General features: G+C 43.2%; 8 protein-coding genes across 17 annotated transcripts; 4 read left to right on the top strand and 4 right to left on the bottom strand.

Annotated features, from left to right (window-relative positions):
- Positions 1 to 97,507: 97,507 nt before the first annotated feature.
- Positions 97,508 to 129,997, bottom strand: LOC124302108 (uncharacterized). 7 transcript variants are annotated; one of them, XM_046757897.1, is made up of 13 exons: positions 129,742 to 129,997; positions 128,062 to 128,642; positions 127,774 to 127,969; positions 126,730 to 126,894; positions 111,366 to 111,493; positions 110,372 to 110,497; positions 108,356 to 108,710; positions 107,360 to 107,531; positions 107,164 to 107,263; positions 106,076 to 106,250; positions 105,461 to 105,610; positions 104,708 to 104,956; positions 97,508 to 103,415 (listed from the first exon to the last, which is right to left on the bottom strand). In XM_046757897.1, the coding sequence occupies exons 2-13, from the start codon at positions 128,443 to 128,445 to the stop codon at positions 98,773 to 98,775; spliced, it is 6,843 nt and encodes a 2,280-aa protein (XP_046613853.1). In that variant the 5' UTR covers positions 128,446 to 128,642; positions 129,742 to 129,997; the 3' UTR covers positions 97,508 to 98,772. The 7 variants fall into 7 exon arrangements, with proteins under 7 accessions (XP_046613853.1, XP_046613854.1, XP_046613859.1 ...); XM_046757898.1 differs by having other exon boundaries at positions 105,461 to 105,604; XM_046757903.1 differs by lacking the exons at positions 126,730 to 126,894; positions 127,774 to 127,969; positions 128,062 to 128,642; positions 129,742 to 129,997 and adding exons at positions 115,572 to 115,614; positions 117,016 to 120,205.
- LOC124302110 (leucine-rich repeat and immunoglobulin-like domain-containing nogo receptor-interacting protein 1) lies at positions 113,048 to 116,600 on the top strand. The gene has a single exon (XM_046757904.1). The coding sequence runs from the start codon at positions 113,544 to 113,546 to the stop codon at positions 114,537 to 114,539; it is 996 nt and encodes a 331-aa protein (XP_046613860.1). The 5' UTR covers positions 113,048 to 113,543; the 3' UTR covers positions 114,540 to 116,600.
- A 1,593-nt stretch (positions 129,998 to 131,590) lies between the features above and the next one.
- LOC124302279 (uncharacterized) lies at positions 131,591 to 135,650 on the bottom strand. 2 transcript variants are annotated; one of them, XM_046758259.1, is made up of 6 exons: positions 135,196 to 135,650; positions 134,799 to 134,948; positions 134,276 to 134,494; positions 133,872 to 133,956; positions 133,288 to 133,542; positions 131,591 to 133,089 (listed from the first exon to the last, which is right to left on the bottom strand). In XM_046758259.1, exons 1-6 carry the CDS (start codon positions 135,268 to 135,270, stop codon positions 132,998 to 133,000), a joined length of 876 nt encoding a protein of 291 aa, XP_046614215.1. In that variant the 5' UTR covers positions 135,271 to 135,650; the 3' UTR covers positions 131,591 to 132,997. The 2 variants fall into 2 exon arrangements, with proteins under 2 accessions (XP_046614215.1, XP_046614214.1); XM_046758258.1 differs by having other exon boundaries at positions 133,749 to 133,956; positions 135,196 to 135,648.
- Positions 135,651 to 135,799: 149 nt separating this feature from the next.
- On the top strand, positions 135,800 to 138,737 carry LOC124302280 (ferritin heavy polypeptide-like 17). Its single transcript, XM_046758260.1, is given in 4 exon segments — positions 135,800 to 135,881; positions 137,495 to 137,599; positions 137,805 to 138,094; positions 138,200 to 138,737. Coding segments are annotated over 4 exon segments (750 nt in total). The 5' UTR covers positions 135,800 to 135,814; the 3' UTR covers positions 138,488 to 138,737.
- Positions 138,738 to 151,616: 12,879 nt separating this feature from the next.
- Positions 151,617 to 153,632, top strand: LOC124303835 (leucine-rich repeat-containing protein 15-like). Its single transcript, XM_046761558.1, has one exon. The coding sequence runs from the start codon at positions 151,682 to 151,684 to the stop codon at positions 152,690 to 152,692; it is 1,011 nt and encodes a 336-aa protein (XP_046617514.1). The 5' UTR covers positions 151,617 to 151,681; the 3' UTR covers positions 152,693 to 153,632.
- LOC124303834 (leucine-rich repeats and immunoglobulin-like domains protein 3) lies at positions 152,928 to 154,874 on the bottom strand. The gene has a single exon (XM_046761557.1). The coding sequence runs from the start codon at positions 154,618 to 154,620 to the stop codon at positions 153,604 to 153,606; it is 1,017 nt and encodes a 338-aa protein (XP_046617513.1). The 5' UTR covers positions 154,621 to 154,874; the 3' UTR covers positions 152,928 to 153,603.
- A 1,918-nt stretch (positions 154,875 to 156,792) lies between these two features.
- On the bottom strand, positions 156,793 to 259,630 carry LOC124302884 (synapsin). Its single transcript, XM_046759453.1, has 11 exons — positions 259,625 to 259,630; positions 258,496 to 258,684; positions 258,250 to 258,392; positions 255,077 to 255,407; positions 244,053 to 244,306; positions 242,474 to 242,609; positions 242,101 to 242,205; positions 172,128 to 172,333; positions 169,896 to 170,160; positions 169,144 to 169,390; positions 156,793 to 166,937 (listed from the first exon to the last, which is right to left on the bottom strand). The coding sequence occupies exons 1-11, from the start codon at positions 259,628 to 259,630 to the stop codon at positions 166,759 to 166,761; spliced, it is 2,061 nt and encodes a 686-aa protein (XP_046615409.1). The 3' UTR covers positions 156,793 to 166,758.
- Positions 187,771 to 240,618, top strand: LOC124303836 (tissue inhibitor of metalloproteinase). 3 transcript variants are annotated; one of them, XM_046761562.1, is made up of 5 exons: positions 187,771 to 188,287; positions 230,481 to 230,607; positions 235,729 to 235,811; positions 236,961 to 237,191; positions 238,503 to 240,618. In XM_046761562.1, the coding sequence occupies exons 2-5, from the start codon at positions 230,481 to 230,483 to the stop codon at positions 238,722 to 238,724; spliced, it is 663 nt and encodes a 220-aa protein (XP_046617518.1). In that variant the 5' UTR covers positions 187,771 to 188,287; the 3' UTR covers positions 238,725 to 240,618. The 3 variants fall into 3 exon arrangements, with proteins under 3 accessions (XP_046617518.1, XP_046617515.1, XP_046617517.1); XM_046761559.1 differs by lacking the exon at positions 187,771 to 188,287 and adding an exon at positions 202,049 to 202,501; XM_046761561.1 differs by lacking the exon at positions 187,771 to 188,287 and adding an exon at positions 207,906 to 208,049.
- Positions 259,631 to 288,358: the final 28,728 nt, after the last annotated feature.

Here is a 288,358-nt window from a genome sequence, read left to right as displayed (position 1 = left end):
AGGCCTCAAAAAGGTTAGCTACTCACCCAATTTTCCGCGAGCTCGAGGCCCGAGCTATAAATCCACGCGACCCAACCTCAGATCAAAGTATATTTCCCTGCTTTTCTCCTAACCTCTCTTCGCCCACATAATCCCTCTGAAATCCCCGAAGTTCGCGCCAAAATCGATCTATACTTGCACCTTCGGTTTGAGAGAAAAGTATTATCAAGAACCCCAACTCGGCAGCTCGGCTGGGTAGTCTGTGTCTTGAGTGAAGAGCATTATGGCTATCAAACTTCACTCTCACGTGCCTTTTTAATGGCCCGAACTTCGGCCGGATGATGTATATAACGTAAAGCCTGTTGCCACAATGGCTTTCCCGAACCTTTGCGGCTAGGATATAATTTATAGATGCGCTTTGCCCCGTGAGCAAAACATCGGCTTACGAACCTCCCGCAAAAAACCCGCTGGACGCTTACGGGGAAAAGAAAACTTTTGCGATTTCAGCAGCACGCGATAATATTCAAAGTAAATGCAGCCTGCATTTAAATCCTATGCGTAGACTGGATACCGTGTTTATTTTTTGGAAAAAAAGAATACAGATGGGATGAAACGACGAAGTAATCCGACGCAAGAGGCAATGGCTTTGCTCACCCATTGGAAGACGAGAGAATAGTGAGAAAAGGCAAGAAGAAGCAGCGTGGAAGTGGTGGAAAAAATTACTACCAGATATTTTAAATCTTTCTCTTACACATGCAAGCACACGTGTCTCTTGTGCATAGGTATACGATGCATACACGCGTATGTTCGAGGTTACAAAAGATATTCCAGTAAGCGCAGCTACGCTATTCTTGGCGCTCGATTCATTTCCTACATTGCTCACCGAAGCGAACGGATCTCTTCCGCTGCACTAATTATCTATATTAACTCATGCGCCAGAAGAGACTTTGTCGCGCAGCTGGAACGATGCGATAAATTTGTGAGCTTCTACCGAGTACAATTACATTCGTTGACGTAACGTTGCTTATAGACTCGCGTAATACGCGTGCCAATCGGCTTAATATATTTCACGCGTGATAGTTTTTTTTAGATATATGTATATAATGTATTATATATATATATATATTTGTTTTTTGTTTATTTCTTGAAAACTACTCGAACTGCATAATTACGTATGAAATCTATTCGATGAACGTGTAATTGGCTTAAGGGAAGGAACTCTCGCAGGTGGAAGAAATCTACATTCAGGCAAATTGTTATTAATAACGACTCCGCGAGGGCTTAGACGTTCCATATTTACTTTGGAAAGCAAGAATGGATAACGCGAGATTTCTTTATCATCCCGTTGTGTCTTATCTGGGTATGGCTGGCCCAGCTTAAACGAAAGGGGACCGTTTCATAAACGCGCTTGCTGATGTTTGGGAGTGAAAACGTGAAAATGTGAAAGGAGCGGAGAGACCGAGGGTGTGCAGTGGCGGAGGATTGAGGGGAGGGGCGACGGGCAGGTGGAGGGGGTGGAAACCAGGCGTTATGCCGGTGATTTATTTCGCTTGGTAAATGTGGTAAATGGCTCGACACCGATTGCGGGCGAATATTAAAGATTAGGACACGTCATTTAACAGAGGCGTGAGCTCGAGCAAGCCTGGGAGCTTCTAGCTTTCGTTCTGCGCCGATTCACCGCGGACTGTCAGCTGTACAATTCCGAGTGTTAGAATTCAAACGCATATTGCGTTTACCCCGCACCCTCTTATCCCAACAAGATAATATTCCGGATTAATTCTCGAGGGGTACAAAAAATATTTGGGAACGAATTTGAGCCTCGGTTCTTTTTTTCTCACTTCTTCTTCAATTTTTTCTTCGCACAAACATATTTCCAAGCGTTTCAACAGCTGACGACGCAACAGCGGGACGGTGGATATTCCGAATCGTGGAATATTAATTTTTAGCGATGTTGAAAATCCACTTCTCGATCCTTTCATTGTTATCCCGTCAAAATAAGCGGGTAAAAAATCAGCTTTTATTTGATATTTCTGATTTGTTATGAAATTTTTTCCAACTAATGAAAGTTCGACGTGAAAAATGAGCCGACTGAAAGCAAGTTGTTTCGTTTATAATTCATCACTGCAAGGCACGTCGGTCGTAATTAATTACCATCCATCTTTATTCGATCGGAAGCTTGAGAGTCGATTTTCTCCACGTCTGCGAGGATTATCTAAATGAGATAAATTTTTTTCAACTCCTTATACTTCGTTTATTAGTGTCACTTTTTCAACTCACCCCATCACAGCCGTCTGCAGGCCGAGAGCCGTTTCGTTCGTTTCGACTTATTTAAAGAAAGACTTCACGCTACAAATCGCCATTTACATCTGTTGACAATTTATCGTTGTCGAGATGCAGAGATGAGCGAAAGAAAACAAGGAGGTAAAAAAGAAAGGCCTTATACAAGTCGTAATGCGTCAGTGTAATTTGTATATTTACTATTTTGTGGCGTTTCCTGTGAACAGGCGTGCGTAACCTGCCTGTCTTCCCGTAGCCCATTGGGCCTGTGCCAAATGTCTCTGGTGTCCATTGAGAACGGAAGCCGGCTCTCTATCCGGCAGATCTTCTCCCGGATGTAGACGCGTGGCTTTTTTCCACAGCGCGAGTTGAACTCTCGGTTTAAGTTCCACCCGTGACATGGTCGGCGATTACATCTCGAGGCTACGCCGAATTTTCGGCAATCTTAAAGGTGACACACGGTAAAAGGTAAGGCGCAGGGTACCAACCGTGCAATTAGCCTGTCACTTAACAATTTCAGTTCGTGCAAAGCTACGTTATTCTTGACCCAATAAAAATTGGGACTCCACTCTCGTCTGGAGCTTGCGAATTATAACTCTGTACCGTGTAGCGTTACAACGGGTGTATTATACATGTTGGGAGAAGCAAACGCGAGGAAACGGATAAACACGCCCCTCGGTCGCGACGGCTTGCTGAGGGTAGCGGAGAATATGCAAAATAGTTGAAAAATGTGAAAACTCTCCGTAGGGGTTTGCTTCCCTAGTTATTTCGGAAGTGTGCGCGAGGCTGCCGGCCGTGCAGCGTGTGTCTAGCGTATATACATAAGCAAAGCTCTCAAATCTGTGGAATTTCATTCACAAGTCTATATTTGTACTCCGCCTCGTTTGCCGCTATAAGCTTGTCACGCGAAGCTTTTCCGCGTATAAGGGAAAATCTCCACCCGAACGACGTAGTACAAGCTATATATATTTATACTCGTCGTTTCGCTTCCTCGATGAAAAGACCCTAGGGGGGCGCGTAGTCGTATCAAGTTTTTACCTAAATTATTCATTGATGCCTATCATTTGCGTCCATTAACCTAATATTCAATATTAAAGAGTGTACATATCCGAACTGATCCATTATTCATTGAATTCTCTCTCTATAAATCACAGCTCCCGCGACTCGGAGGAGGAACGACGATACTGATCTTGGCACTTTGTAATTTTCAATAATAAAACGGAAGCTGAAGAAAAAGGCTTTCATTCGCGTGATATTCACTCACCGTCAACCGGCTAATAAACGCCTGGATAAGTTCGCTTCGTTTCTCTTCTCTTTTCTTCTTCACATTGTACCGCTCATTTTGAAAATCCGAAAAATGTGCAAAGCTTTGTTTTCCCCTCGCGATCATTCCCACGAGTTTAGGTAAACGCGTAGTTAGGACCACGAGGACGCGATATTAACGAGATAATGAAATATTGCGCAGTAGCGGGAATGATCGATGTTGCATGTGCGTGTCGTGAAAAGCGATCACCCCACCATTTCCCGGCAAATAATATGCGTCCGGTGAATGTGGCGATGATAAAAGCGATGGAAATAATCGAATCGCACTCCAACTGTCGTTCATTGTTATCGCGTTACGACGTGACCATGTAATAATTCACGCCGACAAACGGTGTATTATTGTACCTAGTTAATATTAGTGTCGATGATCGCCTCACCTTTTGATTAACGAATTTCGAGTGGATATGGGCAGCTGTGACGATCAGGCTTCATCCGTGGTTTGCCACTTCGGAGAGAAGCTCGATGGCAGCTGTTAGCAAGCATTATTCCGCGTCTCTTTTGCGGGATGGTCAAGGTGAAATCCACAGGTGTCTGTGAGGTGGTCTTTTCACTCCGATAACAACGGCTCTGCAACGCCGCTAATTACTCACCGGAATGAACGTCTACGGGTGATCCGCAATCGCGAGGATCTCGAAGTTCCACGACTCCGAGTAAGTACTGGAACGCAATTCCAATCACCGTATCGTATTGAACCATCGAGGTTTTTGACCGATGAGTCTGACGATATTCAAAGACATCGCTCGAAGGAACAGGGACACATGCACACCTTTGCAAGTGCGGCAGCGAATTTGCGTAAAGGGAAAAAACTCCAACCATCCGACGAGGTATCACTGCAGACTGCGATTGACTTACCCAATATCTGTCGGACGTTCAATGCACGCGCGACGAAATGATTCCGATGCTTTCGAGTCGCGGGCATGAAGTAAATGAAATCCGAAGGGGCGTTCATTCAAACTTTTAACGTACAAGTGATTTCGTGGCTTCGGCTGATTTCACATATGATTCGTCTGATTTCAATTGATTTTATGAGCGATTGCATGATACGTGATTTCTGCTGTTTTTCAATGATTTGATGATAGTTTCGGATGATTTTTAGTGATTTTAAAGTGATTTCGTACGACTTAAAAACGATTTATCTGTATAATTTCGTTCTAATTTCAACTGATTTCAAACCAGAGTGCACAGCTGATTTCAGGAGCGAATAGCCCCTCGTTGAAATTGAATGAAATCGCTATCTGTAGCCGAAAATAATTATCCGCTTGACCAAACTCGTCACACGATTAGTTTAGCCAGTTGCGTCGATTTCCGCACAGAGTGTGTTCCGGCACTTTGGGTTGCTGAAAAAAATTGGTGACAACGCGGCTGGACGATCCTCTACTTTTTGTTGGAATAACTAATTTCACTGGTGTACCGATGAATGTTTCTTCATGGTTTCAGAGCGAAAATCCGAAGAGAAACTTCATCACTGCTGGCGTAACGATAAAACATTTAGATTCTGAGCAATCAGAATCATACTCATACATTTTACAGGAATTTGTTACCTTTTTGGGAGCAACCCGTGGGCCGAAAGGCTTCGCTTACTATGTGAGTATCAAGTTTTTAAGCGGGTCACACGGCAATATATTAGCAATATAACGTTACCGATTTGCTGGTGGTTGTGGGCGAGGGAGTCGTTCTGCATATCAAACATGTTCGTTGGAAGTTCTACGATGCAATTTACAACGCGTTCTACTCCCTGCAGCTGCGGTCGCGTTCCTCGAGCGGTGAACGTGTAGGTGATGCTTTTTTCTTACGGAAGTGAAATCGTTCGCTCTTGCCCTCATCCTTTTCTCTTTCAGCGAGTACGAGTTCTTACAGTGTATTTGCACCTATCTCGCGCAGCGCGCGAATTCCCCGAGGAGAGAGGGCGGAGCTTGCATGTGACATTGACAGACTCGCTGCTATCAGTGCATGCATAAAGACCTAGCGACTTTGTAAGATCGATCGGAAATCGCAGTTTCCGAAGCGACTCTACGCTCGATGAAAAAACCGGCTCTAGTTGTTGCGCCACTCCGCGTTTTCATACATATTTCATTTTAGTTGTTCCGTGTGCACACATAAGGATTTGCAGAGTAAAATAACGACGCAAAACGATGTATAGTCTTCACCTGTAACGCCGGAGAAAAGTCGAAGTAGTTCATTCACATACCGCGTCTGTAATTTTTCACCTGTATGATAATATTCCGGCACAAACCGATATCGCGGTTCGGATTGTCAGGCGAATCGCTGCGTAGATAGCAGAGGTACACATATCCATGATCACCGGTTTGCATATCTACAGCTCTGCTCAATCCCTGCGGTGATACGAAATTGTGGAAACAAATATTCAGCCCATCCGGAGGGCGGGCTTACAGACTGTAACCGATATTATAGCCGTGCTCCAGAGCCGCGTTCTCGGTCTGGTGAATCGCAGACGCCTCGGCGGATTCTTAGAGCTCTGAATATGTCTACTAGCTAGTTTCCATATACAACTCGGAAGAGGAGGTGGCATATGTGTGGCCAACAACCGCTTTCTGTTACATCCCTTTTCCCACTCCACCAAACTTCTTACCATCCATTTTGCACCGGCCTGGCGGCGCCGAGCGTTCCGCTCCAAACCTGCGACCGGTCCGAACCGATGCCATTAACATCTTCTCGAGAGAGGCGTCCCTCTCGCTTCTAATATATTATCGTACATCCGACTTTTGTCACTGTCGAGCTTCCAGCCGCTCGCCTTTAAGTTGGGCCAAATCGACGAGACCCAGCCGTCAATCAGCCAGTCGATCGAGCTGCCACCCAGGCAGTCGGAATCCATCGCGCGGCAGCCCCGTGCATGCTCATCTCAATCAGCTTCGTGCCTACCCAGTTCTTGGAAGACTTTATTTACGGTTAAGTAATCCCCGGATATGCAATTTGCTAAGATTGTACCACCCAATACCGGCTATCTTCGACCGTGAACGTCCCGGTTTACCCACGCATCCTCACAATCGCGAATTTTGTCAATTATTCTTGCACGGCAAAAGGAGGAATTCGGGAAGTAATAATTAATCAAACTATGACAAGACAAACTAACAACGAACAGCAGCCTGCTGAGGCGTAGAATCAGTGCAATTTCTTTATTTCTGCGTCAAATGAAAATGTGTATAGTTTTCTTCTTCAGAATTGTGTATAGAATAGGGCTTTTCAACTCTTTTTCACGTTTGAGATACGTGGACTTTGAGTTTTCGAGATAAATGTATACGTTAAGGTCGAAATTGATCAGGAAACCTCTTTAAATTGCGTGCACGTTAAAGGTGGAAGTTTCTTCAAAATAGCTCTATGCAAACATTATTGGTGAGATAGTATAATTTGTATTATAGTACGTGCTCATCCAGCGTTACCGTACCATGCAGCTTTGTTGATCCAAAGCGAAAGCTGGAGATGCCACGAGTGCCAATTACCTGCATCGGTATTGGCGACATCCACTCCAGAACAACAAGAATCGAAGGGTGATTCTCGAGGATGGAACATCGTCTGAAACTTTTGAGACTGAAGAGAATACCTGAGGTCTGATTTAACGTCAAATCCCGATCCCGCAGGTGGACATAAGTTCAACAATGTTCAATTTAGTTAGCGTATTCCACCGATCGTGATTGTTCCTGATTCGCGCTGTACGCGGTCGACCGCTTGCTGTTTGCTTCGCGGAACGCCGTCGCTGTTCCTCAGTGCACGTATTCCAACCACTCGGATCCCCACCGAGGTCCAGGTGCTTGCCCAGGCACCTGGAACTTTTGTAACCACAACCATCCGCAACTGTACAACGTGGAAACCGCTTGATCGGCGCCGCGCGTTGCGAAACGAAGGTGAACAATGAGGTCCAGCAATGCCGGTGCTTTACCCTGCAGCGTGAAAGCTTTTGAAAGCTGCTGAAACAAGTTCTCTTTTCGCGGTGTCGGCATCTGGTATTGATCACGCATTTCCTGGAAAACCCTATAGGGTAGAGAATTGAAAAGTTATTCGCTTAAGAGGGTGTTATAGGCTGTTTATTTCGCCTGCCTTAAATGTTTATACTTAGTTTGACTATCGTCAAAGCCTAAACACCACAGGCGTCGTGCTACCGAATACAAATATCCAAATAAAAAGTTTTCTTCCACCCAGCAATAATGTCAAGAAATGTATTCCTGCAATTGAATTACCACTTATTGCATGAAATACAAAATTTTTGATAGTTTTGCTGAGAATTGCTTGTGGAATTGCAACGACCGCGGCATTTATAAATCAGTACTGCGCAGGCTTTGATACTAATCGTAATGAGTGCTCTTCACTAGGTCGGTAAAGACCGACTACAGCATCCTCTTACCCTTGTTACAATTCAACTCGACTTGATTCAACGGCCTCAGATTCAACGCGAATTCATTTCGTGTTTAACGTCAGATGAAACTTTGTCAGCGACCCGAGAACAACCGCTCCATTAAATATCGAATAGAACGGTATGTGTTCCCGAGTATTTGACGAACAGGAAATTTCGCCGTTTCCTGTCAGGCGTGTCACGGCGGCTGCTTCAAGATTCTATCCTCGCCTTTGTAATAAAGCTCGCGGGAAATCTGGCGCTGGTTCACTCACGCATGCATCACGCACCCGACGAAGAGTTTGGAAACTACGCAGAGGACTTTGAGAGTGGAACTCCGTGTGTTTACCCTGCATCGCGTTGAATTTACCGGAGCGTTAACGACGCGCGGTTCCAACGCTCAACACACGTCACCAGAGATTGAAGCCTTCTTAAGGCCTCATCCTGCAGGAATAATGTATTCGTGTCGTCGCTTTTGTATTTCGGTTTGTCTCAAGTTTCTCCTTATTCCAATGTCTATAAACCATTTCGGTAAACGTAAGCCGTTTGCTTTCGCTCGCGTATTTCAGCGGTTCCATGTCTCGAGTCGATCGTTGGCTATAATTCGTCGGTCCCATTTCAATCGAAGCGGATACTCGCTGTTTCGTTTTCGGTATGTAAATTCGGCCATTTTTCTCCACATTATTCGCATGAAGTACACGGGACGATTATTATTCAGAAGTATTTTATACGCATCGTGCACGTTAAACGTTCAGCTTTGACAACGATCAGACACGAAAAAGAGCAACGTGTGTCTGCGCGGATATTTCGTAACTGGGATGTTAAAAAACAGACTAACAGGTACGGAATAAAAGCACAGGAGAAGAAAAAATAGAAAGAAAATGGTTAAATATTACCGGATATAAATTCAGGCTGGATGTCTGTGCATCTGGGTCAAAGACGTTAAGCGCTTCTAAATTTATCCAACTCTTATTCCGACTGACAAACTGAAAGACGAAATAAATTATGTATAAGCATGAAGAGCTTCTAAATATACAGTGGCCTTTACGCGCTGGCCGACAAGTCGAATATATGTAAAGTACATCGTGTAGCTGAATTACGTCTCCTGCAAAGCCAGCCTAAACCGGTCACTTGATTTTTTCCTTCACTTTTTCTACCACCCGACCGAAGTCAAGCGACAAAGTAAACTCTATCGGGGGCGTGGATCAGCTCATGATCGAACGAGCTGCGAAATCCCGGGCTACTCGAGCGACTTGACAATATTCTGAGAATACAGGTAACCCATTATTACCGAGCTACGGTGCGGAAACAGGTTAATTAACGTCTAACACTCTAATCAGAGAAGCGCATGTGGGCAACGTTCATGCATATGAAACACCCTACGCTAAGTGTAAATCCAGGTTGTCGGACAGACTGATGATACCAGAAACTGAACAATGATCATCTGCTCCAATGCGGCGCGCTGTGATTGATAATATTATTAGAAACCAGTGCATCATGCGGAAGGCGGAATATCGGCGTTATTTAGGGAGCAGAGAATTTGTGGTGGGTCAATGTACATTCCGTGTCACTGTCCCGGCTACATGACTGCAATATACCCGCCCACGTCATCCCCTATCCGCGCGGGTATCGAGCCGCAGTATCGGAATTATTCCGGGAAAATCATCCGGTCCGGATGCCGTACGTATGTAGCTTTTTGACCGCGGAGTAATGAAAGCCTAGGCTTATGAACGAGGGGATAGTTTCGTGCGAGATTGCTCGATGAAAAATGCTCGATGCGTCATTATGATTTCAAAAGGATCAGATTATTCCGATCAGCCGCGCTAGAAATTTTACTTTCATGAGCAGAGCCACTAAACGCTGTCGTTAATTGCAATTCAACGGTAATTAGACACGTATTTATTCACGACGGTGTGAATTGAGTTTCGTATTAATCATGCCAGACGTCTCTAGTTTCTTTATGGTGTTACGCGACGGTTCAAATTATCTCCCATCTCCTATCCGGTCGTTGTACAACAAACCATCCGCGTGGATACGTTAACAATGTTATGGAAACATACAATGGAAGGCTCGTGGCACGTTACACTGGAGGTTCAGCTGAGCTTTTTTCCCTTTTTTTTCTCTCTTCCGTAAAACACTCCGGATGCGTAAATAGCATGGGCTTCTTTACGACGCGACAGTTTTGTGCCCTCCGTTAAATCACAACCAATTTGTGGAGTAAGGCAATTCTCTCGTAAAATATTGTAACGACTGGACCCTGCACTTGATATTTCACCCTAGCCGCAATTCGTTCCAAAATTTTATGTTGCGACTAATAATAAATTTGTTTTTTTTTCTTGCTGCATTTTGTTCAAATTATTAAGTTAAATAGCCAGTGCGATAAAATTCTATAGTGCCACTCGTTTAACCTTCGTCATTATGTTTTCCGTGGATAACTTTCAACATTGGAACAGTCGTTGTATAACGGAATATTTCCGGTACTTTTATTTTATTACCGGCTTCAGAGTTACGTTCAATTTCCACAAAAATATACTTTTGCCCATTAACCCGGTGTGTAATAATTTTCACAAATTTACTGCATCGTTTAGGTATGCGCGACGGTGGCGGATCCGTTTTATTTGCAATTGGTACAACGCGTTATTGGGAATTTATAACCCCCGCGTATCGGAAAGACGGAATCGCGAACGAGCCCTGAGAATTCATTCCCGCAACGGTATAACGCATCCGTCATTTGAATAAGTTATCTGTTCATGATACATTCTTGGCACGATTGACTATTTGATTTTCGTATCCTAGCTGCGGATATAATTTCGATATTGCAAGCAATTTTTCATCCTGAAAAAAGTACACTTGCTTTGCTTTATAAAGCTTTAAACCCTGCATTCCCCGATGAAACCCATTTACCGATGGAAAATTTCGTTTCTGAAAAATGGTGATTCAATTTTCACCCACATTGTTTCCAACTCCAATCTAAAAATCTCCGATCGCGTTGTTTTTCAAGCATTACTCGTATTTTGTGGCAAAACAAACATTGCTTTTGTAAAAATCATTCATGCCGTCTGACTGCAGGGGTGAATTTCAATAGCGAGATAAACCAGCCATGTTTTTGATATTCCGCTACTCGGTTATTGAAACTTGGCTCTTGTATCCAATTCCACAAAACTCGGTTCGCCCTCGTTAGCCGTTGTCAGTAACCTTCCGACACGGGACGTGGCACAACTGATTAAGTATGTATACTTTAATAACTCTCACAATCTCGCGCGATTCTTTATTGTTACAGATATGGGGATTTCAATTAAAACATATTCTTATATAAATATTATACAATGTAGATTCACCACTCGCAATCAGTTTCAGTGAATTTATACCGAATCATTTGTATTATAGTTGATCCATTACGTAACTTCTATTATTCTAATATGGGTCTAAGGCTTTTCTCACTTCCATAATTATATTGTCAATATTTTTCGCATTTCACCTTTTAGTATTTTTAGTATTTCACCTTTGTACACGTTGCTATCAATTAGCCACGCAGGCTTCTAGTCACACTTTGATTCGGTGCGAAAGGTTATAGCTCACTAAAATCATATTTCGTTTAATAAGTGTTTCTTTTGATGTTTGTGACAGGTAAATTGCTTTCGTTCAACCCGTGATTAAGGGGGATTTGGGAGTACGTTTTAAAATCCTGTAGACTGTTCTCGGGTATTTGTTCATTTTTCTTACAAGTGTCGATTGATGTTTTAATACATTTTACAACAGAGGCACCGCTGCTCATTTGACGCGAACCTTGTCCGAAAAATAAACGGTATTAAATTATATCGGTAGATTTGAAAGACAAATACAAATAATCGGGAAATCGGGGAAAATTGAGAGCTGATCGCGAGAATATTTGATGGAAATGATCAATCAGCATTTATTTCTGAAATAATATTTACGATATACTGTACACATCCGGCTGGCGTAGATACACGCGAACTGGGATCCGAATATACAATAGTTTACTCGCCAATGAAGAGTTTCATAGACGGTATAACTGTCGAGTTACGTCCTCGTTAAGGGAAAGCTAATTACCTCGTAATCGAGCAAAGATACCGCGTGTAAGATATTATTCAATAAGCGTCTCGCTAAGAGACATATTAAACGACACGCCGTTGGAACGTTTTCGTTAGCGGATGCGACGTGGATTCGTTAGCATTCAGCTCCTCGTAAAGTACCCGGACAATTAAAGCTCAGGACTCTTCTTTGCCGCGGGTTTAACGCAATCCTAAATGCGAGACACGAGTCGGCGATACGCGCCGCGTCTTTCGTATGAAAGCTCACCAAAGCTGTTGCCGGTGGTTGTTAAGAAAATTTACCTTCAGAGTTACGCTGCACCTTTACGAACGTTATTTACGAGCATTTTATTTCACTACAGCATCTGCCGCTGTAAAAAGGGGGACGGTACATTTTTTAAATTCGTTATTTCGAACGTTCAAATACATTGAGAACGACGCTTTGCACGGTAATTGAATCGTTCGCCATTGCCACGTAGACCCTTGCACAGAAACTGCAACCCTTACACTCAATTCCGCTTAAAAAATACATCGTAGAAGTGAAACTTCTACTCTTGATTTACTATTTGATGAAGCGTAGACGGTATTTAATTTACGAACAATTGCAGCATGTCACAATTGACCCCGCACGTTACTTATTCAGCTGAAGTTGAAACAGAAAGGCTTTGGACAGGAAACTGCAGTTTTTCTCAATGCAATTTACTTAATTGATCCCTGAGGTTCTACGGTCCGCTTTTACTTACATACTATGTCTATGTACAATGCCGACACACACGTGTGCCACGTAGCTATCTCTGACGTCAGAGACACACTGACATTTATTTTTCATATTATACCTATTTCCGCTCGCGTTCAATTCGTCCCAGAATCGGGGTATTTCTCAGTTACGGGTAATGGACGATGTAATTATTTATTCTATTAATGTGGAACGTTCATCGCTACATCTTTATCCGGTCTAATGAAGAATGACGAACTTTGAGATACTGCAGCAACGGACGCTTTCAACTATCGTGGTGAAATTTTAAACTTTAAAATTATCCAACGAGTGAGCTTCATTTTCTAAAGCTTTGACCGTTTACAGGTTAACCGTACCATGGACGTAGTTTCCGGGCATAAAAAGCACAACTTCCCCGTTGTATGGTGTCGCAGAGTTGGGAGTCGAACTTCCGTGTAAAGGTACGTGAGTGGTTTATTGCGACATACATATTTTTGTTATGGACCCATAAGCAAATTACCCAAAATTCCGGCAGACGTTAATTGCGTTTAAACCCGTGAATAATGTGGGACCAGCCCGCTGCTAATTTGCAAAAGTTCGAATAAAAATATTCAACGAGTCTTACACCGTTATCCTCTTATCCTATAAACTATACATTTTTTTTATCCAACTCGATCTCTGCTGAATTACCCGCAGTAAGACATTGCGTAACTCTCGTAAACTGACGGCTCTTACACCAGCATCGGTTTCTCTTTAACCTATTCTCTCATTGGTCAAGAACACTTCACATCCTAATTGGAAAAATTTGGAATATGAGAATATCAAAGTGAGAAACGGATTTATCAAAATCGGCGGTAGCAGTTTACAAAAAACGTATCGCATGTGCATAGCGTTGAAATCTTTCAGAATTCACATCGTCCAGGCCCCCTTAAAGAACAAAGACACAAACGGTTGGATGAAACGTTTAAAGTACGTATAGTACAGTAATTTTCACAAAGTTCCAGTATAAGATAAACTACTTTAGGATATCGAAAAAATGTTTTATACCTAACCTACATTAGGTAGCGAGCGTCGGAGTCACCGAACGTACGTACCGGGGTGAAAGTTTTCAAGTTTAGCAAAAATGGTGAAAAGAATAATCCACACAACCATTTTCGCTGTGACGCGTTACAGGTGCATACAAAGTCGTTCGAGGATCGTGAAGGCTTTGGAACAGGAGTTGCAGCAAAGCCGCCGCGTCTTGATAATGGTGATGTTATTGTCCGGAGTGTTGCATGCCCGTGAGCCAGAGTGGGCTCGAGGTTTTCCGTCCACTCTTTCGAATTTCCGCAAGGCTCGAACCGCGGCGCTTCCCTCCTCGCACTTACCGCCATAACCACCCCATAACCGGCAGCCCTCACGGGGTCAGCGTGCGCAGCCGTATCCGAGGTTGCGAGAGGGTCTCTAAGCCCGGCGACGAATTCACCTGCGAGAGGGGGAGAAATTCCACCCGGGACTTTGTGCACCCCTAAAATACCGGCGCGCACGCTCTGACGGTTGGGACAAAAACACGCGGGATACGTGCGGCGGTCCTTGATTGCCGCCAAGCTCCTTGGCCGGGGGTCCCGGCTCCTCTCCTGCTTACTGACGAGCTGACGAGGACCTCGGCGACGCTGCCCTCCAGGAAGCCGACGGGTTTGCGATCGCGCGAAAGAATCTCCCGGAGAGAAATAACGAATTCCTGATTTATCGAGTAAGCCACTCGATTTTCATTTCATCCTCTTTTCGCTCGGTCGGCCTCCCAAGAGCAAAGGTCAAGGATGGACGCCCTCCGATCTCGTTGCAAATCTTCCGCCGATACGGACGTGAGTGCGAGATATTGTGGCTGACTCGAGACCGTCTCTCGGGATGATTTTAACGTAATATTTATCGATTGCCCACTTGTCTTATCGCGAGGATACGACTCTTCCAAAGCTGTAATATTGAAAACTCAAATCGTTTCTCAACCCTCTACAGTGCGATACTGCGATTTGCAGGGGTTGTTTTGTGAAGTAACTGGGAAATACACGTGAGATTTCGCACAACTTTGCATTTTTTCGATGATGTACATTTTTGTATAAATTCAAAATGCGTATACCGCTAGTGGTGTACAATTAAAGCAGTCATGTTGACCTCAGTCACCGCGGTAACTGCTTTGCAGTCACCTATCTCATCGATTTCCACGGTTTCTTGTCGTTGCCTCAGTAACACGAAGGCAAAAACGATTACGAGGTAGATGTTCCAGTTTCCGATCATTTCAAAGGTACTTCCGATAGTTCCATGAACGTGCGGTCATATGTCATGTGTATTATAAGATAGCGGTAGTGCAGGAATTTCTATACATTCGTGAATTAGGTTTCTTCTCTGGAATTGAAGTGTTCGATTACCAAGAATATGCGAAATAGAGTTATTGAAAACTCAAACGATACGCAGCGAAGGATGTTCCAATTCGTGATTAGGAAAAATTCGCATTCGGACTTTTTATCCCGTTACAAAACATTCTTTCAGTGTTTCGCTGAAGAGTATTTCGAAGCAATTGATGAATTATTATCACGCATTATATCTTAGCTCATAAATATGGAAACCGCGCTACCTAGATGTAATATAGAGTTTTTGACCCGAAGCTTATTAGTTCAAAGATGTGCGATCAATCGATTAACCCGAAAGACGTTCAATCGAAAAAACAATAAATTCACCGATTAATCACCCGGCCCTAAATTAGCTGATGTATCAACCTATATACATATAGGTATTAATACATGACTCATACAACGAACGAGCACGCGATGATTCAAAAGAGGGTCGAGTCAGGGATCGGAAAATTTATCGTCTTCTTGTCATATTCCATTATCTCGTCATTGGTTTTAACGACAGCTGATGTTTGGCCTGGGAGGAAACTAGAGAAGAGATCGAAAGACGGGGAGTTAAAGGAACGGCTGAGAAGAAGGGGCGAAAGAAAAAGGAGAAAAGGAAAACGGAAAAGCAGCAAGTCGGTGGATCGAAGCTATGCTATCGGAATGCGATATATAAATGTAAATGAGAACCACTTTCGCGGTATGCGCAATTAAGAAGTTATGAAATTCTTCCATGCCAGAACATCTTCCCTACGTACCGAGCCTGGAAAGAAAGGTATTCCAGTTGGTGATTAATGGTAGACGGAAGGGCGTGCGATAGGGTTACGCTCCGAAGCGTGGGGCGCACGACGCGATGAAAGTGACACTAAATAATGTAAGACGAGCCGCGAGATGCCGGGGGTGAATCTTGGCGGAAAAGGGGCGGCGCCGAATATCGTCTCTTATAAATTCATAAGCCCGCGTAATATGTTCGCAAAGTATCCATACGCGGGCGTGCGAGACCTTCGTTCACCCTCCTCTTCCTTTTTTAATCATGTTCGGTGAAAGAACCGATCGATGCTCCCCCACTTCCGTCCTTCACACCCAAATGGAAGATACTTCCATGGTTATTTCCAATCGAAAAAGACACTGCGCAGCATTCTCTCACCGAGCGCCTGCCTCTCTTCACAGTAGCTGTCGGCCAGTTGTTCCGGAATTCGTCTTGCTGTCGGAAAGAAGTTGGACGAAGACCAGAGTTTCACTCACTACGACTCTTCGATTCCCGGCTTCTTCACGCTTATTATTCATGTGGTTACAACCGTTTACCAGCTACTACTAGTGCAAACAGCGCACATGCTGTGTATCAAATATACCTATGTTGACGGACTGGGAAAAATAAATTTATCGGGTGCGATAGGGTTGCGAGGTAAGTGCGTATATACTGTTGGGAAATTCTGAACAACTGATGCTTTTTTTTCGGCGACTTGAGTTTCACCGAGGCGATAAGACATTTGTATATTTTTCGGAGGAAGAGCTTGTAACGATCATTTGCTTTTACGTCAATTTAGGATACGTACAGGAAATCTAAAAATATGAGAATTTTTTCGTACGAATATCGATGTGAAATTCGACAGGAATGAAACAAATCAATTTCAATTATTATTATTATTAATACAAATAAATCCGTGAAAACTTCGGATGAAATTCTGATGGTTGAATTGAGGTCGTATCGAACTTAAAATAATATTATACGTGCGGTGTAACGGCTGAATTCATTTCATTTAATTCTGACTGATTGTGAAAGCAACAATCAGATATAATTGCATATGAAACGTAGCTCTGCACTTTTTCTATTTGGAAGTAATTTATATACCGGCTTGCCTATCAAGTTGGCTAAATAAACCCAGTTATACAGCATATCAATCATATTTATAACCAATACAAACTATTATTCATTCCATCAGATCCGTACATTGAGACGGGAAAAATTTCTGTTTTTATTCGAAAAACAAGGTCAAACAAAAAATCCAAAGCTAAATATTCGATAAGATTACAAAAAATTGTGCCATATTCACGAACGGAAATGTAACAAATATCACAAACATAAAACGTACGTTTTGCGATATTATGTTTGGTTAAATCTTTCTAACAGTTATTCGCGACTCGGTTCGGAACAAAGAATCTTTTTGTTTGGCCGTATTTTGTGTAGTAGCCGACACCTGACTATTTCGCCGTGTGTTATTGCCAAGTGGGATACACTGGGTTGGCCAATTATCCACCCGGGCACCCGACAAGCCAAGCAGACCCCGTTCCTGGGATTGAGTCGTGCGTTCGGTATCGACCTTACCAACCCTCCGCCACGGTATCCTCTGGCCGCAAAACCTATCAACGACGAGGCTTCGTGCGATTGTTTTCGACAAAATTACGGACGCCCTGCAATTAAGTGAAGGGGGCTGTTTGCAAATTGCGCCTCGTCGGTTTCTTTAATTGCAGCGTTATTTCGGAGCTGACGAAGACAATCGGGTCAAGTTTGCACCGAGTGCCTTTAAAACCGCACATTCGCAATCTCCAATTTTTCGAGGCTGGTGAAGTCAGCGGCAAACTGTTGCTTACGCCGAGAACCGATAGAATTGGCGCGAAGCTCGAGTTTCGGTCCTTTTACAAGCTCTCGAAAACCGCAAAATTGCGGACGAAAGGAGTTGACAGATAAAAGGAGAAAGAGAAAGACGGATGGAACAAAGAAAACGGGAAAATAGATAAGACGAAGACACAAAAAGTGAAAAAGAAACGGACGGAAGAGAAAACCAACCAACGAAAGGGAAAAAAACGAGTGTGTGGGAGACAACGCCACAGAAGAGGAAACAAAGTATCGCATTGTACAGCCACGGCAAGATTCTCTCTCTTCTTTCCAAGAGCTGGAAAGCGTTCTTTCAGAACTAACGTGACAGCTTTCCATATTTCCGCTCTATACCTTCCAGTGTTTCTTTGTTATCAATTGCTTTTCGATAAAAAAGTTTTGCCGAACGTTTTATTCTGGTGGAAAAGTTTTCAATTAACAATATTCTAATTGTCAATTACGTTCAAAAGGTCTCTGATATTACCGATAATGGTTGAACTTCGTAATATTACTAATTTAGAAAAAATTTTCGGGACAACCCTTCCGATACCTCGATCACTACCCTAATTTTTCGCAATCCATTATAGAACCATTCCGAGATCTGATCCACCCAGAACAATTTCTACCATTACGAACGCCAAATTTTCACAATTTCGACCATTCAGAGTTTCGGTCATTTGAGCGAATGAAATATAACCCAACGGTCAATCTCAATCTTACGCTCGGTTTTCACATCGTCTTCGGTGCGACGGAAGATTGCTGCACGTGTGCATGCTAATTATACTAACGAACATTTATTCAATTGCCGTGTGAAACCTTGGCTGGCTGCGGGACAAAGGGAGGGTTTGCTACGACATCGTGCATGCTTCAGCTATAATAATACCTATACCGCACTGTCGACAAAGATAATTTGTACACACGACTCGGCCGTCACCTTCACATGCAGACGCCTCTGTGTTTTATTGCCGCCCACGCAGTTGTGCCGCGTACAATTTCGCAATTCTCAAATGCAGTTGGTCAAGGCATCCTCCGTGTGATGTTTATAGCACACATACACGCGCAACTCGATCCTCGATCTTCTCTGATAACGGTTTCCCAGTTATGTGCGCGACACAATTCGCCATTGTTTCCCCTTTCACCGCGGTTCTACTGTACCTTGATCAGTTTTATCTCTGATAACAGTTACATTGTGTGTACAATTCGCACGATATTACACACTGGGTAACTATAGGATCAACTGGAGATCAATAACCTGTTTCCAGCGCCTAGAATGCGGTAGTTACAGTCGTTACGTAATTATAGCTGTACCTCACGTTATTTCACTGCTAAAAAAAAACTAACCTCATTTACGTCTGAGATTTTCACCGCCAAATATATCGATCGATAACAGTTGTTTTTTTTTTTTTTTCATACATACCTACACTGCTCGTTTTATACCAATATCTATGAATTGTGATCTATTTTGAAAATGAATTTGATGGAACTCATATTTTTCGTGCCGCGATACACAACAAACTTACGTACTACATCACGGATAATGCTTTTGGCGAGCTGCTTTACATTCGCAGCAGGAAATTGTTTTCATTTTTTTCTTTTTTATCATATTGTACTTCACCGAGAGGTACACTAGACTCGAAAGCTTATCTAAAGTGACGGATAGTTTCACATTACGGTGAATTCATTCAACCGTAGCGAGTAGTCATCGGTATATGAAGAACATCGCTGGTTGGCGGGCTTGTGCACTCTATTGAGTGCAGGTAAAAAATGTACCGTGACTGTACGTAATATGTATCCGCATAAAACGATAAGGTATCTGGGTCACCCGTTATTTAAACTTGGCAATAACATGAGCGTCATTGAATCAGCACTAGAAAGGTACAAAAAAAAAATTCGAAAGATGAATAAAAAACGAGAGAGAACGTTGCATGGAAAGCTCAAGTGGATGTGAATGCACACGAAAAGATGCTGCGTGCGTGGATGAGTACCGGAACGACTGGTTAGTTTGTAAGCACCGGGGGCATAATTCATGTGGAATCTCAATAGGGCGTTGTCAGGCAACCCTATCCCTTCGAAGCAACAAGGGAAAATACGAGCCACAAAAAAGAGAAAAACAAAGTCGATGTGCAGGCTCCCAACGTACTCGGAAGCTTAAAACATCTCATTCGAGAGATTTCTCTACGGAGACAAAGTTGTATAGGACGTAGAATTTTTCCCTGAAACAAGCGAAATCTGAGCGATAAGTTTACAGAGCGTTTTCCCTACCGCATACCGTAGCGGATCTCTGAAATATCTCGTCTTCGTCGCAAAATTTATTACTTTTGTAATAGCTATTATACCGGCACTAAACGACCGTCAGAGGCTTCGAGAATATATTAGCGAGTGATGAGAAATAGAATTTTCGGTTTAAATGCAACTTCGTACACCTTGTTCCAAAAAAGGTACGAAATTGTTGCCTCGAGCCGCCGGACGAGAGGGAAAGTTTGGGGACCAAAAACATTTACGTAAAGCACAGGGCAGGGACGCCTCACCGAATTATTCTAATGTCTGCAATTTATTCCAAAGCGCACCGGTGGCACTTTTAATGCCCCTACCGTAAAGTATTATTATTTTGCGAAAACGTTTAGGGTGACAAATTAGATTTGTCCCTCGGAACTGAACTTGCACCCACCCACGTGATGTCCGTGCTGGTAACTTTCACATCCTTCGCTGTCGTCCAGCTATTTCACGGCATCCGAGGGTTCAAATTATCGATTAATGTCACGCTTAAAATATTTACCGAATTAATTCACCCTCGGAGTTACGGAATTTTCTGATTTTCACTGATATCGGATAAATCGCGACCGATGCGAACCTCTTACGACGAGTTATGCCAATAATTTCCCGCCGAACCCATCTCCGTGAAGGGCGTTGATTTTATTTTATACCTTAATTTTTTTCCTTCGTTATATCACACCGAATAATTATCGATTATATTAACAAGGAGAGTATCAAACTTCCGGATAACGGATTCTACTGAAATTAGAGACTTTTTTTTGCCTCAAAGTATGAAGCATCTGATGTGTAGTTTCATCCATTGGACCATTCTTCACTCCAATTAAAATTTATCGTAGTAGCAATTTAATGAGTGGAATGCCCTCATAAACGAAACTTATTATAGATTTTTTCCTGAATTATTAAATTCATTTCAATGTTCTTGTTTGAAATTTCATTCACAGGTTGACATAGATTCAACTGTAAACGCATGTTATTATTATTATTTCAGGGCCACAGTAAACTATGAATAACGAATTTTGGACAACGTGATGTAGTGTAAATCAAGAGAAAAAAGTCCCGATAGATAAAACTACAGCTCCATATTTTGAGTCACAGAAACATCCTTAAAAATGTCATCAAAATCTGTAATCCGAATGCCTGATACTCTCTTTGTAAGTACTTATTACGAATTTCTTGCTAAAGATTAGAAAAAAAAATAATGAATAAAAAAGAAAAAAACAGCACCTACGTAAACTAATTTCCCAAGTCGACGTTGATTCGGCTTCGTGTAACGCGTACCCAGCTGTACCTGGCAGTCAAGTAACCGTTGAATAAGGTACGATTTTCTGATATTTATGGACCATTTGGTAATGCGGACTCGCAACATATTATGATCTCGCTCGTATTATAAATTAGGGCGCTGTTAAGGCTCGGGCGGTCGGAGGTGCCGCAGGTAGCACGATAAGGCAAGAACGAAACGAACAAGCTCAATTGCACGGGTCTGGAAATTTTATCACCGCAACAAAGCTTAATTAAGGCAGCTTGACTAGCATCGTATCGTGCAGGTTGTAGGTTGAGTATTTACACGCGGACAGTTTCGTGAAAGAGCCGTTCGCTAATTGGACATTATTACTACTGATCGCGTGTAAACTGAAGAAAAAATAATTCGCGGCTTAAGTATCGTCAGCCATTGTTCCGATATAACTGAACTGACGGCCCGCTATAGGAAAGTAAATGTCGATAAAATCCAGAATAGAAAATAAAAAAGAAATTGTTTCACTACTTAGCGCCCTTTCATTGTGCTCCGAGCCTTATCACGTGTCACAAATGTGCGAAATGTTAATTGTTAGTCGAAGACGGCTACATTTTGTAACGAATCAGGGTGAAAGCGCGGCTTTTAGCTGTGGTAAAGATTAAAGGCCGCAGCGCGAGTCGCAAGCGCGGTTTTGCGCCGTTTCGATCATGCCCATGTACCAAATTTTATATATTTTATGGGTATTCGTATGCATGTATCGTTCACAGGTAGTACAAGTCGCACTCGCAGTTCTCGTATATATTATACTGCAACGTCTAACCCCTTCCATGCAACATCGTACACGCGTTCAATATTGAATATCCATACCGATCGATCGGCCTTTCCCTAATAGCATAATCCCTTGGGATAATATCGCGAGAAGCTGCAGCGGTGCCGGACACTTCAATAATGTTCTGCTAATAATTTTCGAGGGACGGTTAGGATACACGGAACTCGTTCTGCAACTGTTCTATTATAAACGTAAAACCCCGTGCGAAGAAATTAAGCATTGTGAAAATTATTCAGAGTATGGATTCAGAGCAGGGTCGTTAATCCGGTAACCCTTCGTAAAATTAGCGTAACCATCCCGAAAATCCCAAAATTTGCTAATTTCAGCGGTTGGTTCATATCACACCGCAAGCTTAAATTGGACCTGCGATTTCATTCCACTAATTATAATCTGCATTAACTGATTACATGCCCGGAGCGGGGCTAATTACTTCGGATATGCGGCTCTCATAATCTTGGAACAAAAATGAACACAGCGCAAAAAGCGACACGCGCGTTTTAATCCGACACGGTACACTTTGACGGGTCTTCGAACGACCCGTCACACAATCCGACATTCCGTATTCCGTCAATGAAGTTTCGTTTGACACGCGATTACGCAATGTATAATACGTCTGATGCAATTGAAGCGGTACGTGGTGCAGAATGACATATCCGTTGGCAAGATAGTTCTCACAAAGCGAAGCAGTGGCTGCCTTTACTCATTGTCAGTTACACGTATAAGTTCGTGCTTTTCACCTGAAAACGATGTAATACACTTGCGAAAAAGTTGGATATTTTCCTCAGTAAGGTATTGCAATTTGTTCGCTTACAGATGCACAATACCCGTCAATTATTATTTTCATTTCATAGATTATAAAAAAATGTGCCCGACTAATAAAGTGTACCGCAAATTAAAACGTGAGGTATGATTACTTTTGGCAGCTGTGTATGGGGACGTACATTTGTACATTATTTTCCGGTTATCAATCAGGTCAGCGTTTCCATGTAACCAGTTCGTATTTGCGCAAAGCGAAATTTAATTAAATTACACGCACCAATTTCACGTAATTAGATGCATGTACCGTAACTATTGCGCCATACCCCATTCTATACTCCCTCTATCTCTCAATGCTGGTTGGTTTCATAATTACGCAAGTGCTTAATTAATTTCCCCCCGGCACAGGGCGACGCCGCGTATTGCAGGATGCCATCGCGACACTCTCTGGGAGCACAAGCCGATTGAGTCATGAACTACGAAACAGTCGGATATGATTAGTGCAGTGAACAACAGGTATGTAGGTTGTAGGTGCGAGCGTGGAGTGGTTTGAATGTGGAATTAATTATGGTGACAACGTGCATCGGAGCGCGATACAATTCACGCTTAGGTTTAATAAGGCAGATTTGAACTAAACGATTGAAATTGACTAAATTTCGAACGGTTCTGTGAACTGACGACGGGTGCGTTCGATCGGTTTTTGACAAAATCCATTACAGTGAACGCGAAATGATTTCCAGGGAAAAGTGTATTGCGAACATTTCCGTGGATCCGTGGGCTAATCTCGTGCGAGGAATAATGCAGCAATCGCCGAAGTTAGAAGCACGGGCAATAGGGATCGGGATAAAACAGCCAACTGTCCATAAGAACTGACTAATAGAAATGGGACATAATGGAGAAGGCTCCGGAAAAGATACAGAAATAGATATTGGCCAGCCGTTCGCCAGGGTAAAGGAAATTGTGCCATCGTGAGGCTGGTGGAGAGGGAACCGGAAAAGAAAGCTCTCCTCCTGGTGTTGGCTGGCAGTGACGTAGGGAACGGCGGGTAATATTTCACCCCTAACTGGAAAAACTCGGCCCTCCTTCGCGTGACCTGACCGCCAACCCCCCGCATCACCGTCCTCCTCGTACCTTATTTTTCCGTTCCACTCGCTACTCTTCGCCGTCGCGTCACGGTTCGTCATACACCCACAACCACTCTGTGCTGCACGGCTAGTGAAACCTGGAGCCAGACGAAAATCTTCCTAATAGAGGCCCTCCTCGTCCGAAACGCTGCAGTTTCGCGTTTACGCCAGGCGCCGCTTCCATCCAATTGTAACGAACTAAATCGTGACGGGAATCGAAGCGTGCTCTTTTTCACAGTATATACTATCTGAAGTATACATATATATATATACATATATACAATATAAATGTATATGTATGCATGTATCCGTGCGTGATAGCTCATCCGCGATACGTGTCAACCCTCACAACGAAGCAAGTTCCCCGTACATCAAAGTCTTTCCTGGCAACCTACACAAGAGTGACTGCATCGCAGATCCCTTTTTCTGGTCAAAAATTTAGAACCATTAATATCGGATCGAATAAGTGGCTGCTTCGATTCGTGCGTTGATAGCACGGACTTGTATGCAAGACTCCAGAATCGTTGAAATTCTTATGAGCAATGTTATTTACACTAGAAGCCCTTATAACCTAACGAAAAAAAAAATCCTCAACTTGGATGTAAATTCGCACCCTCAAATTTTTTCTTATGGGAATTTAGCATCATCTATGAGTTGAGTTTGTTTTTCATGAGGGTAGTAGACGTTCACTTCATTGATCCTTCATCTCCGGCGAACGCGGTCCTTCCTTATCCATTTATCTTCGAGACTTTTTAATGCGGATTCGCTTGAGATAAGGATGTATCAAGGGCTGATGGCGTTGTTATTGCTGTTATTCTTGTTGTTACTGTATATGCCGAGTAGTAGATTCAGCGTTAACGTAATCACGTAGCAGGCCAGCCACAGCAGCCAGGCGAATTTCACACCAGCCTCGTGCCCGGTGTCTCTTTGCCAGAGCATTCATGAAGCAATATACATGCGTGCAGTGCGCGTCGGAATTTCCCTCAGCCTCCACACCCCGCTGCTCTGTGTACCACGAGAGCTGTTGGATATTATCCTGGTTTGTGCATCGCGCTTATATGACGGCATGAATATTCCAGTGTTGTGAATGGAATTAGGCACGTGCACTCGCTCTATTTTCCAACGCTTCAAAATTTACACGCCTTTATCGTAAATATAGACACGAAAAAATATTACGGAACTGTTACGCCTGCATCTTATGACGATGTCCACATGCTACGGCGAAAATGATTTTACAAAATATTTGTATATAATCTTAATTTTCTCCGTGTGTCCTTAGTGTATGCAAGTCGATAAGGACAGGGATCGACTACATGTATAATTAACAGGGTGCTCGTCGCGTTGACCAAAGTTATTAAGGTTGATGAAAATTCAGGGAGGATCGATTAATCCCGGACGTGCATTGAAATTCTGATCATAATAGGGTCCAAACAAATTATATGTCCAACGATATAAAAGCGTATACGTCTTCATAAATTACGAGAGACCCCACTCTGCGCGTTGTAGACGGAAGAAGAAGGAAAAATGATGACAATGATAATGATAATAATAATAATAAGAATAATAACTATAATAATAATACAGGAGTTGTGAACAAGTTGCGTTGATGTTGATGTTGGCGAGCATGTGTTTCCGCTGCGCAGCGACTAATGATTCTGGAGACAAATGGATCTTTCATCACACTGCAATACGCTCGTCGGCTCGTCGTCGTATCTCTTCGCTTCTCTTGAAATTACGCGGCTCTGTTATTAACGTGGTAATTTTCAAGGAGATGTGAGTTATGTACGTGATACGAGCTTGGCCGGCCCCCGGACGAGGGGATAAGCCGGGAGAGGGGGGGGGGGTAGAGATGCGAAACAGGTTTTGCGAGGTGATGCGTTTTTCGGCTGTCAATCGACGTGCATTGGCTTGCTTCGTGGATTTGACTTACCGATGCACTCTTGAGTACCTCACACCTTGTTGTCGGGCCTTCGAGATACAGCGGTTGATCAGAAATGAAAAATAAGGACGTATAAGAGACGCGTTATTACTATACCCACATAATTGCACGCCTTACACTCCGTAGAACGGAAGTATTTTTCCTAGTTGCCCTTGCGTGAGTTTTACTCGTAATGTAGACAATAAAGGTGAATGGTAATCCTTGATTCCGTTAGTGGTTGAAAAGTGCGGGCATTACAAGACTGCAGGTGTAATGTTAAAGTGCTCGTTGGATAAGCTGACAGCCGTCTACCAGAGTCGTTTTGTGATTCGACTGATACTGTCGAAGAATGTGAGAGGAACGGACCGATTGTGTAGCAAAGTAGGAACGAAAATCCAACCATCGTTCCGCGGTCGTAGAAAATGAAATGTCAAAACCCTTCATTCCCTTACGTAACGTGCGTTATAAAAATCGGGACGTACGTGCGGAAAACGATGAATTCGGGGGAAGTGAAAATGGCGAGGCAAAGCCGCCTCAAGCATGCTTGAGTTTAGATGGCTGGAAGCAGCGTGGATGGAGGGAGAATATGTCACCTGAATACCATGGTAATGTACACAAAATACCGGAAATATAAGCAAAGGCGCGCGTGCAAGACTCTTGGGAACTGTCGTTTACATAAACAGCCCGTGAACCAGAATTCTACTGAGCGACTTTCGCCGTTGGGCCCAAAGCGTCCACGCGTCTTTTTTTCCTTTTGATTTTCTCTCAATAGTTGAAGGAAGCTTTTGTCGATTTGCTTACCAAATGTAGCCTCGCGTATTTTCTTCGAAGAACAAACTACTCTGTTTCCGTATTCCAGAACTTCTTCTTTCGAGTGAACAAATCAGATCCTCAATACCGTTCCCATTTCCTTAATGACACAACGCCTCGGCATCCGATAAAGTCGTACATGCAGCAGACTAAAGGGGAAAATTTGGATAATCCGCTTTTCGGAGCAGGCAATTGTTGTATACTTTTTGTCGAGAAAACTCTGTGTGTGTGTGTGTGTGTGTGTGTACACGATAAGATTCGAGGTGCGGAAACTTCTTTCTTATATCGACGAAAACTTCGCGGCAGTACGTGAAGTGCAGATCATGTACCGAGACGCTGTGAGAGTATTTTGTAGTTCTTTAGGCTTTAACTGTGAAGGAAACGAACGGAGTATCAAAACGAAATCGAGGCAACTTCCAACCGTGATCGAAGTATCCCATACGGTCTGCGCGATGAGAAGCGTGCAAGATGAACCCGGGGGTCAACGCGGCATGCTGCAGTCGGTGCTGATGACCCTCGGCCATCTTTGTCCCTCTTCGTCCAGGCCGGCAACCTGTTGGGTCTTCCGTGTTGTGCGATCGTCATCTGTTATAATAAAACAGGCTCAACTACCCAGCATTCCTGCATGTAGCTTGCTGTATCCCATCTTAATTTATACGGAAGACAAATGAGGAGGTTGCGAGGGTCTCTTGTAATGCGGCTGTAACAAGCCTGTATTTATTGCCATTCGTAGCTGAACGACTGTCAGCGAATCCGCTCTCTAACTCTCTCTCTCTTTTCAGCATTTTTATCCCCCCTGAGATTAGTTGGTGAGAAATGGCGGAACGGTAATTAAATCGGTTTAATCTCAGGTCTGCGGCTATCAAGTGTCCAGAGATTGGCCGCACAAATGAACCAAGGGAAAACAGAACTAAACGACTTCTTCAGGAACGACGCGCATATCAAGGTCTCGATTTGAACGCGTAGGCGGGTTGGAAGTGTTTCCTTTCTTATGCTACTAGAGCCGCGTTTCGGAAGTTTGCAGAGAAGCGTAAGAAGTATCCTGCTCCGTCACCGAGGGGACCGAACGATTATCTCTCGGATAAATGTCAGTGGGTTGGACTCGGGGCGCAAAGTTTTGTCGAAAGCAGCGAGAACCGCGAGAACGGCGCGAGGGGTTTGGGGAAAAAAAGGGTGTGCGATAAATGATACCGTTATTAGGCGAGGACAAGAACAGAAGGGAATTAACTAAGCGGGGAGGGAGCTTTTTGTCTCTTCTCACATTGTGCACGGAAGTAGGTAGTATACACGAGGTGGACGCACCAAGGAGAAGTTCCGCGATGGAAGGAGAAGGGAGGAGAGGTGAAAGCTGAGGCCGTCGAGGAGTTTGTTGAGGGCACTCCGTCCCGTCACTCCGAGTCTTGTCCACTTCACCCCTAGTTGGTTGGACGGCTATACGTAGTTTGTGCTCCCGTCAACACCGCGTGTCTGTCCGTAATTTGCCATCGTTTTGTTACCCGGCGCTACCCCGAAGCGTGCCCTCGGAAATTACTTTTCAGAGAATACCGGGAAGAGGGTCAGTGGGCCAACGAGGTCGCGAAAAACGAGCTTTTCGCCAAGTCCTTTCCGCCGTTCTCCATCCATCCGTTTATCCCTCGACGCATATTGGGTACAAAACGCCGAATGCGTCAGCTCAGACGTTTACTCCGAAATCTCAAACCGGATTCACAGCTGAGCTCGAGTGAAATCGCACGATAAACATGGAACGCAAATTCACCATTCGAGGAGCGATGCAATCAACGATACACATCGGAACAACGCCGGCAAACATCCACTGCGCGCGTACAGGTATAGGTATATGCACATCTTCTCTGAAGGTAAATTACACACGCGTGTCTGTCTCTGCGCTATGTGCAGCGGTGCAAACAACCCTAAATCGAATCGTGATGCTTGCTTAGATGATTTCTCTCCCGGTTCCACGCCCTCCAGGCAACGAACCCTCTTGTCTTCACGGTATGTACACCAGTTTGTACGCAGTGCGCGTCAGCGATGCACTATAGCAAATACTAATCGCGGAAGAAAAGCAAACTTGCGTACTTTATTAATAATTCAATGGGTTCGAACACGGTACGTATGCGCATACGTGGGAGATAAGGGTGAGGACGAGGGAGAAGGGGAATAACGAAAATGCATTTGCATGAACGCTCCGCAAAGCCGTGCCGCAATGCTCGTGTGCCCAGGTATGCTCATCCGCCTCTGCATGCACATGCGTCAGCAGAGGATTCATTACAGCGGTGGTGATCTCATTTCCGAGTACTAATGGAAACATTGGTACATCCAGTAAGCGCCGGGGGTAAACATGATTTACGATTAGCCGATGCACTGCGGCCTACAATCAATTTGCTTAGCGACAATCCGTCGAGCAGTCGATTACGCGAAACTTCTGCCTTTCCACAACACTGCGCGCAGCCCCGACTATCTAATTATCAATTCCAGTCCACGCCCGCAGGGAACCGGCCCAGCTACCTGCGCGAACCGTGAAATTATGGGACGAATATGGGGCCGGTGATAAATCGTTTCGACCGTGTCCTTTCTATTTTTGGAGATGATGTTTCTTACCCCGACCGGATTTGTCACTCGCATGGGTGGCTTCGAAGTCACCTTATACACCCTGAGGAGGGACCCCAGATCCGTTTAACGAGTTTGGGCCAAAACCAGTTAATTTGATACGAGAGGCTGGCAAGTGTGTACAGCAAGACGTCACTCTTTCGGTGGAGGATCGATTCCTCATCGTCACTTTCCCCTGCGCGTTACCTCGTTATAACTTTTTCTCTCCTTCCACGTCTCTCCGTCGTCAGATGTGAGGATTACTTGTTAATATAATTACACAGCCGCGCGAAGAAACGAAACGCAAGACGATCGTTTGATAAGTGCGAAATAAAATTCCCAGATTTCGTGGAATGCTGTACGCCGCCGGGTTTTCAATCCACAGATATATGTATATATTTTTTTATCTTCTCATTCCCTTCTCCTTTCTCTTTACTACTTTTTTTTTATCTTGTTCTTTCACTCCCTTTCTCTCAAACAGCTCTATTTTCCTCTCGCTTATTGTTGTGCTTCCTTTTTGCGGAAGGTGCGAAACTGCCACGGTGATCCTTCAGCCTTAACGTACATTGAGTGCTGTTCGACCATGGAGCCCGACGTACTTTTCCTCCTTTATTTTTGAGTCGCTCCCCGGCCGAACTTCAACATTTCTTTCTTCGTTCACGGTTTTCTTCTCTTTTCTTTCCTAAGCCTGCAGCCTGCTCCTTCCTCCACCTTTTACCTCAAATGACCCCGTAGTTCCTCTACTCCGTAGTGGCGGCATTAAGTGCTTCGAACCCGGAATTAACTAGCAGTAATTCAACGCCAAGGAAAAACCGTGGGGAACGCGTACGACTACCGTTCGAGTATAATGACAAACAACCCGCGTTTCGCCTGATTCCCCCGTCAATGTTGTATCCCCCTTTCATCCTGCCTCCTCGCATCGGTATTTCGGTTCCAATCGCAGTGCCTTTCTTGGTCATTTCTTCGACCCTCTTCAGCAATTCTCTTGACGAGTCGTCGGACGAGTGCAGGCGTAAGGAGATTCAACGTCATCCCACGTGCGTCCTGCCCGCGTATAACAGACGCAAACGGTGATTGAGAAGGGAATGGAAGTTTTATATAAGAGGGGAACAAATACGGGCGCGACAGCCTCGTAACTTAGAAGAGAGAAAGAGGTGAGGTATGTGATAGCGTTGTAAACTCGCAAAGGATTATTTCGCAATGGGATGAGGGAAAAAAGAGTGAAGAACGAGGCGCGTGGTATGGGGGAAACTGGACCGGAGGCGTGACGAGCTTACGTATCGAGCCATGGCCCACGGTCTTTCGGGCAGGCGCTACGTGCCTCTAAAGTCAAGTGGTCCCAGGGCGAGTCTTCCGCGTGGAGAAACCCGAAATATGGATAGGCCGAAGAAACGCACCGTTACCGTTCGAATGCAAAGATTGAGAGAAGAAGAAGAAGAAGAAGAAGAAGAAAAAAAAAAAGAAATCGTTCTCGCTGGATAGAGTGAATCGGTGATCGGGAGAAACCCAGTCACCCCTATTTGAGCTTTGAATTTCTCACGCAAAGTTCTCTCCTTCTTTTCGCAGCAGTAACCCCTTTTAAGACTCCATCCACCAGTTTTGAATGAAAGAAAACGTTCCCTCTGATACTCAAGATTCTATCGGTTTATCGAAAAACGATCAATAGAGCCGAATTATTACAGGCGAAATGTATCTCAGGTGCGGAAATATGAAATAACAAACCTTCGCACGTAGTGGAGCGTCAGCTGATTAAGCGGCCCAATCAAGATCAAATTCATCTGCAACTTTTTCCCTTCGTCATCTATTCGTTGCAGGAGCGAAAGCATCCTGCAGCATTTCACTCTTCCCCACGAAATACCGGGATCTTAGGGTATGAAGCATAAGTTCTCGGCACCAAAGTAGTTATTTATTACCCAATGGATGGAGCGGATGAATCTAGAAAGACGAGTCGACGAACTTCAATGCGTATGTTCACTGCCGGATTCGAAATTTCTGAACCTTATCGGTCCGAGCTAGTTTCCCGCGATGTCCGTTATTGGATGTGCTCACATTCGGATAATGTACCTATACCGGGCTTGAACGCGAGAGACAGCTGCCTCATGGAAGACTGTGCGGGGAATGAGATGGAATTTTTCATTCGGAACGGCACTCCGATTGATTGGATGAGAAACCGAGCGATCGGGCTCGGGCCGTTTATTTTATCTTCGTCATGAACGAAGTGGGTATGTGTACAGAGGAGTGTTTGAGGGGTCGGTGACCGTTGCCCCCCCCCCCCCAGCTTTCGATAATTGTCCTAAAAAGTCTAGGACTGATCAGGCGTTAGCCCGAAACCGGAAAAGGACGTGAACAACCCTCGTTCTTCACCGTTCATTCCAATTTCTAAGCATTTCACGCTTTCCTGATTTTTCGAGGAGAAAACGCCGTCGCACTTTGCATGGGGTCATATTCTTTGTTAAATTATGCAGAAAGCCTTTTCACCAGCCATTGGAAACGACGCGCTCAGATGAAATGTTAACATTTTCCTACCTCGTAAGCAAAAAAATGTTTTCACAACGCTGTTTCCTTTTTTCAATTCTCTGCCCACCGTCCGTTATTCTACCAGTTTTACCTCCGTGATAGCTAGGTATACACATCCAGTGCTCGTATATACCATCGTATTATTTTTCATCCAGCTGCGATAAACTAAAAATAAGATCATAATTCATGGCTTCGTTCCGCGCAATTAACTCTGTACGTGTGAAATTGTATTACCCGCCAACGCGGCGCACTTGCAGAATCAGCTACATACGTAGTCCATTTTAAGCTGTTGCTGAAAACTATGCTGCTTCTATTTTTCATTCTTTTTCGTGCTCATATTTACCAACTCGCCCACTCGTCTGACCGCTGCGCATTTCAATTTCGCCAGTTTATTTTACTTTCAATGAACAGTGACGCTGAGTGCAACTGCATGATATTTCAGAGTTTACCAATTGCAGTTTTAAGCGCTGTTAATTGAACGGACAAGAATCTTTCCCAGATATTTGAGAAACGTTGATAATTAATCTTGTGAGCTTTGCGCGAGGTGAACACAACGGAAATTCTGTAGGACGTGTGAGAGATTCATTGGAAACAGGAAGGATGATACAACGCCAATGTTTCATGGCACCGATATCAACGTCAGCGTCGAGCTCTGTACACGAGTAACAAAAGTTCGATACGTCTCCCGATATTCCCGGTGAACTCGGGCATACCGATATACCCACCGCGACACACGTGACACACACGTGAGCTCACATGAATCCGTGAATTTGCATAACGTTTGCGGAATAAGACCATATTGGCAGATGTGTCACGAGCGGCCAAATAGCGAGGAATATTTATGGCGTGTTGGTGCTCAACCCTTCGTTCACCTCCTTCTCCCTTCGATCCATCCAACTATAAGGATAGCTAAGTAGACCACATTCGTCTACGATGGCTGGCGCGAGTCGTTGATTCTCTTAGACGAAAAAAGATAGATTATTGACATACTTAGTATCTGTATTATACCTGCAATATCGATATGCTTTGAAAGCTCGACTGTGAACAGAATTTTGGAAATTGCGTCTTATGCGCTTGGGGATAATGATATTCTGAATACCGTGAGCAGGAGTTTCAGACTGTATTTCTGGAGGTGGCTTCTGAACTGCCAACTCGCTTTCAGGCCAGACGAGTTGAGCTCCGGATGCAAATGGGCTTCACAGCTCTCAAGGGTGCCCGGAATCAAAAGCGATGTTGCACTACCGTCCAAGATGGGCCGGGATCAAATCAAGTAATGGAGGAAATGCATAAAACGGGGAGAACGTTGCAAGTGGCTGTGGAACGAGATGAGATAATGTATGGATGGCATTCAATAGTTCAGATCGCTCCGTTTCCCTTCGGGCTGATTATGTAGATTGGTGAAAGAGAATGTATTTCCAAATACCTATACTCGAGATACCCGGGCATACAGGAATGCTACGGAATCTTGAGATTCGTGAGTAGGTAGAAAATCGAGACGATACGAAAGAGCAACGCGTTCCAATCGAACTTCATTCCTCACCGAGTTCAGTCCGCAAGTACAGATCTTTGATATTTTATGCACCCCACAATCCGGACGATCATACAGACCTCTGAATACTTCCGAGACCTCTTTAGCGGCAACGGAAAGAAATTTCAATTTTCATCGAATATTCTTGGCAGGCAGCTCCTGCGCCGAGCTAACAATTCGCGAATTCGTCGCTGTGTAATAATATCAGCATTCCGTAAACGGTATTCGGCAGGATTTACAAAAAAGTGATGAAGCTTGGTTCGAATTCCTCGATTTCTTTCTTGTACGATTCTTTTCATGCAATTGATATCTTCTTGCCAGAATTTCGTCAACAGCTCACAGCGTGTCGCACGAAACGTGAGATTTGAGGAACTCATTTGAGAACGTAAGCTCATAAAACAAGATTGAAGGGTATCCGAGGCTGGCGATGCATCGCCCAGAGTCTGGCAGCACTCTCGAAAACGAATCACATACTTCCCGCGGATAATGATACGTGCATATATCCGCCACATTGATATTGCCCATCGTCTGCCACTCGAGCCGCATGTAGGTAGGTAGGCAGGCGGCTTCGGGCAATGTCGGGTAATTGCGATCGCCGCGACCAACTATTTTCTCGGAATAAATTATACCCGTACACTCGTTTGGTTCGCGCTTATACGCGATCGCTGGGTAAAAATCGAATAGCGTGCCAGTTCAACGCGTGCTTGTACTTGCAGTTTTCTTCCAAGTCTCGTTCATTCGCTGCTCGTGGTACGTACGGCACAGTGCCGTATTATACCCTCTCCGTCTCGCGATCCAATATCATCCTCATCTGTCGGTGGAAAATTGGAGTGGTCGGTATCAGCTGCACTTAGGCCTCGATAACGAGGATCTTTGTCCGCGGAAAGCAGTGATTAGTGCTTCAAGCTACGAAGAGATTAATTCGGCACTTATCACATAGAGATCTCGATTCAGCTTGCTCAGGGTACCGCGTTCCTTCGGCACTAATGGTCCTGTCGGTACATCGTCGTTGGCGGGTCGACGGGTCATTGGTTCTCCTCTATTACGAGTAAAAGCGTGCCTTCGAAATCCCGCACGAGCATTAGTTATACATATAGCTGTTGTACAAGTATTCCCGTCAACCCCAGGTTACGAGCGCAGGTTTCGAATCATGTTGAGACTCGCGTTCGTTGTTGAAACAGTTTACTTGTGGACAGATGAGAGTAAAAAATGCATTTCCCCTCGATCAAAAATCGATTCCAGAGGATTTGTGAAATCGGGACTGGTAGCTTACGAGAACTGCCAACACGGGGCATCCACACCGCTCGACGTGACTTGGATGCAAATGAGGAAACTGCTCCTGGGATATTCGAGATTCAGAAAAACGTTGGGATCGTATTCAAGATGATCTGTTGTCACACGAATCAAGAAACTGCAGAATACGAGATGAGCAACGAGTCGGAGACGAAGGTCATTGACGTAGGGAGTCGGTGAACCTTGGCGAACATCGCTCCTGACCTGAGCCACAGGACTAGAAGAGTCGAGCATGGAAGACAGGGCAGAAATTAATCGGCTATCTTCGATATTACATGAAGCTGGCTGGTGCTTGACCCACCCGCCAGGATACGAGGAGAAACGTTCGGACGGACGAATCGCCGAGGGGCAGCTTCATCGACCCAAGGTCACCTTCTATCAGCCGACCCCGGGTTTAACTCCTCCTCCGGCCACTTGACGTCCTCCCATCGTTCCGTCGTTCCACCGTAGCTCCTTCCGCGTTGAGCGACGTACCTATACCTACACACCGCGTCCATTGATTCTTTCTCATCAGGGTTTCACCGGTCGCTCAATTAACGCGGAGTCAGAAAGTTCCGCCTAACGATCTTCCGCCGTGAACGGGGAAGTAGTCTGGCTGGAATTCTGCGCTCTTTGATCTCGAGATCTCCAGTTGAGCCCATTTCGGTCTCCCGTTCGATCTCGCGTATGATCATTACGAGCTTGCGCGATCCTGCGGGAGCTTGCAAGGAGGTGAACGTGGTCATATAAAATGGATTGTGGTGGAAACGTTGGGCGGAGGTGCGGTAGGGGTATCGGGCATAAAAGATAAACTGGTGGAAATTAGCGTAAATGACGCGGTGCTAATGCAGCCCGGTGTGTGAAACCACTTCACCGTCACGTATCGCGGAGGCGAGGTAATGGGGTACCGCCAATCTCGGCAATCAACCTCGCTCGCCTCCTGCAGGGGTAGTCGAGCACCATGCCTCGCCGGGGAACTACGTCAAGATTCTCTCGAGGTTTTTCACGCGTCATAGAGATTAGTTTTCAGTAGTGTATATATGCCGGTTCTGGACCACCACCCCCCCTAGTTCCCCCCTAGCTCCCCCCTAGCTCCCCCCTAGCTCCCCCCTAGCCCCCCCCCCCCCCGCGACCCGCAGCGCACCCCCCCCCCCCCCCGCGACTCGCGGCACCCCCCCTCCCCCCGCGGCCCGCGGCGCACCCCCCCCCCCCCCTCGCGACTCGCGGCACCCCCCCTCCCCCCGCGGCCCGCGGCGCCCCCCCCCCCCCCGCGGCTCGCGGCGCACTCCCCCCCCCCCCCCCCCGGTCATTTTCGATGGCTATTTCCATAGGATTTGACACACACACACACACACACACACACACACACACACGCACACATGCACAATAATTCCTGTCGAGACTTGTTTGGCGCCGGAAAGCCGCACATAAATCAGATAAGGTAAGAACCCGCTAGATCTATTGAAGAAATTCTAGGAAATGACCCCTGAAGGAAGGTTTAAAATGGCGTTTTGAATGCTTTTAACAAATTTTTTATTTAACATCAATTACATTTAGTTTTCTTATTCTATTCTCAATTATCTTATTCTAAATTTTAACGAGTAAAATTATACATATTATTTTCAATATCCATATTAATTAAACATATTATTATTCCAAAATTGACTTATACCAATTTTTTAACAGTACCACTGATCGGATTATATTCAACAATGCGATCATGCAAGATCATGCAGTAGGCAGAAGTGTGTGGCGGGAACGTAGTGCTAGAGTCAAATTCCAATCGAATGTCCACAGGTCCAGTTTTCAATGTTTCGTTCTGCTTGGAGCAATCGATGACGATAAGGGGAGCTTGGTTTATAAATTCACGCCTCGATAGCAAAGGCTCAGCTTCTTTGTTGTAGTAGCTCATTTGAAACCGAACATACATATCATAGAGAATGGCGTATTGATTATTGTATATATCAATATTCATATTTCCGTAGGGATAGCATTGTGAGTTGAGGAAGAGTTTTACATCTCTGATCCGACAATGATCAAATACGCCAGCATTTTTCAGCGGCTCGTTTCTCCTTGCAGTTTGAAATCCTAGAATGACATATCTCGGCTTCTCAAGCTGCGTCGATGTCTTGACGGACCATATATGCCGCGTTGTTGACGGGAGCATCGGATACACGTACGTTTCCCAAGAACGAAAACTCATGGATATGGCCGGATCCTTGGCGATGTAGTTGAGTAGCTGGATTTTCGGTTTATCAGCCAGTTTGATGTAGGGCAACAACCACTCGATTTTATTCAGGGTGATTTTAAAGTTTTCCGTCGCCGAGCTCTGAATCACAGCATTCAAATCAGTGTTGGAACGTGTGAGAATTAACTCGTGTTTAGCGTTGACGATGACTCGACGATAATCTTCGGCGAAGCCTAGCACATAATTTAACGGCAAGACAACATCGAAATTTCCAGCGGCGTCGGTTAGTTCCTTATCCCCACTCAACCACCCGGTATTCTCCAGACTATATTGCTGGCCTGGAGTCAAGGATACGTAACCCTTCATGGTGCTGGTGATGCCGACATTTTTATTCCGATCAATCTCTACACCGTTCAACTCGTAGCGAATTTCCTCTAACAAATGACAAACGGCCATATTGATCAATTTCGTAACCGTCACCGCAGCCACACCATCATCCTTTGTGATTTTTCCGTGAATGTGTAGAGAGCTTTTACTGGGCAGTAGACACAAGTCTTGATGTTGAACAACAATATGGATTTCATCGTTGTTCTGGAAGGTGGATGATGCAAACGGTTGATGAGCATGAATCTCAGAGTGCGCGATCGATTCATCGAATACCACAGGTTCCTGTATTCTTATTATTTCTTCCATGGTAACACACACAGGATGCAGCGAACGCGAATTTTTATTTTCCAAAATTTCCATGTAATCGAAGACCTAGGCTCTGGAGAAACCGAGCGTTCAGAGGTGTCAGTCTCGTAAGCGGTGTAAACGTTGTCAGAGGTGTCGGGCGACTGACGATTTTTGGCCATGACGTTTGAGTTTTATAACTTTTGCCCAACTTTCTTGTCTCAAACACGATTCCCATTATTTGAGTGATTTCAAGTGTAAACGTACAGTAATCGTTTCGCCGCGAAAATTAATCAGCTCGTCGTCTTGATCGACTATTCTCAGCTGTAAATGATGTATCGACTGTACGGCGATTGGCAGGTAAATGACGTTGGTAGGCACTTCGACAATCTTATATCCGGATGGAACGGTTGGGAAAAATTCGTGAATCGTGTGAGCTCGACGCCCGTTTATGTACGCTCCTGTGGTTATGCTACACTCAACGCGTAAAGTATTAACCTTCAGTATGGCTACGGGTAATTCAGATTTATGAGTAACGTTTCGCGATAGCTCAACCGCCTTAAATCCCAATAATCGGCCGATCGAATCTTTGGGCTTAAAGTCTACCACATGATTGCATGTGACTTCACTGTTCAGCTCGTTGTTGTTAGCTGTCAGACTGAGGGTGATGTCGGAGGGTAGCTCCTTATGTAGAAAATTTTCAATATCCTCAATTTCATAGCATCCCGTGGGTATCGCGATGCTCTCTCTGCTGTTGTCCGCTCGTTTCAGGTAAAATTTATTACACCTCTCATGAATATTGGGTATTGAATTGAATGTCAGGAACTCGACGAGTCCGAGAACATAGTTCCTCTCTGGTGATAACTCGATTGGGGGGAAATATTGAGCCTCCAGCACGGAGGATGTGCCTGACAGTGTTAACGTCAACGATTCCGGCATGACTAATGCTTGCTCATGTAACACCTGTCTTTTTATAGTTGTTCGCTGAGAAATTTGAGACACAAGTGGCCGCAAATCACAGTATCATATTCTTGATACCTCTTATGATTGTATTCAACGCTGCCAACACCGAGATACCTCATCAAGTCCTTAGGCGGTTTCAAATCACCGAAACTATCGAAATACACAACATGGTCACCATTTTTCTTGTACGCAACCCAATGCGTCCCTGGACCGTTTTTATCATCAAGATTAATAATTGCGGATTCTCGCATTTTTGGTCCTGATTTCGGCAGATCATTCCGCATGAAAACACCTCGAAAATGCGAAATTTTCATATTTTTAGCATAGTTGCGTAAATCAATGTTGGTGAGAGCTCGGTGTGGCAGCTTTACTAGTTTTTTGCCGGACGTAAGTACAGGCCCATTCCGCTGCGGTAGGGTCGCAGGTATAATCCCTTACCCAAAGCAATCGCCTCCATTGTTGCATTGTGCCGTTTGGCCTCTTTCAACTGATGTTTGTTGACACTAGCTTCGTTGACAGCTTTAGCTATACCCGCAGCACCACCCGCAAGAGCCCCAGTAGCGCTTAGACCGGCCAGAATTGGAATGAGAAACGGTAGGATGCCGCCAATTTTATCAGGCACAGGTATAACGCGAGGCATACGAATATTCTTCCCAGTCCCACGCGCGGCCGCACGAGCACCCGCCAACGCCGACTCGACGGCTTTATAACCAGGTCGCATGGCGACCTTTGCTGCCGTGATGATGGATTTAAGATTCACAGTTCTCTTCCGCTGTTTACTCTTCCCGTCAGTTCCAGATTTCTTCTTCGCAGCCACTCCAAGTTTCGACCGCTTTCCAGCTAAGCCCATTCCGAGTTTAGATTTAGCTTTCATGGTGTTGGTGACTCCCCAGGCTACCGCCTTTTCACTCACACTAGCGTCCTTGGCCAAGACGCGATTCCACGCCTTCTCAGCGAGCGCTTTGTCGGCAAGATTTCTCGCTGCGGTATCGCGATTCTTTGCGTATGCAATGTCGTGGTCTTTACACGCAGCATCCAGCGGATTGATCCCCAAATCTCCACGAGCCAACCTCTTGGCCAATTTCGTTCCAGGTCCACAGTACTGATACCCTGGCACATGCAATTCAACTGGGAGATGATTGATGATTTTATTTAACAAACCACCACCGCGTTTTTTCCGTGTGCACATCCTCATAGTCAGGCAACAACTAACGTGACTTCTATAAAAGGCGGAATTTATATACCGTCATCTCAGTTTTCGTTGTCATGCTAACGAAGCATCATGAGATTTCAAGATCAGCCCGATAAACTACCTATCGCAAATTTCGATAAAATGGTTCGACGTGGTAAGAGGAAGATAGAAAAACGACATGGAAAATTGCTGCCAAATACCGTGAGAGCAATTTTTTGCGGACCATCCAATTGCGGTAAAACTAACGCTCTTCTCGCACTCATCACCCACAGCAATGGATTGCGATTCGAAAATGTCTATGTCTATTCGAAATCTCTCATCCAACCAAAGTATCAATTTTTGCAAAAGTTACTAGAACCTGTGCAGGGAGTGGGTTATTTCCCGTTTCACGAGAACGATGAGGTTGTAAAACCGGAAGATGCTCGCCCCAACTCTGTTATGATTTTCGACGATGTGGCTTGTGAAAAGCAGGATAATATCAGAGCATACTTCAGCATGGGCAGGCATTGCGATATCGATAGCTTTTATCTAAGTCAAACGTACGCGCGCATTCCAAAACACCTAGTGCGTGACAATGCAAACTTATTGGTGCTATTTCGGCAGGATGATATGAATCTGAAACATATCTACAACGATCATGTGAACACGGACATGACGTATCAGCAATTTAAAGACTTGTGCTCGGCATGCTGGAATGATGACAATTACAGTTTTACCGTAATTGACAAGGATAGCGAAATCAATGGGGGGCGATATAGGAAGGGGTTTGACTGCTTTATAAGCATAAACTAACATAAACTTGCACAGTTTCGTTGCAACAATCGAGCCTGCAACATGGAGAGTGCCAAGATTCGTAAGCATAGCGATACATTGAGTGAAATATCAAAAGCATCCGATGTCATACGGCTGAAGCATAAGATGCTCAAGTTGGACAAGGACACGACCGAACAGGTTATGGGAGAGGTATTCAAGCCTTTAGTAACACCGCTGCAAAAATTGGTGGATACTTCAAAGCTGCAGCAGCAGCATATTAAACGTGAAATTAAAACGGAACTACCGGATGTGACAATGAAAAAAGAAGAGGAAAAAGATGACGAGAGTGCCGGGGATGATGATGATGATGATGAGGGGGATGAGGATATGGATGTGGGGAATTTCATGGATGCAAATGATAAAACACTGAAGTTTGGTGAAATTTCTACTACAAGTACACCGGTGAAGAAAACAACGGATTCCACAGCACAATATTTGAAAATGTTCAGCTCAAGTAAAAAGAGGGATTTGGATACTACATACGGCGTTCGAAAGTTGACAAGCGGTATGATGATTGGCGATACACCGATCAATTTCACTGATAATCTAGTCAATGTGGGGAATAAAAGTTATGAGAGAACACCTGGATTACTCGAATTACTGTTTAAAAAATCACCCGATGCATCGGTTGTAAATGACGCGGACAAGAATAATTATATAAAAATTGTAATGACGACAAATGCGCATCGAAAACGTTACCAAGCCGATGGAAGCCTTCGAGATGATTTAAAAAGTGCAAAGTATAGAAATTTCATTGCACAACACGTTGGCTCGCCGAAAAAATCAGGTAAAGGCTTACCCGTCTATAAGATTGCGCGAAAGGAGGGGCAAGATGTCGATTACGTCTACTGGGATGATCCAAATGAAATTGTAGATCGTCTTCGGCTGCTTATGGCGTCACAGGCTGCAGGCAATACCAGCCATTCCAACGAAATAGTCTCCATTATTGAGGAGTTGCGTGAGGCTGGAATCGTTTATTAGCGGCGTGTAAACATAAAATCATCATTTGTTCAGCGACCGTCCAGTGATGAGCATAGACATATTCGGGCGACACTCGGAGCGTGGTGGGGGTAAAAAATTTATTCGAGGGCCTCCGGGTGTTGGATTCAAAATCACCAGCGACAATCAGTATGATTTGGACGGTAAACGATTGTGTAACATAGCTGATCCGCAGCACTCCACCGACGCCGTTTCCTTAAAAGTTCTCAATACTGCTTTACAGTCTATGGCTGTGGATATTGTGGATACTTTTCAATCAAATTTTGAGAGTTTCGCGCATAATCACAACGAGGAGTTGAAACAGCTACGCATAAATAACAAAATCATTGAAAATACGTTGAATCGCATCAAACATATTGGGGAGCAGGCAACACCAACGTTGGGACAGACCAGCGGGGAATTAGTATCGATTGAGGAACCAGAGTGGCTGGACAGCACTTCGAAAAATTGATAGGTGAAGAGTTGGGAACAATGAAGACTGTAATAGCTGCCGAACTTCACAGACAGGCTCGACGCAACTATCCGCGCCGATTCGTAGATGTACGCGGACTGGATGAGACCTGGCAAGCTGATCTCGTCGATATGACCGCATACAGCTCGTGCAACAAGGGATACAAATACCTACTAACAATCATCGATATATTTTCCAAGTACGCGTGGGCGGTGCCGATAAAGTCCAAGAGTGGGAAAGATGTTGCCGCTGCCATGAAATCTGTACTGATCCAGAGTCGTATACCCACACATCTGCACGTTGATCGAGGCAAAGAATTTTACAACAGCGAATTCAAAGCCCTCATGAAGCATCACAATATCAACATGTATTCGACATTTAGCAACTTAAAGGCGTCGATATGCGAACGTTTCAATCGAACATTGAAGAATAAAATGTGGAAGCGGTTTACTCTCCAAGGATCGTACGAGTGGATTAATATTTTGAATGATTTAATGAAGTCCTACAACAACACCAAACATCGCACGATTCGGATGAAACCGGTGGATGTTAGCACGGAGAATGAAAAACAGCTGTATCGTAGCGTGTACAAGCCTCGGCAAATCAAACGAAGTGATCGAGCGCGGAAATTCAGTGTAGGCGATCGAGTTCGAATCAGCAAGTACAAGAATGTATTTGAAAAAGGCTATACACCCAATTGGACGACTGAAATATTCACTGTGAGTGAGGTGAAAAATACCAATCCACCCACCTACAAACTTACCGATTATCAAGATCATCCCATCGAGGGGGGCTTCTACGAGGAAGAGCTCGCCAAAGTGAAATATCCCAACGGCTACCTTGTGGAGAAAGTATTACGCAAGCGGGGGAATCTGTTCTATGTGAAATGGTTGGGTTTTGATAATTCGCACAATAGTTGGATAAATAAAACAGACATGTAACATAATTTGTATGTATTTTCCGAATTACAATAAAAGATTTTGAATATACAAATATTTCCACATTTTATCTCCTTTGTGCGCACATGTGCCATACTCTGTACTACGAAAATAATAATAATAATAATAATGATAATAATAATGATAATAATAATGATAATAATAATAGTGATAATAATAATAATGATAATATGCAATTTTGCCATATGATTATTACACATTTTATTTTTTGGAAAACTTTTTTTCATTTTGTGAAAACTTTTTTTCGTTTTCTGAAAAGTTTTTTTCGTTTCCTGAAAACTTTTTTTCATTTTCTGAAAACTTTTTTTCATTTTCTGAAAACTTTTTTTACGTGTTAATCAAATGGGAATAAAGTTTTCTGAAAACTTTTTTTCATTTTCTGAAAACTTTTTTTCGTTTTCTGAAAAGTTTTTTTCATTTTCTGAAAAATTTTCTCGTGGTAAACGAATAAATATGAATAATTGCTTGATATATCAATAATAAATGAATAAACAATTGTTGAGTATATGAATTCGCATTTTGAAACTTCAAATCCATTAAATATCGTATTGATCATGAAACGTTTCCGCCCGATGGTGGATCGTTCGAGGCGTCAAACATCAAATATTTACATCAATTCTATGTTTAAAGTTTATCCTATAGCTATTGGAGGGCTGGGACAAACCCCCAAGGTACGGTGTCGGTCTGTCCAGGTATCAATTGTCGCTTGTCATCCTGCCAACTCAGAGCCAATTTTTTTTGTACGATCGTGCTTACTTCGTGTTTTTTGCTGCGTATTAAACACTGTGGAAGAGTCAACTCTCGGTAAGCCGTCAGACAGCGCTTATAATCATCAAACGTGATGCTATTTATCGTTGAATTTCTTACACCCTTGGCACGCTTACTCACTTTTACGCCACTGTCATATTTTTCCCCATCCTCACCCATCGTAGTAAATGTGTACAGCTTTGCTCGCAGTCCCACAAACTCTGTCATAATTTTACCATTATTTTCATCCTTCATTAGCCCTAGTTGTTTTTTGTTTTTAAGGGGAATACCATACACATTGTCGGGCGGATAGTCAGAGGTGTCAAACATTGTATCTACATCACGTTTGATGATATCGTAGATATTAGGCACATTGAATTGATAAATAAGGCTGTCTGTGTCGGTATACATCAATTTAGCCTGTTTATTCGAAAAGTTGGTTTTAATATAATTATAGTGGAAATCGTAGAGAAAGATTTTTGACAGATCTAGAATTGATGCGCCGACGTAAATAGGTTTGGCGAAGTGAACTTTGACACGATTCATTTCAATGATAACCATATCAGTGTCAAATACGGTGCAGCTGTGAAAGTTTGCTCGGGCAATAAGCGTTCTCGCACCACCTTTTCCCTCCCATTTTGTGACCAATTTAACATCTTTATGATTTCGCACATTCTCCATAGTCTTGCCGAACACAGCGTTATTCATGAGTTTGTAAAAGTTTTTCTCAAATTCATTCCTAGATTGCTTACGCATGTCTGTATTGAGCGTGATGTAAGGCTCGAGCCATGGAGATTGCGCAAACTTCAAAATTCTATGCACTTTCGTTAATTTCAATCCTAAACTCAAACACTGCTTCAAATTTCTATAGTGTAATATATACTTTGTTTTGGGGTGAAGGGTGGTCGCGAGTTTGGCATTTTTACTACCTGGAGGAGTAAAATGTTCGGGACAAAGAGGTAAGTCTTTGTGATCCTCGTGGAGTTCTACAGGGTAGTCCAAATCTACCTCCAGAAAGTAACCGATCGGCGAATCGTCCGGATGGTTCGTTACATCGATGTGCTGATACTCCCACTCGAACGAACCGATTGGTAAATGCACGCTCATAGCTGCACCGTACAGGTTATTCACATCAAAATACATGAGATACGATTCCGCTTTGTTTGGATTAAAATCTGTACCCATGAATCTATTATTGGCCCGGGCGTGTCGATTAGAACATTGCGCTACGCCGCCTCGAATGGCTCTTTCAATAAATAACACCATTTCAGGGTTGTCTAAAAGTTGCAAATTTACATTAGTATGCTTGAGCATCGCGTCAAAAGCAAGTCCCGGTGCAGTGTAGTAGTGCAACGGATCTAAATCGTATGTTTTGAAGCAACTAGCGCGGAAATTTTCGAAAATATCGGCAAGCAAAAGAACATCGGTCTTTAAATATAAATCTGAATAGCCCCCCAATGACTCTAAATGGAATTCCCTCCAAACAGTTTGCGCGTGCTCGTAATCGGTGTCCGAAATATTTGCATCGCAGAGGTGCGAGTAGAAATGCTTCTTTGCAGGTAATCGCGGTTCATCGAGTTTCCCCCAACAATCGATGTATTCATAGGGAAAAACGCCTTTGCGGGTCATCAAACTGAACTGAGTCGGGTTATTATAAAATTTACATGTTATGCGTTTATCGGTATCGGTCAAATATTTGGAAAGTTTATCGATGCTGCTAGCCATAAATCGGAACGAATCGATGAATCTCAAGTGCATCATTGTTCCATCGACGCGTTTCGTGAAGGATATATATTTTTCCTTATTTATGGGTAGCAGTGTAATTTTACCGGGAAAAGTTGACGCGAGGGATTTTATTAAAAAGTGAGAATCGTAACCGGACAAATTGTGGAAAACTATTGGAATTGTGTGCGACTCTCTGAAATTCAAATTACACCGATTATGAGCAGGACCACGATATTTACCCGTGAAGTGACAGTGATCGTAACACTTTTTCTCCTCAGGGGTAAACGGTTTTTCACAAATATAACAATTCTTTGCGCGCATGTGATGATCGCGTTGCACTTGGGTAAGAGACTTCATCGGAATTATGTTTTTGATACGTGACTCTACTTGAATTGATAAATCTTTAAGCTGTTTCATAAACCAATCTATGCAATCGACACCGCGTTTACCGTGGAACTCTGATAAAGTCTCATCGTACGCGCAATGTACATAGTACGCTACACTGTGCGGGATATGCTTTTGAATTTCACAAGTCTTACGAGTTTCAAATTCATCTATAGGTTCAGGGATTAATATACATTCGAGATCGGCGTATACGACAAATGGAACGGTGCCTTTGTTTTGAAAATTGGAAAATACTAAATCTTTACACTTGGGAAACTCCATGCGTACTTTATTTAGCGTAATACAATCTTGTCGATGATTGTCGTAGGCATGTTTCCCGCTAAAGTGGCACAAACATCTGTCACATAAAAACGTTTTGTGTTCATGAATGGACAATTGTTTGCTCACCAATCGGGAAAGATCTTTAATCCAAGCAAAGTGGAATCTCGGTGCAAACTCACCAGTCATATTGTCTTCCGGATTACTCTCAACCATTAGAAGATGAATCGTGTCAATGTTTACGCTATGCAAATTTTTACTCAAATAAATTGGCACGATGACGCTTTTATTTGATTTTGCATGATGCGAAAAAGTTTGAGATTCTATACCATATACATTGATGCGCAAATTATTCAATCTCTCAAGCTTTTTCACATCATGTAGAGTAGCAGGGAAATTGATACCTGTACAGTCCAACTCGGAAATATATCGATGATAACGACTAGTCCTATCGGTGTGGGTGTTGACCGGGTGGAGGGCTGCTGTGACGGACCAGAGAAGGCATCTTTCGTCCTCGTTCCTCACGTTAATCACAGCCTTTTTATGTCGAATGTCTTGGGGTAGGTCGACGAATGTTGAAGCCCCCGCGGCGAGAGGCTGATAGCGATTGATATTTACAGTGAGGTTAAGGATCTCAATCATACTCCAGCCGGAATCGCGTTGCTCGAAATCTTCCACCTTTGACTGCAGATCACCCCGTGCACGTGTAAACCAACCATTTATATCGCTCGATGGGAGGAGAATCGCCACGTTGGAGGTGTTGAAACTCTTAACTTCGGTGGAGATCTCTTCGTGCTTGGCATTTTCGAATTTGCACGATAATATGAGGTTAACCTTCACATTTCCCTCCTCGCGCAGTATCAGCTCCAACTTCTCGGTGACGACGCGCTGCACATCGTCCAGAAAGGCGTCCAAATTTTTATGACGGAGATTTGTGACAACCCCCGTTCTGATTCGGCTGGCAAAAGCGCTATCCACGTCGTCCCATTGTACACCCGCAGGAGTACCGATATTTCCACCCGTCACCACTGTGCGCTGCTGCAACTGCTTGATCTTCGTCACCCAAGATTGCAGGAGTGCGATCGTATGTTGGATCCGTATTTTCGCACCAACGGTTGTTCCTCGTTGCATGGAAATATCGCGCAGAACTTGGATATTCGCAATTCCAATATCAGTCCAATGATTGATGACAGCGTCATTCTCTTCTCCGGGTGGTTGCTCTCTCAGCAAATTGTACGTCCCCTCCATCTGCTCCGCAAGTCCCATATACGCTTCGACTGCCATGACTTTGACGTTGATATACGCTGAACTTTGTATAACTTTTTTGACTTGCACGTATCGTGTAAGACTGACGAGTCCGCATCGGATGCGTTGAGCTTATGTGTATATAGACCGATAGATCGCAAGAACTTGGGAACTGTGCGCACTGCGTTCTGCGCATATCGGAGGGTAAAATGACGTCAGAGATGCGGTGCGCACTGCGTTCTGCGCATATCGGAGGGAAAAATGACGTCAGAGACGACTGGGCCCGCCCTTTATCCGACCCGCCATCCCTAAATTCTTGGGTTTTATCGCTCTCCCGGCTCTGCAGAGATGATGAAATTCATGTAAAAAATGACGTCAGAGGCGACGGGGTCCACAGTCCCCCTCCCACCATCCCTAAATTTTTGGGTTTTATGAGTCGTTAAGCAGCGTGGGCCATGTGGTGGGAAAAATCGGTCAACGAAAAGCGGGTGGCGAACAGTGTTTGGTGTGAGAAAAATCTTATCTTGCCCGCTCTTCACCGGATGGTATGTGTACACACAGTTTTGGGTTTTACGACTCTTCACAGCGAGCAAGTCCGAGCCTGCACATCCCCAACCATATTAGCGTGGGGTATGCACAGCCAATATTATATAAATTACGGTGATATATGTATGCAAATAATTGTAGAAAAATGGGCGAACGAAACTATCGTAATAATTATAGATGATGAAAATAGCGATGATGATGATAATGTTAACGAACAGGATAGCGATAATGATTTTATGGATTATTTCGAGGAATAAACCACGCTAAATTCATAATTATTGATTATATATTTTTCACCAGTAAAAATTCATAACATTTACATTTTGTATGAGGAGAATGGGTAAAAGTTATAAAGATATATATTTGTAATGTATCCTATTTCTAGATTATAATTTTATTGAATAGTAAATTTTTTTAATTCCATGTATAAGCTATGATATAATTGAGATTAATTCTATCGAATATTCTACATATAAACGCGAATATAATTGTATATATCGTAATAAATTCTATTGTTATTTTGGTAAATATTGTCCATATTATCTATACACACGATTGCAAGCTAAACAGTCTTTAATTAGAGGATTCGGTCCATCCACGATATCGCCATCGGGTCCTGGTGTATAATGTATGCTACATCTGCGGAACCTTGCGACGGCGTGGTCCATTTTCATATTCTCTGGTAGTTTATCCCACACATCATTGATGGAGTTTGATGCGAACGTGCAGATAAATTCTTTTGGTAAAAAAGCTATATCCTCGGACATCATTGCCCTCAAACCGTCCAATTCTTTGTACAGACGGAAGGATTTCTCGAGGGAGCTGGTACACTCCTTCGAATACCAACTCTTTAGTCGCTGCACATTTTCAAAGGCGCAATTGTATGCCGGGATGTATTCAGAGTTGTCATCATACCAAATTGAGCCTGGCGCTGCTGCTTGCTGGAGGTTATTCGCTGGAGAGTATCCATGGTTCGCGTCGTGCCACGATGCCGCTTCCATATACCTCAATTTTTCCAGTGCAGGGGGTATGATATGCAAATCTTCCATATTAATAACCCTCGTTGTACCATCGACGATCTCCGTCAGCCATGCTTTCTTCTCCGCCCCTTTGACGTATACGTAACACGCATTTTCAACCATTTTTCTCACAATCTTCGTCACATCCTCGTGAGATTTGTTGCCCGCGTTCCATGATATTCCGTGGTGATTGTGCGTCAACCATACATTGGTAGCTCTACATTCAAGTGGTAGGCTTGCCAAATCATAGGGCGGCTTGAAAATGATGTAATCCAGACCCGACCCGTTTACATTCACGACTGCGACTTCCTTGGGTACAAACTTCATGTTATGACCGATAAAACATTGCACGTCTAGGATCATCGCCATGTTGAGGAGTGGGAATGTTGCGCTCGATTGTATGTGGAAGACTGACTATTCCATCTCCAGCACACCCGCTTTTACCCCCTCACGGATGAATTTTGTGGAAGTAGAGGGGGATCGCATAGTTCATTTAAGGCGCATAACTGCATGAAAATTCGAACTTGTTGAATTCTCCACCAAGGTATTTCATTTGCAGACGATTTTCCCCGGCCATGCTGCACATTTCAGTCAGCTGACTGGAATCTTCTTGTAGAACTCTTGCGATTCTCGGTGGTAAGAAGACGTTGTATTCTCCATCGATTGTCGCCAGAACACGTACCCCGAATTTTGTTTTGACCAGTCGTAACCCGATGACGTCATACACTCCCCCAATTTCGAGTTCCGACATCTTCTTGGTTGGCAGATTCTCCAGGCGGCTGACGTGGTTAACTTTTGCTAGATCCATCGCGTTTCGAGGTTATTTCACGAGCGAGAACAGTTCACAATGAGAATACGATGAGAACAGAGTGACGCTCACGATAGACGTACGCTTTATATACCACCCACCCCCACTACAATTTTTCCATTGGACAAGTCTCGACACGCATATTGTGCGAGGAATTTTTATGGGGGCCACTCCCCCACTATCCCAGATTGGTTTAAGTGCATTGTCGGCACCATCTCAAAGAGCAATTTCCTGGAATTTTTTCAATAGATCTAGCGGATGTTTACCCTATCTGATTTATGTGCGGCTTACCGGCGCCAAACAAGTGTCGACAGGAATTATTGTGCATGTGTGCGTGTGTGTGTGTGTGTGTGTGTGTGTGTGTGTGTGTGTGTGTGTGTGTGTGTCAAATCCTATGGAAATAGCCATCGAAAATGACCGGGGGGGGGGGGGGTGCGCCGCGAGCCGCGGGGGGGGGGGGGGGTGCGCCGCGGGCCGCGGGGGGAGGGGGGGGGGGTGCCGCGAGTCGCGAGGGGGGGGGGGGGTGCGCCGCGGGCCGCGGGGGGAGGGGGGGTGCCGCGAGTCGCGAGGGGGGGGGGGTGCGCCGCGGGCCGCGGGGGGAGGGGGGGTGCCGCGAGTCGCGGGGGGGGGTGCGCTGCGGGTCGCGGGGGGGGGGGGGGCTAGGGGGGAGCTAGGGGGGAGCTAGGGGGGAGCTAGGGGGGAACTAGGGGGGGTGGTGGTCCAGAACCGGCATATATACACTACTGTTTTCCTCCTTTTCCTACCGGCTCGTACACCCGCCAACCGGCCTTTGTCCCGCACCTCGGTGCACCCGTCTCGATCCCCTTATAACGGTGCACAGACCATTACCCTGCAGGTAGGTTAATTCGAAAATCAGACAAGTGCACCCCTCGCTAGTTCAACGACGTCGAGGAAATTTCGAAGGCTGAATTTCCGCAAGACACGCGGCGTCATTCCCAACTATCGCCGAATGCTATACGAGGACGTCGCTGCAGCTGGGGTTCAAAGCGACGCTCTGACACTGGCATCAGAAGCCATCATCGAGCGTGTGCTCATGTGCAATTACTTCCTCGAGCGTTGTCTACTACTCCCGCCGTCTTCCTCCTTTGCACTCTGCTCCCGACGTAAACCGCAGTGCCGGAGCGATTTTCTTTTCCCCGCATGCACGCAGCGAGCAAGGCTAAGGCTGTTTTGGTTCCTCGTAGCACTGCAGGCACGTGTTGTAATCAATGAGAGGCTGCCACGCTCGGACATCGATCCCCAGTTGCACAACGTCACGGTTTTCAAGCTGAACAGAGGTTAATGCATAAACGCCGCGAGCCAAAGTGCTCCGGGTTTTGATTACTGAAGATACGGTGCTGTTCGAGCTGCGAGGATGAAGACGTGGTCAGGAATCGTATAACCCCGTGAAAATTTAACGGACCTTAACCTAAGCCGGGAGTATATAATTTTCAAGATAGGATTTTAAACTAGAGGAATTTCACGCCCGTTTACCGCCGGCTTCGTTCTCCACCACCTATGCTCTAAGACGTGTTCAGACTATCGGGAAGAGTTTTGGCACTTGCCGAGCGGTTCATCGGCGCGCCGGCGAAAAGAGCTCGAAAAGTCTAGGGACGAGAAAGGCACGGGTTTGGCGGAGACAGGTATACGGATGTTTCGAAGTAATGAATCGCTCCCCAGACACATTTTCTATCTGCTTCCCACTCGATCTCTATCCCCTTCTGTTTCTCGGCAGCTTCATCACGTGCGCCAGTCGTTGGATTTTCCTATACTGATCGTCGTGCAGAAACTTCAACCTAGCTCCGTTTTACTTACGGCATATATAAGACAGAAACTCTGGAACGAATCTCGGAGTTCAACCTACGAATCATACCTAATACCTCTAAGTAATCGAAACTTCTGCTGGAAGTCAACTTTTGCGTAATGTGTATAAGATTAATTAATTCGTATATCCGTAACCGTTAGAATTTCTTGAGAACCGTTTTGCCTTGTTGGGTCAAGACTTCGCACCTGTCCAGAGCTGCAGCATTCTCCTCCTCCTCCTCGTGACCTCTTAATTCGTGACTGAAGCTGTACACGCATCTGGAGTAGAGCGTCTCCGATCTCGAAATCACCTACTCCGTTGCCTCTTCACAGATTTTAGAGGGCCTGCAGCAGGTGGATCAAAGAAGAGCTCTGAACCCGTACATGACCATCTCTTTCACCATACTTCTCGCATCCCCGAGTCCCCAATATTGTTGATGCTCCAGCCTCTGACGCGCCTTTGGCAGTGAGCGTTGCATCCAACCTGAAGAGACCCAGGAAAGGGTGTCGGTGGAACGGGCAACCGGGTCACTGGACAAAGGATCGGCCCTGCTACCACCCCGGGCGTATCCTTGTTTCGTGCTGCACAGCACGTTAACTCACGAAGCTTTTCACTCAGCTACGGCAGCGTTGCAAAGTTTTAACAACCGAGTTTATTGGTACTCTGCCATATTCATACGTGCGGTTGCATTCCGGGATGTGAATATGGTACCCACGGGATATTGGACGAGGAACACTAGAGTGTACAGGTATTCGGGATAGAAGTGAACGGAGATCGGAACGAGGCTCACGATTCCGGGTAGAAATTTCAATAGACTATCGTCGCGCATGCAACGCGATCCAGGATGGTTGGGAAAATTTTCGGAAACAGAATTCCGTCGGGGCCAATAAATTTTCCTCGCACAATGGAGGATCGACGTCGGTAAGCTGCAATTCTCAGACATCGATGCTTGCTGCAAGCATGTACCGTTGCACTACCGTGCCTTTCAACAAATAACCAATAACGCTCGACAGGTTCACCCTTCGGGCTTCTGTTGCCTTCGCCGCATCGAAGTCGGCCGTTCAGCTCTTACAGAGTCGAGGAACCAGGCCCGGCATGCATGGAAACACGTTTTGGTTCCGGTGGATGTTTCAGAAATCCTCGATACCCCTCTGGGCGTATCGAACCTGGCGCATAGCCAGGCCGTTCTAGTTCGTCCAGCCAAACTCCCCCGATACATATTTGTACCAACCACCTCTCCTCCCCCGCGCCCTCTCATTTTGGCTTGCCTCTGTGCCCGGCATCCGCGCAAAGCCACCCTCGACGCCGCTTCATCCCTTGCACCGGCGATCTCGAATCCCTTCGCCCATTTTTCACGATTTTACTTTATTCGGGAACGGTGGTTTCTCGCCGAGAGAGTGACAGAGAAAGAAAGAGAGAGGGAGAGAGTGAGGAAGAGAAGGGTCGGCACGCCGCGGGCACGACGCCATGAGGCGACGTTATCGTATTGAGATACATTTGCTGGAAATATGCCCTCGGCGATGGACTTGGTCGCGTAGAAACGTCGAGTCGCGATATGTTTTATTGATATTGCAGTTTACGTGAGGCGCTTACGGGCCTACAACCACGTACTCGGTGAAAAAAAGAAGGGTGTTTCGATCGTTTCCAGCCCTCCATGATCGTTAGGACTCGAACGGCGGCGTCGGTAGCCATTCGCAACTGGAGTGACGTCAGGATGGATTCAAACGAACCGTTCATCCAGCAGCAGCGTGCTCGGATTGAGAAAGCTGCAAAGCGAAGGAGAGAAACAACGATAATCTTGAGACGGAGCTACGTGTATTCCGTACCTGTTGTATTTTTTCATTTATGAATAATTGATATATTCGTCCCTTTGCTTCGGTCCTCGCGGAGGTAATTCATTAATCTCAATTCGCGACAGACGAGACGAGTCACATTAAGTCTGGGATTTCTGGGATATCTTTCCTGCAGTATTATACCCCTCGCTGGAAAGACACGACATGGAATAATAAAGCCTCGATAAAATTTTAATTCATCTCATCCGCAAGTCGATACGACGACAATGCCGAGTATAAAGAGGTGCACACATCACGTTCTATACGAACGCAGTTTGTAGAGGGCATTGTTCTCCGTGACAATAAGCTCCATTCATTCTCACACAGTCTGCATCCCCCACACCTACCCCCCGCATATCCATATACAGAGATTATTTCTTTTTTCTACACCGTTTGAAATCCACCGCGATACGCGATGCGCCAACGTCCCCGTGCATGGAATGTCTCGGTTTGATTTTCATGAAATGCTAACTCGATACCGCTAATCGTCTGCCGCGTTGTCGAGGATCAGGAGAAAACCCAGTGCGCCGGTATGTGCTTGGAATAACTCGGTGGTCCGAGCCGCCATTTGGTGATTGGCACCTTCGGCGTGATACCGGAGGCGTTTGAAATCGGTTCCTAAAGTTGTATGTAGATAAGCTGGCGGTCGCACCTGCCTTCGGTGGGCATCTTCGCATGTACCCAAAGTATAACCACCCAAGAGCGACTCGAGGCCCTGATCATTGCTCGCCTGGAGAGACCAGCTGCTCCACCCGCCTGAGGTCCGGCCGAAATATCTCACCGAGTGCTTATTAAATTTGTTACGATGGACCGATGCGACGTGAACCAGGTTCGGATATTTCAAACTCCGTGCCCCCGCGCACGCGACGGATGCAGGTCACTCACATTTGATCGCGGGGCTACTGCACCCTCGGATTGAATCACCTCGAGATAGGACGCTTTACGGTTCCACCTCGAAGAGCCCAAGGTGAGATGGATCTGAATGCCTCACTTCGAGTGCGCTCGTGGTGTGAGTAATTGCCGGCATCTGCCGGACACCGCCTCCGGGTGACGATCGACGGTATATCCGATACCCTCGGGAAGGAGACGGCACCTCTTTCGACTAAAGATTCGAAGATTGGGAGACCAGATACGCCGAGGAAGACATCGGATAAGTATAGAGGCGGACATAATCGTTGAGATAGGCAGCTGATTTATCGCAGGCAACTCGAGTTACAAATTCTCGTACAATAACCATGTCGGGGCGTAATGTAAGTCGCGAGTTCTTATTTTTTACACCCAACCATTTTTCTTTGCATAAAAATTGTTTCACGTTTGTACGTCGCGAATTATTTTTCGTGCCTGAACCGTCTTCGAACATTGGTATATGTGTATCAGGCATTTACCTATGAAATGTCCAAAACTCGGATCAGATTACAAATATTTCATTTTACCGTCAAGACAATGGTATTCTTTGACTGCATTTGCCAATGGCTTGCTCTTATCGCTCGTAATGCGGACAAAAAGTAAATATTTCACAGAAATTCTTGAATCGGTTTTACAAGTGATGTCACTGACCGATGTATATCACTAGCATTTTTTCGTAACGCAATTTTACTTGGTCAGTTCGCAAGAGTTCGAAGCATGTTCATAAAAAATTCATAATCCATAGCGCGTAGATTAATAAGGTTCCCAATTAAAGTCAACGCTCAATCTCAAACGATTTCATCAGGCTCCGTTACAGCTAAGTATTCCATACATTTAATTTATATCTGTATAATATAAAATATTTTCAAACGTAATTGTTTTCACACGCTCAAAACCTAACTTTCCTGCATATGATTTGTTTTACGATTGAACACATACCTACGGTAAATATATATATATATATATATATATATATATATATATATATATATATATATATATATATATATTCTTTTTTTGTTACAGTCTGCTGTTCTGACTAAATCTTTCTTACACGTGCCTGGCGTACTTGAGAAAATACACGTGTTGTTCAACTTGAAGGATCGAGAGAGATGGAAGATGACGATTAATTGGTAATTCACGGAGGTTTATTCAACCCACGTTTCGAGGTGAGATTACATAAAGCTGTCTAAGACCAAAGTTCAGGCATCGAATCACCAAAACTGTACAAGCATTTTGGCGTTACGTTTTAACATACAGATTATTCGAAATGAAAATTCACAAGCATGAACGCCACCCTGTAATTCACAATCGTTTTCGGTGTAGAGCCACGAGCGTCGCTAAGGGATCGAGATAATATCCTGCTAAACGAGAAATTCCCCTCCGGTCGATTACACGGATTCGGAAGTTTTGAGTAATATATTTGATATTCGCTGTATGTACACCGCAGAGGCGAGCTTATAACTAAAGACAAATGCCGTAAGTTGCCTGGCGGCGACTATAAGTGAGTAGACTCCGGTACTCCGAAGGAGTATTAAAATTCAATCTGGACGAGTTTAAGTCAGTTTAGATTCAGGGTCATCAACCTCCGCCCCCGAAAACTGAGGCAAACCTCACGGTCCTTAAGGAAGGAAAAGGCCCGGGGCCCTTGCTTATAGGGGCCGGATATATCGCCCTGTGTCAATCGGGTTGACCGGAGTGGTCCATACACTGCGGTAGTGGACTGCCCTGGTAGTACATGCAGTCTGTCATTATCGGTAATAACTGGCGAAGCCAGTGGTGCCTAAGGACACGCGGCTCCGTGGGAACTACTCGGTTGCGCACGAAACGGAGGAGAAACGCGAGGCTCGGGATCCCGGCCTTCTTGCGGAACGGACGCTGCGCGGGCGTCAGTCGAACGCCGTTTTCAAAGTTCGCTCATAAATTCGCCTTTCAAAACAATACCCAACGCAGGCTTAACACTCGCCCCGGGTCCTCTCAAACCTCGCCTCTCAAGCCCCCTCCGAAAACGGCCGAAATTTCTCTCGCCATCCTGCTTGCAGAGTGCAGACGCGTCCGCTGCCGGCGGAATTGTCCGATGTTCGTATAGCCTGCGTTTCGCGTACAAGTAGTCAACTGGCTACCTTCGCTTTGGAAAATTTTTAGAAGACGATATAATCGGAAGATGTCTTCAGACAAAGAGTTGTAAAAACTTTTAAACAGTAATAGATCGAATCGATCTCAATGAGGCGATGATAAATATTGATCCATCGGGAACGAAGATCGTAACATGTATTTGCAGAATTAGACGGCAGAAATTTTTCTAAAATTTTCAGTTTCATTGGAGGTGTGATCGCGATCTCTTGAATTAACCGTGTCAACAACGAACAATTCCGTGCGTGTGGACACTGTACGTATCGGAAACTCGGTAAGAAACTTTGGTAAACAGAAGGCTTAGAAGAAGGCGAGGAACCTGCGTGTGCGTGTCTGTTGCGTCAAAATGGCGATCGCGAGGCAGTTCCAACAAGGAAAACAAACGCGTCGAAAGTTCAGATTTGCTCGAAGTTGAAGTGTGTTTAACGGAATGATGAAACGTTAACGAAGATTGAATGAAAGGGTACAGTGATTGCGGGATGTTTGCATGATCTAGCGAATTTTGCAGCCAGTGGTTATTGCAAGTGGTTGGTAATTAATAACAAACATGATATAAATAGAGGAAAAACGCTCTCACGTACAGCGATATACGTGTAGACACGTACGTACGCAAAAGTTTTCTCTGGCAGCGAAAATCGAAGAAAATTAGCGAGCAATCCAACCGTTAAAACGCTGAGTAAACGCAAACCTGCACCGTCGGCAGGGGCTATTCTCTGTCGCGGTGCATGAGAAACTTGCTGATTGCTGCAGATGGCTCCGTGCTCAGCTGAAATAGAACTTTATTGCGACTAAATTGCTCGAAACTTCAACGAACGGGTGTAAGCAGTCGTATATACCTACCTCACTATAAGTGTTCGTGAACTTCGTCACCGGGATTCCTGCCCCTTGTGCGATTTATATTCTTCTATACCCGTACGTACGTACTGCGCATAAAGTTTACACCGTCAACAGAACCGGTATATATGTCATATCGAACGAGTGTATAGTCTCTCGTGAAACAGTAATGATAGTTGTCCACTTCTCTCGACGTTATACTTCTTTCCTTTCTTCATTGGATTGATTCAAGTTCGACAGAATTGGCTATACATTAACGATTCAAGCAGTACCGGTATTAAAAACTCCGATATTCATAATGTAGGTACCCACGTAGCTATGCAAAACGTTTCGAATTCTATTAGCAAAAGTTGTCCACGAGAGGGAATAACGGAAATAAAACTGAGCGAAGTCGAGACCGGGGAATGGAACTAACGACTTGTGTTTTGATCGTTCGATCAATATGATTTATGCTTCCAATAGGGAAGTATAAACTCAGTGTGCGATACGTGTATAAGATGGGTAGGCATGATCGTCCGCAAGGCAGGCCAATGCGAAATCAATATTTTTCTCCGTACATCGTCCGTATATGTATACGTAGAATTGTCACGGTACAACGAAGCTTCCGACTTGAATAGATGAAAAATACCGTGATGAACGGCAACTCGCAATCGTTGTGGCATGACGTTTGTCTGCGTTAAATTATTGTACGAGCCTTGATTCACCGGCTGACCGTCTAGGCTATCAGAGCTATCGTTAAGCGTATCGTGAAAATTCGGTAAAAGCATTTTCGACTAATAGTCCGGGCGCAATCATTCCCCGGAAATGCCAACCATTTTCATACACATCCAAGTTTCTGCCATGTGAAATGATTCGTGGCCGGTCGCAACTGAATCATCATTTCTTCCATTATCACCGCGTGGTTTTGGCACCGTAAGCCCACCTTGTGTCAGAGTAGATTGCGTTATAATACCGGGCAATTTATCAGCCCACGTTCGCCGCGTCAGGCATAAGTTAGAAATTAGATGTTATTAGCCGGTGATTACCCGCTGACGCAATACCACTTGTACATATTTGAACACCCACACGGGATTCTTCACCGAAGGTATCTATTAGGAGTTTACAAATTTACAGCGTGTCTCATTACAGCAGAATTTGAGTCGTTCCTTTTCTTGTTGCTTTATTTTGTTTTCCTCGCCAATCGAGTTCAAAAGCGTTTTTTCCGCCTCAGTTATCGAAAACACGCAATCAAAATCAGTGCATGTGAACATGAAATTCCGAGTTCTCAGTTTACAGTCAATCACAAATTCAGTTGCAATCTATCGCCTGTACCGACTGAATGAAATCCAGAATGTTGGGTGTTTAGCGGGTTGAAAAAAATGTAGTACTGAAATCTGTCGCGACTTATAAACGACGAACACCTATTCCACGGGTGAAATCGTTCGTACCCTCGGCGCGAATTGGTTATTTCTTGTTTTGTCAATTTCGAAAGAATTTAAAACTTTAGTATTTTCTTTGTTATTGAAATTCTCGCAGTGCTATACGAGTTGCCACCCGCTTTGAGCTACGATATTGAAATTGCGCCAGATCCATCATTCACACAGATTATGAAAACCAGATCCTGCAGCGTGCTCTCCTGAACGTGCTAAATTTTACCTACAATACGTGACGGGATGGAAACGTGGTCAATAGCGGGGCTATATATACTCGTACATACATATATATGCACACGGGGTTGAATTATTGTGCGGCACTTTCACTCACGGCGAGGTCGAATGGTAGCTACCTTCAAACCTTCGAACCTTTCAACCTTTCAGCCACCCTTCCGCCCTCCCGACTTCCGAGCATTCGGTTGTCCCTCCGACCCGCCGTACGCGCGGGCATCAATCAAGTTTTATTCCTCAGTTTCGAATCGCGTAATTCCATTTACGACTCACGAGGGTGTTATTACGGTTATAGCTACGAATTCAGCCGTCATTTTTACGCATCTACGTACACGTATAGAAACCTATGCAGCAGGCTATATGCGAGCAATATTTGAAATTCATTTTCCTTGAGTCATGTAGAAATTATACCCCGAAATGAAGAGAATCCTTCACGATTTAATACCAGTTGTAAAACCCTCCCACTACAGGGCACTTCGCTCCTCCTACTACGTCATTTGTGCGAATTTCCGGGCATCTCGTTGTTATACGTCAGGCATGTGCATACGTTGTGAAAGTTTAAGCGGTTCTTTTTTTTTCTGTGAAAATAAAAAAAGTGGATGAATATTGCGGTTACAAATCAAGCTCACGCTGCGCAGCCTGGAAATGCTCCCGGCAAACTGCAGAGAAAAACAGAGAGAGTGAGAGCCATTTACATGGGCAGGCATTTACGCGGACTTGGAATTATAACGGTGGCAGCTGCGTCTGACAATCTAGCGTCGAGACGGGCGTGCATGGTGCCTGTGTATCCTGCACACGATCCTGCAGGGCGAACGGCGAAGGAGTGGATGGTGCACACGGTGTGACCCACGGTTAACCGTCCTAGACGCGGGACAGAAGTCCGCTTCAACGCGAAACAAGATTACACTGGATGAGATTACAAACGCTTAAATCTACGCCACCGCGGCGGACAGACTTAATCCCTCGCAGGACGGTTCCGTTTCGCCGTCGTCCTCGGGACGCAGACCGGCCGACACTGCAAGTTCGCCGGAGGCGTTGCAACCGGGCTCCGAAGACGGGAAAAGTGGTCGGGTGCAACTACTTTGCGTAAACATATTACACCGACAACTCTGAGGAAAATGTTACTCACGACCGGTGTGGAAGGTATGCAAATTTTCACATTCAGCTGTGTGGAAGCTTGCTTTCGTTGCAAATAGCTCTGTGGCGCCTGTGACAAAGTTTAAAGAGGCCGAGCCACACGCTGGTATAACCGCGCCGTCTGAATTCGCCAAAGCCGTAAAAGACGGTGCTGAAAAGAAAAATCCAATTATGGTTTAATACTGCAGTCACCGACTATGTGCCTACATTGCTGTACGTATCACATATATACTCTCGTCTAATATCACCTCTGACGCATGAATTTCTTATCGCAAGACAAGCACTGGGGTCCATAAAACGACCAACGGTCGTACCTGAAAGCCATTTTCCATATTTATTTACCCGCCAAATTTCACTCTTTTTCATTCGAATACGAAATACATGGGTTATAGATTCTAATACTGACTCAAACTCCTTTCGTCTGGTTCACTTTTTCTTTTGGATGTTATGTGCAAGCTGAAATAATAAAATCCACCTGTCTCGAAGCTATAAGGTATACGTGTGCCTGCAAACAATTGAGATATTTACAACCAGACGGGACACAGCGCGGCGGAATTTTTTTCTCAAAAACAGTTTACCAATCCTTTGAAGTATAATCAGGTGGAATTCAGAATAAATTAAGTTGAAAGTGATTGTCTCGAGGTAAGGGTTTTTATACTTTTATGTTTTTACCTCGAAATATACTACGAGTTATTCTCTTCTCTTCCATTTTCAAACATTTTTACAAATACTTATCACGCAAGTGTTCTAATGTGGAAATTCGTTCGTTCTGTTGAAAATTCCATTATTTACGAATAGTGACAACTATATTTTGACAATCTCGTAAAGTATGCTCAGGCTATCTGCACTCCCTTAATCTTAACACTGCGTCGTAACCGGTTGCTTTTTATAGTTCGCTAGCGATGACGCGCTTCATTGGACCGTGGGGTAGAATATTTACGATTCAGATAACGAAATCTTCATACTTTACGTGATCCGCGATCCACTTCCCTTTGTGCCGCAGCGTTGCAGGACATCTTTATCGTCCATGAATTACAATTTTAGCTTATCCTCGAAACATTATGGCTCCAACTTTCAGCCACTATATTTTGTATCGAACTTTGAGAGCCCTTCAAGAAAGGATTTTTCCAGAAAGTGCATTCTACCAAATACGACATCTGCCCAGTGCCATTTCTGTCATCAAGTTGCTTTCCAATTTCATCAGTGTGGTGCAGGAAACGACGATTTAATACGTTTGCACTTCCACGCATCGATAAGGCTAACTATAATTTATCCGTTTCAGATACATAAGACTACACGTTTATATCTGGATGGACATAATTATTAAGGTTCACTTGCTATACAACTTGAACCATCACCACTATATTGAGGTGTTCTGGAGGGGAGAGATTCGTTTCCGGAATCTGAAATTGAGGCTTCACCGTCAATTCGCCGTCAATGTCAACTTGGCGGTTCCAACATCAATCGAAGTTGCAAGTGTGCCGTCCGTTAATAATGACATCCCGGAGATATTTTCAGGTTGGTTTCTGGATTTTAAGCATGCACCTTCTTTTAGCAGGAGTAAAATAGTCTTGAATTTTGTATGGGCCTTGAATAGAAAATCCAGACCGTAATTAGACAACATTATAGCGTACAAGTAGTAGACACGCAATTAACGATATCAGCATCTCCAAGCAAATTTGCAGCTGCGAAGGTTGCCAAAATGAGGTGCGAGGGGATCATAAGGGGGGGAAATAAAGTATTGGAAAATAGGAGGGCGGAGAAACGAGGAGGGCGCTGGTTTGTCGGCCTGAAGCGGGTCCCCGGACGATCCTTCGAGCTCAGTGGGATTTCCTTTTAAGACGGATCTCCATGGCTCGACCGGCCGCGTTGGCGTCTATCCACTTTATTGAGATCAATGCTTATTGAAAACACTCCCCCTCTTCACCGCGCTCCGTCGTCTTCATCCAGTCCCTACATGCACCGCGGCATTCTAATCCTCTCTCATCACGCTTTCACCCATCTCCGCGGCACCTTGGTGGAAAAGGAAACGTGCCCTTTTAATTGAAATGCTTTGTGTGTTTAGCGCTGCGCCCCATCGTACCAAGATTCACAAACGGGAATGCGGATTTAAGCTCGTTGATAAGTTTTAGATTGGTTATTGATCACCCCTTACTCGGATTAATGGATGCGAACCGAAGAAAGCCGGGCGCGAGATCCTTTGGAATCCGAAATTCCATACTTTTCACTTGAGAGAAAGAGAGAGAGAGAGAGAGAGAGAGAGAGAGAGAGCGAGCGATTAGCAGTGAATGGAATACACGGAGGATTGTAAAATGAGTACAGGAATCCTGGAGAGCCTTCGGAAAATACGCTGCACCGGGTATTTATAATGTACAGTTTGTAAGTGAGGGAGAAAGGAAAGGATGAGGAGGAGAGAAGCACATAATAAAAGCGTAGTAAAAAGAAGAAAAACTAAACTCGCATATACTTTCCGCAAATCCTTCTCGCGGCTGAGTCAAGTCTTCAACGAAATTCGAGATATATTTTTCAGAGGCCTTCGCCTGGCAGATATTTTCTGGTATATGAAGGGGAAAAATGTTAAATTCAGCATTCGTCGTTTAAAAACGATGTTCGGAGGCTTTGAGGTTCTTTTCGCAAGCAGGGAATAACAGAGAGCTCGCAGAAATGATCATAACAAGAATAAAATATAATAATAATAATGATGAAGATAAATACACCGGGAGTGGAAAGGATGAAACAAAAGAAAATCACCCCATGGCTCACGTATTCTTTATCGGCAACATTCTTCTTCTTCTTCATATTCTTTTTCTTATTCTTCTTCTGCCTTTTATTCCCGTTTCTCTTCTTCTTTTCCCCAAGAGTACATTTTTATTGGCGACAGAAGCACGTGGATTTGTTGAAAAGCTCCGTATTTTTTCGACTCTCGCCCTAGCGCGGCGGGTAAACCCGAGAGGTTGCTGTCGGGAGTGGATCACCCTGCAGGCAGAGATTTTATGAACTCTCTCTCTTTCTCTCTCTCTCTCTCTCTCTTCCTCTCTTCTACGCTCAGAAATCCGTAAGATGACAGACTTGGCAGCCACCGATAGAGACCGAGCTAAAAAGTTGGGATGCTGCAAAAGAAGATTTCCTTCCCGCGTCAACCTGCAGTCGCCACGTCGAAGCTTTAAATGTACCTTCCAGTTCGAGCCTTTAAATATAGTGGAAATCCCCGACCAGACGCTGGTCCAGACCCGAATCAAAACGTCAGACGCACCCCACGCGCTTCCTTCCGCGAGTTAGTAACCGCCTGAAAAGTTCGGTGTTTCGGAGACCTCGAGGGTCGTCAACGCGATGAACCCCAAGCCGGACCCTCGGGTGCCTAAATTTCCGAATCGTTTCCAGTGGAAAAAGGAGTCGAAGGCTAAAGTGGCCAGTCTTTCCGAGGGGAATGCGTTTAATAAAAATCTCGCTTTTTTGACGCTCCGATATTTTCCGTGTCTGCCATGCGGAGTTTTTTTTGACGACTTTATAGGGTATCGGCTGTCTTATCACCGTGACGATCCATTTCAACGACGGATGTCAGACCGAAGGTCAAGTCTCGAGTTATTAACCGGTGAATGTTTGAATCGGGGAACGAGATTGTCCTTGCTTGTCCATTATTCAACGCGGATCGCGGTGTCATCTCCACCCGGTGGAATCAGTCCCTCGCCCATTACATTTTATTCGAATTTTATGCCGCGATCTCGCACTCTCTCACTTTTCGACGACCTTCGCTATTTGTTCCCTCGAGATGGGGAAGATCCTCGCCCCTGGGCTACGGCGGAGTAACTTTTTCAGATCTATGTGTCCGCCTTGGATTAGAGGCACGGCTGGACGCAAGTGTATAATTCCAGTCGTGGCTCAAAGGTTTCATGATACTTTCCATGCTTACATACAGGAATATATGTTGCGCCCAGAGAACGACAAGGAAAGTACCTACAGTCGCGAACTCCCGAAACGTGCGAAACGAAAGATCTTTTTCCGCTATTTCTCAATGATTGAATTCCTCACTTTATGAAACCGGGTACCAATCTGATACCAATGATTCAAGCTTCGATCAAACAGCGGAAATCAAGATTTTCTTAAACGTGTAATAATCTTATAGGAAATTATTCTGTTCTCATCATTTCAATCATTTTCACATGAATATACTCCTGTACATTTACACAGTTACAGTGGATTTGGAAGCTTTAATAGTGGGGTAAGATTGCGTGTGCGCTTTTCAGACTATTCACTTTTTCTAACATACGTAATAATTTAACTCGGACTTGATTTTTTGCCAACTGGGCCGAAAGCGCCTTGACGTATTGCAATTCTTTGGTCTTACCAAAAACGAAAATAAAAAAATAAAAAACTGGCTCGCATCCGCTCCCTCGGATAATTTTTTGTACGAATATCGTACCACAAATCGAATCGACTATTCGACCCGATATGTTTACGTATTGTAACTGGACGTGACTTTTTCGTGTGAAATATTTTCACAATCTTCTTGCCTGCGTGGCCACCTGATGTTTTTCAATATTTCACTGAGGCTCGGTGAGGCTGTTCGTACGTAGAAAAGAATGGAAGATTCGCTCGTAAGTTTTCCTCAGGCTTTCACGAGCACGGAAGAAAGTCGCAAAAGAGCGAAGTAATGCTTACCACACGTAAAATATTTCTCACCCTTGTTATGAAAAATGTCCAATGACAAGTTGAAACTGTGAAAAAAGAGAACCGTCTTATTGAACGAAAATATCCACACAACACACTGCACGAAGACTTTCAGTGCAGTATCTGAGAAACGTCTTTCCGTTGAAAATGCAATTCGATTCATCCGTGTATGTTTAGAAAGTTAAAGTCTGGTAGAAGTAGCAATACTTGGATAAGATGCAGTGTTTTACTGGGAAAGGACGTCCTTCTGTTTCTTCCTCAACATGCTCCCAAGGAATATTCCTCTTTATTCGCGGAAACATGATCACGGGAGCAAATGAAACTTTCGTTGAATTGTTCGTACCGTAAATTGTCTACGATTACAATTTCTCAGCTATCTCTCGACAAAGTTCTCGACTCGTAATTAGAACAATTCCGTCAACGCGCGCGCCGTGTAGCACAGAGGTCTGTGTGGCTTTTTTTCATTCCGATATAGCAGGGTTTCAAGATCTGCAACAACGAATACGAATCCACCCACGATTCAGCGCATTTTTTCCTTTTTCAAAGATATTACCAACGTCAACTGACAGGATCGAAATTATTTCATTCGGGCAGGTAACCGCATTTCAGAGAAACGAAATCATCTTTCTCGAAGGTATTCAGATCAAATATAAAAATGTCAGATGCACTATATGTATACTGTATCGAACCTCTGAGAAAATTGCTCCAAGTTTATTCGAGAATTGTTAAGACCGGAAGATAGATGAGGAGGGGATGATATTTCTACTCGAATCACTGGATGGAATTCGTATTTTTACATTTCGTGCCAATGTAGATAATTGGCAAGGTAGTTACGGAAGATAATTGCATGCTGAATAAATTCAAGAGAATGGTCTAACTTTGTGAAAAGCATTGAAAGAGGAGGTTGGTTTGTTTAAAAAGCCGCAAATTCATTTGTGACGCTAAACGTATATCAGTGTGAAATTGTGTAACCGTCGCATGCATTATATTCTGCAAAACTATGGAGTTAACTTTGCGATGATGGATCTACTTCAATGGTAAAATAACTCGCGCTACAACTGCGTAGAACATAGTCATCCATGTATTATATTTGGTAGCTCGGCCTCAGTATGATTAGTAATTAGCCTGATTGTAGTATTTCCCACTACTTTTTCGCGTGTATGTAAATTGTAGATACGAATCCCGGTTGAGAGATTCGTGCTGCTCTAACGCTCGCTCATCACGTGTCCGTTTCGATGACGACGCCATCAAACTTATAAATTATTTTTAACGCTCCGGAAAAGAATTGAATATCACAAGTAGAACTAGTTTCTGCGTCGAAGCAGATTTGCGGATTCGAGATCATTCCTCCCCGTCAATTTTCAGCACAAGAAAAGTTGAATAGGAATCGGGAATTTATATTCTGGCTTGTGAAAAGTCTCAAAGAGCATCGGAGATGTTTGTTTTTATTCAATCTTATTCCCAGCCCTAGAGAAACATGTTTCTCATATCTCCATCGGGGTTGCACAGCCCCACATCCCTAACGACTGACTGAATTTCAACACTGTATCAACGTCAACGGCAATAAAGTATTCTCAAGACGCGATAATCTCCACTCAGATCACACGCAGCGGTTTGAACCACCCTGACGTTTCCAACGCGCGTGAAAATACCCAAAAGTAATCCCCGTTGGTGCTATTACGCACGCCTACACACTCTTCTGTACGTGTTCCGCTAAGCCTTGACGCGTGCATTATAAGTAACGCACAGGCGTGGGAGATTACAGACGACGCGCGGTAGGTGCGCGTAATTCATATTTCGGCGGGGAAACACACGCGGAGAGGCAAAAGAGGCGGTCTTTGACGAAATAAAATTATATAAAAAATTCGTACCACTTCATCCCACGCTAATATCAATCCGAAAAATTTTAACGTCGCTGTACTCGACAGGCCTCCCTTCTCGCCGCAACGAACGCCGGGCATATAACCGATTCACCCGAACGATGCGGCAGGGGATGAAATCAAGGTAACTTCGTCCATCAGCTGCCATCCGCCAGTAGCAACTCCCCGCACTGGTCTGGCGGCTGATCTCACCCCCGGGTGCGCGGATTCGGTCGCGTTCTATCTCACGATCAAAACGGGGTCGAACAATTTTCTGACGCACAAATTATAGTCTGCTGGAAATGCCTCCGGATCAAAAAATGTTCGACGGTGCGGTAAAAAATGGGGAGGAAAAAAAGAATCTGAGAGTAAGTGAAAATCCTGCATAGCTGCTATCCGAGCGCCTTACACGCTGGCGAATCGCGCATGTACTTGTAAAGCGAATCGCATATTTTCACGGCGGTTGAGAAATCGGAAATACACTCATTTCTCGTCTGCGGTTCGATATCGCGGGTGTAACTGCGGCATACGTGCCTAAAACCTGCACACGGTGTCGAGTTCCGGTGGACGAAGCGAGTAGCAAAGTTATGGAACGATGCATGTGTCTGGCGATACTCGGAAGATAGTCGAGCTGCATGCTAGAAGCGTAACTTTGGTGCCAGCCGGCGGACGGGTATTCACATATTTATCTGCTCCGTGCCTACTCAGAGGACCCAGGCGACTTTCGTACCGAGGAATCTCTCTTAAGCGAGATCCAGCGCATCCGGTATACAGGAAATAGCGCTCTTTCCTGTCGGCGGGAAATGGGACTCTGCGTATGCTTGAACTTGTGCAGATATCACTCGCGACACGTACCGATCCCAAGGCGGATGGATGGTCCAGGCCGACTTCTTTCATCAATGTCTCTGGGGTAATTCTTCGAATCGAGTCAGTACCTCGAGCAAAACGAGATCCCGGAGTAAAACTTTTCCCGCAAGTGAACCATTCGCTTGGGATACGGAAAGAAATAGCTTTCCGTTATGTGCGGCGCCGTCGCGACATTCTACCGGATTTCGTCATCGTAACAGCCTCGCGGTTCCGATACTCGAAACGTTTCTGACAACGTAAGTATCATAGGTAGATTGACTGATCAAATATCGATACTTTTCATTAATGTTCTTACGAGATTGTCGTACGTTGAGTATTCATGGAATTATTTTTTCTCCTTTCTTGTTCAATCGCGCGTGCATGTCAGGCGGTCTTGATACTCACCCCAATAATAAACGCGGAACTTTTCATTTTCACTCGAAGGTTAAACCAGAGAACCACGACGTTCGCTCCGGCTTCTCGTTATTTTCACCGCACCTTTGTACGCCGTAGAATTGTGCAAGTTACATTCGGAAACGTGACAATTCCAAATCTTCACTTCAGTTCACTTCCACACGTATCAATAATTCGCACGTGCAAGAGGGAAGCATTGAATCTCTCACCCTCTGAACCGAACTTCATATTTTGTTCGGTCTATACGTATCCGTATATCCTACACCAAGGAATAAATTGAGAAAGCAGGCAAGACAGCTCAGCGTGAAAACTGAGCGTGAATTACACCTTCGTGCAATTATACATATAGGTATAGAAGCTCTAGTGGTTTTCAAACAAAAAAATTAGAAAACATGATGCAAAATCGCGTCAAATTCTGAAATAACGTAAAGTTGAGTTGACGTATTTTCATCAGTTTATGTACTCGAAACTATCGGTTAATATTTTTGACAACACAGGTGTAAGTAACAGTGGTAATGCATGCGATGCCATTGATCTCGTAATTCGTGTCGAAGAAATGAAGAAGTTCTTACTTACAGTCCGCGGCGCTTCTTTAATACGTTTTTGAGTTTGCTTTTAGATTTTTCTGACGAATTGAGTTCACGGAGAGGTTGATGAGCAATGGAAGACGCTTTAACGAAGCTCCGAAAGGAGATAGGGGCTCGAGGAATACCCCGAGGACAGGACCATTGCTCATTTCGATATCTTGAAATTGCTTTTCACCCGAGCATCACTCTGCTCCGAGGGGCCACGAAACCCTCAGAAGCCCTGCATGCGCGATGAGAAGAATTTCAAAATAACACAGCGGAATTTTGATCTCAGCAGCTTGAAAATAAACGAGCTGCAACCTGTGTAGTCTCAATTTCAGAGGTAATTTACAGAGAAGCGGTGAAGCGAAAAAGCGTTTGGTGTGCTGCACGTGGAAGGAGCAAATCATTATGGAAGGGTAGCTTCGGTTGGTCGTTTCAAAGCTCGTTTGTACAAAGCATCTATAGTATATGTACATATGAAGATACGTGTTATATATATATATATATATTATACACAATCGGGAGAATTGTAAAAAAAAAAAAAACTGTAAAAATAGGGATGGGAAGTAGCAAAACCCGCAGAAGTACGTAAATTGCGGCTTGCGAACACCTCGACAAGTTTTTTCTTTATTTCAAACGTTAAAATTGTCCGAGTTTTCAAATTTTCCCGTTCACTTTCATCCCTCGGAAACTCCCTTTGATTAAGACCTTCGAAGTTTTCAGCTCTTGCGAAGCTCTCGGGCGAAATCGTGTCCCTCCAAAGTTGAAGAATACCCTCGGCGTTCTTGTTGCGTCGGTAACGTAGGTATAACGATCACTTCCGTCTCTTTGTCACGGTTGTCTCCCCTAATCGAGCACAAGCATTTCAACCGGCACTTTAATATACTTTACGGTAAAAGTTCCTCCCGTACAAAGTGTCAAAAGTGATTTCGCGGCGAATGGATCGAACGCTCAGAGTGTCCATTAAATGCAGTCAAAGTTTGGCAAAACTTGATCTATATATACACACCCCGATGTATTGTTTATTCGCTACCCGTATTCACCTCGCTACGCGGTATGCAAATCGTCACCTTGGCGCTGCTTTGTTCCATAGACAATTTCGGGTGGTAATGAGTCAGCATTGTCTGATTCGACGCCGTGGAATTTGGGTCAGAGAAAATTTATAGAAGCAGACAATGCGCGATGTGACGATTCGGCAGCCGTTACATAGAAAACCGGCAATTGTTTATTCCATTGGTGAAACTCGACGCAATCCTCACCCGATCATCAAGCGGGGTCTGTAGGCCAAGCAATTATACCGACCCGACGAATCGCTTGATATGAAGAATTTAATTTCCATTAGCAGAATCGCATTGTGCCAGATACCTTACACACCGGGCTCGGTTGATCCATGCGACGAGGAAACGCGGGCACTTGCCTTCGGGTCGTAAAGGACGGGAAGTGATTAGCATGCGATCGGTGTCGGTGGTTATGTAATTAAGAGAGAGGCCGACGTGCTGTCTTCGCTTATGATTTAACCCGTTCACCGGCACTAACCCTTCGTCAAGGGTGCGTGACGTAGTGCACGCGTGGATTATTCACGCGTTTTCCTACCCATGACGTATTACGCGAATACAGTCTCCGGCCTCGCATTCTCTTATTCATTATTATTGCGTGGCTTGACGGCAGCGCTGAAGAAAGATCTCGCTTCGCAGAGCGTGGTGCTTTCGAGTTTCACGTGACAAGATGCAGGGCGTCGAGGCTGGTTGAGAATTACCTTCGTTATACATAATGCGTACACATAGTGTACACCTGGTAGCGCCAAGTCGCGGGATGGCTTCCCTTCCTTCCACTTTTTCCGCTTTCCATGCGGGGAGATTGGTCTTCTATTACTTTTATGAGAACAGTTCCTGCGTGACACTGCACACGCCTGCAACTCATACATTGACGCTTCTCCGAGTGCAGACGATGGTTTTCGAAAGCGTAACTCGTTACGTTAATTAATTAATAACTGAACTAAAACGAACCGACCTTGGTCTCGAATCATAGCCACGTATATTCGTCTCCCGCTTTATTTACTTTATTTTCATCCTTTTTCACCAACAAAGAGAGACAATTTCATTCCGTGGAATAAAGTCTCCGTACATTTTTAACCTAGTCCGACGCGGTGGCAGAGACGTGGCGGTGGTCTTAATGAAGCAAACAGAGGATTGCATAAATAAACAGGGGCTCTCCTTCTTGCATGGGTGTCGGAGCCCGCGGAAGCTTTCATCGAAGCTCTCGCTCTTCTCCTCGCTCACTCCCGCTCACTCGCTCTCTCTCTCTCTCTCTTTCTCTCTTTCTCTTCGTACAGCACTGTGAGGCGCAGATGTCGCCGCCACCATTATCACTTAATTATGAATTAAATCGTGACGCCGTTTTGCACAGCCGCCTTGAACACCACTCAGCGCTGATGAGGAACACGTGTGTCTCCCGATAAAGAGCTTTCAAAGGGTTAGACCTGCCTCGAATCCTCGGGCACAAGGTGTTAACGCTTCGGTACTCTCTGCAGATATCCTGTCTGGATCCCGGTTCAACCATCACGTCTGAACTCCGCTCAAGAGCGAGTCAGTTTTTACACTCGGATATCGTGTACCTACTAATATTATTTCACGCAGCTACCGGAGCCAGACTGGCTGAGTTGCGTGAATCTATATGATAAAACGTTGCCCGAGGTCGGAATAACGAGCCTGCTCAGAGGTTGGAAGTCTTTTTCTTCCTTCTCCGCGGGGAAATTGGATTCCGGACTAAGAATAAGTATAAACCCGCTTGGGTAGCTCTAGAGAAACATTCTTCAAATTTATTCGCGGTCATTTCAACTCAGACAAAGTGGGATTTTGTTAATCCCTGAATCAATTCTGTTTTCAATGTGAACCTTTGCTGCTGGATGGCCTTTATCTCAGACCGCGTCATTCACCTGCTCTTCCAGCTGCATAATCATTAATGTAAATTTTGCCTGAAAGCGGAAATAGAATAAAGCGATACAGATAGGCGGCTTACGTCGGCGTACTTTAGTATCAGGCGGCTTACCAACCACTGTATTTCACCTTCGTTAATTAGAATCTGGAAAGCAGCTTACACTCATCTCTCTCTCTCTCTCTTTCTGTCTCGCTATTACTCTTTCTCTTCCTCTCGCTCATCCGCTTCAATGTAAATTAAGATCCCGGTTCGGATTTTCCAAAGTCTTTTATTCGTCATGGATATGCAAGATACTCGGGATAAATTAATCGGCCACGTTTGCCGAAAACGAGGTATGAAATAGACAACGGAAATCATTGTCAGCCTTGTTTCCGCGGATTAATGAAACTAAGTACGTTACGCGAGCCTCACATTTTGACAAAATCGATATTTTCATAGACTGTAAGTTTGTAAATTGTTAGTAAAGATTCCTAACCAAAGTTATGGAAAATCTCCTCACGAGTCCTTACCATCGATAATGTACGATCTTAGGATTAAATAGGGATGAACGAGAGTCAGGTTAAAACAGAGAACCAGTGTTTGCTGGTCATGAGAGGATATTGAATTCTCGAGTTTCTATATAACTATCACAAAGATACAGCTGATCATGAAGTCTGACGGGATTTTGACTCGTCCAAATTCAACAATAAGAACATCATTATTACCCAAATTGGTGACGGGTAGCAAGTTTGAAAGCTTTTCGCTTCGCGAAATATATTCGCACGATAATCCTGATTGGCTCTTGCCGAACGACTAAGTCGGGTAGTCAGCTTCAGAGTGGCACAATGACTAGAGATGCCTTTATCTACGCTCAAATGCTGCTCTCGTCATTTTCTCGTCGGTTTATGACGTCCTTTATGTAGCTACCTTCCGCCATCTTACACGTTATACGATGACCAAAGAAGCCAGTTTCGCGTCTCCGGCAGCATCTCATAACGACCCCGCTCATTCGATTCCTTCGAGTACGTGCGGACGTCGTGCCTTTTTCATTCCCTAAAGTACATGCTCAGTTTTATTTACTCACCGACGACAGACCCCCTTGTCATGCCCGTTCGAAGTGGGTCAATAATTCGGAATCTTCTGAGAGATCAAACCAGCCTTTCCTGTAGAAATTTTTACCAGCGAAAAGGGTATATCCTTCAGGATTGCCGCCTGAAGCACGTCACCCTATCTACATACCTTCTCCAAGATCGTTCTCCGCTCCCAGACCGATTTCTGTATACCCATACCTCTCGTCGCACGTTGCAAGAGTTTTCCTGACGTGATATTTCCCATCTCACAGAAATGACTCGGCTCCCAATGCAAATATTGATTTCAAACCGTATATCGCGCTACAAACGTAACCTCACAGCCATTCCCGTCCGTCTCTTCCATTTTCCCGAAGCGAAATAAACAAGCCATACCAAAAAGGAAAACCCACCTGTATCGCTGGGCGACCTCAGACGTGAAATCCAGACCGCGTCATATCACCGTCACATGTTGCTTCCACGAGCGTACAACCTATTCCATTTCGGCATACAAATCCAATCCGCAGATTGCAAAACTATCTACGAGTTCGCGAAGACATCCTATATCCTTTGGCCAACGTACGTGTACCTACATGACAAATACTTACGAGGTGCCAAAAAGTTAGAACTTGAGATTCCTGGTCGTGAAATTTAATAGCAGCCCCCCCCCCCCCCCCCCCCTCTCAAATTCATCACTACTAGCCAAACGTACCGGCAACTTTGAAGACATATTCCACGCGTAGTGTAGCTACTGCAGCTAACCTTTCCAAACTCTATTTTGCACCTTCAGTTTTAAACAGAGATTCACGGTTCTAACCCCGCAAAGGGGGGCGGAATATACAGGTTGCAATACACTGGGGCAGCTGTGGGCAGGAAGCCATAAGATGCAAGCCCGACACACCAGCTGGTTATTTGGAGTGGAGAAACTATAGCTCCTTCAATGTGTGCATCATATTTCTCCAGCATTGAAGGCTGACAAACGAGCGATGCAGTGAAGATCGCAGAGCGGAACTCTGACTACACCGTGGCTTCCCCTTTCATATAACTGTCTCCGATGCAGTGTTCTTCTTCCTTCCTGAAAGACGGACGTCTCCGTCGACATGCCGTCTGGTAAAAAGTTACGTTTATCCGTCATCTTCATCGCTCATGGTTCACCGTGACGATCCTGTTTGCAGCTTTTGGACTAGACTTTCGTTGGAGGTCGCAACTGAATACGAAATTGGGGTAATGTACGAAAAACGCTTGACTATTTTCCTTGAAAACAAGAATGCTATTTCGTGAATGGAGCAGGAGTCTGTAATTGACTTTGAATTCTGTGATATAACGCGGCCTTTGCGAGACGACTCGCTTGCATAGCAATACCGAGCTCGGTTATCGCTGTGACAAGATACCGGCTTATTTATTAGTCGATAAATTGCGTCCAGATATATATTTAATTGGCCAGTGCCGCGGTGGGCGTCCTGTCGTCCCTCGGTCCCTGGGGATCTCCGCAAGGACTCTCCCTCCATGTCCAACGCTACCAGCAGCACTACCAATCGAGCTCTATCTCGAACCACAGGAAAGTTGCAATTGCATTTCTGCACAAACGACTTAGGTACCTTCATGTAGCGGCGGGGTAATAAAATGAGGGGAAAAGGTAGGCAGTATGGCCATAACTACAATTTATAAGCATCCACTACTTCACACACGCAACACTTGTAGTCTCGGATCTTGAATCGCATGCCCTTACTCACTTCCACGCCTGCGGTAGTTATACCTCTGTTGCTTACAAAGTACATATTACTAACTGTCGAGTATCCGATGGCAATAATTGAAGACTGGTGGTACATGATCAGTTGCTTATCACAACAGCGTAACTATTTACGGATTGAACGATGTAGCTCTCTATCCGTAAAGTTTTTATCCTCCTGTTGTCCCTAGATATAAACTGGACAGACAAGAGGGACCGATTCTCTTTGTGACACTGGAGATTCATCGGAGATTTGGGGATTCACTGCAGGGTGGATCACAGTCATTTATTCAAACGCAGCGAATGAATATAGGGAAAAAGTGTATAAGGTACGTGTAATAAACGTCGCTGGCGAAAACTTTTTCATCCATAAATTGTCGGAAGTTCTTTCTTATCGCGTAAGGGCCACTTGTCTTCCAAAAACTACATGATTTGTGGAGGACGAGTCGTTGCTCGAGCTCGATCCTCAACTAGATATCTATACAACGCGATTACAGTTAAGCACTTTTTTTTTTGAGGAATAATTTTTTTCCCATAGCTTTACGCATGTATGGACATACAACCTACAACGTTACGAATGCATGTTATATTCGCTCGATTATGTCACAAATTTTCATAAGCGCGCTAATATCCACGGTATAAATAAAGAATTCACGACACATTTCTCCCTCGTGGCGTCAGTACAAAATCGTTAAATCCGTCGTTAACAAAATTGCATATCGTGCAACATGACTCATTTTAAGCGAACTGAATTATTTCGCACCACTCGGCAGAGTGTTGTAACATTCAGTTCTTCAATTTCATTGTTTGTATCGTGTTCGTTCGATTCTTGTAGGTATACCCACGCATATAATGTGTTGCATTTTGCAAATCACAATATCCAAAACGGAGGTAGATACTTGATTCACCCGTATGAGGGAGAGAGAGATCGAATGCATGCACGGAGTTATATGTGTGGTGTAATAGCGAGACGATCAGATTTCACGCGTCGAGTGGTATATAGCTGCAAAAAAGCACCGGTGTCTGAAACCACGAAGGGGTAGCGACCCCTCAAATTCTGGAGCTCTAATCGAAAAGATTAAGATTATCTTAATTTGATAGTATTTTTCCACGCGTACAAAGTTGAAATTAATGAAGAACATCGCGTGGGAGTATAAGCTGCGAAAAAGAGGGAGAGACGAGAGGCGTACGGGGTTGAAAGAGGGGCGTCATTCGTGCGTAACAATCGTCAAATGTGTGTATTACATTTGGCACGCAATGAAATTTACGCGAGTTGTAATAAACGCGCGGCGACTCTGGCAAATCTGAAAGTCGCACAGACGGGTTTAACAAATTGCGTAAGTACAACGTCGCGACCGTACATTCAGCGGGTGATTCACCCCATTACATCGCTGCGAGTCAACGGTGAGTTCCCTGATTCGTGACGAGGAACTATTGTCAACGTTTGAAAAGGATGAATTACTGCTAATTAAAGCTAGAATTCTGCAACGTTCCTTTATTCAAATCAGCCTTTGTCACACGCAAGTTTATTGTGACACGCGCTTATCGCTGTCGCCGGTGCCGACGAAGAGACGCCCGACCCCCGTCGACAAGGGTGGCTTATTTTATCGAACGCTTCTCCGCTGCAGCGAAGAACCCCCTGTACCTACCCACCTACCCACCTACGGTCTGTGGGATTATTATACACCGATTCACCGTGCAGCCCCAGTTGCGAATGCCGCCAACATTGAACAGATAATATTTGACGTGCGAGCGTACATATAGAGATATGCCTTACAAGAATGAACAAGGCTCTTGCCGATATACGCGTCCCACGTTAATACCTTATACCTTATATACCTTGTACCTTATACCGTACAGGCCTGTGATAGTCGCATGTCACTGCATGGAATGACGGTGTGACGGCTCACGCGTGTGTCTCGGTCACTCTGTTGTAATTTATTTAAACTAGAATCAATACAGCTTAGGGAAACTGAAGCTAATTGGCATTCTTTGAAAGAAACTGCATAATTCCGCCATAGGATCACTATCGACGCTGCTGCACGTGCAGGCTGCCATGCGGCTTTAAATATGTACTCTCTTGGGGCTCACGTACGTCCGAAACTTCGGGGGCAAAGAGTCTTCGAACTTTGTTATTAAACTTCAAGGAAGGCTGCGCGCTAGACAATAAAACCTGGCGCTCAAAGCGGTGGAACGAAGAAGAAAAAAAGAAATCCCGAGGAAACTCATGTGATCCCAATTAAACTACTTTACAGTTTCCGGTATCGTGGTGCAAAGTTTACACCGAATACTCGCCGTGTGCTGCTCGGTGATGCTCGTCTCTCAAGTTTCCGTCCGTCGAGAGTCCTCCTTCAGAGTTCGCTTCAGACTTCGCAACTATTCCGAGCTAGGGAGATAACTGTAACTAGCTCTGGACCTCGAGACCAGCATTATATTCACGTGACTTGCAGCGAACCCGACCGCGAGTGCATTCATATACTATACTTTTACGCCCATGAAAGAGTTACTGTTTCTAAATTTTTTACACCTTTTCATACACGTGCATTTTTCAAATTCGTTGTTGTATGCAAGAATGCAGGTTACCGTGCCGAATAGTTGGCATGAAATATTGAATGGAAGCGAGGGTCGTACAAGCTTATGAGTTGAAACTACCAAGGTTCAGGGAAGTAACGGAGTGAATGCGAAAACGTGCGTCGAAGGAGTCCTCGTATCTCATTGTCGGGAAGATGAGCGATTACATGACGATTGATTAAATCCAGTATCTCTCATTCCATGTCGTATAGAACCGCGTTATACCAAAATAAGTAGTATCCGATTTACGACAGGCCAGTTTATTCGAGTCGTCTCAATGCGGTGATTAATTTCGGCATGGTACAAATGGGCGAGAGGTTTATTCCGTAGCATGTATGACCGACTTGCCGCGAGTACCTCAGGATGAAGGAGGCTTCTACTTAAATTAGCGCAGAGCCCCCCGGGACCACTTCTACCTTTCTAGGCTGCTCAAACGGTAGCGTTAAGACTTTTATAGGCACTGGGTTGTTTTAGGAGGCTCTTTCTTCACGAGGAAACCCACGAAGATTGTGCATGTATACAACCGACATTATCGTCCTATCGACGTTTCATCCTCAACCGTAACTATCCGCATAATAGGCTTGCACAGATAACGATACAATGAGTTTGAAACGTGAGTGACGCTGTCACCCGTCCGAGTCGATCCGGTTCACCTGATGCCAGAATCGATTCCCGAAGCGAAAATGCCTGTCGGTACCCTTTGATAGTCTACCAGTGGCGGAACAGTGCAGGTAGCAGCTTGTTTAACCCTCACCAATCCGCTGTCCAATGGGGCCCCTTGACGGCTTTATGACGTAGTTAACAGCTGAGTTGCCGAGCGCGTGCTGGATTCAGACATGCCGACTGACCTACTTCTGTCACTGGAATCTCGAGGAGAAGGGAGATTGCAGTGGTGCGATGGGAGCGCGCGCACACGCGTGCGCTTCGGGAAGTATTTGAATAAGGATTGCATGACTCGAACCGTGCATCGGCAAGGAAATGCAACGAGGAGGATCAGGGCTTCTTGCAAAAGGGGCGAAGGGGTGAAAGAGGGTCCCCGTGGAGCGATATCTCCAGGAGGTGGCAGCCGCCCCTCCTTCCCTACGTCTGCTCAACGGAGAGCTACGACCTCCCCGGAGTCCTGGCCGTCGAGGTTATCGCTTTCCTGAACCGCCGTTTTGGTAACGATCACGCGGGGGTTTTTCATCATGCGGATTTTGTAAAGGGGTCAAGATTATCAAGCACTCGAAGTCTCGCTTCTCACTCCACACTTTTTTTACCATCCGGAATTCTGACCAGATCCCGAAGAACCGAAGGTGTATGAAAATCTTGGTGAGTTAGGTCCACTGTGGAGCAGTAAAAGTATAAGGAACTTTGCGAAGTCGTAAAATATTAATATCACGTATCCGCACGATGGGGGTGAAGGGGGGCGAAGGATGTCCGGTGAGCGTTAGAGAGCGGAAGGTGATATTACCAGGATGTTAAAGGCGAAAAGTTTATCCCTCGTCTCGAACGTCTTCGGTAACCGCCGAAGTACACGGAGCACATTCGCTTTGAGAAGTTTGTTCTGGGATTATGTGCTCCCTCGCCTAGACTCGGAGACTCGCGAGGACTCTCTGAACTATCTACGTATCTAGTATCTACCCACCATCCACGCTCTCTGCCAGGTGGATGTCTTCACGCGAGCACGCATCCGCTTCCTGCATGAGCTCTGCATAGGGGATAGCTAACCGGAGAGTGACTCCTTCCACTACCCTCAAAATTATTCCGCTCATTCTCCAAGAGGCAAGACATCGCAACTTTCCCTAAACTGCTTCACACTTGACTCATTCATCAGCAACGTCACTTTGGGGGAATGCTAGTCCCCGTCGCAATATTATACTTCCTTTCAACTAGATCAATGACGCTAGGAATAAGGCAGGTGTACCAGTTATCGACTCTGTCCCAATTATTGACCTTTTTGGTTGTATGTATTTGATCCTTAGTTATAAGGTTACCAAAAAATGAATTTGCAGTGTCTAACCCTCCAGCGATTGGTTTTAGTCATCGAGAAATTCACAGCTTTCGACGACAATTTGTAATATTGGAAGATAAACGGGTCAATAATTATGTCTAAGTTTGTCAATAACTGACACACTCACCTTAGATTCGTGAAATTTCTGTTGGAACCAGTGTTTTTTATTTAGTATTCTTGGTATCCTGAATGAACAGCGAGTCACTAGTTTGGCAATATAATGAAACGAAAAGTGAATTTTCACAAACGTAGAAGAGAAATTGGTCGATAATATTGCGCCGGGTTTGCCGGGTTCTCCGCGGCTACGGTACAATGCATATGTAATCAAATCGGACCGTAAATTTCAAAGAGCTTGAAAAATCTTGACTATATCTCTTTTAAGCCCCTTTCACGGCTCGAGTGAAACGTGGAAGGAGATACGAGAGCGAAGAACCTACCTGATTCCAGCTCCGGTAATGAGGAGAAAACCATTTTATCTACAATTCTATAATCCGAGCCCCCGGGAATTGTGTGGTATAATAAGAACGGCGATGGGAGGGTGAAACGGCAAAAGGATGAGGCAAAGGCAGCTCTTGCTCCTAGAATGAAAGACAGAAATAGAAGCATAGAACCGTGGAACGGATTCGCGGGGTAAGAGTCTGATATTACCGTGTATGAGGTACGTTATCGGCACGAGGAAAACTGGGGTCAGAGAGCTGCGGTACTGTATAATGAATTAACATTATCGTCGCATACATACGCACGGGTATATACACGCACATATACCTACACTCCAGTCGTGGGTTCGCTTTTATTACATATCGATCAGAAGCCAAATAATCGAAAAATTCCCTCTCCCGTTCCCATGCAGGTTGCAAGTATTTTCGTTCACAGAAGACGTCAAGTTCGAGCTGATATTTTACCAATCATCCCGACTGTAGAATAGGCGTCAAATTCGCAGATCGGGTATTACGTTGATTCAAATTGGGATCATTACAGAAGCTCGTTTGGCGAACGTGTCACGTCTCCCGTGAATTTCTTCGTCGCTAGCGCGAATATGTATATACTACTTCATACAGTGAAGGAGGGCAAGTAAACCAAAAGGCAAAAATTTTCATGGCACAGCCACTCGCTTTGTCGATGATATTACCCTCATTTGCTGGTAGAGCAGCGTGAGCCTCGTGCTGAGAATATTATGTTGAAATGTAGGGTACAGACTGCGACGCTTGTGCTTGTTCATGCATGCTTACTCACACGTGTCTAGGTAGATGCTATATTCAACTTTGATGAAAGTTTAAACTGCCGTGAGAAATGATATGCCGCCATACCGCACTTACAATCAGTGGAAATGAAAAATGCGGTGGGAAGAAGAAATGAAGAAAGTAACGGGGAGAAAAAGAAGGACGTGAAAAAGTACTGCGAGAAGTTTCGCGTGGGCAAAGCTTGTCGCCCGCGAATAAGCGGTGATATTATATATTGTTCAAATTCCATTCTTCGCCCCCGAATCAAATGAATTATGAATTCGGGAAATAATTCGTCAATTGTGTGAATTTGCATACTTGAGTAAATTGCTTTGTTATTGATTCGACGCGTCTCGAGTGAAGGTTCCACATCGGCGGATCGTCAATAAGGTTTACACTTCGATTTTTACTTGATTTCAAATTTTCTTTTCCGTTATTCATCATCATCCAATATAACGCAACATCACTGTCGTCTTGAACGGTATTTCGCTAACGGGGAATGAAAAATGCGCAGCTCTTGAGCAGTAAAGTAAACTTTCAAGTAATCCAAATCCAGATTGGCGGAACAATTTACACGTCACGCTTAGGTTTTAGACAACATAATAAAGTCGGATCGTGAAAAGCCTGAGTGCGTGTTCTAATTGCCGCCGGACCGTTTACAAAAATAAATCATTATTTCGGTGTTAAACGGTGTTTCCAAACTACCGCGGGTTGAGAGAGTAGGGTAAAAAAGAAATAGGAAGAGTATACAAAAAAGGAAAACTCTAGCCGTAATGAAAAGCGGATATCTAGTCTCTTTTAGTTGGGCAGCAATTTCGTTGAACGAGGCAGCTAGTGATAGTGAAAGGAAGAGAGAGTGGGAAAATGAATCGAAAAAGACAATGATCTACGAAAGGTGGATTAGACGAGTTTGCGTGATCCTAGCCACAAATACCAGCTTAATGCGAATAATTAGGAACAGCATGAGCAAAAAACTCGCGTGCGCACAGTTCGAGTTTTATAAATTCCGTTTTCAACCTGTGAGTCGCGACCCAGCGTTCCCCCATTTCTACTTCGTTTTCTGCTGCGTTTAAAACGGACCATTTCTCCCTCGTAAATGGGTTTGTCTGACTTTCCGTAGAAGTAGAAAACTTATTTTGCGTTGGAATTGAAACTCTTCGGTGGCAAGAAAATGAAAAAAAAAAGAAGAAGAAAGAAAAGGAGAAAAAAGAAAAACAACACTTGAGCAACACCAACTTCTCGCGAATTACGATGTACACGTAGACGGGGTGGCCTATTCAAGAATATACCCAATTTCTTTTCCCCTTACTTTTTCTTCTGCCTTATCTTTGTTATTCCCCTTCTAATTCTCATTTATTGTTATTTTATACCTGCAGGAAAGCTTTCCGCAGCTAAACTCAACTTGAACTACAGCTAAAGAGTGAATCCAAAGAGTAAAATACCAGGATGAGGGAAGCCGGCAAAACAATTTATAGGGACAGAGCAATTCCTGGGACGTAACGCTTGACGCAGACGGCGACACCCTTCCAGCTTCGAACTACTCGATCCTCTCTCGGTTCGCAACCAGCTCCGTTCAGTCTTTGATATAATAAAGTCCTTAATGAGTTTTCTGACAAGCCATGCGCCTCAAGCTTCACTCTGCGAGCTTCCCAATGACTAATAACTTGGTATTGCTAACGAATTGTGCGACAAAAGTCAGCGAGGAGTAGAAGTGTTTGTATATAAATCACGGCAAACTCTCGGTAAAACTTTATGGGTCCATTTCGCTTTGTATACTATATAAACCGTTTCCCACAGATACGAAAACAATAGAATATTATATGTATAATACGCACCTAAAATTGGCGGCGTAACTTTCCGAATTTTACTGCAGAAAATACCGTTTTCGTACTGATGTACAGTTTCTCTCGCTCTCAACTTGGTCGAGATTAATTGATATCAAGTATTTTGCCGAGGTGAATTTTTTACGCAAGGTCGTGCCAGCTGTTGGCTATAAATAATCTCTTCGCGATCCCCAACCCTATGGCTGCTTCAGGAGTAGCCGAGTCGTTGTACACGTTACGAAACTCGAAGAAATTGCAAAAAATAGGACGAACTTCTGTAACATACGCCCACGCAGATTAACCGGGTTCGGAGTATATGAGCTAGACGTAAATCATATCTTATTAACGGGTTTATTGAATAAACTTCTTATATCCCGGAGCAAAAAAGAAATTCATTTACCGCGATCCGCATAACCTGTCGGCGTTTCCATTTCTGTGCGATGGAATTTTTTCAAATCGAGTGGATATAAATTTTGAACATGCAAAATGTATTATTCTTACCACATCAGCCGGAGTCGTTCGATGATTGAGGGAAAAATGAACCGCGAGCTTCGGGTCGTACAAAAGCTTAACTCGGCAACGAGGTATGTACGTGGTAAGAAAGTTTGATTGAAAATAGATCTTTCGTTCAGATATAAACTATCCTGCAGTGTCGGACAAAGCTCGTCACCTGCGCTATAACATCGCTACACCATCTCTGCAACACCCACTGGCTTTATCAGCTTTAACTGGGTTAATGAACCAGACTTAATTTCACTTTGGAAAGAAAAACGGCGAAAGAGGTTAAGCACAAATTGCAATTACTGCTGCCGCGCCTCGCGTCTGTATAAGGTATTTGGAAAAGTTATTGTTTTCATCGCCTATATGTGTTTGATTCTATCGGAATTTCGTGAATCAATTTCAATCAGGTGTACCTTAGTCGATTGCGTTCTGTGGAATCCTTCACGCAATGCTATTTTGTGCAAAGTGCTTCCTCTTGTTGGACAAGGCGTGTGTATATCACCGCTGTACTTGCAGTAGAATATACATGTATAGTTATGAGGGTTCTATATTGATTTAGGATTAACAAAATACGTCAAACTCCATTGTGTTGCTCTAAAACCAAAGGTTTATTTTACTAATTATAAGTCCCGTCTACATCATATACAGAAACTCTTGACCGAAAACAAAGAAACGACTTCTAAGTATTTTGTTTAAATAGTCAATTTCTTTTTTTTCAATGTTTATAACTTATTTTCTATCCAAACTGTTATCACACATGATATCTTTACTTCTACATGTGGTTCTGCCACCATATAAAGCGGTTCCTACTCTACTCGCACGGAGCGCGACAAAATTCAAATTAAAGAAATACGTTTTTTTTTACATATGTATAGGTATATGCGAAGATATGCTGCACACGCTATTTTCATGCGTACGGGCGTTGAACGACTGCCAACAATTCCATGATTTCAGAATTCTCGTATTTTATGCCACATTCTTATAAACGGATAAAAATTCACTGTTGCGTGACTCGTAAGTCAAGTAGATACCCACATGTTATATGTAGATGCTTTATAAAGTAAGCTCTGTTGCAAGCATGAGGAGGATATAACAAGATATCCTGTTCGTTATACGAATGTTTGATAATCAAACTGTGGGCTTACCTCCAGGAATTATTTACGAAAATTTCCAAAGCACCTACGTTCGAAAACCATTGCAGATCTCTATCGTGATCCCAATAACAGAAAATGATGAATACAAATTATATCATTTATTGTTATATTGAACGTATTATTCATTGAATATATCTGTTCCGTTCGTGGTTTTGTATAGTTGTTATACCTACCCGAAAGCACGTAACTTTCCAGGAACCCACTACCCCAAATACTTTCCCACACCCTCGCAAACTTATCATTTCCATGTGTTTTCCCTTCGTCACACTTTCGGATCGTCTACAGCCGTCCTGTCCTTGCAGACATAACTAACACTGTTGTTCCTCTACCTCTCTCTCAACTCCGCATTCCTGGAAATTATTCCATCCTTATCAGTTGCTAACAAATCCGTATCCAGAAAGCATGCAGTCCGTAAGTTATAACACGAATCTACAAATATTCTCGCGATACAATTCCAAACGAATCTAAGCAAGACATAACCGTAATCATCATGTGCATCACCTTTCATTATTTGTTATCAACATATATCATTGTTAAATACTATCGTCGTATTTGAATTTATCTACAAAAACTACCTCCAATTTTTTAATCGGCCAACCGTCTTCAGGGACTCGAATGAACAATGTCGGTACTTAGAAAATTGGTGAATTATAGTGCCAAACATTAACCTGTTTCTCAGGCATCTTTGAGGAGGTATATGATTTCAACATTACTGTTTTTCTAACAATAAGCTAGTAGTACTGTATCATTACTAATAAGACATCGGTTATGATGACGTTCTTTTGACCAATCGGACGGTAAAAAGACAAGAACCTGCGAGTGGTCTGTATGATTACTATTTGCAATGACACATTCTCGGAACCCAAAGTGTACCGCTTCAACAGTGTCCGTTGTTAGGAAAAATTCAATTTCTCAAGAACTCCCTTTAGAAACAATGCAGTCGGTTTTTTCCACTCTTGTAAATCGTAACGAGGGGTTAGGAACAAAAGACTTTTCCATCCTTCATATTACTTGAAAATTTTCAACTTCGTACGTCCATTCATTATTCACAGTCTAATTTTCAACTGTCGCGAACCGCGTACATATTTGGTACGTTTTTGGTTTCGTTCTGACAATGAGTGAGAAGGGAATCGACGGTATCTTCGTCTTGAGGAAACAGCCCCGTATCCATTGCACCTTAAGAACCATCTAAGATGGCTGCTCGACCCCTTGAACGACTCTCAAAGTTTCTGCTTCCATTGAGGAAAATACCCGCCTGCTCGGAGGCTCGGGAACTTCCGGTGAAGCTGCCGGAGGCGTTCGTTAGCCAAGAATGCGTCTTTTACTACTCGTAGGTCGTCTTACACCGTTGCCAATTACTCACTGTACACGAGAACGTTAAACGGCACGTACAGCACTTTTTTTTATCCTCCTCGAGCTCAGCCATTTCAGCACCCCACCCGCTGAACTGGATCAGCTAATTTTGTAATTTCCTCGACGTCCGCCTCCTTGGTTTGCAGAGTTCGTTCGTTCGTTTATTCGTTCGTTCTGTTTAAATTTTTGAACGCGGCCGCCTTTGAGGACTCGGCAAACATCCTCTCGCCATAATAAATTGGATTATTACGAATTAAACTAAGCCCTAATTGGATTCGTTACAGGCGCTTCTACAGCAGCGCGTGGTGGATAATCAGAAATCTCTTTTCAACCCAACAAATGTCTGCAGCGACTCTCAGGTGGAAATTAGGGAGGTGTAAAGCTTCAACCACCCACTCTCGTTAAATTCTACCTCGTTCAACACGCCCGTTTTCGAGTCTCCATAACGTAAGCACCTAGTTTCTCAGTATTTACGCATCCGCTGAACCGAATCGTGTTGAACTCAATTATAACTCAGGATTTTGGAATTTTTTTAAATTTTAAAACAAAACTCTTACTCCGCGCAATACTAATAAATTATAACATAATCGTTTCAGTATACAAATATTTAGGTTACATACTGACAAATGGCTATGCTGGAAAACATTTGCGAATAGTCTTGAGTCGGTTCAAAAAACACAGCTGAAAAGTAAGAAATTCTTATATTTCGATCAATCGATGCTACAATGCTCTGGATGTGCTTTTTCAATTTCGGAGAGTCCTAATTACTGAGGGATTGTACATCTGTTTTCGAAACTGCTGTGCCTGTTTCCCTTGCTATTTTTCAAATTTCATAATGGAAATTTCATGACGAACAGTCTCACCGGAAGTTTCCTGGAAATTTATCTACAACCGCGCACTACTCACTCAAAACTTCCTGGAATACAATGTCCAGTAATGATTCGTTATTTTGATTTTTTTCAATCGTCTTCTGATAGAAAAAATTGAAAGTAACCTACTTTAACGATTTCAATGTGAAATCCTAATTTGTGCTCTTGTTGCTGAAATCATTTTCGAAATCGTATCATTTGGGATAAATGAATTTTTGTTTTGAAAAAAATAAAAGCATTCTTATATATGCTCTGTCTAACTGTTGTTTATCTCGGTTGTTTACCAGTTCTTTCCCAACATCGTGCCGAACCGTCTACTGCATATTCGATAAGAATTCTATGTATTCAAATTGATTAAAAACTCTGCCCACGACAATTCAATCCATCACCAGCAGACTGTGTGCAAGGGGATGGGATGTCACGGGCTGTATTCTATTCTGGAATAAATTTTATACGTTGTGTATACACATATATGTATATTACATTCTCCTACCGGCTGTCTGTTCTTTCAATATTTTCCATTCAAAATTTCCGTTTTAACGTAATCGATTGCTCATACCCGCACACAAGTGAGACAGAGCTATGGGTACGAATGCTCAAGTTGTTTGTTCATTGCGAAACGATTCTGCAAACTACCAGCCGATGAATGATTTCATACAATCAATTTTTTTTTCCACGTTTCTAAAGTTTTTACCGTAACAGTCGCAGAACTTTTTTATGTCGCATATGATATTAACGAGCTATAATACCTGCGCGTGTATGTTTGCAATTTGTTCACTCTGAAATTTTCATAAATGTTATAACTATTATCTTTATGAATTTATTATTCAGTTATTTATCTCCTTGCAAAGCGTCCAATCTCAAGTAAACCCCGTCAACCTAACTTAACAAACGGAGAAGGTGGTTATTATGCTTGGTAATTTTGTTAAAGTACAAATGGAGTCTTGAGATGTAGCTTATTAAGTTTTATACATTCAAATGAGTTATCTCTTTCAGTATGTAGCTACATTTAATTCGATTTTCAGTTCTTTATAAGTGTGAGAAGTTGTGTACATGCCTCAGCGTATTAAAACATTTCATTAGTACATTAACATTTCCAGGATGCGCTTCTGCTGGGGCAGAACTTCTGTTTCTATCTCCATAACGAACACTGTACGAACCACGTTTCAACGAGCCAGTCATAATTATTCAAGTTTCCAACGACACGTAGGTATATCCGCGTCTCCACTTACACATGTATACCTCCAGCAAAGCACGAATGACAAAAGTCTCACGGATGCTCTCAAGCTTTTGCAATGCCCCAGGACACTTTGAGGGGCGTGACCTCTCCTGACCAGGTACGACCCTTGCACCGACGGGGTAAATCTACACCCATTTATCTACCTATATGGATATACTCGCCGAGTTTCAAGTGTTCGCGATGATAAGAAGCCAGCAGGCAGCCATCAGTGGCCGAAACCGGAAATCTCTCACAGTGAACGATGCAGACGTGCACTGGGGCATCGTCGTGACGCGGACGGTTTCATAGCCGCAGGTAAGCAGCGAAAGCTGTCTTCTGTCGAAATTTCTGACGGAATATATTTGGAGTAGGTGTTCATTTTTAGAAATAAAAAACCGTAGAAAATTTGTTTCCCAGTATCGAAAAGCTCACGACGATGCCGAAATGGGACCGCAGCTTTCAGATTCCAACGTTGAATGCAAACAACTGGTGAAAAAAATTTCGCAAAGGATAAACATGAAACAAACCAATACCGAACGCAATCGAGTGACTGTATCGTATATATCAGGCTCGTGAAGGGAGGAACCCAGCCGAGAATGGAACTGACAATAGGTAAGTAAAAAAACATGTCAACCCAGAAAATAATTCACCCTCGCACGTAAACCAGACTACAATTGGGCGGTACTCCACGGTCAAATCTTACGTTTCGATTAAAGCCAAGGGCAACATCTAACAATTATTTGGACGTTTCTGTATGTTCGATAAGAAAATAGCATAGCTATAACTAGTAGGAATTGGAAAGGAGGTGAATGGTACATAAAATTAATTGCTCGCTTAGACTGAGCGTAGTATGAGGCGAATTTTATCGTCACTGGTATTGCTACCGTACAAGTCTCGGCTGATTAATTCTCATCATTATATCAAAGGATCGTTACACTTCCTTTGTTCAACTGTGATGTCCTCTTACGTTCTTAACCTTGCGGCTCATCGCTAGGAGGAAAATACAGTCTGCGGTGACGGCATGGTACACGATTGTAGTACCTAAAAGAGAAGTCTGAATCATATGTATCGATTGAAAAAAATTTACATAATCCGATGCTGAGTGAGTTCTGACGGTATGGTTACGCATTCGAGTTTCCATTTTCAAGGATATCGAATATACAACTTGAAATCATACCTGTAAAAGAGTGTATAAAGGTTATACCCTAATAGACGTGGCAGAAAATAATTTTCTCAGATATGAAAATGGTGAGGCTTTAACGCCAGTCATTTCCAATTAATCCGTCATTAGGTAACTCGGTCCTGGTTGTGTTCCAAGCTTGAATGGTCCGAGGTAATTGGAGTAACCGAAGTTATACAGGCCCTGTTAGCACTCGCAGCTAATTAACAAAATAAACTCTTTCCATCTTGGCGCGCTTGAGGGGCGATTTTCTTAGGAGAAAATGAGCTTTTCGTCTTGGCGAAAACTCGAACGAACCGTTTGTTTTAATTGCCGGATGAATGGTTCGAAATTCCTGGATATCTCGGGCCAGCAAAGGGACCATACCTAAGTCTCGCTCGACTCCGGGAAAATAACGAAATCGGCTCAATCCCCAGAGCCTGGCTATCCTTCCACCACAGTTTTATATTTCGCTTTCTTATTTAGCCGTATCAAATATTAAAGCTTCCGGCTCCGGTTTGCTCCGGAATTATGCAGACTCGTAACAAGCCCTCCCACGCAATAGATAACCATAGCAACTACCAACTGGGTACACCGCCGGTGTTGGAGCAGTCCAACCCATTTCTACCTTGTACGTGTACCTCGTACCTTGTGCCTTGTGCCCCGTGTACCTCATATACCTGGAATGCATGAATTTACTGTTCGAATTATGCAGAATATATTAGATCTCTGACGCAGGCTGCTGCACCATCGCCGGATGGAATCGTCCACCATGGGCTGCCGGCGTCTTCGAGGTGCATTAAAACCCTGCAGGTATAATCTCGAACCTGGCAGGAACTCGACAATTCGCCATTTCTTCCCGATGCCTTCATCGGATCCCGGTAATTGCTCAATTTCAATTTTCGTAAAACCACCTGCGTTCACATCGGACGATTGGCCGAAATTAGCAGCTTTCGTAGTTGCCAAGCTAACGGCAAGCTGCGAAACAACTGAGTTACTCGAATTCAAGTTTGTATTAGTTCTTACTATCTAATTATTTTCAATCAATATATACGTATTTCAATCTTCTTGCTTCTATACGCAAAGCAAGAACTAACTCTGAATCGGATCGAGTGGAATTACGAATTTTCCACACAAGTGAAGCAACACTTGTCTCGATTCTGGTGTGATCGCGTGGGCAAAAAATATGAGCGATGCATACTCGAATTACCGCAAAAGTAAGAATGAAGCAGCGTTGTCGAATGCAGTTCCCTCCCCGCATGGAGCCCTGGTAATCACACACATGGTTATGAGAACAAGTTATGTTAATGCCGGTGCAACAAGGAGCGACCCTCCCGGTGATAGTGCCACAGAATGCATCAGGACACTGCAGCAGATACAGTGGTGAGGGGAACGCGGCGAAGGAAGCTGTTTATGTTACGCCGTACGCATTTAAATGCGCTTTTACGCTCGAATAAATCTTCTCCCGGCTCTCTTTTTTTCATTCTCTCTATCTCTCTCTCTCTCGCTCTCTCTCTCTCTCTCTCGTCCGAATATCTGTTTTCTCGATCGGCATATCTTACACAGCCGATCGGCGAAGTTGGCCCTGAAACTCGGCGAAGGAATTATATTGACTCCGAAGGTGGTTTATTGCGTCCGAAAAGTTTGCGATCACGGCGATCGCAGCGATCGCAGCTCGACGATTGACGATCCCGGATCGCGTAACTCGTGGCCCTGTCGCCGTAAAGCGGGACGTGCACCAGTACTTATATTATCGTCGAAAGAGCGAACAAGACGACGTTGTCCCGGTACAAATGAGCCGTGGTCGCAGCTCCGACCGAACTCTCGACGTGCGATCCGATCGAGACCGGCGCAACTCGTACCGTGCGCTAAATCATTCGGTCTCCTATCTTCATCTACACACATGTATCTGCCTAGGATTTTTAATCCCCGCGTATGCGGATGAAAGCCGTTTTCGTGAGCGTTCAACACTTGTTGTATCGATGTACTTACACAGATTACACACAGGCTGCATACGCAGGCGACATGCAAGAGTGAAACCTACGGTACGCCGAGCCCGAACTCGTACATAACTACATATCCATTCGCCGGGGAGAACTCGTGTATGAATAGGTACAGATCCGTTCGAGATATTATATTCACTACACCAGCATGCCGGAATTATACGGTATATATGGCTGCAGCTTTATCTTATTGCCACAGATATATGGCGCGAAGCATACACACTCTACACGGTAGGAGGGAAAATAATTAATGGCTCAGGCTCGGCGCTCTGCGGTGCGAGAGCCGCATTTTATCTTCCAATGACTTCTGTATCTGCGGAAATGGATTGGCAAAGGAAAAACATGACACACCCCACTGCATACATTTGCCGCGTACCTACGTAGGTGTACGTATATTTAACCCGACGTTTTCACCCCTCTCGCGTGTTCACGCTGCACTAGGCAATCTCATTGAAGAGTTAGATTTTCGTCGGGTTTCGAACACCGGGGACCTAAAATTTGCCCAACCACAAGCATGGATTAAACAGAAATTTGCCAATGCAAAGCGAGCAGTCGGAAACGTGAAAATATTAAAATATCAATTGGAAGATACGGCTAACAGCCCGTTGTTGGCTAGATATTCGTGGGAGAAAAATCAAAGTTTTCAAATTTATTACGACTCGTTTTAATATCACTCCCGTCAAATAAGTGACGATGTATTTTATGCAGCGGATAATTGGTGCTTCAGCAAGACTCGAAAACTCCGTGTGCCCAGGTATAATAGGTCATAGAACGAAGGGCTAACCCGTGTAATCCAGACGTGACACTCTGGCACTGCCTACGCGTTGTTGGCAGATCAAAGCGAAAGATAGGGCATATTTATGCCATCTAGATCTGGAATAAATATTTGAGCTGTTGAAGTAATATTTGTACACCCGATGGGCGAGTGCGCAGGTGATGCACACATGCTTGGAGGGGATGAAGTTGCCTTCGCTGGTATACGGACGACGCCACATATTTACAGCGGTGAATTTCGCCCCCATGCACGGAACTGCCGCGTGTTTTTCTCCGCCTCTTCTCCTCCCCTCCTTATTCATCTACGCCTGCGTTACACTTACCGCTTATTCTTTTTTCTCTTTGATTTGTTTATTAATTTTTTTATTACTACCGCGCCGTCTTTTTACGAAGCAACTAATTCAATTATGGCCTCACAGAGAACGAGGGTCGATATATACCGCTGCGCCTTCGCTTCGAGGAGCACAGAATTTTATTTTTGTGCCGGTGGCAGTTCTCATGCTGCGTAAAATTGAAGAATTATAAACTCACAACAGCGAGAGCAGAGATAGAAATGAATCTTTTATTACGTTTCCAAGATAACCGGATGTTGACGACTGTAATTCTGAATTCAGTGCAGTTTCTTTATTTCTCTGCTGGTATTTACGAGTATCATTTCTCACTTTGATCATGACGGGACGGTTGTTTCAAAAGTAGCAAGGCAGTGCGACGATTGGTCCGCTGAAAAAGAATGCTGTTACTTGGTTCACAATTAAAAATTAAACCTACGAAGTGACCGATAGTTAACGCTTGCACAAAGAGTTTGACATGTCAGGTGCTATAATACCAGACAGCATCCTAAGACGCACAGGATTCCCTCAGTAAATGCAAATATCTTTACATTTTCACCAGAGCAACCCAATGGGGATTTGCATCTGTTGCAATTAAAGCTTATTGTCCGTTCCAAAACTGAACACGCAAATCTAAAAATCCGTAAAGCTATACAAATCGCTCCAAAACTACCGTATAGCTTACACCGTTCTCCTCGACGCACTCTGATCCTGATCGTGTCTTTTGACATTGGATACGAAGGGTTGTTGGTCTGACACGATACCGATATTACAAGAATCAAAAGACGTGCTCAGACTGGTACTTGTCGAATTCTAGAATCTTGTAAAGATCAATTCAGGAGGCGCTAGTGGGGTAAAGTTATTTTTGCTCAGAACGTTGAACATTCGAGATGGGACTTTTACGCCACTATATCACTTTCCAATTTCTTCTATTCGCGCGGGAGCACGTATCTGCAAGCCATTCGCCAGGCCGTCTGACCATAAGAGAGAACAGCCCATCGGGGATCTTCTTATACCCGGTAGAAATCTGGAAAATCCCTTTCGCCTCTCATTCATCCGCGCCTTGCCTATAGATTGGCGCAGACTGAGGCGGATTACAGTTTCCCACCTCCTCGCACTTCGTTGGGATTCAGCCTCCGACACGAGGACCCAGCGGCAGCTTACCTAGGTCGGAATAAGACGGTGGGTAGATAGTACTGTACGTAGTTACTACAGGACGCCTAGGAAAGCCCACGCATTCAAGTCGCAGGGCGTTCCTTTCAATGTACCTCTGTAAATGGAAATGGATGGAGATTGAGTCGAAGGAGTTCTTTGCGGGTCCGGATGGATCGAGGGATGCAAAAGGGTTGGGACGGTTGAAACGGGCTGCGTCACTGCACAGTTGGGAATGAATCTTTTCTCCCCGTAGTGCCCTTCAATTTACCCCTATTCGTGATTAGAATGCGTTACAGTTAGGCGAGAAGGACAGAAGTAGCGGATTTGCCGCAAGAGCCTTCCACCATCCTTCTCTCGCTTTCCCTCAGCACTATCGCTCATTGGGACGGAAGACCTACACCCCGACTGTCACTCCAAATTTGCTCGCTTTTAGCACCGCATTGAGGAGTACAAGGTACTGATTGTGACGTGCGGTGGGAGGGTGCGATTCTCTTCGACCCAGCGAATCCCGTCGAAACTTTGATATATGCCGCTGCAGTAGATGAAACGCCATCCTTTCTCCTTTCAACGTTTGTTCTTCAAAGTGCACCCGGCGCTCCTTGAGCTCGGAGGATATCACAGTCTCGCGGATGATATAACGGACGAAAGATGATAAAAGTGCAGCTTCCGATTAGGTATGCAGGAAACGTCACTCGATCTGCATAACTAGTCGCCGGCGCGACGGAGCCGCGGTGCGGGTGTCACGACATTCTAACTCACCATGGCCTTGCTTCGGGCAAACTTCCTTCCTTCCAGCATCCATCGTCTTCCGTTCCTAGCTTTGTGAACTCGGTGAGACACTCCACCGCTCCTGGGCACGCCAAGGTAGATATAAGACTGGAGTTGCCAAGTAAAGGGTAAGGAAAGAAGCTCAAAGATAAAAGGTAAAATGTAAAAGGTTAAGGGTGCTCCCACGAGAATGGAATTTCAATGAAACTCAGCCGTCGTTTGCATACAAAGAGCTATCTCGTCGCTAACGAAACGGAATTCGTTTAACTCAAGTATCGCTCAGATTAGAGGCTTGAGACTCGCTAACACCGCGCACTTCGCTGGGTCCAGTCCAATGGGGCAATCTTCATTTAGAATCATCAACGACCGTGCAACCGCGTTACGCAATTTCACCAACACTCACTTTAACGCTCATATCTAACAGGAATGCTAAACAGCTCCTGCTCGTTCAATAATTAGACAATTACTGTACGATCGAAAAAAAAATTAAATATCGAATGCATTACGAGAGACTTTTGGAAGAACAAAAATCTTCAGGTGAAGAACGGTGAGATTGATGTGAAAAACGAAACCATTACCATAGCGTTTTATTGACAAGCTGTGACGAGAGCTTTACCATCGATTAAAACGTTGGAAAGACGTGCAATCTGACTATATTTTAGATTCGATTCGAAGAGGTGCTAATTGTAAGTAAAGTTGCCATTAATTGATTCAGACGCTTTAATACACTGTTTACGTATGTACAATAGACTTATTTTTTAAACGCTTGAAAATACTCAGTCAAACTCCCAAGAGGGCTCGATTGAATTGACTATTTGTGAAAATAAGTTCCTTGGCTAGCTATTCAATCGTCGATTAGAGCCCCTAGCCGTTTCACCGCTCCTTAACTTCTTGCCTCTGACGTAATTGTAGCATTACCTGTCTCCAGCTTTTAATCCAATCCATTAGCGTGACTTGATTCGTATTCTCCGTCTTTGGATGCGGAGTGTCTCAGTATGCTGGCATCGCCCGCCGAGATGAGGGTAATTAAATAAAGTAAACGGAGGGCAGGATTAGGGACTGGCGAGAAGTTTGTCCCGCGAGCACTTTGGGCTTCTTCTCAGTGCACAATGGTTATATTGTTCCCGTTAATAGGAATACTGGATATTTTCTCAGCCCCACGTCAAGCCTTTCACTTGTTTCAAACTTCGTCCGAAAGAAATTCTTTTGTTTTTCTCACCGCTTCCTAAAACAGCATGGGTAGTAAAGTCTGCATGCTTTAGGAGCACGGGCTTCGCAGTAAAAAATAATCCTGGATTCCTGCCGGCAGTGTATGGCGAACCAGACCCGAGACCAGAGGCAGAGAATGTAGGCAAGCAATTTGGCCAGGTCGTAATCCTAATGCAAGGCAATCAAACCGATCCGGGTTCCCGTTCACGGAGTTAAAACGCCAAGCGATATCGCGGCCGAAGTGAAAAAAGGTACATCTTATACCTCGGCTGGTCCAACTTATTCGCGACGCAGGTGATCCGTCCAATAAGGTCAACTATCAAGTTTGTGCTGGAACAGAAACTGGAGCTTAAGTTCAGTCAAACAAAATACAATTAGGCACGTCTTCAATTCCTTTATTTCAAAATTTTGAAATTCTTCCCAAGATATGTGCGCAACTACGAAAGACTACATAATTCACTAGTACTGAGAAGCTTGAAAGAAAATACTAAATTGCGATCGGCGTGATTGAGCTGACTCTCCATTTGTATACTGATAATCTTTTTTATTCCACGGAAAAAGATACTGCGATGAACAGTTTCCTCGTGAGGTGTGCTTGTCAGGTTATATACCACTGTCAGGATGTGTACGTGTATAGATGGCACTTGGCTGGTGAGGCTTGGGGATATGGGGGGTGGAAGGGGTTAGCGGATATATATCGTTTAAGTACAAAACTTTGATTAAATTTTCTCTCGGGTGCGGAGACGGTTCTTACTTGATTGTTTGAGATAACTTTATAACTATACCGCTTGCACGGGGTCAAACATCTTGCACGAGAAACGACCCTCGCTCTCGCTGGTAAAAGGAGTCATTGTCCCACCTCGTCAGGGAATCGATTCAGCGAAACGAGAAACTTTCCGCCGTACTTTCTCGACTCGGTTTTCGTTTTTCTTTGCGACGTGAAAATATGCGGGTGGATCTTTTACCGCTGTTTTAGCATTATATTCTGACGGTACCGATTCTGCTTGCAATAATTATACTATGCAGATTTACGTGTTGATGTATTGCGTTACATGTATTCATTCCGTACCGACAATTTTTCCGAGGGGAAACCCTTTCTCCTTGGACAAATTCACAATCCGTTTAAACAGCCACCCCACCCGGCTGCTATAGAAATGAGAAACAAAAGTGAAGGCGGAAAAAAAATTAAGAAACTGATTTGAGTAGACGGTGACGACGCGCTGGGACAAAAATGACTCGGTTGATTGAATTTCTTCGAGTTGAGATTGAAACTTAATCCCGTCCTTTTAAGTCGTGAAGAACATGCAAAGTGGCTCCCCTTGTTTGAATTTAAGGAAATTTATGGACGCGCTCAAGTTTTAACCCGTAGATCCCACGAATTCAGATGTAACATTTTTTTATTTTAATTAATTTTCACTCGGCATTAATCTCAAGTACATTACCCTGACGTTTATCAAGTATTCTCTTTGATAGCAGAATATCGATCGCATCATTGGTACATTTTTCCTACTCGATATAATCCAACGTAAAGAAAAATTAAACTTATATACCTACTCGTTGAATGATGCGAAAAGAATATTACGTCAGACTTGAAAATTTTTTTATAAAATTAATCAAAAGTTACGACTATCCTGGCACTTTTCGAGTCTTGACACAGAATTTCTTCGCGTGAATATAATGCTCGAGGAGATTTGAGTAGCATAACCAAAATCAATAGTTTGCCGTATTGAACCAAATGCTATAGAAGGAAATATAACGATGAAAAACTTGTGGGCATTTTTATGCAGCTTTTATGGCTGTCCATAAGATGTCGATTTTCAAAATTGACTACCGGTCACACACTTTTTCTGGACGTATAAAAACAACTAATCACCCATGTCGCATGATCGGTATTTCACTTTTAACGAATAATTAGTCGCTTGCAATAAATACATGCGCGTAGAGATAAATTACAGGATAACCACTCTAATACACTGCCTATTGTGAGCAATACTTACGGCAAATGCATAAAGTGTACGTGAAGGACATAAGTATAAGAGTATCATAAATTTATGGAGATACGTGTCATGTTCAACTCGCAAGATATTTTAAAGCTTTGCGTTCATGGAATTCTGCAACGCAGCTAATAGGTCGTAAAATGTAACAATTTTCTTTGATGGAATGGCGTGTTTCTTGGCACGAAGTAAAATCGAGCTCTGCAGTAATCGAAGAACACTGCGGAGAAACAAATTTACTGCGACAGATAGGTCACACCAACTCCTGGTACGCTTTTTTTTTGTTATGTCTCAGCTACTCTCAACCATTCTGACCCAGCCACATCTTTCGAACTTTCAGATTTGCGAAGAAATCAGTTTTTTAATGATCACTTTATTAGAGAAATCGCCATTATAGCGGTAATCGATTTTAAAGAAATTCTAACTGTGAATTCTTTGTGAAAAGATAAAATTTTGTACTCAGAAAAAATACGGGTGTACATTTAGCTTGCAAGGTACGAAAAATTAACAGCTAAAAAGAAGAAAGAAAATCGATTCAAGAAGTTGTGAAGGTAGAAAATGATCAACAGAATATGAAATATCTCTAGCTTAAAAAATTCACAGTCCACATTTAAATTCTGGTAAAAGATTTCTTCGCACTAACTTTTTCCCCTTTTCCTGTTTTATTCGAGTTCATTATTCTCAATTTATTTGCTTATATCTCCCAAACTAAATTCCCTTCCATCTTTGTCCGACGCTGAATATTTATTCTCGCTCAAAGAACTTTCTGGGTAAATTTCATAAAAATTCATTTTGGCTAACAGTGATTGCGTGAAACCTTGCATTTACTGGAAAGCTCATGTTTTTTAAATCTTAAACTTTGCCAACCGTGATTTCAAGCTGAGACTGCCTATGATTTACTAACAAGAAACTGAAATTGAAATTGGAAAGGTTCGTGGTCAGGTCGACGATTCTAGAACGCTTCATATACATGTGTCAAAGAATTGATGTATACACTTCGAACCAAAGTCGTATAATTGTAACTAAATCGGCACCGCTGATATTTGAAGACTGTAAGGTATTAAAACTTTTGCTTCTATCCCAGTGCCTAGAGTGATATCTTATAGGCGTGATGGACAGTCCGCATCAGCAGGACTCCAAATTTCTGACACCACGAATTACTAATTCAATGCCCAAGTGTCGTTTTGCCAACTGATGTTCACCTACCCTATTTATTCCCGAAATGTTAGTTCAGCGAGATTCCTACTTGGCTTTGAAGCGTCGAGTAAGATTTGTTCCAGCGAAAGCTTTCTTGGTGAGTCCAAAATATCCCATTGCCGTCAAAATATGAGTTTTGGTTTGTTTACGTCACCCTATTTGCTCATTACATCGCAGCGCTATTCTAAATTATTTCTAACAACACAAGAGACGCGATAGTCTTTTAAACACGGTCAGATAAAAGACTCGAACTGATTGTGGATAAACAGTGGAGTACCAATTTTTTACACTTACGTGTATGTCAGTCAGATGATGGGGTGATTGGGAAATGATGGTCTGAAAGAAATGAAACGACGTTGGAATAAATGTTTATTCAATATTTTTATTCAGTGTACTGTTCTTTATAATTTGCTTATAATATTATGCCTTTCTAATATACAGTCTTTTATCAGCCGAGACCATTACAATTCTATTTACAGTATAACCTTACGAAGCTAGAGCATCGCACAGCAATTTCACGTATTCACTTAAAAACGTGTCTTATTTCTCATAACTCATTATCCTTATAGGACTTATCCGCTTTTCGATATTCTCTACATTATCTGTTATTTAGGACTAGAAATACTCATTTTCATCATGCTACTCCCGTAACATTCTGTTTTATCGAACCTCTCACCACCATGATTAATCACCCAATGATTTTACAAGTATAAGGTAGGTATTGTATCATATTTCAGTGGGAAAATTCATTATTAGATACACTAAAATGTGTATTGTCGATAATGTTTTCTCTTAACCAACCATAACAAAGTGAACCTCTGAAACTTTTGATAAATAGAACAAAAATTTGACGATGACACAAGGAGAGTATCGATACAAATATCATATTATCAAAAAATGTTATTGGCAAATATTATTCCCGCCAAAAAAAGTTGTTGTCTAGAATGACACGGTACAATAGGTTTCAAATTACTAGGAAACGTATAAAACACGATGTTTCTATCAGATACATAAGTCTTACCTAACTTCATTAGAACGTTACGCGTGTAATATTCAATGTGCAAATCAATATAATTACGTAAATATAGTTGGCTTAGCGTATTACATGAAGGAAAGAAAAAATATTCTCATCCATCCCTGATTTTTATTTACTTACATTTTTACACATTTCATTATTATCTAATCACTTTCAAATCATCGAACCGTAAATCGGGATGCATACTTATAGTCCCGTTGATTCTTAATATGGACCATTGTAACTTATACATTCAAGTACATTCCGAACTAATCAATCAAACGCGTATGCAAAAATAATCTTTCTACGAGCGAGATGAATGTCCATAACAAAGCTGCAGTTGTACTTTTTGAAAAGTAAATCTTAGGCTCACTTTGTTAACCATAACAAGATTCGAACGATGATTCGTTATAATATGACGTCTGTTTAAAATAGCTGGTTGAATGACTTTTCAATCATTCACTATTATTTGTTTATTTATTTTTCTTCTCGGCTAAACTATAGTTTGCAGTAGCTATGTAGCGCAAATGGAAGGAAACATTTTCGAATAACGATTAATACAGTGTTAAAAAGTAAGTATCAAAATCAATAAAATCGGCCGTGGGCTCAAAATCAGTGCGATCGTTTCACCTGCCCACCTTCAGGACTGACTGGCGAGTACAGGCCGAGCTTGAGCCCTAACTCCCTTGGTTTTCTAGCGGTGTTTCTGACCGGAAACGGGCTGAATTGGATCTTTGGGCTCGGCGTCTTCTCCAGACTATGAGTGGCGCCTCTGCTAGCATGCCCGATGTTTCCCAAGCTCAGAGAAGATTTCCGGTAGTTATTCGACCCTTGGCTCGAATGATCCGCGTACTTGGCAACGTTCATTTTGTCGAGGAACTCCGGGTGGGAAACCGGTCGTTTCGTGACGTCTTCTAGACTAGGGGAAAGCTTCGAGAGGTAAGGGTTGACCGGAACGGGAAGTTTCCGTGTCGAAAACTGGTGACTCGGTGACAGGGAATGCGACTCGCGTCTGTGAACGGTCAAATGAGTGCCAATTTCGTCTTCGCGGATCGAAGACGGCAAAGTGTAGGAACTTGATCTGTTGTAATCCGACGTTTTATGGTAGGAGTATTCCTGAGAGGAAACGTCCTGGTATTTCCTGTGGCAAAGGTCCGACTTGTTGTACGCGTAGTCGACCGTTGACTCGCCAATATCCTTCTCGGAAGAGCCTCTTTCGTCTCGCGGTAGATACTTCGCGGGGTCAGCCGTGTTTGTTTCGTAGTAGGCAGCGCCTTTGTCGAGGTTAGCTATATCCGTTTGAAAAGATCGCAGGGTGAAATCATCGCTCCGAATCTTCGGCGGTGGCTCGTCGTCGTATCTCACCCGAAATTCGAGCGTTTCCTTTGAAATGACAGCCCTCTTCGGTGAGATATCGTAGATGTGCGATGAGGCGACGGACTTGTGATCGCTCAATTCAAAACTCGAGTCCATCGATGGCTTCTCGTATGATCGAACGGAGTACGGATTGCCCGGCGTTTTTCTCGGCGAAATTCTCGACTTGAAGTCGTACGGCTTGTAGCTGTCGTAGGGACTCCTCAATGGCGACAAGTCGAAGGATTTCTCTGCCTTCGGGGTGTAACTCAAGATTGGCGACATTCTCTCCCCGTATGTCAGCGCGTGATCGGGAGCGTAAGGGTTGGTGGAAATCACCTCGGGCGCTGATGACACCGGTTGCACACTCGGGTATATTTCCCCAGCTGATATCTTGTCGAGTTTCTCCAACTCGCGGTAAATGTCGATGTCACTTTTAGGCGATAGGTCCTGAAGGTTGTATTTCGGCGGTGGATATGGAATCGGCTTGTCGTTATAATCGTAGGATTTCTCCGGCTTTATTACTCCCTCTTGGATCGAGCCGAGTTCGCTCTTAGTGTCGATCGAGTCGTTCGACGACTTGTGAGAGAAGACGTTCGTCGAGATACTCGAGAGGTCTAGTCCCTCCATCTCGCTGATGTTTTGGCTAGAAGAGCCTTGTTCCTGACGCGGAAGACCCGCCGAGGATGAAGGCCGTTCTTCGTAGTTTGCTAGCAACTTCGAAAGTTCCTCGTTTATCTGCCTGTCGATCAGAGCCTCTCTCGTGTCCAGATAATCTCTGGACAAAGCTTCGTCCAGATCCAAATTGTCGATCTCTTCGGTATCATCGATCAGCGAAAGTTTTGAGAGCTCGTCGTTGATCTTGGCATCGAATTCGGAACCACTGGTCATCGATAGCTGGTCCAAGTCTTTGAAATTAATTCTGGCCAATTCCTCGTTAATTTCGTGTTCGTTGAGGCCGATTTTCTCAAGAATTGGACTAAATATTTTTGAAATCTCCTCGTTGATGGGGCTGATAGTTATCTCTTTCGATATTTCCTCCAAATCGGGCAGTCGCTTTTTCGCCTGACAGGTAAGAATTCTATGCAGAATCGCCGAGTTCTCCTGAATGATTTTCAGCGCTCTGTCGCTGCTTCTTCGACCGTTATCACTTTTCTTACGCGGCTTAACTTTCGTCCAGACGCCCAGCTTCGGCTCCTTATCATCATCGGTTTTCGTATTCTCCGAAACCCGCGCGAGAGTGTTTAAAAAGCTATCGCTGTGTTCCTGAATTTGAATTTTCGGTTCGATCACGTACTGCTTCCTAGAAACGGTCGGAATATTCATCTCAAGGTCAATCAACCGGACCTTAGAAAATCCGTTCGCCGAATCGCTAAAGGTGTCTTGCCTTCTGGCCTCTAGGCTCTTCAAATCCTGTAGAATATAGCTCGCCTTTTTGGTGATTCCGTTCTCCGATCCCCCATCACCGGTACTTTTAATCTCGAGATGCCTCAAGTCCTCCAAAATATCGCTCGACCGTTTCTTCAGACTGTTCCTTCCGAACTCATCAGACGAAGAGGAAAGTTTCGAATCCGTAAATCTTTTGTCTAAGCTGCTAGAGCTGCGCTCAAAAGGCTTCGAGCAATCTTGACCAACTTCGTACTCGTTCGTCCTGTCTTTATTTCTCTCCAATAAACTTCTACTACTTTTGTCGTAGAAAATTGCAAGTTTTTCAAATTTTTCTCGCGGCAAAGGGGACACGGTATCCTTATCCGCATATTGATCCCTCGACTCATTCTCTTCCAGCTGCGACTCAGTCCGATAACTTTGTGAGTAGTTTATCCCATAGAAACGCGTTGTGTCTGTTTCTTCCATTTTGCATTTATCGTCCGCCAGCGACGATTCGATATCGGTTTTCTGCGATCTGTCTTTTCCCAGATTATGGCGAAAGTCATCCTTTGAACTGCCGGTGAAGTCCATTCCCTCTTCGCTTCTAATGACACGATCTTTCCTCGATTCGGAAGCTATTAATTTTCCAGATCCTTTTGAACTCGTGGACTTTTGCTCGGGTGAAGTCTCCTCACTATCAGTGGTGCTGTTCTTTTGCTTCGCAGTGCTGTACGGTGAGGGTGTCTTTTCATTCGGGCGTGCGATTGGGTAAAACGGCGAAGTCGCGGAGCAAAGATTGATCGGAGAATCGGAGTAGGTGCCACGACCCCCTTTGCAATTTGAAGTAAATTTTATTGAATTGGCACTGATCGGCGATTGAAGATCGGAGCTAAACGATCTTTCGGAAGACTTTTTTCGATCCGGGCTGCACGAGTCGCTGGAGCTACTCGCCTCCAACTTCGGACTCAGGCTCGATTTGCCTTTCAAAGAGTCAAAGCTGATCAGGGACGGTGAACTTGATTTGGCTAAGGATGTAATTCGCATCGCTGCTTTCAGCTGAACATCCTGATCATCGGAACCGATGGAACGAAGGGTCAGGGTTTTTGACTCCGAGCTCACAGAAGAGGCGGCTGACTTCTCCGCGTGAAAATCACGCGAATCGAAGCTCACTGGAGTTCGAGGACTGGTCGTTAAGCTGGAGGTTTTCGAATCTGGACCCATGGTTTCCCCAGAGCTGCACGATTTGTCACTGCCCGGTGTCTTGGGGCTTTGGCTCAGCTCTAGGCGAACACCAACAACCGCAGCTGGACTCGTTGCCGGTTTGATTCGAACCAAGTCATTATTTCTGGTGAAATCTACGCTACTAATATTTACAAAGACTCCGTTGGACTTGTTCTGCGGTTCGTGTATCTTCATTGGAAACTCTTGCGTCTCTCTTTCGACAACCTTGATGGCAGCCGTCGAGGATGAATATTCGGCCAAGTAATTAAGCTTCTGTTCTAAGTTTATCGGAGATATTGGAACGTGTCCTATTACGTAGGATCTGGAGTAAGGCTTTGAATCGGCAACTACTTTGTTCAAATTATCGCCAATCATCCCCGGCGAGGAAGCAAGCTGAACGGTCGAAGCACCCTTACCAAAATCTGGCTCAGTTTCGGAATGTCTAGCCTCCGAATCTACGGCAACTAAATTATCGTCGTCAAAATTCGAATATTTAAGCTCAGGAGCGAAATCGTAGCGCTTTCCCATATCGGGCCTATCTATTCGCGCACTAGTATCTGCAGCTACCTTTTTATCGAATTCCAACACTTCAGGATCGTCCGATGACACCAGGTGAGAACTAGAAAGCACTTTCAATGGAAATAAACTATGATCAGTAAACTGATATTCGTCAAGTATCTGAACTTCAGTTTCATTTTCAACAGATACTGAGCTACTCTCACCGGCATTTGGACCACCGCTAATGGTGCTTGAAAAATCAAAACTACCTAACGTTTCGGATGGCCTTTCCACTCGCTCAACCGACGAACTATTGATCGAGTCGATGTCCGTGGCAAACACTGGCACATCATCGGTTTTCACGGAGTCCAACGATTCTCGTTCAACCTGATCTGGCGCTTCGTCAGCCAGCTTGTAACGTCCCAGTCTCTCATTATCCGTCGACAGTCTGCGGATCTGGTCGGTTATCTCAGAGATCGAAGTCTCCTCGAGGTTTGAGGGTAGCTTCAAGCTCTGCGCTCCTTTTTGCTGACCGTACGCGGAATCGTGATGGCTGGGTGATGTCTTATTGTCGGTTCCTTCCCTGCGAGGACTCTTCTCGTCGTCGGTCGCCATGACGTAGCAATCGGAATTAGAGGTGAGTTCCTCGCTGTCGACGTCGCTGAGACGATCTGGTTCGTCGCAAAGTTCCGTCGACGTGCTGTCGCTGTCACTGTCGGCATTTGCGCCAGCAGAAAGTCGCGGGGATGTTGATGTGACGACCGACATCCCCTCGCTTGTGGATTCAGCGTCGTTGCCACAAGACGGTCCTTCACCTGTGGAGCAAAACAGATCAATAATTACCCTGCAGTCATTTGATACGTAGATTCCGAGATCACGAAACGTTCAATGCGATTGCGTTACACACGTATTGAATAAATTCGTTCACGAGGAATTCAGCCGCCTGAGATCTGGTTGCACCGATATAATTTCTAGTATCACGATTCGACTATGGCCAAGCTTTTCGAAGGATAAGCAGCCCGAAGTCCACCATCGCTTGTCGCCTCTGCAGACTGTAAGTGAATGTTGACTCTCCCGTTTGCCACACCTGCGTCAATACTCATACCTGTTGGTACCGAACAGGTGGTCGGAGGCTGAATAATGGCGAAAGTTATCAACGGAAAACGACCATGGTTCAAAGGGACGTTATCAATGAGTACTTATTCTCAAAATTCTACCGTTGGTACGGTCACCTTCGGCGACGACCTTGTTACCGACCATAGGAACAAGGACTCGTAACCACCGCTGATAGTCGGGTACCTTCCTCGTGTCGGTAACACCTTACATCTCGATCAACGAAGCGAAAAACTGTTGGGAAATTTTTCATCTAATATTATTTTAGCTCGGATGATTAATGATAAGGTCCGGATGAAAAGGTAAGAAAATCCTGTTCTTCGACTTTGATATATTAGACATTTCTATGTTACAACATGCAGAATGCCGGTGATTCTGTATATTGAAAGCACAGGACGAAATTACTTTGACAAATAGGAAAATTATAGATTCCGGCAGGAAATGATTGTTATTGGGAAAAGTTAATCTGTCAAATTATCAAAAGAATCGATATGAATGATATTTTAGGGTTACTGAAACTCGATTGACTGTGACGTAATTGAATCAGTTATGTGAAGATTGGTAAATTATTGTTTTTTCAGAGAAATGACGCAGTGTCGTAATATTTCAAATTCGTCAACAATCTAATCTTAACTGTTCTGGTTCTCAACAGAACAACGTAAAATCTTTTATCGTGCTCATGAAATAAATTCTTATAACATTTATTAACGTAGTTATTCATAGTTAGCCCGTCGATATTTTCGGTAGTCTGAATCTTTTCTACTAAACGAGAAATATTGTTATTGAAATTTCTACTGCTCATGAGACCGAGGCTTCTGTTATGCAAAGTAAGAAACTCTAGTAATTAGATTCTGGGCAAGATTTCAACAATAAATTTTTTCGTCGTTTTATGTTATATTGCACGTATATATTTTTAATTAATTGAATCCCACCACCAGATCTTCCAATTGAGCGAACCTCTTCTTATGATTCGAGAAAACCATAGAATTCATACCTGGAGTGTCGTCCTTGTTTTCCTTTCGCCTCTTTGTGTCCTTCCAGTGAAGAGTGACGCCTTGCCGGTCCTTTCGATTCGGATTCTTAGGACTGTGAGGAGGACCGAGTCTCGCCCTGGGTGACACCGCACCATGGAGAGGACCTAGCTGTCGGGCTTTGCCGCTAACCAAGGCACTTTTTCCGACCAACAAATGGTTCATCGCCTGAGAAGTGGCCGAAGGGACGAGAGACTGTCTCGCGCACGCAGCTGTTGGAGTAATAAAAGAAGGCTTTGAGAGGTTATTTCAGAAACATAATTTAGTTATATCTCAAATCCTGATCCTTGTAAGGTTGGAATTATCCGTGAACCAATATTTCATCCGAACTCGTGGCGAACCGACGATGATTATTTTTCTGCACTTGGCACCTGACTGTTGTAAAAAAATTGAAAAAGAGAAGTGCGAAAAGTACATCGCCTCGCTGTTTGTGAAATTGTATCCCCGTGCTAAAGTCTCGGGAATTTAGATGCGGCAAACGCTAATTGGACACCTTTGATCGCCCAAGCCATTAGTTGCAACGGTAAAAGGTAACCTTTAAAGCAGCCTTACGGATGGAGCGAAAATTCATCAGGCAATCCTGTGTACAGATGTCTGACTCGTATATACAGTACGCATAAGTACCCCATAAAAATGCATACACCGTTTTTCCATTCATTGAAGAAACGTAACGTTTACGATTATGGCTACGTTTAACGGACAGTTGTTAACGTTACCGGAGAGTATTATGTGAGCTTGGCGTTGCCGTTCCCTCAGCTTCGCGTACTGCTGCTTCAGCGTGCTGATGTCCAATGCAAGTCTGTCGCGATCGTTACTAGCGGCGACCGTCTGCAGTGAGCTTGACGATGAAGTTTCACGTTCTGAAACTTGGCGTATTATTCCAATGCACGAAACAATTCCAGCTATGTATAGAATCTTAGTACATTATAGAGTTGGAACTTTTACCGATGCAAGAGCTTTGCTCGCACGGTAGCTAATTTCCTGTCATTTCAACCGTCGTCAAACTCGACGTTTTACGACGTCTAGTAGATCATTTCCTCAGATTACGAGATTTTCACGCGCAAAGTTTCGCTCTGGTATTTTACGGCGGGTATATTTGCTATCAATTCTCGTCACGATACTCGAACGACTACACTTAACAGGTACAAGTGTTTATTCAAAACTCTGAACTAGTCTACTTTTATATCCGATCGTGACGAGAGATAGCCGCCATGTTGCGAGTAATCATACTCTCTGTTATTGCAAGAGACAAACCGTTGTGCTTGATAATTTGACGGGTGATATGCATGAGAACTTATCACTAAACGTAAACAAAAACTAGTATCTCGTACCTCTTCTGCTTCTGTGCGACATCCCGAACATGGCGGCAGCGACGGCGAGCCGTTCGTCCTCTTCGGTCTCGGTTTCGTCATCGTCGCTAAGTCGTCGGGCCCAGGGCGTGATGTTGTACCGATGCTTCTCACGAAGGGCGGTAACTCCAATCAGCGGCCCCGTACTCACGATCGCCTGTCACGTGCACAGACCAATCAGTACAGGCGTAAGCCGAGCCAAGTCGAATTACAACATTGGGGGTGCTTTTTGGGGTAATTTGACGTTTAAGGTAAAAGTTTTAAATGCTTTTGTAAGTCACGTGATCCGGTCTCAGACTTTTCTTCGGAGAATGAAACGAGAGCTGAGCTCGTACTCCAACCTCCTCATTTCATGCTGCGAATATATTTAACAAGGGAGAAGCGAGGGACGTCCGGACGCCGTAAAAGAAGCTCGTTCATGCGGTCATTTCTGTCGGTAAAAAGAGGAAGAGAAGGAAAAAATGGAAAAGATAGGATCATTTTTTTCATTCCGCATTCTCCGAGTAACCCCGTATACGGGACATATAAATGCTAATGACGCGCAATATAGTTGACGCCAAAGTTGTCTCCGGAGCCTGGTACCCATCATTCTATGAGGAATATTAATCAAGTTCCTCGCCTTCCCAGCTGCAATTTGCTGAGTTGAATCTTTTTTCTTCCGCGTGCTGAGACAGCCGGCAAGCATATTTCACTCAGAATCACGCGGGTGAAATAGATTAGAATTAAAATTAGATGAAAATGAAGGTAATGAGAACGATTTTAGGTAGCCAGGCGTTACAGGCAGACTTGTTGTCTAACGAAGGGCTTGAAAATTACTCTGATCGTTATTTGTATTTATGTTATTATTTATATTTACTTTCCTCATTTTCCCGATAGCTTTTCTACCTTCTGACTCAATTGCAGACTCTTCGTAACTGTAAAATCAATTTAAACGTCTAGAAGGTATGACACAAGTATTTTATAAAAGTGATTTTACCCTTCTGCATGAAATATTCAACCCGATATAGAGTTAGGGGAAAACTTGAAATGCAATGACGCACAGCGAAGCGGTATTAAGTTGAAAAAATAACCTTTATGAGATTGTTAGTGTCGGTGAATTCCAGCATCTCTCTTGTCAGCACCCCCATTATGCTGTAGAATTCATCGGCTGAAGTTACGGTCATTATCCGACTGAAAATAACAATTTATTATTCATTGTAAGAATAAGGGTCAATTTCTCAAATATCATGTTGTAACATTGCATAAGATTTTCCGCAACAGACGTACTCGGCTAGTCCTTCCCAGATGGCGAGAGCGGTTCGCAGCAAGACTTCGTCACCCTCCAGGAAGATAAGATCCCAGACTCGAAGTACGGCCTCCTGGGGTAAGCAATGACAGAAGAGGGTGAGGAACCACTGCATCGTGAAGACATTGGTTAAGGGTGGCTCGTAGCTGCTTCCTGGAATAGTATTTCTCGCTGTTAGTCACTAAATCGAAACAGCGTGAGGAAATCACCAATTAATGCCCCTCGCTTTCTTGTCAAAGACACATTCATCCTGAACACATGTGGGTGCAAAATATATTAAATTCCAAGTAGGTTGTTAGCGGAGACTATGTACATACCTACGGATATAACTTAAAAGGAAATTTTCTCTTGAGCTTTGTGAGCCTCAAGGGAAATTTTTTTCATAATGTCGTTGTAAGTTGAACGATTTCCGTGAGACTTTATAAGTCTTGAATAAAGAAAACGTACAGAGGGAATGCTTTTTGCGGAATCGCAACATTCGTGACGATACTTCATTGGAATTTATAATGGCTATTAGAAAACAACAATACTAATGAAAGCTATGCATGATATTACGTGTGTTCTAATTTTTTAAAAAGAACGCAGGTAGTTCTCTTTTGAATACACGTTAACTTTGTTATAAAAAATAACTCTCTTCCAAATATTCATTAAACTGAAATAATATCGAATGAAAAAAGACATAAAAACAATGACGGATACCTTGCTTCAGCACTTGTTTTAGGCTATACCAGATAGCATCTCAAAAATGTGTAATTCTCGCTGGTAATAAGGGCGTCAACATATAAGGGGAATTCGCGTCGAACACTTAACGGATCACTTGAAAATTCATTAAACCACTACACATTTTCTTGGTATATATATCCCACTTTTGACACCAATTTAACGAGCTTGATGTACACTATGACAATTATGCCCTACTGTCTTTAAACTATAAAAAATGTTGACAAGCTGAAGCTACATTAGATAACCAATATTACCAGTCGCTTTATCCTTGGCATCACTCTGCAATGTTTCTAGATGACGGGAGAGCTTCGGCAACCGCATACGAAGAAGGTCCCGAAAAACAGCCATATCTACGGAGAGTCCTCGAAGGTTATCTGCAAAGTAACCCTCCGGTAGAACACCTTCGATCAGATAAATCATGACCTTGACCGAAGCCGCCTCCGCACGGTCCATGACCTGGAGTACCAGAGCAGCCAGTACATTCAGTCCCTGGCAGTATCCAACTGACTTATTCCAGCGTGCGAATCCAAGAAGGACTCGTCGAAGCACTGCCTGATTGTCGCGTCCTGCTGCGCCACAGAACAGACTGCAGCCTGTCCTATGAAGGTCCTATACAGATGGGTGAAAATAGAGATTTCGTTTTTCCGTCCTTAGATCTCATTCGAAGATGAGACTCGAAGAGGCCGTCTATATTTGTCCTGCTATCAAGACAAAAATCTTCAACTCAGATACGCTGAGACAGGAATTCTGCTGATTTGGTCTTTCAATTAGCCTGTATATGTAGCAAAGTTCTCTGAGGTAAGTTGACTAAAGAACCAGAAGCGATATGGCACGTGACGGAAAGAAGAGTCCATGCTCAAAGCTCAAGAGAAGACGGCCCGGTATTCATGTGTGTTTTAATCGTATAAGAGAGTCAATTTAACGCTGACCGATAACTCGAGTGGATTTTCGAAACGCGACATTCTAGTTTACCTTACTCGTGTATTTCAGATTACTCACGCATTTTCCCGTATTTTACATTGTTTGTATCTGACGCTGATTAGATCCGGTGCCGATAATTTTTCAGCACAACCTGTCACGCATTTCCATAATTTTGTCAAACCACCTTACATATCACGAATATAGCAATCAACTTACGATCTTCACAGTATACATATAGAATATTAAACAGGATAGAATCCGTTCCACCGAACGTTAGATCACGGCTTCCCTACATAAAACACGAAAGAGTCGTGGCTTGTCGTCCTAACACAACAGGCTCCTCTTGTATTTAGTACCGCTGTAACGCAACGTTCAAGGTGGCAGATGATTATCGCGCATATAAATTCGCTCAAGTTCCTGCTACCTCAGGCATAATACGGGCATGAATTGATCTTAAAGTTATGCAGCATGCGGCGTTGCTTAGCCGGCAATTAATCACGCGATAATCAAACCCCGTATTATCGAGAAGGGGTTCAGTGTCGCGCGTTAACTAAATTGGCAGTTGTACTAGAAACTGCAGGAATTGGCGGTACGTAGCAGATAGCAACGCGGGGATCCGAGGGTGAACACCCCAAGAACTAGGAGGAGAGCCTCACCCTCGGGTAGGCGGCCGGGAACGAGTGCCAACGGATAGATAGGCCAATGTGCAGGACGGTAATGGGATTATTGGAAGGCTTCCAGGCAGTTCGCCAGCTGGCAGAGACTACAATCGATACTAGATTGAGCACCGTACACCGGATGCGTTCAAACACTTCACAAGTGTCGGTGCGTCCTTTTATAAAGTGTAATTTTGAAACGGTCCGACGCGGATGCCCCTGTCTCCAATGATTCCATTTCAAAGCTGTTGACCGCTTCATACTGTACAGAAAGCCTGCTCAATTACTTGCCCGGGTAATCATAGAGATCATTTCCCTCGAGTGTTGCTTTGATCAGTACCATCTGATACGCTTAATCTGAGCCCTACTGGCATTCCCTTATCCCTCTGAATCATCCCTACGATGCCATTTGGTTTATTGGTTTTGACATATGTTGAGGCGTGAAATCACGTTGACAAACGGTGATAACAATTGGTTTTCCAACCGGACGAGGTTACAATAAGCTGTGGAACGTCAATTGAAAACCTGATCGAGTAACCCGTGATCAAAATCATGAAAACGAAAATGTATTGCACACAGTCAGAGCCGCGGAGGGTGATGAGATCCGCAAACTGTACGGGCAGATGAACGTGCGTAGCTTGAAAGCTCAAGAACGTGATCAGGCGAGAAGATAACTGGTCAACGTTTACCCACCTTGACGATCTGTATACCGAGCTCCTCATCGTCTGGATTGCTCCACTCGTTGAAGCAGAGCTTTTCCGCCTGTCGCCAATCAACTCCACGCTGTTGAAGATGTCGTTCAGAAAGCGTCAGCCACAACTGTGAACATGGGAAGCTCCCGTTAATAAAATCCTCTAAAGTAAGATGCGGTGCAAAATCTCAAATAGTGAAATCCTATGTTGATTGAACACATCTGCGTGTAGAATAATTTTTCATCATCTCAAAATCATGATACCTTTTCCAGTGTTACTTGAACAGAATGTTAAATTGGAAAGATTTAGAAGAGAAAGATTCTCAATGTCAATCGCATTACAGGTGAAAAATGTAGTACGGCAACAACGATCGAGGTGTTTCCTATATTTATTACTCAAGTTTTGTATAAGCCCCAAATTGTTATTGACTTTCTACAAAATTCTATTCCCTGGGGGAAATCACCGAACTCAATAGACGCTGCGATGTCTGCCAACGATTGATCGCGAAGAGGTTAGAAAATATTTCTCCAGCACGCCTCGTTCACCTTACAAAGACGTGTTCCCTCCATATTGTTTACCGGCCTATTATAGAGCGATATTCGAACGGAAAAACGAGGCAGGTGTTGGCGATGAACTCGCTTGTCCGAGAAAATGTTTTTAATGGCAAAATAAGCTGTTCGAATATCTTTTGCAAATATCGACAGTATAAAGTATCGCTAGCGAAGTAAACCTTCTACAGTTACGAACGATAATCAAATCGCCAACACCGATAACCCCTAATAGTTCGATGGCTATAGCCTCGCGAAGTTTAACGCTGCAGCAGTTTAATTTAAAATAAAACCGTGGAAACATTTCTCCAGCACTGCGTGGGGGTAGTGAAATTAATGGGAAATAGAAAAAAGGACAGTATCAGGACAAATGTATTTTCACTATTACTCGAAGTTGTTGTGAAATTGTAGATCATTAGAATGTCTAACATCCAGTGCGGTACTCACTCTCTTTCTGAATTCCGGCGGAATACCACCAGGGAGTCGAGCCACCATCTTCATGGCGTCTAGCCATTGGGTGAACCCACTTTCCCCCGGCTGGGGTGCCACACTGAACCTCATCTTCGTGTCTTCACCTAGGAGCATATAAGCATTAAGGATATAAGATAACTCGCGTAGATCGTATCGTTAAAGCACTTCGGTCAGCCTTAATGTATTATTTGCTGAGATTCCAATTACGCTAACTTCACAGAAAAGTGCGCGTCCCTCTCTCTCGAAGCCTTGATCGCAGGAGGAATAAAGCCATAAAGTTGGCCAGACCAAGCATTGATATCGTCAGGAGAAAAAATATCATCGCGTAACTATGTGCATACATGTGCCGAGTGCCACGCTGCGCACACACACACGTTCGGCTTTACAGCTCTCTTTCTCCAGTCGGTGATATTACGTTCTCTTGGTCGATAAGCCGGAAAGTTTCGAGGTCGTCACATGTTATTTCAGTTTCCCGATGCATCTGCTGCACTCATCTGGACTATACCTTTGAAAACAATCACCTTCGGAGTACTTGCGTAAACGAGACACGTCAAACTCGCAAAAGCCCCACTACCAGAGTGAAATGAGTAAATTTCGACAGATTTAAAGCGTTGAACCGAGTGAAATGTTCGTCATCGGAGTTGAGTAAGGAACTTCTAAAATTTCATACAAATTCCGCAACGTTTCCACGTCCAAGAATTTCTTTCTGTTGAGCAGAGCCCAAAATTCCAAGATAGATGTACGATCTTCGTACGTCATTGAGAACGGTAGTTTGTGGTCGAAAATGCATAAGCAGTGTAAAAAGAAAATTGGCAACATTGGAAAATCAATATTTCACTACATCATCACGATTTGTTATAATGTTGGTCTCTCGTGGCTTTGAGAGTAATCTGTCCCAATTCCGCACATAAGATGACAAACAAAGATTTTCAATTAGGAAACACAAGAAGGTTGAAGCAGTTCTAGGTCTCAAGATACCAACAGACTTCAACCGTGCCTCGTTTCAACTTACGTTGAGGGTTTCACCCACGCGCTTTGACCCTTGTTCGAAGTCTCTTTGTTAAAATTCGATTTTATTCACCCCCCACGAATTCCCGTGCGACCCGATGGACGTACGCCTTGGCAAGATGATCGGTTCTGCGAAACCTTTCGACCACCATCTTAACTTGTCGCGCATGTCAATGTGCCTGACAACCTCTGGCGGAAGTTGAAAGGTAGAAAAAAATTAGCTTCACGTACGTATGTCAACGTATCTAACAGCCGCCGACATACATTACGTAATCATTGGATTATTTTCTGAGTCGACAACGACAGACGTATGGAATAGTAGATATTCTCCAATACCTAGTGCCCGTGTCGTTATTCAACCACTTGTCGCGATTGGTCGAACACATACGACTTAAAATTAATTGAAATCCACTGCAGGTGAGCTGATTCTAGCTTGAATATTCTTGGTAATACCGTGCCGGTACGAGAAGAAGTTAACGATTTCATCAGTACAGCTCGTCATTCGCCCACGCGAAACCCCGCTTCTCATGCGAAAAGGATTCGAATTGCTGCCATGCCGCTTGGGGGGAAGAGCCAGGAGCGGGTGAAAGTGGGGTAGTTTAAGAATCGATATCTGACCGCGATCAATTATTTATTTCGGTTTCTCGAACCATAAGACTCTTCCGTCTCCCCAATGTGAACGCGGTATGGTGTCGGTTGAAAATTTCATCGTTGAACGAATATGTACAAATTGACTTATGCGTAACTCCACCAGTATAAAAACGACGATATTTCTAGAATCCCGAACTTTTGTCAGAAGTCGAACGAAGGTTCTGTACGCACACATATCGCCCGAATTCCCATGTCCAGCGACGGTGATGATCTTTTCCCACGGCACGAATAAAATTGACAGCGTAACAATAGTGGAGACGGTGGTCAAAAAACGATGTCATATAAACAGTGAAAGGTATGGTTAGTTGATGTTAATTTAATGCGTGTGGCGTAGTGTTATGTTAGGAAGGTGACACGAGCCAATCCGGTGGTACCCAGCACCGGAAATGACGCGGCAATCGCGGAGAATTATTTATCACCGTCCACCGGGGTAACTAACTTCCACCGGCAGGCTCTAAATTAGTTCGTTATGTTAGTCCGCTTAATCGCGACGGAATGCGAAACGTACTTCTTTTGCTTGTAACCCTCGTGACGTCCAATTTAGCCAATTTTTGCGGTAGCAATGGTCCCGGAAGATCGATGTTCGTTTGTCGTAATGCGAGTCTCGCTAATCTCGCTGAAGTACCGAGGTACACTTACCGGATCAAATTCGTCAACTCGAATATACGGGATATCCCAGAAGGTACGTTCACGGAATTTCATCAGCTAAAATCCCTGAGTTTCGTCAACTGCTCAGTCAACAACATCGAAGGCTTTGCATTCAGGGGTCTTTTGAATCTAAAAATCCTCAACTTGTCCAGAAACGCCTTAACGACGATTGGAACGAACGTATTCTCCGGATTGAAGAGTTTGGAAAAACTTGATCTTGCCAATAATATGATCCGGTCTATCGAGGAAGGAAGTTTCACCAACGTATCAAACATCGGGCTGCTGGATCTACGATATAATGACTTAACGCGTATAGACGTTGCAATTCTCCGCCCACTCTCGGCGGCCTCCACCCTCGATTTACGGTTCAATAAACTGCGATGCGTTTCATTGAGCGTTTTTAATGTAACAAGAGTGAAGTGGATTTACATTGGAGACAATCCATGGAACAAGACATGCTGGTCCGAATTAACTCAGTGCCTTTACAACTTTGGTATTTACTACGGAAGAAATCTGGCTTTCGACTCACTCACGGAGGACAGGCTGTCCTGGAAGGTCTCTGATCGAAATGGACGCGAACCTCTGTCGAAGGAGCTGGCTGAAGAACAAGCAAACATTGTCAAAGAGGCTGAAGGGTGGAAGAAATTCTACGAATCAATTCTTCGGGAACTCGCTGACGAACAGCAGAGACTCGAGGATATTGCCATGGCTGCAAAATATTCTGAAGAAATTTTTTCGCAAGAAACAAATGCCGAAGAGAACTCTGATTCCGGGTGGCTGCAGTATGGACGTAACTTCATTGTGTGGATTCTTGGTGTGTGCAAGATAATACCTTTCGTCTAGAAGTCCAGTGAAATGAACCGTTCCTTTTTCACTGCCACTTTTTTTTTCTATTTCTTAACTTTTATTTCTTAACCTTAATCGTGCTGATATTAGTTTTTAATTATCTCCGCCTCAGAGTTACACAAATCGTTTTCATTGCGTTATACTTTGGGTATACTCGATTGTACGGTTAGCTCTTTCAGCATTTTAAGCTTATCTAGCATATCACACAACTGTAACGTTTGATATCGAGCTTACAGCAAGCTCGGAAATTTCTCCGGATTGTCATTTGTCTTCTCTACGATGAACTGAGAGCATCGCAATTTTCAAATATATCATATAATCTATTGTGTTCGGATTCTGCTGAACCTCTTCCAATTTGAAAAAGCAGTGCGTGAAGCACTTACAATTAGACATGCAAGTTTAACCAATGAGTGGTAGAAGTAAGACTAATTCCTAATTAAATAAAAGTAAAAAGTTATCGAATCTTACACGTGTGCTTACTATAATCGATCGGTGGTAAACGGCGAAGAAAATACCAGTGTGATATTACAGTAATATTATATTTGTGCATACGTAATACGGAATTAGGTGTATGTAAAGTACTAAAATTTAACTAGTCAGATGCGTAGTTTATATGAAATTATAAATTCTCGTATTTCACAATCGGGAGAAATGAAAATCTAATTACCTTATCGTCCTGGGAATCCGCATAATCTTTGTTACAACTTGGCTTTTCAACTCAGAGTTCCATTACATCTTAATGAGTGTGGCGGTTACCGCTCATATTGAATTGAATTATTTAAATTAGCACGTTTGCTCAAACATGTTTGACCATCTTTTAGCAGCACCATTTTTTTCGTTTAAAACTGCATCCTCTAAACATCCAAAAAATCAATTTCTCTATATAGATAATTATTTTGCACAAGTCATTTCCGAATAAAAAATTCAGCATTTCAAACTGTTCACTTTTTCAAAGCACACTGTAGAAAACGCAAAATAAAATATTTTGGAATTAGAGATAATGATTAGCAGGTAAATAAATCCACCTACGCAATCCATTGGAGATCTCTTGAAGTTGAAGAATCGATCCAAGCTTCAACAAAAATACGATTTATTATTTATTCAGAATAGCGCTCACATCAATATTCACCGACTCAACTGAATAAAAATTAAAAGACTCAAGCTTTCCCGATTACGATATGCATAAAATGGATTACGTGTGAAAATTCGTATAATGCTCAGTACGTCAATGATAATCAAATTCCGCTCCTTCTTTCTCCATCACAGCGTCGGCCAAAAGCTGAATATTTAGAACTGTAAAAAATTTTCTATCTTCTCCTAATTTTCATTGTACTTATACGTTTCTATAATTAAAATCTCCCTAATTCTGCGGTGATCCTTTTTTACATTACACATCTTCTTACCGTCGAAACGGTTCACGAGTGATTTTTTTTTTTTACTTTCAAAAACGATTATAACCCATCCTAATATATACTTCACTCTGCTCTCTGCAGTTCACGGATATCAGTTGTTAATTTACGGTGTGGTTTGAGAATTGTGTAAAATATTAGTCACGTGTTTCTGACGTCGGTAAGATAAATTTCTGCCAAGTTTATTCACAGTTGATTGAAATCTCTTATGGAACACCCGATGGCTTCGTAAAACGATTTATTACCAGAAAGATGGAGGTGACTTGCACCCACGCGCCGGCAAGAGTAAATAAATATAGCCCGAATGGAGGGCAGAATGAAGGTGGCTAAGCTTTTTCGTTCGAAAGAGTCGTTTCCCTTCAAGTCACTTCAACCATAGAATCTCTTACAATTGAAAGACAAGTGAGGACGCCTCAGAGGATCTGAAATGAGGTTCTTGCTCTATGGAAACAAGTAATTTAAGCTGATCGAATCTGAATGTTTTCGATGCGTTTGTAAATTTATTCGTTATTAAACAGTTTTCATGGACACGGTACAAACACAGAATTCTGAAGAAATAAATTTGAATCATTTTTCCACTACATCGTTTTGAAAAACAATGAATGCAAATCACTTAAATACGTTATAAGGTTTCCTATATATATGGTCATCAGATTTACGCAAATTTTCTCGTATGTATGTGCATAAAATTTATGCTTTTACAGTGCCTTCTATTAGGTCTTAATAAATTACTGAAGCAGGGCTCGAGTTGCTGACCTCTACCGCTTCAATTACAGGCTTATACCGGATACGTGTGCCAAGTGACAGCGTGTGAGCATCTATACTGTATTCGAGGGTCAGGAGCTCCATAATTATATATGTGCGTTGTCGCAAAAGAAGAGATAAGTCCGTCAATGGCTAATCAAGTCAAACTGTAAACAGCAGGGGCGACAGCAGCTGTGCCATGCCCGCATTATATCTGGTTCGCTGTAACCTGTGCGATCGTATTACATGTTTTGGGTACATCGACGCACAATTATTAACATTTTCAATGACATTGTTATTACACCATTTTTCATCCCTACCTTTGCTTGCAGCACTAGCGGCATTCGCAGCTCCTGACGCGAGGCTTTTCAGGGAGTTGAAGAATCCGCTCATCCTCCCTTATCTTCTTCCGTCCTTCATCTTCATCTTCATCTTTCTGGTCTTCATCATGCAGGTACAATTTCTGTACCTCTACCTTAACCGTTCTCGTGTCTCATGGTTGCAGGACACAATTCGTTGCACTCACTTGTGAAAATTTAAGCCTCTCTGAAATTTCATTGCTACCATTCTTTTTCTCCACATCACGCATCTTAGAGTCAATTTATTTTCAAACTGTTCGGTGAACCATCGATGTAACGCGATCGAAGTAACGCTCAGTCGAAATTTTCATCGCCATATATTGACAAGCATTCACATATCAGAAATGGAATTTGAATCGATTCTGTAGTGATCTTGAGAATTCGGAGTGTGAATTTCTTCCTTATATCACGATCTTCAGCACAGAGTGGAAGAAAATAATTTAGACCAGAAATATGTACGTGAAAAAACGGAGATGCAATTTAACGCAGAAGTACGTAAAATAAAACAATGGATGAAATGAGGTTCAGCCTCCGAAGGAAAGGCAGTACAAAGACCGGAAAACAAACTCCGACATTACTGATACATTCTTCTTTAGTTCGTTGTGTTTCCCGGCAAAGTATAAACGATAGAATAGCTGGTTGCGGGTATAAAAGCAGGAAGAACATTATTCCATACTTGTTTCCACTGTCGTCAGAATGACACATGTCTGACTACAGATCCGGACAGAGTAACGCATTTATAGCGCCGGGGGGCAAATGTTTGGTAAAGTAAGTGAGACAGAAATCGAATGTTAATACCTAACTTTCAGAGTACCAAAAGGGAAGAGATGAAACGATATTATTTGCATCAAAAAATTGTCGTATTTGCTAATTGAGTTGATTTTTTTAGATAATAAAACAATTGATATGTTTCCATGACGGTGCAGATCTTATATTTACATTTAGTCATCCAAATCACGGAACGAGGAACCTTTCACCTTATTCCAAATCTACAAGTCATAGTGTCAAGGTGTCAGATTTTACGGAGCAAAGAAATGAATAGAATATTTCGGACGAACGGAAATATCAGCCCTTCATTTCTGCACGTATATACCATCCTACGTATGTACGCAATAATTGACAGCATAAATAGAGTGCGACCGTGGTATATATTGCATATTTAACTCTGTGATATGGATTTCCGATAAACTGCGTTGCAGTTGGTGGTCCTCGTTGCGAATGAACCTTAAAAACTGGCATAATACGTCTGCAGGTATTTTGGTACCAAAGCCGATCAAGTTCCTGTTCAAGTTCAGGAATTTAAAGTCGAATTTCGAAGCCATACACCAAGATAACAGTTCTCCGGATTCCTTGGCTTCATTTTGAACTTGTGAATTTCATCCCAAAAATACGTGGATTACATTTTGTAATCCGCTAATCAGGTTTGTTTCAGCGAAAAAAGATTCCGTCAATCCAATATATCTGCTAATGACAGGTGTAGGTAATAGCCTGCGACACCACCTGGTCACTGCGTCAATTCCCATGCCCCGTTCCAAAACATTGTGACTGGCCTTATCTCCAGCCGAACAACATATAGGCACGAACGCGACGTGAATTGATGATTACAGAAAAATCACAAGCGCGAGCATTACGTCACCGTTGGAGTACGAGGCGAAGGTAAAAGGATCCTGGCTATCCTCAGGCAGGCGTAAACAGCGTAGCGTCACCCTGTTTGCATACAGATGAAGGGTAAATATCGTTAGACTCGCTACTCGACGGGTGCATGAAAATAGACTACAAATCAAATGACTGGCCGTACATCGGTGTGCTCCATTTTCCATCACCTACACTCACACGGCGCTACGAAGCTTTCGGACAGAGGTAAAATTTTCATTTCCTCAAATATCACGCGCTCCGGGGACGCGTAGTTAGTACTCGGTAGAAGTTGAAGAAAGAAAGTCGAGAAGGTCATTTATTTCAATTAAGGCACGGAAGGCGCGCGCTTATGTGCTCGGCTGTAATGTGGTTCGGAATTAATTCACAAGGTTCACGTGCTACTGAACCGTGATTTCCCACATTCGACAGCTATAGTCAGAGCATTTCCGGACCTCTCATGATCCTTTCAGCCGCCCGTAATCTAGCCCTCCTCGTTTCGCTTTCATTTCAAGATAAGCCGTAAGTCGCGCTCCCTGCTTACCAAAATTCCTCCAATTACAGCGCGGTTGTGAGGCAGCAAAATCGTAGGATGACTATACACCACGAGTTTTATTGAATCTACCGACCATCTAGATACCGTTCAATCAATCCCACTCAAGTTTCTTCAATAAGATCTCATTCTCCTCGGTGGAGAAGTTTTAAAACGGTGCATGTAGCAAAATTTCAAGCGCCTGAACCTGTTATTTCCACCAAAATGGTTATCAGACGTTAATATTCACGCTGCTGTGAGCGTCCATAGCTAATTGAATAATTCAAAGCCGCAAGGACGAGGGGCAGGGTGACTCGGGAGTATTTCATTCCTCGAGGCCAGAGACACGTTTCGTGTCGAGAAATACGAACTCAACTCCCTACAGTCAGCTACTCGTAGAATAATGTAGTCTAGAGTTTACCCGAACGATCTTACCGCTTCGGTATTAGGTGAAACCCACTGAAACCTTGATCATAAATATAATTTGTAAGCCTTTGATGTATGAATAGATGACGAACCACGATTGGACAAGCAGTGAACGGCGGCTAAATGCGGAAGGACACTGATCATGCACGTTGTACACGGATTCACACAGAAAATACGTTTCCACTGAATTGGCTGAAAGTTTCCCGTTATCCCTGCTGACTTTGGGCAGCATGAACATCTCTGTAAAACACGATCCCTGTGCAGGTCGGTTACGAGAACGAAAGACTTGTGAGTATTTTTTATCCCGCACGGCCGCGATACGGCTGAACCGAATCACTCGAGATTCTTCTCTCCCTCGAACAAAGGCCTGACCCTCTTCTTCCGGCGAACTACGGCGAACTCGACGATTCCTGGCCGAACCTGGCAAGTTCATTGAATCAGCTGACCCTGGCAACGTGCCGCGAAGGGATGCGCGTGCGCCCTTTTCGGCAGGGGTGCCGTGCCTTCTGTTTGCTCGCCCCGTTAGTGGCAGACACTGAGGACACCCTGCTCGCGTTCTTCTTCCAAGCTTCGACCCCCTCTGCACCTTCTGAATGGCGTCTGCGCCCGACTTCCCTCGTCGCTATGGAAGCTTTCAAAAATTCAGGGAACAAACTTTCGCGAGTCTACCCTCGCGACGTGAATCAAACTCGCTACGAGCTATCAGCACGTGGGTATCAGCGGTCTGCTCTTTCGATGACTCACTGGGTTCTGAAATTATAGGCCGTCAGAATGCCCACGTAGACGAATAACACAAAATTTATCACTCAAACCTCGGAATTTTCTGGTAGAAGAGAAAATTAAAAAAACATTCACTGGAGCAAATCAGCACTGGAGTAATCTGCGGAAGTCGAGCTTATGCCTGAGTTAGCATTGTTGATGATCTCCGATTTTCGCTGAGGTTGAAAGGGGGGGCATGTGAGGGGGGTCAAAAGGCGCAGTCGAATTTACTACAGGGTGAGACAAGACCCGTGAGGGGTCTTTAGCTCGAGGAGAAACGTGGCGAGAGAGGTGCAAAATCAGTGGTGGCATGGCTTTAGGAAGTCTGGTTGAACCTCGTGTAGAAATAGGCGCGCAAGCGCCTCAAAGATGTACGCGTCGTTCAGGGCGTCGCGCGGGGGCGTCGTGGAAGCGACGAACCATAATTATTGATCAGTGCACCACCGCTTGCGACAACAACTGCGACTCTCTAGTCACTACGACGAAGCCAGTTCGCGTGCCCGTTGGCATCTAGGGGAACAAGGACACCCCGGGAACTTTGGGCGCCTCTTTATCGCACTTATCTCATTGAACATCTTCCCCCATTTCGCAGGTGTATCTTGCGCGGCGATCCTGCGGTCGATGGGTCGATATTCGCCAAGTACGATCGTGTATGAACCTCGATTGATCCTTACTGTTAGCCACGAGATGTATGCGTGGCCCCTCATAGCCGCAGTCTCACAGGTGGAAACGATACGCTTCGACTCTTCTGAAACAGCCATGTGGTTCAAGATGCGCACACTTCTACAACGCGAACAATTTACTGCAGTATCGAACCTATAACCCGATGTAGCAATTACACTTATTGTTAAACACCAGACGTTAGAACGTAATGCAAAGAAGATATACGTTTTTTTTTTTTTTTTATTCAATGTTAAAATTTCGCCTCGACCATGACTCCGATACATAACCAATTGAAAAAGATATTCACGAAATAGACAGTTAACATCACTAGACCTTCAGTGAAATCATATATTGTATAATATAGGAGCCGAAATTGATTAGTACCATTTTGGCGATCGTTTTCAGCTATAGGTACAAATGTGGATTGGTCTGTCAGATTTTCCCATTTCTTGATAACAACCTTGCAGGCTAATTAAATGACGAATAGAATATTTTAATTAATGCGGTTGTTTTAAAATTACAATCTCACATGTTAGATATTCCATATTCATTTCACAAAAACAAATTCCGCACAAAGAATCGTAGATTCAAATGAGTCGAGAAAAAAAAATTCCGTACAAATACAGTCTGAAACGGACTGGTTCGTGAATAATTTCGACGCCGAAACAAAATACAAGCTGAGAATCAGAAATTCCAATGGGAGTACTTCCAATCAGTGAGCGAAAATGTTGTCCGTTTGTTCAATTGGTATTTATTCGTTCATTTATTTCAATTTCGATTTTCTCGGGGCTTGACAAGTTCAGAGGCGGTCCTCCCAAACCACTGTCGACCCCCACAGTGCAACATTCACGCGCTATTGTGGAAGTTTATAATTATAAGATCAGCTGCGCTTTGCCTAGCTTTGGCAACAGCAATATCTGTTGGCGACGCATACCAATACATAGACAGAAAACAACAGCTGTAACTAGTGCTTCATGACCTATAATTTCGTAATCGACCATTGCTATAGACCATTATTGCCCCATGTGATTATTAAGTTATAATCCAATGTTTAACGCGATCTCAACCTGAGAATGTGTAAAAGATTAAAAAGTGTACTCAATAGCGCTACAGTTTTGACGAGCATTACTTGAAACCATATGTAATAACAGAGAGGTATGGTAAGGCAAGGGGGTGTACGACCGCTATAGATCAGTTAGAGATTAGTAAAGGGACAGAATGTATTATAATACTACGATGTGTGTGTGTGTGCGAATGAATCCAAGTACGCTAATCTCACGCACACTACAGCGAGTGGTCAACAAGACAATATAATCTAAAGTTCTCAAAATCCCCGCGAGAGCAAGCGAGAGGAGAATACGGAGAAGAATCCAAAACCAGATTAGTATTAGTCGAAACTCGGAAGAGTTAACACGTGAGTCTTTTTGACAGTAGCTCGTTATGTGTGCGAGAGTGAAACAGTGAACTGTGTGAACATGGGGCTATCAACTCGACGAATCGAGCCTCATAATGATCGATTTTATTATTAAATGACGTTGGATCGTGTTTCTAATGTACTGGTGATCGAGTAATTAGATGCGAAAGCAGAACTGGGTAGAACCGGTTGGGGATTCTCGCGCTTTTGACCCGGGGTGGTTGACACTTTGGGAAACCAGCGTGGTTATTACAGTCCGCGGATCAAGAAGAACACTTGAAAGTAAATAACAAATCACACAAAATTGGTGTAGCCGCGTGGGATGGCCTTGCCGGGCTAGCTAAGCTACCTCGGGGTGGTTTCCGTGTCGGGAAACCGGCGCGGCTTGCAGCCCCCGGTTAAAATAGTACAGGTACTGACCGATGATTTCGGTTGAGATGGTACCTGTACACGTCATCCTGGGGCTTACTCCGGTTCCAATCGCGACGAGACCCGAGTTGAACGGATAACCGTTAGAAAGTTACCCAAGTTGACACAAGCGTTGAATAATTACTGATTGATTGAATGTAAAGACTGTTAAAATAGACCCTGAAGTACAGTTTCATATCTGGTGGCCATATTATTGATCGTTAAATCGACCCCGAACCCACTATTATTGTTTTGAGTCTATCGAGAAGGGTGACTGTGAGACTTATAGCTAGTGCAAAAGGAAATTTGGGTACTCGTAATACCCGGCTGTGAGGTCTGTCACTAACAATATCATTTCGCAATATTTCTTCATACTATTGTTTGCAAAACGTTTGAGTACGAAATAGGTATCAGTGTGAGTTATTAAATCCTTGTACGAGTTTCGAGAGACGAACAGAATGCTATCAGAACGGAACATCTTTAATTTACCAAATATGATGATTAAATGTAGCGAAAGAAACGTTTTGTCATTTGAAATAAATTCAATTTCACATATTTGGTAAAGTCAAAGAAGCCATTCTCCGTGTGTGAAAACATCGTTATCCTCTGGCTGTCAGTCAAAATAAGTTCTCTGATTGCTTTACTATTTCAATGTAAAAAAATGTTTACAGTAAATTGGTTAAGACAAGGCCTGATCGGTTGAATTTCTCGCAAAACCTTCAAGTTCGTAAAACACGTGAGTCTGAACGATGCAGAAAAGAAGCGGGAATAAGGGTCTCGTGCACGATGGGTATTTTTTTTCTACCGTCATAAAAGCAGTCGCTGTAGTACGAAGATATCTATTGTCGCAGGCAGGTCTCAACAGGGACTTGAGTGACAGAGGAATTATTTGGCAATTCAGTAAACCATTTTGGGGTATAAAATAAAGAGCACCTGGGATTTACTGCGGCGCTAGAAAGATTACATTCTGTGCTATATAGGATTTTGTATCAAGGTTGAAGCAGGTGCACGCTTAATTGTCTCCACGTCTTGGACAGAGAATTGACTACAAAATCCTCTCAGTAATTTTCAGATCATAATGTCGAATATTGATGGACGCAAAAATTGTTTCCCGGATTATAAAGGAATTTACGAATCAATGTCTAGAGGAAAGGTAACGAAAGAAGGTTATTTCATAAACCGCGAAGCTGTCACGGTTGATTTGCAGTCGCCTGTTGATATTCCAGCACCACACTTTTTGTGAAATTGCGTGCTACGTGAACCTGATCGAATGCGAATATGCCGCGTCAAAAGGGATCAATAACCGGAGTTTTACAATCCGGGATGACGGAAACCCAACTTAAAATATTTTTCATGACGACACCACAGATTTGATGGAAGACTCATTGTCAGTCCGCAAATTCGATATCCTTTTCTTCAACCCTCATATATTTGCTACAACATCGACGTTACAGATTCCTGAACATTTCACCGCGTTACGGTTGATAAGGTAAAAATTTAGAATTCAGCACAATAAAGCAGAAGCGCGACCACGTTTATTGAAAAATGATGTCGCCTCTTCCCGCCTCCCCGATAAATATGAACTATGGAGCACCGTCCAATAGTTTTCAATTAGCTTCGTCCAGTTTGCAGATACGAGAGTATCTTCAGCGCTGCGAGTTGATTACGGTTGCATATCTCGAAATCTGTGCGAATAAATTGAACTCTTTCAAGTAAGCCTTGCGCCGAAAATCAACGATTCGAGTCCCCATGATGCGGGTAGCATAATAGAATGCGTGATCAGTACCGCGGAAAGGCTGCTATTATTAAAAGTATCTCGCATGGAAAACCGTGCGGAGAGTACCAGTCCTCATAATTTACCTCATATAATACCGGTCATGTCCATGAATCAAGCATTTATCGGGTGGTTTCAACACTCAAATACAAACTGCCGGTGGAATCAGAAATCCTGGAATCCTCCGCAACTCTGCACCTTGAGTGCAATTAACCCCGCTTCCTGCTCTCGGTATAAATTCAACGTCATTATTACGCCGCGGAAATGTTCATAGCTAATTGCAAGCAATTTCTAGCAGAATTACTCCCGATTCTTACGCCTCGCCCAAGGTTCTATGCAACATCTGGATACACGTATGTGTGCAAGAAATGAAGTGTACGCACGCCTATTGTGCGAGATTGAGGTCTACCGGTAACACAACGCTTATCACCACTCGCGTCATTAGCATAATAGCTGGTTGGCTTTTTCTCGATAACGTGGCTATTGTCAAGCCAGCTGTTACCGTTGCGTCACACCACCCTGTATTCGCTTCTGTAACGTGTGCTGAATATTTTTATAAGACGAAGCTTGTGTCACGATCCACCAACGGGATTGTGAACGTCTCCATGAAGCTCGATGACAATCCTGTCTGCTATAAACGTCCACCGTGCCATTTGCGGGAGGATTTAATGGGTCTTTTAGAGGCTAATGCAGACTGTAACTCTTGTATAATTTTCCATGTGTGCGTTATATTCATAGAAAGTTGAATTCTTTCCTCGAGAGATTTTCCAGCATCGTCAAAGTGCAGTTTAAGCCTAGAACGGTAACGGAGGGTGAAAAAACACTCCACGCGAATCTGAATTTCCGACCGCAAAAGAACAACTTACGTTGTCGACTCGAGACACATTAATTTTTGACCACTTTCTTGGAACTTATGCAAAAAGTTTTCAGCCCAGGTGATTCTTCACTAAAAAACTAAGAAAATGAGACCCTATAGGACTCTTAACGATATGATGTACCCGAGATATGAAATTTACAAGATGGGGCCGTTTTTTCACCCCACATTACTGGAATAGGTCAAAAAAAGTTAACGTTACCGTTTTACGGTTAATGATTCTGAATTGGATTCAAGTTATCTATGCTGGAGTAATGGGCTCGTAAGTTGTAACCACCTAATACAAGTTCGCGACGAGATCCTAAACTCGTGGGGTTTGCGATGTTGGACTACGTAGCAACGAGAGAAGGGGAATCGTGATGATTCATGCGACCCACTGTGCGCAGAGTACCGACGACACGGTTCATAATTTAGTGAATTAGTAGGGCATAACGTGCAAACATTCATGGTTACTAATTTCAATCCCCTTGGTTTGTACTTCCGTCGGCGTGGCACGTCGAGACAACTTCAAAACTCTAGGATGGAGCTAACTCGTTGCGCGGTGTATGATTATCATAATTCGTACGTCAGGTAGTTTAATGAAATACGGATTCTATTCTCAAACTTGTTATTTACTGATCGGCTCAGTATTTCCTCAGGTAGAAGAATAGTGAAAATCCGAGTATATCTTTGGAACAATGGAGTCATGACAGAGAGAAGGTACACAGCGTGCTGGTGTGTCACGTGGCAACTTGGGGAGGTACACGCCTGATATATCGAGGTGAAGCTAGGGTGCACCCTTTCACTCGTACTCAGATGAAATTTGTCGAACCAAATGACGTCGTAAGCCTTTAGCAGGATTAGGCTTTGTTAAGTTCAAAACAATCTGTATCTAAATGTGCTCCAACGTTACAAATAAGCAGCAGCCGCTGGGCGGGCACGTGGATCCACCTTTCGAAAGCTTGTACTGACCATGAGATCTGAGGGGTCGCAGCCGCGTGAACTTACTCATTGTGAGTGTAAAAGCTTATTTAGTTATATTCGATTTAAATCATTCTGATTTAGGGGACACATGTATTTGGGTTTGAATAAGTTACGTCATCGATGGTAAAAAAATGTTAAATCACATCGTACCATCATGTATGGTTTAATTTACAATTTTCTTAATCGGAAAACCCCAGACAATCAATTTTTAAAAGGAAAATTGCACTCACTGCGTTTTTCGCTGAGAGCTTGAAGGTGAGCGGTAATGACATCGTATTGCTTGTCACGTTTGGCGATATTACGATCCCGGCGACGAAGCTGACGAATAAGCAATCCGCCGGCGTGATTGACGTGCTCACTGAGTGTCTCGACAAGAACTTGCAGTTCCGGCGTATCTGTAAAAATTTTAAGTATTAAAAGGCTTCGAGCAGAGATGACTAATGATTGGTGTAAGAAAAGTCCGTATGGAAGAGATGCTGGAAATTTTGAAGAATTTTCATGCTGCAAAACAACAAACAGAGATCTGTATCCTATAAAAAGAAAACCTTTCCTGTTCAAATATGGTCGAATAAATGGAGCACGTCTAAATTTCCAACAACTGAAATAAATCGGTGACGCGAGGGAAGTAAAAAAGTATTCGTCGCAATTCATCAAAATCTCCGGAGAAATACGGCTCTTATCCTTTCCTTGAAACAAAGACAATGGTTCTTCTTCTTACCCTGCGAGAGAGTATTTTTGTTCTAAATAAACGGTATTATTTACAAGACGAAGAAGAATCTCCAGCAATTACGCTTGAAATAATGAATAAGATTCCCAGGCTCTTTCATTATATCTCTCATCTAGATTTATACCCTGCACCCTTAAAACAATTTTGTCCCACCCGTTTGTCTATACATTAAATCCACCAGCTGGATACCTCCGATTCTTTCCCGCGGTGTTACCAGATATGAAAGTTCACGCGTCGGTATATCAACCGTTTTCAATTTGTAACCATCGACGAGACATTCAACTTTAAAGCTAGACATCGTCGGGTCTGAAGCAGCTCTCGCGATACATGCAACTTCTGAAGCTGTGTGGAAGAAGTAGAAGAAGAGCTCCTTGACAGGAGAAAAGGTTCGCCACTTGATGCTGCCTGTGAAGTTCTCTCGAAGTCAACGAGGTCACTGCAGCAGCACAATGCACTTCGTGCTGCTCGCTGCATGGACGTTGTTGCCGACCGCGAAGACGTCGGCTGATAATCTAAAAACCGTAAAACACGTGTCTTCACTCCTTACTTTTCGCCAAGAGTCGTTTTCGCTGAAGGTATCGATGCTGCGGTGGCAATCTGGGCGACGAAACCGTCGATTCGCTCTCAGACCGGCTTCTGTCTCTACCTGGTAGTCCATATATGTCTAGAAGCAGTTTATCCACTAAGGACGACACGACCGCCTCCTGATCCCGATGAACACGTAGCAAAGGGGCTGGATAAGTCTGGAACGGAAACGATCGTCTATTGGCTACATGACTTAGCAAGAAATCAGCGGCGAGTTTACAATGCCGATCAAAGAACAGCGTTCACGAACCTTGCGTTCCTTCTTCGGAGGGTTTTCGCTACCAAGGTCATTGCAGTCACCATTGGCATCGGGACTACCATCCGCGGACTTTAATCTCCTCAGAACGGAAGGCCTGTCAATGGCATCCGGTATCGGAACACTTCGTTGGTGGCGAAGGACGCGCCTTCTGTTCATGGCCATGAAGTCCGGGGCTTCGAGGACCTCGTGAGCCAGATTACGCGTCTTATTTCTGAAGGCCGGAAGAGCATCCTTAGGATAAATTGAAGCCTGAGGGACGAATCTGGGGTTCTGTTGGGTAACGATCAGGTCCCCGAAGACCCGTTCGCTCTCTACCGCGACGCACTTCATCTTGAAGCTCAAATCAGCGTCTTTATGACGTACGATGCAATTCATAGATGTGCAGTTGCGAATAATTCGGCTTCAAGCATCTAATGCACAGTGTTCGCGATGCGCTGTGGTATTCTTGTTCGCTTCCCTTGCACTGCTAGGCAGTGAAGTAAATTGCATCGCTGTTTCTCGCAGCCTCAGTGAGCTCGTCTTTGAATGAGGAACTTTCTTCCTTTCATCTGCTCCGCGAGTGAGTGCATAACCTGAAAGAATTCATCAGAAGTCAATAATGAATGAAGCGTGAATATTTTCTGGGATATGAAAATACTCCAAAGGTGAAAGAACTTTGCAAGTTATTGACTGCATTGAATTCTGAGTAAACTCGAGTCCGTTTGGCAATCTATTAACTGCAATTTAACAAATTAAAAATAACTCGACGAATACACGGATGGCAATTACATCAATAATATTTCATTACTTGACGTCGGGTTAACTGAGAATACACCAATCAGAATGTTTTAATTAAAAAATTTCACACCGAGGGCAGCAATTTCGGTGATGAAAAGCTCTAATCGGCTGTTCGATAAACCGCGAGAAGTGAGAATCAATTGGCAATATTACGAAGCTGATTACAATTCGTAACAACATTCAGTTTGCGGGTAAATAGGTGATCGCTCGGGTATTCGTAAGGTAATGTACAATCGTTCCGATATTCCGCACGATAGCATTTTTGAGACAATAATTGGAGTCTTCTAATTAATTAACTACGAGAGGGAGCGAAAGAAGTTAATTGAAAACGTAGCTATTCGGCTGTTTTCGCAAATGCTGAACGCGAGTCTTGAAAAGTGTAAATGTATTAACAACAGTAAATTACGAGAAGATATTGGTGAATTTAAGCAATTATTTGACCAGACGTTAAAATCCTTAGATGCGGCAAGTCCGACCCTCTTTTCTTCTTCGCTCCACTTTTCTCATCACACCTTAACCTTGTGTTCGAGTCATCCCGTGACCTCAACTTATCTTCGGGCCGTAATCAGCCTGATTCATTACTCTCTAATTACTCCAAGGGGTAGTTTACGCCCACGGCCGGCTGCGCCCTCGATCACGGTTTACAATAAATGTGTAATAACCGCCAATTACGTCGCACGCGTTACACCGTACCATTGCTTATATAATATACGACCAGGCAACCTACACCGATTAATGGTCCCTGCGTTGCCCATGGATTATACCATGTTTGGGTCCCGCTCGCAGTCAAAGGCCAAAAGTTAAAGTTTCTCAATGCGATGTTCAAGCTTGCGCGAAGATGAAATTAATATTCCCAGCCAGAAGTCTAGAAACTTGGTGTCAAAAAATACTCACACGTGGTAGCGTGATTCAGAAGCTCTTGCTGTTGCAGCTTATCCGCACAAATCGGGTGAAGGCACAATATCACAACGAAGACCTTAGGTCAAGATAGACTGACGTCAATTGAACGCTTTATATTTCGAGGCTGCTAACAAGCCCTGAAATTCTTTCACATAACAACCAGAGTCACAGATCCTGTGTTCGCGTTCTTATCAACCGCAGCTAACCGGCACGCAATCAGTCACCGTTTACGAGACCGCAACTGGAAACGGTGCCGAGACTCGGGCGTATATTTATATTACTGGAGGTCTTGCAGAGGTGTGATGAGTGGGAACAAACAGCGAACACTACTTACATAGCCGTCAATTAAAAAGCAGATGTTTTTATTTGCATACCGTCTTTGCGAGAACTTATATGCGCATCTGCTGCACTAGAAACAGTCAGGGACACAATTTGCAACATCGAGCACTACTGGCTTGTTTCAATGAGGCGAAGAGATGATAAAAATGGGAATACGGTATATTATAGGAGGTAAAATTTCAAACTGGGAATTGTGCAGAGCACATTGACCGTACAGCTTACGTACTGACAATGAGTGGGATGTTGACGGAGGTGGAAGCAGGTGACACGAAAGTTGCCCGGTTGATACCCGTATGACTATCGCCATTCTACGTATAAATGAACACACAAACGCGTCCGCTGGTTCACTTCCTTACTGCGATTAGTACGTCGATTAGCACATATGCTAATTATGCAGAGGTAATGATAAACTTTATTTACATCAGTGGTGAATAACCTCAAGTAAAAAAACCGCCAGGCTTAAACTGGTATTTACCCATAGTGAGCAATTATCTTAAACTTGAAAATGGAATCACATTATTCATCCTTTTGGATAAATTTTCAAAAGCTGGGTCGATTACGATATACTATAAAAGTTTCTGTGTGAACACCTCGTAGGAGGAAAAAAGTATCAGATCGAGAGCTCTGAATATTTCGATAGAATCGGTTTGATCTTAAATGTCTATTTTTCGTATTTCGATGACAGAATTTTTAAGTGGAAATACTTTTTTAAATTATGAAATAACTGAGAATTATATTCAATACCAAGTCCTGGTTTTCCGCGCATCTCTTTTACGAATTTCATGAACTCCACGGAGAATGCACAGAGCAGGAAGAAACCCTGATCAGATGGATTTCAATGTGTACTTGATGCTTCATATACCTATGTGCGAAATCAACGAGCCTTTGTTGGAATGATTTTAATTTCCGGCTACTGCGACATGCATGCCAGTCACACTTTACAATGGTGGCGCGTGTTCCTTGAAACTTCTCGAACTAGACACCTCATATAATCCTGGTAAATTTATAAATCAATTTTATGGGTATAATGCAAAAATTGTATACGAAAAATTACGTGCAACAAATATCGTTAGAAAAAACAAAGATTTTTTATTTTATTTTTAATACATATTGAATGGCAAATAATTTCACACAATGATCAAAAAAATGATTGCAGATCTGCATAGCCAGCTAAGAAGACTCTCGCAATCATACGAATATACGCAATGTCTGTAATATAAAATTACGGGGACAATGAATTCAATAAGCGTTAGCGAAAAAGGTACTTAATTATAGATCATGAATAACTGGCTACATTTATGTACACATACTCATCTACTTCAACAAATAAATAGTTATGATTACCTGCATAATATTAAATATATGTATATCGGTAACGTCAGCTGTAGACTGGAAATGTAACGAATTGATTATCGACCGTGATTCTGCATGGACCGTCACATTATTTTATTGGAGAAGGGTGGGATGCAATAAAGACGAGTAATCAAAAGTCGTCCGACAGTCGTACCATGTTATCATTTTATTGCGTACGAATCAATGTCTTATTTTTTGTGAACAGATATAATGTATATAATACGTGTATATGTATATGTGTGTGTGTTTGTGTGTATACTTTTATAAAATTTCATCTTTAATTTTAATAACAGTATTATTATGATTTTAACAAAATAAAATATCTATTTATACGACTTCTTAGGCAAATTTCGACAGTTCGGTGTGATCTGCATCTATTCATCATAAATACATGCACGTTCACAGTATTGACGTTTCACACAATCGTGATCAAATACGTTTTAACCGTAGTTTATTCAGACTTACTATTAGATTCATTGATTGTGCCCGCGGCTGGCAGTGAAGTTACGAAATCTGCTTTACAATAATTTAAATAAGTAGCACTGAGTAATTTGTCCGTAAAAATTATTGTTCATGTGTGGATTAATAACTATTTACATGCACGTAATAAATTTCAAAGCTAGATTGCAGAAACACCATTTAAAACTAAGTCAAAACGGTCGTAATTTCGCAATCCAAACTTAAATATAACGCTTTTGTAACGCTGCTGAAAATGCTTTTGAACAGTTTGATATATTTATATAATTGGAACACATCGATAAAACAGGAACCCTTCACCTTTTTTAAAACGTTTTCACTTCATGCGTCTCATGATTCTTTCAATTAAAAAGAATCATTAAACGTTTTTCACAGTCCGCTATACTCGACGTATAAACAATAACCGATATATTATCCTGATTTTATACCATGATATATCGTAATAAGCACGTAAAAAGAAACTAGTTACATAACATGGTATTCATTCTTGAACTTGGATGAATCATTCCGACATTCGCGAATCATCGGTGTAATTGAAAAATTTTAATTTATTGCTGCAGTTACGAGCTCTACAAAATCATTCAAACTGAACTTGGCATTTCAATATTGATCGCCGAATATAAATGATACTGATATTCAATAACGAATTTCGTAATACATGAACAAGATGTGATTGGTCGTGTGATTATGAAGAGTTTAACACAGTTTACGTGTTCAGATTCAACAAATAATAAATTTTCGGTGCTTCCCTCGAGAAATGGGTCATGCTACTGGAGGTGTACGAAATTGACGAAATCAAGTTTGAGTTTTGGACAAATTCACAAAAGCGGCAATGTAACAAAAGTTCGTAACACTTATGGTCACATTACGTTACATTACGTATAATGTTACGAATGTATTACATGTACGAATTGTCGTTGCATAGATAGGCCTTCATAAAAATGGAATATACTAGGATCCTTATCGTTGCCTTATCTTCACTAGTTTCAACATTCATAATTTCCAACTGCACCATAATAACCGCTAAAGTGTAAGGCGTTAATAAAAGAAATTTGAGGACGGATTGAGATCGCTTCTATCATCATGTAAGCTCCATGTATTCGGTAAAACCGTGGTTAGGTGGACCCAGCAGAAGCACGCCAACACTGCGGTCTTTCGATGCGGTCACTATATCTGAACAGCATGTCAAGGATTGCACACTCTACAAGATTGACGTAACGGTAGTTTTTCAAAAAGAATTTTCTACCCATTTCGAATATAAAGCGAAAGCGAAAAATTCGATCGACACAGCACAGTTGCATAAATTGTATCAAGATTTAATGGGTTCATTTAATTCAAGCTGAGACTCGTCTCTTTGTTTTATAAGGATACATTCGTCGTAAGAAGACAAATCGAAGTCCTGAATGTCACCCTTGTGCCGATAGACTTCGCCAAGGAATTCATGATGATCTGGATATCGTCTGTATTTTCGTAAAATACCACCATCACACACGGAATACAATGTACTTCCGTTCGATGTGTACCTAAGTTTCCATATAGGGAAGTCCTTGTGTTCCTTCAGGTGCTCCTGTATCCCAGTGTCTGGTACGTATGCCGAAATAAGGTCACCCCCGCTCATGATCAAGCCTTTCAATCAAATATTTTCCTTATTCTTCTTCAGGTAAGAGAAGAAAAATGATTCATTTTTGTATTCGTGATTGAGTAACCCAGGAAATGAATAAAATGCATTACAATTTGCATGCTTTTGTGAATCGGAGCACGCAAATTCAAAAAACTAGTCATCGAATTGCCGTGGATAAATAACGAATTGCAATTGCTTCTTCTAAACATACTGTAAAATCCATCTTCAGAACCTCGACTGAATCGTTCAGGGGTGACACAGACTGAATTGACTGTATGGCCAGTTTGAAATGCATGCAGTACTCGACCATCCAGCGATGATACTTTGCACGTACCATCGGTACCACCGGTGAGAATAGAACTCTGCCAAGGCCATGACGAGTGTAAGAAGCACACATCCCTGATCACTGACCCATGTAGCTGAAACAAAAACAGTAAAATTGAGAGTTGATATGAATTTTTATGTCAGAAAAACTCATCCAAATCGACTACGGTTATTTTTATCTTGATTCTGTACTATTAATAGCAATACCTTCTCATTAGCCCAAATACTTTGACCTTTGAAAAATCATTGATAACTGACAAAGAAAACATAGGAACATCTAAACAGAAGTCTAAAGTTACTTGAGAAATTAATATTCATCAAATGTCACTAATTCCAAAGACTGTTATTCATGTTAAAGATTGATTTTGTGCAAATAAATAGGAAAATATCGTAGATGGTAAAGAAACCAAGTACATCATGAATATAATCTAGAGGTAAAGGCATCCTCAGGTCCAACAGAGTCAGCCCTTTGCCATTGACAGAAACTGCGACTGCTATGTTTGGCCCGGATGGATCGGTAGCCAACCCAGTTCTGTCTCTGCCACTGAAAGCGGAGTTGTCGTATGCCAAGAGTTGTTCACCTCTCTCAACATCGACTACCACCAGCCTCCGTGCGGTTGTTGCAGCCAGTATCTAGAACATTAGGCGAGCCTTAGTTTAATGTTACAAATTATTATTGAGGATTTAGTTGTTATTCTCTGTATCGAATCAAAAATATTTCCAACGATAATATAAGATACCTATGCAGCTACACTTGTATCGATTGATTCAGAACTGTATAGAAAATCATCTCCAAGTATACACTCAGTGAAACAGGTTCTCAAAACAAGCCACGGAGGACTAAGTTTTCTAGGACATTGTAACTATCCTAGTTCACCATAACAACCATAACGATTATCTTAGTCCAAGATAAAGTATTTTTAATTTTTAGCCATACCCTGGAGCCATCAGAAGTGAACCGAACTGCATTGATATTTTTGGCTAATGTCATCCTTGTAATCTGGTAACACATAAGAAGCTCCATACGTAGCGCGGAATAAAGATTGACTTTGCCATCGTATCCACCAGAGCAGAACAAATATCTATCCTGGAAAACAGAATTAGAATGCATTTGATGTTTGAATGATTAAAAAGATTCTAACGAATGAATAAACCTATGAATTAGTATTGTCTACAGATGAAATTCTGCTTTCTACTTTTGATGGCGATTTGATAATAATAATAATATTGAATTTGCATTAATACGCTGCTTAGCAGTTGTGTGACAATTATTAGCATAGTCTACTTATAATTGGAATGAATTATTTGTGGTGTGCAATGTTATGACATAATACCCGTGGACTAAATGCAACGCTTCTGACGCTGCTCTGGTGGAATTTAAGGAACTTTGGAGTTCCCTGTTGCTGCATTTTACGTGGAGACGCTAGAGTCAATGGCAAATTTCTTGCTAACGCTTCGTTGGTAGAATTCAAACTCTACGGAACTTTATATTATTTATCATCACTCCCGCATCAAGTATCTCGCTTAATCTGCGCAGAGAGAATCAAAACACAACTGCTCGAAGTCCGCACATTAGAACTCATCATGTGGAATTGGAGATTTGAGCCTCGGTCTTCTGATTCACTTTACACGGTCCAACCGCAACGCATTTAATTACTCAAGAGATTAAACACGCAAACCGCTTGCGTCCATGGTACATCAGTAATCGAACCGAGCTGCAAGGCCCCAGCATCCAACATGATAGTATCCTGGCATTGTTGACTGCTGTCTTACTATCGCCAACGTCGCCATATATGAATATTTATGCGCAGGCGTCAGCGATGCGACGTAAGTTGCAGCTATCGGGCGCAAAATCACAGCCAGGTATCCGAAGTTCGTGGATATGTATCGAACTATCTATTGAACAGGTTTCCAGGTAGAAAATTGAGTTGAAGAATTATTATATTGTCTGATATGAAAGTGACTGTACTTGATGGTTTCGTGAAAACACGTTCCAATGATTACGAGGCAAACATTAACTGTGAGTAATAAATAAAATCCGCCTGCATGAAGGCAACTTGTATTGCGTAGCCGGTACGTGCGTAAACATGGGCGTCTCGATGACGCAAAAGAACCGATATAACAGATATGGCAAAAGTAGAGAATAGTTGATTATTATTATTCCTTTCGCACTATTATGGTGTACAAATGGTTAAAAACTGAAAGCAATCAATAATTGTATAGCTAAATATTTAAGTAACACCGAAAAAAAGTCAAGAATAAAATCAGATAATGGAGAAAAAATATCTTTCATGTCGGATCAAAGTGGAAACCAGGTTCTTCAAATGCTGCTATATGAAAGATCGGGAAAAGTACACATATTTCTTATTTTTAAATCTATCAAATGAGATAATCTTTGAGCGAAACGTTGATTGTCGGCTATTTTTTGTTAATGTGAGATAACTAACGAAGCTTTTTAAAATTTCGAGTGTATTTCAACTTACATTTAGACAGTACAAGAAAAATTTACCCATCATCAATCGTCACATAATGGCGAAGTTATTAGCTGACCATTGAAGCACCTCGCCGCTGGAATTTCGAATAGGCAGAGAAGATGGAGTGCGTAATTTTTGTTTGAAATGTAAAAACTAAAATTAATTTGAATTGACATTTATTTTTATTATCGATGAACTAAAAGACTCAGAAAAAAACGTTAAATCACATTCAATCAACACAATCGCCCCTCCGTTCGTATTCCGCAGTAGAATATTTTTACACACACATGTATACTACAGTTCATGACGTATCACCAAACTTCAGGGGCGTCACAAGTTGCTTTTAAATCGAGGCGTACTGACGGTCGGTCGCCGTTCATATTCTACTGTTAGTTTCTTCTTGTCATTTGAATACTTCGTCTTCTTTCTTCACAAAGATAGTTTCTAATAGCATTTGAATGAACATCAACTTGGTGACATTTCTTTCATTAGAACTATAATTTTTTTTTTTATATCGATCTTACTTTATCCTAGAAGTTTTTTTGCAACTTTGTGCTCGAAGCGAAAGGGAAGTTATTGTACGCGCCCTGATAAATACATCTTCACTTGATATCGTAACTACGCGTTTCTAAACCTCGCAAATCATTTCTGGTCATTTTTGGATCAATGCCTGTTCCTGTGTATTTATATGTACGTAACAAATTTATTGTTCGATAATAAGTGAAGAAACGATAGATCGAAGCCTTATCTATAAAAACGAATGACTGTGTCACATGTCGTATGAGCATGTCGCAAGGGTCCATACGGATACCTATACATATATTTACAAGCCCATATACATATATTTTTCTATATTGCATGCAACGCAATTGTGATATTGGTTTTATTTAAAGCTTAAAGATGATTTGTGGCCTACTGGTTTGACTTCACTTAACTTAGAACCAAATAAATTTTCAGAAAAATTGGCTGGGCTATCGGTAGAGTTTTTTTTACCAGGATTACAATCTTCAATTCTCGCCAAAAATTTTTACTTCAACAAATAACTGGAATAGTGGGAAGTTTTAGGATTGAAGCTGTTAGCCTAATGGGTTTTTCGAATTATTTCATAAACAGTAACATTTTGATTGTGAGATTAACATTTTATTGTTTCATTTTTCAGCTAATATGGAAGTTTTCGTGGTTCTTTCCACCTTGATGGTGGCTGCTTCAGCAACTTATTGTTACAGAAATGTCAATGAGATATGTAGCAAAAGTCATCACTCAAGTAACGTTACTATTTTATAATAACTTTCATTCAAACTAACTTTGTACAGAGATACAAATTTCAGTCACTACAACGATTATTTGACAGTTGTGGTAAAGAAAGACAAATAATCATGAGCTGAAACTCGATTTGCGTTATTATTATTATTATTACCTAATATATAGTTAATAAATATTATTCATATTTTCTGTTACTTATTTTGTAGGTGATGTTCTATTGAAGAATTGTAATACCACATATGGACACTTTGGTACAATACATAGTGAGCTCGAACAATATGCCAATGCTCAGATTTAGGCAAGTTTCAAATACTTGCTGATGTCTAGTTACTTTGGGAATTTCATGAGTAATCGTGATGGATTCAAAGGTTTCTATAGAAAGTTGTCTGATCAAGCATGGGATGACGCAAAAGATCTCATCAACTTTATCACTCAGCGTGGTGGAAACATGAACTTTAATGATGATGCTAAGTTCTGGAGCGACGATGACGAAAAGGTGAGCGAATTTTTCTCAACGAAGGTGATATTGTTACTTCAATAACTGTTACACAAGTTGTTATAATGTGGCATACTTTATTTTGCATATTTATGTTTATGATAGGTTTTGCAGATTAAAGACAATCTGTCAGAATTTGACAGTATGAGTAATGTTTTGGATAACTACAAAAAGTTGGCAGACGAAGCTTTGAAAATACATGCAGAAACAGCAAAGCATACTGAGGCAGATGGATCCGTTGCTCATTATTTGGAAGAGAGATTCTTCAATCGGCAAGCGAAAACTGTGCACACCTTGGCTGGTTATGTTAATGATCTCAAGCGGTTCTGTTCGGCTCCTGATGCATCTCTTGCAGTATTCCTTTTCGATGAATATTTTCAGGCATGCATGTAAATTTTTCCAAAATTGTAATGTCTTCAATTTATTTTATTATAATATTTAGATGGTGATGATGACAATACAGATTAGTTTTTTGTTTTTTGTTCTCTGTAATATAGACTAAACAGTTTACTTCATTACATTGATTTCAGTGGATTGTAGTTGACCCAGTAACTAGGGCAACTAGCTGTGTCAAACTACATCTACACCACATATTTGTAACAGGTACTGATGAAATGAAATAAAATAAAATTTTGTAGCTTAACTAGTGCAAAAATCTCTATTTCTACAACCTGTCTTGACTATTGAAATAGACAGACGTCTTGCCTGAATGAAATGCAATGCTCCACTAACAACAAGTTATTTTGACATTGATGTCAAATTCAAATATTCTATTGTATCAATTTCATTACTACAAATTAAATTCATTATTCACCAGTAATTACATTGAATTTCATGGCTTGAAATGCCTGCTTATCTTATACGTACATAAAGTTGAGCATTTTCAAATGATAACGTCGTATTTCTCGTCTTCCGTTACAAATGATGATTACAAAAGTTGAATTATGTTGTCTGAATTTCACAGTTGTAAAAATTTCACATAATACCCATGTGTATAAATAAACTTGAGATGTACATGACTGTATTTTCGTTCAATTGCATGGGTCGTGTCATACCGTACCTTTCCCCAATCTGTTTAATTTGCTTTCAAATTCGCCAATTGAACGAAAAAAGACGAACCAAATTATTTTTCATTAAACTACTACGGTATCTACATAACTAAACATCCACATTGAAAAAGAAAATGATAGTTTTACGCCATCGGCTAATAAAATTTTGAAATACTGTGTTCAACTGTAATATACTGTATCTTGTTTGTACAAATGTCTCGGGTGATGAGTGTTCTTTTTCTGAGCATTCAATTTTCCATTGTGATCCCCATCATTTGGATGTACATTTTCTGTACATTGATAAGTTGAAATCTGAGAATGTCATGTTTGAGATAACATCACTGTTTTTTGACTCGAAACTGATGGACCTGTTAATGTCCTTGATATGAGTTTATTTATTTATCTATCGCTAGCTGCTTTTGGATACCTCGAACCTAACAGTTCGTGTAGGTACCTGAGTCTAGCCAGCCATATACAACGGATTCTCTAATTATTATTATATCTTACCGTTCCTTCTGCCTAAACATCGATGTTGAAGCATCATCTCAGGCATAAATTGCCTGAGCGCGAACAACGGACACGCGATCTCTTGTGCTGTCTCCGTAAGCTTCTCGCAGCTATTAGTAGCTTAATATGGCATATGCATAGTTCAAGCATACGTCATGTATCTAGTCTAGAGAATTATCGAAGAACAAATATTCTTGATCGAATTGACGATTTGGACGATATTAAAACTGGTATATTTCGGCTGTCCGTGAATCGATCGTATTGGTGTAGAGTTTGAATGAAAGCTCTTAAAATCTGGAATCGTAAAAAACCTGTCAATCATCAAATTTCATCATGACAGGGGAAAATATGTCATAATATTTTCGCCGGGGAAGTTGAAACGCTTCTCACCGCCGTTGACGGAAGAATATAAAAACAGCTGCCCTTATGGGCTTTGGTGTGACAACCGAAAATCGTCATGCGCTTGCGCCCCTTGAGATGTTCCGACGGCAGAGTTGAGAACTTATTGCAGATCATCAGAGAGTTGCCGATTTCGACATGATGATGGCTGCATTCACCTTCCGAGCAACACAGTCTTCGCAATGGTAAGCCCAAGCCAGTACTTTGCCTGTGTGTACTTACCAACTTGTCGGTGATACACGAGATTAATAATGAGAATAAATTTCTTCCGAAATTCGTAGCAAATCAGTGATTTAATTAAAGTATAAGTACCCGAGAGAAGAATTTATACATAGATCATAAATAATAATGGATCAGGTGTAATAATGATGCAGAGACCAAAAAGTATATATGGATATGCGGTCCATGTACGATACTAATATAGACGATCCATTTACGATTAATACGTAATGCATACTGTAACTTTCATAATTTTCCAGGAGACAAATTATATTATCTACAATAATACGGCTATAATATGAAAATTGAAGAATTATTCATTTCGAAATGGGATTCTATTCGACACGCGCTCGATGTATTCCATAACATTAATATTCATAATTATTTCAACAACTTTTCATTTGCTCTCTCGATCTTGAATTTTCGTAGGCATAAAATCGAAACGCTGTTTTAGCTAGTGGCAAGTGAAGTATCTACGTTGGGTAGAGAAGCAGAATTGTTTTCGAAAAGTGTTCGTATAAAAAAAAGTTGAGAGTAACTGTAATACATCACGGATGCGCTAATTTTGATCGAGATGAAATGAATGTATGTGAGACAGTATATATTTAACGCAGTGTCCTGATTTAAAGGCCTAAAAAGGTGATTGTAGGTGATTTTTTTTCACAGAGAGAGAAAAAACCTGGGAAAGCACGAAGGTTCATATAACTCCGAGTTTATTTTAACACACATTTGAAAGGTACGAGCAAAATTTTTTATCATCCAACTGTAGCAGGACGGCAGCGTTATTATTAGCTGACCCGTTAACTGAAGAATATCTTGAGTCAACGGCTGACCATCGAAAGGCCTAGCCGCTTGAGTCTGGAATCGGCAGGAAAGATAAGGTGCGCATTTCTTGTCTGAAATGTGAAAACTAAAATCATCATACATCGTACATCATACATACATAATATTAAAGTTCGAAACCAAATTTTGGATGTTGGGATGTTCAGAAAGTGACGTCACCAAAAATTTTTTCTCTCTTGATCTATATAGACGAAAATCAGTTATCCGAATTTCTCAGTCCAGAAACGACCGCGCAGTAGAGCGGACGTATGAGAATCGCGCTCCGCAAATTTTGAGTACCGGGTTCTCTACCTCCTGGATCCTGCGCTCCGGCTCCGCTTCCTGGTGCAAACTCGACTGCCAGAACAAGCGCCGCGTAGTTTCTGTGCTCCAGGTCCGCTACCTGGTGAAACTTGATTTCCAGGACAAGCGCTCCGTAGTTTCTCTGCTCCAGGTCCACTACCTGATGAAACTCCACTTCCAGGACAAGCGCCCCGTAGTTTGTACGCTCCAGGTCCGCTTCCTGGTGAAACTCGACTCCAGGAACATCGCTCCGTAGTTTCTGCATTCAAGGTGCACTACCTGGTGAAACTTGATTTCCAGGACAAGCGCTCCGTAGTTTCTGCGCTCCAGGTCCGCTACCTGGTGAAACTTGACTTCCGGGACAAACGCTCATTTATTAGTATTTGGAGTACAACCCGAGGTGGTTTGCGGTGGTCGTTGGAGGTGGTTGGCGGTGTTCGGAGGTGGTCGGACGTGGTTAGGGGTGGTTGCGGCTGATCGAGGTGGACAAGGAGAACAAGGTGGACGAGGAGGACGAGGATTTTTGCACGGTGAATAAAACACTTTTATACCATTTAATGGCAATTGTATTTATATCTATCTTATCTAAAAATTTTGACACTTGTCATGTTTTTAATGAATTATTTTAGTTCGTTATTCGCGCAAGCCTAAATTCAGTAGCTATCAATGCGCTAACAAAATTTCTTTCATTTTTCATAATTTTTTCAATCTTCTTGGTATAACGTGTCAATAAAAAAATTATATTAATCCTTACACAATATTTTTGAAGTGTTCTTGTACTGAAAATATTTATTACTATTCCAGGTATAACTCGAGGTGGTTATCAGTGGTTGTTCGAGGTTGTTGGCGATGGTTGGGTGTGTTCGGAGGTGGACGAGGAGGAGAAGAGAAATACGAGTACAGCAAGATGGACGAGGATGACTATTATTATAATCTTTTTTACCAGTTCATTTGTTCAAAACTTTTTTATTAGATAGTGAGATTTGATGCAGTAGGAGTAGGATCAGAAATGAAAGCAGCCAGCATTATCTCGAAATCGTCAACTCTCTGATGTTCTGCAATAAGTTCTCAACTCTACCGTTGGAACATCTCTGGGGGCGCAAGCGCACGACAATTTTCGTTTGTCACACCAAAACCCATAAGGGGCAACTATCTTTATATTCTTCTGTCACGTGTGAAGAAATCGATCCTGAAAATGATGGTGACGCCTGTTCGATGTCAGCCGGTGACAAAAATGTGTGGCGGGAAACCTAACATTAGGGTTTGACTTTTAGGCCGCATAGATAGTGAATTTTGTGGCGTGTGTGATTGAAAATGATTAATGCATTTTATCGGTCTGTAAGTTTAAAACAAAATTTCATGCCATCAATTAAAATATCTAGATTTGCACCGGTAAGTAGTGTTTGCGTGCGAATTCTACAACCATCCATCGGGTGTCAGTATGGAACGTAACTTGTATAATACAGTGAACTGTAATATATTACAGTCGAGGTCATATAGCAATGCATAAGGATGATTAAATATTAAATAATAAATCTGAATATTACGTCAGAAAGAAAAAGTGCAACGAATATTATATGATGCTAAAAATGAGGGATATTGTGTAACGCAGTGATTATCGTAAATTAGAGGTATTACTCGAGTGATGACCTGCGTGCAGGTGCAATGCTCTTTCCCAGAACATAACATAAATGATACTCTAACATTAGTACTTGATGCAACATGGATTAAAATGAATAAATGATTGAAAATTTGCTCATCTATCTTTGCATTTATTTCCCACACATTTTGACGGCCTTTTCGAATTTCTTTAGGGTCCAATTCGTCTACAAAGGATCGTTCGGAAAAATGACGAGACAGAGAGTTTTTGGCTCGGGAAGCGCGAAAAAAAAATGAAAATTTGCGCCGTTGAAATTTTTTAGGCTGAAATTTGCCGATTTTGAGAGATGATAGAATTGGTTTGTTGATACCCTACGTCGATGTGATCTTGCGAAAGATGTCAATTGCGTATAGCCTCAAACCGTGAAAAGCAGCAGGCCAAAAGTTACAGCCCAGAATTGGAAGATTTCCTTTGTAATTTCTCTGCTGTTGATCCCACGCTCTTTTTGCTGCGTTTTCTGAGTTCATAGGGGTCCGATTAGTCAGGAAAGGGTCATTTAGATCGAATCTGAGACCAAAAATTTTCGGCTCCAAAAATGAAGAATAAGTAAGGCTAACCCCTTTGCATTTTTGGCGAAAATTTTCGCGATTTTGAAAAGTGCTGGAATGAATTCTTTCATGCACTATTCCGACGTAATTTTGCGAGAGAAATCGATTGGGCGCAGTCCCAATACGCTGCGATCAACGCATCATAAGTTACAGCCAAAAAACGAAAACCTGTGATTTCGACATTTTTCAGCAGGTGCTTTTTCCTTCGTATTTTCTCTCCTGTTGATCCCACGCTCTTTTTGCTGCGTTTTCTGAGTTCCTAGGGGTCCGATTAGTCAGGAAAGGGTCATTTAGATCGAATCTGAGACCAAAAATTTTCGGCTCCAAAAATGAAGAAAAAGTAAGGCTAACCCCTTTGCATTTTTGGCGAAAATTTTCGCGATTTTGAAAAGTGCTGGAATGAATTCTTTCATGCACTATTCCGACGTAATTTTGCGAGAGAAATCGATTGGGCGCAGTCCCAATACGCTGCGATCAACGCATCATAAGTTACAGCCAAAAAACGAAAACCTGTGATTTCGACATTTTTCAGCAGGTGCTTTTTCCTTCGTATTTTCTCTCCTGTTGATCCCACGCTCTTTTTGCTGCGTTTTCTGAGTTCCTAGGGGTCCGATTAGTCAGGAAAGGGTCATTTAGATCGAATCTGAGACCAAAAATTTTCGGCTCCAAAAACGAAGAAAAAGTAAGGCTAACCCCTTTGCATTTTTGGCGAAAATTTTCGCGATTTTGAAAAGTGCTGGAATGAATTCTTTCATGCACTATTCCGACGTAATTTTGCAAGAGAAATCGATTGGGCGCAGTCCCAATACGCTGCGATCAACGCATCATAAGTTACAGCCAAAAAACGAAAACCTGTGATTTCGACATTTTTCAGCAGGTGCTTCTTCCTTTATATTTTCTCTCCTGTTGATCCCACGCTCTTTTTGCTAGGTTTTCTGAGTTCCTAGGGGTCCGATTAGTCAGGAAAGGGTCATTGAGATCGAATCTGAGACCAAAAATTTTCGGCTCCAAAAATGAAGAAAAAGTAAGGCTAACCCCTTTGCATTTTTGGCAAAAATTTTCGCGATTTTGAAAAGTGCTGGAATGAATTCTTTCATGCACTATTCCGACGTAATTTTGCAAGAGAAATCGATTGGGCGCAGTCCCAATACGCTGCGATCAACGCATCATAAGTTACAGCCAAAAAACGAAAACCTGTGATTTCGACATTTTTCAGCAGGTGCTTCTTCCTTTATATTTTCTCTCCTGTTGATCCCACGCTCTTTTTGCTAGGTTTTCTGAGTTCCTAGGGGTCCGATTAGTCAGGAAAGGGTCATTGAGATCGAATCTGAGACCAAAAATTTTCGGCTCCAAAAATGAAGAAAAAGTAAGGCTAACCCCTTTGCATTTTTGGCAAAAATTTTCGCGATTTTGAAAAGTGCTGGAATGAATTCTTTCATGCACTATTCCGACGTAATTTTGCAAGAGAAATCGATTGGGCGCAGTCCCAATACGCTGCGATCAACGCATCATAAGTTACAGCCAAAAAACGAAAACCTGTGATTTCGACATTTTTCAGCAGGTGCTTTTTCCTTCGTATTTTCTCTCCTGTTGATCCCACGCTCTTTTTGCTGCGTTTTCTGAGTTCCTAGGGGTCCGATTAGTCAGAAAAGGGTCATTTAGATCGAATCTGAGACCAAAAATTTTCGGCTCCAAAAATGAAGAAAAAGTAAGGCTAACCCCTTTGCATTTTTGGCGAAAATTTTCGCGATTTTGAAAAGTGCTGGAATGAATTCTTTCATGCACTATTTCGACGTAATTTTGCGAGAGAAATCGATTGGGACTGCGCCCAATACGCTGCGATCGACGCATCAGAAGTTACAGCCAAAAAACGAAAACCTGTGTTACGTGGGGGTGAGGGTGTACTGAGCGGTGGTAGTTAATGATTAATTGAATAATCAAGCTCCCACGCGACGACAATGGATAATTATTTAAACTAAGAAACGACCTACCTTTCGATAAGCCGGTAATTTGTAGGATTGTGTTGCTATAGTCCTGTACAGGTCTGTGAGGTTTGTTTAAATTGTTGAAGCAATTTTATAATAATAAAAATGGGAAAAAGGTCGTTCAAAATAAATGTTCTTTATTGATTTAACTGGTAAAAGATGAAGTATATTCTGTTTCGATTTGGTGATCGAAATGTCTGGTAACAATCAATGGTGATAATGATATAAGAGCCGAAAGTAAAAATTTATAAAGTGTTCAAGTTTATACAAATCGTGTGTCATTCTATTCTAGAGGATAATATTGTTTGGTACCAGGAACATCCACTCTGAACGATGGTCAACTAGCTGGTCGTGATTATTGTATTGTATCTCTCTTTTTAGATTATCTTAAATCAATTATATATCCTATTGTTAAGTCTCGTTGGTAAATTCCTGGAATACAATAAGTATGATTTAATTGGGGGTAGTGAAGCTAGCCACCAATTCTAGACTTGCTTTAGAATGAATATTACTGAAGTAAATTTTGATTATAAAGGTGAAACAAGAATTCGTCCAATTTCGAAGATTAACACTCGGATTGACTTAGCTCTAGGTGAATCGGTCGACGAGATTGAGAGCCGTCGGATCGTGTCGGTCTGCGTCGGTAGAATTCTGGACCAGGGCCTCACCTCAAGTTTGGAAGAGTTGATCAATCGAACGATGTTGAACGTCGATCACTTAGCCTTTGTAGATTCAGAATGATATCTTATTATCGAAAGCTTGAAAGTGTCTATTTTCTGATTTTGATGTATGTTAAAAATGATTGCAACGATTATTTATTAAAAACGCTAATGTAGCTATTATTATTATCACTTAAAATTACGTGATTCGGTTGAATCAGGGCCGAACTCAATTTAATTATGGAAAATGGAATTGCATAAAAATGTCTATTCTCGAAATGATGAGATTTAGTAAAGCACATAAAAGATGGAAACGTAGAAGATAGTGAGTCTCTTGCAGCCAACAGAATAACTGAATGCTCGAATTTGACGAATTAGCGCGAGACTTTAGGTCGGTCACAACTAAGATTTTCTGAACGCTACTCTTGCTCGAGGAGTAGGAGTAGGAGTAAAAGTAGGAGTAGCAGAACGAGTAGAAGTAGAAAGAGGAGTAGGTGTAGGAGTAGAAGTAGGAGTGGGAGTAATAGGATTTTAAGCACGAGTAGGTGTAGGAGTTGGAGAAGGTGCAGCAGTAGAATTAAGAGTGGGAGTAATAGTAGTTGAAGTAGGAGTAGGTGTAGGAGTTGGAGTAAGTGTGGGAGTAGAAATAGAAGTAGGAGTAAGAGTTAGAGTGGAGAGGAAAGGGGGAGGAGAGGAGGAGGGGGAGGAAGTGGGGGTGGGGGTGGGGTAGGGTAGGGGGTAGGGTAGTCCTACTCCTACTCCTACCCCTGCCCCTACCCCCTGCCCTACCCGACCCGATCCGACCCCACCATAATCACAATTGCCATTAAATATTATGAAAATGTTTTACACACCATGCACAAATCCTCGTCCTCCTCCTTGACCACCTTCGACCACCTCCAACCACCGCCAACCACCTCCAACGACCACCGCTAACGACCTCGGGTTATACCTTGAATACTAATGAATATTTTCAGTATTAGAACACATCAAAAATATTGTGTAAGGATTAATATAATATTTTTATTGACACATTTTACCAAGAAGATTATGAGATAATTGTAAAAAATCATAGAAATTTTATTAGCGCACTGATAGCTACTGAAATTGGGCTAGCGCGAAAAATGAATTGAAATAATTCATTGTAAACATGACAAATTTAAAAAATTCAGGTCAATTATAATTACAATTGCCATTAAATATTATGAAAATGTTCTACTCACCATGCACAAATTCTCGTCCTCCTCCTGGTCCACCTCCGACCACCTCCAACCACCGCCAACCACCTCCAACGATCACCGCTAACGACTTCGGGTTATACCTCGAAGACTAATCAATATTTTTAGTATTAGAACTCATCAAACATAGTCTGTAAGGATCAATGTAATTTATTTATCGACACATTTCACCAAGAAGATTATGAGAAAATTATAAAAAATTATAGAAATAATCTATTATAAACACGACAAGTTCAAAAAATTTTAGATAAAATATGATTACAATTACCATTAAATATTATAAAAATGTTATACTCACCGTGTACAAATAGGAACATAGCTTTTTCTTATTGGTTTACATAAAAATAATTCATTATTTGTTATTCATTCTGTACTTTTATCGTATACAAATGGTTAAAAACTGAAAGCAATCAATAATTATATAGCTAAATATTTAAGTAACGCCGAAAAAAGGTCAATAATAAAGTCAGATAATGGAGAAAAAATATTTTTCATGCCGGTTCAAAGTGAAAACCGGGTACTTTAAATGCTGCTGTATGAAAGATCGGGAAAAGTGCACATAAGTTTTTTTTTTTTTAAAATCAATCAAATACGATAATTTCTAAGCGAAACGTTGATTGTCGGTTATTTTTTTTTAATGGGAGATAACTAACGAAGCTTTTTAAAATTTCGAGTGTATTTTAATTCACATTTCGACAGTACAAGAAAATTTTACTTATCATCAATAGTCGCAAAATGGCGAAGTTATTAGCTGGCCATTGAAGCGCCTCGCCGCTGGAATCTCGAATTGGCACGAAAGATGGAGTGCGTAATTTTTGTCTGGAATGTAAAAACTAAAATTACTTTCAATTGACATATATTTTTATCATTGATGAACTAAAAATCTCAGAAAAAAACGTTAAATCACATTCATTTTTCTTGAGAATTTTCTTGGTAAAATTTGTTACTTTTTACGTTTGAGCTAGACAAATAATATGATAACACGGTTTTTTGAGTTATTTTGGTACATCGATAATAGAATGGTGCGCGAATTGAAAATAATTAGTTTTAAAATACTCGCTCGCTGAATTTCGCTCCAAGTCGGATGCCTAGTGTAACTGGTTTTTGTACTCGTGCGCTCGCTTACTCGTTGTCAGTGTTTTACCAGATGACATAGTTGTAGGGGAGACTGGGGCACGATGAGTCCACAAAAATCCTGGTATTTGCTTCACAGTATACAGAATGAACACTGTCTTTGTGCATGCGACACAAACCGAATCTGCCCGTGAAATTTTGTCAATATAATGCTACAAATCACGTTCACACATGCATGTAAGTATAACGTATTCTGATTTTATGACAATAAATTTCGTCAAAAAATACCACAGAACAATCAGCCAAGTGCTGATGGATTTGAAATACTACGCACAGCAATTTTAGCTGTAATCGAACGACGTTATTGTCATTTATTCCTATGTATACAATGCCAACCACTCACCAATTGCAATTTTTTGATCTTGGTCGTTCGATTTTGAAGCATATTGGTTCGATAGTACAAGAAGTTTCCAATAATCGAACTTGTAAAGTTGAAAATCAGTCCGGAAGGTCAAAAGTCATCTGGTCAAGGACCTGGACAGACAGAACTCCAGAGCCCTTGTCCTGGAAGTCGAGTTTCACCCGGAAGCGGACCTGGAGCGCAGAAACTACGCAGCGCTTGGTCATAAGTCACCAGGTCAAGAACCTGCACAGCCAGAACTACGGAGCACTTTTTCTGGATGTCAAAATCCACCAGGTGGAGGACCTGGATGACCAGAACGGAAAATTAGTCCCAAAGGTCAAACGTCACCAGGTCAAGGTCCTGGATAGCCAGAACTACGGAGCGCTTGTCCTGGAACTCGAGTTTCACCAGGTAGCGGACCGGGAGCGTGGAAACTACTGCGCGCTTGTTCTGGAAGTCGAGTTTCACCAGGCAGCGGACCTGGAGCACAGAAACTACCGAACGCTACTCCTGGAACTCGAGTTGCCGCAGGAAACGAATCCGGAGCGCAGGATCCAGGAGGTAGAGAGCCCAGCACTCGAAATTTGCGGACCGCGATTTTCATCCGTCCGATCTACTGCGCGGTTGTTTCCAGACTGAGGAATTCGGCTAGCTGATTTTCGATCAATGAGGTCAAGAGAAAAACTATGGTTGCTACGAATGTCGGTGCGAGCCCGTTAGGTAGAGTCGATAGAGCAGATCCCTCCAAAGTTCTCAGGCCCACCTGGGCCCACTTGCCCGCCGAAAAACTGGTCACAAAAATTTACCCAGGGGTTTCCGTATTTATATTCTTCAGTCGACGCCTGAAGCATACTGTAAACGATGTGTACAATTCAAAGATATTTGGCATCGAGTGATGAAATTCTTGCACACACAAGTGTTTCCCGAGAAACAAACTTGGTGTCACTCTCAAGTTCAAGTCAAATCGCTGCATATGCTACGGATACTTGTCACACGGTTTTCCTGATGTCAAGAAATAATATCTGGTGGGTGTGGAAATCAATATCCACAACAGTTTTGTTTCCACGGCTACGAGTCAGCGCTCAAATGTCCGTGAGCACAGTTCTCGCGAAGCAACATTCATCGTTACAACTTTTACTCATCCGAATTTAACCTACTAGATTTAATTGTATCGGTGACATTACCGAGTGTCTGGTTTTACCAACATAAAACATTTCCGTGGCAGTTACGTCCACCTTCATCTTGATCTTGAGCTCATTGAGAAATGCCCGAACTCCCGTGTCCTTGCAGCGAAGGTAGGGCGCAGACCTCCATTGAAGAACCGTCAAAACCACCAGGACCTTCTACCAGTGAAATTTACCGGACTTGCAATTTACCGATGAGGTTCATGTACCCCAGTAAGCCAACAACTTTTACTCCTAAGTTCTGTGACCCTAGTTTTCTCCTTGTAGTCACGCTAGTGCCAGACGAATCAAACGCAGAGTTCGTACAAGTATACGTCAACTCAGATGTAGGTAGCGTGTAAATCATTTCACCGTGACTTCTACCATCTTAGTGTTTACTGCAAACTGCATAAAGTCGTAAAGAGAGAAAAGTGTTCGACACTTGCTCTTTCATGAACGTTTTTTTTCTTCTCCTTTGCGTGCGTACGTGTGTGTGTGTGTGTAGAACCGTGATTTATGTCTCCGGCAGTATAAGTTGAAATCAGTATCGTCATACTCAATCACGTGGTCAATGCAAAGATCACTGCCAGTAAAAAAATTGTCGCATGATTATTTGCACGATTTTATTGTCACGATTAAAAACTAATTCTGGTTCTAAGTCATATCATGACGAACTATTATAACTGAAATTTTACCCATCTGATTGATGAAGACTGATTACACTTTGGACTACCCGTTCATTGTACCATATCGTCATGCTGTTACATACTTTGCTCAATGTAGCAAGACAATGGATACTGCTTGCTGACTGTGTTTAGCTGACGCTAAACCGTGACGATCAATGCACTCCTGTGAGACGACCTTCTTATCTTCTACTCGCATTTTTGTAACCAACAATAATCAGCATTAGCCCCCTGTTAGTCACTAGTTCTCAAAGCTTCAGATAACTTATTTATAGACGAGAGTATACATATGTTTACTATGGGGAGTCAGTTTTCACTGTAGTAATTTCAATTCGGTTTCTCGGGCCAGAAGAGAACATTCCAGAGATCGATAAAATGATAAATTACAATAAGCTATGGTCCACAGATTTGTTATATAATTGATATAAAAGGTTTCGAGCCGATCAAAATTTTAGTGCCACCAAAAGTGGGCCACGGTTCGGATTAGATCTTGTCACAGTAAGCGCTGTATGGTATATGCCGAAAGAAAGTTTAATGATAAGCAATACTTTGAAGTTCAAATCTGGAGCAGGCTATGGTGATGTTTTATCTGCTCAACTGCCTACAGTCGATGGAAGGTGCAATGAAATCTTAACTTTCCCACTTGTGATGCCGAAGGCTTGAAATAGCTCATTTCGTCGCGCGACCCAGCGTGAAGACAACCTTCGAGTTACGACACACGCATTATGCCCATTATATTCATGTGAAGGCTTCGGGCGTATCTCTTAGACATACCATGTGTGGGAGAGGACGTCTGTTTAGCTGCCTCCACGCCTCCCTTGTGTGGGAACAGTAGAAGCATGTGAGTTCAGTGCATCCTGAGCGTTTGCGGCGCCATGTCACCGCTGGTAATACTCGGCATTTTGTGGTTGGCATTACTCGTCAGTGCTTTTACGGATAGTACGGAATGCCAGATTTACAATAACCTTGACGTATGCATGGAGGGTACCAAGCTCCATAGCGTCTCTTTCGTGGATGTGAGGGCCGTTCAAACGATAGACGATATTGAGTTGCATTTGGAGAATCTTGGTATCACGGAAATATCGAATAACGCTTTTGCAGATGTTAGAAATGCCTCCTCTCTCTACCTCAAGGAAAACAAGATATCAAAAATTTCTATAAACTTTTGTCAATTCATGGACCAACTGACTTATTTGGACCTGTGCAATAATACCATAAGTGAAATAGAAGACGGCAGTTTTTCCAAGCTGATTAGCTTGGAGACTTTGCTACTCGACTACAACAGTCTGACGACTTTTCATCACCACACGTGGAAGGGCCTATCGCACCTGCACGAGCTTTATCTGACCAACAATAGCATCGTGCTGAAAAAGAACATGTTCAAAGGACTGAGGCACCTCGAGACTTTGGCACTTGACGCAAATGGAATAACCAAAATCCCCGTTGGAACCCTCAACGGTCTGCCAAACCTGGATCTACTTTATCTATCTCGAAATTTGCTATCTAGCATAACTGCCGAGGTATTTCGCAACCTCGGTGAAGTGAACGAACTCGATTTGGGCAGAAATCGCATCACTACAATCCCCGATGGAGTCTTCAGACACCTCAGAAATCTCGAGTCACTATGGCTCAATGGAAACCATCTGACGACGCTGCAGGCGGGTGCGTTTGATGGTTTGGAAAACCTTTCGTCCCTTTTCCTCAACGGCAACGATTTTCGCAGTGTCGAACTTACCACTTTTGAGCGAATGAAAAACGTTACCATTGAACCTGGGTTCCGAGTAAGCGGTTCAATCGTCAGGAAATTCAACACATTTCAGGGAAGATTCAAATGCAGCAATTGTGATTATCAGGAACCATACGACTGCGAGAAAATTAATGATTAGACACTGAGTCACCTCGATCTACAAGTATCTTCTCATCCATTCTTCTTCTTAGAAACGTACAACAAACGTACAATACGTATATTTAAGGATGTCTTTTTTTCTCGTTTGTCCACATGATCAATGTGAAGTATGTGATTAGCGTCTTATTTCTTTGGATAGATTTGAAGATTAGAACTCATCCGATAATTCTATTGAGCATTTGAAAAATCGACTGAATAAATTTTTCTATCTCATATTATAGGTTCGGAATATTAGCTTTATTTAATTAGCTCACTGACGTGGCTGCGCTTGCACAGAATTAGAATATTGATAGATGTTTGAGCGTAAATGTACCATGTCTTCGACCTAACAATATTAACATAGTGGACGCCTGTGTGAAGCGTTGTGTTTATCAGGTAATGACAAATGTGGCATGCATCCAGATAACAAGTTCATATATTATTACGATTCACTTCATTTATAAAATATTATCAACGACTATGGTGATACACATATAATCATACAGGAACTCAATGTATCCAATATTACTATCATTTCATATACGAGCGTCCTTTATTTTTACTTTTTTATCTCTGCAGCTTGAGGTTAATTCAAACATACTCACGATATTGTAAAATGAGACATGTATGATAACTTATATTTTTCTTACAATTAGCAATAAATATGGTAAGATACAAAATTGACACGAGAAAAATACATCGTACTTATAAACACGTCGAAAAACAATGACGTATTTTGTGTTTATCACAGCCTTTTACAGCTGTTGCAGCTGAAAAATTTGATGAAATATCGGGCTTAGTACGATATATGACTTTACCTATTAACTCAATAATTAATTCTTTGTCTGTAGCATTACAGTCTCGATACAAATAAATGACATTTGCATAATTTGTGTGATATTCTTATTCCAATTAAAGAACGGAGAACATTGCGGAGCAGTGATAAGGTGAAAAAAAACCATCAGATTTATTACAAATAAACCAGTGAGATGTTGCATTGGCGAAATTCTTCTGAATTTCTTGGGATAGATCGCATTTAAATCCAGGCTCAATATTGACACTTTGCATCTTGCTAAAAACTGCGACGTTGAACATCAGTAGTGGATTACCATTCAGGTATAACTGGTTCAGGTTTGTGAACCATTTGAAAATGTTGTCAGAGCCGAGAACCCGAATTTGATTGTCATTTAGCCACAAGTCCGTCAACTTCGTTAGTCCCCTGAAGGTATGTTTGCGAATAGTAGAAATGGTATTCATTGAAAGATCGAGTTCCTTTAATTGTCCCAATGTTTCAAAGTACGCTTTCGAAATAGCGGTCAACTTATTATTGGAAAGATCCAACCGCTGAAGTTGATCCAGGCCGTCGAAACTGCCCAGAGAAATCGCCGAGATATTCGCCCCAGATAATTCGAGCAGTTTCAGTTTCGACAATCCTGTGAATCCATCTCTCGTTAGGATAAAAGGATTTTCGTTTAATTTCAATACTCGCAGATTTTTCAGTCCGCTTCTGACGCCATCTTCAAGTCCACTCAAGCGATTATAGCTTAATTCCAACTCTAACAAATTTGGCAGAGTATCAAAGGCTCCATTAGCAACGTCCATAATTGTATTATTGAAAAAATTCACCATCTTGAGGTCCCTCAGACCATGAAACATGTCTGCTGCCAGGGTAGTCAATTTGTTGTCTGCCATCATGAGGGTCTGGGTCGTCTCGCAACCGTTGAAAGCCCCAGGCTCAATGTATCTGATGCCTGCGCCATTTATCACGATATCCTGTTCCGAAGTCACTCTTACAAGACTGGAGTTGTTCACATATTTACGATGCTCCGGGCTACTCTGGGAGGTCATTCGCATTGCAACCTCCGGTCGAATGTCGGTTTTCACGAGGACGATCAGCGGAACGAAAAATAGAATCAACATTCCGCGCATATTTTAGTGGACTGGAATTAGGATATGTCTGTTATTAAGCTCGAATTGACCGTAACAAGTAGACAGCGGTACGCAACTCTGATTTTTCCCCGCTCGTTTCATTCTTATATTGCTTTTGATATCACTTTCCTTGCCACGGCGTCACTTATTGACAGTACATTATACAGATATATCAATCTTAACGCTTACAGTACAGGTCATTAATTTTTCTTGTTTACTTGAATTGGATAACCTCCAAGTTTCAGACTAGCAAGTGTAATGTAAACCTCACAACCACCGTGCGGAGAAAGCTGACCAAAATATGTGAATACAAAAAAACGACCCTACAATTCTGGAAGATATTTTTTTTTGTCTTTAAGGAATGATCTCAATGCCAGAGCTAAAGCGATGTTTTCTTAGTCCGCCAATATTCAACGTATCAACCCGACAGAAGCACAGGTTAAATAGATATCCGATAGACTTGTTTACCAGAAATGTTGTGATGTGCAAAAAAAATTATTTCGAATAATACTTGAAGAAATCATTAAGCTATCGATTATTCAAATGAGAAAAATTTATAAGTAAATAAATTTCATCCCACGTCAGATTTTGCAGCGGTTTCGAGAAATCCCTGATGCAACAGCGCCGAAGAATTTCTATTAACATATGAAGGGTCGAGGGAAGAACCACCTTAGCAACTCGAAGTGATTTCATGAGAATTGCAAATTAATACTTATTTTCTCGTTTTTTTCAACTACGTGTGAAAGCAATAATTCTGGTAGATTTATCTTGGACTCGTACTGGTTTTCCCATTCAATAGTGGTATTTCCTGTAAGTACTCTCTGATGCTAAAACAATCGTATATTCTAGCTCGTTCGCGATAAAAAATAATCTAAAGTGGTTTTTCCCCTGGACCGGTCATATACTTAAATATTTGCAGGAGAGACGAGCGAAGAAAATGTATTTGAATCAGTGTTGAAGAAATTGATAGATGGTGACACAGGTTATCACGTTGCTCAAACGATATCCCAGCTGAAAGAAGTGTTTTCGTCAATAATTTTCTACTCTGTAATAAATATCCCTGTCAAATAATCTACTCAGAGTACATGATGCAGTCGTATTTTAATTCGAATTCAGTTAGGAGTTAAGTAACTATTACATGGCTCTTAAACGTTGACATGTTCGCCCGCTACTCGCTATGGACTAACTAGAGAAACTAAGAGCCGCCTAACGCGCTTGTCGGAGAATCAAGTGGTTATTAATAGGTCGTATTTACTATCAGTTGCCCTAACAGCATTCCTAACTCGGAAAGCTAGGATCCGGCACGTCACGCGCGTGTCGTACGCTCGAAACTTTACAAGTTGGGTCCGCACCTCGCGTCCCAACAGTCGTATCTCCTCTTCCGTGGGTTCGAAACATCACCGTTTTAGCCTCCGATACGTGGGAAACGTGAGCCAAAGTTGAAAAAGAGGCTGTCTCGAATGGCTCATGATACAACTTTACCTCTCTGATTCATTCCAGAAACTTACGTCCAATTAAATTATATGTTTCCAGGAGTATTCCAAGGCTACCGCCAAGACGACTGCACCCTTCCTCACCCCTGCTACAGGAGCACATCGATGGATTATGGGTGGTATTCGCCAACGGTTCACAGTGTGCCAACCTCGTATTTCCCAAGGAATAACGGTTTCAGCAATCACCTGGGTCGTGCAGGGATGTATCGTAACTGTTCCCTCAACACGGAAATGGACAAGTCGTTCTTCTGAAACGAAATTTCCCCACGCAGCCTCGAGAAACTTGTGTACTCAATGCAGAAACGGTTCACTCCGTAACTGCTCAATGGGAAAGTGCAATAAATTTATTACAGCCAGATTTATGGAAAAATATTCATTTACCCCTTACCCACAACAATTATTCGAAACGTTTTAGAGGATGCTGGAAAAGATGAAATTATCGAGTTGATGAGAGAAAAATGTACGTATTGCTTTCGCCTTACTTTCTAACAGTTAAAATGTTTATTCATCCAACATCCTCGATCCATTTTTTCGATGCTTGCGGAACTTGCAAGAAAACTCTATGAATTCGTATTCCGATGCCATTTTAATCCTTCAGAAAATTTGTTTACAGTAATGACTAATGCATAATCATAGGTAGAAATTCACTGCGCAGAAGGAGTAGAATTGAGACGCGTTATACTTACTCGTATATTTATTATTACAGATTAATTTAATGCAATACAATAAGTTAACCATAATTTAACAGATTTTCTAGTGGGCACTCTGGGTACACCGTGCCCTATCTCTAACGAGGGTTCAAGGATTTTTTTCATCATTGTTCCAGTAGTTTTTGACAGGTAATCCCAGGTAACGTCTTTGCGTTGTTCAAGTTTCTTCATTTTATCGTTTATTAATATTTTTTTTTTTTAGTTATTTTAATGAGTTTTATCAATTTTTTTTGTCAACTTGTTTTCTTTTTCTTTTAAATCTTCACGCACGACACATTTGTTGCACTTGCGTCCACTCGCAACAAATAGATCAGAGTATTTTAAGGGTACAGAGAGAATTGCTACATTATATACTATATATTATATATATATATATAATACATAATTAATAATAATAATATATTATAGTAAAATTACCGAAGTAATGCATAATAATAATTATCATATTTATCATTAAATATCGTAAAACCTTCCGGCTACCTATATATATATATGTGTGTGTGTGTGTGTGTGTGTGTGTGGGTGTGGGTGTGTAATGTTACGCATATATGTGCATATACATTGTCAACAACATTATTTATTATATACCTATATACGTACATGTATGCATCGATTAAACTTGTCACACCTACGGGGTATACAGAGTCTTATACATATATAATAACTACCACAATGACTAGGAAACATTTGAAATGTTTTGTAATCAATTATGGCGATCGTATATATAATATAATCAACAACCGATTACCAAACATGACATAGCTCGAATTAATCGCTGTCCCTAATAGTCTTCGACACTTTAATCAATTACAATCGAGGTTTAGGTAAGATCGCCTCCTGTTCAAGCGCGCGTCAGCCTTTCGTTACCAGAACAGCTCGGACCCAAAAAACGACGCCGTTAATCCCGCGGCTCTGACTGCAGGCCGAAGTGCACCGCATGCGGCGCTTCAACGTCGCGTTCCCAGCTGAATTCCGCAACGCGGTCCGGCCGCCATCGCCGCGGACCGCCTGAAACTCGGGCGCGTTTCCGACCGCGGCAACGGCGGTGAAAAACTCTGCGGATCCTGATTACCGGTAACATTCGCAACGACTCGAGCACATTGCGCCATCCTCGAGGAACGGCAGCGCCGATTTCTTGGGCCGATACTTTCCGGAGACGAAAATTCATCCCCGCAGCGATCGGGACGATCTCGCGAGGGTTCTGAGCGCTCTAAGTCGGCCAAACGCTCGTCGGCGGCTGCCGGAACGTTTCCGGAACAGGGAATGCAGACGTCCCTGTTCCCGGGCCAGTGGGAACCCCGTTCAAATCGCCGTTCGGGAGCTCCGATCGAACTGCGGAAATGAGGCGAAGTTACGTTGTTGCCGCGAAACCGCGCACCTGAGGAGAAATTCTGTCTGGAAGCAGGTGTTGTGCAGCTTTTAAACTTCTTTGTTTCTAGATATTATAAAATCGACCTCGTTCGGTTTTCGCTTCTCCTGCTATAATTGGTGTGTTTGTGTTATACAATAGTAATAATATATATATATATGTATATGTATTATACGTATTTCTCTTACAGTTCTAATTTTAGAGTCTTTCCAAACTCCGATAATCCTTAATAATAACGATGACAGATAGAACTCGCATTTTATGTATGATTTAATCTTTCTTTGCTGTTGGTTGTTTTTTTTTTTTTTTTTTTGTTATTTTTAATTTTTTTTTTCTTATCTTGATTTTTGTGTGTGGTTATACTTACATTTATATCAATGTATGGATACATACATATATAGATTTATTCATATATTATATGTATATATTCATCCATTCTTATATTCATTTATTAATTCCTTTATATAATAGAGATAAACAATCGCATTGTTTGTGCAGACTAACCTAAGCACGACCGCGACCCGGGCTCCAGGTTACCTCTCGAACCCGCGTCGTGGGTTCGTTGTCACCTCAATTGCTACTATTAGTTAATTATTACTATATCCATATTATTATAATTCATTGATTTTAGTTTTTTTCTTTTTCATCATTCATTTACGAATCGGCTAATTATTCCCTAATCGTTAATTCTCCTTATTCCTCCCTTACCTCGCTATAGCTTCAACCCTATGTATCATATACGCCTAATCCCCTAACCCTTAATTTTTACGTACGCGGAACTTATACATGTATACCTACTGGTAGCTTTAAATTATATATATATATATATATATTTTTTTTTAACTTCAAACACCTAGTTCATAATTATCTGACACTTACCAAATAGTTGGCTCAACGCTTATCATCATATATACTGAAATGGTAACATTTTGGGCATGTAGAGGCGACGCCGATCGGCGGGGTGCAGGTACCGGGCCTCTGTTTGGGGCCTGATATACCGGTTTGTCGTCACCCTTTGCATCACCGATTACACACGTAGAAATAGGCCGTTTTGCCGATCGTTGGACGAAGCCTTGATACGCTGGAGTTACGCACGATGTTCAGGATGTTTTACGCATCAAGAATCGTCCACGATCGTTATATCCGGTCAGATCGAATTATTATCATGCCCGTGTTCTTCTCTCGTATATATAATACATGTACACATATATCTTGCTCATATATTTGCGTTTTATGTGTTATTTTAGTTAGCCGAATAGCGTCACAACGTCTGACTTAACTCGATCATTAATAAACACGCTATATTGTCATAAACCTAAATTACGACGACTTTTATACGCTTCAACTTCTCGGGCGTCCCGCGTCGCGGGGTGCGTCCCTTGATGGGATGGCTGGTGTCGCGATCCCGGGACGCCCCGCGACGCTCGACGTCGGCCGATCTTTGATCTCCCGGGAAATGCCCGGAGAAATCAAACATGCATTCCTCGTTCGATTTTCGATGCTCATCCCGTTGTTCTTTTCCCGTAATTCTCAATTCTTGCCTCACTTTTCCGTGACTATTTATGACATATTATTATCGTTAATTAGGAGATTACAATAAACGTGTTATACAATTATGTAATAATATTTTTAGGTGTGGACATATACTTTATACTGCTTACGCAATACTTAAATTGTAATGCACACTTACTAGCTACGACATTCGCCCAAAAAGAACTGTGGAGTCTGTATTATAGGTATGTTATTACAGTGGCTAGAGCGTTTAGCGTATGATAATTTTGGAATCAATTGTTTTGTGATAACTCATAAGATTAAAACCTTCGCATTTTATCCTTAATTTTTTTTTTTTTTTTTACATCTTCCCTTTCGTTGAGTTACTTCTTGTCTTCGGCAAACTGTACGATCAGCTATACTCTTCATTGGATCTATAGATCATGTACAATTACATCTATGTAGTTATGTAACGGATATATTAGAATTTACATCGCATACGCGCTTTCGAAACTGCGTTTATTTATTTTCTATTTATTCGAGCGTTTGCAAATATCTCTTCGGCGCTATTTTACTCTGCGACAATTTCCTATATATTATAACATTATATATAAGATTTCAGTTATGCAGAATATGGGATGTAATAATTATAACATTGATACATATCGTTGATAACATTATACGTGTAACGTATATTATCATACTGATTTTAGCAGTTTTCTTTCTTTTTTTTTTTTTTTCATGAGTTATCGGTATGTGGATATTATATGTGGCTAGCACGCGTTGAAATCAAGGAACGAACGTACGGTATTCGGCACGATCCGCGCCTATGCGCCTACGATTACTATTTTTTTTTTTTTTCTCTTACATTTTTTTTTTCAAGTTTTTTTTCTCTCTTCAATTCTTTATTCACGAATTATTTTTACTAAAGTATTTAGTGGTTAGACAAGAGACACGTACAGAGAGTATTACACGGGACTACTGCCCGGATTTACGTACTTGGCGTCAGTCTCTCGCGCTCGCTGCAAAAATCTTCGCCATACCCCCCGTCCCCCCAATTAAAAATCAGTGGCGATAGAGTCCCACCGAACTTCTCGTATCTTTTTAATATCTTTTTTCCTTTTTGTCAAGTATACTCCAAGCCAGCTCTATGTCCCAGGACTTATTTCACTTATTTTTAACTTTGCGATCGGAAAAGGGAATCGAGATTGCAGTGAGCACGAAGAGATGACAGAGTAACCGAAAAATCCGGCCAGCGCATAAATAACGACAAAAGATCATAATGTTGCAAAAATCCACAACAACGATATGGATACGTTGTACAAGTATGCATGGGATAATAAGCTACGGAGCATGCATAAAATATTCCCGAGTTCCTGTCAGTATATTTATTTTAGTATTGTTTTTTTTTTTTTTCTTTTTTTTGATTTTTTCTTAAAATTTTCCCACTGTCTTATATATTGACGATTGGTTTTGATCAAAATTGAGTTTGCGGCTATTTCGATGACGCGGTATTATTGACAAATGAATACGTGTTACATGTAGTTAAGGACGTGTTTTTCCTCTTGGCGCTGCCGGGACGCCGTTTCGAAAAATGAATAATTCTCATCACGGAATGATGAAAGTAATTAGTAATTGCACAACAACGCCACAAAAAAAAAGTATAGAGGCGGCGAGTGCTTATTCTCAGTATTTCACCTTATATATAAGTATATGCATAGTAATGAAACTAACGATATTGCTATATTGGGGGCTACACCACATTATTAGTTGGGGGTGAACACATTATGCATATACATTATTATGATTAGACATACTATTCAGTACTGAAAAAAGAAACTATACCAAACAACAATATAATTGTGGTTCACAACAACACACGGACACATGAAAGAAAGCGGTAAGGAGAAAAAGAAAATCGAACCGAGAAAAGATGAAATTAAAAAAGCTTGGAAGTAACAAATATTCAACAAGTCTGTACGAAGCGTATAAGCTACATACATATACCAGATGTGTCACAATTTTGTTTTCGTCAATATCGATTCGTCGCGTTTAGCGCGGTAATTTTGTACCGAGCATGATCCAAACCTCTCGATACTGGCTCAACGTCAGCCGTTTTCCTTCACGCAAGTGAAATACGTCGTACGTCATGCGATATCAGCGTACACCCATGGCGAGAAAAATGGCAGCAGGATTGAACCGATGCTGTTATTTAAATTCGTCAACGATCTCAGGCTGCCGCCTCGTCACTCGGCTATTGCTAAACTGTTCTACTTTTCTCAGTTTGTGAAATATTTTTGCCCCGCTATGACGAAGCCGATTACACTTGCCTTTCGAAGGGCGTCACGCCTGACGTCGCCACTGATCAAGGTTGGATCAAGGTGCCTTGTATCGGTCAGAACAGGATCATCTCCGGCGACAAAGTGCCGCGCTTCGATTGCGGTTCACGATCGCCTCTTGAATCAGACGTTGAAATTAGCGTCGACGTCAGTCTCCAAGTCCAAGTCCATGGTCCGAAATATTCCGTCCGGTCATATTATCGTAGTACGATCGTTTACATGGTATTTTTATTCTTTTAACTATAGTATTAGCAATTTGGCCCATGAAACCATCTATTACTTGCAGAAACCGGTCTCTTCTATTTCCTATCTTACCACCTAGTGCCCGGGGGCACCCCCTGAGATATTCCTTAACAATTATAATCGTACCTACGCTTGATCGTTCATCACTTCGTTCGACATGTGCTTTCCTCATTCAACGATCGCGACGATCCCTGTACGTTTTTCGATGCCACTACTCCTCGAGCTTGTCAATTTGCGCCTTAAGCTTCTTGGGCCAAAGAAATCATACCGGCGTAAATACGGAGCGTTGCACAGCTTCGCCTAAGCCCGGAGCGACTATCAACTGATCTTCGAAGGCACCTCGTGAACTTTGTACTTCTTTGGATCAACGGATTGCTTACTGGGCTGACTTTTAACTTCGGTTGACTCGCCTATTACTGTCAAGGGCGGGAAAAAAGTGTGCGATAAATAATAGCTTCGTACCCGAATCTTCATTAAAAAACGCGGTCATACGACTTTACTTGCGAATTCATTAATTGAAGTTAAAAAATGGACTGTTTGCGGGGAAATCGTACAACTTAAGTCTCGCTTCCGAGCTTCGTAGCTGTGTGCCGAATGGATATTCTGCTACATCCAATATTCTTCACTCGCATGCAGGAGCAGGGAATAAGCTGAACAGCGACCGGTATCTTCGTTGCATATATTGTCAGCTCTGACTCAACTCGTTAGAATTGATTCGGTATTACGTGATTGAATTGACGAGATTGACTTTGTCGTATTGTATATTTATGTTGTCAAGGTTGGCAAATGAACATCTTTTGGTATACGGAAGGACCGGTTGACATCAGGAACAAATTTTCAACGAAAGTACCTGCGTATGTATGGCGTGTCAGAATATCGCAATTTCGTCCCGTGAACGGTTTCACTGATTGTGCTCGTTACTCGACTAGACGTGACATCTTGAATATGTGGATGCAATGAATAATTCAAACGCGTGTTAACCGTGACATTCGGATTTTGAAGCACGACCGATTTCTTTGAGCCAAGATCAGAGGCAGGCTTATCGATACCTTGTCGTTACACAAACCGTGTCCATCAACTACCGATCTCAGAACCCTTAAACTAGCTTATTACATATCTCCAAATGGCAATTTGACGAACGCAATGATTTTTGTAAATTTGCAAACCATCCGAGTTTCTTTTTCCTTCTAGATACCTTGCCCAATCGACGATTCTCCTCAAATGCCAATCATTTTCCTCCTCATCTTTGACACTGTTCATGCCTCCGTTCTCCGAGTCAGATGTTAAAGTTCTCAACAGCTAAGATTGCAGCCGGTACAGAGAACTCCTACCACTAAAAATGAAGTCGATTTTTTGTGTGTTTTAGGACTCCTTTCCATTCTCAATCGATTTCCACTCTTTATATCGACATGCCATTACCGTAGTTATACAAATTCTTAATTAAGCTTCAGAGCTTTTTTGACATGAATGTTCCGGTTAGTATCAAAGCCAATTGAGTCGTCCTGTGCAGCATTTTCGACGACCCTTGAAAAGGTGTTGGAAAAGTGTTATTCTGACTTTAGTACTAATGGAAACAGTTTCATATCATAAAAACTAGTGTTAAAAATTTAATATCATTTTACGATTTTAATTGCGCCCTCCCTTCATCCTCGCCCTTTCTTACTCAACGTCTCGATTATTAAATTCGTTAAAATTTATAGATGTTAGTTCCGCCGTAATCAGGACTGGATCTTAGTACCTACATTATTATAGCTTACTACGTAATTAATAACAGACCTTAATTAATAAGTTTTTTTCTTCTTTTTTTTTAGCTCTCTCGTTGGGTATTCTTTGCTGACAGTGATTTTTAAACTTTTTCCTCACTCCGTAGTAATTCTTAAAACTATTTGTGCGTTTAAAGTACGGGCTCCCATCTCTAGAGCAGCCAGCGATATTATTTTCATCAATAATATCAATATTCCGTTCGACTTGCTTCAAACCGTTATTTTTCAATAACACTACCCGCAACAACCGCAATTTTCACTACGTTTCATACCGCAATAATAATACTTCGATCAATTTCGACCTCATTCAAAATTCCTTCCTACTTATTTAAATATGTATATCTACCTTTGTTTCCTCATTTCTTTCGCGCTTCTTTCAATATATCATCGCAATATCAACATTACACTGCAATCTCTCGGCTATATAATTCCTGTTCGTAGTTACTTTTCTGAAACTCTGCACATTGGAATGACGAGTATGAAAGAAGAAGCATTCTCCTGACGTCTACGTAATGATCGAGTAAATCATGTACAATCCATCGCAATACAATAACATATTTATAAAAATTCCGATAGGTAGGAAAAGTATTCTTCCTCAACGAAAACTGGTCACCACAGCGGAACAGAATATCAAATATTTACGTAGCAGATTGCGTCAAATGGACTTGAGAAATCGGTTGCGTGCAAGTTAGCAGGGCAAAGGAAAAATACCAATAACTGATCATTTGATTATTCACTCAGCGATGTCGTCAAAATATGGTATATAATGTATGTATGTATATATTGCATATATATGTATGAATTTTTGTCACCAATAAGTCATTTTCTTGATGCAAGTGAATAAATAAGTTTTAGTAGAATTTATTGTAGAATCAAGTGTCAGTCAAAATGAAATATCTACTGAATTCAGACAAAATTTCCGAAAAAATACTAAAATCACAACACTATTAATACCACCAAATATCGCGACGAGCGACAGGTAACCATTTTGGTCGCGTGTTTTTTTCTGCTTTACGTTCCATCATACTCGTCCCATACATCCTATTCATTTTATATCGATCCACTTCGGAGTAGTTTGCAAATTTACAATTTCCGACAGCACTATAATATGCGTATGTATGTATTTGGGTCATTTCATGTTAATTCAACGACGTTTCGACGGTGACCGTCTTAGATTTTTATGATTTTTTAATATGTTTTTATACATGTAGAAAGAAGTCCTCAGCTAAATTTTTAGCTCTTTATCTCTCCCCATTCCGGAGTTGTCGATTTTTGGAGAAATTAACGAAAAAAATTAATATTCTGACAACAATTGAAATAACCTAATTCAATATAAACATTTTTAAGTATTTTTTGTTGCTCTTTCTGAAAAAAAGACAAAAATTGAAAAAAAAATTTTCTTCATGCTGTTTTGGCCATTTTTAATCAAAAAATTGGATTTTCGTTCAATGGGACACTTTGAATTTTATCCAAAAAATTTTACCAAATTCTACGTTAAAAAACAAAAGTTTTGAGCCATAATAGAAGATGGGCTTTCAATAACTTCTAGTGAAAATAATTTAAAGACAAATTTTTTTTCGGTGATTTTGATTTAATTTCCTTCTCAGAGCGTAGCTTTTTAAATTATTTTCACTAGAAGTTATTGAAACCCCATCTTCTATTATGACTCAAAAATTTTGTTTTTTAACGTAGAATTTGGTAAATTTTTTTGAATAAAATCAAAAGTGTCCCACTGAACGAAAATCCAATTTTTCGATTAAAAATGGCCAAAAAAGCATGAAGAAAATTTTTTTTGAATTTTTGTATGTTTTTTCAGAAAGAGCAACAAAAAATACTTAAAAATTTTTGTATTGAATTAGGTTATTTCAATTGTTGTCAGAAACATGAATTTTTTTCGTTAAGTTCTTCAAAAATCGACAACTCCGGAATGGGAAGAGATAGAGAGCTAAAAATTTAGCTGAGGACTTCTTTCTATATATATAAGAACATATTAAAAAATCATAAAAATCTAAGAGGGTCACCGTCGCAACGTCGTTGAATTTACATGGAATGACCCATTTATAGGCCATGATTTTTCACGCAACTATACTTATAACGATTACAACAAGCTCGCAACAGCAAATGATATAAATGCCTTGGCAATATTAAAATTTTTTCCCTACTTTTTTTCAATTTCTTATTTTATTTTCTCTCTTGCCGGAAAAACGAAAACATAAAATGATAAAATTACGTCAATTTCCCCAAGCACGTTTACCACAACATCTTCCTCTGCCTTAGATATTCTTTACTTTATTTTTATTTATGTTATTATCATTACTTGTATTATTATCATTATTATTAGCAATATTATTGTTACCGTTATTATTATTATTAGTATTGGTTTTTTTTTCAACTTCATATTTTTGATCTCTCGTATCTTCAAGCAGTACACCAGGATAAGTCACCGAAAACGTTGTTTCGTTATTATAAAATTCCGGCAATATTTACGCGGAGAATTAAAATGAAAATAAAAAATAAGAAAAAAAACTTCACCACTCATCATCATTTCATTCCCTCTTCTTCCTGATAATTGGTACGGCATGACATCCGGGAGTACATCCGAATCGCATCCCCCCCCCCCCCCCCCGTCCCTAACCCATCAATTCTTTCTCCTCCGCTTCTTACAATATTATCGCCTGATGATGCTTGATCGAATGCGCACTGTCGTTGTCGCATATCTGTAACAATACCTTACATATCACCGAAAATTCCAGCAAAAGTTTTCCGTAGATTCTTCATCGTGTCCTCGGTATCCTCGCCTTGTACCTGCGTTTGACTACCCTGACGGTGGAACGGTACTCGAGATAGAGGTGGGTCCTCTGGACGACGACCAACCGATGGAGCGCTACTCACGGTGCTCGACTGCGATGCTGCGAGATAAAAGAACGTCGTTAGTAATTGCCACTCAAGTCCGTATGGGAGATGAGTTGAAAAATCGAAACGACTTGTACACAGCCATAAACAGACGAAGCTTAAGGATCGACTAAGGTGCGGGATCTTTGGTTATTTTACGGACGTTTCAATTATATCGTAAGCCAACGGGGAGATTGAGGATTATCTTCTGTTTCAAACGGTCTCGTTAAAACAGGTCAAGCTTGATTTCAGTAATTCGTATGTAAGCGTTGGGCACGTTTGTGCGGTCAGGGAGAAATTGATAGACCCGGCTTGAGAGCGGAGAAGGAGTAGGTATAGGCAAATCATGGTTAATGCCTCGTTAGCGATCAGATTATAGTATATATTATACGCGGAATAACAGATTTGCGCAATCTGTGCGAATGTATCTGCGCCAACATGCGGGGTTCACGTATACCTGCAGTAATGACGGGTTCTAAGGTTTAGTTGGCATTTGGTACTATAACTAGAGACGCCTGCGCTTTTGCCTCGGGGGCAGTTTTGCAGCCCTTCATACTGGCTCGAACAATTAGATACAGTAATAGACGACCGGCTCGCCGCACTTATAGAGCCTCGGCAAATTTGCCTCCAGGCAAAGCTTTGACTCGTAAGTACGTTTGCACAATATAGAGATAGGCACCGTAATTGCTTAACATTCTGCTACACTTGGGTGGTAAATAGCGTGTGATATATAAGGATAAGTAGGAGTATAAGGTATCTACAACTGGTTTACTATTTGCTCGGCAATATAATATAAAGGCGGAGCTACAAGATACGGGTTTCCCCGTTTTACACGGATCACCGGATCGGCATAATTTAATAAGTCTGATATATATCGGAAAATTTATAGTTCCGAGGCGCATGTCGTCTATTATACCTTATATACTGCAGCGGCGCTACGTACGAGTATGTTTCTACGCCACGCCGCGATTGCACCGTTTATATAAAACCGACGAGCCGATACGATCCCTCGAATGTAATTACCTTTCGTCGTAGCTAGCGGTTGGCCGTACACCAGATTAATTATAACGCAATTTTGCGCTTATATATATGTATATATATATGTGTGTATCACGCATATCCAGGGTTATATAGAGTCGCTTTTTCGAATAGAGTTTTCCGTTCGATGCGGCAAAGGCGTTCACATTATACCGAAATGACAAGGTAATTCGCAAAACGGTCGAACCGCAAAGAAGTTATAGGGAAATAAAAATTCTCACTGCGTACTTATAGAACTAAAATTTCCCTGAATACAAATTGTCGGTTCTCCTTGCGTAATGATCACGGACCGAAACTCTAGACGACCAAGTAATTGCAAAGCAATCTAATACGATAAATCCCACGGTTTGACTCGTGCTGTATACCATGTACCTATGCATATACGCAGTGGCATGAATAATATAACGCGGAAGGTGAAATTATTAATGTTGCTGGAGACTGTGTGCGTATATGTAGGTATATACACAAGGGTACGCGGGGCATCGAGTTGACCTAAATCACCGTAAACCACCGAACCAATTAAGTTTCAGGCGCAATATCAAATGATCCCATCTTTGTCGTAAATAGGTACTCGAAATGATGTCTCGATGCGGTAAACGTAAGGTCCGGAGAACCTCTCTCACGACTGTCGAGACGTTTACCGTGGGAGATGCGAGCTGTTTATGGTGTAAATGCGGTATATCTCCGTTTGTAAGCTCTTTTCATAGGTATAATAAATTGACCTCGATATTTACACTTTACCGAAATACTTGGGCTCACGGGTACACCGAGATGCGTTCAAGACTTGAAAAATAACTGAATCATTTCTTCTGCCGCAGTGCTTAAATTTTAGGAAAAGTCATTTTCAAAAATATAATAGCGACATTCGAGGAGTTGTGTCATCAGTCTTCGAAATTACAAACCGCGTCGGAGTTACAGTTTGGAATATCTCGACCAGTACAGATTCACTCAGCGTGAAAGCAGTTCCCTTCGAGTCAAAGACACGTTTTCAGATTTTCCATATTTCTATCTCCAATCCCCGAAGATTTATTTACATCGTATTTACAGCTGTGTAAGCACTGATTTACCGACTACAGAATCCGTCCACCGGGCTCATCGAATCGTAACACGTCGTGGCGCGGTTTCAGCACCGTTAATGATGCCCATAGCACGCCTGCTCTAGGTTAAAGTCACCCATGCGCATACCTTGAGAATCACGACGCTGAAGTTGATGATGGCTGTCAGAAGTGGTGACGTCGCCGGCAAGGGCTGTTGTCGAACCCATCGATCCAACGCTGCCCATGCTCGTCATGGAGCTCATACTCCCATGCGAAGCCATGGTTGGCGGTAACGGAGCCGGTCGTTCGTCAACGGGACTTGTCGCCTGGCTCGTGCTGGAAACCGAGCCTCGAGATGTGGTCTTGGTGAGTGCGCTCGGCAATCGACAGCAAGCCTATGCAAAGAGACGGGTTTATACAGTTAGGTCGAATACTTGAAGGTTCGGTTTGTCTCTTAAGAGTGGGTAATTAACGTGGCCTGCCCATGCCGGTAGGATTATCAGCTGGTACGCTGATTTTCGACAAGTCTTACGTCAAGATCTTCACATGTACTTCACCGGCCTGCACACCTACGGTATGTAAAATTACGGATTTTTTCTCGTCATTTCCACTTATTTTCCTTGTTATTTATTTTCTTCACCTCTCGGTGTGAATAAATGTTCTCGAGTGACAGACTGATAGCCAGCTGCACTTGATGCCTCAAGTGATGTGAAGTGGAGTGTGAACCACGAAAATAGTGAGCACCAGACCCTGGTGGGTGGCATTAAATCGTTCTCAAAAGCTCGTGGTTAGGAAATAACGTGGATTTCGTAACCGCGACAAAGGGGTTTAGAGGGTCAGGGAACAGTTACGCATTGTTTTTATGCCGCATAAGCGATTAGCGATTGACGAAACATTTACCTGCATCTTTGAAGTGACGAGGTCAGCGATATGGCGTCGATCTTCCTCCTGAGAGTCGCCCATCAGAGACAAAGCGCTGTCATTTACCTCAATGATGAACTCGCGTCCGTCCTTGCCAACGACCAGCTCGATGGCGCAAATATCCAAACCTCCGAACAGCTGAGAAACTTGATCCACCCATACTCGATATCGATCGATGACTGCCAGCTGTTCCAGCATCGCTGATCCAGTGTTGGACTTCCAATTACCGCTAATGCTTTTGCGCCTGAAGTCAGAATCTTTAATTAGATTTCCTCTGAAGAAATATACACGATTCTACGAACAACACGGATGGTCAGTTGAAAGCTACACCTGTTGTTATTCAATTCGTGTATATAAAATACGATGTATACCAGGAATTTGACTATCCGGTATTTCTGGCTTCCCATTCCATTTTCAGTTTAAATCGTGCGACCAAAGATGAAAATCAATTTACCGTATTCACCGGATTTACGCCGTACGGAGAAACCACTTTTAATTACCGTACAATTTAATATGCAGTTCAAACGAACAGAAATACTTCATGCAATATCTGAACGTTTGTTCAATTAAAATGGAAATTCATTTCGCTGAAAAAAATTAGCCATTAAAAATGAGAATGAAGCTTTAACAACTATATTCAGCGTACACGTCGCTACAGACTAGCCTGGATTAACATCTAATTATCCCCATTAATTGAAACTCAGCGCAAACTGAAACGCGGAAAATTCAAATCAACTAGTATTTCAATACCTTAATCAAATACTGCACGGAGAACTCGAATAGAATAAGGTGGTCCTGTACATGAATTTCGTAAATCCATCTGCATGATTTAATTTTCCCAAATAACCGGCGTGGTTTATAGAACAACTAATAATTTTCCCGCAACTTTTTTCGTGCCTCGATTTTTCATAATAAGTTTCCATTGCAGGCAGAATTATTATTCTCCTGGCGAACGTGCAAAGCCACAGGTATATTTGTTGCATCGGACAACGATGAATCGTCATCGAGGAGGAGCTTGTATAATCGACTGTGAAGAGGGCGTGGATGATGAAGGGGATACCGATGACCCGAGCGGATTCGGTATCCCCTTGATAAAGGACTAGGAAACTGCCACACTGCTAGCCGTGTCATTATGGAATTCAAAGCCCCTTCAATACGAATAAGGGACCATTGAGTCACGCGACGTTCTGCTTACCTTGCAAGTTTTTTTATTGTTCCCTGCATTACGGGATTCGAATCACTGGATTCACTATCGAGTACACGTACGTGCATAAACACCTACTTTAGAGCCAAAAAGATGCTGATCCCCATTCTGACGTAAGCCTTGCAATTTGGCACCATGATATAGAATCATGTCCCTTGGAAGTCCCGGAAGCACTCGTGCCCAAGTATTTTGGAGCCAAATCTGATGGATTTTGCGGGCACTCTAAAGTTTGGTAAGTGTTTGCAATAATATTTTACGAGTGAAAAGATTGTTTGAATTCATAGAGCCTTCCATCCCCCGATATTTCAACAATCAGCGTGAAAACTAAACTCAAGGGTCCTGAAAGTGTGAACAAATCATGGGTAACCCGCTCTTGATGCACGCCAGGAATAAATGAATTCACTAAGTGGCAAAGAAATCTTCCGACCGTCCAAGCACACAAAGAAATGTCGTCAGAATTTTTCGTAGGATCCGTAGATCAACGTACAAGTGTGCGCAGTAGCCATACATCAGTGGCGTCGCGGTGGCACCGAAGCTTTCACGTACACATTAAACTGCGATTGAAATATTTCCACACCTGATCGAGTCTACGTATGGCAGGACGCACTTAAGCCGGTAAAATTTTTGCTGTGATTGATCGACCCGTGTCTCGTGGCAGAGTTGACAGGGGTTTGTGGTGTGGAGCGAATGTCAGCTATAAGAAACGACGTCACGAAGCCCCCTTGCCACCTCCGCTTATCGAATGCCGAAGAATTTTTCAGCCCGATCGAACATGGCTGAATGGGACCTGCAGGTCCCGCGCACTTCTGTATAGGTCCTCATATTTTTTTATTCGACTCATTTTTCACACTCGCGAGGTACTTCGCATCAATTCCCCCGCATTGTCGTTCCGCATTGATCCTGAAAAATTTCCGCGCTGACGCCGTTGCTTGCCAAATGCAGAGCCTGTATTTGTGCGGCGATCGCATTGATCGATACGATTTCCTTCCAACCGAATGAACACTCACATAAAGGCTTTGTAGTTGTTCCCGATCTTCTGCAGGTGGACGTCGTACTTCGTGTCGATGTAAGGCTCTGCCGTTGCGTACGCGTTCGACAAGGCTGCGAGTGATGCAAGATCTGCGAATTCCTGGCTGGTCTCTGCACGAGCTTTTCCGACTCCCCCGTGCGCGTGTCCGAGCTTCACCACGACTGGATACTTCGAGGCAGTCACCTGAAAGAGACATGCGAGAATTTAATTCACTATTATACTTGGCATAAAAGTTTCACTGCACTAAATCGAGAATGATTCTCATCATTGGTCCAGACTGATATAATTGAGTGGTTACAGGAAATTGACCTGACCAAAATCTCGACATGATAAACGTCGTCGATGGTTAATCGCACGCTGCAAATTGTTATCTTAATTAATTTCGGATCTGTTATAATAGACGCTTGTACTCATCAAAGTGTAGTTAAACTACAATTTACATCGCAGCGGTCAGTTGTCATTATCTCTTGACAAGCCTGTACCGCCCAATTTGCAATTCGTGGTATATTAGCTGACAACCGCGACGTCATAGCCTAACGATTATCCAATTTGTGTTAACGTCCGCAAGAGAAAATAAAATGCTCGATTTAACCTCGCGGTCGTTGAACGTCAAATTATCGACAACCTAATCACATCAGGGCAAGCGCGTATGTCGGGATGTTGAAGGAATAGGAATGTGAACGAACAGGAACCCTCGAAAGCAAATAAATAAATACCACGGAACACAGTGTTCCTCTTCTTTGATTTTCTAAACTATTTGAATAATTTTTATACAGCTTCAAATACACCATAAACACCCACTGCCGCCTCTATCCGAAAAGAATCTTGAGCTTCTTTCCAATAATTTCTGAAAGCCGTCGCAGCGGTAAATTATTGACAATTAATCTTATCTCGTTTCCGGTACGAGTTCCTTCAGACACTTATACCTACGTACCATGAAAGAAATGGAAAGTAGCGATCCAACTAAGGAAAAGTGGGTTAGCCTACCATCCCATACGAATCCAGAATATTTCACAACTGATGAAGATCTCTGATTTTGTAGTTAATATGTATATTAGCATTAATATAACTTAGGCGAGTCTATTCGTATCCTCGTTAAACTAGCGCCCCTCAAAGACAAGGCTCACGGTGAAACAGACGTAAGCGGAAGTTAATATCCAACTCCTACGGAGAGCTTGTCAGTTCCTACCACAGCCGGCCCGATACGCGATCTCGACCGTACGTTTCAGAAACAGATGCCGGTGTGGGTGTACTATGCTCAGCGCTGCGCTAATGACTAACGAGAAAATGGCTCAATTCTAACAGCTAAATAGCATCGCTCATCTCGAGCCGACTTCGATCCGGAGTCATTTCGTTGGCGGTCTTCGCCACGATGACGCTTGAAATGACGTGGAAGTAATTCGAGCCAGCCCGGCATCTTCTGCTCTACTTGGCCGTGTCTGCAATCACCCTGGTGATCAGGTACCAACCGGGGCGCAATAAGTTCACCGGCGACTCGGTGCACGGGTGGTGATTGGAGAAGGATCTTCAACGACGTCACTTATATCCGCGGATCGTTGTACAAACGAGGGGAATTAGTCAGCTCGAATATACTTGTATGTGTCGTAAATAAACGGATCGACGAAGCTACCCTGTATACGGGTCTCGGTACCTGAGACGCAGTCAGGTTACCGCGGCTAATTTGCAATCAGGATAAGATAGTCGCGGCTGCTGGTACGTTGGTTGGCCTGATGTCTTGTCTTTGCCGCCTTTCAATCAGGTCTTATTTCCTTCCATGGAATTCGAACGGGGTTCGCGATTCAGCTCGAGGCAAGTTACTCGGGACATTCGTCGAGCCCTTTGGTGTCGCGCTCTAACGAGCATCCTCTTCAACCTTCTGAATAATTAAACAAGGTGCGAAAGCACAAGAGGGAATTTCGAATCTTGGCAAATCTCCTGGGTGGCACCTAGCTCTCCGAAAAGTTTCTATGCGACGCACTTCTTCGCCTGAAACTCTTGTTTACACTCAACCTCATCCTCACGGCTTTCTGTCAGGCGGGAATTCACACGGAATATGGTACATTAAAGCGCGGGTTTCTAACCGAAAGTGTCTTAAGGCACTTACAAGTTTTCCAACCACCTATCCCAGGTACAGGTTCTCCTCGGCATAAATTTCTAATCCGCTTTCGACAACGCGAATACGTTAAGCACTTTTCAGATCCGGTGTTAAACTTAAGTCAATCGTATTACAAGCGTTGGAGGTAAATTATGGGTACATGTGTTCCTGAAGAAAAACTAACGTTCAACAGTGCATGGTGGTTTTGACACAAATGCACTTTTTGGCGAGATAAAGTAAAGCATATTATAAGGCTAACTTCTCAATTATTTTGTAAAATGGTTTACTAGTTGATAGACTTACCCATCCTTCAAGATATCCTTAATTTATCTCTACCAAGAATATTGTAAGCGATAAGTAAAAATTTTCAAGCTTTTTTTTTTTAAAACTATTTTTATCAATTTTCCCGCCTCAAAAACCATTTCTATTTTGGAATGAGAAGAATTTTGTCAAACATGTAGGCAGCAAGCACGTAGGATAATTGATTTCCACCATACTTCTCGTTCGTCTCTTGACCTACGAAGCAGGCTCTCCATTTTCAAGTGTGACCAAACCGAAATCCTCTCTCCGTTATCTCATTGATAAAATAGTTCTTGAAAGGTTTTACCGAACAGCGTACGTAGCATTTCTTCGATGCCTACAAGGGCCGCTTTCTACGTTAGCTTTTTACGGAATTAGGTGAAGCTACAGGTCTACTACTCATTGTCAGTTAAGGTCCCAGTCGACGAAGTCCGATGAGAGCAGCGCAGCGTAAAGAGCTCGGCATTAGCGTAGCGCATTATTTCATCGTTCTAAGGGAACTCCGGGTACAGAAGGGTCTGGATGTAACAAGAAGCACTCCATTGTGCTCGCACCGAGATAGGAATAGTTTCTCACCGTCTATCTACCCTTCCAGCTGAGTACAAAAGGACAGCTCAGGTGACGGAAGAGCTGCGGAGGATATTGTGGCGCACGGGGACCCGTGGGACTCGGTGAACCACATCGCCAGAAAAGGTATTTCTCAGTTGACACGCGTGTGATCACGGACTGAAGGAATTCCTCGAGAACGGGGCAAGGCCTTCTGGAATGAGGAGGAAGACCGTTTTAGAATGCGACGTCGCATCGACTGCAGGGCGGAAATATCCAGTGTGGAGAAACGACGATTCTCAACCAACCAATGTCTGCAACTGGTATGACCGGAAAATACGATTTTCATATTCCTCCAGTGGATGCTTCGGTTCTCGCGAGTCTGACTTAAGTCACGTTTAAACTGGGCCTTGCAGACCCCATCTTCCCTTATCTCGCCACTTTTTCGATGGTAACATCTCGTCGCGACGACTCGGTTACATTCGTCTCAGTCCTCCTTATTCCCAGTAATATCGACGTACAAGTTGTACTCGTGGTGGTATACAGGTACACACGTATTCCTGCATCCACACCTCGCTCACCTTATCCCGCCACCCATCAGGCGAAGAGTTATGGTCAACCGATGCTAGACAGCGCCTACACAGACCGCTTGCACGACTGCAGCCGGCTTTGAAAAACCAAACCGTATCGACTGCCCACCATGCCTAGATCTGGAAGCCAACAGCTTCCTGGGGACCAGCTTGACCCGCAACGATACACGGCACCCGTATTTCTAGGCGTTGTTGCACAGTTCCGTGTTTCCGGTTCGCCAACTCGCGGGAGTCTTGGACAAAAGAAGCCCTGAACCGCCAGCGGAGCAAGAACTATGCACATTTTCTCATCAAGTGTCAGGGTTTGAAATTTGGTGGACGAAGCAGTGAGAGTATACGAAAACTCGACTGAATTACAAACAGAAAACTTACAGCAACGGAATCGGCAGTCATTCTTTTTATCACACGTGCATGAAAAGTGGGGCTTTGCGTAGCAGTTTAGCAGGACGAAAGTGGCCAATTTTATCTCAGTGTTATAAAGATAGGTTTGCGCATGCGCAGTCCGCAATTGCTTCACTTTCGTCCCTAGGGAGAAGCAATTGTCCACTCGCGTCCCACAAAACTACCGTACAAAGCTCCACCACTTTCTATTCACTTGTTATAAAAATATTCCTATGTGACTCGGGCCAAACATTGGCGATACAACTCGTTTGATTGTCGCCCTCGCTCCGCTCAAGCGCAAACTTCACACTCGTCCCAATTGCCAACTTTCGTCCCTTGTCAGACAATATACTATATTTCGCTCCAGACGAGTTGGAGGTGACGAAACCTCAGATATCGAAAGACTGAATTCAGCTAGCAGGCTAAATCTGTGAAGTTTGGAAGATCTTGGCGATAGAGGACCACGTGGTACGCGTACGGATACATATTGGCGTTGTGGCCTGAATACTCAAACCATCGTACAGCAGAAAGTGGCATTGTACCGAGGGAATTTCTCCTTGTGATAAAAATTGATCGTTGTTACATAGAGCCGGGAGGTTTAAAGGCTTCTGTATGATGTACGGTTAGTGCCGTGTTCAACGCTCCGAGACGACGAAGCGGCGGTCTTCCACCCGTGGCATGAGTTCTTATCGATCGTTGCAGTCGGAGGCCGACGTCAGGTGAGAATTGAGTTTCTCTACTTTTTAAATTTTTTCTTTCTTTTCATCGGTTAGGTGCGCACCGGGTACGATATCCACGCGGGATTCACAACCCGGAGGGTAAATTCAGGTCAAAGTTGCGGCTACGTTTCTGCATTCTCTCTATAGGTAAGTTTCCTTCTTCTCTGCTTCCTCTTCTTCTTCTTCTTCTTCTTCTTCTTCTTCTTCTTCTTCTTCTTCTTCTTCTTCTTCTACTAGAAGCGAGTAAGGCCAAAGGTCGTAAATATCAGCTTCTTGGTGGCAACTGAGAGAGCAGGCGAAGCCTCAGCGTTTCGTTCGCCTTGTCTCAGACTCGCCGGTGTTGTTTATTAGCATCAGCCCCGGTAGCCGGTGAAATCGTCGGCAGTTCCTTGGACCGGACAGCGGCTTCGATTCCTCCACGCTTGTCCCGACGACCGTCGTCGAGGCGCCGGGTTTCCCCCTTGCGCCTGCACTCGGACACCAGAAGTCACTTTGAATAGTTGCTGACAACGCCCCGTTACGTGGCTGAAAATTTCACGGTGTAAATCAGCACCGTGCGGTTTGTAACAGCCGCGGAATTCATATCTCTCCTTATTTTCAATTCCCATCCCCGCTTACGTCGTCGCACCGGCAGCGGCGGCGGGGTGGAGAAAATGATTAACAGCTGCAGAGCGATGGGGTTTCGCGAAGCTCATACGGGGTCACGCGATCTCCGACTCCCCGTCTTCCGGTAATCACACGCGATCCACTGATCAGGAAAATTGGCGAATTTAACGAAATCACGCCTCACGTGACGCCGATCGTTAGGAGTTTCATCGTCAGTCGCGTTGAGCGTTAATGAACCACGCTTGTCGAGACACCGGATCTGGGCTACCGGCCATACCGCAAGCTTGTGTGACTTGGGCACAACAAATTCGATAAAACAAGCCAACTTTTTATGAATTATCACCGCCTCTGCGTTGCGGACATTGTAATAGAACTTCGGTGGCAAACGGACAATGTTGTAGGTTTTCGTTATCCTACTCCAGGCTGAGCGAGTTATTGGCTTTTAGATCGACACGCGTGGCTCATTGTTCTAGGACCGATCGCAAATTGTCAGCCAGAAGCAGCTATCGGTTACTCATTGTTGCCGATACGATTTCGCGCGATGCGTTTATTGCTCTACGAAACCGGTAACTGTGCTGAATTGTTTGATAACTCGAATCGATTATTCTTTTTTTTGGCAAGGTACCAAAAGGCCATCTTCTCTCCAACAGTTCCGTCACCTGAGAGAAATCAGCGCAATTCCAGTAATAGTTCGGACGCCACGAGTCGAATAATCAAATAGAGTGCCTTTTATACAAATACTTTACTTTTCTACGCCATATATTAAGCCGGGCGTCGTAAATGTTAGAGAGCAATGCGCGTCATATTTGCTGAACCAGCACCGGATATGGTTATAAATTGGTATGGTATTGGCAATAAAATCTGACCTTCCTCTCCGCGCTATGTTATTCGCCTGTATAGATATATATTACCGACACACAGGATGTCCGTTTGCCGAGATTATATTCTACAGGCATTGGCTGTCAGTTGTCTGATTTGCGATCCCGTCCACGCGCGTAGACAGGAGGTAAGCTGTATTTTTTAACCAGGATGAATCCTAGCGTATTTCATTTCCGCAAAACGGCCGTATCTACCAAGATTTTTCAGGTCACGGTCGTATCCTAAAATTGTAATAACGAGTTGCAGGGAATTAAAATCAATTCCAAAACTTGACTCGCATGTATTGCCATCACACCGTGAACAGCTTTGCTATGAGCGCTCGTTTTATGCATTAAAGAAGAAAGTCACGTTTTCACCGATTACTGCGCAGCTGCAAAGAGAGACAAGAGGCATATGACAACGAATTATAGACCCTGAAAGGGATTGTGTGGGTACCAGAGATTCATCTCGAACGATCTCGTCACCTTGCGTGGTCTTCCACCTGGCTTAAGATTCAGGCGAGATAAGAGTGCCAGGCTTACACGGGTCAGAGACGGGTGTGGCCATCGGTTATTCTAAACGTGTTAATTAGTAGAGGCCAATGTTTGAGCGCAGGACCGCATCGCGATGTGCGTCGGTAGACCTCACAATCTATACTACGTAAAATTTTCACCTTATTCCCGGCGGTTCCTACAGGCCGACGTTATCCACGCCCTAATCGGGGCCTCGGAATATTTATGCACCCTTAATCGAACCAACAGCTGCAGTATCACGAGAACAAATCGTTTCTTCGTTGAATCTAGTTCGACCCGCGGAAAATTTATTACCACGTCCGTACGGCCCGTATTTCCGATTCGTATAAATATTTGGATTTACGAGATCGTGTTAAATCTCTGCATAGAATATGTGCATTACGTTTCAACCACCGTACAACGGAAGTTGTCAGAAAGTTTTCCCCCAACGGTTCACATCCTGAATAGTTCATAAATATACCAGCATATGGTCCGTTTTTCGCCAACCTAAAAAGTATCTCCTTTCGTTTGCGATATTACCACAGTATCACAGAATTCTTTGGTAACTTCTGTCACGTTTCATCATATCCAAACGTTTCACCGCATGACCGGTCCAGAATGTCAGAGCTTGTACCAACGAGAACTGGTCGCAAGTTTAGCTGGACAGACGAAAGACTTCTGTGCTCACAATCAGCGAAGGTACAGGATAAGGAGCTTATATGTCGCCGTGTATGAGCACAGCTACAGTAATACATGTTGAGATCTCATGTAACGTAACATGAAAAATATTGTGCGTCGTCGATTTACGTAAACAAATGTCCGAACAGCTTACGGCTCCATTTGGAATGAGGAAAGTAGCTTTGCCAGGAAAAGGAAATCCGAAATCCCGGAGTATTGATCTGTGGGTAAAAAGAATTGAAGAAAAATTTATGACTCTAGTCCCAGCGGCAACTTCGCGTTTCTCAATCTTCCAGCACCACACTTGCGCTGGCGGACCTTCCGCGAGGAAAAATGCAGATGTGATCAGCATCAAGACGAGTGATATTTTTTGCCCCAAACAATTAACTTGTGCGGTATACTCATTGAAGATGTTTTGCTGGTCGGTACGAACCGCGGCATGCAGCAGCGTGACGTAAACTCGCGCGAATGCCGCCAGTGCACGGGATTCACAGGAGAGTAACGTTTATTTATGGAACTGCACGATCCGTGGCTCCAGGCAAGGTTGGGCTATTTCTATACTCCGCGATGACATAATGGCGCTTTATTTTCGGCATGAAAATACTGCGTTCAAAAATCTTGCATACCTACACACGCTCGAAGCGACATGTGCATCAGCGAACAAGTGAATAGCCTGCCAAAAATACGACCAAAGTTCATCTCGTGCCCACGGTGCATCATGGTATATGTATAATGCACGTGCTGCCTTGACGCTGAAGTTGGAGTTGCAGGCTCCGACGGCCGGAACTGACGTAGCAAAGGGTTGTTGGCGTGGAAGATGAAAGCGGAACACCGTCGCTTTGCCGGTTTTTATTGACCATTTTCCTCCTCGTCCCCAAGATTCAGGATGAGAATAAGATTCGTATCGCTCGGGACGTTCAAAAGTGCACCACTAGCTAGCTGGAATCCCGGTGAATTCTACACGATGCAAAGCGCGGGTAATTTCGACGTTGTGCCCGTCGAGCTTCGCCGGAATTACGGAAGAGGTAGATACCGAGGGTCAGACGTTGTCGACGGCAGGACGATAAAAAGGAACAGGGAAGAAAGAGCACCGAGCGAAAACTCGCCCACTTTAAAGATACGCTCCGTTTCCAGCACGTAGGGCGGTGCTCTTTTAAGAGCCGGATGCTTTTTGGGAGTGCGGATTTCTCACCTCGACAAGCAGAGTATCGCAGATACACAATGCCACGGGGAGTATCTTGCACGGCGATTTATTCCGAGACTAGAAATACGAGAGCAGGTTCTTCGACCCGAGTCCTGCATCGACGCCGTTCAACGTCTAAGGCACATTACGGTATTTGCAGAAGGACAGTGAAGTTGTCAATCTATTTAAGAGGTACTCGTGACCCGCGCCGGCCACGAAGGCACCTTTTCGCATATGCCGGCTATTTCGTAACCGCAATCCCACAACGGAACGGCATATGCACCGCACATGCTGCTTACGTAGGTACGTACCTATGTACACAGTCTAGTTAACAAAGCTCAATGCGATGACTCGCGTACCGTAGTCAAGACCTCTGAAAGCCGGCCTCTGTTCCTCCGCGTGGCGTTAACGAGAAAAGCGTGTAATTAATGTAGTGCGAAAGTTGTGAACCGTTGAGAATCTTTTACCTCTTTTATTCTTTACTTTTTATACCAATTTCTTTGCCACCCATGCGCAACTCTTTACACTCCTTCTGAGGAGGAATCCTTCGAAGATCAAAACGAAAGGTGTTTTCTATTGCAGCGAAAGTCAAGGGCTGATCGACAGGCAACGAAATCCGACTTCTGAATACTTTTGGAAAAACAGTCCGACGCCATAAACAACTACTGTCAAATCTACTTCCTGTCCTGTTGAACGTTTTATCGACCTTATCTTGTTACTACGAGTAAGGTTCTCGGTGTCGAGGTCGAAATGAAAGAAAGTAAAAAAATCGAAGTTTCGGCCCTGAAGGGGGTCCTCTTAAGAAGACTATAATATGTTTCATTATTAATAAAGAAATCTTTAGGATAACAATAAAATATTCAATTAATGATAGAAGTAAAGTAGTATTTACAATTACATACTTTTGAACCTCATTTATGAGGTGAAACTTTCAATATGAAAGAATTCTAAATAGCAAAAACAAAAACCAAAAATCGGGGATATCAGGATGCAAACATATCGTCGGTATTGCCCGTTTATCGACCCTCGTCCATGTGGTAGCTAAAGTTATCGTGCTAAACGATAACAAAGGTTAAGTTAGCTCTCACACCTAATCTAAAGCGATCCATAGTTCGATTGATTTAAAATGCTTACCATAGTTGACGGAACGTCTAAAAATCTTTATTGGGTTCTTTTTGCGACATTATTCAACGGATAATATCGATTAATAAACAGAAACAAGCGTAGATGGGATCGTGCGTCTTATCTCGACTTAAACCGGAGAGCGAGCGTCCCATGTACAGCAATCAATCAGGTGTGAGAGAAAACTCAATGCCACATTAAAATCTATGGAGAACATGGTGTCAATGGCCGTGGCGTCAATAAGTCTACTTCCTGTCCATTGATGTGTAGAAGCGGATGAATCTCCCATTCTACCGGCACAGCAATAGCTGTATTAGAATTCTGTTTGCAATTCTGTTTCAATTTCATTCGCCCAAAATTCCACGCAAAAAAACTTCCGCTTCTCCCGTTTCAGGAAAATAGAGCGTATCAGCGGAGCAGTTGGCAATAATCGAGTGATCGGCGATAGCCGCGACGAATGGTTTCTCAGCCTCCAAAAAATGCGAACCGAACCGTCGGCTCACGGCTTGAGCCGGCAACTTCAAAGGAAACGGTATCTCTTTGAATTAATACACATAGTGCAATTACGCACGGTGATATACCTGCTCCGAAGGTTATCCAAGAAAATAATACATGAACCGTTTTCTGCGTCGCGTCGGAGTGACGGGATCTCCTGTGCGCTGCTCGCTAATGGCAGAAGGGTTTATCTCGGTGCCGTAACGAATCTAGGTCGACGCCAACTTGAGCCAGGCTCTGCACATACACCGTATTACCGAGGTGCACGTATAACGTGCATCACTTTGCAAGCTCGCCACTCTCTCGTTTAAACAGCTCGCAAAACGTCTCGGGTTCAACTGGTTGCCGGATAATCAATCGTTACGTACACTCAGCTCAGGCATGAAGCACCTTCGAGTACCTGCCTGCTTCATCTCAACTATCCCCGTTCGTTGGCGCCAGCCTCATAACTTTACCTCTTATCATTCACAACTGGCGTAATTGCGCTAAGCGACTTGGAGTCCTTCCTGCATAACATAATTATTATTGTATTTTTTTTTAACAACGTCAACCATTACTGAACTTGTTACGATGAAAATTATACACCGTTCGCGGCACAATTTCTACAAATATATTTGTCCAAACAAGTCAACTGACACCTGAATCCCATGATTGATTGTCTGTCACTTTCTCTGCCGATTTTTCACTATTTCCAATCCTTGAGTCACGTCATAAATGATAGATAATAGTGACAACGGACAACCAAGTACTGTGTTTACTGCGACATAAAAAATTTCGATCATAAAATTATTCTCACTCAATTGTGAGTACGTAATTATCTCAATTTATTTCACGAATTAACAAGAAAGTTTGCATCAAATAAATCGTAGAGCCTCGTCGCAAGGTCTGAACTCTTTGTTCTTACGATCACGTCGGGTTAATTAATCGAGAACATAAATCATTGAATAGATCATTTCCCGCTGATGTTAATCAGGCAACCTATAATGATTACGGCCAAAATTGTCAACACAGTGAACACGGAGTAAACGAAGATTGAGGGCCTTATTTTCGCTAGCTAATTGAAAGATAGAAAGGAGACGAAAAAAAGTATGCGCTGTGAGATTTCGCTTCACGGGATCACGTCGTCGGTCATTCGGCGCGATCAGTCTTATTTTTGTAACCACGAGATGAGGATTCCTCAGCTTCGCAAACGAGTCTCGATCGAGGCTGGGCCTGCTAGGGTCCGGTTCGTGGTTTGACGAGGTGAAAAAAACCCTGCAGACTAAAGTCGTTGTTGCACGAGCCACACCTCGGCGAAGACCACGTCGAAGAAGTTTCCATCACCCGAAGTATACTTTAGTGGATTGTATTATCGATCGCGAATAATAAAACCCCACGTCGAAGCGGAGAGCGTGAAAATTGAAGGTGTTGAGCAAGATCTTTAACCGTTAACAACGCATCGAGTCACTTATTTAACCCATTCAGCATCCGTCTCCGGAGGGTTCGGTTCATCTTCCTACTTTCAACCACTGATGGCGCGAGGCATTGTTCTCGCAGTAATTCTCTCATCTGCCTTTCATCAACCGTCAAATAAAGGGCTTTCCAATCAGGAATAGATTAAGTCATCTCTTGCCGAACTTGATCACCATACGTGTACACAGACGCACGGAAGCATAGATGGGTTGCGTATCATTGTGTCATTCATCGACGTTTCGTAATCACAAATCTCGTCCGCAGATGCTCCTCTGCATTGAGTTTATGGACCGCGGTCATTGACTGACGGTCTAGTTAGTCCCGAGTTCTCTCTTTCCGACTGTACACGGGGCGGCAGAGATGCGAACGTGTCTGTACCTCGTACAACTGTATGCCCTAATCTATGCAACGCTTTCTTTCACAGTGGGAGCTCTCGACTCGAGTCCTAATTGAATGCATTATTGTGCCGTGTGGATGTGCATGCGCGCCTCTTCCTCCCGCCACATCGATGCGCGTATGGTAAATCGTTATACTCTCATGCTTCATCCCGGAATCTCTGTAACAATCGATCAAGTGATTCTCATCAATGAATAGCCGGGAAAACTACAGGCTACAATTGCTAGCGCGGAAAACGATGTTGGACTAAAATTTACGCTCCAACCAAAAACGCCGACGTATCTCGTGAAACCGGCTTTTATTCAGAGTGACGTATACGCTAATTTTCGGTGTAGCCTGCCCCCTTGAACACCGAATCGTTTCAAAGCAGCTTCACGTCACCCTTGCTTACGCATTCTGTAGCAGAAGATTATTTCATGGGACCGGGTTCTTATCTAATCCTATGTCAGAGACGGTTATTCATGTGTAATACAATCACCATGCGGTGCTGTAATGTCAAAATATTTACCGGTATGTATTACTCGTAAGTAATTACCTCCAACCATTGATAATAACCGCAGTGCGATTCGGATTAACTTTCCGGTTAAATTCGAGCAAATGAATCTCTGAAATTGTAAGTACTTTTCCTATTGCTGTGAACATTGAAATGGCGGAACCTCCCGACGGTATTCGAGCGACCACCCATCCAATTCACTCACCCATCCATCCATTCATCCAGTATTTAATTGCAGCAATTTGAGCCAGGCTGGCGGAAGATGTCACTTGCGGCGCATCCGAGCGATTAGACCTACGAAGGCGTATTCCTGAGGTGGGTGAACCAGTGATTGTCCAATATTATGCTCTCGGCAGCCGTTCGCTCCGTAACTGGGATAGTTTTCGAGTGGTCACGTGGGAATATTTCGTCGGGTCACATTCGTTCTCCACGGTTTTGTTCCAATAGAGATGGAGAAGGATGTTGCAGCGTCCTTTCTTACCGCACACAGTGCCCGAACCAATGAAATTCATTTCCCGAAGCAAAAAATTTTTCCTCCGCACAACCACCGCCCTTTGCGGCATCGAGTTTCTCGCCGGTCCGTTATACAATTTTCACAAAGCGTCTAAATCGGAGCCGACAGAAACTGCACTTTCAGGAAATTGAATGCAAATTTCATCTGCAGAAACGGATCGCTAAATGAAATCCTTGCAGCAATGCCGAGTTGCCATAACTGTGCGGCACGCTGTTCGCGATTTTTCGTGCAAACATGTGCAGGAGCTGCTGCCTGCAGCGAGGTCGCGGATTTTTCATTGTTGGCATACCTACTTTGACCCGCAGCGTTTGTAACGGATTCTCTTCCACGGGTTTAGCCAGCTCGTTCTTCCGCTGCAGCGTGCACGATTCTGTTTGAACAAGCGATCGGTGCAACGATATGACGGTCGCTTTCTCTTTGCAAAAAACGGCGAACAGCCTCAAGCCGAAATCTCATTTTTGAGCTTTTGTTTCCCGATGGTACGAATCGTGATTTTGACCGAACAACCCGTTCGATGGTTAAACCCAGTTTTCACCCCTCGGCCGCCATCGCGAATTTAATCGAAATCCGGTAAACAAATAAATGCGTGGGCTGTTTCGCCCTGCACCTACCGCCGCAAATATTTGATCGAGTTACCGGTGAGAATACTCTGATAATCACGGACCGGAACTCGTTGCAGCGATGCCTGATAAAGCTGGTAATGGATCGCCTGCCAGCGAAATAATGCTGCTTTTGGCAATCGCATGAGACGACGATTGAGTCACGCGATTGGGTTCGGAGTGAAAAACATAGTAGTGTGACAGAGGGATTGTTCCTCTTTTCGTCATAGGTACACAGAGAAAGGCGCCGGCATTGATAGCCGCTCACAGCTCCGACTTGGCTGAATGAGTTCACCTTATTCGGGCAAAGAATGCGAGTAGTTTGTGTCCCCGCTGCGGCACTGACCACGGACAAGTCGAGCGGCGGCGCCAGCCAAAGCCATCCTTTCGTCGATCGCGACGGAAATAAAAGAAGAGTAAAGACTTCCGCCAATACCCTCGCCCCTTTTTCGCATTGTCGATTCACGTTTCCGAGGCATCGGAACTTTCGACGGGTGAGGAGGGATATTCACGATTCGAGGATTTCGATGGCGGAGATAAACTGACGTTCGGGAGTGTTAACATACCATTCGAATTACGTGCATGCTTTACGTTTACTTCAACACAGCCCGAATATTTGTGTTTGTTCAACCCGCCGTCCCGCCGTGACGTCTCGCTCCAAAATTAAGCCCCGCGCCTCGCTGCGTAAAATACTCGCTCGAGTCACCGTGTATGTATTTACGTTTACAAACTGGGAGAAACTCGGTGGTTTGTCAAACAAACTAAAGGTATAGAGCCCCGCCCGCTTACCAATTCCTCGAATAAAATCATCGACCGTGAAATTGTTTATTGAATCAGCTCTAGAAAATTACTGGAAACCTTTACGATGCAATTTGCAGTCCACAGCGACATGTATGCACACAGACACACACACCCAACGCAAATTTTATTAAAGTTTTCTGATTTACTCTGAATTTTTCCAATTCACAGACCATCGTTAAAATTTTTCACCCCATGGTATGTTTGCCGAGTTTGAAGATGACGCAAGTATTGCTTTTCTCTGAAACGCTCGTCAGAATTTATACGATCAATTCCGATTGTAGTTCTTCCGAAAATTAGGTAACCAATTACGTTATCGATAATTTATCACGCCCACTTCTGTTAAAATTTGTTTGACCGAAATTTCCTGGTTCTTCGATGTTTCCATGAATTATTACAATATACAATATCTTTCCATTTACATTCCAATGAATATTTACCACTGAAATAGAGTTTTCATTTTTTATTCCTGATATTCGAAAGGGTATATAATACGAATACGCATGGTATGGGTCGAGTGATATTCCATAGTTTGTTCATTTTCATTGAATCCACAGACAGTTTCAAAGTATACAGCAAAGCGTAAAGTTCATTAAATTTCAATTCAAGTTGTGCGTACACTCGAATAAACTGGTCAATTTATAACCCATGCATAATTCGCTGCGGGCTACGATGAATAAAAATTGATATTACCATGCCGCATAAGCGTTAGGAGCACCTCATCCAGAGTTACGTCTATCATCAATCGACGCGCCAATCGTTACGATCATGCGTATAATCCACCTCTGTACATACACATACAAGTACATATAATACGGTATGTACGTATACGACCATATTATCACTTATCTCCAGGAGGCGAAGTTCGCACTTTGATCAGCTGCGGACGATCGGCTACCGCGAAATTCCGATTGGCGGATCGGTATAAAGTATTGATCGATACCGAGTCGACGATCGAGAAATGCCGGGAACACGTGGGTGCCACGAGAGTCCCTGCACGGCGCCATGGACCAGCTCCCGTTGCGTATGCGTGCTCCGTGTGCTTTCCGATTACTGCCCCAACGCGCGTTCCCGGTTCTGAGCACCGCTGGGACCGACGGGGACCCGATGCCACGCTCCGGGGCCCGTTCGAGTCCCGTCTGTGCCGCGTTGCGCACAAACTAACGAAGAGAAGCGAAGAGAAGTGAAGAGAAGAGGAAGAGAAGAGAAGAGACGAGGCGAAGGAGCGAGTCGCCGCTGCCTCCGCAGCTCGCGCTAGCATTTCTCTCCGAGGCGCGCGCGCGATCGGTACGTTTTAAACGGTGGGAAGAACGAATCTGTTTTTACTCGAACCTGGTAGCCGTGGACATATATAACCGGGAAGAGAAGCCGGGTGTAACCGCAGGATCACTCGTGTTCCAGATATTCAAGCACGTGGACTCGAACAACCGCAAAGAAATCGAACGATAACACTCGCGGTCAGTCGTCTCCGAAGAACGCGTCGCGTTTTCTGGATTCGTTGGGAATTTCGTTTTGACATATGAAAACTACCCTGTAACCATTTCTCTGTCAACTTTCGTTCGGACGATCAGTTTCTTGACGATCCTTCTACCGATTCATTGTCAGCTTGAGAAGCACTGACGCGCGAATTGCCTTTTGGCGAGTAAGGATCGAACCCTTGCGGCTGCGGTGTGTTGTTTTATTTTCTCTTAAAATCCATCGTGTCCGCGATGGCAATATGACGGTGTAGGAACAAAATATCACCGAGATCAGCGACGCCGTGGAAAGCAGAGACTTCGAATTGGGAGATTTACGAAAAAGGTAGGCGAAGCAAATGACAATACTTAATGAACGTGAAATCGTATCGCGTGACCCTGTGCCGTCAGGAATGCGGGAACGACAGTTTCGGAAATCGAATGTGTGCAAATTTTCAAAATCCTTCATTCGCTGGTCTGTTTCGTGAATTAAAGATGAATAAAACGCGAGTCCGAGAAACTAGGTAGTCTCTAAATACGAATTAGTTACACATATACACCGAGAAATCAATGAAATATCAATGAAAAGTCATTGAATCATCAGTGTGTATGCCCTGTTTTTTTCCAAAATTGGATTGAATTTTCACTGTTTCAAATATCAAGCGTAGATCTCCGTACTAGGAGGCTTCTTCCGGGTTTTTCAAATCGTACAGGAGATTTCCTTGTCTTATTCCTATACTTATTACACCTCTTCAATTCTCGCCTCGCGACGTCTCGATAATTGTCTGTCACATCCGAAGAGTTACTACGACGAGTGCATGCGTGCCATTACATTCGATGTGCAATTTAACGGTGCAGAAACAATGCCGCGGTGAAATCCGACCGGCGTTCCCGTCCGGAGTTCGAACCTCTCCTGCAGATGCAGATATGGGCGGAAAACGATAAACCGTTTTGCGCTTGTCAAACACAAATATTTTACGAAGGTGGGGGGCGCGAAGGCTGAGCACACACACCAAGGAACGAAAGTCAACTCGACTTTCGCCTTCCGTTTTCAAGCTGCAGTTTCAATTTATTTACCTTCTTGTAATCGCTTAAATACACGCCCGGGGCTGTTAAACCCGCTCATTTCCATCATTCCGCATTGCTTGAACGGCGGCGCCTCGCCTGCCGGTCCGCCGACTACTTCGAGTTCCGCAATCAGAGGCCGCGCATCTCGGAGATTGGGCTCAGCTTCTTCCGAGTTCGAACATCACCGGTGAAATGGCACGTCAAATTATTCAAATTAACTGCACTTTGCTGACTAGGAAAGGAGGAGATCTAATGGATCAGGGCGGTACCCGAGAACCGCGCCGACATAATTGATGTCAATTTATCGAAAAAGAAACAAAGCTTTCATCACGTTGGCTTTTCGGACCATTTCGTAATTTTATTTTATTCATTTATACTCTCAAACAGGAGAGGGTCTCGTAGATAGTATACGGGCACCTGAACGCGTCTGCCAAGCGTGTCTCCGCATTCTATTATACAAATTGTTTGCTTATCTTTCCAAGGTTGTCGCTGGAGCTTTAAAGCTGATTAATTATCAGATTCAAGCTGCAGCCAAGAAAACCTTATCACGATGCAACTTTGCACTAATTGTCGTACCGATACCGTAGTCACTTGGAAGCAAGTATCTTCAGTTAACATTTTTCAAATTTTGCAATGTCGCAGTTTGAACCTTAAGTTTCCTCGCGCAGAAACGATCCGCGATCACGGAAACATAAAAACCCTGTCGAGGCTTTCGGAGTGATGAAAATTGCTCAGACATCGACCAGCCAATCATCCGCGACAAGGATCGCTGAAAATTTTCAAATCTCACCCATTCACGTGCCAGATATTCTTTTCCCACCGATCGAACACTCGCGGCGCTTCACGAACTGTTTACCATGCGACTAGACGCTAATGAATGCACGCACACGTGATACTTTCTTTCCGTTCGTGCGGGATCACGCCGCAAACGGGCTTAACGGGGAATCGTAGGTACAGCCTTTGTGGATCAATTTCATTCGTGCCCTACAACTCTACCAGCTATTTATGCATACCTTTACGTGTCTGAGAGAAAGGGGAATCAGGGATTTCAAATCTACACCCCGATGCACCATTCGTTGTTGCTTGTGCGATGGATTCCAATGAAGATATTCAACCTCGGTACACGGCGTGTTTCAACCGCGACGTCAGGAATTCGAACCACGTTATCTGCGTCGTAATTAATTTGGAATTCTTGGGACAGTTGTAAAGTTATTATTATCATTCTTATTATTATGCACCCTGAACTATTCGCGTCTCGCTTTTGCCGCCGGTATCGAACAGACTCCGATTCTCGGAGCAGGTACAAATAATGAGAAATTTTCCAGCCTGTTATCTCCAAATTGAAGCAAACGGTAACAGATCGATTTTACATCATTATTATTCAGCTCCACGTAAGTTATACGTATAATAACGATAATTCAAAGAATTTCCTATTGATTCTGTTATACCAATATAACCCGCAGGCTGCAATATCCCGAGAACCTTTGCACCGATCAGGCTCAAATTATTTTTCTAACGAGACATTCATTTCAAGATTAAAAGTATCGTTTCAAGATTAGAAAATGTTCAAAGTGGAACTTTACTGTTTAAATACCGTGATTCAATTAGAGTTGACTTCTTCCACTTTTTCTCATCTTTCTCTCTCTCTCTCTCCTTTTTTTTCAATATAATATGAGGAACGATTATAACCGTTGCGTAATGCCCAAACTTTTTATGCATCAATTTCGCCACAAGTTTGAGAAGAAGAACCGCAGTAGTGCATTAAAAGATTGAAAAACTGAGTAAAGAGTACGGTGAACATTCATTTTGAGTCGTTATCGCCGGTCTCTCTGATGGAAGAATCAACTTGAGCCGTACGCATAATCAGCCCGCAGCATTCAAGCCTGAAGGAACATTATCTGCGGTAATTAATCAGGGATTCCTGTCACAATTACAATATAACTATTACACACATCAAACTATTCATCCCTTCGAGTTCAGAGCCGCGTGCCGAGCCTTGATTACCATAGGAATCAAAGTAGCTACTCCAAAGTTTTCCCACCAAGATCCCACGGTCGCGTCGCTCACTGCATTTACAAGGCAATCCTCGAATTCCCGATGTTTACAGAAATTCCGTACGGCCGTTGAACGATAGCTCGAAATATTTTTCCACCATCTTTTCACCACGCGCCGTTTTTTAATAACCCGCTGATCCGTCGACGAGACGTTAATATCGACTGTACATTTGACAAGGCAAAGAGCTACGGCACAGTATTAAACATTAACAGTCGCCACTTCTGAACTTGGTATCGTTTCGGTGCGGTGCTAATTTCCGCAGATTGCCACCATTAACACTGTGAAATTTTTTTAATATTCGTAGAAGAATTCCTTCCTCGATTCCGCCGGGAAAACGCTGTTCGCAATCAGCTCAAATTATGTGCAAGCCGAACACGATAGCCTCTGACTGCATCACCTCATCACGGCCACCATCGTATCACGGAAATTGAACTTACCTTGACTTTAATATAGCACCACGATAACCCCGGTCTTGCCAATCAGCTCTTTGAGTGTAAAAGCTGACGGCGAAATTGATTAAATAATTTTAACGAGGTGCCGGGCGAATATCCAAATCATTCGAACTGATAAACTGAAGCTCAAAATGCGAAAGGATTCTGATTCAACTATGAAAGATTCGCTCAGTGCTTCAAGATGGTTAACAATTTCGAAAATTAGTTAAAAATTTACACACTACTTGTCGATCCGAATTTTGAACCTGAAAAATTTCAAACCGCCTGTATGTAAATTTTTTAAGCAACTTCTTACTTTGTCAGAGAAGCTAGGCCATTCAAGAGGGTCGACGTGCAAATAAAAGCGAGCAATAGAACGGCAACGTCGTTTTGACGGCAGCGAACGATAGCATTCTATAGGTCAGTGATGCCAACCAAGTTGCCCGGCGATGCCCGGGTCGTACACCCACCTTTCAACGGGCGTCACGGTTTTTTTTATTTTTTATTGTATATTCAACGCCCCGCCGTCGCATAGCCAGTCTATTTACATCGATAAATTGGTCCTCTATTTTCTCATTCTATTTTCTATTTACACACGTATTCACGCGCTGGCGATAGAGCTACGTGACACTGGTACATGCATTGCAGGTCAAAAGATATACGAGTTATCGGTGTGATACGTCATCCAAATGTTGGATATAATGACCTGGACCATCGGTCGACAAAAGAAGAGTCGAACGGATATTTCGGTTGCTCTGAATCCTTTCGGACGCAGTAGAGAAGAAAGGCCTTATTCTTCGAACATTTTGTACGGAAGAATTGACGAAAATTCAGTCAGTGATTGAGAATGACGAACGATTGATGCGTTCGTGCGAAAATTATTTTAATTCTTGCTCGAATTTCGGGATGTAATAATGGGATAAGAGAGGTATCTTAAACGCTGTACTCGTCATTTTCGTGTTACTTACTGCGCTCTTTATCTGATAGCATTCTTTGCCAATTTCGACATAAGTCATTACATATATACGTGTAACCCAAAATATGTTTTGGCAAAGTGGGTGTTTGAGAATCTGCGCCAAGTTGATCCGAGTGTAACCAGGGATTCTTTACGACTGTTTGGTGAATAGAAATAAGAGGCATAAGAAAGTGGCTCAGCTGTATAAAATGAAAAATCCAAATACCGTGTCGAGAACGCATGATCAGGCGCAATAAATACATCGCGTGCGCACTTTTCTGCCTCGACGAACCGCCAGACGTGGCCTAATTCCTGCGGTCATCACTCGCCAACTGCGTTGCACTAGATGAAATGGTTTACCCTACGCTGTATATGCAAGCGTGTCGAAACGCGTAAACAATCCCGTCGTCATCGGCCGATTAATTTCGCCGGTTTAACTGAATATGTATTTCGAGATTATACATTTGTATAACCTCGTATATACACGCATTATGCACGCCCGAATATTTCTATACCGCGTCACCGAAAAGGCTGGAATCGATTGAATCAACTGAATCACCGTCGTTCTCTAAACCGAAAATTCACGACACGACGCTCATATAACAGCACGAATGACTTTGCCCAATTGCTGTTCCGATTCATGGAAAACGCGAGTGAATATGCAGTTATTTGCGCATGCACTCGACTCGCTGCAATTGGTATAGAAAGCCTCTCTGTCGGGTCAGCATGTGCACGAAATTTTGCCCGATGCAGCGACGTTTCCGCAATACGATTTTCCGAGGGCAATTGATACGTCCGGTCCGCCGGCTATTCATCCGGTCGAGATTGGAGTGAGTTTTCGATTACGCCAATGATTGACCGCGGCGTTTGGTATAGGTAGGTACAAATTTCTCTCGATGAAATCTCGCTAATTGGATTTTCTACGACGGCCAACTCGACCATCGTTCTTCACACAGTTGCCCACCTGCCGACCTGTAATACCTACAATTAACTGGCTGGCGCCAGGCTCTCAGGCGACGCCCAAGTAACGAGACGCCGCAATGAAATCCGCAGATCGTAGAGGGGGAACCACTGTTATTCGGAGTCTTGTTATAAATATAACGAATGCATCGGTCTTCTTCTTTTGTTTTCATTTAACACACATTTTATAATGCGAGTTGTCTTGCGCTTGCTTTCGAAATGAGGTGTATGTTCGATAACGAGTTTTAATCAGCTTCGAGAATGCTTCTCGTCTCGTTCAAGTCACCGAGTATTATCGGGCTCTCTTTGAAAAACGGTATTGTCTCATTCGGATAGCTAATAAGTACAGCGCAGCCAAGACAATCGTCTTCTAATTTTTTTCCTCGGATCAATTTCCTTTCAAAACTTCTCCGAACTATTTTTCTCGCACGATATCGCGTGGGTGGATAAACAATTTCTGCATATCAAAGTCGTTCCACGAGTCTTTTACAATCGTTTCGTTACCACGTAATTCTGATAACGCTGACTGTTAATTGCCCGTCGTTGAATAACTAGTGCGTCACTTTTTTCAGAGGAAATCTACGAGCTTTTATAATTCTCTGATACGATTGTAATTTCCTCGTCTAATCTGTTCACGTTGCGGTATGCGAAACATTTGATTGTGCAAGAAACTCAATCGACGCTATTTTCAATCCGTCACGTTATTCACGGCCCGTGATGATCGAACGACGAGCATTCTAAAAGATAGTAAAATTTCACGGGTCGAATAAAAAATGGCGCAACCCGCGGTTTGTAAACATAAGGGCCGTGGATTCGGTTAACTCGATTATTTTCGCACCTCCCGACGGATGTCTGGCTGTGAATTGACCCAAAAAGCGAACGATCCGCCTGCAGAGCTTGAAACGTTACGTACACAATCGTATATCCGCGTAAAACTCTACCGACGAATTATACAAGCGCAGCCGTTTAGGCAACGCGATCAACAAACGCGCTTAACGTGCAACGATAAGTCGCATAGAACGTTCATTCATCGCATGTCGCGTGAGCGCGTAGTTCTGGCTGTAAGGTTATTGTTTGCTTCGAACCGGAAGCAATCCAATTAACTACTAGCGAGGAGGAGGAAGAGGACGGCTGGTGGACCATTCGAACACGGCGGACGCCCCACGCTCCACAAGTCTCTGCATGAAACGATTTAGTACCTATCACACAGCGTGGCGCACGCGTGTCGCCGATCGAAGATAGCTTCCATGTCCCTGAGATTTACACCCCGAACTAATTGGAATTGGATTTACTAGTGCGCTAACAGACGGCTCCAGGCATCCCCTCCGGGGCGGGAGGGATGGCGGGAGGGAGTAAGGGGGATAGATCTCTCTCGCGCAGATCTCGTTGAAGAAGATCTCGAGATGGATCTTGATTTACGCACTCACAAGCCGTAAATACACGCGATATGCTTTGACGAGCAAGCCTGCGAGTGGAGAGGACTAATTACGCAATTGGTAACAACGTACTTCGCTGATCGACTAAAGATCGTTGTTCCACCTCCGTGGATGCGAGTTTTGTACTCGAAATCCTGTATTTTGTCGCTTCGGTCCACTACACGTTATCATGCAAATTATGCTTCTAAATTTAAGTACTCTGGCTGCAGTGGAGGTCGTAAAGGAAACACGAGGAAATCACGAATTATATCCAAATACCTTGTGATTATTTTCACGAAGGTTCGATTCAAGTTTACCAAAATCGAGTTTTAGGTTTTCTGAATCCTGTTTCAATCTATAGATTCACAACGACAGCTTGTAATTAGCAAATAACCGTTTTATCAAAATCGAAATCAAAATTTCCTAATATCTTAAATTGGAATCCGCGGCCTATCGCGACGATGTAGTTCATTGGACTGAAATGCGTTTCCGAAGACCTTAAATTTATAATCTAGGAAAACGAGTTTTCTAAAAAATAATTACAACGTTGTTGCTTCAACTGCCGCAATAGCGACGCTTAAATTATATCATTTATCAAAGTCGTAACAATTCGTACCGATCCTCATTTCGTGCTGCGGAACTACGATACGAGTGGCTATGTATAGTTTCAAATACGCTTATCTGCATCACTCAATACCGATTATTGTCAGAGTCTCGCGGTGCCCGTTGCAGTACTGCTCAGTTTACGAGGCGAGTCGATTACGTTTTGTCGGACAATACATTATGTACCGTGTAAAAGATAAATAGGTGTTCCTGATCTCCAGATCATGGCTGCGATGCACCAAGTTTTATGACAATCGTGTACATCACCTTCTCTCTCTCCCTGCTGATCAGCAGTAAGTCTCGATAGTCGTGATCATATCCTTACAACCCAATGGTTGATTCGAATCTACAATTTATGAAAAAAGTAGCCATTTTATCACGGTTTTCACGGTCTCAAGGTTCTGAATGATTAGAGAGAAAACGGTCGACGAAGGGAAGATTACGACACTAAAAAAAGTAGAGTCAAAATACTTAATAGGAGTCGTGTAAAATTCAATACCGTGGATTGCTCTGTGCCAGAAATTGGAAACTTTTTTGCGCAGCGCCAGTGCAAGTTTACCCCGCAACTTCCGATCGGGAAACGTATTGCATCAAACGCGTGCATTGAAATGGGTATGGAAATATCGAGATCGTAGCGACAACGCTTTGCAGTTGGTATAACGTGTCTAGAAAGTTCTAGAATCCAGATATTTTCATGTAGGTAGATAGGTGTTGCCTTCTCGAAAGAAATAACTCATACACGAGATCTGAGACCCACTCGTGCAGTCTGACCGCCGAAGTTACACCATTGCCCTGGAAACTTGGCATATAATATGTGCGTCTCCCTCGAGTCTTCGATGTTTTTGAGACGCGATGACGAATCCTTCGAGCAGCTTTTTTCCTAATGAGCGTTTCAGTCCCGAAGCTTTCGTTACCCGATCATCTGAATAATTGCGCTACTCGAGACTGCTCTGTATCTGCGATCGATCCGAAGATAACGATCTGACCGTTTATCACTTCGACTCTTTACCATCCTTGCAGCCTGTTCAACGATTACCAATACATTTGCTTTCAAGCATGCTCCGACAACTGGAGTGCGGAATTTTTACACTTGCTGCAAAGTACCAAGCGATTTAAATCACGGCATCCCGCATTACGTTTTGACGTATTGAGTGAGGATCCAGTCGCGTACTGAAAGTATAATTTGCGCTCTGATACGGGTCGGCAAACTACAGCAAATGATGACTGTAATCTTTACCCCGTGATCTAGAGAATCCGAATTCAATACTTCCGAGCTCTCAAAAATACAAGCAATGGCGTGAACACATTTAGGACGCGTATACATATATAAACGATAATGTTGGAACTTTTCAACCACGTCAGACAATCATTGCTAAACACCGCCGCAATCGACTTTCTTTCTCGAGGAAAGTTATATTCTCCGAGTATAATTATCGTAAAAGCCATTAGCTGATTGTAATTTCTCAACCGGAAACTGCAAGAATACGTTATATCAAATGTTCGAAGATATATATGTACGATGTTCGGATCTGGTAGCAGACGGGTGTTTTCATTAATTATCACGGTAGTGATATAAAATATTCACGCGATTAATGCCGTACTGCAGAGGTACGACAGTTTCGAATGCGCTGTTCGCACGTTTTTTTCCCCTTTTACAGTCTCCGGTTTCTTTAACCCACGATATCCAACCAACGCGCACAACCGCGTCGAGTGTAAGGTTGAGCGGAAACGCGATCATCGCTGATTCGAGTAATCTTAGACCAAGTGTCCAAGGAATTTCGATTTCAACGTGGTTAATTTGCAGAGTCAGTTCACCGCCAAGAACGAATGATTAAATAAATAACAAATTGTTATTCTACGAAAAGCTATCGCTGTTAAAGTCCTTCGCGGTGTTGCCGTTGGTCGCATACGGTATTACACTCCACGACCGACAATCCATAAACGCGGCTCTCTCTGACGTGATGGTATAACCGCATTATTTATTTACATGGAACGCGAGCTGCAGCGAGGACGAAATGGTCCCTCGACCAAATATTGGGGGAAGAAAGCCGAGAAAATGAAGAGAAGAAATTTATTTTATAACCGTGGTTTTCCCGGAATGTTCCCAGAGCGGCATTGGAAGGGACGAAAAGAATGGATCCGAAATATGTGGTCAGGACCTCCCACGCAATCACCCTACATATGCGCGTGTATGAGCTGGGTGACATTTATCGCTGTACCATACAACCAATCATTTGGGTAATAAATATATATTATCCACCCCAAAGCAGCCACTTTCATCCGTAGTCAGATTTTTAGATACCCAGATACTTTTCGTCGATACGTACATTATAGACATATTTTACCTTGATGGTGGTTAAAAAAAAACGAACTAAATATGCAGGATCCAAGATTTTCTGCGCGTTACGAAAAAGTGAGCAATTTACTATATCGCAGCTCGTACTCGGTATTTATTATGTATTTACTTGCTCACCTTTCACGCTGTTGACCATTACGCTAATTCTACGTAGTTATTTTTCTGCGGGTTACCAGCTCGTCATTTCACTGATTTCTTCATTTTTTTTTTTTTTTTCTTTCTTCTTTATTTCTTTCTCTCTATTTACGGTGGGATCCAACCGCGTGAGACAGCCTCACGCTATCGCTTTACCAGGGAATACTAATCGACCACCGCATCTGATAAGTATAATAGAGTTTGAGTTGTAACGTTGCGTAATTTGATCGCAGATCGCGATATGATAATTCTGACAAAGAGTTGGTAAAAACGGGTTCGAAAGGGAATATCGACGGCAATGAACGTTGCAGCGAGAGTCGCGAGTTAAGTGACATTTATCAAAGAGAGGGGCAAACTTTCGTTGAGCCGGAGGATAAAACTGGTTTAACATACCAGTCTTGGCGCTTATCGACTTCTTCGCGCCTGCTAAATGATAGGAATTAAGAAAACTTTTCAAAACTTGTATAAACGGGGTGAAACGGTGCCGGCGCTGGAAGGGCGATATGCTAACTATGTGGAAAAAGTTCCGGAACATCTCAGCCGAGTTAATAAGCCTAATTTAATTGCATTGGCTCAAACTTTCCTCTGCAGCAGCTCGACGTCGAGGGTGCGGAACAAAAGTCTGTTTTCTATTGTCACGAGCAAACGCGAAATTATAAAGCGCTGAGGTCTGTCGACCCGGTTGATCCTGGAAAATTATACGTCTCCTTAAAATTGGGGTGAACGAAAGAAAAATCGAAAATTAAATCTCGACGTAACGCTGAAAGTCCCGACACCTTCATATTACGGGTGAAAGATTTATATGCCTCTAAAAAGTCTAATTAATTAGCTTACAACGAGACCTTCATCGAGCCGTACGTCCCACCCATCGAGAAGAACGAACCCCATTTTTCACCTGTCTCCAAAACTCATGCGATACTGTTGATCGTTCCGCGTGTAGCGCGAGCTTAGTTTTTTCTTCCGGGTGAACGGTCGACCAGTGAGCTAAATGATTAGAGGCTCTCGATCCCTCGGACACAGCTGGGCCACAGCTTTTTATCGTGACACAAATTTGTTCGTGTTTTTGGTACAAAAGATCGCAACCCCGGCAAAATAACTTGTCAAAGACAAACGAAATTTTTATCGTTTTTACCAATCCGTTTTTAAGCAATGGGGATATATTTTTAGTATCCTTGTTCTGATACGATCGAGAGAATAAATATGATGTAGAGTATTGAAATGAAACTACAAATGTAACTTGAAGTTTGAACGGGATTTCAAGTTTTATTTCCAATTAAGTCAGCAACACCAACCAGCTGAAACTAACTTTGAAAGAAACTTCTCGATACCTGGCTGCAATTATCCGCCTCGTATTTGTCAAAAATTTACTCGCGGACATAAAAGAATAGCTTACAATTAGTTAGCTATTTATCAACCTCCTCGAATGCCGATAACCGCGAGATAGTTTAGAAATTGATGGAAATGTGGCGTACCTCGAAAATCCTTGAGGTAGGTGATCCATCATAGATTCCGTACAGCGATGTCTGCGTCAGGTTGAATTTGCGGCCGAGGATGCCTTACGCAACGTATCTTTAGCCATGGGCATGGATCGCGGCTGCCGGAGTAACGGCTGCGCATACATATATATAGCTACATGTACGCGCTCTGGATAGCGTAGTACGATGGGAATTTATCAACTGCCTCTAGGCGGTTATACGCCTCAACGCTGACTCAGCGGGCAGCAATCTCATTCACCGCAAAGAGAGGCGAGATTTCGCGAGATCGTCCCGATGCTTGGCTAATCTTTATTTCTGTCCGCACGCTTCGGGCGAGCTTCGTCATATGACGCGTTGTTGACGGGCGAGAAGAACAATAAAAATCATTATAATATCACGACAAATACGGTATAAAAATCTCAACGTGCACGACTTTTGGATATCGCACTCGTGACACATTCGCACAACTCTGCGATTCGCGAAGAAACGGCTCAGACGAATGCCACTAACGTTGATTTTCTTTCCGTTGAACGCCGTACGATTGATTTAAGGGATCGAATGGAGCCTGAATATCGCGAATCAGCGGCGGATTTAGCAACGCGCGTCACAGTCAGCGCGTCTCGATAGATTTCAAGAAACGCTCCCGCAGACTGTGGCTAATTATAGTAACGAATTCCGATGCTCGTTACACATCGGACGTTTGCTGATACACAGGCGGCGAAGAGAAATGATTTCACTTCCCATCCAGGAAGTTTCTTGGCACTCGGCCTCGCGCCTCTTATAGACTGGCCAAGTGGGTGGTCCGCGTCTCTTAGATTTTATGGTAATCATGCGAATCAACCGATCGATCACTGCAGTACTGTTCGTATCTGATTGCACCGCTGCCTGAACGCCGATGTAACGAAAGCCGAATTAGCTTATAGGCTGGCGTCTTTATCCGAAGGTTTGATTTCAGTTTCATACATGATTCAGAGTCGTTCCACACTTTCTCCCTTCATCGGTATTACGCTGAACGCGTTTCCGACGATTATCTTTATCGCAGATCGGTGACGAGTCGCTTTGCAGAGTCATCGCAACGCCGGTTCAACGACCTTGGCAGACTTTTTTTTCATCTACTAGGAGACTGTCAGGGTCACGGTACTGACGTAATCTCCGATATTATATTTTTTTCGTTTTATTAATATTTACGAAAACTGTACTAAATTCAACCCACGCGCAGTCTTATTCCGACAACGAACATCAGCTTACGATTCGATTTATTTATTGCTGACTGAACTTGAGCCGTGCTAAATATACCTACGTATACAGAGTTTAAATTCATTTTCGATTTGGATGCACAATTGAACGGTGTTGAAGAAATTTTATTGGACATTACACAAGGACAATGGGGAAAGTCCAGAGCCGTGGTATCACGACCGCGGAGATAATATAATACATTTATGGACAGCTATCCAGAAGTTTGATGCTTGGGAGGAATTCTTTGCTATGAAAATTATGCGTTGAACGATATTGCGGTCAGGTACAAAGATCGATTACTTTCTTTATTCTTTTCCACGCGCTTCTGCAACTGTAATTAATTTTTTTTTTCCCTCTTGTTGGGTTTTCCAAAGAAAATCTTTTGATTATTTATTACAAACAATTATTAATAAAACGCGTAAAACCAGCTGTTCCAACGGAACAATATAAACTTCTACTTGCCATTCTGACCGCTATACTTTTAACCCTATCTTGATTCGTTTTCTCGCTTATATAAATTGTCACATCTGCAAATAAATATCGTTCGTTCGAACAAGAATGAATTTCAGTCCCGAAGCTTTATAATTTAGCGAAAATAGAAAAGGGTTGAATTTACCGTTAAACGGTGGAACATCCACGTCTCGACAGCCTATAATTCAAAGCGAGTGACGCAAGAACCGACCGAAGTCTGCGTAATGAAATGCGAGTTTAACCCGTACTTCATCCGTGAAACGAGGATCATTTGCCGCTCGATATTCCCGCAGATTGATTGATCCGCAGCGCATATAACTGCAGCGGATCCACTGCGCATTCACCGTACACCGAGGATTAATCAAGCTCTAGGTACAGAAGCTAATTGCCGCGGAGTGAAAAGAATCTGTCACCGACGGCGAGGATGTGAATTAGTGAGAAAGTGTGGGTGGTATTAAAATAGTCAACAGTGGTATGTAGTTTTAATTAGTCAGGTCGTCAAAATGTTTTATCACCAAATCGCTGCGTCGGAATTTGATCCCGCGCGGTGCTGCTTCAAACTCGTCGCTTTACACGCACGGAATATCGGCATTAAAGATTAGCCCAAAGTTCAAACTCGACAAGTTCGAATGTATTCCGATACTCCGGTTACGCGAGCTACCTCTAAGTAAGTACACAAATCAACCATGTCTCCGGTGACGATAATCGTCCGGCGGTAATTCTGCCCTGACAATAAGCGGCCTTGTCCGTTTCAATTGAAAGTTCTTTGAGTGGCTATCGAGGGTCAACCCTGAACTGCGGTTGCGATTAGTTGAAAAAAATCGAGTTCCCCGCAAAACGCGTCGGAGTCGCATAAACGTCGAATATCCGCCCCTCGCCTCTCGCCGTTCAGCGAAAGCACATCCGAGTGAGTCAGCGGCGAGCTTTCGCGGCGCTTGCAACCAAGATGCGTTTATCGGTGATCCTCCGTCGCGGTGCTGCGCGCCTCGAAGACGAGCCGGCCCGGTGTTTATGTACATTTGCATACACGAAGACGCGAACGGAGTGTGATCTCACGGTCTGCCGTGCGCCGCGGCCCGTATAATAGGGGATATGCGATGGAAGTGGAGCAGTCTCGCCGTGCAGGCCACGCGTCTGCGAAGTGTCCGAACTACTCCCGCGATACGACCGACCGAACCGGTGACAGGTATTATTTGTACCGAGTATAATACACCTCGATTATCCGCAGCTTCGAGTGAGTTTGACGATTCTCCGTGAAAGTGACGCGAAACAGTTCTTGCGGACTAATTTCCATTTTTAATATTTCTTTGTTTTTTTTTTCTCGTTTCTTTTACTTCTCTCCGTATTGCTTTTTGGGAACACATATCACCAAATCGACAGTGTCACCTTGTTTTGCAAAGGTTCGTTGCTGTTTCGTATTATACATACTGTTATATATAATATATATTTACACTTTCCAATTTACCTTCAAGGTTGGTAGGTATAATGTCTGTGCTACAATAACCGTTGGCCTTGATTTAATTTCATCCGCACGCCGATACTGGGTCACTTATTCGATAGTTCGTCAAGGGGACATACACTGACCACTGCCCGAAGTTTCTCGCTTTACTCGTTTTAAACAGGCCCAGCGTATATTTTCATTTTGCGCAGTAACATGTTACTTAAAGTATTCGAACACGTATCGTGCGAAAGAAGTGGACAGAATTTTCTAATTTCAGTAATATTTGGAAAACATACCTAAAGTGCTGCATGTCTTTTACGGGTTGAAGTTAACCGTCGGAAACAACATTTTATACTCATAACCTTTAGCTTCAATCTTGGCATAAATACGAAGTATGTACTTGAAATAGTACAAGCACTTTTCTCGGAATTCACCGTTCTGCTCCACTCTGTGCCGCTGCGAATTAAAGGCGATGGACCAAAAGATCTCTAATCAATTTACAATTTTACAAGCCTGAGGCAAAAGAGTATAGCTTTGAAAAATTGTGGTTTACAGTTTAGTCTTTGCATGAATTTAATGCAGCTTGCGATCGAAAGCATGAGGATCGAATACCCCGATTCTGTTACGGAAAAAGCAAATAAATTATCGAATTATTATATCGCCGTCGATGAATTAGTTCTTAATCGTTTGAAGGCGTATTATGTATGATTCACGAAATTTAACATTCCCTTAGAATGTTTTCGGTGAAATCGACGGAAAACGAAAAAAAATTGTGTCCTGATACATATTTTTCTGCAGCATACAATGCAACCTGCATGCAAGGTAGAGAAAGTTTCTGCGATCTTCGATCATCTCGAACGGCGACATTGCGCTGCGTGAAACGCTTTGTGGAATAAACATGTACGTGTAAAAATGTTTTTGGCATTAGTAAACCATGTTTTTACAGTCCACATTTACGAAGCGATGGAGACTGCTGATTGAATAATCATAACGTTGATTCCGTACAGCCGAATAACGAAAGTATCATTTTAGCAATTCAAATTTTGTGCAAATTAAACCGCGACGGTATTAATTTGTAGCTGTTTCATTATTACACTAAATAAACTGATGAGGATCGCGTGATTGGAAGGTGAAAAACAGCACGAAAATACGGAAACAACTGCGAATATATTTGATATGAATATTCTGGATGGTGTTCGTCGCTTTCGAAATTGAGATATAAAAAACCCTAAGAACTTTTTAGTGCCTATATACGTTCAGAATTGAGTCGACCGTCCATTTTCTAAAAGTATAAAAACCAAGGCGAGACTCGGTACGTTTCACAACTCCCGCGAGTTCCACAAGTAAAAGTTACCTCCGGTGAAACAACCTCATCTCCAGAAAGTGACTCGTCTCTGGTTGTCCGGGTTTGGTCCGGCAGTCCTTGTACATACAAGCCGTACATATACGGTGCAATGCCGCATTGCACGAAGCGTTAAATCTTAGCCGTCAGGCGCGGTCAGCATTTTTTTGGATAGAACGAGGAAACATCCAGCTCAAAAAATGACCCGCCAGTGATTTACGCCGCCCGCCACACGAGCTACATCTGTAATCCGATATTCGATTTCATATTCATTGACCGATGGCAAATGGCTCGAGACATTTTGAGAGAGATAAATTGAATACAGACGATAAAACGAACGGATTTGTCGATCCGCCGACCTTTTACAACGCCTGCAATGCAGTGCAAAGCGCCGCCATCTATTCTTATCGTGAAAAGGGATTCCGCGATCCGTAATTGAGTCGCGTGGAGAATTCGAGTCACGAGTGTGCAGGGCGGTCTTCCATAATCCGCGATATCTCAATCAGTATCAGTTCTGACTGGTCTGAAATGCTTCCGGAATATCGTAATAACCGAGAAAGCTATTATAACCCGGATAAGTTGTTTTTATCAATCTCGGAGGTCGGAGGCACGTCTCGATGTCCGGCGCCGAGATACGTGCGTCGGGAATGTTATAACATTCTCCTCGAGGGCGAGTCTCGATCTTTTATTCCGACGTCAAAAATCCCCCACCTCCTTTCCTCTCTCGCTCTCTCTCGCGCTTCGAACTCTTCCGAGACCGTGAAGACCAAACTTGGGTGAGGTTGAGCAATGCAGTCGTTTGATTTACGGCCCGTACGCCGACCTGGAATCACGACTCTATGCCGGAGTGCAAGGAACGACGAACAGGAAACTCCCGGCTATCCAAGGGAACCGAAACTTGCAGACCGGACTGATGCGAGTTCGAAAGTTCACTCGTAGCTCGCTGCACTCCCATAGAGCATCGCGCAAGCATCGCGAATACGTAATAGTATAAGCACAGGAACGAATCACCGCCAGCATCTGCGTTACACCCATAAAATTATTGCACAACTCCAGCCCGCGTCGAAAAACTAAAAGGATTCGTCGTCCGCGAATGCGAAAGAAAGTTTCATTTTTAAATTTACTTGCAACGAAAAAAACATAGAAAAACAACTTCTGCGAGAAGAGCGAAACGTATCATCTTCTGACGAGCGTAATGCCTTATTTCAAATACTTTCCAATCTTCCAACGCTGGGAAAATTTCTCAGATATACGTTTTTTAAGGTGTAGAAAAAAATTCAGGCCGCAAAAAATTAAGGAAGCATTATTTCTGCCCATGTATTGACACTCTTTTGCCCGTTCAGCCGAACGTACTTCATGCTGCACCGTGCAGTTGAGAAGCATGGGAAAGGCGGATGAAATTTTTCACTGAAAGGGTGAACACCGGAAGTGCGCAGCGCAAAACGCGTGACTTTGACAATGAAAATAGGTCCGTAGTATTTCCCCATAAGCATTGGCGCGGGAGTTCCGTGATTCCGAGACACTACCTTATAAGGTTTGTCGGTGCAGCCTGATACTTATTAGACTCTTTCTTTATGCAGGAGCAGCAGCAGCTGCAGCGACAACACAGATATTCAATTAAACGATCACTTTGAAGCGTAGAGTGCGGCGTGTGTTTACGTGGGTGATAATCAACTCCATTGATTAGCACCCCTGGAGCCTCTTGTCTCTCTTACAGCTATGCAATGAAGCAATTGAATCTGCTGCAGAAAGTCAACGCTTGCCTAGACGAGGGGCTTTTTTATATTCGATAAAAATTCTCGGACTGCATCGTTGCATTTACTAAGTAAGCAGTAATTCGATTCCGTAGTGACGAAGCTAAATCGCGATAAGAGGTCTCAGAAGTTTCCTGTCTGCGGTGGCGACTGTTTATTGCGCCACAGCGAATTGTGAGCCTTACTAAATTCCCCGCTCTGTAGGGTTGCGAATTTACTATTGTATATTTATAACGGATTGTCGCCAAAACGTTAATTACGTACGTACATTTTTTTCCGGTTGGAAAGTCTGCGTTGCAAAATCTGCGCAAGTTCAGTTGCTTGTCTTGACCGACTAACGTATATTCGTTATACGTTGGACGTCAATGAGGCAGTTTATACGTTTCCTCTTGTTGAAAAATCTGTGAAAGTACCACACAGAATAGTATTTCATCATAGATCAGTTATCCCCGATGTAACAACAAATAACATTCTCCGAATTTATCACTCGGCGGAAAATCCTTATCGAGTTTCTTATACTCTGCGGTCAAAGCGTAAAAAATTGCCTAAGAATTAAAAATAGTGCGAGTAAAGTGTAGAGCGTCAATGCTGACGGATAAATACATGAATTGCTTGATATATGCCAGGTATCTGAGAAGAAATTTTTTTACGATCCCTTGTGTTACTAATAAACGATAATTTTTGTTGTTCGTTAACACAATTAGCCAACAGTCGCGCATCTTAATTTATTGATTATCGAGCCTGCTGCGTTACACATACACCTATATACTTCCTTCGAAGAGGGTCTGCAGAAGGGTGGAAAAAAGGATGGTCGAGATTTCCGTCCGGATTAATTATCGGTTTTATCTTCACCGCAAGTGAACCGAAACCCCACAGAGACGAGGGAACAAACGTCTACCGTACGAGCTAACCGGGGGTTGATTTTTGGGGTGTAATTTCTCAGCGATTATCGAGTACGACGACGCGATGGCCGATTTTTCGCCGTCGACAAAACATTGTCTGGTCGTACACGACGTATACGTATATGGGGCATTTCATGTCAATTCGCCGGGCCATTGGCCTGACCCCTTCCGATTTTGATGTCTAATTTATTTTGGGTTCTCTTTGGCCCGAAATACGACCTCACATTTTTGAAAATTTTTATTTCATTTTTAAGGGGTTGCGCGACCTCAAAAATCATAAAATTTTGAGTAAACATGAAGAGGGATCGTTTTTAAATTGATGATTTCTTTTTCACAGAAACTAGGACCCAAAACATAATTTTTCGTCCTAGTCCGAAAATGGGCCGAGAACTAGCATTTTTGATTGTTTTTTTTTTTTCAAGAATATTTTATTTTATTTTGCGGACGAAAAACAAAAAAAAAAATTTCTTGTGAAACTTGTTTTTTTTCTTAGATTAAAAGTAGGTATAAAATAGTAACTTAGTAAAAAGTAGAACTTCTTCGACAATTTTCGTGCCTCTTTCCTTATCTTCTAAACTATTTTTTTTTTGTTTTTCGTCCGCAAAAGAAAATAAAATATTCTTGAAAAAAAAAAAAAAAATCAAAAATGCTAGTTCTCGGCCCACTTTCGGACTAGGACGAAAAATTATGTTTTGGGTCCTAGTTTCTGTGAAAAAAAATCATCGATTTAAAAACGATCCCTCTTCATGTTTTCTCAAAATTTTATGATTTTTGAGCTCGTGCAATCCTTTAAAAATGAAATAAAAATTTCCAAAAATTTGAGGTCGTATTTCGGGCCAAACAGAACCTAAAATAAATTGGACATCAAAATCGGAAGGGATCAGGCCAATGGCCCGGCGAATTGACATGGAATGCCCCATACATAAGGCACGCGTTCTATACATAGAATGACGCAATGATCAATCAGCACGCAACGAGAAGATAATGTAACGATGATGATAATACGCCTAGCGCGTATAAATAACGCATGTCACTACAGTTTTACAATTGTATTAATACACGGACGGTTGCGATGCGCAGGTTCGCGAGTCAATCAAAGTTTTCTCGGAATCGCTACACACATTGTATCTACAGCGTGAATTCTTATCTCCTCGCAACGTCACGCATCAAGGAATGCTCGTGTATAAAATTCGGAGTATTACCATAAACGAATAAAGCGCACTGTATTTATACATGTATACACGCACGCTCGCACACACAGCTTATGGGTACTGTGTGGTATTCGTACCAAGATTGAATAACGTCACGTCGGCTGTTATAAAATCGGAGCTTGCCTCTCATATATATATACAGGCAATCTTAATCATCGTTTCAGTTAAGCTCTGTCCGTCGCGGTCTTCTCATTGCCAAGTTCATCAGTCTGACATTCGCAAACGACTCGATCCGAGTATTGTGCCAACTGTTACTTTCGTGCTGTAAAACTTCGATAGGACATTCGTCACTTCAATCGTGAGTACCCTAAATATTCGTTCAATGATAATACATTTTAAATCTGTTACACTTCGTTACTTGACAGATGATTTTTCATTTGTTTAAATAAATTCGTGGCAAACTAAATCTTACGAATTCAGACTCTGAATATTTTTGACAACATTCGGATAATGAAAATATAGAATAAACGAAAAGTATGTCTCATAGATCGAGAGTTGATTTTTTGGGATTTTCAAATTTTTACAACATTTATTTCTGTTTGGATTCATGTAATGTTACGTCTCTCGCGGAGAAATTCATGGAATCATCGAGTCCGTGGGCTTAATAATTTACGTCCAAATCGTTTCTAAATGAAATAGCAAAATCTGATTCTGAAGAAATAACTCACACGCTGGTCAACTTTTCGACGCAAAGTTGAAACAAGAATAAGAAGCATGTCGCAATTGTGACGTTGAATTTTTTTTTTACAATTCACACCTTCGTACTGCCTGCGCGCAACAGCGATGAGGAAACTCTGTCAAAATTAGGACTGACCCGTCCACACGTGGCATTAGAAAATAGTACAATAAATAGACCGAGGAATGCAGTGAGCGTGCCTTGACTACCGACCGGCATTCCCATGTGCCATTCCGTACCCGGACTGAATATGACATCGTGAAAAGTGAAAAAGGAAATACAGTCGCGCCTTATACTCCAGAGCTGGTAATTAGAGAAGCAATAACGCTCGGTCGAAGAAGAGGTCGATGAACGGCAAGTCGGTCCTTACGGCCCAGACTGAGAACCACTGGATATATTATTCAGTTTCAGGGGTGTTAATTAATATCCAAGCATCCTCGTCCTCGCGCGGCATACCTAACCCGCTTCTGTCCCCTTTCGAACACCCGAAGCCTAGAGAAACGCCCGAGGAACCGAGATAGACGTGCGTTGCGCCGATGCTGCACAAACCCCGTCATGCGTCTTCATCCACGGAGCCCATCTCCGTCGCTATCCGGCTGCCATCGCTGACGAGGGTTGTAATTATTGCATAATCACGGCCGTAATACCAGAGGCAAACGGGCCATCCGGAGGATCCCGGATCCCCGCAACGTTTCATTGTCCGCTGTTCCCAACAGCTGTAATACAAGACCCCTGTCTGGTTGTGCCTAGGCATAATTCGCCCGAATCTACTAAACTGCGGATAATGCAGGTCCACCGTTAAGCCTAACGATCAAACCCGGAGATCCCGTCTTCGTTGGCTACTGACTCAAGGAAACTGTGCTCACGGCTGACTTCCGATCGGTCGATCGATCGATCGATTGATTGAATTAGCGGAGTTTCCGGCCGTCTACGCAGAGCGATACTTTCATCCTTGCAATTTGGAAGATTTTTTATCTATTTATTTTTCTCGCCTTTGTTCTGTAGTGCACATTGAACGGGCGCCTACAAGCGGTGGGCGCGACGAAACGCTAAGCCTTCGGTATTTCATCAAATTGAGGTAATTTTAATTAGTTATACCCACAGACAGTGAACTGCACACGCGAGTTTTACCGACCTGCGAATCGCTGGACCAAACCGAGATTCGTAAATCTGGTAACGCTTTCGCTGCTCGAGTCCACCGATTAATCAAATTTCGAACCGACAAACCTCCCGCTTCCGCGATTTTCGCCATTCGATGTGTGCGTATGTGTTGTGTGTATTATTTGATGAAAATAACACCGCGCTGCCGCAATTGCCAATTGGAACGAAACTAACGCGCGAAGCCAATTATTACCGCGGAGCGTATATAACTTTCGAGATTCGCAGCTGGAATTTGGTCGTTAATTATTTTGTTTTTTGTTTTTTTTTTACTTTCTTTTTCCTCGTTACCGAAAATGATAACGAAGCCGTTCATTAAGCTCGGTGAATTGCGAAGTGATGAAAGTTTGAAAAATATTGTATACCTGCATTATCTGCGTACCTACAATGAAAGACCATTTGCACGCGGCGTGCATCGCAGGCAGCACAAATCGTGTTGCGGACAATGATGACAACAATGAACCGTGAAATAAAACAAATTCCGGTGCATAATTGATGCATAAAAATTCTCCAATTTAAGTATATTACGAAGAGACCTAGAAAAGTGTAAAGAAGAGCACTGCAATGTGCGCTTCGCAGTGTTCCAATCAATTCGGTACTTGCATCGAAATACACGTTAGGAATTTTCTCGGCCCTTAATCTTGATCTCCGCTTTTTTTATCCTCTCCCATTTTCCCCGCAGCAAAGTTTGAAACTAATTTGTCGCATATATCGCAGTGGAATAGTGTTGCAAATTACGATGGAATTTTATTTGATAGTTGGTTACCGATAAGTCGCGATCAAGTTGATCCTCGCTGACTCAGCCGACAGGTTATACATGCGAAGAAGCCTATAGGAACGCGGCTTGTTAATGTTATACACACCGTCGCGATCCGAGCGAAACGGAGGCCCCCATGTATCTCGGTATCGTGCATGTGCATGGGAGTCGCCTTTACGGTAACGCGAAACCGGGAATACATAAGTACGATATACATGCATGTTACCATACATTCACCCACGGCATGGTGTGAGTGCCGGTTTGCATACCTATGTAATATCGCAAAAGGTTCATTGGCACTATTCTTGCGGGAGTGGTGATTTTTATCGCGGTTCGCATATTTTTTCCCCTCCCTTTTTATGCACCATTTTTATACACTGCAGTAGAAAACTGATTGCGCAGGGCATGCAGCTATGCTGTTGTTGGTTGTGGGAATTTTTTTTTTTTTTTTTTTTTTCACCCCTCTTTCACCGAGGGACGGCCGTGCCTATAAAATTCCTAGCGTTTATTATCGGCATCGGAGCTGGTGTATGCCTACATGGGTACACTGTCGCTGTCAAAAATGCTAAAATTACACGCGGATTTCTACAGTTGCACGGGGTGGATATACAGCCGGTTGACGCCGGGGATTTGAATCTGGGCGTAAAACGAGCTTCAACGACGGATCATCGCTCGCTGGAATAATTAATAACTTTACCCCGTACGACTGTATGACTGTGAGGATTTCAATACGCGGCGAGCCATTGTTTCGTTAGGGGGGTGCATAATTTCACGGTGTCAAAACATTGGCGGTTATAATGCAACAAACTTTTCTAACGTTCATAGAAAACTCTCCGATGTCCGCGCGGTTCGGTTTGAAGAATAAAACCACCCGTGGAAATTCAACGGGTCTTGAACTATGTGTCATGCTTTGTACTCTTTTCAGAAACTCATACAATCAACCGAAAACAATGAAATTTGATTGTAATTTCTGCGGCGACGCGAGCATGAATTAACTGCGTCGGGTTGCCTGTATAGAGTTTCATTAATTAGCGATACACCGAATTAATGCTCGTACATACATACATACTAGGGTGGGTCAAAAAAATCAAGTATTTTTTTTTTTGGATTCGACACACGAAAACTAGTTCCTAGCTACCTCTAGAAAGTACTTACCAAATCTAAGCTCTTAATATTAACGGGAAGATTATGCTCATCATAGTTTTCCATTTTCAATTTAGTCTTATATAAAAATGGCCATATCTTATCACCAATAGATTGTTAAATTAGTTGCATCGTCAATATTTATAGGAAATTGAACGCTCTACAAAAATGGTCTCTTATACTTTTTTCATTAATCTAACCATTTAAAAGATATTCAAGGTGAAAGGTTGAAGTATTTTAAGGAAAATAACTTTTTGTTTTGAATTTTGTAACTTACTAAAAAATAATTATTGTCAAATGAGTTTCAGATATTTTCATAGGAAATTGAACGCTCTACAAAAAAGGTTTCTTGTGGTTAATCGATTACTGTAACCATTTAGAAGATATTCGCAGTAGAATCCCAATGCCTGTTGATTTTAATAGTTTTTAAATAATTATTTCCAATTTATCCATTTGTTTGATGGATTTTGAGATAATTTATGATCTATTCCAGAAAGAGAAGGTTTTTATTTAAGAAATATCATCAAATATATCAGCAGAAAAAAAAAATTCTATTTTACCATATGAAATTTTATAATTCAATACAGTATTGATACAAAAATATATTTTTTCTTTTTGTTTAAGTTATAAAAATTGACTTTTATTGCAATTCGGAAATTTTGCTCGATGTTCCTTGACAACTTGCAATAAATATTGAAACTGGTCTTCGTTTTTTGTCAAGCATTGGTTGTATTCAGATACCAGCGCTACTCCACGCTCTGCTGCGTCTTCAATAGTCTTCATTTTCTTTATAACTGTCATCGGAAGTCCACAATTCAATGTCAAGATCAAGAAAATCATATGGTAGGTCGAATATTTTAAATAAATTCAATGATCTCTGAGAAATAAAGTCACTCAAATCCTTTTGAATGATTGAATTTATGTTCTTTCGATCGATTTCAAATCTTTTAACTTTAGATTTAATACCATCTCGAGTTTTTACAGCTTCGACTATTTTCTTTTTCATATCAAGTGGAACAGTATTATCAAACAGTGATAAAATGGCGAGTTCATCATTTAAATACCACAAATGTGAAGTCATTTTGTCAATAGTTGCTGATAAAATTGAAGCATCAATCTTTTTGTATTCAATCAGTTGTTTTAAAAATTCTAAATCGTTATTAGCAGCTGCAATCGCAGAAGTTGATGAAAACCAAGCCTTCAAATATACCATTACTGTAAAAATGCAAATCTGCCGTAGACTATTCAATTCTCTGGCATTGGGATTCTACTGCGAATATCTTCTAAATGGTTACAGTAATCGATTAACCACAAGAAACCTTTTTTGTAGAGCGTTCAATTTCCTATGAAAATATCTGAAACTCATTTGACAATAATTATTTTTTAGTAAGTTACAAAATTCAAAACAAAAAGTTATTTTCCTTAAAATACTTCAACCTTTCACCTTGAATATCTTTTAAATGGTTAGATTAATGAAAAAAGTATAAGAGACCATTTTTGTAGAGCGTTCAATTTCCTATAAATATTGACGATGCAACTAATTTAACAATCTATTGGTGATAAGATATGGCCATTTTTATATAAGACTAAATTGAAAATGGAAAACTATGATGAGCATAATCTTCCCGTTAATATTAAGAGCTTAGATTTGGTAAGTACTTTCTAGAGGTAGCTAGGAACTAGTTTTCGTGTGTCGAATCCAAAAAAAAAAATACTTGATTTTTTTGACCCACCCTAATACATACGTATGTGTTTCACGGTGTATATAACGGTGCTGATGCAACAAAAGAAGCAATCAAACCTTCGTAATTAGTACCGCTATTAATATATACAGATACATGCATATAACGGCAGTCGTTGACTGGAAATTATTAGCTCACAGGGTGTGGGCATAAGGGAACAAAAATTATTATTTCACTTCCGTCGGATATGCAGGCGAAAACCGCGATAATATATCGCGAGTTTCCATTGGCCACGTATTCGGAGGAGTGTCGGTGTGCAGACGTTAGCCGGGATGAAAAGATTGTTAGTCTGCTTATCTCTGCGGCGTACGGCCGAGATAAGCCGAAGTTAATTAATACATGTATGCAAATGAATTTATAATCTCGTCAGCTTATAATAATCAAAAGTGACATCGACGTCGCGACGTCGCGACGTACGTCGAACAGCCAATCAACGGTAATTGATCCCTTGCACTCTCGGGCGAGGTGTGAAGTCGTTAATTTGAGGATAAAAATCGCTAGGCGAGTAAGTACCGCGTGTTGATGGGATGAGTGAGTATTCACATACCTATATACATAGCTAATACATAAATACATTTTAATGTGTGGTATATACTCAAGCGGATTAAACGACTATGCAAATACCGGAGTAAAGTTTATAACAATAAACGAAACTGAGCTGCCAGTCTCTCCGTCTACGTCAGATATCAAGTCAGCGATGTGTTTCAGGCTTTTACGAGCCCGCGTAAAACCACTTTAACATTCTCATTGTTACTCGTAATTGAAATTTGTCACATGTCACTGCACAATTCGCGTAACTCACACGGTTTTTTCGATAAAAAATTTACCGTTCGCATCGTTTTTCCGTTATTCAGTTTCCAGGACTCGCTTAGCTTCTGATTGACAGAATTGCTTGCGTGTAATACCATTGAAGAAAAATACTAATGAACGAGCTCTGGTATAAAGATCATTTTTCCTGAACTTGGCTACTTTTTTCAAAGTCTAACATAATTCTGGTTCGGAACTTTTTGAATGGCCTTCGGCGAGCAGTGAAGCCTGATTAGTTTCAGCCCTGTCTGCATCGTATACGCGAGTACGCGTCCGCGTAAGCGAGAAACTTGCTTTGCAACAAATATCAAATTATCAGAGAGTATATCGATAGCCCAATGAAACCCAATACGGCGGCTAGGACGCGGTGTGTGAATATCTTGCGCAATCTGCAGAGCCGCCACAATACTCTCTACAAACTGCATGCGCTGCGGCTCTGCTAATTCGCGCTCTGAAAACCAATTTCCGTTATACCAGCCCGTGCGGAAAGAAATCGCGCGTAAATTTCGATCGCCGGATGATCCAATGGATATAATTTCCTCAAAGATCAACGTGGAGAAATCCAAATCGTGAAACATTATAAATTTACGCACAATCTCTGCTGTTGGATATCCTGCAGTAGTCATTGAACTTCCTTTTTTCCCCTGAAAACCTGAACAGACCGATAAGATCAGCACGCATTGTCCAGTTGAACTCAATGTCACAATTTCGCACAGACGCAGGTGATATGTTATACGAAAAGTCGTGGATGAAAAAGAAATTTGAGTCGTTTCCGGAAACAAGTCTGAATCCAGACAGCACGCTTAAGGTCATAAGAGATGCGAAACATTGTTTGTCGTTTCTGCGCGTAAATAATTTCAAACAGCGTAATAAGCTCGAGTTGCATCGCTGTACGTGCAGGCGTATGTACAACACGCTTAACGTCGTCGAGCTTTTTCCCTCTTCAAATCTCTCGCTCATCTACGTCAGCACCGTATACCTAGACCTCGAATAACACCCTCAAGTCTATTGGGTTACCCGCTTAAGGCTGACGAAAGACTAAGGAGCCGCATCATCAGCTTTGATATCCTCTGCATTGAATATTGCTGACTAGGCGGTGTTAACGACGTTCCTCAAGTGCTGTAGAGATGATCCTAGGTATAGGAAGGTGTGTATAAAAGAATTTTTCAAACTATCGTCCGGGTGGCTACACTGCAGGCATTTGAAGCTGCACCGCAACTGCGGCGATAAGGAAGCTTCGGTTTTACGCAAATAATAATAATTTAAGGAATACGCGTGTGATTCTATTGTCGGTGCGATTGTTTTTCGGAAAAAAGCAATGAGAGAAATATTGCCACGAAATTGTCAGCCTGGTTCTTTGATCATCAACGATTCGTGATAGATAGATCGACCTGAATAGAAACATCGCCATCTCCTACAATGAAATAGTTAACTTGAAGCAAAATTACGACAACCGGGTGATTTTTTCTGAAAAAAGTTCGTTCATGATGCACTGAAATGAGCTTCAAAAAGTCGTTGATTTTCCTCATTTCTCTAAGAATAATCGAACCTCTTCAGGTATTCACCGCGTATTTGCAAAAGCTGATTCTCGCTGGCTTCCTCCGTATGCCCTGAATCGCGTAATAATTCACACCTCCAGTTTCCGTGCTGCATTCACCTCGGCAGTTGCAGGGATAAACTTTGTGCGTTGCAAAATTTTAACGCGCAGTATACAGTGATTATACATAAGCTATATGTACTCGAGCATGGGTAAGTAAAGGCGTATGTAACTACCTGCATCGGCATGTCGCGTTATAGATCGAAATTTGAAGTGTGTAGAAAGCGGAATTCTCGTTGGCGAGAAATTAATTAATGAAATTTCCTGTGCTGCAGGGTGGATCCCAACCCACGGCTTGGTTATTGCGGGGTTTATAATAGAGTTCAGTTTCTAGCTTCGCTGGAGTTTCACGTGCATAGGTATGGACAAAGCTAACACGTCGAGTAGAATTTCCCTTAAGAGACTGCAACAGCCGCTAGCCGGGCTTATCGAAGAGGCGTCGGACTCTATAAGTGAAAAAATCACATTAACTTGCCGACCCCGGTCTGGTCCTCGTCTAGGACTCGATCCAGGAAGGCGTGGTCGCCGTCCGGCTCGAGGATGCGGTGCAACGAGAGTGTAAATCAAACTGGGACTAAACCCTCCGTTCACCGCGAGCGAACTGCGAGCAATTTGCCATGTAAACAGACCATTATATTCAAATGCTCATTGAGTTAATTGAACATTCGTATATCAACCGATCCCATCCACTACTCCCGGGATGTTTGTCGCTCGGGGATGATGTACACTACAACGGTGTACACAAATTCGCTGTTTGCGCATCAATCCGGGAGTGGAATAGCCTTGATTGAAGACACGCCGCAAGTTCTATCCTAATTAACCAAAGGTGATCGTGTCTCGGGTTAAATTCAAATTTTCCTCGTTTGAATTATACGGTGATTATCGATATTGGAATTTTATTCAAATTCACGTCGCGTAATCGTATCTTCTACTCTGCGTTCTAACTTTGAAAATTACCCCGATAATTTTTACTCTCATTATAATGCGCCGAGTTTAAATGCGCACCTTTCACCGTACGCGGAACTAGGAGGAGCGAAATGCTCCGCGCAATTCTGATATGCGCACTCAATTTAGCATATAAACACGAGTTACATACCGCCCAACTAAGAGCGCGTGGCTCAACCGCCATTTACTCGGTTTAATGGTCTTCTATTTTGCGTTATTTAACACAAGGGTTAAGGTTAATAGTTGCGTCCTTGCGGGCAGACTCCGCCTCGTTAATTCAGCTTCGCCACTATCGTCGACGCTACTCAGCCTTATTCGGTCTACTCGTATTATGATTTACTTACGCACTCCGCTCTGGCGGATTATGGGGCATGCTGACTTTAGATGGTGTGAAAAGATTCGGGGCTTACCTGAAACAGAAAAATACAGGCCTCGTCAGTGGCGCTCGGCGTAACAAATTGCATAAAAATGTGCTCAAAATGTGATTTGCGATCCCGACTGAGCCTGATCCCAGAAATTTGTTTAGGAACAGGCTTCAAGCGCCGGAAACGCGGGCGGAATATTAAAGGAGGGGGAAAAAATCAGGCAGCTCACGGGTAGTTGTGATATAAACTTGGCGATAAACAGCACAGACGTTTTAGGGCAACTCGGTGATCGGCCGTCGGAACAGCAGCCCGCGGAAAACGCTGGAGACGGTTGAAAAACACTAATTTTTTAATTCAGACCATATTTGTATTTGCAAAGTTTGAATCTGTAAGCTTGAAAAGTGATACATTTGATAATTGAAAAATTAGTCGTCACAGAGCAGAGAACAACAGGCATAACTTCCATAAGAACGCAGGGATTTTACTACAATAGTTATTTGCTTCTACTGATAAAATGACAATTTTTCAGTCGTGTCACTCTCGTCTTCGGGATGCGAATTTATTCCGAGATGAGGGATTCGGTGGTGAATAAAACAGCTTGCAGCTTCTCGCCCCCTGCGGGGATCGCGTCTTCGAAGTTGAGTGAATTGACGAAACGGCGAGGATAAAGCCGAGCGTCTCTCTGTGAGGGCACGAAGGTGCTTGACGTGATTTTAATCTCCGAGGTGGGCTGGCCGCGATTTGAAACCGGCAAAGAACTTCTCCTTCTGCATTGTATAACTGCATGCGGTAGAGGGACGAGATATTACCATTTGAAAAGCATAATGAGGTGATTCACCGTCGTAATAACAATACGCGTCCCGCGATCCTCGAGTCACTCGCAAAAAGACGAGAAATATAAACGGCACGAGCCGCGTTCGGGATCCTGCGTCGCAGATCCCGCCGTTTGCCCTCCGAGGATAGCAAATGACGCAGGCGAGACTCTGCAGGGCCGCTTTCATCGGCGTGACCTACAAAGGCCCGATGCACCCGGCATGTGTGACGCAGACGGCGGGCTGCGTTCTTGCGATGTTCCATTTTCGGACGGAAAGTGGGATCGGACTGTTTTTGACAACAGGTAAAGAAAAATAGATCGAGCGCTCATTGTTGCAAGGGTTATAAACTCCGAAATCGAAGTTTCGCCATTTATTATGGCTCATATTCAGCACCCTTGTTCCACCCTCGAATCTAATTAATTACCGAAAGAATTTGTTTTCCTGTGCCCGGTTTACTCACTGGTGATGAGAGATATTAACGACAACAGTGTCAGGGTGGCTAGGTGGTCTAGTGGAGTAAGGCTCCGGTCAAGCAATTTTTCGAAATCACCAATTTTTCGAATTTACATTCTTTCAACAAATATTCTCTCGTAGATAAATGATTCGCACATCCGCATGTCATTCATTAGACGGCATTGCTTGTCTTACGTGGCTTCTCATCGGAAGCAAGGATTTAAAAAGGGTAAACACAACATCTACACATTAGAGTCTCCTTATACACAGTGCTGGCAGAGAAGAAACTTCTTATTCACTAATTAATTACTATCCGTTGAATTATCTTCCTTGATACTTACCGCTAGCTTTCAGCACCTTGATCTATAGACTCGACCGATACAAATGATTCTCCCATTCCGTTGGCGGTTGAAAACGCTGACCGAGACCGAAGAAAACTCGTTCTGACATTCGGGTATTTTCGATTTGTATGGAAATAGGCCCGTTCGAGGTGTCCTCCATAATTTAGACTGCCAAGAGACTGACTCGACAGTAGATGTTGCTTTATTTTATTTTATTTCCTAACTCTTTCTCACTCTCTCTCTCTGTCGCTCAATGCTTTTCTCTTTTACCGCAGGGTTATTTCACGGGCATTCCGTAACCGTTTCGGGAAGCCGTTCGAACCCCGTTCACGAGTTCTAATAATTCCCCGAGTTTACGCCCAGCTCCGAGGGTCCGCAACGCGACGTAATTGCCGTGGATCTGAGACCCACGGCACACTCTCCGGGGAGAAAAAAAAAGGAAAAAAAAAAACGAAACACATTTTCCCTGGATATATAAGTAGGTACGGAATAAATTGTAGGGCGTGACGCATTGGGCACACCTTGCACAACGCGTAGCTAATTCGGCAAACCCTAAGGTAGGCTTGATGTGTTCATCACGCGTATTAAACGTTTATATTACAAGGCGTGCGCAAACCCATCATCTCGTTTCTCCCTCGAGGCGTTATCTCACTTACGAACGTGCGTGTGCGGGCTTCTCTGTCATTTCTTATTGCCGGTAAATAAGCATCTCAAAGAAAACGTCCCGTACAACACATACGCGTGCACGATGCCTGGCTTTTGTGAAAAAGAAAAAAATTGTAAGAACGTGGGTGGATTTTGTACCGTTCAAATTTCAGCCGCGAAAATTTGCGAGATTCACGTGCGTGGATTCGCTGAGAAATTCGCAAGTATTCACTACTGCATCATTCCTTCGGAGTGACGGTCGGTTCCGTTGCCATTTCAGTCACGAGCCCTTGACGCGGGAAAAACCCGCAGCGTGCACGCACACGCACCGTGATTCACGAAAGGTTCGGTATCGCCGAGCGCAGGACGATGATGATGGGGTGATCACGGTTCCCCGTAAGAAATCGCGTCATCCTCACGACGCAGGTGGTGCATCAACGGCGGGTTTGTTATTCATGGGATGATCCCGATCGTGATCGGCGCGTACTTGTCATTCGATTCGGCACATCGTCGAACGACAATGATAAGCGGATAGAGAATTACGAACCCCCTCTGCGGAATGACATCAGCTTCGACCAATTCGTTTTGCATGATGATGCATGAACCGCGACGGATGAGCAAATCTCAGTTTCCAACTGGTACCGCCGACTCACCAGGGTGCAGCGGAGTTACACGCTTGATCGGTCGAGCCTGGCTGATCTGAAATTCCTCCCGTCTATCCGATCGCATTCGGCAACAATCCTAATTCAGCTTGCTCGATCCTTCCGTACGGAATTCTGCGCCGAATCGCCAAACGTCATTCTGACGTGTTCGCGTGCTTCGAATACTCGGGGGATATTCGGTGGAAAGGTTGTCCGTATTCCAATTTATCGAGCAAGTAGAAACTTGTCAACCGGTCATCCAGCCAATCTCAGAATCGAAGGCACGTATCTACCATACATTGACAATTTTATCTTACATATCCAACGGCGTCAACTGGTTACTTGACAAAGGTGGTTGCAGGATGAAACTTTCGCAAATTGCAACGCAAATTATACGCGCCTTGCGATATTGCGGATTTGTTACAACCCAACGATTGCTTTGAGCTTCACTTAAAATGCGTATCGGTGCATGGACGATATTATTAGTACATTGCATATGCACCCTCCGCTTTCTAGCTTGGGATAAATCGAGTTACAAAATTGGCTGAGTTGAGTCTCGATGTCGAGTAATTTATGCCAATTTCTGTTCCCTCCCTCTCTCGCCTGCCTTTGATATAATTACCGCTACCCTACAGCGCGTTTTATTACCGGTTACACGTATTAAAATATCGGTGACTCGCACCGGTAGCTTTGTCGTTGATGCCTGGGAGGTAAAGCATGCGTAATTCTGTTCCCGTTGCACAAAAGCTCCCTGTAACGTGCCTTAATCCTGCCGGACGGCGTCAAAGCCCTTTTCCATTTTGCCGGATTCCCCGGCAGTGTAAGCTCCCTGTTTTCATGGTATTGTAGTTCGGCGCGTGAACGGCTGGCCGTAAAAATTACAAAGCGGAAACAATACGGTAGTAATTCAGTTTTACGGGCAAACTCGATGGCGTCGTGTACAGGTGGGCAAAAAGCCTCGGTACATGGAGCCAACTGTTCCGCCTTGAAACCTCGGGCAATAATAAAAAAGCTTTTGCGGTTTCTCCGGGAGCCACGATCACTCTCGACGCCAACGTCGAACGGGTTCCTGATTAACAATAAGCCCGCACCCTGGGAGCGAATAGCTGAGAGAGAGAGAGAGAGAGAGAGAGAAATGAGAGAAAATACCTACCAGGAAAGCAGGGTTTACGAGTAAGTTCAAGCGGTTGATTTTCCGCTTTTATTTACACAACGAGTCCCGAGTCTAAAGCTGCACAGTTTTGTGGCCAGTGAAACGTTTGTTTGGAACTCGGATCCGTTTCAAGGTGTAGCCAACCAACCTTATACTTTTGAGAATTTATCGGAAAATTCAAACTTACCAGCGCGAACCGCTGCAGCTATTTTCATCGGATGCGAATCGCGACGTGTAACTCGTGTTATGTTCGTGCAAACTCCATACACGAAAAAACCGCGAAACGGAAATGCGGGGTACGCTCCATTCCTAGAACCACGAAACAGAGTGGTTTATAGAACATAGCGGCAGATTCGAGACCGTTGAGAATCAAACGATCCACCCTACTCACGGTGCGCTGATTTTATTGGAAACGTCGAGCTTTGACTGCGGTCGGATGTTCAGGCGTACACACGCCCCTTGATTGGGGGCTGAAATTCTGATTAAAACAGCTTCGATTTTACACCGTCAATATGCCGGACGCAACTCGTGTAATTACACTTTTGAACGCCCAGCGTAAAACAGAGAATTTTCCCTCACATCAGCCGCGGCAAATTATTATACTCACCGGACTCGACGCCTACGGTGCCGATTCATCGATATTTCCGAGTCGACGAGACGATCGGCGAATTCGTTTTTTTTCTTACAAAATTGGCAATGCGTGCCGAGCGAAACTCAAAGCGCGTAGGTGCGGCGGACGCGAGTTGAAATCTCATCTCGTCGACCGGATGTGACGAGTAATTCACAGGGAGCTGTAGACAATTTGTGTCGGACACCGGCTGGGGTCAGCTAGGCATTGATTGACCCCCGTGCAGGATGGGCTTCGTGACGTAGCCGCGGTCTGTGTGTTATGCGAGGAAACTGATCAGGCGCGTGCTGCGCCGACAGCCGAGGTCTAATTCACCTCGGACTGCATTTCGGTAATGAAATTCACCGCGTTTCCGCATTGCCACGTGAAGATTTTCATCGGAGCTGTTTTTTTCCGTAACAATATTCTCGCTTGGAAGTCGTCGACTTTCTCCTCTTCCTGTTTCGTTACTTCTCAAGCCTTACGATCAATGATACTATATCACACACACACACGAGCCACGTGAGTCGCTCCGAGCTCTTCTAGTTATTACCAGAAAGAAATGAGCGTCCGTTTTACCGCTCAATCATCGTTCTCAATACGGGAAACTGTCGGCACCCAGAGTCAAGCCTGCAGGACGCCACGTGATCGTCATCCGCATTCGCTCGTTCCTGCAGGTTCCACGGCATCAGGGTTTTGGGCCTAGTCGGGGTCCCCGGGCATCCTCTCCAAGGCTCTGCCATAACGACGCCGGAGTTGCGGTCCTCGCTCGTTATCGCCTCGAATTATCGCCGAGTCATGAGAGCCACGTCTGCAGGGCATCGCCACCGCTGAGAAGTGCGGAGACGAAAGGCTGCCGACCTACTCGAAGCGACGACCTCGATAACAATCGATTACATGCTTTTGGCGATCGATAAATGGAACGGTTCGCGCTCAGTCAGTCCCTTCAACATTCCGAGTGTCGCTGGCTGTAGGTGTATTTTTATTTTTTCAATCCTTTTTTCTTTTATCCAACAACGATTTCTGCCGTTGAAGTACATTCGGCACAGTTTGATATCGATTTCGGCTTCGCGGTACGAGTCTAAAAGTACTTTTATTTATAATACACAGGAATTTGCGGATGATTTTAGGTCTTCCGTTGTACTTGACAAATCAATTGAATGAAAACTCCGAGTACAATATTGTAGTAACCGCGTTAAAAACGACTAAAAAAAATTAAATTCTAACGGCGATCGATACTCTAGAATCGCATAGGTTTAAGGCACTCGGAGCAGCGTCCAGGGGGGCATAAATATCCGCTCGTCGATTAAGCCTAATGGTTTGAAACCGTGACGCTAACGATTAATAACCAATATCCGCAATTTCCCTGCACCCGCACCTTCTACAAACATTCACGGCAAGCATTTCGTGCGATATAACTATTTTAAAAAAGCACCCTGCGTGCAGTGCGCCGGTGTTGATATCGATTCGTGAAAACTCCTAATTACTCTTATCACAATAAATGACAATGCCGGGCCGGAAACAAGCCCTCGGGGAGAATCGGGCACCCCGACAGGGCTGGCTGAACACAACTCAGACAAGAAGACAACCTCCCGGCGATGTATATATTGCTCATGTCCCATTGGTTACACGGCTCGTTACCACCGACTGCAGTCGAGATGGTCAGGGTACGAATGTCGGCATGACGTGGTCACGGGATACGGATCCGCTTGCGAAACTGCGCCCCTATTTATCGATAAGAGAGTGTTTCTCGAACTGCTAACTATCGCACACTCGCTACCCGTGCTTTTGTACGCCCAGCAGGCTGAATGGTTCTTCTCATCGGTTCCCCATGTCTTTGGATACGCATCACAAAGGGAACAGTTGTACGGACTTGGTTCGCAATTAGTTCGAGAGATATCAGTCGCGGGTTTTGTGAACGACAATCGTGGCAGAGTGTAAGGATTTTCAGAACGAACACATGCAGCTGTAGAAGTCAACACTGCAGTATCTCTTCTGTCACTTCTTCGGCACGTGCTGCGACAAAAGTCGACCGAAACTTCTTCGTTTCCTTTACACTTTTGAAATATAAAAGTTGTTCTCTACGAAAGAAGAGAGACGATGATTTTCTTCCTTTCTTTTTTTCCTTGTTCCTCAATATCTTATCCTCCTTTTTTCACTTCTGTTTCTCCTCTTTTCCCTACGGCCTAAGAATAGATTCCGCGTTTCTACACAGCCGGGGACTTGATTTATCGTCGTACATCTATACCGGAGTATTTTGAATCCCGGCTTTTCATCCGTATACCCAAAACCTCTAGACGCGTAACGTACGCATAGTTGAAAATAACCAACGGCGTCACGAGCACCGCGGAACAGACATAGTAGCAGCGTAAAGAGTGCTTTTCGTCGATGTAAGGAAACGGGTTACAAAGAGAGGTTTTATCACCAATAATGCCAGGCCGCTACCCATGATAAATTCAACATAACTGTGTAACAAATGATGATTACAAGGTTCGAGCGTGTGCCGCTCAGCCCGGTAACGCTACGGCGTAACGTAACGTAACGCAACGAAGTACCGCGGACAGAAGAGGAGAGAGATTTATTGAAAGTGATAGATCCGACCCGGTCGCGATGCTTAATAATACCCGCGTACAAAGGTACGAGGTACCTACATAACCACCGACCGCGGCTTGAGTATATCACGACTGATTCACGATTTACGGTGTACCCACCTACCTCCTCGACTCCACCTCGGAGCTTCGCAGAGGTTCGTGAATTCGCCATCAACTGCAGGCGGTTCTTATTTCGACGAAGAAATCGAGCGAGGTGGGCCATGAGGAAGGTCGTTCGATGTCGGGAAAATACATCCGAGCCGGGAATATAGATAAACTTCGTCAAGGATGGAGGCAAGAGCCCTTTTATCAAACGCTCCCGAGGGACACCGCCGCTATAACCTAGGAACAGGAGGAGAATCAGCCTCACCGCCTGCAGGTACGTGCTTCGGGATGGAGAAATTCACCTTCAGTCAGTGCCGAACAAGCTTCCTCAGACGCCGGCTTCGACCTGCGATAGCTGGCTGACTCGAAGTGAATAAGGCATTGCCGGGATGCTTCCGATACTCCTGCAGGCGCAACGTCATAGAGAGGGTGAACCGTTTGATGTCTTTCCCGGGAAGAATGCGCGTTTTTCAAAAAAGACCTTCGAGCGTCGCGAGCAGGCGGAAACATCGTTTCACGACTGTGTAGTACTCGCTATATGTTTTCGTGATCTCTCAGGGAAGTTTCAAGCGAAATTTCAAGGATCTTGTATCGTGTGCTCTCGTGAAACTTCAAAGCTGCAGGCGTCTTTTCCGTATCCCCGCGGTCGTAATTATCGGCAGGCGTAGAGTGAAAATTGATTGAATTCTGATTAATTTTCGGGAAGGATCTGGAAGCTCAAGTTTGACGACGTACCTGCCAGTTATTCCCCCCTTACAAATTGTTGGCGCGGTCGGTGAATTTTTTCCGGCGGTAATGAGATTCCGACGACAAACGATGGTCGAATTTAAATGAATGCTGTCTCTCCCCCCACGCACACACATACACACAAAGACAAAAAGGTGCTGAGATAAAAATTTATTTTTGGATCTGTAGAGCACGACGTGGTCCACGGTTATACGATCATGATTCGATTGTGTCAACGACGAAAGGCAAAGGAGGGAAGAGCTTTCATTTCATTTTCTTTTTCTTCTTCTTCTTCTATTTTCATGAGAATAACCTTCTCAGGAGGTCCTGTGATTTGGGCGGTCGTTCAGACCATCCAGAAGCGTGAAATTCGCTTCCGAAAATAAAACGACTCACAATCGGTGAGGCCCCGACAAGACGGGCATCTGTTCACCTCTCAAAATGACTAACGTCCTCAGCCCCGTACGCAATGCGTAACCACGCTACTCAACTTCGGTGAGCTGGTAGGTACAACTCGAAGAAATCCCCAGCGGTGTAAACCGGCAATAACTCGGTGCCCCGGAAGCGTGGTGACCTCGCGTTTGGTGAACACCGCTTCTAATCCACGCCCGAAAGGCACTCTACGAAAAACTGCTCTGGGTGTGAGAAGTGAAAGCAGCGTTGATCCGAATTATCGTCGCAGGTTGCTGGATCGTATGTTTACACATATAAGCGGCTCAATTTGGAACACCGGCTGACGTTACGGTATATCGGTAGTTAAAATTTTACCGCTCAGCCGAGCCATTTCTTTATAACATTTGAGCTTGGATGCGCACCAAACACGCAAGGCCATGCGGTGAGGTTTTCGTCGCTTGCTTGAGTGGTGAACGGAAAATGAAAAGAAAATTTTAAATCATCCTCCTATTTATGTATCCTGAAAGAAAAGTTTACCGATTCTAAGCAGACGTGTAAATATACATAAGGTAAATGTACTCGGATTCAATTTCCAAGCGATCTGTTCCGCGTTCCAGGATGTAGCCCATGTGCAACATCTCGACGCGATCGCGACGACCGTTCCGTTTGAAAACACCGTCCGAGAGAAGTCGCGGCGTGTCGTTGAAACTTGTTTTTTAATTCCTTTTTTTCTATGCGACGATAAATTCTTTTCGCCGGAAAAAAGTAGCCAGACGGCAATAGGTCCGTCTGAAGTTCAAACGCGTTGTATTAAGAGTCGATAAACATCCATCCCCTCGTTTCGTAATGCATCCTTCTATGATCTACCGTGGTTGTACAACTCAATCGAGCTGGTAAACAGAAGCAGAAGAAGGAAAAATTGGAAATTCCGAAACGTGTATAAAACGAACGAAGCGGAGAATGTTTACGTCTTCCTGATTTAGACCTCGTCATCTCCAAGCCCTTCTATTGAGCTTGGGAAAAACAAACGTCTTTCCGGATCTATTAGTGGGCAATATTTCACCGGTATAGGTATATTTTTCTTCACGCACGAGAGGACGAGGCCATTAGTATAAAAGATGCCTGGGTGCCGGCAGCTTTCGCCTCCGCGTCTCTTCTCCGCTATTCTAATCCCTTTCATTTTATCACCGGCCTGTGGCGAGGGGTAAGACATCAATGAGAGCGACGGTAGCGATTCCGCGTCAGTTACAAGTTGGCGTTCTCCACGTCTCGTCGCCGCGCCACGCCGGTGGTTGCTTTTATCTCGAAACCCGTACTATTCACGGGCATCGGGACCATTCGATACTATCTTTAGAATCGGTTCAGCTGACGCCGATAAACTAAAGTGGATTACCAGCTTCGGCGAGATTATCGAGTAGAATTATGGCGCCTGACATATCTGATCCGGTCTGTTTTCTATTCGTTTCTCATAATTTTTTCTAACCTACACGCGATCATGATCATAGGTCAGGCATTGCTTTCACCAGCTCGTAACGAGTCACACCGCACGCTTTTCTAACCCACCAATTTATTTCCTGTAGTCAAATAAACGAAAAAAATTTCAATATCGTTATTACGTGTCCGTTGGAATTTAGAAATTTCAATTGAATATATCGATAGAAAAAAGGAACGCAATTTCCACCGATCTTTATCGTTATAATAACCATTCACGGTAAAATATAGACTCTGCGGAATAAAATGGCGTAATGCTCCCAGATTACTGGGATCAAAGCGAGCTGTCATTATTGACAAAATGGTATATTAAGTCACGCGTGTTCGCCGCTCAATCGCGTTCAGATTAACCATTAGCTTCCACTATTTGCATATGAAATTTTCATCGTTTCACAGTAATAATTTCAAACTGAACAGTCTTCACCGTCTGCAGACTTCATACCATTCATGGGTGAAATTTTTTGCGATCGATTTTCACTCGCCTAAAATTTGGTGTGCCCCGAATGAATCGTAAGCTGTATTCGTGCAGCAGCCGGATAGAAAAAAATAAACTGCGGTACGACTTCTCGGCAATAGTTGCGGTCAGAATTATTGGAGCGTTTATTTTGTATAACATGTTCGTCGTCTCCCAGCTGATATACTTAATTACTTACACTGCACTAATTGCCGGCAGAGAAACGGCACGATTTTTACTTCGGTTTATCGTTCCGAAAGTTGGGATACTGTGTCTTGTTGACACTTAAACGGGGCTCTTAAGGACCCGCGAGATTCCGATACGCAGTCTCTAACGAACTTGCGTAATCTTCGACGCAGAGAATCTCGGCTGCGTGCGTCGAACGAAAAAAGCCCGACACGTCAACAGGCTCTCCTTATTTTCCTGGACAATTCTATTCGAAGATTTACTCCAAGCCTTTCGTTGCGCGAATTGCGAACGGAAAGAGGCTGATTAACGGGCGGACAGATTTCCCTTGAATTAGGGTCGAGCCGCCGATATTCCGAGAATCAATCAGGCCTGAGAATTAGCCTGATATAAGGGTTGCAGCCGAGGTTTGAAAAAATTGAGGCTTATCCCTCACCATCCGAAACTCATTCCGTTCGGCGTATATACGTAATTCCAATCAACAATCCGTCGCCGCTCACGGCCCATAAAGCCTGTCACCTTACTCCTCCTATTTCCGATGGCAGCTTATCAGTGCCAAAGGCAAGAGTTTCCCATCTGTTAGAATCGAGAAAGGTTGAAGGTAGCGATAGAAAAGGACCGGCTGAGCGATGAGCCGAGGGAACCGCGGTCGAGGAGGCCGAATACCGAATTCATGGTTACCGATCCCCTGGAAGAAGCCATAAACATTTATAGGCTTTCTTTCAATCGCTTGGAGGAAATGACACGCGTTGTGTCCGAGACCCTCGAGCAGTGTTATTCTGGATTGAAAAAGGCTAGATCGAATAAATTCACACCTAATTACATACCAGCAGCCAGCCTTCCTGCAGCTTCCGAGATGCACGCGGTCTCGAGCGGCGAATAGTCGCTTCGGTTTTACACGCCGGCGTGCGAAAAGATCGATCGCGATGGAATGTAATACAGGTACGTCTCGTCGAGATCGAGGATTGATGGCGATGTGTGCCGCGCGCAGCTTTATACTTACAGAATTATAAATGCAGGTATATTCGATCACGGAGAAGGTATTCCAAAAGCAGCGAGGAGTTGCGTTCAATCGAGTTAATATATACTATGCAGTTGGTGAATTTATTGCGGCGAAACGCCGGAGAGACGAATATAGAATGAGTAATGCTCGAATCGTGGTGGAAGAGAACCATACTCGAGACCCGTTCGCGACAGCGTGAAACAGGCGAGAGACCGACAAGAATTTACACGGCTAATTGAACCGTTAGCGATTGTCGCGATAAGTATGGAACGATCAATAACGACATGCCAAAAGTAGGAAAGACCAATAATGTTACGAAGTTTGAAATATCCAGCCAGCGTGGATGCGGCAGGATTTATCCGTTATACATGGATGATACGCTTGGGCTGATTATACGGCTGATAAATTATTGGCACAAGGTATAATGAACGGAACATGCATTAAGTTCCTTCGACATTGCAATTCCAGCGTCAAAGAAACTTTCAGAGCGTATATTTATGTACACATCGACCCGAGTAATGAAAACTTGACTGCCGATGAAATCGAGACTCCCTGTGCTGGCTTAGCTGCGTCTTGCAACTGCATAGCGGAAAATGATCGGACCAGTAATTAATGTCTAATATGAACAACTTGCAGTCAAGCGGTTCATAATAATTATTGCAAAACAGCGATCGATTCCAACAGCGGAGGGATTAACCTATTTCTTTAAGCGAGGCTGGTTTCACGGATTTAGATTTATCGATAGGCTAAGTGTCGCGAATCAGCGTTGGACGAATGCAAATAAATTATATATGTATGCATTTATACGAATGTACTTACAGTGATCTCGCGTTATGGTTATGAATAGAATTCCACGGCACTGCTAAAAAGTTTCCACTATAACCGCGACGATTTCCTTAACACAGTAAGCCGTTGAATAAATTTCTTCAGTATACCTAACAGTAATGAAAAAAAATGTCGATGAAATTTCTTTACAGCAACGAAATCAACGCATTATTGTACATGATCGTGACGCGTGATTTGAAGAAAAGATAGAGAAAAGTTGATAAAAATGGTCGTGGTTAAAAAGTATAACCGTATATCGTGTTTGTTTCTGCATGGTTGTATAAGTTATACCTCGTTGAACAATTTTTCTCTTCAAGCATCGCATGTTTCGTGGCTGACGTCCGACAGGTTGTACGTTTGATATTTTATTCCGTGATTATCGCGTGACTGTTTCGATACTTTTATCCTATACATACCCACGTATATAACGTCTTTGAATAATACAAGAAATGATGGTTAATTAACCCCGGTTTTACGAGGCGGTCCTTAGGCCATCAATAATCTTCGTGTGGCTCAAACCGAGCGAGCAGCAAACTTTCGTACCTGGTCCGTAATTAAAAATTAGTTAAGACGGTGACTGGCGCTTGGCTAAATGGCATCGTGGGACTTCGTGGGTAATTAAAACCGGGATTCGTATGTGTGAAAGTTCAGCCGACGAAGGATGCATGTATACCTTTATATCCGTTTAAAATCCGTATTCGTCGTTGACGTCGATTCGGGATCCGAAACTTCTACGAGAGGAGGAGGAGCACCGGCTTCGGGAGCCGCACTGAAATGTAAAGTGGCCTTTTAAATATTCAGGCTGCAGACAGGGTTCACGAGCCGTTTAAACGAGGTGAATAACCCGGCGTTTGAAATTCGAAAACGTTTCCCGTCCCAAAGAACACCTGAACTCTGACCCCTTTTCGCAAAATCAGCCCGAGATACGGCGAAATTTCCCATATCCCGGACTTGTTACACCTCTAGGGTGGCAATTCAAGCGAATTGCCAAAATCCCCGGAACAAATTTTTCATTTGCTTTTTTTTTCCTCCTCTTACTATCATTGCGCTTTTTGTATTCACACTGGGTTTCTCGCATCGATCGACAGTTTTGTTTTTTTTGAATTTCAGATGGGCCGGACGATCAGTTGGGGTCTCCTTGCCTTGTTGGCGATAGCGCTTTCGCCATCTATGAAAGTGGAAGCGTGCAGCTGCCAGTATTCGCACCCTCAAACGCATTTCTGCCAGGCGGAATTCGGTACGTATATCTGACACTACGCAGTTCCGTTTCACTAGCCCATTCTTGTCAAGTGCATGTACCTAATCAAGGTGGAAACAGCTGCCGCAAGCAATTCAATCAACCATTGATTGCCGAAGGTGGTTGATTTCAGAAACGTCATTCAACGAGCTTAGGTTCGGTGTGTCCGTATTATATCCGCTAATACAGATATAGCGATCGAAATTCGTTGGCATTACTTTTATTGCTTTTAAAACGTCGCAGATATTTGAATTTACATAAAACAGTAGCAGAGGTAGTAATTTATTCCAACGAGATTTTAATCGGGTTTTAACTCCAACAATCGGAAAATGTTGTAACGACGCGGAGAGAGAAAAAAATATATAGCAAGCGGTGAAGTAAAACGGAGCGATATTAAGATACAGCCTGAATCGAAAATTCTTCGTAACTTGGAATACTTAATTTCGCGAAGCTGGACGCTGAGGCGGGGTGATAATTTAGTCGAAATATTTATTCAAGGGGCGCCGAGAATTTAAATTATTATCGCGGAACATAGAGCCGCGACGAGATATTTGGACGTCACACCAACGGGGTGTGAATCGCGTCTCGGTGTGAAGCGTATTGACGATCTAATTCAAAACGACATCCGGTACCGCATATCGGAAGCATGCACTTCGTCGACTGGTGAAGCGAAATTTAGATCAATCCGCAAGCGGATCAGTCGCTTTATTGAACTGTCGTACGTTAATATCATCGAATGACGATCGAACGATTCGAGCAACCTGCGCTGGTCCGAATCCATTCGAGAGAACATCGGATAAACCACATGCCTACCCGCATATCGGGAACTGATTCTGTGTAAAGAGGGAACTTCCGAACAGCATTGATTTACGTCAAATTATATGTATATATATATGTGCATGTATATCTACGTATTTCCGCTTCGAGTCCAAGCCTAATTGTCGCTGTCCCTTGGACCGTTCAGTTTGTCACGGAAAGGGGTTAGAATCGATGGGGTAAATGGATAAATGCGTACACCCACAGAATCGGTCTCTATTAATCGATACGAAATTTCCCGAACAGACGACGCGGTGTCGTCGACAATACTCAATCCGTTTTCTTAATTAATCAAAAGAATCGACGCGAGGAAAGTTCGAACTTTGAGCTGCTCGTTGAGCGGTGGTGAAAAGATGTGCGAGAGAGAAAATCCACCCAGGCATCCGAGGAGGTTATAAATCGAACCTTTTTGAAATTCTCGGGTTGAATGAAGTTAACTGGCAGTCCGGGGCAAAGTATAAAGTAACGGCAGAGAGTGGCTCGCAGGTAGGGATTGTTTATATCGTCTGAAGCCGAAGCTCTTTGGCAAGGATGAGTGGTGGAAAAAGGAGGGGGAAAGCTGGGATCGGTGGTGAAGTGAAGTTGCTACGGGGAGGTAATTGATCTCGGTAATGGAACCATTGCTCCTTGTGGAATAAAGGATTCAGAAACAGAAGGCGGAAGTCTTTTCCTGCCCCCTTCACTCTTCGAGCTCTGGGAGCAAACTTTATCGTCCTTCTTTTCTCAGCTTTGCCTCCGCAGCATTTGCCTTCTTTGCGCGATATTTTCTCCGAGGGTCCTCCAGGCGAGGAGAGTTAACTGCAGGACTCGCGGCGCAACAAGGACTCCGATACTCCAGCCACTCGCGTGCACTTGGCAACTGGCTGTATCGAGTGTGAAATATGCTTTATTCCAAGTGGAGAGAAACAAGGAGAAGAGAGGAGTCGAAGGTCGGGTTCAGAAGTCACGTTGTAGCTTGCAATTACAACGCAGAGCCATTCGTAAATCGTGCGTTAGCGTAAAGGTAAGAAAACGAGAGAGAAAAAACGATGGGTACGTGGGTATAAGCAGCCCATCCCGTACCTTCGGATCAGCTCCAGCCGATGTTTGCGCTTCGTTATTCGAGACACGCTCGCGGCTCAGCTATATATCCTCCAATTAATCGAACGATCCGCAGGCGTCGTTGTCTCGCCATTTCATTTTTTACCCTCCATGATGGAACAGAACCGTCGAATCTCCGTTAGACACTTGGGGTGACGATCTGTAGCAGTGAAAGGCAGCCTCCTTCCCCGTACACTGTTGAAAATAATATCTGAACCCGTTACTTTTGCACGTCTACTTTATTTCCGCCCTACAAAGAAACAACGAATCTTCCGAGACCCGTCAACGAATCGCCAAAATACTGAATGGCCAAGACTAATTGTCTGCGTTTTTCAGCTCCTTGCATCTAAGTGACACTAAACGTTTCCGGAAGTTATAGAACACCATTTTACTCGTTGCTCTCCAAGGTTGGGATTTTCTTTTTCAACCGGAATTCCAACTAATTCCCGGATGACCTATAGTGTGTCGCGCTCGATCCCTAGCCGACGTTTAATCTTGCCTGTTGGGAGCTTTAACCATATCCGAACATCGAGAAAAGATCAGTCGCACTTTATCTCGTGATTAAATCACGGACGACTCTATTCGGTCTTTCACACCTGTGAGAATTTCCTTTTTGATATTTTTTTTACAATTTGCTTTCGCGGTGTTCGCAGGGTAATTATAAAACAGCGCAGCAACACGTAGATAGCCAAGGTATTTGCACTGTGCTCATTGCCCGTATCGGAAATATTACAAATATCTCATTAATTTCTGTGTACGCCGAACAAACAAGCGATAAATGCGCAGTCGGTATACACGTGATGTTTGTATGATGTAAACATGATGAAAATGCACATGTAAAATCTGCTTCAGTCGTTATATTTGAGTGATGTATGCATACGTATACTGGAATTTCCAATCATGGCTCTGTTCAGACGAACAATATTCAATGAGGCTCGTAGTTAGCCATCACTGTGATAATAACGGTCGCAAACTTCGAATCAAAAAATGCTGCTTCACGTTTTAGGTCCGTTTATGTGGTTGGATTTTTCTTTTTCTGTTCGCCCGATTTTTTATTTGCCCGAAATTTATGAGCACCGTTTACAGTTTTTCAACTCGTGAATTTTCGTCACGTGGTTCAAAACTTTTTGAATGTTCTTTCACAGTTTAAAAATCTTCATCCGATCAGCGATTTCTTTGACCACGTGTCGTGTATCATGAATATTGCATCCGATTATTACTTTAAAAAAATAGGATGAATTATTACAGTCGGAAAGCCATGATGGCACAACGAGCGTCGCATCTCCTCAGTTATATCAATATCAAATACCAAGGGTGGGAATAAGATGCATCGAGAAAAATTTGCGGAATCCCTTGGCAAACAATCCAATTTATCTCGAGTCCAGAGTACAGCGCATGCGTATGCTGTTTGACGGGGTCAATACGCATTGATAGTAAAAATATCAGCCTTGTCAATTGGGCTGCAACTCAAAGGCCGAGAAACGGATGTGGCAAAGTTTGAGTAGGAAGCAGAGCTGTAATGGAAACTAGCCCACGCGATGGAACAAAAATAGTTTCGATACCTACTCTGAGAAACCCTGCGTGAAACGCATCCACTTGCAAGCATAAAATAATATCTATCTCATAAATATGAAAAATGATAAAAAATGCAGTAACGTGTGATCCAAGTCATACATGGGATTGGTTATACATCTGGATTCGTCAAAGTTTCGCTCTTGGCATACCGCGGTATAGTCTTGTTTTCCACCGATCGAGGAAACTGAACGCGCGATGCTATTTCCCGAGGCAAGACTGCAGATTATACGTACAGCGGTGTGATTCGAAGAGTCGGTGAAATTCCTGGGTATTTTCTCTCGCAAAGTCAATCAAACTTCCCGGAGTCTCGCTAAGCCCGCCGAGGTTCGTGGGCCTCGGTTTCAGAGCGGAAGGGTTTGTTACCGGGGTGCCGAGAGCTTCATCAAATATTGCTTCCTTCCGCGAGGAGAGAGGCTCCGAGATTGGAAGAAGTTTCTTCAGGGGTAGCGGAAGCCTGGGGAGAGAAAGATTGCATCTGAGGCAATAAGAGCACCTCGAGAGAATGATCGCTGATCCGCAATGCGTTAGACAGGTCGTAGGTACCCGAAGGTTCCGACCTCTCGTTCCTTCTCCGGCAAACATTTTTCACTTTCTCCGATAGCGTATGTAGAAAAAATTCTCACACAGGTATAAACGATTCGCAAATTCTGCAAAGGTGACGCGACAGACGTCGAGAATGTGAACGAAACTTATCCTAGAAGCTAGAATGAGTCAATTTATCCCCTGCTGAAACTGCGTGATATTTATTTCCAATCCCCGTGTAAACGATAAAGTTTTTATTGACTTTTTATTGAAACGGTCGTGAATTACTTGCCTAGTCGCTCGACCATTGCTCATAAATTATTATCGCCATGACAGAGCTGCGGCTATATAACGACAAATAAGATATTAATGGGCCGAACTGGCGCTTACGGGACTTGAAGTTCCAGCTGTGATAATAACGTCAACACATGCGATCAAGTCTTTCTGGTGATTCCGGACGTCCTCTAGACATCGAAATACGTTTGCGCCACACTGAGAAAGGAGTTTTTTTTTTTTACTGTTAACAATAAACGTATATTTAGATACGGCGAAATAAATGTTTCGTTATTATTATAAAATTTCAGTCGGGCCAAATAATGATAGATTGACGGAATTTTGCTAGTATTTAAGAAATCATTTCTGCCTCAACTAAAATTTAATAATGACAACGAAACATTTATTTCACCATATTCAAATATACGTTTGTTAACGGTAAATAGACTCTTTTCTCAGCACATACGCTAGTTGTATAACACATCCTGCGAAACCTCCTATTATTATTATTACGCTGCCTATTATTATATCGCTTTGCTAGAATCGGGATGACCCGGTTACTCGCAATACTCTACACTAGCACAACCGAACACAGACTGACCTCTAAATATAATTCTCAAGGATGGCCGGTTACGAAATCGACGCCGATAAACATCAGGATCTAATTTAAAACCTCAATAATAATAATAATAATAATAATAATAAGAAAAAAAAATTTCGCCACTCAGCGTCAAAGTCACGTATTTCGGATTCCAGTTTCAGATTACAAAAAACTTGTTTTAAATTGTTTCAATTTTTAGCTCCGCTACGATCCGCCATACCTGCACTCTTTCTAATTCAAACTGTATTTTCCAGTTATTCTCGCCAGAGTAATGAAGCATATCCCAGGCGACAGTTACGAGACCGCCTACAGAGTGAAGATCCACAAAAAGTTTAAGGTGAGTCGATAATGCCGTTGTCGATTTTCCATTAGCGCAACACCTACCGCGATTTCCGTGCGCGTTTTCTTCTGCAAGCGGAACGTTTATCGGGCGTTGAACCACCCGGGCGACGGAATCCGGGACAAAGCCAAGATTATTGCACGACAGGAGTGTCGGCGCGGGTTGCATCACCGCAAATGCGAAAATTCATTAGATATCTAGTATATAGGTGCAGCTCGCGTCGACCGCAAAGCCGTGCAATCTTCCACTCGCCGTTCACGATTACGACTATATGCGGTTTATATGCCAGGGACCGATTACGCCGCGCTCCGATCTCAGGATAAAACTGCATCTAGGATCTCTGGATTCTCCGGTATTAAAGTTTTACGTGTTTACTATTTCATCCACTCGCTAATCGGCTTCACGCGACTGGGCCAATTTGCAGTTCTTCGCTTATCGTGAGACCTCACGATGAAATTCGGAACTTGTATAACGTTGCATTTCTCTGTGAATTCTGGCAGTTATTATCGGATCGTTTTCGTACCTTTAAGCAAAGGCAGTGTGCATTCTATAGACTCAGTCGAAACTCAAGATTAATTTCAACGGGTTGCACGACTGTACAATAATTTCGTGATCATACAACAGATTGAAAGGTCGAAGCTCGCAATTTTGCGTCGGGAAATTTCAGGGGACTTAATTTTTTCGATACTAATCCGTCGAACCGTCGGGCAGACGCGATTCGGGTCGACGAATCTGATCGACGGATCGACGGATGTTTGAAGTTTCGCACCGGGTGAACTATTAGTACTGAGCTACAGCTCAGCGATCTCGCTCCCTTCTGCACCGGACGTAATCAATATAACACCCATCAACCGTCTCCTCGAAATTCAGCCGCCCTCTCACCCAGTTAAACTTCTGCGCTGAAGTTCGAACGGAAAGTTTCCGTGCGTATCAGTTACACACCGAAAAAAATGTGAATCGTCTCGTCTCTCCCAGTTAATGATGGATTGAAAATTTCGGAACAAAGCACCGACACGTCAACTTTTAATTGGCCCTCCTTAGGTGTCTGTAACGTAAAAAAATTTCACTCGACGAGAAAAGTGGGGGGCATGGATTTCATCGGGAAAATTTGTTTCTATTCCCAATGACATTCGCTTCCGTTTACAGCTGAGTCACGAAGCCGAGCGCTCTCTGAAGGATGGCCTGCTGTACACTGCATCCAGCGACGGAATGTGCGGAGTATCTCTACAACGGGGATTGACGTACGTTATCAGCGGCCACGTGAGCGATGGAAAGCCGAGGTTCAACCTCTGCGGCCTGGTCATGCCGTGGCCGAAGGTTTCACCCAGGCAACGAAAGGGATTCAGGATGCTATACCACCACAACTGCGTCTGCAGCGTAAGTTTCTCTCATGTTAACGAACATTTTCTGGTTGTCTCAATGGCGCTAAATCGAGTCGTAGCGAAGTCCGATCTCCATTCGAACTTCTGGCCGATATTTATCAGACCACTTCCGGTTCTCCGAAAGAAACCTTGTCCGAGTCGTCGTTTGGCAGGAGTTTTTAACATTCTGCAGTCACTCGTTACCCGAGTGGTGAGAATGTGATATGTGAACAATGCTTTATCACCACATTTGAAAGCCGCGAGAGTCAGGACCGTTGAACCAGTCGTCGAGACAAAGGTAAACACGCGAAAGTTAGTCCAACGTACAGCGAGATCCAATTCCAGGATCTTCGGATATAGCTTGCTCAATTGGTCCCCCATTCTGTCAGCTCTAAGGGCTGTCCAACGGCCCGAATATATAACCGCAATAACTCTATGCAGATTATAGTTCCCGCTGAGAATCGAGGGCTGTTAGCTAAATCCGATTTCGCGAAATGGGTGGAGCTACGCGCGAATTCGACTACCGTTACTAAAACCAAAATTACAGGATCCTGCAATTTGCTACGAGTGATGGAAGGGCAAATAGAAGAGTCTTCGAGCTGGGTACGTTTCGCGGGGTTCGGTAGATTGGTGCAACCGAACGGAAGCTCTCCGTTTGTTCGCTTAGCTGCGAACCCGACTCCGCCGCATCTCGAATGTCACTCATTCGTCTTGGCATGGCTCCGGGCTCGCCTCGCCGTTTTCCCAGATACTCCGATCGCCCGAAAGCCCGCAAGGCTCCGGAGATCCTGCAAGAATTATTGACGGAATCGAAGACTTGACGCGAATCCAGTCCAATTTAACCCTACGTATCTGCGCATACTATCTACGCGTTACCGTAGATACCTAATCGATTTCGCGGAATTGAAATGACAATTTTAATTAACTTCGACAAACCCGTCGTACTTGTGTCACGATCTCCTGTCGAGTTCTCCAATTTCCTCTTCACCGGTGAACTTCATATTGTCGAACCCGAAACGTAACACTTGCCAAACAAACGACTCGGCTTCTACCTCATTTTCTTCAGCGTTTTTCTTTTGAACGGTTCTCTACCCCTCCTGCGTACTTCGATCAATCTGAAGGTAATAAAATGCGGGGGTGGAATATAGAAAGAAATTGATATCAAGTTTGAAGTAGATAGAAGAACGAGGCTCGGTGCAGCGTCGTTTTCAATTTGGTCTCTGATCGTTTTATCTATAAAAGCTAAAGGCCTTGCGAGCCAGACGTATATCATGCAGTCTGCGTAGAGGATCAATGTCGCGCGGATATTGAATTCCGAATGTTTCAGATTCAATACACGGCCTGGCACAACAAGGGTGCCGCTCTGGCTAACGGCGCGAGAAAACAATGCCTGTGGGAAAGCACCCCCGGTCCTCAGGACTGCCAGGAGCAGCACGGACTGTGCATGAAGGGACCAGCCGGATGTTCCTGGTTCCCTTCGGTCGCCTACAAGAACTGCATCAAGGAGCACCAGCGTAAGAGAGAAGAACAGTGGGCAAGGGAACCCTGATCACCGATCGTCGAGTACGAGCTACGATCACGCGTCGGAAAAACACGCGGATCTTTCATTTTTAAGTATAAATATTTTAACTACGAACTAACGCATACGTATTTATTCACCCATCGCGTGGGCGTCAAACGATCGTATCTCATCCAAGAATCTTTGAATCGACGTTAAAACCGGTACACGAGGACGGACGTGCTTTCGTTCCTGGGAGGTACTCCGGATCTTTTACCCCTGCAGACATATTTATTTTGTTATTTTTTAATTTTTTTTTTTCAACTTCTATTTGTACTACGAATATATTGAATGAGAGAGATTACCGACTCGGAGTAGCTGCGATGTTATCGGATTTTATTAAGACTCAGGCTCACAATCAGCTGCCCAAGCCAGGCTGCAGGTAATTGACGCGACGCTTAATGACAGAGTCCTTTATGGGCTTGAATTGTACTGATTGGACGCTACTGCACTTACCTCGAGTCCGAGTATTTGGGTTGTCGAGGACGGATATGCAAACGACGACCTGACGGTACGGAGAACACGGTCAGATGATAACCATACGCGATCAATAGATTCTCGTCAATTTGAACACGTGAAGAGAAAAACTACCGGAGGCCAAACTCTTTCGCTTTTATCGTGAAACACGTTTTAACCCGCGCGGTATAGATATATACATACCTATTATGTATTGCTATATATATGTGTTGTAAATATTTCACAAGCTTATTGTATATTGTGTAACGTTAAATTATTTCCTTCACATTTTATATGTATACATATCTAATAATAATGTTAATGTAGATTTAGAATTAATTGTAAGATATACCTACACAGCTATATACAGGGTGGGCCAAAAAAACAACATTATCTATTTAAAACGTGAATGAAATTTGAACGCATTGACCGATTTCCGAGAACTTTCTCTAACAATTAATTTTTTTCAGTCTTCCAGCGACATTTTCAAAACCTGCTTTTCAACAACGTGTACATCAACAACGAATTAAGATTTCCAGATTTTCAAACGCGGAATAAAAGATGCGTTCTTCTGCTTGAGGGAAAAAAAAAGTTTTCGAAAATTGGTCGACACGTTTGGCTTTTATTCAGGTTTAAAATCGGTCCTGTTCTTTTTTCGTTGCCCCACCCCCTATGTTGCACAGCTTATAATACATGATATATTATGATGTATGGCTCTTTCGCGTTGCTATCGAGTTTACCTAATTCTTTGTATTCTTTTGAATGGTATAATTCATTTTGATACGCATTTACGTATCGCTTTTATTTTTGAAAAATTTTTTAACTTCGTTTTCACTTTCGTTTCACATCATCTTATCACCTTTTTTCCCTCCAATTTTCACTTATTTCGCAATCGGGACTTTCGCATCCCACCGTTGGCCCCGTAGAGCGTGACCAATGCGTAGGACCAAATTTAGTACAAACTACTAATACCAATAGTTTATAACCTTATATTGATTGAAGAATAATTTCAAACGTATGCAACGTAACAAGACTAAAAATAATGCTACCAAACAGTAGAATTGAATATCGGAACTGGAATGGGTTGTTTCCGCAATTCCAGCAATTTATCGTCAATAAGTACTTGGCAATTTTGATCAATCGAAAATTAATTACTCGGTAACTATTTCATATGGAACGCGTTTCACAGCGATAAATATTGGTAGAAATTTTTTGCTGTCTCAGTTGCAAACCAGCCCGTTTTATTTCTGGTATAGACGTAGGCCATTTCAGTTCTCGTAGGGATATGTTCTATGCAAGTTGTAACACTTTTTTGTTGATAGCGATTAAGATTTGCTCGCAACTACTCAACATGTTGATAATAAACGTTTCGTTCGACAAGCAAATCAACTGACACTTCGAACATTAAACTGAAATTCATGATCTGCAAGAAAACGGTGTCAAACGCAGTCAGTCTGAATCGAATGTAGAAAAGTTAATATGACTGAGCGACCGATGAAAACCAAAATATGTATAAGTTGAGTAATTGGAGCTATATATTATACAAATATTTATAAACGCCTAGATTTAATTAATATATCGTTAGCGATTAAGCTGAGAAAATTTCTCCAATACTTTGCAATCCGGATAAATTATCGGCTGATAATTCAATCGTTTGATTGCAAATTCGTAATTGTCGAAAATGGCTTGTGCAGCCTTTTATTTTCCCGAAGAAATCTAACTCGAATTCTAAAGAATTGTGCGAATCTCAGTGAAAACATTCACCACTGAAAAACAGGCAAGAAAATGTAATAAAAAAAGTGTCGTCAAATTTTCATAAAACGTGTTACGCGTGCTTTTAATTTTTAACGATCCCGCATCCACACGTCCCAAAACTTATACTTCACTCCTCAATAACTTCTTTTAATACACGCTTGGTACTGACTCCGCTCGTTAATTCTCTGTGTAGTAATAAATAAGTAGCGTGCACTCGTAAATTGTGTATAACATCAATTTTGTGAGGCATTTAATAGAGTTGATGGGTTTTATCTGATACACTCGACGAGCCTCTCTGAAATTTTATGTTCAATTTTGTTCGGCTATTTTTGCTCTGCAGCTCAGCAAAAAGAGTTGTATAAAAATGTTCATTGAAAATCGTTGATGTAAGAATGAAAGAAAAAAGAACAAAAATATGACATTAATATTATGACAAAAAAAAAAAAAAAAATCTCATTTTAGACAAGGACGGCACGTGTAGCTATTCGGTACCCGTCAACGTCAAACTTTGTCGTCCTCTCTATCTTGCCGGCCAAAAGTTGGACCCGTCTTTCAAAGACTCGAAGTTTAATTCATGGTTGTCCCGCTGTGTGCTATGAGAGGAAGCATTTCCGTAGGGTGGCAAGGATATCAGGGTTACGTGAACTGCGAAAGAGATTTCACGGAGGTCTGCGTTGCTCACGAGGCAGAAGAAATTATTTTCCATCCAACAATTAGCGATTTTTAATTATACAGTTTAAAGCACTGTAGGACAGTTGAACAATATCTGGAAGACGAGGTAGCGAGAGACTTGTAAAGAATGTAACGAATTAAACATGATTACGTACGATCAAGAGTAGCGAACTCATGAATAACAGTATTTACGAAAGTTGAGTGGAATTTACTTTTACAAAATGGAAATTTCGTCGTAATTACTTTTCATCTCCACCATTGAACTCTCCCAACGAATTTCATTACTGTAAAGAGGGACATTTGAAAACAATGTGTTCATCTCTCGCCACTCAGTCCGCAGTTTAACCGGCGACGTCGAGACGCACGTAGTCTTGCGGGTTTATATGGTCGATCCGTGAGCCGTACGGTCAGACCCAAGCTGCCAGAGAGTCTAGGGATATAGATAGCTATGAGGTAGGTGGAGAAAATTGAAACGGACACTCACCATTTCGCGGTGGTTGGGATAATAGGTTTGCTCGATAAGTGGGAAGTTGTCTCGTCCCAAATGGCGCTGCAGCCCAAGCAGGTGCGCGAAGACCCACGGTTTGTCCTGAAAACCATAAATTCATTTTCATCTTCGTAGCAACGTTCTATCATCGGCACGAACGTCCCTCGGATACCTCGCGTGCATTACGTCCGACAAATCCATTTTGCGTCATCGATTTTTCGCCGAATTATCATTTCAATTCAGCAAACGATCGCTGCATCGATCGCAGAAAAATTGAGTACTCAGAATCGAGGTATACGATGACGAAACGCACGAGATTACGACGCGATATTTCGCTCTGCGACGCTTAGATCGAGTGGATTCTTCTCACCTGGAAGTTGTAGATGGCCGTCAAGTTGTTGACGCTCGGAACACCCCCGTACATCAATCCTAGTAACAAGTTCTTGTAATCTTCGCCAGCGTCGCGGAGATTTTGACGAACCAGCACGAAGTCTGGTTTGAAGGATCTGGAGCAACGGAAATTAAACTTCTTGATTAAACAGCACCCACGTTATTGAGTCGGGAACGTTGTTCCTGGGATATTTATTGTATTTCTTAGATGATATCCCTGACACTTTCCCGTGTTCGCTGAAAGATTTATTTAAGCTGAACAACGGAAACAAACTCCTGATCGTAATTTAAATATTCAAAAGTTCGTAAAAATAATACAGTAGGTACATATCTGAAATACTAACTTTGAACTGTGTTAAAAATCTCATAGTACAAAAGTCAAAAAATCTACGACGAAAATGAAAGCTAGAAGAAATGCTTCGTGCCTCGATAGGCGAGAAATTTTTGCACGACCGATCCTCGCAGGTCACGAACATCTCTCTGTATTATAGCGATGAAAAAAATTCACGGTTTCACGTAGCGTCGAAAGCTCTTCCGCCGAGGGATCGCGATAGAGTGAAAAATTACATTCGTTTACGAGCCTCGAGCCGCAGGACGATACGAGCACTTCGAGCCATCATCGCGCCTTCATTCTGCAGCAGCGTCAAGGACTCTGCGATGTGCACGGGTCATAATATAAAAGCTGTAAACCTTGGCACCTTTTATGGAACACGAGACTTAATTACCCGGTGCGCACGCGTGGGTCTGACTCTGCCGTATGCATTAAGGACTTCCTGCACTCCATCCTACCTCCACCTTTATGAACTCTGAATTATTTATGTCCTCGTTTTGTCACGGTTCCGGGGCGCCCATGTCCCAACCTCTCACCGTTTCACCACCGAGTCACAACTTCCGGTAGCCGTACGATGCCCGTTCAGCCAAAGATATTTCCCTCTTGTGATCGGAGCGAGGATTCGAGTATGAAGGAAATCGCGATCACAACGTTCGAGAAAATTCATCCATTCAAGAATAACGGCGAGAGAGAATTTCTCAGATTGCCGAAAATGTCAGGCAAAGCAAAAAGACGAGAATTTGTTATTATCCGTAACGCGAACAACGCTTCTACCAGTACGCGAAAGCAAAAAGCTCCCCCCTCCGAATGCCCCTTCACCAAGTTTATACGGCTTTAAAGCGAAACGGTTTCTTTCGGCAAAGTTCTGCGGGATGATACGCGGAACGACGAGCCAAAGTTCGTTAGGCAGGGGCTCTAAGCTCGGCGTTAGAGCACGAGCAGCTGTGTGCCTGAGGTTTTCTACAACCTCAAATTGCGCGGGGCCCTCAAGGCTGAGATTCAATTTCAACTGTTTGACCTGCAATTTACCGCCAAGTGTCTACTGTGTACACATTCATTAGCCCGTCTCAAGCGTGGGTATTTCGAAGTTATAAGAGCCGGCTAGCGATGGGAGTTTCCAGAAATTACCCAACAGCGGTGACGCGGGTTCACGCAGCGATTAACCATCGCCGACGACACCTTCGCGACAATATGTAACACCGAACGAATACATGAGTGGCCTACTCACCGAATCACTTTTGTGCCGTTTCGAAATACCGCCATGGAGACGATCGTTCCCGCCTCGCTTGCGGTGAGCGAAAGCTCTCGGAACTCGGCTTGCTCAACCCGGATCTCGTAGTCTCCATGGAGCCGACGTCCTCGGAAGTATTTACTCCAATCGGTGTTCTGGTCGTCCACCACTAGCAGAGTGAAGCAGCGATCCTTGTTGTAGGAAGGACCGCGCGTTGCTCCAGAAACCGCGGCGCCCAAGATCGAAGCACCCTGCGCAAAAAGAGAGGAATTTCGTCTTACTTTTGGTTCACCTCTGCGTTCATCGTTCATCCTTAGTGCCACACGCTATTCGAAATACCCAAATGTACAAGAATCAAATCCAAATACTCATAGATCGACTTGTAGATCATTTCTGAGCCATTCTTTAGAATTTGGAAAGGATTCTTAAGTGGCATCTAGTCATACCCGTCTATAAATTGTACCAGTTTTTACACATTCCAGAAATTGGATTACATTTATTTATTCAGACTTGTCAAATTCACTACCGAGTTCAAGAATGCCTGTCGAAAACCAATTCGCCACATTCTTTCATTACCTGTTAAGATCTTCGACTGTGTTTGGAGAGATGACAATAGATAATGGATCGTTGACGTGGGATCCGAGAATTATTGATAAATGCTTATAATAATTGATTGCTCACTAAAGATTCTTTATTTGAGAAAGATACACAGGTAACGCGATGTGTATACCGAGAGAAGAGAACGATAACTGACGATTTACAGGCGAGAATACACATAGATGATATACAGATATGATTTCGCAACAGTATCGAGAATAGGACGTAGATACAAAGCAGACTTGTTTTGAGTCGCGACACGGGCAAGCGGCTAGATTTGAAGTAGGGACGGACATGTAAACATTGCACGCGAGTGTGAGTTCGTGTATGATGATAATTTGAAATACTTTTGTTTCGACTTACGCATCGCTACTTTGACGAAACAGACTGAAATCCGAAATAGTTTGTACGATACGTAAAATTTCACCATGAGAATCCGAAATTACATGTTCAAAATAGAATAGAGAAGAAACTTGCACCAGGTGCAACCGTAAACCGCATCGTTAGACTAACGAGACACGACACGATGGAATAGTGGATTGTCTTCAGACCACGTTCCGAGCTGTTCGCAAGGCAGTGTCAACACATAGCTACCAGTGCGGTACAGTGCACGTGATATGAACGTGCAGAGAGAGGTTGGATCTCATCCCTCTGTCACAGTATTAATTAGCGCTTCGAGAATGAGATTTTCATTTAGATTGATAAAGCCGGAAGCGCATGAAAGTGAAATCCGATTGGTTCTTTTGTTCGCGAACAATATCCGTCGGTGGTAATTAGCTGTAACTAAACAACGCGGTGTTGAAAAATATGCTCGATGCGAGTGCTTTACCAGCCGCCAAGAATCCGTATCCCGGGAAGTGTAGCATTCCGATCATCTATCTGGCTGGCAGTGTTCCACCTTTCGATTTTATTAATTGAGACGAAAAATTCACCACCGATCGACAACGGCCTCGGTAATTTTCCGGCTGAAGACGTCGAGAGGTGTCCTTAAGTTTGCTAAGAAGTCTCACCTGGAGCACCGGCGCACGTTCCGCTACCCGTAATGCACGCCAACGCTGAGCTTAAACTAAAATTCCGCGTCACCTCGGCACTGACCCAAATAACCAGACCCTTTCAAGCCCCATTTTCGTTCTCCAGCCTAAAGCTGCTTCCGCGAGAACCGACTCGGAACACGCCTCTCATAAAATAATGATAAAAGTTCCTAGTCTTTCGCGAGGCCGAGGGCAACATGCCTCCGCCACCGCGGGCGTGCCTAAATTTTTTATGAGGGTGTCGCTCGGATGTAGGGTGACTGGCTACCCGATATAGCCGCGAAGCCCCCTTCTTTCCCCCTTTCCTTAGTCTTCCTTTTTCTCCCCGTAGCCACGAGCCACCCCCGACCCCGTGCTACTTATCTCCGCTGTAAAACGTAAGCATGTTTTATTTCCGCAGAGAGATTACACTGTCTTCCAATTACCGTTTTGAGCTTCGTTTATGGGGCACGTTTGCCACGAGATGGAAGGTCGATGTTAATATCACGCACAACCTCCTCCCATTTTCGCGGATAACAGTTATTCAGTTTTTCCATACAACCAGCAAATTGCGACGTGCCCGTATTCGTACCACGCCCACAGCGATAGCCAAACTCAGGCTGAATGAAATATCGAAGCGACTGCTGGTCGAAAGGGAGCCTGTTCTATGGAAGCTTAACACTTGTAATGTATGTTCGACGACGTCCCAACGTGAGCCCAACAAATTCCAAAAACCGCAGAGATTCGGCTTCGCGAGGTCACAGTTCACGCTGGGAGCTTTTAACGCGAAACAATTGCGAGTAACCGATGAACGGTGTATTTTGCACAATTTCGAATTTGTTAACGACGCTATAAAACCTGATAGAATTTGCCAGTCTATGTAGATTCGCGCTTCGGCTCAAGTCCGGACATCGTTGATTATATCCTGTTCTCAATTTGCAGACGAATAGCTCCAGGGGCAATTGCATCGAGCCCACCAGAGGAAGCAGTATACTTGTGAAAAATAAACAGTAACCTGTAATCTAAACGTAGTTTGCAAGCAGCGAAAATTCGGCAGCCTCTCTATTCGCTATGTTACGCGGTGTAAAAAGAGGGGAAGAAATGCAGGAAAACACGGAGCACGCGAAACAGGATCTGTTGTTTTAGGTCGAGCTGATATATAGATTTAGAAAAATAAATCAAGCCAGGAGGCATCGTGGGTGTCTCATCGAGCCTCTCCGAGCCTCTCAATCAAACCTTGTAACTACACGCGCATACTCGAGAATCAGGTTTTGCCGAAGAATTTGAACCTCTGCGCCGAGAGCGGAGCGCTCGTATCCAACGGTTAAATAAATACGAGCAATTTAATCCCGACGTTTATCCCGGTACCTGCAGCAGCTCGTGCAAGTGGTCGAGTTAAATTGATTCGAGGAACGAACGGAAGGCGGACTCGGCTAAGCCAACTAATTCCACGCCGAGGGTGCAGGACGATAGTTGAAGAGGAGTTTGGGACGAGCCTCGCCACCCTTTCGAACTTGTTCAACCCGGGTTGATTTCACTTATACTGCAGGCCAAAGGGGTGAAAGGTGCCGATAGTGCGAGGGCTGTTACCACGGCTTTGCGACGTGGCTGCTGGTGCGAGAGTCCCGTGCCAGCTGGACGTAAAAGTGTGTAGAACCGATAATAGCCGAAAGGGATGACGAGGGTCGCAGCGTTGTTTAGCTTTAAGGACTCCAGGACCGACCCTGTCGGAAATCCCGAGCACGCCATATTGCTCAAACTGCAATTACCTTCTCAATTGACAGACTTGGGATATCCGTAGTCGGGACGGTAGTTTCCGCTAAACTGCCTCGAGCTTTTTCTTTCCATAACGCCGGCTGAGAGTCGAGTCACGATAACAAGGGCCCTTTTCAAAAAAAACTGCACAGCCTGACGCGTTGCTCGTGGGCACAATATGATACCGTAATGCCCCGATTTGAGGTCTTACAGTCGACGGGTAATCGCTGCACCTCCGAAGCTGTTTCCGTGACAACCTTATACGCCGGGTAATTTACTCGAGGGCGACTTGCGTGGGCTTGACGTACTGATTCATCTGCCCCCTTTCACTCGCCAGTCAGAGGAGAAGAAATGGTGATATTTTTCGCTCTTTTGCCTTCAGTTTCTTGAGGCGTAAAAGAAGGCGAGGTTTCCAAATTACCGTGTACTTTAGCCGAATGGAATCTGTCACTGCTGAATCTTACAGTTTTGACTTAAGCTTTCGCGTCACCGGCAACTTACTCGACTTACCCTGTTCGAAATTACGCTCTCTAAGCTCAATGCCGCGGTTGAATGTCTACAAATTATTTCAGGAACTGCGTGTCAAATTTATGAATACAGGTCATATTATCACCTGACGTAATACCGAACGATATAATCGTTCCCATTCGTACGGTGTTAAGTTGCCGCAAAGTATCGATTAGGTGATGTATGAATTGGTAATAAACGTGAGATACCTTGGAAATGAGTAGATATAACAATTATTTTGCCTTTGAGAAATATATCGATGTAATATTCAGTAATATAAGCTTGCGCCTGAATTGTTTTCGTTTACGAATATAGCGAGACACATAAATTACGAATGAATTTGAAGCTCAAGCAGACTCGTTGAAGTTGAATTCGCAGCTTCGTGGTGTAACGAGTCAGAAGAGTAGAGAGAGAAAAAGAGAGAGAGAGAGAGAGAGAAAGAGAAAGAGAGAGAAGCTCTCAGATCTTTTGTCAACGAGTTTAATAATTCGGCTGGCTTTGAAATTGTATTACGTTATCCAACTCCAAGTAGTACGTAATTATTTACCTTTGACAATTTGCCTTCAACGCAATGATTATACACGGTCGTATCAAATTATTGTAAGCAAATTAGCGCCAAGTCAAGCATGTTGCCCAATTTTCCAACTAATTATCCGAAATTTGATGAAACTAACTTGCTCAATATATCGTTACGCGGCTCTCGGCAGCGGTGCTGCACGGTGTGTTTTGCATATTCCAACGCCCTGTACACGTATATGTATAATCTGCAGCCCGTATAACCATATCCCATATACGGAGCTTGGCAGTTGCATGGCTGAGTGTCTGATATAGGTCAGTGATTACGGCCAGGATGGAAAGCCGGCCGAGGACCAGAAACGTAAACACGCGATATGATACACAGTCGCCTTTTTCCCAACTATTGCCAAGGGGTCTTCAAATATTTTTAACCGTTTCCCTGTTGCCGTCACGTTGCGGAGAAGGATTATTCTTATTCGCCATAGTATACGTGAAATTCACAATGCAAAAGTATTATATATATTTATAGATCTTGAACTAGGAAGCAAAGTAATACGGGGGAATTGCAAGAGTTGGTATGCCCATCAATTGAAGAGTCAAGTCCTTCACAATGCTTGCAGATTCTTTTTCTTTTTAAATTATTCGCTGTGCTTCCTTTATTTTTCGTTTTCGTCGAAGGTTAAGAAGGAAACTTTCGCGTAATGTGATTACTTTCGCACCACTTACGCGGGTCGTAAAATAAACTTGAAACGGCAACTCAGACTTAGTCATTCCTCGTACCTTTGGATGCATTATGTATTCATCATTTTTGTCGACAACTTCAATCCCCCGTAGCCTTATTTTCGCGGAACAAACTTAAAATCGTATTCAGGCCGATCTTTTCACGCGTAAGAGGATAAAATTCCTTGTTTCAATTTACATCAGCTTTCCGTCAAGTCAGCGAAGCGTCGACTCTAAATTTACTGTCTTTAAACCCATTTCTCGGTTTTACGCGGTATAATTTTACGACTCGCGGATACTAAGAGTCGTACCTACTTATGACTTCTGAAATATTCATTCTATAATGAAAATAAGAATATTTTTCAATTTTTTCAGTATACTTCAACGAGAACTTGGTGTATTTTATTTTCAAAGTATTCGAGAATTTATTTTCATCTCATTAAACCGTCACATCATTACCTAGCATACCTTAAACTTCATCCTGGCCTCCGTATCGCTTCACGTCTTCATCATAACCTATACGTGTCTCATTGTCGGTACACGAGAGAAGAATACGTTCCTGAATAATAATGATGGACAAGTTTCCTCGATAAAAAATCACTTGCGCGTCTAGACTGGTAACAACTATAACGCGTAAAGCGCAGGATACGTAAGTGTATTATGTGCTTTTTGCAGCCGTGAAACGTTCGCGTGGCTGCAAAAATTTTGCCAACAAATTGAAACGTTTGCCAGTATGGGGGCTAAAAAAATTACTCTCCACTACCGGTAACGGACACATGCAAATTGGCAAGCTGCCACCGCGATCTCGGCCATTCCAGCCCTGCAGCGACGTGCTTGCACGCTTATTTGCATGAAACTCCAATTAGTTAATGCGGTTTTCTTCCCTCAGGTTTCCCCCCTTTTTTTTCCTCTCCCACGCCGGTATGCATCTTATATGCCATTGCCTCGTTGCAATACATAAGTAAAGGAGATACTGACTTGGTTCGTACCTGTCGTTATAACCGATCAAAAGCTGCTTCCAGATTTATTAGGCAAAAGAATTGCGAATAATTTTCGCCAGAGTAACGCACAGTTCTTCTAGTTATGAAATCGAATTATTCATGATCGTGGGAAGCTATGGTTAAAATATTTTACATGCTTTTTCGCAGATGTTTGTGATGAACTAATCGACAAAATATCTCCAACGATTTGAGGTCGAATAACTGCGCATGTATCCAAAAAAATTAAGCTGCAGATCTGGCCCTGCCACTATGGTATTGGAAGATTTGTCGTCTTTGATCGAGCCACGTGCTTACTAGCGTACAGCCACGTTGTTATCCGTAAAATATAACAACATCTCTATTAATCTGTAGCTGCACCTATAACACGCAGCGTTAAATAGAGCGGCGTGTTTTAGCGCAAGGGTATGGAATAAAACAACCACTGCGTCTGGAAGATAGGGATGAAAATAGGTGTCTATTTCCGGTTTATATATCTCGTTCCCTCGCCGGCAATTCAATGGAACTCGCAAACGCTTTGAAATATCTCTAGAGTTTACCGCATGCAGGCGGCCGAATGCATAGTGCAATAATGGGCAGGATGTATAGACATGCAGGATGAAATCTACGTGAAATTCCGGAAAGCTCGGAGTCTGCATGCACCGCGAGTGCATAGACTCCTGCATTTAGTCTGGATTATCCACTGCAATCGTCCATTGTGGTAATTTGATCCGTAGAAACAATGGCCTCAATTCTAACGGCATATTATCACTATAATTCAGAATTGTTACGAGAAACGGTCAGAATGATATTTTCGAATTAATTTCCCAACCAGATCGCACCTGTATTTAGTAACGTCAGCAAAACTAGATCATTGGCCATCAAATTTAATTCTCGGATTTTTCAAAGTTGACAAATATTTTGTCAAAACTTGAAACGGTCAGATTCAGTTGTTTTATTTTCGAAATTTTTGGGTTACGAACAGTTTTAGTCTAGGAATTAATTTGCAACCGTGTGTAATCGACTAATCGGCACCTCAGGAGAACAAAAATTGTCCAGGAAATTGTAGGATCGAACTTCCTGGTTCTCTGTTATCACAACGCCATATTGGGAACAAAACGAGCGACCGCGATGAGTGACGGGGACGTATATCGAAGGGTAAAAGCGTATCTGGATTTGAAGGAGGCTTGAATATCGATCCTCGTCGTGAAAGAAAACCAGCGGCAGGCCCGGATGCCCCTCGATATGCAATTGATTTCATCACTGACGACGTCCCGAGTCGAAGGGAGGCGACAACTTACGCGCTCTTCAACCCGGGTTGTATTGAAATTTCCGATAAACGAGAAGAAAGGAAAGGAAGGCTTATGCGGTCGGATCTCGTCTAGCGAAAAATCTCTATACCGCTACTCCACGTCACGGGCCGCCTGATGTCATCTTGAGACACGAAAAGAGAACTTAACTAGTCTCTTGGACTGAAAATTAAGCGACAAAATGACCGCAGCGATGAAATGAATTTCCGTAGAATTTAAGTTATTACAGGGTTTTAACCACGGTACTCGGCCTTCTAATTTTCCCTCCCTGATTATGTTGCCTGAGATTTTGAGCGATTAATTGCTACACATTCCTCGACTTCTCCGGTATCTCAGAGCGGTGACCTCCTTCGATACGGAAAGAGTTGTTTATTACGGACAAGCGATGCGGGGGAAAATTGAATCCACTTCTTTGCGGCTCGAGAATGGATTCTCCGCGATGGGAGAAAGAGCCGGAGCTGACGTGCCTTGTACCTTTAACGAAGCGATTATCAATTAAAACGGCAACTCGGTGTTCCTGCAATTGTGATGTTTGAAGTTCAATGTTCGTTGCGAAGTTGAAAGAGCTGCGGGAAAACAGGCCACCACTACCCTGATAATTTATTCAATCAGCTTTACGCGATTGTAAAACCTTGAAAGCAAAGCGTCTGCCAATGAAATTGAAATACTTGCAAGCTTAATTCGCCCGGTCTGATGCTGCTAAGAGATGCGCAAGGTTTCGAATAAATTTAATCGACTTAATACCACGATTCGTTCTCGCAATTTTCAGTGTATCTGCAATCTGTACGCGGTACTCGTAGATATTTGAGCGAATAAAAAAACACTGGATCAACCTGCCGTGGTCGAAGAAACTGGGACTTTATTATCGCCGATACAGCTCGCTGGGTGATGTAGACAGCAGCATTTTCTGCTCTTGTGAAGTGAACGATGCGAATTTATTTCCGAACAAGAGTATTTGATTGATGCCGAGACGCGAGGGTGAGAAAGAAATCGCGACAACCGAGATACTTTCGGAGAATCTCCTCTCACTTTTTCATCCGTGCTAAATCGAACGAGCATTTCCACCTGAATTCCTACTCAACGATTCCAGTCGGCAGTTTTCGTTCGTCTCTACTTTTCGTCACCTGTCGTATATACCGTAGTTACATTGAGTCGTAAAAGTCCGTCAAGTTTCAGATCTCCGGCTCTTCTCACCGTTTGGTCCTATGCAGGATAGAATAGATCGAATTTCCTCACTTTTATCTCAGATTCAACTTTACGCTCGCATTTTACCTCGCGCTCTCCTCTGAGAAGGTATTTTTATGACCCACATTTTTTATTCAAAGGGTTCGGGAAATTCTCAAATCAGACATCCGCTCTTCGATACATCCTGAAAAACCGACCTGAAAGCATACGATTTTTGACGGAGGCTGCCTTTTTTTCTCAAGGCTCGGCGAGGCTCGAATTTATGCTGACACATTGGAATATTTTACTGAAAATCTGTCAATATTTTGGAACCTAGATATACTTATATTATAATTTGATTTTCTACTCCAGTCGTGTTGTATTTTCTTTCTGGTGAACTCAATTTTTCCGATTAAAAAAGAAACGTCAGTGAATTACGAATCAATGATCCTTAGCTTATGATAATTCTACAGAAACAAATGAACGGCAATTCTTAAGGATTAAGACTGAAAACAGATTGCCTTTGTAATTTCAATTATTCCAGTTCAGCGATATTTTTTATTAAGAAGCGGTCGTGTATAAACAGAGGAAGTTTGGATGTAAAGAGATTCACCGGATGATTTTATTCCGGAAGTAGATTGATCAAAATTTCTCACAAATGAATTGTATTGTTATTTTATTCACAAAATTATTGGATCGTGACTTAAGATCAGTGTAATTTTCTTACAACAATCAACTCATCGGAGGCGACTCGTATACTTTTCGCGATAAGTTTCGCGCCGCGACGACGACGATTCGTCGCATTAAAAGTGACGAGCGTATTCAATCTGACGTTATCTGTATACCCACTGGGGTCCGTGTAGCGTTTGGATGGACCGCAGGGGGGAATTAGCTACACTCTAAAGATCAAATCGTGAAAAGATTTGGGAATCGCGTGGCAAGGAAGGTAGTCGAGTCGGCGAAGATAAGGTTCTTTCACGCCTCAACATAAAAGCCCGGCGTCTCACTTGATGCTCGAGTCTCAATTCCAAGGGTCAGAATCGCGTTACTCATCCATTGTATTCGCGGCGTGTCTTCAAGATTGGCGATGTCGCCATTACACGCGTGCGCCTATTGTCTACGGGTCGTCAACTTTTATACTCGACCTATTAAATATAACGAGACAAAACATCGGCTCGCCTTATACCGCTTCGTTATTAACGATCCTTCGATATCGCATCGCCGTGCAGGCAAGAAGAGCTCTTCGTCTACCCTTACAGTCGTATTGCTCGCAGGATCGTCGTCCCGTTACCGATCTAACGAGATCTCCCGCGCCTCGGGCGTCGACGAAGCTTCAAGGATCTCGATAAATACAAAGCCGAGAAAACAGGCGAGCCGCTCCCCAATTTACCGCTTGCGTTACCTCCGCACCTTCGAAAATTTCGATCCAAGCTAAGCAAGCAGGAAATATTTGATTGGCCTGAAGGAATCAGCAGTCCTAGAACTTCCCGCTATATCTATAGTTTGCCAAGGTACAAGAATTTTTCACTGCAGAATCATTTTTATTTTCCCAACAACAAATGATAAAAAAGAAAACGATCTTCTCGGGCTTGCAGATAATCTTATTAATTATGAGTAGAATAAATAGCCAAACACATGGATCAAATTTCGTCCAAATTGGTCATTCCGCTTTCAAGTTATCGTCGAGCAAAAAATACACTGTTTTGCATGCAGTTCTAACAAGCAAGCTATACCCCAGTGTGACCTGTCGATATTGTTCAAACTTTGTACACTAAAGAGTCGTAGTAGGGTAGCCTTACTTGTAAGTTAGAACGAATCGCGTCGATTGATACTAAGATCACAAAAATTTATTCTCCAAATATCGTCGGATAAAAATTGAGCACACAACAGACGTTCTTCTGGAAATCCAACTCTGCCATATTTTATTTATTTTTTTTTTTGACTACACAATAATATAATTCTGGTGTGAATATGCTTCAAAGCCGAGGGACCGTTCACTTGGAGATCTAATGAATGATTTCTGTTCTCTATCACTGCTTTAGAGTGATATCTATCGGTTTCTACCTCATCACGTGATTCTCGTTTATTTCCATTGATATTCAATATTACTACTTAACATCCAACCGGAAGTCAACAAGAGCACGCGATTAGATAGGAGTGAACAGAAACGTTAATGCGAATTTAAACCACTTGATGTCGATCACCCCAAAACTTACAACGATTCCCACATGAATTCCAACGCACCGATTTCTTCACCACTGTCACGCGATTCGCAATGATTTCCGATGATTTCAGTCATCTCAATCGATTCCTCCTCACTTCAAATAACATACATCAGTCGTTCAAGTAATTCCTTCGATTTACAATTTGAATTCCAACGGGTCAACGTCTACGCGACTTCCTTGAGCGAACGACCCCCCGTCCAGAGCTTCGGTAAGTTAAAAATATGAAAGCGAAGGACTCACCTGGTCACGAGCAGCTCCTGTCAGGCTCTGAACCCTCTGCAAAAGACTCTCCCTGGTTTTAGCTGGGGATGAAGGGGCGCTGGTGGTCCGCGATCCGGGGCGCAAATTGAGACTCAGGTCGCCTCCTGCCGGCTGCTGTGCCCCCGAGGGTGGTGCTCCGGGGACCGGAGGCTGGCTGGGAGGTGGCGCGGGTGTCGGTTGGGACTGCAGGGGCCTCTCGGAGGAGGCGGTGCCCTGATAGGACGGCACTGCGTCCTGCTGGCTGACGGAGGTCAGCCCGGAGCTGGTATCGTCGTCATCTAGCTCCGAGCTGAGGTCTCCCGACGAGAACCTGCGGGAAATTTGATTTTTCCTTTTCTTCTCGTTATTATTATATTGCGAAGCACTGCAGGTGGGGGAACAAAGTGGCCTATTCTAATTGACAAATGATGATACATAAATATATGTGTGTGGTATACGCTTGTACGTGTACGTATAATTTGATTCGGAAATAAAACGATCGTGACCGTCGTTTGTATTAACTCAGGGTGCAGAAAAGGGCGCACCGAAATTTCTAATTACGAAGCAATGACGCCATGGGAATATAAACGAATCGCGTTACTTTGCGATGTGAGTGCAAACTTAGGCTGCAGCCATAAGCGTGAATCACGTTAATATTATACGACTAGCTTTGTTTCCTGTGAGCCTTCGCGTCACGTGTTGTATAATATGAAGTGTAATGTGAAAACGGCGTACCGACAGTTAAAAAAAGAAATATTAATGCAATTATAATAGTGATAATTAATGATATTCATACTAATAATGATGATACAATTTTCCATGCCATGACAATTGCGATGGTATAGAAACGCTTGCGGCTCATGAAATATAAATGAATTTCAATATCGGCAAAGAGGCGCGGATGCCTTCGATAGGAATTAATTTGCAGTACGGTCTCTTTTTTTCACTCTCACGCTTTATCTTTTTTTACATTTCTGTCCATCCGATTTAATGAAATTACCATATCCCCGATGGTGCGACAAAAATAATGGATTCTCAATTTGTTTAATTGGCTCTGTACGGAAGATTTTTCGTGCGGAAAGGTGGCAACGAAGCTTGCAAAAATTGCGTCGTTCCATATGTACAGAGCACTCAAATCCGCGTCCACCGAGTGGAGAAATCAGAATTCGTTAAGTGTATATCGAATCGATTTGCCTACACGTTTCGCTTGTATTACCCAGTGCGAATAATTTCAACGTAACGCTAGCTGAGATTTAACGCGACCAACCTAACTGATTTTTGAAATAATTGCGCTACACAGTTTGCGAATAATAAAATAATTTTCATACGTAAACTCGATCGTGTTGTTTTCTGCAGAATTAGGTTGTAAAAACTCTCGTATACATAAATTAAATTATACTCTCAAAAACCATGCAAATATTAATTTTCTCTGAACTTATAACGATCCTGTTCGTTATAGCCTGGACAATTTATTATCCAATTCACGTATAAAAAAGTGTTTGCGGCATGTAACGCACAGGATCGGTCAAAGTTCCGTGAGTGAATTGAAAATGAAAAACGGAAAGCTTTGTTCGCGAAGCGTCGTGTAAAGTAGCCCGTCTGCAAGGTATATGTACGTAACAAGTAGATGGGAAGATATTAAAACTAGTTGGTAAGCCAGGAGATTCCGATTGTAGAAGAGAAAAGCGAGCAAGGCGCGTAAACTACCCCCATCTATCCAAAAGTTATAATTGCGATGAAAATTAACCCTCTATTGTTTCGTTTTAATAGAGTTTAAACGTAGAACCCGAGCTGAAAGTTCGTTACCGGTTATAGCGGAATACGAGAAAAAACATCGTAAGAAAGCGCGTGAAAATTTCGACCTTTTGAATTTCAATCGAACGGAGTCGAGACGCGGAGGAAAAAAAACCCAGTAATAAGAGCGAACATCTACCGTATTTCCCGCGTATAAAGACATCCCGGGATTCGTTAACGCGACAGAACAAACGACGCTGCCACTTTTATCATCCACGGAAAAAGGAGGGAAGGAAACCGCCCGAGGGAACAACCGGGGGAGTGAGAATAAGACGAATGTACTCCCGCAGAGAGGTTCATGCCAGGTAAAATTCTAATGTACCTTCGAGTCGTACGGAATGAGTTTCACCTGCGGGAATCGCGAGAGCTGTCCGCCTTTTTTGTATCCCCCTCGACTTTTCAACTCTCAAAGAAATATTTGGCACATTGCCTATCCGAACGTCCCTACCATCATCCCCACTGGGTACAACGTGCTGCGATTTCAACCGCAAATACATACTTCGTCGAATTCTGCCGTCTGCACCGCAGGCACACCGAGTCGATTGATAGAATTTAAAAATTTTCAAAGACAATATTTCACACGTTACAAATATCATTCAAGAGTGTAAGACAATCCGCGTCAACTTGCAATTTATTATATAATACTTGATTTTTTCTGTGAAACTGGCCGCTCAACGCCAGCAGATACGCAACCGGAAATACATATTTTACGTACGAGTCAGTATCTACTGCCGTTTATGAAATGCAGCGCGTCTACCAGTGTCTAAAAATGGACTTCCTCATGCCGGAGGCACAACCAGATTCGATATTTTGTTTCGTCAGAATAATCGAGATTGTCTGTCTTGATTAACGACGCAATGCCACGCCATCATCTCCATTTAAGGGAGTAGAACACGTACCGGTGATTATATCACCCATAAAAAATCTTCGCTATTCGAATTCTGGCAAGCTTCGTTGGACGCATCGCCCATTGTTTAAAATTTCGTATAATTAAACCTGCTTCTTTTTTTTCTTTCCGTGAAGCGGTGAATACGTGCATTGTACTGCACGAATCTACGAGGTGTTATACGTGACAGGTGACGCGAGGTCAATTCTAAGCCAATTCAATTTTCACACAAGTACCAAATACTCGGAGTACCAAACGAGTCAATCCGCGTTGTGTACGAGCAACTCTCGATATTAGTATAGGTACAGAATGTAGAAATAATGGAGTGATGCTGAGATTAAATTTGTTGAAAGGGGGCGGCCGTATACGTGTCGGGAAACAAAGGGAAATTAACCCTTCATCCGTGAAACACTAAAAAATTTGCGCATAGGTATACAAGAGCGAATCGGGAGTGTATCACGAGTGTTAGACATGCTGGGTAAAGTTAACTCACCTTCGTTTCAAGTAATTGACATTTGAGGTGAAAGATTGGCGGAAGCTGGAGAACGAAATGTTGCCGGATGTAGGTGCGTTGCCGCAATATTTGGCGCACCCGCCGCGACCGGTAATTTTGCCGGTTCTTCTTTCTTCACCGATTCAGAGAAATCTGAGGACAAGTCTTAGAAGCTGCCGCTGCTGCTACTGCCCCGTTGCTCTTATTCTCGGCTGTATGATCTCCCCGCGGTTTTACACTTCGTACTTTGCGTGCGTTGATCGATTGCTTGATTGCTGGTAGAACAACTTCCGGTTCGGAGCTGCCCTTGCGATGCTTTTGAATGATTCGCGTCGCTTCGATGTCTTTGAGATCGTTTTTTACGTTGTACGTTGGTCGGGTCGTTGTCGTCGTATCAGTTTTCGTCGTCGTCAACTGTCGAGTCGAGGAATAACGCTTGAAAGTAAAGTAATTGAAAATTAAAGGGTGAACTAAGAGAGGTAAGGAAGGAGAAAATAAACAATCCAAGTTTAAATCTGAAACAGACAATGTGAAAAGAGTGGTTAAAGCAGCGTACGTATCGAGATGGTATACCTACGTACAACTGCAATCATCGTTTATAATTGCCTGAACTGGCGAATATCGTAAAATGGAAGAGCCGGGCACCGGGGACTGTGCAATTTATTAAAAAAGTTTCACTTTGGGAAAAACCTAGCTTCAGACGGGAATAAGGTGAACCTTAGACCATAACCGCACGCGATCCGACGGCGGAAGCCACGTGAATTACGAACCGTAATATAGCCGGGAGGCCAGAGCGAATAGAGGCCTTAAATCAGGAACTTTATTCCGGTGGAAATTTTTTAGACGTTGAAAAGACAATGACTTGAATTTAAATTTAAATTGGATGAAACACCGCGAAGTGGGAGAGTCGAAATCCTAGCTCTGCGTTTCTTTCTCATGTGTATCAAGGCCCAGTATCCCGCTCAGAAAGACGCCTACGCGGAATAAAATTTTAAATCTCTCGTTCTTTCGCAAATTCAAACTCGAAATTGAATCTCGGAGAGATTATCCGGACAGCGTTTTCGCAGATGAAACGCTGGGCATGGGTAAGATTTTGGAAAAATGACTCCCCGCAGCATCACCTTGAATTCTCATGCTTTATCTTATTCATTTGCTTCCATGTCTCCCCTTTTTTCGCGCTCGGGAAATCCAATTTAGTATAAGCAGATTAGCTTCGTTCTTATCGAGTTAAAAAAAGAATGACGTCGTAAAAGAAATTATGTAGCGTAAGTTAAGGCTCCCACGTTGGCGCCACCCGAAGAATATAAATTAGAGAGCTGCAGGGGCGGATTGGGCTGAGAACTGAAAGCCTTCGGCGAATCGAAAGCGGATTTACCTTCATGTAAAGGATTCTTCGCTGCCTAACCTTGCTCAATCCGACCCTACACGCCCTACGACCGGTTCCGTTTCAACCCTGGCAAAACTTTCGCCGTACAAACTGGACCACTTCTAGGCGTATCCGCGGATGCAACTCTCTCCTTTTTCTTTTAACGCGTATCATCAAAACTTTTTCTCACTACGTTATATCCGGAAGAGAGATAGAGAAAATTGGCGGGAAGATACGCGGTGCGTAGACTTTATAGGCACGTGAGTGTATTTTCCAGTTCATTCTTTCCTCTGCCTCCCCCCCCCCCCCCCCCGCCTTCCGCAGTGTCGTAATTCGTTCCTTGGAGGAGGGCCACTCAATCCAACCTCAATTTCTCGAGGCTTCAAGCCCTCCACTCGGGACGCTCAACGAATTCCTTGGATCCCTTAAGTTCAACCCCTGGTTTTCCAAGTCAACAAGTAAAAAGTAGGTAGGTAATCGTGATAAACTGGCAGGCCGCAGAGACGCGGCGAAATTGACGGGAAACTAATAAATGTGCGTAATTTGAAACAACTGGTGTGCTTAACGAAGTTGGAAGCTCCGCGCTCCGATGGTGTGAGGAATAAAAGAGAAAATTTTCTAATGGAAGAACAGGTTTGAGCTCGCAAAAAGTTTGTGCAACTTAGCTTATGCATCTTCAGTGCAAGCTACATTCGATAAAGTTTCGCGATCGGCTTTAAGGCGATCAGGATATTTCCTCGCGCTTTCGTCAAAGTTGCAATAACTTTTCCGGCTTTTACCCCGACGTCAGCGTCTTTCTCATCAGAGGATATTGCATCTTGCAGCGCTGCGGCTCCCCTGCAGATGAATTCACTACACGAGACCAACCATCTTAAATCCGTCCAATACCCACCAATCTTCATCCTCTACCTTCCCTCTCGCTCTCTCTCCATTTCAAAATCCTGATATTGAAATTCCGTAAATACAAGTAGCGGACACTGATTTAGATCACCTATAAGTCCAGGAAGAAATTCCTTCAACCGTCGCATTTCCTCGAGCATCGGTTATAACCCTCGCAGAACTTTGGCAGAAAAGAGAAGAAGATTCACAATGGAAAAGTACCTCGATAATCCACCATGCTTTCCAGCCCGAAGAATGTTGAATTGAAAAAAGTAAGCAAGCACCTTACGCCGAATGGTCGTTGATTTCCACCTGCACGCAGAGGTGGAATCAAGACCATGCTGCTTTCGTTAATGAACTTCGGAAGTCACTCGGAACAAGTTTTTTTCCACAGTGCTGAATATACTTAAAATACGCACGGCAGACGGAGATGAAAAGCAGTAAATCATTTCTCGTGAGATCGGTAGACGTTTGACGTCCAGTCGTGCGTTTTACGCTTCTCCAAAACGTCGGAAATCAGGACCAGAAGGCAACGCGATTCCCGGGTTGATTTAAAGCAGAGAATTTGCATAAATCAAACAGTGTCGCTATCGCCGCTCGTCCTTTCGATTTATCCATGTATGTGTATATTCGCGCCACCCATGCTTATCCAACCGTCAATCGGCGCTGTCTGACGCCTTTTTCTTTCCACAAGAAAGGTTTCGAATAGTCAAAATTTCGAATGGTAACATTTGGAATTTTGACCATCTAATGTCTGTCTGACCTTTGATAATCCACAACTTTGACGCGTGTACCCTGCCTAAGGTTGCAAAAGCACGCACAGCCTCGCATGACGTTCATTTGATCGCAAAAATTAGAATCGATCAGATTGAGAAAACAAAAACGTCACATAAATATTCCTACTTGAAAATTATTAAAGGCTGGTCCCAGGCATTCGATGGTAATCGAGTTGGCGGCAAATTACACCGCACGAAATTGCGCTACCGCCTATCAATTATTATCAATCAACAGTGCGGTCCTAAAATTGCTAGATAATATTATAACAAAGAGACCATCGCTGGTAATGAAGGATCTTTTACCACGGGCAAGCGTTACACGATTACCGGATGACAGAAAACCGATGCAATTAAACTATACAGTATTCGTTATCTACATACTGTATCTAATATGCTTTGTAAAAGTATCAGGTCAATTCTCTACACCACAGAAGCGGGTTGAACACACTTTGCGCACAAAAAATTACTGACTGAAAAATTCTTTGCTGGCCATCTTCTCCCGCAATTTTGATGCATTAATCGGAGGCCAATTATCCATAGTTGACTACAGGGGCAAATGGGTATCGAGTCGGTACACGATAGTATAGGTATAGGCTTAAGTGACGAGAACTCTGGAGTTGAACAGGCGAGCAAGGAACCGCGCGTGTTCAGCGGACTGAAGAAACGATAACTCACGGACGTCTGAAGGAGCCTGCACGACGGTAATTTCCCCTCTTAAATTCGAGGCTGACTTCTTATCTGTCACTCCCACGATTCTGTCCCGAGGGACTCGAACCGTCGCGATAAGATCACAGACCGAGTAAAAGATCCCGCGCGAGAAGAAGTCAAGGAGTCTACACCCTCGACCCTGGAGTGGCAAGTGTCCTGCACACACCCGTAACTGTACGCCAGTAACTGAGAGGCAGCGCAAAGTGGCTAGGTGGACTCGAGGTCTGAGCAAATGGTTTTCGAAATCGCAAAGTTCAAGTTGGATCCCAGCCATCAGTCGTGAACCAATTAACCCGTTTACGCCGCGTCGCTATACGTGCACCGCTTTGCAGAGAAGGGAACTATCGGATGGGGTTTGAGGATGAAGAGCCAACACGATGGCGCAAAGCTGCACACGAACATGGCGCATACATTCACGCACTGTGCTGCTGCTGCTGCTGCTGTTGCTTCATTGATTGCAACCCGTAGGCAAAGCACGGCTGGTTCTGCAGTCCCGACGTCGTATAATATCAATAATCGTCGCAGGTGTGACGCATTCGAATCAACCATCGCGATGTCTAGAGAGTTACTCACAATCCATTATCTGTAATCCCAGAGTCTGTTGATTAACGGTATATCCGCGGAAAGTAGTCTTCCCTTTTTAATCGTGCGCTGATCCAAACGGTCGCGAATGCTGAGAGATCGATTCGTGACTTCCGGCAGCTCGAAAGGATCGCGAAATTCTGATATGATTGCAGGCCGGCATTAAATCCCTTCGGCGCATTGCAGTACCGTGTGGGTGAATTTGTAATTACATACTTCGATCTGCCCACTCTTTTTCACTCGTTAACTTGGCGACGTTACGCATATAGTTTAAGTCAGTTAATTGAACGGCTAGAGAAGAACATTATAGTAGCACCCTTTTCTCGGGTTTCAGCAAAATTCTTTCCACCCTCAAGAAAACTGGCATTAGCGTTGATTGTTAATTTTTCATTACTATTATTAGATACCGACGCTTTGCGGATAGGGCGGGGAAATGGAAGGCTTGTATTATCGGGGCGTGATCTCGTTCACAGTATCGTTACCCGGCAGTGCCTACTACGGGGGGCTTGTGACAGCTCGTGTACATCAAGATTCGTGGCACGCAAATTCCTCGTCAGCGTTAGTCGCAAAGGTGTAGTTACTCGTATAGATCGCGGAGTCCCGCAGGTTGTTATTATTCGAAATCTTTGAGCCCAGGGGTCGCTGCACTCACTCGAACTTTGTCAATCAATTGCTGAATTTCCTGACGAAACCTGCAGTGTGTCGAGCCGCGCGGTTATCGGGGAATGAAACGACGTAGCTGAGGTACAATATCCTGCCTAGTCCAGAATCGAGTCGGAAATAGGACCGGAGCCAAAGCTGAAATCAAATATCGCCGGTGAGTTGCGGAGCCAAGACCGTGATTAAACCGTCCCACCCCAATATGCACCGAGGGTGGAAGTTTCTCTCGGCTGATTAATTGCAAATAGAACAAAAAAGAGAGTCGAACCGAGAACGAGAAAGCTACGTGATATTTACGCTCCGGATCTGATTACGCGCAGTTGACCTGTTTTCCCCCTAAGGGGAAGAAGCCGAGAGTATCGTTTGACGATATAAAGAATTTGAGGAACAGCGATTTAAAACTCGCCGAACGGTACAGGATAAATCTCGAAAAAGTCGCGCGTCGAGATTCCGTTCGTATTTCTTAGAAGGCTTACGTACTTCGACGGGATGTATTAGGTTCGACATTTCGGTTTGGGTACCCGAATATCTATATACGCACATTCAGGCGAACACTTGCGCGCCCTTCGACAGGACCGTGTGAAAATCTTCGAATTAAATCCAAGCTCTCGTATAATACAGACGATGAAAAGAAACTCGCGGAGAGGATATCAGAGGCGTAATTCCAATCCCAAGATGGATATATACACGGTGCGTAAATTTACAACTTGTTGGAGAAACTTAAGTTTGTTGGATCGTTACTTATCCGAGGATCGTCTGGGCGCTTTATACACCCGTAGAAACTTGTACCACGCCTAATGGTTACGTCGAGTGGCCGTTGTGCCAGGGATAGAATGCCGGACGACTGAATGGCGGCGCAGAAACGAGGATAACTTTGACCAACAACTATCCATTAGCGCTCGCCCGCGACATTAAAAGTTGGGAATAAAAGTTGGCGTACGCACAATGAAAAGCGAGGAAGGTTATTATGCGCTTCAGGGTTGCGCTCGAAGGAGTCGCCCCCGCGTTTTCCACTAGTTAGTCACCGCGAATGCCGCACGCCGCGTCAACTTTCCGGATGATGCAGGTGTAATAAATTTCGCGAAAAGTTTTCCACCCCAGGCGCGAAATATTTCATGGATTTAGCTTCCGTCTTTGCGGTCTTACAAAGAACCCTAGGTAGGACTCTACTCCTCCGATCTTGATCTAGTTCGCACATCTTATATAGCGCATCGAAAACCAAGAGACACGAATATTTATTTTATTTGCTAATAAACGGTTTAGAGGGATGAAAACGATCCCCAAAGATGGGCACCCAACCGGATCATTTTTCGATGCGCTTGATAGATTTTATGTTTCTATTCGTTAATAAAACATTTCAGCGTTGGTTTCGTCCAAATCCATCAAGCGCGTCAAGAAATCACCCCGTTGGGTGCTCATCTTTGTGGGTCGTTCTCAACCCTCTAAACCTTTTATTAGCAGATAAAAAAATATACGTGTCTCTTAGTTTTCGATGCACTACAAGATATATGAACTAGATTAAAATCTTGTTAGCTGTCCCCGTTACGTAATGCGTTGCACCCGAACGTCGGATGAAAAGGTTGAGGAAATTAGCAGAAATGTGCTCGAGCTTAATCCTCGACGCTGTAAGGTCGGCTATTATGAGTTTGAAGTAGAAAACTCAAGATCTGGAACAACTTTGGGGGGGAGGAATAAACGCGTTTGATGCGTATCTTTTACGGAGCCGTAAGTATAGTACGTGGATATATCTTGCGGTGATTGAAAGCCTAGCCATTACCTGTAGTAATGGTTTTTTTAACGGGAAAACACGGCGGGAGGAGGTGAAAAAAGCAATTTCAGCCGGACCCGCGATTTTTAATATCGCCGTTTCGTGCTGCAGGGCCGCCTGCCATGCGAAATTCAATGGACTGGGAAGGGGAACTCGATAAAGAAACCGTTTCCGGAAGCAGTGAAGACGGAAGAGTTTATCCTACGAGGCGGGAGAGCCGGAGGAGAGACGGTCGAGAAAATTGGAACGTGCAGCTGATGATTTTTGCGGTGTCTGAACAAGGCGAACGTCCCGAGGCTCGCTTTTCGCTTCACGTTTCTCTCCGCCGACAATACAAAGAGATCGGGTGCAGAACTGGGTGGCGAGATAAATTTTAGAACCTGCTAGACGGGCGCAGGAAGTCTAGACGGAGGTTCAACTTCCCCCTCGGAAGAAGAGTGTTTTTCTACAACGAGGAATGAATTTCAACTCGCAACTCAGAAACACCCGCCGAGCCGGAAAACTGGAAGAAAAACCCGCAAAGACAACCACCGCTGCCGAGGACCACGCGGTGCAATATTTTCAAGTGAAAATTCTGGGGTTCCGACCTTCTTCACCACCGGCAAAACTCGCCCCGCTCGCTTTTCACAGAGTCGAGCGATCCTCGAGTGCAGCCGACCCGACATTTTAGCTCGACCACTATAACGTCGGAACTTTTCTTCCGTCATCCAATTCTTAACCGTATACATTCACGAAAAATTCTTTCGGCGTTCTTGATCTTCTAAACATCATATGGTACGATAAATTAACCAGCTCGCGTCCCGTAATTGGCGAGTGTGTACAGTATCACAAGCACAAGAAGATAAGATGTACCTCGTAACACGACGCGAGTATATCACTCGGTTATCCGATGCGTCGAATTATTCGATTGCAAAATCCTCGTACTCCGTACAATTCCGTAACTCAAAGTAAAACGATAGCTGTTCGACTTGATCTACGAATTTCACCCGGTTAAACAATTTGTTCAGCAGTGAGTTTGCGGACGACTTCTGACGGTCAAAGTGCAGAGACCAAGTTCCGTAACGTATTATTTCTCCTTCCGAAGAAACTCTTTCGACGATTCACCAGCTCGCCGTGTCGCGACCGAGATCCTAGTACTGAAATAATCGCATCAATTTGTTTCGCAGAGACGAACTCCGCGAGACTTTTCTTTCCAACGGCAAAAATCTTTTCCTCGCAGGTACTACTCGGTAACCACGTTCGCGAGTCGACTTTAAAACAAGTTATTACTTTCTGTACCATGTGATCGAAACAGGTTAAGATCGAGTTAACTAAGTTCTGCATCGACTTTGAAGTCGTTGATTCGAGTGCCTCGCTATTCTGAATAATGAAACATTCACATCCGTTTAACAACTTTCCAATCCACCCGGAATATGATCCTTGGATTTGTAACGACGTCGCGATTATCCTGCCGTTCCGCTCCTTATCGCACGAACTAAGTACTTCAGTCCCGTTATTTTAGCATCGACGTATCATATTTATTGTTAGCGTCCGGAATAAGTCTAAGCAGCGATCCATAATCCTGCGCCCTTGTGCACCTAATAACTTCTTCAAGTCTACGCGACGTTATCTCGACACGTATCCACCACATCGGGTGTTTTCCTTTCGGCTGAGTCAGAGCCTTGGGGGATCTCGGGGAATTCCTGTAGGTACCGACGAATCGTGTTTTCTCTCGCTCGGCGTTATCTCACCAATTTCCGGCTTCGGGTCGACAGGCTTCAAAAACACCTGCAGTGCGCGGTAGAAACTAAAACGCACGACCTCCCGGCCGCCGAAATTCGTGCGGAATGGCAACGCCCGCGGTTTCGCAGACGGAGTGATGAAAGCTGCGAGAGTATCGACCCGGTTCCAACTCGAACCAAAACGTTTCGCAGGGTGAGTCGCAAGCTCGCTCTTACGATTGGAACACTCGCGGACGGACGTCTGCACATACGGTGTGACAAATCGTCGACGAAACGAGCCTCGGATAATCTACCTTGAGCTCGTGTTTCGAGTCCCCGATTATTTTCCAAAAATTTCCATTCCTGATCCGAACACAGCTACAGATTCGCGGCGATTTCGGCGTTATCAATTCCGGCGTAGCACAGTCGTATGCCGGTCCTCACCCCCGGGACACATTAGCCGGAGCCTTCGGGATAAATATCAGCTTAGTTGGTATACAACGGTGGCGGAGATGCCGACCGAACTGGGAAATGTGTTCGGCGGCGGGTGGAACGGGCAGATTTTGACTCGGTTGGAATATATGTTTGACGGGAGGATTCGACCCTTATAACGGGGAGAAAAACAGGAAACGGTAGATAAGTTCACCCCCCCTTCGTAGTGTGCCACGTATGCGTACATATACACACCTACGGATACGTACAAGCGTGCAGAGTAACGCGGAGCGAGGCTTGACGCGGAATATTTTCCCCGCGGTATAAGGGATAGAGGCTATTATTTTACCCCTCGTCCAAAAACATCTCGCGGACCATCCTCCGGGGCTACTTGTAATTTGTTTCTGGTGAAAGCTCGGCCCTCGCTCGCAGCGTGAGGAAAGCACGAGGATGCCGCTCGGCTTGCACAGTACAGGGCATAGCGTAACGCTGATGGAAACGAAAGCGCGGAGGAGAAAAATCGCCGGAATTCAGACGGGGCGAGACTTCGGCTCCGCCGGACGTTGAGCACACCGTGAATGAAAAATACAAAAGTTTAGACAGAGCTGTAGAGCTGGAAGGATAGACGAGTAGAACCTGCAGGGTCAGATCCTGAAGCAAACGCTTACGAGGTTAAGTGGTAAATAAAAGTGGAACTCTGAAGCTGGCAGAGATAAACGGCGCAGAAATGGAGGAGCTTCCGAAGCCGTGCAAAGCGAGCTCAGGATCCTGGAGTTTACGTCCGCGTGCCTGGTATCGACTAAGAGTGCACGTAGGCACGTGCGACCCCCGCCTCAACGCCCAGACGACGTCGTTCCCCGCGGGCTAGGAAACAACCTCGAAAGAACGAAGATTGAACTTGCAGGTTGTGCGCCGGGCTCCGCTCTCGGCTTTATCGGTGTTACTGACAAAGTTGATGGGCAAAATGGCGACTGGAGCGAAGGCGGTACCGGTCTCCCATAGCGTTTCAATCGGAAGTACAAAAATTTTAAGGCGTAAATTATAAGAGAGTGCGATGTTACAGGTGGGGGTTACGGTAGAAGAAGAGAAGTGAGAACCGACGTCGGAACTTGAGCTTGAGAAACAGATGCAGGGGTCAAAAGGGACTGCGGTAGAATTGAAAGGTGGAAGTTGGAGCAAACAACTCGCAACACGACCGAGCCAGGGTCAATTAACTTTCTGGTTAATTGCTTTTTTCAATCAAGCGTAGCTGTATTGTTCAAAGGCAATGCCTGCTGGATGAACAATGCCTCGAATTTTGTATGAATTTGCGTTCAGAAACAGATCCGGTGAAGAAACTCTTTCTCGCGGATTGTACGTTGCAATGGGCGTGCCTCTGACGACGTTGGATAAATAAATGAATAATTAATTCCAACAGCTATTATATAGCTGTAGACTCCGCATGGCTTGAGAAAGTTTCGTTAACTACGGGAAAACGGAAACGGAAACGGGTTCGAGGTCCCGATCCCATTGCGTGTCCGAAGATAATTTGGTACCAAGGCCTCTCTTTAACGGATAGGGTAAAATCTGAACTCAGCAAAACACTGTGGATCGTATAAAGTTTGACCGAATCAAAACCTTCGCAACCTTAAACAGATTCGGAAACGCGGGGATCGCGTTTTCCTCCGGCGGAGCTGTCTGCAGCAGTTTTAATATTTTCACTTGTGCCGGAGAATCCGGGAACTCTGGAATTTCGCAGGTTTCTCACTAAAATTATGTTAATTTTCCGGATGAGGGTTTGCGTTCGCCTCGTCCCTTCCGCCATTAGAGAAATTGTTTATTCTGGAAAGACCGCTCTCGCCGTTCCGAATTGAGGAGGGTAAATGTCACCATTTGTACTGCAATAACGTCCTAACGACCGCAGAGCTCGTCTCGTCAACTGCACGCCACGAATTGAAATTTTTACCCAAAGCTATACCAGGATCGTTAATTAGCCAGAGCAACGCTCAATTTTCGTACCCCCTTCAATTCCCGTGAAAAAAACACCCACCGCGGAATTTGCGAACACGTCGAGATTCCAAAACCCGACCGCGTAGATAACTTTTCGTAACGAAATATCGAACGATTCGATCGAAAATTGCGTAAACCTCCAACATATTGGTTTTGAGGAATGTCAAAACTTGTCTGAAGCTGGCTTAGGCAGGCTGACCGAAATGTGACAATAAAGAAAAAGCTGGACCGAAAGCTTCCATGACATTCACTGATGAACGATACAAATTGCGGAATACATATATGTATATACCTCACCAAAATATGGATAAGAAATAAAAGCATAAACGTACGCTACGTCTGTGAAAATGTCATTTTGCTAACTTTTTCTCCTCGCACAACTGTTGGGTATCAATTTCCGACGATCGATAAACCGAAAGAAGATCAAAGCGCGATCAGCACCGTGATTTCGTCGTTATTCCGAAGCTGCAGCTGTAATAATGTTTCCGTTCTTCAAAGTTCACGCACATATACCGTCCCCTTTAATCACCATCGAGTCTTGCCCAAGGGCAAAAGCGACGCTTTTTATGTAAATAACAGCACACGTGTCACATATGTGCGTACATGCGCATACGTAGGTATACGTATATCTTTGTTCATTACGAGTTCGTACGCCTCCGCAGTATCGCCGCCCCGGTGCAACGGTCGAGTGAAGCGGTAATGTCGGAGGCGGAGGGGTGAGATATTATTATTTGCAGTTGGAGCCACGAGGCGAGGGTGTGAGAGGAGAAAATGTATGGGAAAGCGGGAGAGGGGTCGGACCGAGTTACGTTACGTCAGGTTAGTTTTGTCATTAGAATGTGACGTCAAGCGCAAGCTTCCGGCTAACAATGGCAACTGGGCACCAACACCGACGAGGTCCTTTGCGAAGCCATTGTTGATCCTCCTCCAAAGCCATGGCACCCTCTTTATTCGCTCGGGTTCCGGAACGGCGTAATTTACCACCCCCTCACAAAACAATGCATTTTCGAGCATTTCCATTTTCGATATTCGAAAGTCTTTCATCGTACTTGCGGTATATACGGCGTAGATGCCTGTGTAACTTCTTCTTTACCGCCGCGTTTCTTCGCGACTCTATAGGTATGGGTATATCTATGAGGAAGAAACTCCTCCATTATCGCTTCTTTTCATTTCACAATCAGCCTCAAGTTCCTCGGTGCGAGCTTTATTTATCCAAGCTTACTCGTCAGCTAAGAATATTATTATACACGAGTTTCAAATTGTTTTCCTCAGGAACTTCTTCTACAGTCAGCCTTGGAGTTCCTGCGCAAGGGAGGAAAGAAAACGAACTCTTCGACCCGTCAGCGGCACGAACTTGCTGCCCATGTTTTTCTCCGCTATGCAGTACGCGAGATGAATGTACCGTTTATGAAATTATAATCCACCGTTCGTGAAATTTACGCGGGGCTGATTCACCGTTGGTATTACAAATTATTTAAAAACCGAGCGTACCGAAAGACAAAATAACCTGACCTTAAGGGACAAATAAAAATAACATTCGCGGCGGCAACGACTGACGCATATTAAATGACGAAAAAATACAGTGAATAAAAAATGGCCGCTGCCACCGCTTCGAGCACCCCACGACCATTACAATTTCTATTTTTCATTCACCTTTCCGATCGTTATGTTATACATTGCACAGTATGTGTTGACAGATGAATTTACCGGATAAATGCATTCATACTCGCCTATTGTACAACCGGTGCAGGTAACACGAGCACGTATCATCTATTACGAACGGCTGGACATAGATTGCAATAGCACATCGCTCGACATGTATAGCAGCAAGGACGACATGGGTTGCAAACATAGGCGAATGACGGCGTGAAAAGCTATCGAGCAAACAATATACCAGGTACTATGATCTTGGCTGGTTCGGACTATTCATATACGCGGTTATACCTATAGTGCAGAGTCGGCAGAACGATTTACGGTGTTTACACGGTAGAAACGCGACGTGTGGAACGTCCGAAAATCTCAGCACATCACGTTTCACGCGTCACAAGTTCATGGCAGCTGCTTAATAGGGACAATGCAATATACTCGTACATACTCGATTTGTTAGTAGTTTGTGTTCCGGGCTACATAGGTGTCTGCGTATAAGGTACCCTGCTGTACGCCTGCAGCGTTTATGCATCGAGAATAACGTGATGAAATAGCTAGTATAGAAGCTTTTTAGATACCGAGTAACGGATTATTGACAATGTGGGTAGGTAGATGTGCGTGATGCAGGCAAGCAGCCCTTGTACGTAACCGTCAACTGCCACAGCGCAACATTCTCGACTTGCTTTATATGTTGTACGGCGTTATAAAGCTGCACCGTAAATTCAAGTAGGTACTCCGTATGTTCTTTTTGTTTCTTTTTCTATCATGTTCATGAAGCAGGTCGGTGCTGCAAGTGAATTTATTCCTGCCTTGAAATTGCCTCGTTTTTAAAATGGCGGTTTCTTGCGTCGGAGATAAACGTGCTTTATTGGAATCTGCATCCCCTGGAATTGCGAAGTAATCGAGACTGTGATAGGACGAGACAAAACTTGAGCCTTATTCCTCTGGCGAAAAATAGAGAAATTTCAGATCTCAGAAGACGACTTCCCCATCCGTTTGAACATCGAAACGCTGCGTGGGCAATGACGTCGAAATTTAACAACGACCCGGATCTAAGTTTGCGATAAAATCCCTCGCAGAGTTTACGGCGCTTGATCAGCATTGAGGATGGTGTTCGAAGGCGTGTAGGTATCCCCATTGCATATCGTTGGTTCGTTATGGGTAACGCAACGCGGGCGATAAAGTTCCGAATCGTATAAGTTCCAGAGTGACGAGACCCATCAGCCCGAATTATACAACGGTGTAAACCTAGTTCGAAAAGTTTCGCAGTCACAGAACCGAAATAACACGCAGGGACATAAACTTGATATTGCTAATGTAGTCGACACCGACCTAGATTCGTAGATAAATGTGAACGAAGACACCGGCGTGCACGAATTGTCGGTTATAAGGCCATGCGTCAACGTACGAAATTCCGTTAAGTTATTCCTGCAGCTGCAGCGAGCAACGAGCTTTGTCGAACACGCGCGACTGTCCGCGTTTCTGATAACGCACGGCACAAGTTTCCGAAACTTTTTCTTCACGGAACGGGGTGAAATGACGAGGCAGCGGATAACAGAGATGAATGAGGAAAAAGCGAGCGATAAAAAGTTCCCTGCAGGAGTCGTCGATCGCTTAACGGCTCCCTGAATAAGTTATACGTCATCTCCGCAGGGTGGCCGAAAACGACGGGATATGGATTCCACTAAGCGAATCTATTAGGGGTTTCACCCCCCGCATCAGACCGGGAATGCGATTAGCAATACCTGCCGGACAGCTGCGCGGGGGTTACAAATTCGGGGCGACGCTACTCGGTGTATGATACATGGATGCAAGTGTCGGATTGCGATGCGTCTCGTGGAAAACGGTGAACTTGATTAACGCGACCTGCGCCGAATAATCCAATCACAAGAATAATCGCGTTCACGCTGTGAGGACGCCACGCATGGTTTTGAGACGAGGCGACACGAGCTTTGAATAATGTGGGGCTTTGGAGACCGTTGATTGCTTTCAAGCTTTCCAGACATTGATCGCTGATTGATTATCCCCGGCGTAATCCCGCCGAGGCGTTTTTCATCCTTCTTCCAGAGTCAAAGACGTCCTCTGAAGGAATAAAAATTATCACATAACCGACGGTTCAGCTAATTAGTCGTAATTAGCCGTTATTAGCCGCCAGACCACGTATATAGCAGGAGCCACAATACCAGTAACAATTCATCGAATCGCACGTGTCGTTTGAGGGCGCAGTGAAGCCGTTCTCAAAGTATAACAAACTATAGCGTGCCCTGTGATGTATAAGGCCAATTGTCTCGGAGAGAATTTTCTATCTACCCACATCACATCCTTATTTTACTAATATTCTATGAGAGTGAGACGTATTCACTCCTCGTTGTACTTTCCTAACTCGACGCTGATTGCCCCGACTGCAAGTTGATTGCAGGAATTTTATTGAACTATTTCGAAAGTAGAGCGAGCCGAGATAGCTAGAAATAATGAGGTATATTCTTTGGGAATTTGCGAAGGGATGAATAATTGGCAATTCCAGCTGGCGTTCGAAAGAAAGCTCAGCGTTTACACTCGTATACCGCTGTTCGACGATTCGACGCGGTAAGAATGCTCCCAAATCCACTGGAATACGCAATACGCGTGTTTCTGCGTGAAATAACAGGTGGCTTTGACAAATTAAACGCGCAGCATCCGCTCCAGAATATTCGAGCACTTCGAAATATTTGAAAAAATGTGTAAATTACTTTCGGAGAAGAATTCGTTCGTCAAGAATGACAGTTGAACCGCAAGACTGCGTAATATTTGGAATATTTGAATACGCGAAATTGCCGAGATGAAATTGAATTCCAGCGAAAAGAAAGATATGTCCTCGGATGCGAAAAAAACTTAGCCGAGATCGATATTGGCCCTGAAAATATCCTGTTCAGACGGCTGTGCGAGAGAGCGTGAATATAGTATGCAGGTGTCGATATAAATTAGATTCTAAGGAACAGCTTTATCTTGAAGACGTAAAGGAGTCGTGGGTAGGTAAAAAGCCCATAATAGGATACATTCGGTCTATCCGATATGGCTTTGAGGTGTGACTCGATCAAAGAAGACGCAAGAAACCGGTCTTGGATGAAATTCGGTTTCATCAATCCCCCGCAGTTTGTTGACCGGCACAATCGGTTTATCGTTAGAAATAACGGCCGCTCGTGAGAGCAAACGAAGTCAGGGTGCAGCTTACGACGCAATTTCTTAAAATTTCCCCCCCTTAATGTATATAGCTAGAATTGTTAGCTTCGATTTTGGCTCGTGTTCAAGACTCGATGGCAAGCAAACCGCCGGGACGAAATTTAGGCGCTTTCTCTCCGCCTCTTACCTCTTTCTCCCTCCCTCAGCTGCAGGCAGCTACTTTGGGTGGAGGCGCGTTGTTTGGCAGGTAAGTCAGTCCTAAGCAGAAATTGAAGTGTGAAACTGCACCGCGCAGGGAGATTCAATTTAAGCAAACAATTCGCAGAATTCAATTCTGCCAAAGTTTGCGCCACTTTTCTCGTTAACTGGTAATAGGATTTTCCAGTTGGTTTCTTATATTATCCGTTCATCGGCACGCTGCTAGGGCAATTCGAGGGGCAAGTAATCCCATTACCGCGAATTTAGGAACCACATCGAGAAGCCGCTTTGCTCGTCTGGCTCATCCTCGAACACCCGATTTTCCTATTTCTCACTCGTTTACTCTGGCGCCAACCTTAGAAATAAAAAAAAAAAAAAAAAAAACGACGGTTTTTGTGGAGCCGGACGGAATCCAGAGAGCGATCCTTTTGTCAACATTATATCAACGCAACGCTGAGGCGAACCGAGAAAATGTAAATATTTTCTGCACAATCTACAACGCAAATTCGATATAATGTTATACTGGAAATGAGTTAAACCGACGAATAAAAAAACAGGACGGCTCATCGAGGAAAATCCGTTACTTTATTTATCCGTATCGCGAAAAATGTCAAAAAAAACATATCATTCAAATCTCGTTATATACCACGCATCGTCGATACGCCGATAAATATAATGTCCGCGCTGCACACGGTGGATGTGATGGACGATTGTGAGGCTAGAAAAACGGGCAGTCATTTGACGACCGTGACCGTATCCTTTGACCTTTCCCATTTTCGGGTCACTACCAATTCGTACATTATTCCCGAGAAACGACGATCTTAAATTTTGAACGACACCTTAACTCAACCGATTGACACCGATTTGCCTATAATCGATATACCTACACACCCAACAGAGTATTGAAATAAAAAAAATAATAGACGGTTGAAAGCGAACCGAAGCGATAGAGTTTTCGAATAAAAGAGAGTAAGAGTGGAGAGGCTTAGCATGAAAAAGGCGAGAGATCAGTGAACCGGCACGATTCCCTAATTTGTCTTTTGACCTCTGCATCACCTGCTCGGGGGATAGCAAGTTAAATCGAATTTGCGAATGGTTGGGCGTAATGCCGAGTTCTGCGAATACTGTCGCTGCTTCGGAAAAGCGGGACGTTCGTAAATCGCCGCTAATTGGATTAATCCTGAACAAACTCTTTCGTAATGCTATTTACTTATTACGCAAGTATGAACCTCGCGTAAACACGCGGTGCGTTTTGCAGATAGATATCGCTGTTTCGAGCAGGCGGAGAGGTTCTAATTGAATGGCGTAAGTAACGATATACAACATCATATTTATACGACAAAAATTTGCAACCGTCGGAAAATCTCTGTTAAAAATAAAAAAATTCCCAGGTTCTTAAACTTTTGACCGTCTTCGCAGAGCCTTCACCTCCCTCGAGAAGACGCTCGGCAACAACTTCACCGGCAGACTGAAAATTCCGTGCAAAAGTCGAGACCTGTTTGTTATTCGCCTCGCGAACGGCGTGGGGAAAGCTCCGGGCTTTTCGGTTAACCCGACGGCGGTTGATTATGCGAAAAAGCCAATACAGCGACAAGCGCGGTTGAAAAGTACAGAAATACGAGTGAGAAATGCATTTAATATCAGAGAAGGTAGCGGATCGAAGCAGCTGCAGAAGGTAGAACACCGCATACTTTTTCGTCGAGTAAGACGAGACGAGATAATACAATCTGCAAATTATTATACAGGGGAGGAACTGATTCTCGCACGAGGTACGGAATTTTTTTCCTTCACGGGTCACGTAATTCCCATAAATATAATAAGACAGGAAAAAAATATTGGAAGCAAGGAGGAACCGCGAGTAGCGAATTGCGGGGAGGAAAGGAAGGGAAAAAAGAGTTACGAGGAAGACAAGATGGACGCAGCTAGGGCAGGCAGGTAGTTATATAGCCAACGTGGCCCCGTATAATAACGGCGCGATCTGAAAATTGAATTCCTGATAGCGAAACGGAGTTATTTGCCCCGTATATCCTATGCAAATTTTAACGAGATAAGACGGATTTTCGAATACAAAATCCCCCGAGCGCATGCACAGAGTTGACTCCGTCGGGGAGAAACGACTATTGCGCCGATCATATGCATCGTATATAGGCACTCACGATATATGACGTAAAATACGGCTTATCCAAAATGCGGGGAATGTAAATATTCGCACCCCCAGATCATACGTCTATATACTATTTCGCGAAGAGCGAACGAGACGATATTGTACGCATACCGCAGTCTCCGTTCCCTGATTCGGACACCCAAAAGCGCCAATACCGCGTGACGCGGCGATCCGAATTTGATTGCGAGTCTTCGACCGGGGGCCGGAAAAGGCGTTGATAAAATACTCGTTAGTCACCTTCGCGTTATACGTGTAGAACGGAAACTTTACAGCCGGCAGCCGCGGGAGTGGAATCGGGGTTGAGTTACATAGAAACAGCGGAAGACAACCGGTGTTAGAAATTGGATAAAGGGACTCATGATTCATTGCCACTACCGCACCAAACTTTCCCATATTATACGGGTTCTAACTGCGAATCAAGTAGCGAATCACGCGTCGTCGATGATTTTCCGCTCGTGTCCGTATGTGGATTATGTGTGTTTTTTCCCTTCCGCATGATTTGAAGACTCTGGTTTCAAGAATTACGTCACCGACAATCAGCTTGCACGCTCAATTTTCAATCAGCAGGGTGAAGTGTACATCACTGGTAGATGAAAACTTTCCCCCGATATTAATTACATTCAATTAGAAAGTTCCGACCTGGTTCGAATCACCTTCCTATACCACCTGCAAAGATCTTATCGTAATAGATGAATTTAATTTGCGAACATATAATTGCTCGTCCTGGAAAATTCGATCAGAATTGTCGTAAAAATATGCTGTTAGCAAATTGTAAGATCTTCGTAACGCGCGAACGATCGTAACTAAACTAAGAGCTTTCGAATCTACGAGAACGATGGAACTTGAATTTTTTTTTTTTTTTTTTTTTTTATTTGCAGGAAGAAAGGATTCACTCACCGATCAAAGCTTTTCGTCACGCGTATTCATCGGAAAAGCAATATCCGCTTTCCCTTCCAGCTGGAAATGAAAATAACGGCGTATTCTGCAAAGCTGAAAGCTAAGGGAGAAATGTCTAGCAAACTCCGTGACCCAAGATATTCACACGTAGTCACGCATCTTCAACCTGTTACCCATCGTGAGAGATCAGCGACGAAATTTAATCACGATCATTACCGGGTTCTCTGGCCCGCGAAAAGAGCGACGATCTTATGTAACGATCTGACGCAGCCTCGAGTGGTCCTCGTATTCTAATCGTTATTGCATGTTAGTCGTATTACGGCTGGTGGAATATTGCACGCCGAGACGCGCGGATATTACGCCGGCTAGATTTCGCGGGACGCAAATATATATATTGCTACGCGACGAAGAACGTACGGTATAACGTTGACGTAACGTTGGCAATTTGGCAAATAAATTGTCAAGGATAGCCTGCGTGCGTTCTACGACGAAGCTTTCGTATGTCTGAGGCAGCAGCTACCTATTACGGGATATGTGCGAGAGGCAATGCTTTATTTCCTGCCACGGAACGTTAAATTTTCCACCTTTATCACCCCGAGGCCAAATGTTCGTGGAAATCTTGTAGCTGACAAATGTTTCCATTTCGTACGAGTTTTGCACGCGAAGAAAGGCACTGGAAAAATTGCCTTGCTCCGTCTCTCGGCGTTCTCCACTTTTCGATTAAACTGCAAAATTCATGGCGCCGCGTGAAGAGAAAAATTATGCGAGCCATGATTTGCAGCTTATTTCTACACTAAAATTTTCGAAAACAAGAAGCGAACCGATTCCGTCTCACTTCCTTATTCATCGATTTCATTCACCGTTGTAACATGCATTTTCATTTATCGATGCAAGCCCTGCTTTCCCACATATGTCACAATTTTTGAATTCTCAGATGAAATTTTCGTTCCTATGAATTTATCTTTTCCAGCAATTCAAGATAGTGAAGCATGTGAATAATAATATTCACAAGTTCTTAGGTTGCAGTGACGACAAACGGAAGATACGAATAAGCCGCTTTACAGATAATCTAGTTTGAGCGAAACTTTTCATACCTATCACGATGATCCGCAAACTTGAAACACGATAGAATCTGGAGTATGGAGATAGAATCGTGCATCTCGTGCACAGGATATTAACCGCTAAACACATCTTACGCGGACCCTTTAGGACGAGTTGATAACCTCGTGCACACAGAGAAAGAATTTATCGGATTTACCGGAGATGGCAATAGAAACGTTCCCTCGGTTGAAAGAAACATTATTTGATTTGAAAAAGTGGTCAGAATAATAAGTTATGTCACCAAGTGAAACTGCGAGTTTATTTGAATTAACAAAACATTTCGTTCAACGTATTTCATCGTCATACTTGGCGAAGCCCACAAATTTTTATCTCGTGTTTAAAAGCTGCAAATTTAATTCTGAACTTCCGACGGATTTTCATACAATATAATGCAGAAAACTGAGAACAAGAAAGCCGGTGTCGCTCAGTTTCTTTCTAGCCATTTCAATTTTCAAACGTACCTCGATTAATCAAAGGAAACTTATAATCCTTACATCTCCCAAATGATACAACCTGTAGACTTTTGAGTGATTTGTTATACGTATTTTTTAAGGCTTCTTTGATAACAGTGATTTAATTTGGAGACAAATTCAAGACTTTGATAGTTCCGTGTAAATAGATCTATACAGCTTTCGCCGCCTCCCAATGTTTTTTGAAAAAACTGGGGATCTAAAAAATTGATTAAAAAAAATTGATTCTACTTTTTTCCCCTTTGACCCCCAGTTTTGCTGCACGCACTGGAACCTGACTCAGACTAACGAAATAGCGTTCTAGCTACTTTCAGAAAACCGTAGAACCCAGAAATTTGCCTGAGTACTGAATTACTAAATATTTTGCAAACCGTCTTAAGCTGTACGTACATTAAATTATGTAGTTAATCGTAAGTGATAGACACTAATGGATCTAAATATTATGAGACGATTATTCAAAATATTATGAAATTGTATCAACCGTTATTTGAGATACATACGTGTAGAAATGGAGTGAGTATCGTATCACAGAAAATAAATATTAGTACAACCATGCTGAGATGACTTGAATGGATAAGTGTAACGTGATTATAATTGCAGTGAAATTATTCTTAGAACTAGTTTACACTGTATAATAAAAGTTTGGAAAAAACTTGATGCGAAACATCGTGAGACCGGTATAAGTGGAATATGAGATTGTCAATTATATAATTTTTAAAATTTTGTTTGTAAAAATCTTTACAACGTCTGACGGTAAGGTGTGGGAGCTTAACTTTGTTGAAAACTCACTTGATTCCATAGATTATAAACCGGAAAGTGCAAATGGTCTCACGAGTTTCACACAGAGAAGAGGACACCCTGAGAGCTATTTGCCGTTCGTTTCCATGCTCGAGAAGTGACCAAATCCACGATAATTCCAAATCTCGCGAAAGGAAAACTGATTTGACACGTGGGAATTGTTTCTTTTTGTTTTTTTTGTTTTTTTCTCAATAATACCGATGACAAGGGGTAACGTGCTCAGAGATATTGTCGTTTTGGCGTGATCGAACTTCGATTATCCACCATACGAGCCACAAGTAAAGGCGTATCACCGAGCTTCGTGATACAGAAAATACGAAAAAATTGTCGAATTATCGACGGATAAAAATTTGACCAGACACTCGACCGGAGCGTGTTTTGAATTGAGACTTGAAGCGTATATCGGGCCGAGTTCAATCTCGGTCTTAGGATTGGATTCGGTGCCAGAATCGGCCATTTCTCAGAAAGGTCGCCGTGGCGAAACTGCAGACGGTGTATTTGGGCACTTTTCACTGTTTCGACAATGCACGGAGGGTTGAAAAGACCGCGTAGACCGAGTCACGTTTTACTTACGTATCGAAGGTCGCACACTTGGCAATTCTTTGCGGTCAATATTCGCCGGTTATAAATTTTTCAAAAATACTCGGCTTGCAGATCGAAGAAAAGACGGCGTTGCCCCGAGGATAAGATCACGTGAATTCGTTCGTCCAGCGTGCCACGGCTGCGTAGTGACGGCGGCGGTCGCCTGCGCACTCGAAACACTGTTTTGTGCGGCCGCCGCCGCCGCCACCGTTGAACAAGACCTGCACCCTCGGACTTACACCGTCAAATATCCGTCCCGCAAGCCTCGGTCCGACTTCTCCGTACGTTCAAATAGCCCTCAGGTTCTACCAGGTGCTCCTGGACAGTGGAGAGATGCTTTCGGTTCGACTTACCTATGTCGTGTGTGTGTACTACCCACTAGTCGCACGGTGAAGCAGTGAGCTACGGCCAAGAACCGTGAGGGAGTCGCCCCGGGCCCCAGGTCGATACCCCCGCGCCTGCGCCGCCCCCGGAACATCCCCGTCGGCCCTCCTCCGCCGCTCCCTCGTCCGATTCGGGAGGTGGAGGCGGCGATCTACGGGGTGGGCCGAAAAAGGGATCCGAACCGATGCGTCCGCGGACTGCGTCGTTGAATACCGGTTAGCGATGAAATTTTGCAGAATATCGACGATTCTGATCATCGATTGACAATCGTTATCGTAACACTGGTCGACATCGATTTTGTTGCCTTTGATATTTCAGCGGTCTTAGGAAGATTTCAAGTCAGCGACCTCACAAGTAAGCGTAGTTTTTCGAAATTGGCTCCAGTTATTTATTTTATGGACATTTTCATACCTGACTCAAAACAGCGTTATTTAATTAATACTTCAAGTTTATCGAAAACTGACTCGGTAAAATTTTCCGAACCTTCTCCTCCTCCTCCTCCCCCCCACGCCCACCCATCCCTTACAATAATATATTTTTAAACTATGCAATGGGTTTAAACGATGTTTGAACCCTTGTTCCTGTTTTTCGCAAAGTAATGAGAGAACGGTAGACAAAAGAACAAATTTTGTGTAAAGTTTTGTAGAGTACCGGTTACTCGATGCCCTTAGTAGGTTACGTTATTATTATAGACACTTGTTTATACTTCTTCCTGGTGAATACACCGAGTCAATAATTGACCGTTGAAAATTCCCGATAGGGTTATTTGCTATCGGCTGACTAGAAGCTATTAACATTCTGTATGTAATCTGTTTCGACTTTATTTTGCCGTAAATATTTTGCAACTATAATACTTTAGCAAATTTTTTTTCAGTACTAACGAAGCGATGAAATCGCGATTGACGTTAAACTAAACGAAGAATTTCAAGGATTCCAGTGACAGGGTCAAAGTAACTATAATCAAGCAACGTATTTTACAATTTCAAAATTCATCGATATAACAAAGTGGTGAATTTGCCAGTTTGATCCATTGATTGACTCGCTGAAAGTTTGATGATAGTTGAAATTTAGTCTCACGATTGGCATGGGGATAGAAAATCGCACTCGGTAATGTCGACGGCTTCTGAACAGTGAAACTGAATAAATAAACATTGGATTACACAAATTCCACAACAATCGGATTCCGCAAGCTGATGTGCAAATTGACAATTTTCCGTTTGTACAGCCGCGCGCCAACGATGAAAAAGGAAAATATATCCGATGTAAGATGTACAAAAAAGTTCTTCTCTCACAGCTTTCGTTTACTCTTGGTGAAAGTTCTCAAGATCTTTTCGAAATGTTGGGCCAGGATCGGTAATTTATCTAAATTAAATATGATTTTATTTCTGGTAATTTGCAACAGTAATATTCCGCGTGGAAAAGTTTTCGACTACGAATGTGTCAAAAGTACAACAATAGACAAATTTCAGTTATCGTTATTATATACCCTGACAATTGTCTGTAGACTCTCATCCATTCGCACGCGACGTCCGGCACGAAACTTACCGGTCTGTAATCGGCAAGATAAAAAATAAATAAAGACACAAAGACCCTGACGAAATTAGACCGTCCGGAGGTCGAGATGACCGCGAGAGGATCGCCGCTCCGAGGCTTTTCCCAGGGTTGATACGCGTGTCAGTGGACTCTCAGGAACTCGGTGCGAGGGTCTTGCCGAGGTACAAGGCGACATAGTTTCCGGGTCTGGCTGTTTCCCGCTAATTCCGGTGGTCTGCGTCCTCGAAATCCTCCGCAGGAAACGTGCGCACGTGAACGTCGCTGTGGCTCGAGATAAAATATTTCAAGTGCAGGCAATTAATTCGCCGAAGGAGCGACGATTCCACCTTCTTGAAAATTCCCCGTTATAGCTGTGACTCGGGGAGCAGCGGAGAATGTAATGATCCGTGTTCGGTAATTCTCTGTTTGAGGGAGGCGAACCGTGTGCGGAGCTACGAGATATAAATCAGAAGGTGCTAGAAAAATACGGTTCCCTTTTAATCAAGATTTTTCATCGTAAAAGTTAGAGTTTCGAGGCGATGGTTGCGGGAATGGGGAGGAGGGAAAGAATCGGGGCACGGAGAGGTTCTCCGCAAGTTTTCTTCCTCTCTTTCATCTCTTTGGGAAGCAGCTGCTGCCCTCCACCGCGAAACTTTTCATCGTCAGTCAACAGAGGGCTTCGGTTATATACGCGTGTTGAATTTTTGGGTCTTCCCGCGGCATCCAGCCCCGGTATTTCGGTCAGTATATCAAAACCCCTGAGTGCGTAACCGCCAGGCTGCAAGAGATGGACGCCGCCCGAAACTTTGCTCAAAGTACTTCTTCGAATTCCGTACGGTGTACAAATAGCGATGTACACACGCACCGGGAATCGCGACTTGTACAAGTACTGCGAATTTGAATAAATTTGCATTAGAAACGCGGGCGTAACACCGCCGGAGAAATCTTTCCAGCTCAATTTCGCCTCCAGTTCCGGAAATTGTTATACCGACGCTTCGGTGTTCCGGGCGTAAATATACCATCGTGTTATAGATATTCGGCAGTTTCGCGAGTCGTATCTATATCAGCGATAGGCTGCAGCTGTTCGATAAAGCACAAACTTCGCTCTCTTTCCGCTCCTTCCCTCTCTTCACCTACTAAAGTAAAGGAAAACTGCGGAAAGAGGCGGAGAAAAACGTATATAAGCCAAAGAACCAAAACAGCGCTTTTTTCCTTGCTGCGGCGTATTCCTAACGGGAATTCGATGCAGGGATCTCAGAAAGAATACCCCTAAAGGACCGCAAGCCAGGGTTCGAGATAACCGTAAACGACGCCCCGGTATAGACGAGTAGTAGTTTATTTCTTTCGTCGAGCCGTCGAGGAGCGAAGACAACATGTCGGCCTGGTTATTTGCGGGGGGGGGGGGGGGGGGGGGGGGTGGAAACTCATATTATATATACGTAGGTATACTGGACAGTATAAAAAAATGGACGATTTTTTTTCGAAACTCAAGTTGAAAATATTGTTCCGAATGACGACAGAAGGATGCTGTCAAAGTTCGAGCTCTTAATGTGAATGTTTGGAGGTGCTTCATCGCGATTTTCTATTTCCCATTTAAATAATAGGGGAAAATTTTTTTTTCAACTTTGGAATTTAATAATTCGACAATTGACGCATTAGTGTATTGATAAGACCAGAACGTATTTTTGTAGGGAATTAAACTCTCTACAAAAAAGGTCTGTTCTCATTTTATCATATTTCAATCTACTCTTTCAAAAGTTATTTAAGATTGACCTTTGACTTTAAATTACTTTTGAAAGAGTAGGCTCATTATTATAAAATGATAAGAGACCTTTCTGCAAAGAGCTCAATTCCCTACAAAAATACATTCTAGTCTTATCAATACCCTGATGCGTTGATGAGCTATATAATTCCAAAATTAAAAAAAGAAATCCCCATGTTATTTAAATGAGAAATAGAAAGTCACGATGATGGAAATCTAAATATTAATATTAAGAGGTCAAACTTTGACATCATTCTTTCTTCGTCATTTGGAACAATATTTTCAACGTGAATTTTGAAAAAACAACAGTCTAACATACACATATACGCATATATATATACCCGCAGAAGAAAAAGCGAGGCCTGTTTATTCTTATCGTCTTTCCATATCCATCCACCCGAGGAGTTCAAGTGTACTTCAAAAGTTGAGTCCATTCCCTCGGCAGGTCCTTCGAGGGTCAGATACGCGCGAGGATTCACATCAAGGTTTGAATTCCCAACCCTCTCGACCGGCAGGACGAGGCTCACTCTTTCTTCGTCCGTCCATCCCTCCGTCTGCGAAATGTCCGTCCGAATGATTCGCCATAGAACAACCGACACCGACCTGCAGCATCCTGTTAACTGTCCGATGCAAGCCTTCTCCGTCAGACCATGGTGATACATATCTCTGGCAGGACACCGCCGAATTCTGGCTGCGGCTTTTCAATCCTAGATCCATTGTCCCGGAAACGACGCTCTGCGCCTGCAAATTTCCACATTTTATACATTTCCATTCATCGTATTCTGAGGCATGCTGCTTGTATACGCCGTTCGGCTTCTCCGGACTTTAATCTGTTCCCAGATACTTTCATTGCGAAGTTATAGAAATTCATTATATCAATGTTTTTTACAGCTTTTCGGTCTCAACAGTCTCTGGACTTAATGACGCACAATTTATTCGAATCGTTTATTTGTGAACTTAAGAAAGTAAAACTTTCGCACACACCTTGCACTCGCGTATGTGCAGCTTTCGAAATTGGCGATATTCACAATTTTCCTTACTTAGGTACTCGTAACGACAAATCGATGTTGTTCAAATTTCGTGCAATTTTTTTAATTCAAAACACAAAAGAATTTAAAGGTTTCTTCTCACTCTTCCGAAGACTAAATTATGATAAAAATGACCGTACACCGTTTAATTATAAGCCGAAACGTAAGAAAATGTCACACGATTCCCCCACGCAGTGACGCGAGTCAACGTGGGAGACGACGCACAGCAAGTAGTAATTTCGCGGATAGTCAGACGGGTGAAACGATTTGGCGTCCGACTAAACGCAGGAGAAATTCCCTGCCGGCAAGTCCGACGCGTTGGTTGTTCTACTGCGAAACGTTTAACATTAAGCGATTTCTTTTTTTCCCTTTTATCGCTCTTGCTTTACACACGTACTGTGTTAGTGAATCTAGCTAATTGAGATCTCAAATTTTCTGACACAGGCGAATGCGAATAAATCGTTCAGCAACTCCAGTCGCCGTTTCATTTGATTTGAATTAGCTAACGAGCGCTAAAGTGATATTACAAATTTTGTCTCAGAGTTGGAATTTGTTCGTTGAATATTTTTAAGATGATGTTTTCCCTGAATTCGTCCAAGCCTGAAAGATTTCTGTAAAAGTTTCTGAATACATACTTTTTCATTTTCAAATATCCAATTCGTTGGATTCAGTTGTACAACCGCGACCTACCATGCGTAGTTACATTTACTCTAGTTAAAACGACGGGGCAATTTCATGGAGAAATTGTTGCGTGATGAAACGTCAAACGTAACGACTCGTCTCTGCTTTTGCTTGACGAGTATGGTATATCAAATTACGGCTGAAAACAACCGTGCAGACAGGAAACAAAGGCACGTTTCAGCGGCAGAGAAAAGCTTATGAATTGTTGGAAATTATAAATCGTAAAACAGAGCCGAAATGTAAATGCTCGCAAGTATAAGTGAATAAACAAGAGTTCGCGCCGGCTTTCCAAATCTCCCTCCTCACTTCATCCTGAAATTTCCATTTCTCCCTCGATCCAACAAATCTCCTCTGGTCCGTAACGACGATCACGAAAAATGAACTGAAGGTTCTCTTTCACCGTTCGCCTTCTATAAAAAAAAAAAGAAGAAACTCTACGACCTTGAAAGAGATTTGAACCGACCCAACTTTGATATAAATTGAAAGAACAGAAGAAAAGAACGTTTTCAAACATTTTCCTACACGCAGTCCGTAGTTGGCAGTCAGCTTAAGCCAGTCAGAGTTTCGAGATATTTTATTGAATTATATAAAATTATTCCGCAAGAGTACAAAAGCTTGCTGAAAGCCGTAAAACCCCTAAAGGTTTAATCAACTTTTAATTATCAAGAAGAACCGAAACGATCGCTGAGCCGTAGATTAACCACGGAAGGCAATATAGAAAAACCGTTTCCATCCGAATCGTGTTACATGAGCAGGTCGGTTTCCTGCATGTGCAAGGTGAATAATTTCAAGGAAAAACTCCAGGGGTTGGTGTTTCGTATGAAGTATTTCCAGCGCAGGATAAGAGGTGATTTATTTCATTCTCAACAATGACTATACCCCAATTTTAAATTACATTTTACACGAACTCAAGCTAATTCGAGTACGAATTTTTTGTCCATTTAATAAGTCTGTATAATTGAACGAGAAATTAATTATTATTCGTCCCACAGTGAAGCTATTCCACAAAGTATAATTTTTTAAATAAGTCCTAGGGAATGCGCCGGATGAAAATAGCTTCCTCTTGTGTTAATTTACGAGACGAGTAAACTTTCGCAGTGACCGACACGAGCGCGGAGGATAATGCTAACGAAGGTAGGTGGATGAGGCGCCGCGAGAAAAGCTGGAGCGAATTAGAAACGATGCCGTATTTGTTCGCAGCAAGTTGGTCGAGTCGTCGCAGCAGCCCGGCAGCGAGTGTAAAAAATGCAGCCAAGTAAGACGGCGTTTAGGTCGGCGGGTTGGAAATTTTTGATTTATTATCTGTTAAGTTAAGGTGTAGGTGCTGCCCGATCGTACGAAGCAATCAATAACACTCGGTTAGCTGCCTCGAGGGCCGAGCTTTTGCCTCTCGGTGAAAACTTGGGTGACTTAACGACGCCCGGCGGAACGGCGAATGCCGCGGTTTAAATCTAATTAATCTTATACGGTCGCACTTCGTGGCGGCTATTTTTCTTTGCAAATTCTTAAAACTCGAGACCCACTGAGAATTCCAAAGTAACCAGCTACTCGATTACTCAACAATCTCGCCGGCCACATTTTAATTCAGGTCGAGGAATTCAAAAATACATCTTGCAAAAGAAAAAATCGTATTGAATTTATCAAATCAGGCTAAGGAAACGTTTCGTTGATTTAAATTAATGTGATTTTACTCATTAACCCGAGTTATTTTTCTCATCACTTTTCCGTTAAACCGAAATCTTTTCGAAATTTTTAGTCTGTTAAACGAATCTTTTCGTAATCATGCACTGTATAATATTGCCGAATTATCGTATGTATAAGCTCAATAATTTGAAAACCAAAGTTAAGTATGATCTACTTATTCTCTCTCTCTCTTTTTATATATAATACAGATGTAGAAGTATAAGAAGAAGTGCACATTTGTATGCACGAAATTTTCGACGTTTTAGGTTTCCATACCAGCAGTGCGTGTATATAATATACATAATTCGCTGAATTTTTTTTCGGGGAGTGGAAAATATGCGGGGAGTGTGAAAATGTACTACATTGCGTCCAAATAGTATGCCGGATATTTCTGCGAAGGTTCTCGGGAGCTGCGGAGGGTGTAAAAATGGAGAATAATGTTTACCGCGAAGTGACAGCGGGCCGGAAATCGACGTAGGTGTGATTGGGGTGGGCGATCGATCAGGGCGTCTCTTAAGTTCAGACTCCACTGCGAGATCACCAGGCCAAAAACCATGCCCGCGAGCTTCCGTTTAGCGCCACGCTTTCTCACGATATAAGTTGAACGTGGCGAAATTGCTTTGGGTGGAGCTGTATATCAACAGGTTTGATAAAAAAATCCCGATTCGAGGGAAATTGAGCGTCGGCTGTGTGACCTTTGAAAAATCGAGACGATGTATCTCTTGTTATATTCTCATAAAAGCACAACTCATCTTTTCAGAAATTGAAAAATCCTGCTGCCGACAAGCTTTTCGTCTAAATTTCAGACGGTTCGTGAGATGATTCGGAGAAATTATATAATCATAATTCCTTCAATTCTACACATAATTGTGATCGATGAAAATAATAAAATTGAAAAAAATTTGCATTCTCCCTCGTAACGATGATGATTGCCTTGGCTAAATCAGGCCGAAAGACGGACCTTGACCCGGACGCGGAGAAGCTCCGAAGACTCGCCTTCGCCGGTATAAAATTACGCGAGGTATAAATAAAGACTTCGGAGGATCTAGCCAGCCAATAAGCGATGAGGACGTCTCTGGCTCCCGGACGACGCGCTTCATATTTCCCCTCGGAGAAAAGGTCGAAAGGCTTTCTAGTCGGGGTGAGAAGGTAATCAATCAAC

Source organism: Neodiprion virginianus, chromosome 4 (genome assembly GCF_021901495.1).
Source record: "Neodiprion virginianus isolate iyNeoVirg1 chromosome 4, iyNeoVirg1.1, whole genome shotgun sequence".
In the NCBI taxonomy this organism is placed as follows: Eukaryota; Metazoa; Arthropoda; class Insecta; order Hymenoptera; family Diprionidae; genus Neodiprion; species Neodiprion virginianus.
The sequence above is the reverse complement of the archived record's forward strand: the minus strand, read 5'-3'. Positions and strand labels throughout refer to the sequence as shown.

Excerpts from the sequence above, each read along its gene's own strand:
- LOC124302108 (XM_046757897.1), bottom strand. The coding sequence starts at position 128,445 with ATGAATTGCATCGTACGTCATAAAGACGCTGATTTGAGCTTCAAGATG. Across the intron at positions 105,611-106,075 it reads GTCGCACAGAAGCAGAAGAG|TTTCAGAACGTGAAACTTCA; the intron begins GTACGAGATACT and ends TAATACGCCAAG. Across the intron at positions 104,957-105,460 it reads AGCTCACATAATACTCTCCG|CTGCGTGCGCGAGACAGTCT; the intron begins GTAACGTTAACA and ends TTACTCCAACAG.
- LOC124303836 (XM_046761562.1), top strand. The coding sequence starts at position 230,481 with ATGGGCCGGACGATCAGTTGGGGTCTCCTTGCCTTGTTGGCGATAGCG. Across the intron at positions 235,812-236,960 it reads AGATCCACAAAAAGTTTAAG|CTGAGTCACGAAGCCGAGCG; the intron begins GTGAGTCGATAA and ends TTCCGTTTACAG. Across the intron at positions 237,192-238,502 it reads ACCACAACTGCGTCTGCAGC|ATTCAATACACGGCCTGGCA; the intron begins GTAAGTTTCTCT and ends CGAATGTTTCAG.
- LOC124302884 (XM_046759453.1), bottom strand. Across the intron at positions 255,408-258,249 it reads GTCAATTACTTGAAACGAAG|GTTCTCGTCGGGAGACCTCA; the intron begins GTGAGTTAACTT and ends AATTTCCCGCAG. Across the intron at positions 169,391-169,895 it reads TCGTCACTTCAAAGATGCAG|GCTTGCTGTCGATTGCCGAG; the intron begins GTAAATGTTTCG and ends CTCTTTGCATAG.
- LOC124302110 (XM_046757904.1), top strand. The coding sequence starts at position 113,544 with ATGCGAAACGTACTTCTTTTGCTTGTAACCCTCGTGACGTCCAATTTA.
- LOC124303834 (XM_046761557.1), bottom strand. The coding sequence starts at position 154,620 with ATGCGCGGAATGTTGATTCTATTTTTCGTTCCGCTGATCGTCCTCGTG.
- LOC124303835 (XM_046761558.1), top strand. The coding sequence starts at position 151,682 with ATGTCACCGCTGGTAATACTCGGCATTTTGTGGTTGGCATTACTCGTC.
- LOC124302279 (XM_046758258.1), bottom strand. The coding sequence starts at position 135,270 with ATGCAGCAACAGGGAACTCCAAAGTTCCTTAAATTCCACCAGAGCAGC. Across the intron at positions 134,949-135,195 it reads GCGTTGCATTTAGTCCACGG|GATAGATATTTGTTCTGCTC; the intron begins GTATTATGTCAT and ends TCTGTTTTCCAG. Across the intron at positions 133,957-134,275 it reads CTCTAGATTATATTCATGAT|CTACATGGGTCAGTGATCAG; the intron begins GTACTTGGTTTC and ends TTTTTGTTTCAG.